The sequence below is a fragment of the Falco peregrinus genome, chromosome 5 (genome assembly GCF_023634155.1).
Source record: "Falco peregrinus isolate bFalPer1 chromosome 5, bFalPer1.pri, whole genome shotgun sequence".
Classification (NCBI taxonomy): domain Eukaryota; kingdom Metazoa; phylum Chordata; class Aves; order Falconiformes; family Falconidae; genus Falco; species Falco peregrinus.
Genome location: NC_073725.1, coordinates 80,308,499 through 80,596,856, shown reverse-complemented (window position 1 = coordinate 80,596,856; position 288,358 = coordinate 80,308,499). Strand labels below are relative to the sequence as shown.

Genomic DNA, 288,358 nt, shown 5'->3' with positions numbered 1-288,358 from the left:
AACAAATGTTTCTAATTGGTTGAGTCAAATTGTGTTTATTCATATCCCTGTGTTTTCTTCAGTTTTGCTTTTTTTTCTTGTAGACATCTGTTATTTTTCTGTTACTGCTTACGTAGCCTTTTTATGCACATTTCCAAGAGTGAAAACATAGTTCATTCCTCTTCAAGCTTCATTTAGATAGCCTTTTGTCTAATTCTTTTTTCTTGTCATTTCCTTTTTTTATTGATTTTCAAATAAAATCACAATAACAAATGAAATAATTAGGATAAACCAATAGGATTTACAATAAAGCTTTGTGTTGAAGATCTTGTCAAATGTGGTGCAAGTATTGTACGCATCCCAGAGATGAGAAGGAGAACGAACCAAGTCTGCAAATGAAGTCTTGAACTATTCCTTTCTGTAGCAACTGGAAATTTTAACATTTAGCTCAAGGGAAAAAATCAAAGCAGACACTAAAAGAAAGGAAAACATAAATAATTTGTAAGTTTGATAATAACCTCTGAAGGCATAAACAGTGCTGGGGAACAGACAGCTACTGGAAATGCAAACTTGGTATTTTGTAGCTAGCTAAACCAAGGATTCAGGCATTGTCCTTGTCAGTACGCTCTGGTTTGGAATGAGCTCACAAGGACACAGTATGAAAGCCTCAAGCTATTGAGTTGTCTCCTTCTATAAAAAGCCTTAATCCTGTTTACTACTTAATGGATTTCTGCACCTGATTTTTGTGGTATTTGACTTGGAATCAGGCTAGGTTTGCAAACATGGACGTTCATCTGCCATGCCTCTTCATCAGCCTGTTTGAAGATAACTAGTTTCTTTCTTCTGAGCGGTTTTATATTGTTGGCCAAGAGTTTCTCTTTCTACAACCTTAACACCTTGTAGCTGAACTTCAGTATACCTTTCTGTATGATACCCAGTCTGGGAGCATCAAACTGCCACAAGGAAAGGACAGGACCCCCAGACATGTGCACACAGTTTGCAGAGGTGAGAGCTGGTGCTTTGGGGTTGCTTGCTGTTGGCCAACATCTGCTTCCATAAAAGCCTTTTTGCACCATTTGATTTGCAGTCAATCCCTGACAGATCAGATTCCTCACACGTGTTCTTCTGTGACAAAGAGAGGTTGTATTCACCAGAGGGAGTTTCTCCTGAGGTCCTGAGGTTTTCTCCAAGACATGATGGCATATTTCTGTATTTTTGATGGGCGTCACTGATCACACCTAGCAATAAATTCCTCTCAAATCTCAGCATTAACAGTTTTCTGAATGAAATTGCTATTACATGTAAAGATTGTATAGCTCTTTATTTATTTATCATCATCTGCTTTACATGCCTGTCCAATGGATGGATGCCTTGTTATCACAGCGTCTTTCTTTTTTTTTTTCCTTTTTTTTTTTTGTTTGTAATAATTATCAGTTATCTGGTTTCTTTTAGAAGTTTGGTTTTGTCTTCTCTCATATTTTTATATGCTGTGCTACCCTCCACAAGTCTCAAAACAAATTTTAATACCAGAAATTGTTGACTGCAGTTTACACATTTTGCTTTCATCCAAAAGATCACAGGCTAGATCTTTAAATTTAAAGATGGATCAAGATGTCTGGAAGCATTTAATGTCATTTCAATTTTAGAGCAAAATTTTAATACTTCTGTCCCATTTTTCACCACCCTCCTTCCCTCTTTGGTATTTTTTGACAACTCCGTAAGTGAAAAATCAGGATATATTTACTATGAAATGGTTTTCTTATTATGAAATCAATTCACTTGTCAGGATAAAAATGTGACACAGCTGCATGAGTGGTAGTGCTGGAAAAAGATATTGCTCTGTCCTTTTCCAAGTCAGTATTCCCTGTTGAAGTGAAATCCCTTGCAGAAATTAATGCCAGATTCAACCTGGAGAATCACCTACTAGAGCAATCTGACTTGGGCTGTCACATAACTCTGATTTATTTTATTTTTCAGTGTGGACATTGGTTTCAGTAATGTATTTCTTCAAAATTCCTTTGTGTGTTTCATAATTTCACCCACCCAAGTTACTTTTTAAAGTATCTCAGGGAGACATTTGAGCCAGAGTTGGTGTTGATCACTGCCTGCCTCTACTAGCAGTTGGCCAAGGGCGATATGCACAACCCACAGGTAAAATGCTACTTAGTGCAGTTCTTTGCCCTGTTCAGTGTGTGATTAATAAAGAAATAGCAAAGGTAAAACTGCTGGGGAAAAACCCAAACAAAACCTGCAAGTAAATATTTGCAGAAATGAACACAGAATTAGATGTATGTGATGCTTTGAGGTGGGCTGAAGTCCTAAGGGCTGTCTGAGGACGAGCCCCGCAGAGAGCAGTGGGTGAGCTGTCGATGGTGATTTACCCTTGCCGGGGTGCCAGTGATCTCACCCAGCTCTGCCTGTGCACCATCCTTGGGAGATCGCAGCGTTGTTCCTGTTGGAATGCAGTTGGTGCAGGCTGTGGCACTGTGAAAGGAAGTTTCCCTTGAGAGGGGGTCTCAGGGTTGTAGTCTCTGATACGACATTAGCATGGGAGGCACAGAGATGTCTTGAGAAATTAATTAATTTCTCAAGAACAGTAAGACCCATCCGTTTTTGTGATATTACAGTGGCTGTAGATGTTTAAGACATACGATTTGTGTTGGAAAGGATCTCTAGAGGTCTCCATCCCAATCCAGGGCTCAAGGGAGGTCCAGTTACAGGAGGGTGCTTGTCCAGCCCAGGTTGGAATATGTCCCAGGACAGCGATCCCACATCCTCTCTGTGTCCCTGTTCCAACAGTTGAGTACCTTCAGGGTGAAATATTTTTCCTAATATCTAATCAGAATTTCCTGTATTGTAACTTACGTCCATTGCTGCATGTCCTTTTGCCTAGATTTAGTCTGGGGTTGTTACTTCTCATGGCAAAGTCTAATAAATAAACATTAATGTGTTACTGCTACTACTCCAGTCCAAATAATAAGCGGAAGGGCTCTTCTTGAGTTGGAGTTATTTAGAATTAGCTTCTTAAAGATACTATTATGCATAAAAATGCAAATTGGAATCTAGAAGCACTGTGGTCTTTAGAGCTGGTGTTTTGAAAACCGTACTGGATACCTGCGTCCTCTGCAGGTGCTTGTGAACCTGCAGCCTGGTGCTGCAGTACTTGCTAACTTTATAACTGAAGCAGGGGTGCACACAGCGACCTGAGCACTGTGACAATGCTGTTTGCAACAGGTTGTTGTAAATGATATGCAGAAGACTCCAAGAAGGAAGTTAAAGCTAGAATTGGCTACATGTGGGTGATCTGTATGAGGGAGGGGTGCAAAGAAGTTGACTTCGGATCAAGGCAGACACAGGTACCCTGAGGGGAGTCCATGGTGTGAACAAGGAGCAGTAAATACAAGACAAGCAGTTTCAAATTGGCTTTTCATTATGGTTGGCTCATGGTAAAAAGCTGAGCTGGGTTTTCCTGGGTGTTTAATGTTTGCAATAACTATTGATTTCAGCTGGTGCTGGTATACGCTTGACTGTTTCACAAGTGTCAGAGCAGCTGCTATGCTGAGACTGCTGCACATAATTGCTGAGCACAATGAGCTCAGGGTTTGTTTGGGTTCCCTGCACCGTTCTTATCCAACTTGCTATCTCGTGCCTCCCCCTTACACTGTATAGCCTTTAGGACAGGACTATCTCATGTGTTGTGTGCAGCAACTGAAGTGATAAAGATCCTGACTTGCTTAGTGCTTCTAGGAATTACTGCAAAAAAAACCCCCATTTCATAATTATTAATGTGGTATGCATCAATGTGAGACATTTCATTGGTTTTAATAGGCTTTGGATCAGTTTCCTTAGTACCTCTGGCCTTTTTCGGTTCCATTATTCATGAAGGAACATGTTTAATTCAGAGTTAGGGACTGCAAATTTATCTAGTGTACCTTGTGACGCTTGATGCTTTTATCTACAGTTACAGAAGTTATCCCTAAGCTCAGAGCAGTCTCATCTACGTGGATGAGTACATAGCAGACCCCCTTCTGAGGGTGCTTGGGCTTGTATGAAATAAAGGCCAAGTTCCTCCACCTGGTGTGGATGATTTTCTCTTGTTTGCCCTATGATGGGATGCGTTCCTGGAGCTTGTCCACTGCAGTGCACACCTTGGATCTAGAAGGCAGGCTTTGACCATGGACTGCCAAGGCAGCAACAGAGTTTAACAGGTCAAAACAAGGGTCATGCTCTGCTCCATCCTGTTTTCATTCAGGGACAGTCTTTTTGTCAACCTTCCATTATCTTTCCCCCAGCTTTTACCTAAAGATAAAAAGAAACAGCTTATAATTCATTACAGTTCATTAAAATGAAAATAAAATTTATTTTGCATCAAAATGAAAAAAATATGACTTGTTCATTATTAGCATATAAATGGTATTTTTTATGTCACTCTGCCACAAAATCACTTACATTTTCAATGATCACAGCACACAAAATTAATTTTTGATAGCCTTTTGTGATTTGGTTGAAAATTCTCATTCCTTTTTGTGCATTAACAGCAAAGTGTATCCACTGCTATTCATACCAAATTTTAGATAATGAAGCAATTAAAAATACATGGATTGAAGATCTTATCTCATTTTTCCTCTGGCCTATTTCTACTTCATTATTCATGAAGGGATATGTTTAATTCAGATTTAGTAATTGCAGATATATCTAGTATAAATTGTGCCTTATATTCTTTTACCCAATTTAAATTTATTTTAGCAAATAGATCTATGGGGAAAAAAGAGCAGGAAAGACAAAAAGGCAAAAAATACATCTCTGTGTTGCCAAACAAAAGCTTACAGTCTATTACTTGTAAAGTATGTCTGCAACTTGGGAGAAAGTTGATGCAAGGAAGCACTGTACTTGGTGTATTTATAACCTTGCATTCATATCAAATAGCTGAATTAAATTATTATGATTTGAAGCAGTTTGAGAGACCTCATGACTCAGTGTGACTGTCGTTCTGCTGCTTTTATCCACAAAGTCAAAAAGTCCCAAATCAGTTGAAAAGCAGAAGTAGCAGAGACATAAAACTAGATAAGTAGCAGAGCTGAAATACAGTTGAAGTGTTTTAAGGAAAGTAGAGCAACCTTCACTTGGCCAGAAAGTAAGAATGAGTCTGGATCATGTGTTTCCGTGTGTCTGCAGACACATGTAACTGCTTGATAAAATGTTCAGATCCTGAACACATAAGTCATGAGCACTTCCACTGGGTTTGGGATCCAAGGAAACAAAAGCCAGTACGTGTCGGACGGTGTGCTGGGAGGGGGCTGCCAAAGTACAGCGAGGACTGCTCCTTGGCCACATAGCTCCTGCCTTCCCCTCCTGTAAACGTCAGCCCAGGGGTTGGGTTAGGGTTGGGGTGAGCATGCCAAGGAAAAGACAGCTGACATGCACAGCAGGAGAGGGCTTGGACAGGCCAGCCGGGATCCCTCCAGGGCTGCTGCTGCTGCCCCAAATCCCAACTCACGCAGGGCGAGGTTGAATTCCTGAGCTGGGGCACAGCTGAGGTCTCTCTGTGATCTTGGGATGGTGCCTGTGGAAACTGCTTTTCATGGGGAGGCGCTAATAAGGTTAATTATATCCAGGAATTGTAAGGGTTGGTTGTCAGCTACTGCTGTCCCAGGGTGGTCTTGATGGGTTGTAAGCTGTTCTTAGGAGTTGCCACAAAAAACCCCTTGTCCTGAACCTTCTACAGAAGATGGGAAGGGGCATAACATGGGTGAGTTTCCAACTGTTCCTCTGACCGGGTGTCAGAGTGCTCTAGGAAAAGGTTTTGATTCAGTTGCTGAGGTCACAGGCCCAAACTTCCCTTTATACCAGTGGAACTTTTTGTATGTATGTCTCAGACTTGAAGTAGAATTTGTAGAATTAACAATTTGGATTTATTAAACATTGTGATCAGCACTTTCTGGTGCAATTATTAATGCAAATATTTCTGCCCAGTTATTCAATTAACTGAATAACTTGAAAGTGATGCATAGCCTTTCCTGTGTAGTCCTTGATTCATAATTTTAATAAGTTAATTAATTACAATCTTATTTTCTCTCTTAATGAATTCTGGTTTGCTCTGATGGCTTTGGAACTGTTAAACATGTTTTGAATGATTCTCAGCTGAAGTTTCAGAGAGTTTTTATGTTTTATAGGAAATAGTATTTACTAACTATGGCTTTTCTGTGCAGACTTCACAGCAGCCACCAGCACTAACAAAAGTTCTACCTTCCACTCCATGTGTGCTCCACAAGGAAAATCCATCCCTTCATAGACAAGTATCCCTGTTTTATCTAGATGACGCTGAAAGGCATTGCTTTCAAAGAAATTACAGTGCATTCAGTTACTCTGATCAACAAAAGCAATGTTCCCTGACCTGCTGTGGGCAAACAGCCATTGGAAGCATGTGCCACAACAGGCTGTCAGGCCACAGCAGGATGTCTACTCTGCTTTTGTCTGCAGCATCACCTGTTCGTGACTTTAAATGTGTGCTCCATGCTTTGTGTCCTAAATTTGCTGGTAAGCATGTTAATGGCTACATCGGTTGAAGACTGCTGTTGGTTCTTCACACACAGATGAAATTAAATATAATGCAAAACTTTTCCAAGTGCATGACATCTGTTTTCCTGGAATCCTGTTTTTAATAAGTTCACTAAAAGCAGATTTTCTGGAAGTTTGAACTGATGCATGGAGGAACAACTTCTAGCAGGATTCAGCTAGAGCTGACCCACTTACTGCTCATGGTAACCAGGTACTGTGGGGTGCTACCAAGCCAACAGTGTAGATTATGTCCCCTCCTATAGAAGAAGAGCTATGGTCACTTTGAGGTGCACCAGTTCCAGCGTGGCCTTATCCATAGCCACAATGTCTTCAGAAGTAAACCTGCTTCGACATGGCCTTACCCATGGCTGCAGCCCCTCTAGAGGTGTACTTGCTGTGTCATGGGCTTATCCTCCTCACCAAATGGCCCATATTTTTTTTCCACTTTGGCATAGTGTTCCCCTTGCTCCAGCAGTTTCTCCCTGCTGCTTTATTTTTTTTTTTCTTCCTACTGTCCCCTGTTTGTATTTGGTCCTTTACTTTTTGCTGTATCTTTCCATATTTATGCTGATTTTGGAGAAACTAGGAGAGAGGCCATATGTTTGGGGATTTTTCCATTATCTCAGACCATATCTCTTCAATTTCCTCCTCCTTTTCCTATCCCCTCATTTGTCACATCAGTGTTTCTGATCTCTGCCTTGCTCTCCCATCACCACGGTTTCCTCCCTTTCCATTGATCCACTTTCCTCTATCCTTTTAATGGAGGGTGGCACGGGAAAAAAAAATCCCTGAGCTCAGAGCAGTCTTCTCCTCACCTTCCAGTGGTGCTGCAAAATAGGTGGCAAAAGTAGTCCTGGCAGATGTCCTTGAGAGAGAGCCAGAGGCTGGACAATAGAGAGGTTCAGAAACTGAGATAATAATCCATCTCTCTAATTCAGAACTGGGTAATTCAGATACCCATCAGACACGCTAGCTGATCATAAATGCAAGCTTGGCACAGGCCTAGATCTTGCCTCCTCAGTGTCCTAGTCGTCTATGAACGGTCATCTAAACAGTCACGCAAAGTAAGGCTTCATCAGCTGCTCTTCATTAGAAACTAATTAGAACCGTCACCCCTGAAAAGCTGAAAAGCTGAAAAGATATCTTTGAAGTACAAATACTTCGTCAGCTTTTCTTAATCAAGGCTTTCTTTTTATGCCCCTCTTTATATGCTGATTCCAGCCGGCACATGAACTAGAAATCCTGGAAGGCTGGGAGGAAAAACTCCTCTTGCAGTATTTCCAATTGGATAAAAACCAAAAATCCATTGGAAATCTTATGATTTCCAGCAAAATGTACTGGCCAAGAAAATCTGGAGAAGTTGCAAATAGGCATCCAGATGTCTGGATAAATCCCTGAACTGAAAAAAATCTTTGGAGGTTTGTTTATTCTTAATACAGAGACTAAAACCTTATTATTTATCAGTATTAATAAACTCTTTGAAGTGCATGGTGCCTAGAAGGTAAAGAATTAGCTGTGTTTCTTGCATTGATAAGCTTATAGGCCTGTGGGTTTGTCTGGCCTGGGCAAGTTAGGTAATTAAATTCAGGAATTTAGTGCAAAACTTATTGTTGGGGAGGTTAACAAAGAAGATACATGGAAGGGGTGATTTTTAAAGTAGTGATGTGAGTCTGAGGCAGGGCTGTGTTGTGAGAGGTATGTGTGGCTTTCAGAGCACACAGGAGAAAAAGAAGTTGAGGCAGAGAGAAGAAATTAACGGGGAGAGAGACATGTAGGTGTATAGGTCAGATCTTGTTATCTACACGGTCCGAGCTGCATCCTGGCAGAGCAGAAGACCATGAGGCTGTGGTCACCCTTGCTGTTGCCTGGTTCTTGTTTGCCCAGGCCAGCTGCACACTGCTCCATCAATTCACGTCTGTGCGCAGCTCAGCCCAGAGCTGCCTGGTTTGTGTTCTACACACATTTTTACTGTCCCAAATCAGGCTTTTCTTAAGCACTATTTGAGCAGTTTTCAGAAAACCAAGCTGAAATTCTGAGCACAAATCCCATTACTGGCTTAAAGGGTCAAAACCTCCCGCTGCTTTGGACATTCGGCATACATCTATTTAACAAGATTTATGCATGCATAAACTACCACTCAGTCTTTTGCTGTATAATTTTTTTCTTTTGCATTTGACAAATATTCTAGTAGGAAGGCGAATTCTGAATGGCAACATTTTGTAGAAGGTAACCTGTGCAAAAGACAGAGATATGTGAGGTATGGTCATCTCACCCGTCCTGCACTGGCCAGGTAATGTCCTTCACATGCAGCCAAGCACTGTCAGTGCTAGAAGTGGAGTGCAGGGACACCAGGGTCCCACACCGCTCCATCCTTTTCCCTCATGCAGGGCAGGGACACCAGGGTCCCACGCTGCTCTTTCCTTTTCCCTTGTGCACTGGTAGTCAGGGCAAATGGGCAGCCATGTGTCTCCCGCTCTCCACACTACCCTGAGACGTGGTCAGAGGTGAAGAAGAACAGTACCTGAGACAGAGATCCAGGATGGGGACCTTATTTATACGTTTTTAAAATGCTTGCCATAAATTCACTGCAGAAAAGCTCAGATCACTGAAGAGCAAGCTATGTGATGTGGCCTTGCTATTTTATATGTTTTTGTTGTTTGCTCACTGCATCTTTATTAACGGCACTCTGTCAAGGTCGTTGCATTAAACATTGATCTACCTTGACAGCAGGAGCAGGGCATATATATTGAAGGGCAGGTGTCAGCCCCTTGCCAAAGGCATCCCTCTCTCACCCAATATTTAACTATATTTCTTAGGCTCCCAAGAACAATACATGGAAACAGCCCGCTGGTGCTGAGATTGCACAGAATTATACTGCTAAGTAAAGCGTGGTGAGGAGGAAAACTGCACTCCTGAATTTTGTACTTGGAAACCTGCCAGACTAGGAGGCATCTCCAACAACCTTGTTGCTCGCCTGTTGGGGTACCGGCTGTTTGTTCACCTTTACTGGGTGGGAGCTGCTTATCATTTCATAGCAATTCTCAAGGCTGAAGCCTGCTGACCTGTGTGAAAATTACCCAAAAGGCATTTCATAGCACTTGAAGATTCAGCTCTGCCCAGTCACGAGCTCACTGCCTCTAGTTTTGAAGGTGCTTCCTGCAGTGATTCTTTTATGCAGTTGCCACTTCATGATATGGACTCAATTTCTAAACTTTCTGGGATTCACTTGAAGTGGCCTCAGGGGAAGTGGCAGGTTCTGAAACTCTTGATGACTCCTTGGAAGTAATTCAGACACCAAATGTTGGTCTTAGTATTGGAAAAATGAGCAGTCAGAGGAGTCTGCCTGGCTTGGTGGTGACTGATGGAGGAGTCAGAATTGTTTGGTAGCCCTTCATGAATATTTGAAAAGGGCAATACTAATTGCTGTGTTTCTGTGAAGGGTGTGATGTGAGATACAGACGGGCAGGACATTTGTTTCTTTGGTTTCTTGTTTTTAATGTAGTGAAAGGCAATGAGAAACTTCACTGGCAGACAAAAAAAAATAAATCTACAGCAAGCTAAGTGAGCCGTGTAACCCTTGCAGCTACCTTTCTGAATGCTTTAAATTACTTTGTGCAAAAACTCACCGTATCTTCCTAAGTGGATCAGCCTATTCACAGCTCAGTTTCACTCGCATGCTCCCAAGTCTTCTAGCTCTTTAAGTAAAAGACCCATGAGATACTAATCCCCTAGTAGCTCTTTGTTCTTCCGAGCAGAGGCATTGCTCCCTGGGCTTTCTGTGTGGCTTTCCCACTGGGTTTCTCTTGATGTCTGCCCTTGCTCAGGATGTCTCACTGATGTAAAAATCAGTAACAAGCTGTTATGTACAGTGGAGGACATGTTCTTGCCACGTTACCGGTGACAGGAGCAGCCAGCCTGCTGGCAAGCATCCCCAGTGACATACTCCCCATCCCAGTCCAGCTCTGCAGTCAAGGGGCCACATCCCTGCCACACCATCCGTTCCCTCCCTGCTCCCTGGCTCTGCAGAGCCCGTGGAGGCTCTGCCTCATTGCCTGTAGCTTTTGGCTGGCTGAGCGAGGCTGAGTCTGTCTGTCTGGCAGCAGTGTCGGCTTTGGGAAGGAGCAGCGGTGGGGCTGCAGGGCTGCTGCCATTCCGCTGCCAGCTGGCACAGCACAGGCAGGCGCTGAGTGGGGATGAAATGTGTTCAGATGAAATACCCCAGATAAAACGCCCCAGATAAAACATTCCCACAGCCCCACTGTACCTTTGCGTTTCCCTGGCTTCATAAAGCACCTAGACTTTAAGCTGTCTGCTCACTGCATGCTTGAATGTCTGATAATTTTTGTTTGCAAGTTTTAATTCTGGCAGAGGTTTACTGGTTTGTGTGTGGCTTTGTTGTTTTCTTTTTTTTTTTTTATTTTGTTGAATTCTTTGGCTAAGGATAAGTTTGAGGTTTAAATTATGTAGTCACACTAGTATCAGTGTCTGTACAGTAACTACAGTAGTTTGTGGGCTTTGTAAGGTTTGATATAAACCACCTCATCTTGCGGCATTTATCATCGCTGTACTTATCCACTGAGCAGGACAGCCTGACACCCAGCATGCAGCATGATGCAACAGGGGGGCATGTGTGCACTGCAGGGGGAGTAGGACTTGGCCCATTTCAGTTCAGCCAGAAATATCATGTATTTTTCCCCCTTTTCACCAAGGTCTTCAATATAAGAGCTAAGACGGGCATTTGCAATTTTTTTCCTGAGGGCTGAACTCTTTCATATTTTAGTGTGAAAGTTTTAATCCAACAGTAATGCCTGGGTGTTGCCTGGTCCTCCAGGGACTGATGGTGTGTGTTTCTCCAAAAATGATGTGCCTGTTGCAAGCAATTGTTTTCTAAAGTCTGTTTAAGCTCTTGTTGGCTTGTTCTCCACAAAAAAACCCCACCCTGCCAGTACTTAGGCTGCTTCTGTGATGAAAGTTCTTGCTGTCATGTTAATTAATGCATTTGTCTTGTCGATTCTTTTTAGTCCTCCATCTACCTGCTCTACCCTTGTCTTTTCTCCCCTCTTCGGCTGGTGATCCGCTCTGGCTGGACTGCCTCTGTGGGTCTGCATGGGCACAGCACCAGCACCAGCAGATGCTCCTACAGAAAGAGCAAACATGGGACCACTCCAACTGCGTCTGGCCCAGTACGCCGTCTCCTCACTTTCAGTAGATGCTGGGGCAGTGCAGACATGGAATAGCAGACCTTGCTGCCTTACCCTCCTCCTCATGTCCTTCATTCCAATTAGCAAGTTAGCAGCTACCTGCCCACTCAGTCTGATGCTGTGCCCATGCAAAGCCCAGAATTCTGTCCCTGAATGTGTTGCGTGCATGGTTAATTTTAGCCCTAATAGACTCTCCTGTCTAGTTTGAACCTTTTTTGTCCCTCCAAGAACAACTGAGAAAGGATCTGATGGAAGTTCTCACTATTGCGGGTATTCTTAGGTCTCCATCAGGAAAGGCATGGGAGTCTCTCCAGGCTATTACATCAGCCTCCTGAATGACTCACACTTGATGTCTGCACTTTCTGTTACTGGTGAGGAGACAGCTGGGTTGGAGAGCCTTGGTCAGCCTCATCTTTCCATGGGACAAAAGGAAGGCTGAGCCAGCTCATGGTGTCACCCCGGTGGGTTCAGTAGGGCGTATCAGTGTCCCAGGGGATGTTTGCATGATGCATCTTGTCTACATGGTGTTGAATAAAAATAAGTGGTCAGATATTTTTCTCCATCTTCTATGACACACCACCCCCCACGTTCTGTTTTTTTATTAGTCTGCTGGAATTTTAGTGTTTGTGCCAGTGAGACTACAGCAAAGGCTTTTTCAGCCTGTCCCATTGCTCATTCTGGAAAGTTGTGCCAATTTAATTCACTCATAACCTTATAATACTAGAAAATGAAGTCTAAGGTTTCTTTTCGTCTCTGTAGTCCTATGGCCTCTTCTTTTTCCAGCATTTGTTGGTTTATCTCTCCTGAAGTTTTATTTTCATGAGCTGTGCTCTTTCTGAGCGTGTTTCGCTCACGTTTTAGTCATGCTTTTGTGGTATTTTCAGTTTTTGAGCAGATGAGGTCCTAATAGGCAGGATATTAATTAACTCAGTAATACATAGTGAGTGATGTCAGTTATTCTTCAAGGTGACTGCCTTCAAAAGAAGGAAGATAACCTTTATGGGAAAATACAAGTGCCTTCATTTCCAGTCCAAATGGACAGAAAAGCCTGTGGATTGAATGGAGCCAGTCCCTAGATTCATCACTGGCATCAGCTCACAAGTTAAAAAAAAGTCAGGAAAAGGGAAAATGGGCTGTAGGCTGCAATCTGGCTGCCTTCTGGGTGCATGCCCACAAGCAGGGAGCTGGAGAGCCCAGACCAATCGATCAAGGGTTATTCTCAATGCATGGGCGAGCCTCAGGCTGGCTGGTATTGCACAACACAGCTCAGCTGTGTGTCTGATGTTTGCTGTACCAGTAGCGCTCCAAAGCACTTAACAGTGGGGAAATAAACCAAACAAAAATGGGAAGCATGGAATAGTTAAAATCGTGGCAAAAACATTGGGTTTTGTTTGAGTGTTGAAAATAACCAGGGAGTTATAATATGAAAAGGTGGAGAAGGGCTGGTTTGAAATGATCTGTGCCACGTGGGGAAAAAGCAAATTTAACCAGACTGAAAGGGCAGAGAGGGAGGAGGGAGCGGTGGGCTTGGACAGTCTATGGAAAGGGCTCAGGAGAGCCAGGAGGGGAAATGTCTCTGTGAGAAAATGGAACAAAAGGTGGTTTTGAAATGAGGGAAGCTACAGGACTCATCCAAAGGAAAGGAGAGAAAGTGTCATGCATCTTCTTCGCCCCCCTCCCCCCCCCCCCCCCAATGATTTTACCTCATTTTTCAATTTTACCTCAAATTTTCAAACACAAGGGTGAAACTCTAAAGTAGGCAGAAACTCTCACTAAATTCTCATTGCTTTCTGCTTCCAGCCTCCCTGAAAACCCCTGAAGATCAAGCTTTCACAGTAATTCAGCACACATGCTTCTGGCCCCAAAACCTATCTGTGAACTAGGGGAGGTTTGGCCCCAGTCCGGGCAGCTGCTGGAGCAGCGTGCGAACATGAAACCAGAGTCAACTAAATGCCCTGGAGCTGGCGGGAAGGGTGGGCTCTGGCTTGCATGGCAACAGGTTAGAAGAATGGTTTCTGCCAATTCTGATTATCTTCAAATGGATTAATCTATCAGTTTGTGGTCTTTCTGCTGGCAGTATTTCTGAAAGGTGCAGGCATGCTTTTACAGGTGATGGGCAGCTTTCAGTCCTGCAAATCCCAGTGGAAGCGGTTTAGGATTATGGAAATTGGTAGCTCGCTCTAGAAATTCTTGTGCAGTTCTCTTAAAAAAGCACAAATGTTAAGGTTACATGTGTGTTTACTAAGTATTCAGGCAAACTCTAAGCACTGTAATCTGTTGCAGAATACAAAGGCTTTTCATGGGAAATGCGCTGTGTCAATAATTTTCAACATTAAGACCAGATGCTTTCTTACAGATGTTTTAAGTGTTCGTTCAACTCTGGAGAATACCCTGTACAATTTCTTACCTCTTGTAGTTTGGTAATTGTGCTGTTTTTTCTTCATTGGGTAATAGCAATAGAAACATCTTGGTGGGGTGAGAAGAATTCAGCTCAGCTAGGTTCTGAGCAAGTCACAGAATCATGGAACGGTTTGCGTTGGAAGGGACTTTTAAAGGCCATCTAGTCCAACCCCCTGCAATAAGCTTCAATTAGATCATGTAGACAAAACCCCGTCCAGCCTGACTTTGAATGTTTCCAGGGATGAGGCATCTATAACCTCTCTGGGCAGCCAGAGAATCCAGAAGTTGAAGTCCTTGAAGGAGCTGATGTGGGTCTGCACACCCTGAAGTTACTGGGAATCAGTGGTGCCCACTGAGGAGCAGAACTCATCAGTAATGTGTGCACTAAACAAATGATACACTTTCAGACAGTCCCTGCATAAGAGGGATTAAAAATAACGTGGAGAGGGTGAAAAGACAAGATAGCTCGATTTTATTCGTGAAAATGGAAACAGAGGTTAAAGGACTCGCTAGAGAGCATGCAGTGAGTCTGGACGGAGCACAGAACTGAACTGATGTTTTCTGATTCCCAAGATGGTGCTTTTATTCTGCAACAGGGACATTTTGCTTTTACAAATTTGGGGAAAATGGTCATATTCTTAAAAAAAAAAAAATCACCTCATTTTCAGTCACCTCTATGCTCAGATGCTTCCTTGAACCTGTTGGTGTTGGTAACAGCTTCTGAGCGAATTTAAATAGCGATTCCTATTTCATAGTGCACATTAACAACTGCTGTACATGTTTCAGTCACAGGCAATGATTAGTTACAGGAGAGACCAACTATTACTTGAAGATTGAGCCATGCTACCTTAAAGCTAAAAACCACTAAAAAATGACTTGTATACTGACCAGGAAACCTTCATGAGAACATTGTGATGTTCTCCAGTGGAGTACATGCCCTAGGCATGCAGTACATGACCTGCTTTACTGCAGGTATTTTTTCCCTCTGTGAGTGTTAAGTGCAGAAAGTGGCAATAGGAAGAATTTGTGGTTTGTAACCTATCTTCCCAGGGTGATCTGAAGACTCAAAAATATGTATGATGTCATTAAAGATTACTTTGAAAATGGTAATTTCCTTCCCTGGTTCCTGGATTATTGGGCACTGTTGTCCAGACCATGCAATACCTGAGCGTGCTGTGGTTGCATGAAATGACTCGACAGGGCACCATACCCTCTTGGGAATGAGATGAGTGTAGGGAAGGCGTTTTGTTTTGCCTTTAGCTCTTTAATCTCTAATGCACCACCTGACCCTGCTCTTCTCATTTGATTCAAGTAGCCACATTTTTTCTTGCTAGACTGTAGCCAGTTACGTGAGCATCTCTGGTCAGCTGTACAGGATGTCTGGCAGCCACAGGCCTCTTTCTGAGGAATATTCCCTTGAATAACGTGGTGTCAGAAAAAAGGAAAAAGCATGAGTTTGTATCACTTTATTGGACCTTGTGGTCTGTTGTGTCAGTGCCATTTGCGCTTGATGTTCCAGATTAAGCAAATCCCCAGATGGTGAAAGCCAGTAGTTTCTGCTGCTCTGATTTCACATGTGTGCAACACACAAGGTGATCCTAGTGTGAGATGAATTTGTTTGAAGAGCCACATTACCCTCCTTACGCTGTAGCAAATGCCTGTGGGATGCTGTTTCCAGCACACAGGGAGATCATCTTGTTAAGCTCTTTAGCAGATCAATCTTCCACCTTCTGTCTCATACAGCACGAGCTTTGGCTCCCCATCCGCAGTACCCACTGAAGCGGCAGCTATGCCTCAGTGAAGCCGACTTCTGTCAGCAAAGATGACGACTCCTCTTCTGTGGCCCCCATCCCTCCATAATCCTCTCCTGAAGCTGCTGGTGGTTACCTGCCGTGGTTACAGAAGCGCTGCCCCTGGGTGGGAAGAGAAAGTCCCTTGTGCTGATATTATTTTAGACCACCGATGCGAGGCTTCAGCCTTCTTGTGCTGCACTCTGAACAGATGTTAGAAAAACTAATTGAGGCATTAGCTCCTGCAGATGACTTCATCAACCATAGTGGCATTTTGCAGCTAGAATAATCTCCCTTTAGCGCTTTAGTCGTATCACTTTTGCAATTAGCAACACGTTTATAGCACTGAAAGAGACTGATAAAAGCATTCAGGTTGGTTCCTGGTCACTGAGCAGCACGGTTTCTAACACTCACTTGAATGGGTTTGTGATGCTTTGGGCTAAAGAAGAAATGACATTGACCTTTAAGAAACAGCCAGGGAATTGTTAGACTGTGTGGGATTTAGGAACCACAATGCCTTCTAAATTCTGTGGGATTTGGTAACATAACTCTCACATCCCTTCAAAAATCCCATTGTGAGATTTCACTGAGAGCAAATTGATTTTTCCTAGAATCATAAAATAATGGAGGCCGAAAGGGACCTCTGGATGTTGCTGCCTTCAACCCCTTGCTTGAAGCAGGTACTTCTAAGTGTCAAACTCTGCTCTTGGCATGGTGCTGCAGTGGGGGAGAGCTCAGGAGCCCTGAAAACACTACAGGGAGATTTTGGTGAGGCACTAAAAATGGTCAAGAATAATTAACTGATACTAACTTTTGAATGATCCTCCCCAGTCTGAGCTACTGAGCCCTCCTCCAGGGTCTTCTGCTATGTAAAGGGGGTTTTGGTATTTTCTGTTCTCACTGAAATGGTGTTGGAGTTTGCACTAGTGAAGCGTTCGGCTAAGTGCTGCAGGTTACCCTTTGAGACTGAAACTGTACAACAGCACTTTGGAAAGCTGTGTGGGGACAGATTATTTCCTCCTTGAGTCCCAGGATTGTTTAGAAAGGTGACATAAACATACTGTGCAACTGCTTCTTCAGGCACTGATTCCAAATGAGGGATTGAGTTAGTTATGGCATAATCTCTTTTATTATATTCCACTGTTATTCCTTCCTTTGTTATTTGCTTGACTTTTCTTTCCCATTTCTAATTTTTTCCCAACCTTCCTCTGCAAAAGGAAAAAAATCCTCTTTAAAGCAGCTCCTTTCCCAGTTGCCATGATTAACTATGATTTTTCCATCCTTTTCTTTCTGGCCCACAACCCCTCTCCCTCCACAAGTGCCTTGTGATGCTCTGACTCTGTCAGGCTGGGGGTCTCCGTGGCAGTGCTGAGACACGTGCTGGTGGTGTCCCCGTCCTGTGCTGGGTGAAGTATTCAGATGTATCTGAAAAAGCATCTGCTGCTTCAACACATAAAGGTACTTGTTCAGGATATAGGCTGCCGTCCTTTGTGTTTGCAGAGAAGCCTGGCTTTGAACCCCAGGGTGATACATCGGCACGTAGCCCGTGGCTGACGGAGAAGCCCTGTGGACACAGTCATTCCCAGGGGAGACCTGTTTAGGTGATACTTATTCGCTGCTCCTAGGATGTAGGAGGTGGAAGTAGGTGCTCTTTGCCATCCCAGGCGTTAACAAGACGACAACTAGGGATTATTTTTTTTTTCCAAATTAAAAGCGTGTATTACTTACTAATATAAACAAAGAACAAAATGGACCAAAATCTGTGGTGAAATATTTAAGTTCTTCACATCTTTTTCATCTCTGTACCTCCAAGGGACAACGCACTGTCTGAGTCTGGCTTTGTAGTGCCGGATAGCAGCAGTATTTTGTCTCTGCTTGTAGCACTTCCTCAGCCTCCAGCTATGTGCTGCTGCCAGCTGAGGCTCGCGCGCAGGGGGAGCGAGTGCCTGGTGTTGAATCCCAGCACGCTCATAGCACAACCACTTGTTACCAGAAGCCTGAATTAATCAGCTTGGAAAATTTATTAGATTAGTGATGAATGACAATGACCCAGAGAATGAACTCTGACCGAGGGACTGAAACAGAAGTTGGGCTTCTGCTTGTCCCCAGGAGAATTTGAAAATGTTTTATGCAGAAAAAACCCTGCAACAAATGGCATCACAGAAATGTGGGGACCGCTCGGGGGCTAAGAAACGGTGAACATTAAGGTTAGATTTCCAAAGGCATCTATTTCTTTTCCATCCGCAGCCCCTCTGGAAAGTCAGTGCAGAGCATTTTACTGTTCCAGCTCTTTCACTAGGTGAAAGAGAGGGTGAACAGGCACACATCCCTCTGGAAAGATGAGTTTTTAGGGGGCTACAATGGATGCAGAGGCCCCTGTAGCCTCTACTACCTGTAGCTCTGCTGTGCTGACCCTGTTCTTTGACAAAGCAGCCCAAAGACCGCAGAAGCTGGGTTTAATGAACATATATGGGCTGTCTTTTGCATGGAGGTATGGTAAGATGGGAGAAAGAAAATCATACCTTCCAGACTCTTTTTTTCTGGAAAGTTACAGAAGTAACTCAGAATGTGCCCGGATAGTCCCGCACGTGAACTTTTTCTCCAGGTGTCTAAGAGACGTTTTCATTGATGAAGGTGTCTTGTCTCTACATGTGTGCAGAACTGCAAGCAGTGCAGAAAGGTTTTGCATTCACAGCCAGCAGAGGTGACATGCCACACAGTACAAATAGGATGCCGGCACAATTCTCTGATGTTCTTACACAAACTCATAGCAAAAAGCTTTCCCTTTCTGCCTTCTTTCATGTCACTGGTTGCTGTGCAGACTGACCCCCACGTACTGTTTCTGAACTGGGGAGTGCTCCTTCCAGCTCACAGGGCATTGCCCCTGGATGATCATCCTGCAGCTGCTCCTCAGGCTGTCTTCTGCATCTGGCCTGAGGATGCCAGAACAGCTCCCAGGCGTGTGTCAGGCACAGAGGTTTCTGTACTCAGCTGGAGAAACGAACTGCACAACCTGAAAGGGGACAATCTGTTTACTGAGGTCCATGTAGTATCACAAAACATGAGAATCTGAGAATTACAGACAGGAGCAAAGAACAGAGACATTAAGTTTCCAGTCCTGGTCTTTTTCTGTGTTATTGCAGCAGGAAGAAAACCCACTGTGACAAATGGACAGCCGAAATAAGAAATGCCATTACAGCAGGCTGCTCTATTACAAAAACATGTCTGGGCAGGTAAAACAAAGACATGTGGCTTCCTTATCTTATATTAAAAATGGTCCAAGTTTCACCTTCAAGGTACAGTGTTTCATGGCTTGTAATTTGTAGTGGATCTATGATTTCTCAAATAAGCTAGCTTTTTTTCCTTCCATATGAACATGAATTTAAAAGCAGAGAGTAATACTATCTAGGGCTAATTCATTCCTGGAGATTTTTTATCAGGAGCTGCAGTCTTCATTACCTGAATTTTCTATTAGTTGCTGGAAGGTGTGCATTTCTCATAGAAACTATCACATGAAAATGTGAATAACACAATAGAAAACTGGGGAGCGAAAAAAAGTCTCTGACCTTCCCCTCAGACGGACTTCTATAGATGAAAAAAAGCAAGCCCCAGTAACAACTTCAGGTCTACTTACGTGTTTCTGTAATATCGTCATAGATTTTGAGCTTGGTTTTTTTCTCACTCCAACACTTTATTCTTCTGTCACCACAAGCAGGTCCTTGAGTGACTTTCTGGGGCTGCCCAGAGTGGCTGTGTTTGCTTCGTGGTCTGAGCTTTGGTGTGCTCGTCTGTGGTATAGTGGCAGCCTCACCTGTCCAGAGTCTGACAAGATGTTGTGAACTAAGCTTTACTGAAGCACTAGGGAATATGAGCAGTGATGCACCTATATGGCAATGCCCCCAATCACCGGCAGCAAACACAGGATCGTAAGCAATGCCATGGCTTTGGTACTGCCAGGGGCACTTGGTGTCCAGGTCATCTGGCAGCCACAGCCAGTTGTGCAAATACCTTTTTAATGTGGGTAAGAGTTGCAGCACACATAGGCTCCACCATGGCAGTGAGGTCTGAGAGAATCATACCTTCCTTACGTGGGTAATGCGGGCAGCATCCTGCCTGTGATGCCAAAGCTGGGCAGAAAGCACAGCATCATCAGTCTGTCTGTGCTGTGATGGTTGGTGGTCAAGGGGCAGAGTGTCAGGAGGCAAAGCGTCAACGTGGCTGCTGAAATAATATAGAAGCGTGCTGTAAATAACACCTTTCATGGCCAAGATACCATCTACCACTTTGTGCCCTACACCGTTAAATACTGGCAGGAAAGGGACCCTATACACAAATGGCAGAGCAGAGCATGCTCAGTGCTGCTTGACAAGAAAACTTCTTTCATCATCAGTGTATGATCATGAAAGCATCGCCCAGCGTAAGGGAGTGAGATTTTTGGACAATTCTGTGAATTTGAGCAGAATGAGGCTGCAGAGAAGCAGGTGAAATTACAATACATGAGCTCACACAGGCACCTCAGGTACTTTGATGACGTGTCAGATTGTGCTTATGGTCAAATCGTGGTGGATGGATGGGTCTTCAGGAAGGAGATAGGTGTATGGTTATGTGAGTCCTGAGGGTTTCTAATTGCAAATATTATTAGTATTCTTATTGCATTAATACAAATACTAATATAATATTGATATAACATGTAATATATTAAGTCATTATATTAACATTGAGCTGGAAGTACAGATTAGCACCTTCTCATCCTGCTATGTTATGCAAACCCATAGGAAAATTATTATCTTATTCACGTAATAATATATTGAATAATATCTCATATGCTCAGCTAATTATATCTAACTCAAGTGTGTCTAAATTAACTACTGTCATACACAGCAACCAGGTCTGAAGAGAAACAAACGTATGACTTAAATCTGATTTAGTCCTGACTCTGGCTGTGCAGCGTGGCACAGCTGCAGCCTGCCGCTTCAGTATTGTGTCTGGAAGGGAGTGATGTTTCCACTATACCCATAGGGAGCTGTGGGCCTTAATGGATGTTTATGGGATATTTGGGAGCCACAAAGGCTGTGTGCTGAGATGGGCATGGTGAGCTATGCACAGCTGACAGTTACAGAAAATGGAAGAAAATGAATTGAAACCTCTATAAGAAAACTCCAGGCTGACCCAAAAAGCCAGTATCTTCCCGACTTCATATACTCTCAAGCAGTTCCATCAAAAACATTGCTGCTCTGCTTTGTATTAATCCTGAAGACAAAAGTAAGGTCACTGCTGCAAAAAAGCGGTAGCATTTTCATTTTAAAACAAGCCTACGGCTTATTGAATTTTGCTCTAATTAGGAGGTCTTTTTTTGTCTCTGTTCTCTTCTCCACTGCATGCTGCGAGGACGGTTTGTTTTCCTTGGCCTTGAAGTTGGGGAAAAGGCTTTAGTGGGAGATTTTTAAACTTCATGGCTTTTTTGCTTCTGGCTTATATTTGATAGTTGTGCATAGTTCACAGAGAGCAGACCTGAAGTATTGCTGTGTGGTTTAGGAGCCATTGAAAAGATGTGTCCTGCTTCCCTTTGTGCTCCATGCCAGACTGCGGCCCCTTGTACCACTGGTGTTGCTGAATATTAAGAGAATATTGATGGTTCCCTTGGATAATGCCATCCTGGTTTGAAGGTGGTCGCCGAAGCTTTGCCATTCAGGACATTTTTTGGGTGAATTTTGGCATTCAAGGCTCCAGGTTTAAAAACAATGTGTTGTTAAATAAGGATCAAAGGCCAAAGGCAAGTGACTTTACTGATCTCTGCAGGCTGTGGAATAACTAGCTGCCGCAGGCTAAACGCTCCCCTGTTGGGGTAAGAGGGTCGCTGCCCTCCTCGGGCACTGGTGGGCGCAGAACTGGACTTCAGCACTGTGTCAGAAGCGGCTGCAAAGAATTGCATTTTCACCAGCCCGGGTCTCAGGCTGGAGCAAACCAAATGGTGACGAGAGACAGTGCCGTGTTTGTGGGCTTTTTGAGGCGTTTCTGCTCAGGGCTGGAGCTTGTGCATGGGTGGGTGCCCTCAGAGAAGTGGGGCAGGAGGGGGGTTCCCTGCCACCAGGGGGGAGGACTTGCAGGCGACGAGTACGTGTGTGTGTTTACTGGCACAGTCTGTGGTGATTCTTGCATATATGGAGATTTATTGTACACTCTCTGGATCACACCAGCTGATAAGCTGTGTGAATATCACATCCAGCCAAGTGTCTAGGGAGGTGTCTCACATTTCTCTCTAGGCTATTCACTTCTCTCTCAACCAAGAATGAACTTCAAAAAGTAGGAAGAAGTTCCTTTTCGGCTATGACAGTGTCATCATCTCTGGGTTTTTAATTTTCTCTACCCTCCTGTCCCATTAACACTGGATAAGTGTGTTAGGAAGATAAAAATCAGCTTACAACTTTATGGACAATTGATTGGAAGAAAAAAACAGTGCACTGAGCATAGCTGGCTCAAGTCTGCGTAAGACCTCTTAAAAATTATTTACTAGATACTCAATAAAGTGTGCCAGAATAGCCCATTAAAACCATGGAGGCAGGAGCCTTGGGGGAGATTTCCCAGCTCTGCTCTGTGCCAGCTGTGACAGCTGTGGCTGTCAGGAACATTAGGAGTAAATAGAGCTCCAATCGACATACAGTTCCTTTCTGTTTGCAGCAAATTTAAGTATGATATTTATAGGTGTCAGTCATCTCTGATCTCCTTTGATCCATTCTTTCCAACTGAAGAAGCTGGGCTTTGAAAGAAAACACCAGCTTCCTCTTTTCAGTGGCAGAATTAGAGAAAAACACCTAGACACCAACTTTCGAAATGCTTCTGATGCCTTTAATGTTTATTTTAACATCTAAATTGTATCTGAGGGCCTGATCCAGAAGCAGATGTGGGCAAGGAAAGCAGCAGCAGATCTTGTTCCACCTCAGTTTATGGATAACATGTCTCTGTGATGCCAGACTCCGAGGTTATCACAAATACTCCCATCTAGAACGTTAAGTCCTTGCTGGAGCCCATCTAATGTAAATACATTTGCAGCAAGCATGCTCACCCTCTCGCATGCATATTCATGATGTGCCAGCTCCTGACAAAGATAATGCTCGGTGTAGTGAGCACTGTTATTAGCTCTGACTGACAAATGGATTTCTAATCTAATGTATGTATGTCACACATGGATCACAAGAGCTTTGAAGTCAAATGCGTTCTTGGGAGCTGAGCTACTTTTGTTACAGCGTAGCATTAAAGCAGAGAGGTACGAAGTCCCCTGTTGTTTAACGGCACTCAGTGGTTGATAAATAGGAGACAAAGGCACCTTTCTGTCACTGGAAATGCTGCTGGCGTCTGGAATAGAAAGCTGTGCTATGAGCAGCCACAGCTCGGCTGCGGAGGCTTGTGCCTGTGCTTGGCTCTCCCAGGCCAGGTCCTGCAGGCAGCGAGGGGAAGGAGCGCAGTGCCATGTCTGAGAGCCACCTTCAGAGCAGAAAATAGCATTGCCCCCTCGGAATCACCTTGTCTAAAGCCTGTGAGACTACATTCTGTGAGTAAGGGTGTAACTGAATTTCTTGAACAAATGATGCTCATCATGCCAAAGCACACAGTACCAAAGGTTCTCCATCCCCACCCAAATAGTGCATTCGCACCTATTCTGTACACCTGTAAGCCCACCCCGCATCCTGCCACTTTGCCTGTTTTTAAAAGGAAACATGGCTTTGAAGGGAAAGGTGTTCATAAAGGATTTGTGCCGGCAGCAAGCCAGGACATGCTCACAGCGTGGCTTGGAGGCAGCCAGACCATTCAGCTGACACTAGATGAACAAAAACTTCTCAGCTCATAAAACCTTTTCCCCGTTGCAGATAAACTCTTTATGGATCTGGAGTGTCATTTTGTGATCAATACTGAGACCGAATAAGGCATAACACAACTGATGTTGCTTGCTTTGTGTACACAATAAACCATCAACAGATGGTTGGTCGCTTGTATCCTTACCTGTATGTAATTCCTTAATTCTGCTCTAGTCACTAATGAGCATCTCAAGTAACACAGAGACTGCAGTACACACATCAACCCTTCATATCAATAGTGCAGCATGAAGGGCCTTAATGCAATCATTGTTCTATTGATACACTCAAACATGGTATGTAGTTGCTGCCTGCAGCATTTTACCAGTTAAGAGCCATCAGTTTAGTGGTAATCTTGTGCAGTGCAAGAGCATGCTTATGTTCTGACTCAAAGCACAAATGATGATAAACACATACACACACACGTGTGTGTATATATATCTCAGCAGCACCCACAAAACCAGCAATAATAACAAGGCTGTGATATCCTCTGCAGCCCAGCTTCTTCATCCAAGTGAATCTCTGCCGCATGAAATCCATTGAAAAGCTCGTGTTAGCCAGCCCTGAACTTGCATAATTGTTATGCCTCATTAATTTGTTGTGTTTATTGAAATTGGCTGGTGTGTTCCTAAAATAGGTAATCTAGCATTTAAAACAAATTTCTGATTGCTTCATTGTGCTTTGAATGGCTCTAAGTGCAAACTGCTCTGTTGCTCTTTTGTCTTTCTCATTTGAATGCAACAGATACCTTAGAAATGAACAGAGCTGAAAAGGTGTTGAATTTATGAACCAAGACGTATTTCTAAATAATGTCTAATTAAGTTCATTCATGAACTGGCACATGATGCCTAGCTTAATCTGGACATTGCAAACCATTAGTAAACATTTTAATTGTAATAATTGCCACTGGCAGCAATTATTTTCAGGAAGGTGGCTAACTTCAGCAGAGGGAATCTGAAATGTGAGGAACACTCATCCTGTCTTTTTAAAACACCAACAAAAGCAGATGTGCGCCAGCATGACACTCAGCTTCACTCTTTAGGAGCAACGGTGAGGTTTGGAGAAGCTGAGAACATATTTCCAGGTACATGAAACCACCTCATTCACCAGCAACCCCAAAGGCAGATCTAGAGGGAACAATGGAATGTGCTGCTAGCCCAGAGGTGGCAGGACAGGCTGGTTTTGGAAGGCTTGAATGTAAGACACGATAGGGTGTCGTACCCACAGAATCATCCACGTTATTGCTGTGGCTGAGATGCAGTAGCTGCTCCTGCTGACTCTGGGGGCTCCTGCCTTTGCAGCGCGTTCATCAACTGGGCCCAGAGCCACCACCCTGCCACGCTGCTGACAATGCTCTGCCAAACTCGGAGGGAGCTGCAGTTGTTTGCGCTGGTGCGAACTGCCTCCATGTTTAATTTCTGAAAGATAGAAAAAACAATTTTTGGACCCCTGTCCAAAAATTCAGAATTGAGTATAGGACTGTTGTCAAATGCTGTAATTAGACACAGAGCTGCAGACGAGGAATAAAATGCACCATTATTTCTTTGTTAAATTAACTTTTCCACCCAAGCCCTGTGATGCTCACTGGGAAGACGTCACTTATATTTTTTTTCCATGTGCAGTCAGCGTGGTTCTGTCTTACAGGCACTTTAGCACTGAATTAATTACTACGTTAATGGATGTCTATAGTCCATTAGTGAATTAAGGCCTGATGCTAATTCTCTTGGGGGAAGGAGAAGGGAGTCTATTCAGTACCAAATCATTCCAGTTCATTGCCAATGGACTCTAAATGTTCAAAGGCAGGAAGAGAAGTACATCAAAGACACTTTAATTTGAAAAGCATAAGGGAAGCTGATCTCAAGACCTGCCTATGTTACAGACGGTACAACGGCAGATAAATTAGCTCTGAATTTAATATCAACCGCATCACTAGGGAGTGGGTAGGATGAACCTGTACCTCCAGGTGTTTTCTTCAAACAGCGCCTGACCATGCGGGTATTTAACTTATTTTACCTAGTGCTTCAAAGGATACAGGTAGCCCGAAATTTCTTGCGGGTATAAACTTAAATGAATGAGGTTGCTCCTGCCCACTCTCCAAATCTGACAGCCTTGGTCATCCTTGAGCTCTAAAATAAAGATAGGAGACCGCAGTGACACAAGGGCAAGGAAAACAAAGGCACAAGTAAACACAGGATTTTTATCATTGGCACAAGTCTGTTGTGGACCTGACCCAGAGATCTTTTTCTGTTGCACGAATCCTGAATTTGTCTGTATGCGTCAGAAGCGCCACTGGTGTAGGTAGCACTGTCGTTTGGGTACAGTTTGTGCTCACCCCATGGCAGCTGGTTGCCACAAATGAGGGCCATGGTGTGCCCAGGTTTGCTGCTGCTGTCCCATGCCCACCCCACCTTTGCCTGCTGTCGCGGTCCCGCCACCCGCACCGTTGCCTTGCCCTGCGCTGGTTACATGTAATGTGTAGTCTTACCCAGGGTCGCACTGCTTCATAATACAGAGATATAAATAACAGCTGTGTGTTCAAACCTGATAATGCTTGACTCCTGCCTGAGCATTACTGCATTTTTCTGCGCTATAAATACAAGCCATGCTTATGCATTTTGCATTTAATAGTATACAAAAATGAAATTTGCTCCATAAGGGATGCAGTCGCAGACCAAAAACCGTTCATGTGGGCTTGTCCTCTCTGCTGGCAAAAATGTAACAGTTAATTAGGCTGGAAAACCCAAAGGAAAGTGAATTCATGGCCAATCATGGAGTGGCATGGAAAATATCTCCATGACAACAGAAATTTACAGCACTTCAATTTTAATATATCAAAGGATAAGGGTAATTTCACAGCCACTATGCAGAAGATATACCCCTTTCTCTTTCTCTTGATAGTCCCTAGATTAAATGGAAGCCATGTTAATGTGATCCTAGATGAAAAACAGGATTATAAACCCTAAAATTTCTGAATGCAAATACACCAGCAAAGTGAAAACTTGCAGTGCTGCATAGGACAAACATTTGGACCTTTTCTGGTGAGATACAGAAGTATTTCATAGTGGTTTCTACACACGGGTTAATGTTATGTACCTGTTCACTAACACAGGGCTCAGCACGGTACTTGTAGCATAAGAAGGTACCAGTTCTCATCCTGAGCAGCACAGTCCACCTCTTGGAGAGATTATAACTAGTTGTCATCTTTTGATGACATCCTTTGAATTTCAGGATGAAAAAAAAAAAAGAAGAAAGGAAAAGATGAGTTTAGAGATCATGGATATATATCCAAAACTCTGACCTACATTCTCTGCTCCTAAGGAGCAGGGGTACTATGCTTCCTTTTTAAATACTGCATTCAGCGTATTTTGTAAATGTATCCACAAGCAGAAATATCTCTTGTAGAAAATGTCTTACCGTATTTAGTGGGGGATCGGTAAGACATCCATAGATATTTCATTAGTGATTTCACTAAAAATAATCTATTTGTATTTTGAGTTTAAAAGCAAACTGTATGACAGTATTGTTGGTTAGCAATATTTACTTTTTGAGTTTTTTTAAGCCTAGCAGGAAACACATTACTTTTGATTAGATACAATAGGATGCTTCTGTATATAAAAGAGCATCCACTGCTCTGCGTACAAAGAGCTCATCTCCTCTCATTTTCTCATTTTCACACATTCAGGCATGTTTTGCATGGCTCCTTCCAACCAGCCACACCTCGAACTTGTCCTCTTGGGCAGTGCTGGCTGTGAGTGTACAGGGAGAAATATACTGTTTATAAACAGATAAAAATGGCAGGGTGAGGGATCAATGCAGCCGTCTTGTTTGTTTTTCTGTAACACAATATGGAAAGTACTAATAGGATTAGCCTTTTGTGATGAGTGATAACAATGTATTTAAAATAAATGGTAATAGGCAGCATGAAATCACTAACAAAGTAGAAAATTACTAATAAAATTCAATGGGCCTAATATTAGCTTTGATAACATGTCTAGACTTGAGAGCCCTTTTCCACAAAGCAAGCAGTGGGATGGTGAAAGAGAAGGATTTTTGGCACAGAGCCAAGCCCAAGGCTGCCACTCTTTTGAATTCTTACACTGTTTTTCCTGTTGAAATGTGGCCTCTGGAAAGTGAAAATTTCTGTGCTTTCAAATAATCCAAACAGTTCTGAACGCTGTCTGAATGTATTACCTGCGTGGAAACTGATGTGTGCAGGTACCTACCCAGCCCTCCCAGAGACACAGTGCTTGCCAGTGATGCAGTGCAAACAAGAATGGGTGGAAAACATGGCTTTTGGGTGCATGTTGTTCCCCTCTGTGTCTCATGCCGGCCAGTCCTAAAATCACCCAGGCTTCCAGTGAATCTGCAGAGCTGTGAGGAAATGTGGGTGAGCTGAGGGTGTAGGGACCAGAGTCAGGGCAAGACGTGAGCTGGGGAGAGCAAAGAGGGCTGATACCTGCCCCGCCGTGCCCTGGGGTTCTAGCTCTGCAGGGCATCTTGGCTGGCTTTGTCCTCTGGCCATGATATAACTGTTTCAACCTTAAGAAAAGCCTTGGAAATCCCTTCACTAAAAAAATAAATACATTCAAAACAAGCCCAGACCCAAATGTGTTTTTTCGGAATGAAGCTGAGAGCACAGGCAGAAAGCCCAGACAGTCACAGAGGGAAAATTGCTAAAAGCAGGCAAAGAAATTTAAAATGCACAACAAATAAATTAATTGGATAAATAGTAGGGAAAAAGAGGTAAACCAGAACAGAGACCTGTGTCCTGTAATAACTCTTTCAAAACTACTCAGATTAAAGGAGAAAGTAGAGATCAAATAAGCTAATTTAAGCAGATGCCAGGCTCAAAGGATAATGTGAACCTTAATTACTTACTCTTCTTTCTCTTCCTAAGTGAATTTCCCAGCCAGTATTTTTGAGTTTAGCCAGACAGGAACCTGACTGCACATTTCAACCAAGGGATTTGGCGTGGTCCTCCTCCTCGTCACGTTCTTTCTGTTTTTCCTTAGATTAAATTATTTTCCAGCCTGGACTTCTAGCTGCTCCCATACTGCAAATCACTTTAAAAAATATTTATGAACAGCCCGAGGAGCAGCTCAGATGCCATAAGGTCCTGCATTGCTGTCAGTCAAGGTGATGCCCTTTTTCCATTCAACGAGCTCAGTGCTCCTTGATGTTACCCATTACATCCCCTTGGGTGCAGACAAAGGTCCTGCCACTGGCTCTGTCATACCGAATTTCAGCAAGCTTTTAGGAGCACTTAGCAACAATTCCCCACTCACATTTGAGGTTTGATGTACTTCCTTGACGTGGGTTGCTTTTGAACTTTGGGGTCATTTTGGAGGGGTTCAGTCCCCCTGGGTGCAGCACCCACAGGCTCTGGGCTAGATTTTCTGCCTTCCAGCATGTGTTTTAAGGAAGCCAAGGAAAATCTCAGAGACCTGCCAGAAAAGCCCAGATGGCTTGAAAAATTTCTCCCAAATGTGAGAAAGGTAGAAGTTTTATTTTTCTTAAGCTTCCATAACTGATAAAAAAGAAATGTCAGTTTTATATTTGGTGGCCAAAATTCCTGCAACTGCAGACACAATTTGTAGTCTGTGCAGGGATGGGGACATGGAGGACAAGACACTGGAGGGCCTGAGATGTTGCAAAGCATGGTAGCTGGTCTACACTTTTGGGTGTCTCCATCAGTGTCTGCTTGGCTGGTGGAGCAGTGCTTGCTCTGGAGAAGGTGGCTGTGGAGCTGCTTGATGGAGCTCCTCCAGTTCTGCTCTGTAGGGGGACACCAGCAGCGGGGCAGAGGAGTCTGAAAAACCAGGGCAAGGTTTTGCCAAACTGCTCAAGCATTCTGCTGTGCAGCTGTAATTCACATCTTTTACAGTGCTACTCATGGGAAAAAATACTCCCCTAGCATGAGGTGTAAGGAACTGTGCCTCAGGTGAGGCTTTAATTATGTTTTCATTGCCATCTCGGTGGTTCTGCACATGAGACCAGGCACTCTGGGGTACCTCTTGTCAACTGTCCCTCCAGCCTAGATGGAAAGGCCAGGTGTGCTGGAGAGCCGTAACCACGGAGGGTTGGTTTTAAGGGACAGGTTTTTCAGCGGCACAGGTCTTGGGCACGCCTGTCCTGCTCTTTGAGTATCACCACAAAAAAAAACCAACAAAAAAACCCCACAAAAAACCCAAAACCAACAGATGAAGATCTGGCAGCCTTTGTGACACTTTTCATGTCCTATGTCATTAAAACTGCATGACTGAAGAAAAGTTGCAGTGGCAGCCTGCTGTGATGCCACTTTCTCCAGCAGCACAAGCCCCCTCCGATGGCAGCTGGAGTGTCGGAGAGGCACAGCATGGTCAGTGCGGCTGCTGTGGAGTGCTGGCACCAACCGCCCCCCGCCTTTCCCCACGGATGAGTGGATCCCTTCCGAGGACTTGTCTTATACAGAGTGAAGGACTGCAGCTCTTAGAGCATTTCCTCTGGGCAAAGACCCAACCTCTTAAATCCACCCTCCTCCCCCCACCCCCACCCCCCTTTTCCTCTTCTCAGTGTCAGGGAATGAAAAGAAACCACCGTGCTGTTGAGTCGCCCCTTCCCCATCACTGTGGGAATCAAGAAGTGTATCTGGTCCTTCTTTCAAGCCTCTGCGGAGAGAAGCAGAGGACAAAATGCAAGGATGCTACCCCAGGAGTAACTGACTGCCTCTGCCAGAGAGCTACAGCGCTTTTTGCAGTGTTAATGCATCCTATTATCAGAGAGTGACAAACCTCTTTTCCCAATCTGTGAGTTTGATGTTTGCAGCTCTGGGGCAGCCCACCAAGAGCATGTGATGTGGTGGTTCGGTTCTGAGGAATGGCCATTGCCCACATCACACTCTAATTTGAGTTTACTTCTATTCCATAAGAATTTTCAAGATGTTAAAGAGTCACTTTATCTCCATGGGAGTAAATGGGAAATGTATGTTGAGTATGGTGCAACAGAAAATTACCTCTTTTAACGGTTTTGTATTGTAAATGGGTAACCAGTCCACTGATAAGATATAATGACTTGGGACCATGGAAAAGATTCAAGGAAAGGCAGTGTTTTCCTTTTCTCTTATAAGTGATTCTCCGCTGAGAGAAATAACACTCCTAGAACAGCAACTATAGCAACGGTAGGATTTGACTGGGTAGAGGTCAGAGAGTATAAGCTGTTTTTCACTGCTGATGTTAACATGCCATCCTCACAATTGGCTATTATTTGTGGTGTTAGGAGCCCTTTCCTGTGATTATATTTCATCAGGTGCTGCAGCAGTGCTGAATAATTAAAGCTGTCAGCAAAATAATGAAGTATCTATATACCTTTGAAAACAACTTCAAAATAATTTGATGTCCCAGTTATTTCAAGAAAATTATTAACAAAAGAAGCTATCCACAGGGCAGAGAAAAACTTTCTTTGAGGGCATTGGTGCATCTTTTCCACAGCATATTGCACAGAAAATGGTTACTCGTGGCAGTCATGGAATTCCTGGTAACTGCAGGTGCATGGTTTGTGAAGGGGTGTAGGGGGGGAAATCAAACACTCGCCGTCAGGGTAGGAAAGCACCAGCCGGGGCTTGAAGGTCAGGCAAAGGGGCATTCCTGTACTCAGCAGTATCTGCTCATTACCTCATGTCTGCTTTAGGAGGGAAAAGATGCACGATACCTTTCCATCTTCATGTCCCAACTCCTGTCCTGACCTTCTGTGCTGCTTTCTGCGTTTGTCAAATATATCATCTCAGTCACCTGTGTCCTACCAGGTGGCCAGAGGAAAGGCTGAATTTTGTCCCTCCTCTGTTCTTACTCACTGAGCATAGCTTCACATCTGCACTCCAATGGGCTTTTCTGTTATGCTGTGAATACAGCTATCAAGCTATTTTTTTATTTTTTATTTTTGGCGGCTGGGGTGGATACTGAGAATATACAGCTTTCTTTGTAGTCACGATGAAGATTAAAGTACACTGACATAGGCTGCTCCAAACATGAAATTCAGGAGGAATAAACCAAAAGCAGCAGGACTTTCCCTGGGGATGGATGGTCTTTCTGTGTATCTGTATGGCAGGGTATCTATACGTCATGGGCTGTATGCTTGCTCTGCATGTGCTTCCCATCGGTGTCAGGCTGTGTGGCGAGTCAGAGGGATTCTGCTGCCATTCATGGCTTTTGTTTGCAGGGAGGGACACACGTGCAGCTATCGAGGACCTATTGTAACAGAACCGTGCTAGAAAAACGCTTCTCTGAAATTCCTGATATTGACACAACTCAGTTACTCCAAGGATGTGAAATCGCAGTGCGCAGGTCAGTACAACAGACACCAGTTGTTCATATTACGGGACTTCAGCAGAACTGTGTGAAAAATAAGCAGCTAACTTGCTAAATACAGGAAAATACAGTGGCAGTGCTCTTTGCATGATGTTCTGGGGCTGGCAGGGTTTTCACAGAGCTGTAAGGACTAGGTTAGCTCTGTGATATCGTCTGATAGAAATGTTACATTGCCTCCTTTTTTGTTGATGTCTGTCTTTTTAGGTCCTCTGCATCATAAATGAAATGCATGTCTTGTGTGGTTCTGTAAACAACACCCCTATAACTCATGCTGAAGTTAAAGATAAATGCTTATCTTCCCTGGGTTGCTTTGCATTAAATTCTACAAATCCTTAAGCCGTTAAACACACACACCTGGGCCTCAGTGGAGCTACTCACATATTCAAGTTTCACAACTTTCTCTGAAGGTATTTAGCTGGTCAAAGACATCAGAAACCTAGATAATATCTGTTCGCAATTATATGTACTAATTGGGCATGTAGCTCAGCAGAAAAGCTGCCATTTGCATACACAAGTGTCTGATGGATGTTAGTCATCCATGTGGATGTCATGGTTTAACCTCAGCCTGCAACTCAGCCCCATTCAGCCGCTCGCTCGCTCCATGGGACGTGGGAAAGGATTGGAACAGTAAAAGTGAGAAAATGTGGGTCGAGATAAAGATAGTTTAATAGGTAAAGCAAAAATTGCATGTACAAGCAAAGCAAAAAAAGGAATTTATTCTCCACTTCCCATCAGCAGGCAGGTGTTCAGCCTTCCCCAGGAAAGCAGGGATCCATCACGCATAATGGTGACTTTGGACAACAAACGCCATCACTCCAAACATCCCCTCCTTCATTCCTTCTTCCCCCAGCTTTATAGGCCGAGCATGACATCATATGGTATGGAACATCATCCCTTTGGCCAGTTGGGGTCAGCTGTCCCCTCCCAGCTCCTTGTGCCCCCCAGCCTGCTCACCGGTGGGGAGCAGGAAAGGCCTCGACTGTGTAAGCCCTGCTCGGCAGTAACAAACACATCCTGTGTGATCAGCGCTGTTTCCAGCACAAGACCCAAACACAGCCCCACACCAGCTACTGCAAACAGTAACTCCATCCCAGTCAAAACCAGCACAGTGTACCTGCAACGCCCAGTGCTTCATGCATGGGTTTGCTGAAACCCAGCACTCACATGGCTATCGGTGCCATCCTGCGCTCGAGAAGGGTGAGATGATTCCCTCTCTAAAGCCAACGGAAAGAGTCAACTTACTTCCCTGGAGTCAGAGCTGCTTTAGATTGCCTTTCTGCTGGAAACTTGTTTTTTATCTGTGTTGGGTTTGGGAAGTTATCGCATGCCCAGAGGTTGGGGTGGCTTTATTTACAAGCCTGTTTATGTTTGTGCACCACATGGAGGAGTTTAATATTTTGGTTATTTTGAAGCTTTAGTGTCTGCTTTTAATAAGATCGCCTGCAAGCATTCAGATTTGTTCTTGCATTGGGTAATAAACTGCTCACATGGCTTTTAGGGGTCCCAGTCCTTCAAGGCAGACATATAGCAAGCTGCTTTGCTCCCTCTTTTGGTCTAGGAATTTATTCCACCCTCTCTATATACATGTATATATATTCTGCACTATATACATAGTGTAGAAGAAAGTATATGTATTTATATTTGGAGCCTGGGGACAAAGAAATACATCTATATATAAATAGGAGTAGTGACCCTCTTGGCAGGGGGGTTCAGCTGTGGCACAGAGGCTGTTGCTGCTGGCGTGGGTATGTCCTGCGGGGCAGTGGCAGAGCAGTGCACAGGAGCTTGCCCGAGGCTTCCCGGCAGCAACAGCGCTGGGATGGAGCCGGCCAGGGTTTGCTGCTTTCGCTGGGAGAAGCTCATGGGGCTGCAGAAGCTGTGCCCTGTGGGGTTGCGACTCAAATCCCAGGTCCTGTTCCCAGCTCTGCCTTGCATTTTTTGTATGTTTAGCCTGTGACTTCTGCCCTTTTCTTCGTTCCTGTCATCCTTTAAGGTTTGTTGTGCTTATTTAGCTGATCATCAAGCCCTTACAGCAAAATCCATCTCCTTCTGTACAGATGTAAAGTGTATTATACATTGATGTTTAGTGCATTTAAGTTACGCCTACCTGGTACATTGCAGCTGCTGTGGATTCAGTATTGATTGACTTTGTATTGATCGGCATCATTAATAGTTCCCTTTGATCCCTTGTTCAGTGCAAGTTATTTTACTGTCTCTTGGCATTTAGCTGTCGGTGGGATTTCTGTATTGAGTTATTGAGTTGTGTTCATATTGCATTGCTGCTTTGTGCTGCACCTCTGCAAGTGACTCCGCTGGCTACTAGGACAGCAGATGCACACAACACTATGAAAAGAAAATTCATCCTCCTGTAGCGGGAGTTCCTCAAAATGACAGAAAATCAAGGCAATAAATCAAGTGCATAAATATTCACATCAAAGTCTAAACCTGTGGGGCACACAGAAAGGCCACATATCATTAAATCTCCCATTATTTATTGCTTTATCAGACAGAGGCATTATTGCGTTGTAAAGGATATGTACTTTCCCCATCATGAGGGTGAAAGTACGGTACAGCACCGGCAAATCAAGATATAAATTGATGAGATAGATGAGGCTTCATCCTAATCCTGCTAGAGCTGAGAAAAGATTCTCATGGCTGAGTTGTGCTCCCGGTCTCATTTACACCCCCCTTCCCCGTCTCTTTCTTTCCATTTACCTAGAAGAATATAAAAGCCTTAAAGCGTTACAGCTGGTGGTGTTTAAGGAAGTGGGGGGGTCAGCTTTTTGATTGTAAATAGGGATTATTTGGGAAGAGCAATGGACAGTGCATTGTTGATCAAATGTCCAGGCTGCGACTTCATTTTGGGAACCTCCTGAGCAAACAGGTTTGGTACCAAGTGAGGAACCTGCCCGCAGCTACATTCCTCGGAAATAAATGACGGCCAAATTCCTCTTTGTGAACACTCCGATGTGAATGATCTGGGGGAGAAAAAAATCAGCAAAAGATATAGTTGGCCATTTCTGCTCCAGAAATACAGAGAAAGCTGCAGCAGTGAGTATCTCGGAGCCCTCTGAGCCTTTCCCCTCTCAGAACTCATATAGTGGGGCCCAAAAGTGAAGGCAGGATCCTGCCTTCTGTGACCGATGGTGAAACACACCGTGAGAAATTCAGTCTTGTTATGTGCATTGAGGGCTATATTTACATCTAGATCCTGATAGGATCTAGATCAGATTGATTTTTCAGTTTAATGGTTAAAAGGAGAAGCATAAGGTATTTCTGTGAGTTAACCTGGGTCTGAAAATTAAAATGGGAGAATAAACGGCCAACAGGTTCTATTTAGGATCAAACAGGATTATTTTTTTGTCAGATTGAAATTAAAATGGTCTTTGGGTTGGGGTGGTTTTTTTTTGCTCTTTTATCCTTCTTAAAACAGATATTAAATTGGATTCCAAAGGAATTTAACTTAAAACCCAGCAGCAAGGTTAAAAGCCGAGATATCACCCATTTTATCTGAAGAAGGAAAATGTTCCCATAGTGTTCTCAAGGCTGAAAAGCAGATGTGCTGGAGTTGAACAACATTAATCACATGTACTGTGTAAACACATGAACGTTACCCCAGATTCCTGGTCAGTGGGGCTGGCGAGCCCTCTGTCCATCCCTCAGCCACGCACACGGCTCAAGCTTGGCATTTGGCAAAGGCAACTGTGACTGATCCCGGGGAGAAGCTGGTCCTTGCCATAGGGAAAGCAGATGCATTGGCTTCATGGTAATAGTTTACAGGAAGAAAGTCTTTATTTTCTCCCAAAAGTACAGCATGGAAAAGCCACAGCTCTTTGTGGCTCCCCATGATGTATGTGAAAGGCAGGTCTGGCTGCTGAAGGGTGTGCAGTTAAGTAGTACTTGAGAAAACCGAGCCACGGAAGTTGTTGGGTTTTTTGGACTGCTTTCAAACAGTGAGCCTTTAAATGTTGGTTAACTCCTTATAAAATGGTGCTGAGCCAAGTCCTGTTCCTTTGGATGGGAAAGCCACGTGATTCACTGAGGAATGTAAATTGTCCCTATTGCTTTATATATTTCTTCCATCCCTTTTATTCAAAATCAAAAGAATTGGTGAAAATTTGACTCTTTTTTTGCTTCGTCCTCCAAGCAAAATTATTTTTGTGATAAGAAAAATATTAGGTATATGGTTTCAGTGCTGTTTTGCTACAAAGAATGTATTGAGGGCAAGGGAGACCAGCAGAGTTAGATGTGGAAGCAGAAATCCTCTAGTGAGATTTGATCTAGGAGACTAAAACATCCACAATCACAGCTCATAGGAAAAAAAAAATAATCCTTTTTTTCCTGCCCTGTGCAGCCCCTGAAAGCTTTTCTGGGAGCTTTAGGGACACTGCTGGTCTTAGGGGCTGCTTCTCAGCCCCTGAGTCCCTACAGGTGTTGCATAACAGAAAAGAGAGATTTATGCTACCCAAGCGAGCCCTGCAGTGTGCACGGAGCAGGGCTGAGTCCTCGGACAAAGCAGGGCTCCCCCACCTATTCTCCATCTCCTGTATTCCCCCACCCTGGCAGGCACCCAGTCCTGAGGCTACCGGAAGAAAAAATGTAAAAAATATCATTCTTCTTTGGAAAACTTTATTTTGACTATGCCCATAAATGGAAAGATTTTGACTCAAAGTTATTTCCAGAGGGAACCAAAGAGTTCAGGGTGTTTGCTAATCTCATTGTCACTAATAAGACCAAATTGCCATTTAAAAATAGTCCTCGTCCTTGTGCCTTATGCAAACAGACAGGGAATGATGCAGCAGGCGGGGAATGAGACTGGAAAGTGACTGATCTCGGAATTATTTCTCAATCTGCCACGAGGTTTGAGGAAGGTCTCTGCTTTGCCGCGCAAAGCCCTGGAGGCACAGCACCCTTCTGCCAGGTGACACTTGCTACCGCCTATGACGTGCCACCCCTGCGGCCATCATGCTTCAGGGCTCACAGCCCTCTGCATCCCCAGCCTTGCACATCGAGCGCTCGCTGACGAGTTGCGGACAGTATGTGATCGTAAGTGAGCTACCCCTTCCTTCTCCTGGGGCGCTGCAGTGCTGACATCTCTCTCGTCAAGCCTGGGCCAGGCACAAACACCTTTCTTGTGCCCATCTCGCTAGCTGGTAGGAACCTGCTGCAGGGGAATGGCTCTTCCTCCCTTGGCATTTAGTGACTGCCACCAGCAGTCAGCCTGGGAGCCACCAGTGCCTTCGTGCAAACCTTTTTAGGTCCAAAACCTCAAACAGGACCTGGGGTCGTATGATGGCAATCTCTTGAGGAGCTGATCAAGCGAATGTAAGAATTCCTTGGAAAACCAGTAATTTATTTCTCATTAGATGTGATTTTTTGCTGGAGTCTCCTGTCAGACCCAACATACTGTATGTATCTGAGGGTTGGGGGAGTCTTCTCCTGGTGCAAAGAAAGGAGCCACAGGAGGGTGGCTGCTCTTTCCCTTGCCAACCACATGCTGCTAACAATAGCTGTTGTGTCTCCAGAGGGAGAAAACCACAAAATCACTCCATGTGCTGGGGCAACCTAATCGAGTATTCAATATTTGTGTAACAAGCTGTGGCCAGTAGAAGAAGGGCTGTTGTAACACTGAGCAAATGAGAATGGATGGAGTCCTGGTGCACCGCAAACTGCCGGTCAACCAGCAGCTGGCAGCGTGGTGGGGCTGGTGTGGACATCTCTTGGGTTTATACCTGTGAGTCCTCATATTAAACGTCTTGATAAACCTCCTGATGTGTTAGTAGAGGAATGAGGCTCAAAGTGCAAGAACAGGAGAAAGGATGGGACAAACCTGGAGAAACAGCATTGCCTAAACCCAAGCATTCATTTTCTAATGTTTCATTTTTGCCCAGATAAATGAACGCAGGCTCCTCTGTGGGCAGTGGCGAAGATGCAATACTCTAGTACATGGAGTACGTAAGCGAACTACTACAGGGGCTTGCCTTTGCAAAATGTTTTCAAACTGCATTATTTGTCAGCATATAAATGCAACATTGAAAATCATTAGGAATAAAAGAGCAGTGGGAAGCTGTGGACGTGACCTACAATTGGCCTGGGATGGTAGAACCCTTCATCTTTATCCACTGATCTGTATCTTAAAATTTAGATCAAAATTAAACAGAGCTGACTGAAGAGACACTTTTATAAAGTGATTAACCATGTGTTTCAGCGCCCAGTGCTGAATGCTTGATTCTTAATCCCTTAGCCCCAGGTGGGAAGACTTCTTACCACATGCGAGAACACTGCTGGCTGATGTCAGCAAAGCTCTGCACGTGCACAAACATCTGTGAGTTTGGTGCTTAGAGTCCAGCCAAGCTTATAATTTTCCAGGGGGGGCTATTAATATCAGATGAACTCAGATAATGAAAATGGCTTTTATAGTAAAGAGGGTTTTGTTACCTCCCAAGAAACAGTGAGATGCAACATGTTATACTTCATTTTTTTCTGGCCATTGGTCTTCCTTCGGGTAGATGCTTTATGAAAGGCAAGGTACAAACCCAAGAGCCTGGCTGTACTCAGCAGAGTGCTCTCTCAATTAGGGACTAGAGATTTTTCCCCTCCGATTAGGGGGAAAAGTTCAGGGAATGACTGCACCAGTTTCCATCTAATTCACCACAGTTGTTGATGATGCTCTAGAGAAGGGGAGGTGGAAGGGTGTGTGAGACGGGGAGATGGTAGCCTTTGTGGTGCCGTTTGGTGGCACCATGGGTCAGACAGCGGACATCTAAGCCCTTCTGCGAGAGGAAAGGTCAGGAGCTGTCCTGCAAGGGAGAGCCTGGGTGAAACCCTTTTCCCACCAAACAGCCAGTCCCGTTCAGACAGCAGAGAGGGATTTGCTGATGGTCCTTCTTGTGTGTCACAAATGTCACCTGTTTCCGAGGTGTTTCAAACTGTCACTGTTTCCGAGACACCCGTGCAAAGGTGTGCACTGTACCCTCTCACCAGCTTCAGGACTGCGCTTTCTGGGCCAGCAGCAGCTCTGAGCCCAAGTGCCCTTGCCTGCAGCGGTGTGCCCCTTCCACCTCCGTGCTGAGCCACTAACGAGGGCTCTGACATTCCTCTTTCTGGATAGATATTACCTAACTTATTATTCAAATCAGACGAGGGTGAGATAAAACAAAAAGCACTTTCCAAAAGGTCTTTATTACCTTACAGTGGGCATTAAACCCACCTTACTTTGGAACAGGATACCTGGACCATGGCACAGTGAAATATTGAGACCAAATGACTACACAGTCACTGATTCCTAATTTTGTCCAGAGTGCAGCAGTTAAACACAGCAGAACACGTATTTCAGCACAGTGAACTGGTGCAAGGCTGTAATGTCTAGCAGTGGAGCCCTGTTTTTTGTTCTCCAAAAGCAGGTCTGAGTGCACCTCCTTCCCTTCCCTTTTCGTCATGTCCCCTGCACGCCCCAGCTCCGTCCCTTGCTCCTGGCACACGCTCCCTGCCCTGCCCCACTGCGGCAGACTGCCAGCAGGCCAGCCCCAAGGCACCACATGGGGCACATGGTCATATTTAATACTTTGCAGTTTTTGATTAGTCATTCAGGGCCTTACAAATAATGCAATCTGAGTAATAGCATACAGCGAGTGCAGGTGCAGTAACTGTGGACACATCAGATCTGAGGAGAACAGGACCTTCCCTGGAAACTTGTGTGTGGACAGGTGCATTGCTGCAAAGGTAGAGATATTCCACCACCCTTGCCATGCAGTGATGGATGACTGACCAAGCACATCCAAAAAGATGGAATAGGAACATTAGAGCACAAAAGAGCTTTACATGACATTTCCTTTAACATGAAGCAAAACTGAAACGGTGCTTTTATTTTTGCAGCAACTTGCTGTGGGCTCAGGGGTGAGGTAAATTTGTGTGAAGGTGAACTGGGACTATGTGATTTGCTTAAGCACATTGAAGTGTGAGTGAGGCCTGTGGCAGGCGTTATGTGCCACAAGGAAGCCACGTGAAGGGCTCATGGGGGTTTTCACAGGAGCTGCAGGTGGTGGGACAGCCCTGAGCCTTGGCCGCGCTGCCTGCAGCTGCCCAAGGCTCGGCGGGGCTGCACACAATACCAGTGCCCAATGCAGCAGCATGCTTTAAGGCATAAGGTCCCAGCGGACCAAGGAGGACTTCTATGGGGCTCAGCCCTGCTGATGTGCCAGCCCCAGGCTGTGGCTTTAGGAGCGCAGCTTGGGGTCCCCAGCTAGCAAAGGGAGGTGTGCACCCTTCAGAAATATTACTCGGTGTTGCTTTTCTGATGACGCAGCTGATTTCCCAGTTACGTATGTTTGGAGATGACAGCGTTGTCACTCAGCTGAGCTTTTTTTACAGAAGTTAAAAAAGTCACATAGTAAGCAAAACTCCCAAGCTGCTGCTGAAACCTGTCTCAGGAGGGAGTTTTTCGTCAGAGTATTGACTGGTATTTTGCTAAAAGGCATGTGTTAACAACCAGGACTCCAGGTAATTCCAGCCCCAACTTTGCTGAAACCCAGAAAAATGAGATCCCTTGGTATTACACATAGCTGAGATACTCTGCGGGGCTGAGGTAAGTGAAAGGGTTTGTCCCAACGCAATCAGAAATGTCACATGGAGAATTTCATGCCATTCAAAGTTGTTCAGCTAACAGCACCTGCACGAGAGGCGTCTAAACTGTCACCCACCAAAGGCTGAGCCCATCCACTCAAGGTTACCTTCTTCCACTGAGCCCACAGACGAAAAAACCTAGAAACTAGAGAAAAAGAGAACAAAACAAGAATCCCCCAGAACTGCAGTCTGTGCTCTGCTTTTAGCATGCACTTGAGCTGGTTTTATTTGCCTTTAAGCAATTGTGTCTCCTTTTTCCCCCATCCCTCCTTATTTTTAAACACTCTCAAGGCTTGGTGTGGAGCCCCCCGTTGGCCCCGTGCTGATGCTCGCCCCTGGCATGGATGGGATCTACTCCATGGCACTGCGGTTCTTCCAGCATGTCAGAAAAAAAATCCTTTAAACATACCCGCAATGTAACTCATCTGAATTAGTCTTGCTGCTAATTTGTGGGAGGAGAACCACTTGCAAAGTGCGGAATGAATCACTTGCAAATGAGTATTAAGCTCATTTCAAAATGGAACCATAAGAAGAATGGAGTCAGCACAGACTCCCCTCCCCGTGGGAGACAGAGCTGCTTTCGGGTGGCGGCAGAAATCCCCTTATCACACCCGGTGCGGGCTGCCAGGCGTGTGCAGCCTGGGCAGCATCTGCATGTCTACATGCAGCCCTGGTGCTGGATAACCACACGTGGGTTTTGATGCGTTGGCCAGCACTTTATGGACTCTGTTAGCCACAACAAACTGCAGGGCTGAGCTGGGACAAAGTGCCCCAAGGCTTCCACTCCACCACCCCTGAGCCACCCACCTCCCCTGGCAGGAGTGAATCTCGCCCGTCTTTCCCTCGGCTGTGGCAGGCTGATCCAAACTGCTCCTTCATCCCCAGGCAGACCAAGGCAGGATCCCGCATGCTGCAGGGTGTGCGGGATGGCTGCGCTGCCGTCACCCGGCTGAGCTTCTGCAGAGTGCAGGGGCTGCCCGCTGGGCTGTCTGCAATAACTGGTGGGTTTCTGTGGGAGCTGCTAGGTAGTGCTCAGGTTTCTGCTGAGCTGCACTAGAAAATGTGGATGAACTTGTCAGAAGACACAAACTGTCTTGCAGTGGATATACTGCCAGGCTCACATTTTCTTTTCATAACAATTTACAGGTTATTCCAATATATTTTCAATAGTAGTTTTTGTTGTTGATACAGGTCAATCCATCAAAAATCCTAAAAGAATTAGAGTAAGAAAAGGAAGGCAATGGTGGTCAGCAAGGTCACTGCTTGTGCGAGAGCAACAGTATTTGGGGTTAATGACACTATTTATCTGGATTGGAGCGGAGAAAAAGAAATTCTTAAGACTTAAAAATATTGCTGTAACGTGAACTGTAGTCCTCAGCCAGCTCTTGTTTTGAAGTTATTTATTTACCATGACTAATTCAGACTTTCAAGTGCAGTCATTGCCTCACACGTGGCATTGCGTGGGCTTTCTGGGCACCAGGACCCGAGGCACTTGGCGCCCAGGAAGGGAACGCTGCTGGTTCCCACCAGCAGAGCCAGCCTTGCTCTGGAGCCTGAAAATGAAAACCATTAACACTGAGTTTCTAAAATGCAATTCACATATGTGCATGGGGATGCTCACGTGCTAAAATTAAAGTGCGGATACAGAATCAAATCACTGCCTCATTTCTTATCTTGCCCTATTTTTTTTTTTTATAATTAATCAGCCTGGAGCCACTAAGCAGCCATGTGTTGTGCCAGCAGAGAGGTGACTTGGGAAGTGCTGGTGAGCTGCAAAGCTCCTGTCAGCAGGACCAGTTCCCAGCTCAGCTCTGCAGCCACCCCTGTTTTAAGGGTAAGTACGCTGTTAAGTGTGTTCAGTCGACTGTTGCTTCTTGTTTTCTGTGCCCAGGGAGCAGGGTGAGGCAGGTAGCACTTCAAACACGGGTGGTGTAATGCTCCCCCCTTACCCTGCAGAATCTCCTCTGTAGGTTGAAAAGAGTGTGTCCCGCTGCCCCTTTCCCCACACAGGCAGCCTCTCGATCTGCTGTTAATAAGGGTAAGAAAGGGGGTTTTTGGGGCATTCTGCATTCAATTATGGCAGTGCCACTTTCAAATTCCTTCAGTTCTGTGTGACGCACATCGGGCATGAGCTGAGCTGCACCAGACGGAGAGCTGGGCTAAAAATAAACCCGGAATGTCGCTGCTGTGTTAGTCTCCCGTTTATATTTCTTAGTTTGTTATACATCTTCAAGGCCAGTTGAATAGGGGGGGAAAGCAGAATTTTGGTTTTTGAGGCTCGATTGGGAGCCAGCTGTTACAAATCAGTGTCATTTTACTGAACGGATACACAGCATTGTATTCACCTTGGTACTGATTCACACAATGCTAAGGCATACTAAATATCAAAGTATACAGTTTGTGCTAATTCTTAACGCGTTCTTATACTGATAACAGTTTATTTTATGTTAATTAATTAAATGAATGAACAAATTAATTCAGCACTTACCTAATCATGTAAAAGAAAGGGAGTATGGTGCAACTCTTGACTCAGCAAGTAGCCACGTGCTGGCACTCTGAAAGAGACGGGAATGGGAGGTAGTGGTCTCGGAGGCCTCAGGTTAAGGACTTGTTGGTTCTGTGGAGAGGACTAAACCAGAGAGAAAAGCTTCCAAACAGTGAATTTTGGGAAGAAGGTGCATGCTTTTAATCATCTCAAAGGTGTAAGGTCCCTGCAGCACTGCTCCCTGTGCTGCAGGTCCCAGTTACACCTTCCTCAGCCCATTACCTTGGCTCAGTGTGTAACTCCCAGCATTTCGGTGGCAGGCTGTGCTGGGTAACACAGCCCAGAGACAGGCACAGCCCCTCGGCCAGCCTGGGCAGGGATGCTGCCCTCTGCGTGGGGCTGGCTGGGGTGTGCACAAAGCCAGCACGCCAGCCAGGAGCACTGCGGTGCCAGGGTTCTGCTGCTGTCCTGCACGACCGGGCAGCCGGGCCCCCATCCTTGCTTTTGTACGTTACGCTTTGCAAAACTGTCTTAAGGAGAAGCATTTTGGAGCAAGATTTTTTAACATGTGTCTGGTAGGAGAGGTGGAGGTTGCATTGGATGACAGCTAACTCCATATGTGCATGGTGGCCATACCAGCGATGTGCCTGGCTCACCTCAAACGCAGGGGCAAGGCTCGGCTGTGACCCCCTCTGTGACAGGCACAGTGCAGGGTGGTCCCCTGCGCTGTCCCTCCCTGGGGACAGCTGCCTGCCCTGAGCCCGCTGGCTTGGCAGGTCCTGTTGTGGCCAGGCTGCTGGAAATTAGCTCGCATCACTTTTTCTTTTTCCCTGGAGGCAAAAAAGTCATTTCTTCCTCTGAAGGCCAGGGCCAGAGTCACTGTCTGCTACTGAATGCAAACCATCAGTGAGCAGTAATGGAAAATTGGGGATGACGTGGCAGGCTGTGGCTTGCTTTCAATGCACAAAAAAAGCCCCTTTTAAATTTAAATTTAGCAAGGAATTAAAAGCACATATAGGCGGACTCTATTAGAAAGTGAAATATTTGATCTTGGCTATTAATCTGTTGTAAGAATACTTTCATTTCCTTTCCATATGTATCCAGTGATAGACTTTCATAAATGAGATCGCATTAAAATGTACTTTATGTTTCTAGTCAAATCTCTTATTATTATGCAAGTCCTGGTTAGGAAAAAAAACCAAACCCCAAACAATTACAGAAGCAGACTAAGAGGAGTAAATTATTTTAACTTATTTATACAAGCGAAATATTGCTCCTGCTTGAAGGCTATACATAGTGCAATACTAAAATGCCTTGGGAAGAGGTTGCTCCATAGATAACGTACAGGCAGGCAGTGGAAATACAAGTACAGCCTAAAAGTGGCTCATGTAGCCTGGGGCTGCAATGTCTCAAGTCTTGACAACATCCAGACACACAGGGACTGAATACAACCTACCTGTACCCCTTCTGTGAATCATTGTTGACCTCTTCAGCACTGTTTGGGAGGCTCTGCACTGTCTTGTACAGTGGCTGGGAGAGACATGTAAACCCAAGGGACTGCTTGGGCCCCCAACAGACTGACCCAGTGTCTAGGCTATGAAGTTAAAAAAAATCCCAAACCACAAAAGAAAACCCCCCAAACCCTCCCCACCAACCCCTCCCTGCAAAATAAACCCAAACCAAACCAACAATAAAAAGGAAAAAAAAACCAAACGCAGTATGCTTGAAACAAATGTCTTCATCGGCCGTCCAAGTTGAGCGTACAGGCTGCCCTCCGGCGCCCCGGCACAGCGACGTGCTGGGGCACTGCTCTCCTCCCGGCTGCTGGGGCTGTCAAAGACAAAAAGGATGAACTGGTAGACTTGGGGCAGCCCCAAAACTGCCCAGAGCCCTGCTCTGGTGGCTGTGCAGGTGGTTTTGAGGCAATGAGACTCACCTGAGGGGCTTGGAAAGGTGCTTCCACCTTTACAAAGCCTCAACCGGTGCTGATGGGAAGTGTGAGGGTGTCAGCCCCATCCTCGCCCCCAGGAGGGCTGGGGTCAGGTCAGGGTGCCAGTACTTGGATGTGGGCATCCAGCCTATATGGTCTTAGCTAGAAGAGAGCATATGGGCTGAGTTTTAGTCTAAGCTGGCCTGGCTTCAAGCAGGGCATTGGCTCAGAAAACCTCCCCAGAGTCCTGCTGACTGGAATTATTCTGCAGGTCTGATTTTACATATATATACAGACATATGCATGCATGTATATATATATATATATATATATGTATGTATATTCATATATACATATTATACTTGGCTTGTCCTGAAGTCAAATGTATATTTTATAAGTGGTTTATAATTAATGTGAGCTGCCGGTAGTGGAACTCTGCGCTGTCGGTGGACAAGTGTTTTATCAAATTTCCATTTGGCTAGCGGGGCTGGGCGGCTCCGTTCCTCCAGTGCTGCCCTGCGCTCTGCCAGCAGCTGCTGTGCCCGAGCCCATGGACGTTGCAGGGATTGTGCGTGGCTGAGGATGCAGCAGCGGAGCTGAGTGGGCAGCTGGTGGCTTCGGATTGCTGCATGGCGTGTTTTGGTGGAGGTATCAAGTCAGAGGTGAAGGGACCGCTGACAGCCTGAAACCAGCACAGAAGAACATGATGGATGTTTCACGGTGAGAAGGAAAAAATAGTTTATATCTTATAACTTACAGTGGCAGGTTAGGCACAAATGTCTGTTTCATGCCTTAACTATCTGGGCACCCAAACCCATGCCATATTCCTGCTGCATCTCAAATGTCTTTTCATTTCCATTCAAGCAGGCTGACAGAAGAGCCAGCAGGGGCCACAGCCCCTGATCCCTCACGCTGCTGCAGCAGACGGCTTTGCTTCTAGATTCACAAACGCTGTGGAGCCAACCGCTTCCCCAGGACAGGGCAGTTACTGGTGCACAGCAAATGTGTGCATTTACATTACACTTTAGCTGAAGCTGAAGAGAAACATCCACCCTGGCCTTTTCTAGAAAAGGGTTGCAACTGCAGGGTGGATCAGGCTTAAATCTGCAAAACTTTTGATTAAAAAAACCAGTGTTAACTTTTGATCATTTTAATACTAATAGTAAATTATCCTGAAACTCCTTGATTGTGAAATTAGGATCCTGGCATGAAACCACTTTGACTGAGAGCTGCCCAGGACAAACTGGTGTTGGCAACTGATGCCAGACCACTCGGTGTCTGAAGCTGCTCTGCCGATGTCCCCCCCTCCAGGTCGACCCCCCTCAGCTGGGTGGGATTAGCAGTTCGTGTCCCAGCTGTGCCCTATTTTGAAGCCCTGGCAGCAAGGGCTTCCAGCCAGGGACGGTCAGGTGAAGGAATAAACAACAGTAAAGTGCTGATTTGGCACCAGAATAGCCAAGACCATTTTTCCTAAAAGAATGAAAAATTGCCATCCATCTCTGGTTTTAACTATAGTAGAACTTCATTAATCCCTCACTTTTTAATCATTTAATAGACAGCAAAGATTTAGTTGTTTGCATTTGCAAAGCCTCAGAATACTAAGAGTTTCTGATTTTTAGAAAATAGGCAACAGATTCTTCAGTAACAGATGAAGAAATGTCAAATACCCGGGCACTGGAATGAAATCCCTATTGTCAAGGCAATTAAATACCTCATTCCTGTTGCACTTGGTTTACTGTGCCTGCCTGTTGGCAAACTGCTCTGCAGTAAGTTTTGTGTCATTACTATGAATTAACCATGTTCTACAGTCTATAAATATTAATTATGATGAAGATAGATTAGGCATGGCAGATGCAAAAATGTGATGATGCTATCTCAAGTAGACTGAGATACATAGTCTTTCAAGCCAGCATGACACTGTAGACAGCTCGGGCAGATCGTTCCATGCTGCATCGGGATTTTTTGTCCATAGCCTCGAAGAGCATGCAGACTCTAGCTGAAGTCCATAAAGAAACCAAAACACTTAAGCACCTGGTAGATTGATGCTTTCTGTTCTTTTCTTTAAAGTAGCAGCCAGTGACACATTTGGAGATAATTAAGACAAAGGTTGAGTTTTTATTTTTAATATGCCATGAGTATTAGCAGCTGGATGAGGAATAAACCAGCAAAAAAGCAGCATACTTCTTGCATCATCTATAAATAAAACCAGGCTTCAAAACTGAGCGCACAGTCTTTATTTTTATCCCTTTTTCCCCCCACAGAAAATCTTTCCTTTGTGCCAGGACTAAAATATTAGCACTGTGTTCCCTCTTCTGTTTTAACAGACCTCATTGCATCTAAGTGCCAAAAAAAGTGGAATTCCTGAACAGCAGGTGAAAAGAAAACACAAGATCAAAAGCAGTTCTGGCTGCCAAGAGAACCTGCAGCAGTTCTTGGGGGTGCATGAAAAAGTCACGCAGGCTCCTGGTGGTGTCAAAGACTTCTGGAAGGTCGTCAAGGAGGTTTTTTCAAGCATCCTCCATCAAAAAGCAGCACTGGGAGACAAACGTGCAATACATCATGAGGATGATGCTAAAGATGCCAATCATCCACTGGAAGGAGAATTTAACAATTTTTCTCCATTGCATCTCTGGAAGCAGCTCTAAGAAATCAGTGCTCAGAGTGGAGCCTGTGGGTAAGAAAATAAAGTGCTCATGCTGGGTGAACATTAGGCAATGCTGGTTTGGGCCATAACCCACTAGGGGACCTATGGAAGGAATGTGTCTTTCTGAGCTCATCTTTTCAGTAAAGGCAAAGGATGCATATTTTGCTGTCCTTGTAACCAGCCAGCCCTATCATTACTTCCCATTTCTGCACTCAGCTGCTTATTCCTACCCCCATGACTAAGTCTTTTCTCTTTGGGATGATGAACACTTTGGAGATGCATTGCATCCCACAGTTGATGGCCTTCAGCAATGAGACCTAATCAAGCTTCTTGTTAACATCATCTGTTTACCACTCATTGAGATCTTTGGAAAAGGCAGGGAGAATCTGGCACAAAAGCCGCCACCTGAGTTTGAAAACTAGGAGAACTTGGCCCAAAAAGCTTGGATGTGTCTCCAGATCCCACAGTGCAGGCAGTGCTGGGAGCCCTGCGGGGTCCAACCTACCTCCCAACACTGCTGCTGGTGGCAGCACCCTTCACCAGGCTGCAGGTGAAGCAGCACCGTGTGCCTGCGAGCCATTGTCTGGGCCAACAAAAACTGATTTCTGCAAAGTGTCCATGAACATTTCCCTCATAATTGCTATGGCTGGGAAATAAAGCCTGAGAAATGACCGACCGGGCAGCATATTGGCATCAGCACTGTGATCACCGATCGGTAGTGCTTGGTCCCATTTTTCCTCCTAAATATCACCAAGCAGCAAAGTGCTTCAGTGGGTTTGAAAATAACACAAGGTGCACATCTACTCCTAAAGACAGCCTTTTTTTTATTTTAAAATTCTGCATCTGAAAACACAGTATGACAGAAAGCATTTATATACAACTGCAGTGTTTTTGGTATAATACAGTATTTAATACATCCATTTCTTTTTCTGCAAAAAAATTTGCTTTGTTGGACAATAAAACCAAACTCCCATTGACAAAGAATACAGCTAAGGCACATTGTTTTCTGCTAAATGAAAGACAAAAGGGTGCAAAAATGGGTAGTGCAATAATTGCTGAAAATCACATTCTACTACAAGAAAAGCATTCTGACTTTGAACTTTGATTACCGGTCAATTTAAGACATTTCAATATCTCATAAAATACTCCTTTAAATAAATAGCAAAATATCTACAACTTTCAGTGTGTTCCATTTGAATTCCCAATATTTTTTTTAAACTTTGCTGTATATACATGGCTTTCTTTTTTCTTATTCAATAGCTTACAAAATATTTCTGTACAATTTTATGCATATTATGATCTATAACAAAATAGTTATTTCTTAAAACTATATTACCACCAGTCTTTGAAAATGACAGAATAGGAATAACTTATTATGGACTATGTTAGGCAATACAAAAATCCAATCAACCCAAAACAAAACCAAAATGACAAAGTCAGAAAAATCATTTCATTAACTCAAATTAATTCTTTTTGTTTCGCAAATCTGGTTTTCTACGTACACCCTTTTCAGTTGCCTTTAGGGTTGTATCCGCATCTGAATACCTAAACAGGATAGGATTTGGGATTCCTCAAAGCACTGCAGCCTGCCGGGAATATTGGTGCTACTGCAACATGACAGTTCTCATGGAGAAAACTAGGAAAGAAACCCAACATATACGGGCCTTGGCAGAAGTCCTTGGTTTCTGCTGATTTTGACAACCTTTGGATGAAGCTCCAACAGCCAAATTTTTGGAAATGCATTTACGACTTAGATGATACAACCAGACTCCCCTGTCTTCTAAATGTACTGTTAGATTCCCAACCATCACTCAAAATCTGGCCCCACATGGTGACATTCTTCAGATTTTAAGACCATACCATGAAGAGGATGCATCTACTCCCAGCTATCAGCTATCGAATCTGAAAGGAATGCTACTACATCATGTCAGAATGAGTGAAATTACTCCAGAATTTGTCTTGTGCCTCTGAGAGCAGTCTGTCCTGTTACAGTCTGAAGATAAATTAAAAGTTATTAAGTTTGTACTTTGTAGGTAATTAAATCAACCTTCCTTATCTACAGTGAGTTGCAAAAGACAGAGCTCATAATTTCCTAAGGTTTATATGAACATATGAGCCATCCTTTTGCCCAAAGGGAAGGTCATTTTCTTCCCTTAAAGACTGCATTTGTAAGCAATTTCTATTGTATTTGTGAAGTGTAAGCTGACAGCAACACAACTGTGCTGTAATAGAAACCTCAAGGTGCCTTTTATTTATTCCACAACAAACAGAAAAAGTGAGCAAGACACAGACAACATCAAACTTTCTAACACAGTTTAAGGCCACATTTAGAAAGGATGAAAGTAAGGCTTTCTTTAAGGGGCAACACACTGGATGCTGCAATGGGGACAGACACCAAGCAATCCAGAGCTGATCGGATTCACCCAAGGAAAATCTGAAACACCACCCTAATTTTGGCCAGCAGGTCTGTGCCTTCTTTTGGATGTAAGCAGGAAAATAAAACGAAATGCCACAGACATCCTCCTCCAGAATATTCCCAGCAAACTGAAGGTGCTCCCCTAGCGAGAGGTTGCTATCTTCTCAGTTGAGGGTGTTAATTACAACAGAACCAAAGACAAGTCAAGTCATTACAATATACAAATGCAGCGCAATGAACTGCGCCTAGAATTGTCACTCTGTCATCAGAGGCACCTGTACAGTATCTTGCTGTTTATTTGGCAAGGTTACAAGTAATACTTCTAGGTTTTAACAAAGTAGAAAGAGAATTTGCATAGATTGTACATTCAGTTCAAGGAGATTTCTGGTACCTTTTTTTGTTGTTATCAGGTAAACGTGTTTGCAGACACAGTGAGGTAGCAGCTGTGATAGCACCCATGAGCAAAAGAAGGTAACCAAGGCAGAAGCAAAGAGCAGAGAGTGATCTACACACTACTGTTAGTCTACAGGAACAAAATCAACATGGTACCTGCAGTATCACACCGTGAAGGTTAATCGCTGCCAACACCAAACGTAACTGGAGACAGACTAGCGCTACTGTGGCCGTGGGGCTGTAAGGTTTGTTGCCTCAATTTTAAATGCTCTCAGCCCGATTCTTTTCTCCCTTACTGCGATGGTGGCTGTAAAGGTTTTCAAAGGCCAATCCCTTCTACTCTACCCCTCCAAAAGGAGTTACAAATCAGAGCATTTACTCATCCTTGAAGAGTCTACAGGAAAAAAGGTATTTCTCTACAGAGTCTTGCTCGCTGCCCTTAACCCTAATTTGTTTGGCTCCTCTGTGCCTGGCTGCAGCAGCAGCTGCCCTCAGCCGCCATTCCCGCTCTCCAGCTCCTGCTGGGCCCCTAGGAGGGCAGTGGCCCATCCCTCCAACTCCACACTGCTCCCACCCTCTCTGGGGGCTCCAGTCCTGGAGCTATCTTGGCAGAAGCCTGAGGGTTTGGTCTAGAAAGACCTTTTTACATGATGTTTTCAATTGCCATTTAGCATGTGTTTAATTCATGTCCTATGAATGCTTCAGACTATCCTGGAGGTCTTGAATAGCTGAAATAAAAGCACGTACGGACCATTATCTTTGCATAACCAGGCTGAAACAAAGGCCAGTGCGAAACGCCGCCAGCTACTTGCTACCAGGTCTGATGCTGGAATAACTAAACCTACTATTACATGTATTAAATGCCCCTGCGTGAAAATTGGGAAAAGATAATTGCAATCACTTTTACCAACTCCTTCACGTGTGTTAGTACTGAGCTGACTGAAGGCTGCTCTGAAAAGCAAACTTTTCTGATTTGCAGCTAGGGTTTTTGAAGAAGCCTAAGGGATTTGGCTCACACAAGTACAAAACTTCCTGCTCAATGGAAAGTGGTGGAGCTCGCCAAGGTTTCATGTGGCCAACTCCTGAAGCTTTGTGATCTCGGAAGACAATGAGGGTGTGACAGCCGGCGGGAAGCTGGCAGTTCTCTGACAGCTGTGATGAAAGAGAGCCAGAGAAATCAACAGAAAGTTGGTCCTCATTGCCTGGACACGATAAAAATCTGGATCTTGTTTTCTTTTTATCTGGGAAGTCAAAGCTGAGATCTCATGGTATCAGCATTTCCCAGCCTTGCTGTGCAGAAGGTGCCCAGATTGTTCAAAGGTTTGTTGGAGCACAACTGTGTCAAACTTTTGTGAAGTTTCAGCAGCTTCTTTACCCTTCATCTCTCCCTTTGGCCAGGCTCAGAATATCCCAGTTCTGATTCACTGACTTCACTACTCTGTCCACCATAATCGTGGCTAAGAGTGATGGAGATTTCATTAGTATTGCAATTAGTGCTGTAGGAGATGGACAGAAGGTGAATACACATTAGCTGGTCCTTTTGAAGGTGCTGCAGGATCATTGATAATGTGCCGTTAAACAACTGTACATGCATTGTGCACTGAAGCCAATACTTAGGAAAGTCAATTTGTAACAGATGAATGCACATTCCTGTATCTCTAGGCTCAGCAATAACGAAGGCTTAACAACAGAGATACAGAGGGACTTTCTTGTATAACACTTGCTATCATGAAGGAATTGTTAAAATTCTCTGCTTGCCGAGAGCACAAAAAATGAAGACATAATTCAACTCTAAAAAACCCTTTCAATATCAGAAAATGAAAATACAAATACTACAACTCAATGTCCCAATGACATCAAAGAAAGAATTGGACAAATCTGAAAATAAACTGTCATTTGAGCTATTTCTATTAGCCTCAAGGCTTAACATTACCATATAAACAGGTTTGCATAATGCTGAGACTGACTTTGGATGTAATTCATTAAATCATGTATGTAGATGTTCTGCATTGTGCCACATTCTTTTTCTGCGTAATACTGATTGATCACAGAAGTGTTACATGGCTGTCGTGCAGAATGGGCAGGGAATTTGAACGAGCAAAGCATTATGCACAGAAGACAAATGTGTGCCCATGGAAGTACAGCCCCCTCCCACAGGAAGGGATGTTCATCAAAACTGGCCTTCAGGTGGAGTCCTCTTCAGCCAGGACTAGCCAGCGTGGCTGGAAAACAACACTCGCACATTCAAATGAAGATGCGTAACTCGCTTGTTTCGCATGAACTGTGGGCCCCTGCTCTGAATTCTCCTTTTCACCAAATGTAAGATCTGTGAAGTTATTCTCTTCTCACACTACATAATACGCAACACAGGCTCCAGGTGCCTGCCGTTTCAGAACCACAAAAGCCACCAAGCAGGATGTCGCTCTTAGCAGCGCTACCACAGCATCGACTTGGAGCAAGCTCTGATCCCTGATGCAAAGTCTTGCTTTCCATGGTTCTTCTTCACAACTACAGAACTTTGTAACTCAGACACAGTGTCCCATCTATAACTCATGTATCCGTGTCTGCATACTAATAGCTATAGTGGAGGTTGTCATTTAGGTCCAAAACTTGACACTGCCCCCAGAAGACATTCCAAACTCGGCAGCTCATCCTTTCATGACTTCAAACACAGACAGTATATACTCAGATCATACTGCCACACCCTTTATTTATGCTGGACTTGACCCTGAAGTCCTTACTCAGCGTTGGCACTCCATGGAAGTTTTGCCTGAGAAAGGACTGCAGGATCAGCCTCTTCAGTTTTATACCATATATTTCAACAGCAGCACTGGGATTGCCAGCTTGCTACAAAACTTCTTTGTGTAGATGCTTTTTGTCTTTCAGAAAATAAACTAATATAAATTTTGTTTTATTTTAAACCTAGCATATAATGTAAATAGATATATCAGCAACCATTTGTTTTCTTTCCCTTTTTTGTACTAAAAGAAAATAATTTGCACCTTCCATTTTAAATGATAAAAGTGGCAGATTTTCTTCTAACCACAAAAGATGGGATTGTTGCCACCATCTGCTTGGTCTAGTTAATAATGAAAACTTACCAACAAAGCACTTAAAAACATTCCTGCTTAAGAATAAAAAAAGTATCAAATTTAAAAACCAAGTTATCTGCATGCATGTGTGTGGGCGCACCCTTATACATATGCTTATGTGCAAGACAGACTGAAGATTTTGCCGCTACCCCAGTAGTCTTATTGAGAACAATCACTGGCTGGGATTGTTAACGAATTTTATTGTGTGCCCAAATACGACGTTCTTAATTTAACCTGCAGGGCTTGGCTTGAACCATAGACTTGCCATTGCATCAGTGTGACTAAAGCCCTGGACTTCACAGTGAGGATTGGAGATCCCCAGAAAATTTGAACTTCATGAAGGAATGTCAGATTAAAAACAAGCGCTGTTAAAAAACCTCCACTGAATAAGTAATAACACTGTGTTTCTATTATATAAACCTGTTGGCAGCCCTGGTTTTAAACACGCTTGCTACTAGAGCTGGTTGTGAAGCTGGAACATTACCTTGACCGAAATATTTCAACCAGCTCTCACTGCTACAAGCTTTCCTAAAACTACTGCTCTAGTGACTGTCAAAATCAAGACAAAAAAAGAAAAGGAGGTGTGAGGGGAGGAAGGCCTTTTCTTAATAAAGGCAGCTTCAGTTAGTAAGATAACGTAATCTTCAAGCTGCAAAAGCAGCACCTACTAATTAGTCATTGACTAAAACATAAATAATAAATACCTAAATTGTTCCTTCTATGCATCCGTTTTTGTGCCAGATAAACATTTCAATGCTTTGCCTTAATGCCAGCACAGCTGACACTGCAATTTCAAGTCCAAAGCAAAATGCAAGTAGCTTTAAACCAATACGTCGGAGAGAGATACTAGAAGCCACTGGGATCTGCGTGTTACGGTCATCTTGCAACTGTTGTTTAAAAGGGAATTCAACCTTTCTGTGAGACGCGATTACAGCATGATTTAAGGGTCTGTTTCCCTCCTGCTGTGGATGCATAACTCTCATCAGCAGAAAGTTAGCCATAGACACAGAAGGGTAAACAGATACCTCACTTCATTACATCAACAGGATTTTTCTCCTAATTAACCCAATAGCTTTTAATAGCCTTTTTGGGTTACGTTGTTAACAAGAGATTACCACAGCAACAACAAACTGCATGTTTTATGTTAATGTAAAATGCATTAGTTGGAGATTAATTTGCATACCCCCCCTATATTTTAAAAGTTCTTGGAATGTAAATAAATCTTTTTCCTACTGTAGAAAATGCAGCTTAAAACGATGCAAAACATGCCATTTAAAACAGGATGCAGCCTGCTAGAAATTCTGAAGACACACAAGGGTAGGTTGTTGACAGAATAAAGTCAAAGCACTGAGAACTACAGCATTGCTCTCCTTCGCCGTCAGCTCGTGGCTTCGGCCAGGAACCCATGCCCTGCACAAGCCTAGAAGGACCCTTCATGAACACGAAGAGCTGGCAGATCTGAGATCAAGGGAGGGAATTAGTGTTAAGACGTACTAGCCACTATTCGCATTAGGGAAGAAACATGTTGTTACAGATTTAGGTCCCAATTATACCATTCTACTGGCTCCACACAACTCCACTGCCTGAGAAAAAACTCAAGCTCAGCTCACAAGCAGAATCGGCAAAGGCTGTGAGCAGGCACATTGCAGCCCACCCCCAGCCTACAGACACACCTGCTGCACTGCAAGTCTGCAAAAGTGCTTAGGTACTGGTGAGCTTAGAAAAAAACCCCGCAGATTCCAAAGGGCTGAAATCCAAAATACTTCTTTGTTCTTCAATTTAATACTCTTCCTACCCAGACCCTGAACCTGACTGCATGAGACACAGAAATCTAATATAGCAAGCTGGTTCCGTTTAGAGTTTATCATGGAATTAAGTTTTAAAAAATCTCTGAAAATAATCTGGAAGTTTCTGCTTTTGCTTGTTTTTCCTAAGCAGGATAACAGACATTAACTAAGTTTAGAATTACTTTGTGTAATTAAAAAAAAAAATAAAAAAAAATAGAGTGAGGCTGTACCATAATTATTTCAGGTCCTGTGAGGTAATGCAGCCATACAGGCTCTAGCCTGCAGTAACCGACCTCCCCAGGATGCATAACTAAAAGGGAATTTTGCTGTGATTTATTCAGGGTAGCAAAATAAAGAAAGCCTATGAAACAGCGGAGGTACAGACAGATTTATTTTTAAGAAACACTTTTAGCAGCTGCTCCTTTGCTGCCCTCTCCATGGCTTGCTGCTGCCGTTCTGGAGCCGTTCTGGAGCCTGCAGAGGCGGCGGGTGCAGTGGCACATGTGGCCGGGGCACCTTGGGGAGGCAGGGGCTGCGGGGTGGCCGAAGCTGCCCCTGACAGCAGGATGGAGAGGGCAGTGCCAAAGGCCTTGTCAATCTTTTTTTTTTTTTTTTTTAATGAATTATATTGCAATAAGTAACAAAAAATTATAATGTTCCCTTAGGTTTCTGAAATGCGGTGTGGGATTCACATACGAACAAGGTTAAATTCCCTTTTAAAAACCTGTGCTGGAGGAGAGCGTACCAGATGCTACCTCAAGCGACCGTCGGGTTTGATGGGGCCCAGCTCAGATTTAGGGTCCGGGCTCAGGGAACTCCAGGCTGTCTGAGCACAGCTCTGCATGACTGGGCAGGCGGTGGGGCCGGTGCTGCAGATGTCCACGGCCGACCAGACGCTGCTGACCAGAGAGTCCACCCAGGCTTCTAGCCGGGCACCCACGAGCTCTGCGTTCCTCTTGGCCTGGTCCACACGGGCAGCGCTGATGGGGATATTCAGGACAGGGTTCAAGCCCTGAAAGCTCTGCTCCATGTACGCGTTCTTCGGAGGCCCGCTGTGATACTTCATGGCTTCCTCTGGAAATGCAGAAATAAAGCCAGACGTTAGTGCATTAAAAAAATCCCTCGAACCTTCAGGGTCTAAAAGTACAGCAAACAAAAAGGCGAGAGTTAGTGGTGTGCTACAGTCTGTTTCCCCAGCGTTGAGGACATGCTGCAAGCTGAGAACGACTGGCTGCGTGCAGCAGTTCAGCTCCTGCTCACCACCAGCAGCTCCGCTCACCACGACGCTCGCGCTGCAGGTGCTGCGTGAGCAGGGCACAGCGCTGAGGCTGGAAGCCGCGTCCGCCTTACTAGCATCATGTACAGCCGGCGTCCCCAGAGCTGCCGGCCAGCCAGGCACCGCACAGGGCTGTTCTGCACAGCACAACGAGGCAGGCCCAGCCTCAAGAGCATCTCAGCTGCAAGCTCCTATCTGTCCCTGGAGCCTGATCGACGTGCAGCTCCTCCTCAGAAGCCCATTCTGCGTTCATGAGAAGCTGATTTTGCCTCTTTCACCAGAGGAGCAGCCCGGGAGATAAGCCCCGCACAGCTGACATTGCCGCTGCAGACACCCGCGGAAGGCTGTGCTTTGAAATCAGCAAATAGTTCAAGGACACTTGGTGTGAGAAGGCTGCCGACTGTCGTCAGACCTTCAGGTGCTATCATTAATTTGTCTCAGATTGTTTTTTTTCCCCCTAAACTGATGAACCATGCCCTGCTGTGGAAAAGTCACAAAATTTGTTAGCTCAGCCTGCCTCCAAAGACTGGGTGGTGCCCCCCTGGCACTGGAAGGACACCACCACGGCCTCGGGCAGACCAGAGCCATAATGAAATACCTGCAGCCCCAGCATCATCCCTGGAAGTGCTCCAGTCTCGCTGAGAGAGTCTTCTCTCATGAAAATTACATTTTGAGCTCTTGTACCAAGTAACGGATCACAACCATTTCCTAATGACGCTTCTGTCTGCGCTGTGGTTGCTCCCCTTACGGCAGCTCTTCTGCCTCAGCAGAACGCAGTAGCTGCCCCGAGTCCGTGATGTTGCAGCTAAGGTGGTGTCAGGCTGTGACACCTTCAAAGACCACGAAGTGGCCACTGCTGGTCAGCCCACCCTTGCCCTGGCTGGCTGACTGCTCCAGGCCTGCGAGCGCACCAGGGTGCTGCTCATAGAGGCAGTGCGGAACCTCCCAGAAATGTTCACCCAGTGCCTCCGGGGACTAAATTTTCAACCATTTCTTTCTGTTCTCAGCTGGCTTCCCTCGCATCCTCACTCCGGCAGCACAGAGGATACGTTCAGCTCTGCCAACATACACACTGTTGCACACAGAATGGGCCCATTCAGGGCGCTCCGGGCTAGGAAAGCCACCGTGCTCGGATAGCGTTAGGGGGCCAGGAATTACATATTCATGGCTACAATTCCTTCCACATGTCCTTGCTGCTTCCACCGCAGCCTGACACTGAGTCCTTTCTTCCATGCAGAGGACAGTGTCTCAGGCGCTGGCAGTAAATCAGGACATTTATTTAGAGGGAAAAGGGACGTTTAATTGGAGCTTTGCTGTTACATTTGCAAAGTCTTTAATGTCAAATACTGTGCAAGTCCATTACTTCAAATACCCAATTAAATTAGTTTGGCACATCCCCATCACCATTATACATCATTTAACTGCTCCTGCATTCATCTAAACTCCTCTCTCTGTTTTTAATGGTAGATATCCACAATAACCTCTAGCCAAAATGAGTTTATTCCATGCACATGGGTCAGAAGTACGCTCTGCTAGAGCACTGCAGTTTAAGAAACAGAACAAGTACACATGATTAAATTTCCTCCTTTGGAAGCAATTAAATATGGAAGACTGTTTGTCAACATATTAATTAAATAGGAACTTTCTAACTAAAAATCCCCAAACAAATAAGAGTTGGCATTACTAGCAGGATCATCTGATTGAAACAGGCAATTCAGAGAGCTTGCTAAATTAAAGCCCGTTGTGCATGTGTTTAGCACACGGAACAAGAGAGATCTTTTTCAGACAAATAACAGGATAGAATGGAATTTGCTTTTCTCTCTGGTTCAGCCCTGCACTCACCCCAGGCTTCAGGACCTGGTGGATCACCGGGACTGGAAGGAGCGAAACCTTCAGGAACTGTAGGACCCAGTGCCTGGCAGTGCAGCAGGTCACCTCTCCCTGAACCTGTGACCCTCGCTGCTTAAGATCAGCGGGCTGCTTTTGCTACAATACAGGTGACAGCCCCAGCAACTTCAACACTTCTAAAGGTCTCCAGTCTGCTGCAGTTGTGTTGGACACGCCGTGCTACTCACACCAACACGCTGCTGTTTCATTCTGCCCCGGAACGGGCTGAGCTGCAAGGGCGTGTGCCGGCAGGTACGGCAGCAGCACTGCTTAACAGGGCTGAAGGTAAACTTTCTGGAAAAGCCACCCACAAGAATCAGCAGATATGAAAAGACTGCTGAGGACGGTACTAAAGGGAACAAGACACTGTGTTTGTCAGCATGTTGGGGGCTACTGCTCCCACAGCGACAGTGTGCTTCTCTGACGTGAGACATGGTGAAACCCTGACCTGGTACTGACAGGGGACTGCAGCAGAACAAACACCCCGAGTTAGGTGTCTGCATACCCTATAAAGAAAAAGCTGGGAAACAGCAATCTGAGAGCAGAGCCATGTATATAATCAATAGGAAATGCTGAGGATTCAACCCAGAACCCTCTCCTGGAGCCTCCAAGTCTTTGCTAAAAAGCTCACAGGAGAGCAAGGAGGATGCTGCTCATGCAAGCTACGGCACACGTGGGCTATTCTTCTTCGCATTAAAGGAAAGACGACAGAGATAATCCCGACTCTGTAACTCACTGGGCTGGGACAGGAGAAGGACAGTGTGGAACCCAGGCCCTGAAATACTGCATGAAAGGAGGCTGGAGCTATTGGGCATGCTTTTAAAGCACTGACACTTCAGTCCATGCTCATGAAAAAATAACAAAGAATGTAAGGCTTGCCCCATGGGATGTGTGTTTAGACATTTAAATCTGTACAGTTAGAGCAACCAATTAAAAATTAGCTAAATTACAGACACTAAGCCAGACTTTTTGGCCAGTAAACGCATCCAAATAGCCTGTTGACTGCAGGAGGACACATATCAATGCAAAATATATTCCACTGACTCTAAATTATATCTTTAAAAAATTAGTTATTTTTGTCCCCCATTTTGGTTTGCTCTTCATTTTGGGAGGGCACTTCATTTCTCAGCTGACTTTTCTTGGTATCACTTCTTTGCACTAAATACACAGTCTATAGTGGGCCGCAAAGGCTGGGATTTCAGCATCTTTGTGTGGGTTTGTGCTTCTTTTTGCAGAAAAAGCAAATGAGTTTAGACAGAGAGTAGTGGGCTAAGGAATGAAAAATGTGGTTACCTTGATACACATTAAGGTGCCCGACCTGTGGGTTTTTTTTTTTAAAGCAACAGAGAATGTACAGCTTTATTTCTTCACTTGAATGGTGTTGAAACCCTCTGGCAAAGAGGTAATTTTTTATTGACATTTTGTTTGTTTTCTCTTGCAGCAAACAAGACAGTGCTGCATTTGCTCATTGTGAAGCTAATCGACTCCTTGTCAACTGGATCTGAGCTAAATGATTCCAAATTTCAAAGTAAATCCCTGTCTTCAGAGTTTTTCTCAGAATGACAATTCCAGGGCATGTCTACTTTTCTGCACTTAATGCGCTTGCCTGCTGCTATTACTGCCTTTATCAAGAACATGTCATGGGACCTCTGGTTAATTTAAAGAAATCACAGCAGTTCTGACACAAGTTGCCACCCACTTTATAATCCATATAGATGCAATTAGAATTGATTGACCCACTGCAAACAACCAACGGCAAAAACAAAGGTTTCCCCAGTATATACTTAATTAAGATGATCTATAAATATGGATTAGGTTAAAAGGCCTTTGAGACGCACGTGTGCATCGCAGTATGTCTGCTAATGCTGTCAAGCCTTTGAAAGAAGTGGCTGCAGTCTGAGGGCACAGGGAGCAGGAGATGGTGTTCAAGGCCCCCTGTCCTGTCGCAGAGCAGCAGGGATCAGAAGCCCCGTGTCTGGGGAACGTGATCGAGCCAGGAACCAAACATGAAAGGTCTCTCTTTAGGCAAAGAAGGAGGATGCTCTTCTTCACTGCCCTCCTTGTCTGAAGGAAGCAGGGGTTTATTTATTCACTTATTTATTTATTCGCAATCCAGCGTTTAGTATCAGCTTGAGGTTTGGGACTTTTTCTGCCCCAGAAGTGAATCTGCCCCTGGCTCACAGTAACCTGTTGAGCTTTAATCAAACAGGTATCCTGCATTAAATGCATGACAGGTCATTATCATCACTCCTGCTAGGAGACTGCTGTGGAAACTTTGCCATGAATATGAACTCAAATTTTAAAATGAAATTGCTTTGGCTTTTTCTCTGCCCCCTCTCACTGCCCCTGGGAGATGTGTGATCACACCTGGCACGACTGCTTCACATGGACTTTGGAGAGCACAGAAGGGTGGGAACGTGGGATGACGGGGATGCAGTGCCAACCTCTATTGATTATGCTGTTTTCTTAGGAATTGAAATCGACTTGGTATCTTGGATTATAGTCGGCGAACTGCTGGCTAAATGCTACAAATTATACCTGTTGTTTGGCTCTGCCTCTCCAGTCCCTACACAGGGGACCCGGACATCTGGCCCCAGGTCTCCAAACTGCGCTTAAATTCAGGCTGCTTAAAGCAGACAGCAAGAAACCCCCATTCCTGTCTATTATCCCTGCTGGCGATCTACCGATCTCCCCGTTTTGTCTCCTCCGTGTTAGATTCCCTCTCTGTCTTGGCACAAGTTAATCCTCGGGCATCCTGCTGGTGCTTGGCAGCCCTCCTGTGTCCTTACAATAAGCAGAGTACTTAGCTTTAACACACTCAGCCATATGGTGTGAAACTAAAAATCACCATTTAGAAGAGGAATCAAACAGAATCTGGCTGTGCAGGACATAGAGGGAAGGAGACAGTGGTGGAGCAAGTGAACCTGATTTCTCCCACAGATTAATTTAATTTTCCTTTTTTTTTTTTTTTTCTTTCTCCAACCAGGCAAACATTTGAAGGCACTCTTGAGCCAGAGGATCTGCTGAAGGCAGAGTTGCTCAGTGACACAACTCAGAAGAGAAAATAAGACACAGATTTGGATGACTGCAGGGGGAAGAGGAGCAAGAAAGAATAAGTAACATTAGATTCTAGACTTTGCACCGAAAAAGTTTTGGGAGCCTTGTTTACAGTGGAAATACCCCAAACCTCCCAGCATACTCAGTAATTCCATGTAAGATCTGATCTCTTATAGATACAGCTTTTGAAAAGGTCAATTAATCTCCGTTTTTAAAACAATTTACATTGTCAGTTATGCACATCTGGACACAGTATCAAAGAAAATACCTGCTCTTGATTTCCCTTTATGGTTTTACTTGCATGCACAGACTTCAGGCCAAAATTAATAAAGAAATGGGAATAGAAAAATCAATAAACTAGCTGCATATACTGTTTTCATAAACTGCTAAACAAAATGTCTTTGCTGGTTGCTGTCTTTTTTCTTTTTTAATTGTAATCATGAATTTTGAGAGTCATGATACAAGAACAAACGTGTTTCCCTCTGATTATTCAAAGGAGGAGCAAGTAGCTCCCTTCATGATGCTGGGAAAACCAAAGCAACTTTTCCTTGTAGTGCTCTGTGCTGAACTGATGTGTAGGTGAGTAATGATTTAGGAGAGGCAGTGATGGTTGTCACGTCCATACTCTCAAGATACAAGACCATAGTGGCTGTTGTGCTGCTGCCCGATTGTGCAAACGCTTTTTAGAACAACGTGCACAAATTACACACAAGGCCATGGACGTTTTTATGCGCGTAACTACGTCGACTCCAGTTTCTACATCTGGAGTATATAAGACAGAGAGGATGAAGCAAATGACATGCAAAGTGGTATGAAATGTATCAGTCATTCAAAAAGCTTCTGGAGTAGCAAATTACTTTCCAGGGTAATTTTTCCAACCCTAAAGCTTTTTTCTTCCTCTTTTTTTGGGGGGTGTGTGGAATAGGTGGGGTGGGGTGAGGAAGGATGGTTGAAAGAACAAAATTTTAAAGAAATACCTAATGAAACATATTCCCTTCCGCTGCTGACAACTCCTGGCTAAATCTGACGTATGTTTTATTTTCAGTGTTAAAACAAGACAATAATACTGTTCCTTCAGTTAAGAAGATTTTTGGCAGCTTTTGCGTTGTTTACAACAGAAACAGAAATTGCTCTTTTAGAAGTTCTAATTCTTTTGTCATACTCTGACAATGCCTTTATTTGGCAGAGAAAAATATATTTAAATAATAAAGTGGTGACAAACTGACAAAAGCTAGAAATCAAAGCTAAATGACAAGTGCCTACACAGAGCACAATAGTGTCACTGAAACAGAAAGCCTTAAAAAACCCAAACAACGGGAATTTGCATTGTAAATACAATTCTAACTACAGTGGAGTGTCACTATTTGCCCCTGTAATTAATTTTCTTCTTTACCTTCATGCCTCAGACATCTGGAGATTATACATCACATCATCAGTAGCAAATCACTCCTGAGGCTTTTCTCCTAGATAACATTGTTCCCAAGCTTTGTACTTCATCCCTGTAGTAGATTCTAGTTACCATACAAATGTGCAGGGCACTTCAACAAAAAATAGGAGCCAGGTCGTCTCCCAGTGTACCAATGGGCAATACGGAGTAACTCCATAATTTCAGTGGAATTATTCCAGATTCAGAGTTTGGGCCAAAGGGAGTTCTGCCTTTACACCATCAGGTGTGGGCTCATGAAGTCTGAGACATGCTTAACTGTGTGCCAGGCTCTCATGTTATGGGGAAAAGCAGGAAGGTTGCTCGCTACACACCACGTTTTCCATCCAAATTATGCCTTAACTGTTAAATTACCAAAGAACATGGAATCCATTAATTTCCAGGAGACAAGTCAGTAACAGCTGCATTTAGAAGTAGGCTGCCTCAAACTTTAAAAACTTACTCCTTCTACACACAGTGTTTCTTTACAGTTTATCATTGCCTATTAGCTAATAACAGCAGCAGGTTGTTGGTGGTTTACTTTCTGCTTAAGAAATGATGCCACCAAATGTCAGAAGAAGAAATCAGTAAGTTAGCTCTTCTGCTGAGAAATGTGTAGACTCAAGCTCCCGTTGAGCAAGAAAAGGGCTGCATGAGCTCTCAGCAGTTGTCTGGTGGTGTTTGCATTACAGAAGCAGCACGCTATCCTGTAGGTAAACGCCTGACTCAGTTTATTTGCTGCCTTGTCAGAAAGAAGAACTTCTGAAAACTTAATAGGATCATTCATGTATCTGGCAAATTTAAGATGTCTAAAGTTATGAATATTAATACAGGGCAGATGGAAGCACTTGAGCACGTTAAGAAGAAGAATGGTAAAGATATTCATAACAACAAACTTGTTTTGATCTTACTGAGAGAACAGGTGTGGCTACACAATGGTGGCTCTCCTCCCAGCCCAGTGTCCTCGGCGTTGGCTGAGGACCTGAGCGCTCGAGCAGTGCCTGTCCCAGTGCAACCTGCTGCTGGGAGCCCACAGACACCAGCAGCCCGGGAACGGCCTCTCCATTTGGATGGCTCGGGGCTGCTGTGGCAGAGAAGAACATAGCTTCTTTCTAAAAAATCAGCTTGGGTCTGATAGTAGGATCGCCATATCCATAAATATTTCTGTAACACAGCTCAGCCCCCTCCCCAGCTTCACCTTCGGGCTTTGTGCACACACGATGGGTGCAGCAGCCTCCTGGTGGCACGTACCGGGCACGTTTTGGCACCTGTTAGGCACAAGTGAATGCCTGGACCTGACAATATGCCAGGTGAGCTCTGGCCTGGGGTAATTTTTGTCTAATTCAGCATTTTGGGTAGTCATGCTTTTATCATTGAACACACAGACCTTGTCGAGGTAACAGTTTAAACCTCTGTAACTCTTTAGGAGCAAACGTGAATGAAAAGCAGCAGAAAAGGGTCCATTTTTCTTTCTATTTATAGATGACGGCTTTTACAATAGCTGTTAGATCACTGAGAGTCTGAAGTCCTCTGGATTCTGAACTGTGCATATTTTAAAGATATAAATAGCCTTTTGTTCAAAGTGGCTATGTTTTACGGACTGGATACAGACACTTTCGCTTGTCTTAGTGCAACTATTTCTTCTGATTTAGTATCTGTAAAATTCCTTTCTTTTCTCCTTTTCCTATATAGCAATCCTTCATTTTTAACAGCACCATTTACAGTGAATACAGACACAATAACTGTATTATTCCTGTAGCAAACATTACACTTACCTTGTTTGATAGGCTGCCGATTAGAGAAGGTGAGAGGGGTAACAAGGAATTTGGTTTCAGCTACCTGTACCCAGTGATGCAGAATTTTTATCGTCCAGACACCGGGTCGCAGGGGCAAATTCAAAGGTGGTTTGTAATGAGTAAATTCGGCACTGGATTCAATAAGAATATCATATGTTGCTGCAATTACATTAACAGGATCCACCCAAATGACAGTAACGGTGACGTTGGGGCCTTTTCCCCATTTCTGCATGCCAACTGGCTCATCTGTCGGCCCAAGGAGTCCTCCGAAATTCCGGAAAAGCCTTTCCTTGGCGTCCCATTCGGTGCCAATCTGAAATTGAAGACCACATTGTTGCTAACGTCATCTCTGTAAGCACCTAAGGCCCTTACGTCAAATAAGGGCTCTCAAGACACATCACGTTTCTCTAACGACATGAATTATGCATATATATGAAGGGTGACGGCAACACGACCTGAGATCATAATGTGTACACAAATTGTGAGACAACCTTGAATGCAAGGCTTAGGTTTTTTGGTCCAATTGTTCACTTTTGATTGATATAAAAGTTTTCTTTATCTTAAGAGTGACATAACAGGCTGTAATAGCTCTGCTTTTCCTCCACATGGAAGCAGTCAACAAAGGACCAAGCCTAGTGACTGAACACAGGCTATGCATAGAAAAAACAATATGATCCATCATCTCCTGGGTCATGAAAATGTATTATACATTTGAGAGATGGTCCCTGCAGTAGAGACCTACCCAGTTACTGCTCAGACCAAGGAAGAGGCTTTTGCTGTCTCCAGGACAAGTCGCATCAGATCCTCTACTACATCCTCATGAGATGCTGTCTCCTTCACTCCCTGCCTCTTCTGTGGGAAGTTATTTCTGGTAAACTCTTTTCTTAATGTCATACTAGTGACATTGTTTTTTATTTATTCACTAACCAACAGTAAAGCAGCTGATTCACAATATAGTGTAAATATTTAATGGACCCTTCTTTTTCCTAGCAGCTTTCATATTTCAGTGCTCTTTATATGAATTTTAATGGTTCACCCATAACCCATGGGATGATACAAACTTACAAGCTGTTGCCATTTATATTTGTACACGACTGAAAATAAGCATCTCTGAACAGATAGCATGGAAATGTAGAAACTGGCCTTCTTAGGCCAACTGAAAGACTTTTTACTGTCCCAGTACTAAATTAACCACATGCTTATGAGGGTGATGGTTAACAAACCACTTCCATCAATTCTCAACAAGGCAACCTAGCGGATGCAGTACTGAGGGCTGCAGGTTTGCTTTTAGAGGAAGTGTCCACCTCACTTGTCCCATGAGGTCCTGTTCCCATGATCTCAAATCAAAAGTGATCAATATTAAACACAAAAAGATTTGAGGGACCCCAGCTGAAGTGAAGAACAGGAGAACCCCTTGGCTCCTTTTGGCAAGCAGACATTTGATGTCATTCCTTGGAGAGACATAGAGATGTTTTGGCCAGCATGGTACTGAAACCCCTCACAGTCCATCAGGTCTTCTTTGGCCTGAATCTCCAAACAAACAGTGTAATGACCTAAGAGTTGATTTGTTCCCCACACAGAAATGATGGGATTCTCTCAAGCGGTCTCCAGAGGCCTGTGCACACCCAGGCAGGATCCCCTCTTTCAGCATATGTGGATATTGAAGACTCCCCCAACACAGAGCTGTCCTTGTCCCCAATCTTCACCTCACACAGGCACGGTCAGAACATGCTTTCCTGAAAGCATGACAAATAATTGTAGCTCATTTGCTTCAGAGATTTTTCTTCCGAATTTTATCTCATGTCATGAGAATATGTGGTTCCAATATAATGCCAAAATCCCCCCAAATCCATAAAATGTAACAATTACCTGATGCCTACTACCACTGATACCTGTGCTGGAAACCGTCCAGTCCTCAATTCTTTCTAAATAAATCACTGTGGTCGGCAGACAAATTACAGGAGGACTGCAAACAAACGACGACAAGGCCAGCAGAATAAAACCCTACCATCCTAAATCCATCTGTCATCATACGGATTCCTCCTGCCGGACTATGACACTGCAGAATATGAGACAAAATGAGCCTTCCACTACTCTGCAATCAACACAGCAGAATCGCTGGTATTTCAGAGGTATTTCACCTAGCACACCGGCTAATCAAACCAGACAGCGTAGCCCAGATATCAGACCCAAGCATCGACTGCCTCGAGGAGCTGTCAGTGCATACCCTCCTGACAAGACTGACTGACTATGTATGGAAATAAGCCGAGAAGAGAAAATTTCCTGACCAGATCTTATTATCTACTCCACCAACCATCACTGAGTGCAGCCACATGAGTCACGCCTACTGGAGCTCAAGGGATCTGGAAATAATAAAGCCACAATATGTGAAACAAATCTACACCCTCCTGGGCGAAGAAAAGCCCGTAAGGAAGCTCTTTCCACCACATTCAATATTTCTTATTGATGAACTCCTTGAAGAAAGCTTACTTCATTCTCAAAAATCAAACGTTCAACCTCAACATCCAAGAATTTCCCTCTCTTTAGTCTCTCGTCCCTGGGAAAAGAAATCAGAAAGGTCCAATCCCCATGCTCTGACCTCCAGGTGACACTGCACAACACCAGGGTGCACAAAGGATGCTGAGGCACGTTCACATGCGTTTATTAGAGTGGTCTGTGGAAGAGTGAAGCTTGATTTTGGGGAAAAATTCTAACAAATTTGTTGACTGGTTTTGCTTTGCGCAGGCACGTCACTGCGTTCCCTAACATTAAAGCAAAATTCAGAGCCAAAGGGCAGGAGAAGAGGGGGAGGAAGGGACAACTCTCACGCTGGTAGCCATCGCCTCCCACGAGCACCTGTCCCACCACCCCTCTCGGGGTGTGCAGGTCCCCACAGACAGCAGCACAACCCCCCAAGGAGCAAACACTGCTGCAGAGCAGGTCCTCAGCAGCCAGGGCAAGGCACCCAGGCGCCCGCCAGCGCCCAGCCGGTGCTCGAGCAAGGCAAGGAGCTGGTGCTGCCTGGGGCTGTGCACCACCGGCACCCGAGGGGAGGGAACAGCCGGGAGCTGCCCACCACTGACATCTGTTTACAAGATCTGCCCTTTATGTCCAGTATCCAGCTGGGGACACACCTTCCCAGGCTGCACGGCTTGTAGTACAAGCTGGGTTTGGAAGAACAGTATTTTAAAGGGAATTTTACTCAAAGCACTGGTTAGAGGTTTATGCCTCTTCCCTTGAACTCTGCACAGCTGAGTTCCCAGTCCTGAGGTGTCTGATTTTATAGGCCAAGAGATACTACAGTCCTATAATATTTTTCATAGCCCCTTAAAACACTATAAGTAGGCTTTCACTTTCAAATGGAGTACACGAAGTATGGGATGGAATCAAGCAGTAATGAATATCTGATAAATTATGAAGGGAAGTGGCACAGAAACTGACATTTTCCACATCATTATTTTAATCACCATTATTTTGGGCTTCAAGAGCAGGCACTGTGCATGGGGCACATTTGGAAAGCTGGAACTCTCTCATTGGCTTAAAACTCCTGTTTCTATCTCTGTTCAGTCCCAATATAAAATTTTCCCAAGATAAATTATGCCTTGATTATGGGTTTGTATCTCGTTGCTCACCACAAACAGGACCATTAGGTTCACACAATGCACACTAATTGCCTGCCACCTAGTTTATTTTATTCTCTGTGATGAATCACAAGTCTTAACAAGACCAGAAATGAACTTGGTGTTCAACTGATATATGGTGAGCTGAGACACTCAGTACTGCACAGCAAATCAATCTTCTGCCCTCCATGTAGAAGTTGCACGAACCCAGGCTGGTAGGATACATACTGCGTGCATTGTGCACAAGCCGGTTTTAGGAGGTGGGGGAGTTTCATGCTTGGAAATAATTTCTCTTGGATTTCCTGTAAGTTTATTTTATTTTACTCAGCTCAAGACTGAGCGCAGGAGCCGTGTGTCTTAATTTCTTAAATTAGAAATTTCTTAAATTTGTTTAAAAATTAACCCCAGCTGGCTGATGGTTTTTTCCACTTGTCTTTACGCGGTGTATGGTGACATCTGCTACTCGGGAAGCAAAGGAGCGGAAGGGCTGACTGAAGGGGTCCCATCACCTCCGCTGCAATTTCAGTTGTACCTCAGGGTCACAACTGCACCTGGGAGCGCATGCAGTGCAGCATGTTTGTGCTCTTCCTGCCGGCCCCGTTGTGTGAGCTGGGAGAGGGAAGAAAGCTCCCAGCTATAAATACCCCATTCAGATTTAAATTTCTGCCAGACCATGGGGTGGAAGTCATTGAAGAACCAGCAGTTGTATGTCCCAGTAAGCACAAATCTTCATTTTCTTATCTGGTGCTGACTCTGTAAACACTGATACCCTCATCTTAGGTGAACTGCTAAATTTGTTTTACACTTGCTGGACTTTGACAAAGAAGTGGCATTTTAATAAGCAGTAGCAGATCAAAGGTTTTCCAGCCACACTGAAGCTGAAGAGGTTAATGCTGGATTTATACCAGGGTAGCTGAGAGAATAATTTGGCTCAGAGGCAGAGATGCCTGCAGGCTGGAGGAAGGCAGAAAGTAAAATAAACAATTAAGAAATGATTGAATTATTTACTTTGTACCTCCTGGTCTTTTAAAATACGAAGCATCTAAGAAAGGAGAGGACAATTAAAGAGTTTCGGTGAAAAAAAAAATAATGAAAACAAGTAAGTAGCCACCAAAACTCTTTTTCTGTGTTTCAAATAGAAGAAAATGCTTCCTTAGCCTGAACAAAGCTCGCCAGTGATGAAATCCTTCCCATGCTTGGCACTCGCGTGGCCTCACTGCAGCAGCAGTTCCAACAGGGCTGCTTACAGACCAGCTGTGGTCTGTGAGGCTGTGAGGAGCAGCTCATTAGTCCCACGGGATCCAGGGATCCTCCCTGTAGGGTGACACACTCCACAGAGCTGTGGGCACACGGCAGCAAAGAGGCCACCAACACGCTACCACCTCTCCCGTCGGGGGAGGCTGACCCGGGGCAATGCTGCTGCAGGACGGCCACCCGTCAGGCTCACGCCCGCCGCAGGGCCAGCATGGGAAAAATGGGGCACTGGGGCCGGGGGGACCTGGCAAATGGCTAGCGAGTAGATTCTGGTCCCAGGTTTGTTTCCTCCCTACAACCACAGTGAAGTCAGAGGTATCTTTTCTAAATAGTTTTATTCGAGTTCTAGAAGACTGAGATCAGTATGTTTCTTTTCATCATACACTCAGAAAAAACTGCTGCTGCCAGCTCAGTTGCTGAAAGATCCAGAGCAGGGATTGGGACCAAACTGAGATTAAAAGTACCAAATAAACAGCAGAAAAACTCCTACAAATCACAAGAATTAAAGCTTGTATGACCATTTATCACTGCATGAAATGGCAAGCCTACCATCAGACACATTGATAAATGAAACACACTTTCCATCCATCTCTTTAATGGCGCATTAGTGTCATGGATTTGCCATGCACACCAAAACACTGAATCCTACCTAGGCATTTCTTAATTGCCCAAGAAGATGGTAATTTATGGACTTAGCCATAATGACTGGAACACATTTGTTCAATCAATTTTATACCTTAATTGAAATTTGTGGCTTAACAAGAAAAATCATGAAATTAACTGCTCAGACAGTTATATCTTTAAAACAGAACACAGATGTCTGATTCTATTAGTGGTCAACTTTCCTCATAAATTTGAGGGTATATTTTTTACACTCTATGTCAGATCCTGAGACAAATTCCTAGAAGAAAAAACAGGATTTGTGGGAAATCGCAGCCACCAGTGCGATAATTTTCTCTTTTGTGTTATAACATCAATATTCTGCTCACATGTGGCATCGGTGCCTGACTATCACTAATTTTATGAGGGTTTTTTCAGCATACCCTTGAGAGGAATGCTTACCACATCCCTGTTCACATCTGGAGCTGCAGAAACACGGCATTTTTCCCAGGTATCTCTCACAGCACCCACAACAATCAGAGTCACAAAACTTTTAAGTTACTGAGCCCCTTTTACAACAGCAAATGCCTCCAGTTTGTGCTTCAATCAAGAGGGAGTGAGGAAACTCACAGGACCACAGATCTGAGCCGGCAACAGTATCTACTTCAGCAAAGAGGATGTGCATTAATTACACTAAAGAGCCACTGTCAACTAAAAGTTACATGGAAATACAGTTTCCAGAGGCTGCTGAATTAGTGTGCAATCTCTCCAAAGGCGCCTGATGTTGTGCATGGGTGGCTGCGAATACTTACCTCTGAAAACTGCAGCCTTCCAAAATCACTTGGTGGACTTGCGATCTTAAAGACTTTCTTGGGCATCACCCACGTTTCCAGAGTTTCTAGTTTACTGACAGCCAGATTCGTTGCGTGGTGTCTAATTAGGAAGCCTTGGAAACGGTCAGCAAGGAAGTAAAGGTGGACGGAAACTGGATGGCCCATGGGGTAGTATCTGTAAAACGGCACACGCTCATCAGTTACACGAGAGAGACATGAAATCACCATTTACTTGGAGCTAACGGCTTAAGAAGTATTCATTTCAACTAGAAAATTCACCACTGTACATTAAGAGATTTCAAATGTGTTCATGACTCATTATCAAATATTCTTAGGCTGTTCCGATTACCTTGAAACATAAAAATATGCTACTAAGAATATATGCTCATTTAGAACATATTCACGGCTCTAAGCTCTTTAGGAGATACCTCTGCGTGCCCGAAAACTCCTCTCCTTTAATCTCTCTTCTGGGTAAAAGGCATGTCACCGGAGATACATATTGCTAGGCTGCAGCACTGTTCGCCAGGGCAAAGGATGCTTAAGAAATGTGTCTCGTTCCCAAACAGGTGGTTGCCTTTCTCCAGGGTTAGAGCCCAAGATGCCTGGCGGTGGATCCTGGGGACAGCAGTGGGCCGGGGACAGCAGCCCACACCGTGTCCTTGCCCGCACATCTGTCCCCAACCCACGGCCCAAGGGCTCGGTCCCTGTCGGGTGGCACTGCATCAAGGACACCAGAACTGCCCCCCCTGGCAGGTCTCCTTTATTTTAGGAAATAAACTTCACATTCCTTAAAGACTTGAGGTTGCTTTTTGCTGTGGATTTTCTACTCCTAATTACAAATAAACTGAAAAAAGGTCAAACAAACAGGAAAAGCTTGTCTTCAGGAGATTTGGAAGCTTTCAGCTACAGTTCAGATTCAAAGACAGCGTAGTCCTGGTTTTAATAATTAAAATTAATGGTCAGTTGTCTGCTATAGTCTCAGAAACATCTGTAATTATGTTTGTGTACATATGGATGCATAAATAATCAAAAATACATTATTCATAGCTCTGCAATCAGATATTTTGCTACTTTACAGCACCGTCATTAATTGCAAAACAAGTGTTTGCAACACATTTAAAAACCATCCACTATCACACCTTCCCTGCCAAGTCAGCTAATTCTGACTCCTCATGCTAGTTATTACATCTCAAGACATAAACACCAAGAGGAGCTAACCAGGAAGGACCTTTCATTACATGAAACCAGCAACACCCAGAAGGAAGTCTCTAGAGCTTAAGGAATAAACATAACAAGAGGGGGTACAAACAGGGCCAGCACTGATGGACTAAGCAAAGACACAGCAAAGTTATGCAGCCAATACAAGCAACAATCTGACTTCTGTTCCAAGTACTGAGACCTCCTGTTCTATATGTGTGCGGCAGCAAATATTTACAATATCCTTGAAACAGTCTGAGTAAATTGTCTCTTGGCAGCAGTGAGTAAAAATGCCTGGAGATGGAGAGAAATAAATTAAATCTCAATCACACATTAATGTTGCTTCCACTGAAGATGCTGATATGCAATCTAATTTGGTACCAGAGCAGTCTGCAGGGGGCACGGCTTCCTGAGGCTGGGAGCTAGCCCTTGGTAGAGCAGTGCGCAGGGAACAGCCTCCTGGGCCGCTGTGGGTGGCAGCATCTCCTGTGAAATGAGCTGGGGTGGCAACTGCAGGATCAGCCAACTTCGTGCTGCTGTTAGCCCCAACAGCAAAGGGAATGCTGCTGAGGTGCTCAGTCCAAATACATCCCTGCCCTTCCCGCGTTAGAGGCATGCAAAATCACGAGAGGGACAGAGGCAGTGTACACTTACATGCACACGCTCCGAAAGACAACATAGTATCAAGAGAGGAGAGGTGCAAATCATAAACCTGAGGGTCATCCACCTTCCTGTGATTTAAATGGGACACTGGCGCACAGCGTTTTTGAGGGGGCTCGGGTAGGGATGAAAATGAAGCCTTCAGCCCCGTCCCTGTTTGCACTCCTCCCTGCACCGTTCCGAGGCTCCAGCCTCTGTGAAGGCGCCGTGCTTTATCCCGGAGACAGCTGCAATCAGCGGTGGATGACACGGCTGCCCTATCTATAATCTGAGCAAGCTTGAAAAGCACCTTGAGCTCCTGTGCAACGAAAATCTCCCCAGAAATGAAATTGATTACTGATATAAATCATCATCAGAACACCGGCAAAAGGAATAAGCACAAAAGTAATTGTCAAATTATTTCAGTAGGGGTTATACATAGCTCCCATCCTCTCTGCTGGCTTCGCGCTCTGCAGGACAAATGACCCAGGACTTCTTTAGGTCTCCCTTTATGTCATGTAAGGAAGACATGCTACTAGTGATTATTTCTATCTAATTATTATTGATCTTTTATTGCTTTGCACCGGTAACCTTTACTGGCAAAGCTGTAATAGGAATCTGGATCACTTACTGCTACATCTTTCTAAATGGGACATTACTCAGCACTTTCATGACTAAGTAGGAAGGTCAAGGCACTTTGGTTCCCTCTCGAGAACACAAGAGGGGCAAAGTCCATCCGTCAAAGCACAAGGAGCGTCTTCAGTATTTGCTGACTTGGGCTGTATGTTTTCTATTAGGATAAAAAAGGGCAAGGTCCAAAAAATACATTCTGAAGAAGGAATTAAGAGACTGTAAAGTAAGACTTTAAAAGATGAACCCTCACTGCTTTGAACATAAAGAGCTTCAGATGTGTTTGCAGGCAGCAATTATCTACCATGAAGAAAGCCTTTTCTGTGCAAGTCTAACTCCAGAAATTCTTCCTTCAAATCCCTTTTAGACTGAATTCTTCTTTGCTAGGCTTATAGGTGAAAAAGGAATCTAGACTGTGGGGGGCTTTCCCTTTAAAGAAAAAGGACCTTTATTTGAGAGAGAGTGAGAGAGAGGGAGATCTATACATGCATTCATTTTATTTATTTGATGCTAATGGATCCCATCAGTTACAACACTTTTGGCACAGACAGCTGTACCAAGCAGGCAAACTGAGTCAAGCAAGTAGTTCTCTGTGCTCTATGTATGCACCCAGGGGAACAAACAAGCAAGGGCCATTAACCTGCCTGTGTTCAGATTAATTCTGAAATCCTGTCCTCTGCTTTTGGTAAGCATAATAGAGGTGAACACGACCTCTGCTGCAATCACACAGAGGGTTTGGAAGCTGCGGGTATAATACACTTGCTGAAATTAATCAAGAAAATGCAGCAGTAGGGGTAGCACTGCCCAACTGGATCCTGTCTGTCTTCATCAGGCTGGAGAGGAGCTCCTTCAAAGTGCAGCGAGCAGGTCACAATGTCAACCCTGAATAACCAGTGCTTTGTTGTTGGCACAAATACTCCCAGAAATAAGCACCGTACGCTTGCAGCTCCTGGCCCTGTTCACGACGGTACGCTCCATCCGGCACAGCCAAGTAGCTGAACATCCGCCGGCACGTGGCAGCCCACCCCGTGTCCCTTGGAGCACCCAGGACAAAGACAGACCCGGACTGACCTGCAGCTGTTGTCTCCAGCAGCGTGGAACGAAGTCTCCGCTCTCCTCAGGCCCAGGCGGGAGAAGGCATGGTACATGGTGAGGGCGACGTCGCTGAGGGTGTGCACGCCGTCAGGCTCGTCGTACACGTTCTCCCAGTACGACCGGAGGCCGGGTGTGCCCGAGGGGTAGTTGCCATACAAGTAGTAGTCCAGCTGGCCGATTATCTCCTGATTCACTACAGCTTCAAATTTGCGGGCAAAGAAAGTTGGCCTGGCAGTCTGCTGTGGTGATACAAAAGGAGAAGACACTGGGGTGAGTTTCCCATCTTCAGCCATGACATTTTGTCTTAAGCGATGGCTTGGAGCTGAAGACATGAACTGGTTCTCCCCATGGGCAAAGCTGTCTTAAAAGAGTCACTTTTCTGACAATTTGTTGTTAAGATTCAGATTAAAAATACATAATTACTCCATGAAAATATAGGTGTGCCAATCCCTCCGTAACAACAGCCACCCACTGCTGCCTTGCCCTGGCCGGGTCTCCAGCAGTGCTGGAGGGGTGAGGATGCTCTAAGCGACGGCGTCACCCTGGAGGTGGGACAGCACTGGCACGTGTCACGGGCGGTCGGGCCGGGGGCGAAGCGTCCCGTGGCACAGGGTCTTGGAAGGGGCAGAGCAGTGTGTATGAATCTGCTGCTGTGAGGGGGCACGGGGACCCTGGGAGAGCTGCCATCGGTGGCTGAGGCTTCTCAGCTTCTGACCGGTCCTATAGAGATGTTTTGCTCTGCCCTTGACACAATCTTGGGTGTATTACTAGTTTAGATGCTACTCAACTACCACTGGCTTTTAAAAAGCTTTTATTCTGCCCTGCTTATATTTAAGCATGGGCATTGAGGTGCCGAGAAGTTCAGAAGTGCCCCAGGTGGTTAAAAAATTCTTTTGAGGATGTTCAGTTTTACTCTGAGATGTTGCATGCTGCGGGCTCTCCATCTCCTCAGCAGCTTGCTTTGTGCCTCCGTGGGAACCGCCAGCCAGCCTTCTGGTGCCACGTGTCGCTGAGAGGGGCTCTCTCATCAGCCAATATCAGAAGTTGCCCTTACACATATCCTAATTTTGAACTTCCCCTTGCAGCCCAGTTTACCTGATGGTTTTCTGAAATGTCATTGTGGGTTGTTTTCCCAGTCTGGAGCAGGTCAGCCTCTGCAGACCGGCAGGAGTTTTTTAAAACTTGCCATTTATTCTGTGCTGCAGACTTTCCTGGGACTGGCGTTCGGGGCAGCAGCACGCCTCTCAGATAATGTCTCATTTGCTCTTTTTGTGAGCGCCTGTGTCACTGCCTTCAGCCTCGCCTAGTAGGCAGCATATTACAATAAAGAAAAGATCTCTGTTTTGGAGCAGTCATCATTTTTGTGCTGTAGGGTAACACATTCCCCATCCCACACAAAGCCTGAACAAACATGCTTTATGCAGGGAACCCCAAGGAGCTGCAGGGATGGAATTGCAAATCTGGTGACCTTGAAACAAGCAGTTGTTCATTCTTAACAGAAAATACACAGACCAGATACAGACTTGAGACTGAGTGCACCCTCAAGTACAAGGATTTGCTCTCATGTCTGCCTCGAGGAAACTGTATCACAAAGGAACAGATTAAACTTTTTAAGCAGTTCTGTCAAGCCTGGGTGATTAAAACCTCATGACTCTGGCCCCCAAGTAAACTTAAGTATAATCACGTTGATGAATATAATCACAAAACCTGATTTGCTTTGTGCTATGTAAGCCCGTAGCAGACACTCTGGTCAACTTTCAAGTTTTTTTCAAAGATGAAAAACATTACTTAACAACGAAAGCCAGGGGTTTCATGAAATCATGACAACACCTGAGCTGGAACTTAGGAAAAAATCCTTTGCAATAAATTCACAAGAGTTACCAAGTAATATTGGTACAGTGAGGAATGTTTCAAGCATCCCTCCTTTCTAGCACAGCAGATCTACCAACGCCGAGTAGTGCAAAGAGCTGCTCTGTGCCCTTACCATGCAGTATTAAGTCTCAAGGGCCAAAACAGAGAACCAATCTTTCATTCTCCTGAAATTAACAGCAGAGCTTCCTCACCTTTTCTCCACCTTGCTTGATAGGGTAAAAGCTTCCCTTCCCACTCCCCACTGCAGCCATGCAGCCCGAGGGCTCTCCACACCCCAGCAGAGGGGGAAGAGCGGAGAGACTGCTTCAGTTACCTGGAATCGGTGGAAGTCTGCTGGTTTGAAGTCGTTAGGTGAACAGCCACACCAGTCAACAATGTGCTTGTACTGACACTTGCAACCGAGTTTTCGGTTCCAGTTCGTGATGCGCAAGTTGTTGTCCACCATGGAGTCACAGTACGGGCTGTTCTCCAGAACAGTGTGAAAGAAGGACTGCAACGTTTGAAGACAGAGCAGATCAGTACATTCAGCTCCTCAGACTTCCATCTTCTCCTTCACTTCAGCCCACGGGCTGAACTGAATGCAGGTGACTTTCTTTTGAAATGACAGAATTAACAAGTGCTGCTGTTCTACCATATAGGAAAAGCACTCCACATGTACACATTCCATATAGTATGAAAAAAAACACAGCATGCTATAGACCCAGCCAAACTGGAAGAACATACAGTTGAAGCCTTGCTACAATAACCTCCAGGAAAGGCACCAGTGCCAGGAATTATTTTAATTTCATCTGTATGAGCAATTTTAAGAAATTCCCATTATTTCTCTTCTACAAGTCACTCTCTGGTCTAACTGATTTAGGACTATTATCCTGAGCAATGTGTTATATATCTCAGGCTGTTTCCTAAGACAATCCTCAAACCTTCACCACAACCCTGGTTACTATGAAAAAAATAGTCTCAGACAGTTCTTCTCTATCTCCAGCACTCCAAAATGCATTGCCAGTTGAACGGCCTTGTTCTGAAACACACAGCTCACCCAGGCACCAAAAGGACATTCTGCCTCCTGCAATTACGTCTGAAATCATAAGTCTTTATTTGCTGACTCAAGGCAGCAAGGAATTCCTATTGGGCTATCCTAATTGTACCATCATAATATCAGCTGTTACATAAATCATGTGTAATGGGGACTGATGTAGCAGGTTAACAGGTCAGTGAAGGCAGGTGATTTTAAGAAACGAGCTATGTGACTTGCAAGGAAAACCTTGTAGAAAGAAGCTACAGAATATGATGAAATTTAGCCCTCTAAGAGATGCTTTTTGGAGCAGTGACTTCTCTTTAAAATCAGCAATAGCAAGACCTATAAATAACTAGCATAACATTAGCATGGCTGGCCCCCAAATAATCCCCCTACCCTTTTTAATGTTAAATGACAGCCCAGTGAATATGGATTTTATGCTTGAGCTGTTTGGTTAAACCCATAAAGGCTCATTCAAGCGAGAGGGGAAAAAAAACCAACCCTACCCAATTACCCATTGCCCTGTGTCCTTTTATAACGATACAGAAATTTCTCCTAGATAATGGATAAAAAGGTTATCAGAGTTGAAAGAAAAGGTGATTTTTAACAGAAATAGGATTAAAGCAAGATTATTCAATATGTGCACGGAATAATAAACCCCTATCAAAAGATGACAGTGGCTGTGCTCCACCGTAAGCTAATGAACCTGGCTTTGCACGATCGGTCTCATCAATCCCTCAAAATGTTCAGAGGCCATTAGCGAGGAATGAAGTTATCATTTTAAAGACAGTCATCAGGCCCTTCCTTGGGATGGCTGCACGCTACGTACCCTGGGAGCAGAGCCTGACAAGCCAGGGGAGCAACGTACCTGCTGCAGCAGGGGTAGCACGGCCTGACAACCCGCCAGGCTCTGTGCTCTATTTGCAGATAACGCACATCTCCCTGACACGCTGCCGCATGCTGGATGAAACCCATCCTGGTGTGCGCTCCCCTTCTGCACCACTTGTAGCCAGAGCGATTCCTGAGTGATCTAAATGATTTGTGACTATGCCTTGTAGCTGAGTTTTCAACTGAACAATAAACCTTTGTTTGTAGGATTTTTATTTTTAAAGAAAAGGGCTGGATAATAGTGAGGAAAGCTACTTATGAAGACAATTTGCCATTTCTAATAGCCTTCAAAGGCTTTGTGGAGGAACAATTTGCCAGCAAAGGGCAGTTGGATTTTGGTTGTTCAGTAATAGATTAATAGGCTTAATAGTATAAAACAAGGCCACTCCTTGCAAAAAAGTCCCACAAACAAAGCAACAAAACAACTGCAAAAGTTGTTCTAACACTAAAGGACTTACTCGTCATGGGAGTAAAATTATCATTACTCACTGTGGGATGGCCCAAAGCCCACCAAAATCAGGTGAAAGCCCTTCTGACTTCAGAGATCTTTGGGACAAGCACAAATATTGAGCTTTGAACAGAGAGGAGCTGGTTTGAGTTCACATACCTCAGCAGGAAGCAACGTGTAAGAGTAAAACCTCTTCATCTTTGTTACCAGATCATCATTAGAAAAAGTGACATACTCCACAAACTTCCTGTTCAGGAGAAACCAGTCCGACCCTCCATCGACTGTGATTCCTTCTGGGATCCTGCGGTCCCCCAGGCGCCACATGTGGGTATCGCATTCCAGGAACAGCCGATCCAGTCCTTGTTTTCTGATAAATCTGAGGGAATACAAAAGCAGTCATTAAAAGTTAATTTGTATTTTGTTATCATCACGAGCTCTACAAATAAAGAAGCTACTTTCTCAAGCAAAAAAAAGGATAAAAAGGTCACTTGTTTATATTTCTGTTCTACTCATAAATAATGTAGAGAGGTTTAATAAATGATTAATCAGTTATACATTCACTTATAGAGACAAAGATCAACAGATTCCTTTTAAACACTGTTTACACCTTCTGCTGACCTAAGACAGAACTGTGCAAGTTACAGAGCTCTATGGCATGAAAATGCATAATCTTCATTAACTCTTAACAAACGACTGCAGAAGAACTGTAACATGAACATGAACTAAACACAATCTGTGTGATTGGCTTCTGCCTCTAAATAAATGCAGTTTTTGAAAAACAGCGAATTGCACATAAAGGTAAAATGACCAATTTTCTCCTATGTTATTATACCACAAATTTTTCTATTGGGGTATAGTTAATTAGGAAGAAATACAATTGCTTTGCTCTTTGCTGTAGAATGAGTATGTCTGCTCCATTTTCAAGTCTATTGGGAACAATGTTTTGTTATGGCTGAACCGTGAATAAGAGGAGCAACTGCAGAACTGTAAAGTTATGGAAATGAATTATTTGAGACCAATATAAGAAGAAAAAAAAAAACGACTTGGAAAATCAATCTGTGTCTGAAAACAGTATGAACTGGATGCCCGCACATGTTTTGAGACTGTCCGATCCAGGTTTCTATTTGTTATTCCATTTTCAGAATTATTTCCCAGAAAGGGGAGCAGGGCAGCCACAAACCAGCACATACCTTCGCAGGGGGGGTGACTGCTGTTAATAAGGGTGAGCTGCTGCACTGACTACATCCCACGAGTTCTGAGCAATAACAAATGCTAGCTAACCAGACCGCCACAGTCACTGGCATCCACTAGACCACCGGTCTCACTGGGTGCAAGAACTGCAGCTAACAAGAGCCGTGGCACCTACAGTGCAGAGGACATCGTAAGACCTCTCCTTCCTTCCTGAACAACACACAGCTACACCAGGGCTCTTAGGAATTTTTTAGGATTAGGAAGTCAAGAAGACATTTTAGTGGTCCTCAAGTGCATGCAACTGAAGGAAAAAAAAAGCCAGGGAACACCATCAAAGCCTTCTGGACTCCTGCATCTGTAAACATGAGTGTTAACCCTGTAGGCTAACTCCCCGGTTTAAGTTTTGTTCTAAACCCATCAAAGAAGTGAGGCGCAATTATGAAATGGTGCATATTAATTTTCAAAAGGACCGTAAATTACTCCAGGGTCTATGTCCTACTGATAGCTATATCTCTTCTCACAGTATGAGAAGAGGAGCTCCTCTGTTAACACAACAGTGCAGAAAATGTGTAGATGAGAGTGGAGAAATTTTTCTTTCCATGAACAAGTTTCTAATTTCATGTTCCATTATGAAGGATAATAGAAAAGTCTTGCAATTTTAATGCAGCGCTCTGGAATGTAATCTTCAAATTCAATATTTATGCAGTTATCTCCAAATAAAATATTAATGTGCCTGAAAGTTTGGTCATTTATTTATTTCCCTCAAAACTAAATGTTCATTTGAGTTAATTATTTTAAGAAAATAATAGAATTTTATCGACCGTATTTCAATAGGAACATAAAGTTCTTTCCATGAAATAAATTCTTTCAGCTGCTATGTCTACCAATTTATCATCCTTTATTCTTGTTTTCAAATACAAGTTTTCTTTGACTGCAATAGAAACCTTCAAACCAAAAACCCACCCGACCATTTCAACCCCCCCCCTCTTTATTTACAAACTCCCTCAGCCTACAGTGCTTACAGCTCTGTTATACAACTTCAGCCTCGTTGTCCGAAATTGGCAATAGAAGAGTATGTCCACACTCAAGATGAGAAGGTCTCAGCAAATCTAGCCTCACAGCTTCATGTTTTTCAAAATAGCTGACAGGCTCCTTTTATATATATGTACACAGTGTATGCAGTTCTATGACTTTTTTGAGCTAATAGCTTGGTCAAGCTGCATATGGAGTGAAATAAGACAATTCTTGGAAGCATGAGTATTTTCACAACAAATCTCAGTCCTAAAATCCTACACAACAAGGTTACTAGAAGAAACCTCAATGGACTGTCCCCTCTTTCATCCTCCAGCAAGGCAGTGTAGCCCAACTGAAGAGCAGCAATGACTTTGGAGACTGGCAAAACAATGACCCTTTTGCTAATGCTTCTTGAAACCTCCCTAGAAACATCCTATCGGGGTTTAAATGCCAGTAACAACCCAAAGAAAGCAGGCATTCCTCAGAAGGCTCACCCTTCCTGGGCCCACCTCACACCCTCATAACACCTGAACGCAATAACGCGTTGGCACAGCAAATAACTTCATTTTATCTATGAAGCAATGATTTATACAAGAGGCTTTCAAGATACAGCTCCCCATTGGGCAGCTGCTTGCTATCTATGTTCCTTGGGAGCCGAGGGGACCAAGGATATTTTAGATCTGGTAGATCTAACTGATCCTGCCTGAGGTGGCAGTCGGTCACCCTTGCAAGCCTTGCCTGTGCTGCTGGCACACAGAGCTGAACCGCAACCCAAGTGGAAAAGGTGGATAAGGCTTTATTTTCCCTTTCAGACTCTCTTCTAGGATAATGGATGCTCCTAGCTATTCCAGCAACAGCAATTCTGGCACCCAGGGAGGTAAGAACTTACCCTGAGCATATTGGATATTGCCTGAGGGAAGGGAAAGGTGCTATTTCTATGCCGCGTAGCCCTGTTAAAGAAATCAAAAACCTTCAGACACTACAAATTGTCCACAAAGATTCTTGACTAGCCAGCCAACAATGCTGGCAGCAGCCACCTCTGAAAAGAAAAATAAGAGGATGGAGGGCAAAAGTATGACCCTACTGATTTGTTTCTAGTCTATGCTGTATTAGTTTTGGTTATGGTTGATGTAATACCAAAACAGTGCATTTGATGAAGGCACATCAAGCTTCAGAGAGAAATGAAATGCAAAAAATGGTGGGGGTTTCCTCAAGTCTTTCTCTCTTGGGTTTTACATGACACCTAGCATATAACTCCCAAATTAAAGTAGAAAAAATGGATTAGTAACAGCATGTCATTAATCTCAGTGAATGTGGAAAAATTCAGGTGCCCTGAACTTCCACTGAGCCTGGCACACCTCCGAGAACTGCCATACTTGCCCGGACAGTGACACACAACTGACCAAGGTATGGTTAGCCAAATACAACAGACACTGATGTCAGATGAAGACACTTGGCCTTTCTCCTGGTCTAAGATAACCAACAGAAAGAAAATCATGATGATAAGCGAATCAACCAGGAGAAAATAAAATTGAAGTAAGAAAAAACATGCCATTTTTCCTTATTTCATAGACCACCCCATCTGAGATATTTTATACTTACCCTTAATGAATTTTAACTCTTCCTAAAAAGCCTCCAATTCTGAGCAGCCTGGATTACCCTTGCAGGTAAGCAGCAAGCATAGCACGACATGAATGCAGCAAGCATAGCACGACATGAATCATCTTGCCAGCTGAGCTCAGCGATGGGGCAGCGACATGCGTGGAAGGTGCCGTTTGCGCGCTGGCTATGTGTGGATGCAGCCTCAGGGGTTAACGGTTCCGCATGATTATTTTTATACATTAAAAATCCTCCTGCCTGCAGCATGTGGTCTGTCACACTGGGTAAAGATAGTTAACTGTCCAGACAGCTCATGATTGCAATCCAGCTTAGGGAACTCCTCTTACTTTGTAATGTATTTACATATTTATAAATACATTTCAGATGAGGCTCTAGGACTGTATAACACAGAAAGCATTTGTAAGATGTTTAGCACACGCTCCTACAACACAAATATAAACACAGCTCGGCTCTTGTTATGATATGTTATATCTACTAACAAATATCGTTGCACAGTTACTTAATACCAGCAGAAATGTCACAAATCTCACCCTTTTGGATAGCTTTCTCCAAGTGACACTGCCTGCCACAGCAACCCTGGGAGACCCCCACTCCTGAATGCTCAGGCTTACGCAGTATGTAAAACAGTTTGCTGTTTTCTTCTTTCCAAAGTTCATGAATGAATAAAACTTTCTTAAGTATCAGAGACTATCAGATTGCTACATGTTACTTATCACTAACAGGTTTTTGTCTGGAAGGAATATATTTTTTTAAGGTGAAAAGGTTTTTCTTAAATCTTTCCTGTTTCCAGCCCGTTGCCCAGAAAACCTCCTGTTGACATTTTGCTGTTAATCAGGTGCGCCTACCAGAACCTCATCATCATTACTCACAATACAAGAGGAAGAACTATGAATAAAAGTTAACAATACATCAGCGAAATAATTCACCACAAGTTGAAAGTCAACGTCAGAGCAAGGATCTGCAGAGCTGGTAGCTCCACTAGCACCACATCCATGTTCTCCTTAATACATGTGGACAACCTCTGCACGCCGCTTTGATGATCTGCTCCTCTTTTAACTCTCTTTAGACAAAAATTTGAAGAAGTCAGGCAATTTTCGTGGGAGAAGTCAGGAAAATATTTTTATGGATGAGAAATACCAGAGGCTCTTGCCAGCAGTGTTTCCACAGCCACCATGCAACACTGACCAGAATCAATCAGTTGGGGAGCATAAAACAATCATTTGCAATTTAGGTGACCACGTAGAAAGCACAGAACAGTAATTTGACAATCTTGAGCATAACAGTCGCAACAAGTAATTTGTGAGCAATCTCTAGGCTACAATATATCTCCAAAACCCAGTCACTGAGTAATTCTTTGTAATAAGCAACTTCATAAAAGCCAGACCTGCATGGAGCATTCCCTGCCTGCTGCAGGCCAGAAATCCTGGCCACCACTGACTATGTGATGGATTTCCAGTTGACTGTGCCGTAAGGCTGACTTCACCCCATTTCCATGAGGAACTATACTATGGAGGGTTATATAGCATTTAAAAAATCTGAAATAATTAACAGTTGGCTATCTGAGCACAATGTCTGCACTGTACCAGATAAACGCCTGTTTTTCTAAGATATGATCTCACAGTATGTTTCCCAAGACCTCTTTTTGTCATGCCAGAAGCCTCCAGGGCTGACCCCCTACTCCCGACATGGAGTTGAAGCTTGAGAGGGGGAACCACATCAAGAAGAGATAGCACCTACTCATCTGTCAACAGGGGGAAGGTCTCCTGGTATGACGGGCAGCACGCAGAAGGCGCAGAATGCACAGTTCCTGCTGTTTCAAAAGGCTATGAAAGAACTCTCAGTATTAGTTAAAAACAACGGAAGAAAAGAGGGAGCGATAAAAATTGTAACCTGCTTTTCGGTGTGCTTAAACTGCAGCATCCTGAATGCAAATGTTATGAGGTCAAAAGCAGAATTCTTCTTACCCTTCTTTAATTCCTTTACTCTGTTTTACTATAAACACAATACTATTCTACCCCCCTAAGCTTTAATGCCAATGCACAAACAAACATCAGCAATATCCTAAAGAATTTCTCTCTGGACTGGATTTGCTATAGTGAGATCGGGCTTATTTCACATGCAAAAGCCAAACCCGTAAGTAAACACACATACTGAAGGGCTTTAGTAGCTTTGCCCACTGTGCTAAATGCTTGGAAGTTAATAAGGAACGCAGGGAAATCTTGCTTTTAAAATATGGTTAGTGTTTGTCGTTCCTACGCCCTACAGGAGAGAGGGCACCAGACCTGGTGGAGCAGCAGAGCACGGCGGGTATGTGACAGGGCGGCCAGCGCCGCACCATGGGGTCACCGGCTGCCCCTCGGCAAGGACAGCATGCCCCCCCCCCCCCCCGCCCCCGCCCCGTGGGAGGGCAGGGACTGAATTCAGAACAGAAAACACAGGTGACAAGACCTCAAAATTAAGCCAGCCCTGACAGATGCAGTTAGCGACGTTTGTTCCTGCAGTCTGTGTGGGTCTCCAGGAGCTGGGCTGCAAAGAACCATGAGACCAAGCAGCTCTACTGCAAGGGCTTTCTGACGGTCCACGTTACCACAGTTGCTCCCAGTGCATGTTCAAAAAGTTTTATACTTGGTGTGCAACTAAATCTGGGACAGACAACTGGTCTGCTGCCACAAACACTTGGACAATATAAGGTTAAGATCATTTACAGCGTAGCAAAAACGGAGCAGTATTTTAACTGGCTCTTGCAAGTTACAAGTCCACCTCAAAATTTTATCTTAAATATGGCCTTTCCCAATCAATGGCATCTTTATGGAAACCAAATGTCCATGGCATTTAGAGCATTCCACATGAGATGCTGTTAAAAGCCAATAGATACATTTTATCTGGTCATTATTCCATCTCTATATGGGCATAATTAGATTTTTCAAGCTTTATAGTAGGTGCCTCATACTCCACATAATTTGTTTCTGCTTTTTTCATATGTAATTTTCTCAGTATATCCATGTAACACTTTAGTCATATCACATCTTTCCATTATGTTTAGAAGAAATTCCTCAGGATTTTTTCTTCTTGTCCACCTTTTCCTAAGTGTTAACTTCCACTGGTTTAGAAAAAACTTACTTTCTATCTTCTGGAAATCTCTCTTTCAGAAGAAGTCTTAAAAAGCCTTAATGCTTCTCAATATTTTAATGTTGCAGGTCATGCAGCAAACTCTTCAAGCGTCCCAAAATAAATAAAAAAAACCCTCTCAAATTATTTTTAGTTGTAGGAAACTTGCAGAGTCTATTTTTTGCAGTAATGACTCTACTAGGAATTGTCTTGTTTTGACACCAGTTCCATACTCCTCATGAGTACAGGGCTCGAGGGGAACTTTTAAAGCCTTTCCTGTGGGTTTCTTTTCACCACTCTTCACTTACAATGTCTTTTAAGAAACACTGGAACAGCTTTTATAAAGACAAAAATTTAACGGCTTCCTCTCGCGATCCGGGAGGCCATAGCTCAAGTGCTTTTTTTTTTCTTTTTATATAGTACAAGCAAAACAGGGAGAAATCTGCAAATGCTCGTGTGCAGCATGTACCACGAATCCACCAGAGACTCAACGATATGAAACCTGACATTTTGCCATCTGTTTGTCTCCAATAAATGTCTTCTCTAGAAGATTTCTTGTCCTGTCTCCTCCTCCTCTTCCCAACACCCACAAGACCGAGCAGTCTCCAGCTGGGAATGCTGCTGGGCCTGAGTGACTGAGCTTGGACTGGCTGAGTGACAGCTAGTGCAGAGGACACCTGGGTGTCCACCACGACAGCACCTCACTGGGTGCTTCTACTGTGCTTAACGTCTCGGGGTTTGCATTCTAGGTGACTGGAGAAAGAAAAGGAAGCGGGGATTCAAACTCTCCAAGTGACTGAGGGCAAGTCTGAGTCACTTTCACACAGATTTTCAAGCTACCAAATCAGGCTATCGACCTGTGGGTAAAACAGGGCCACAATATCCAACTTAAAAGGATGTTCCCTGCCATAATTATTTTATAAAATGTCTCAGGACCTTGGGTGAAAGGACAAAAATGTTATTATTTATACCACTAAAAATGAAGTGCGCAGCTCAGCGTTCTTAGACAGCAATCAGATTTCTGATTACTTTACCTCAGTTTTCACTTCCCTCCTAATTCCCACCCCACTCCATGAATTATGGCTACTTCAAACCTTCACACTTACTGCATCTTCCTGAACTGCTGGATGATCTTGCTTGTATACTCTATCAAGACCAGAAAACATCCTGCTTTGTCCCATGTCAAGACATATGTCCTTTTTTACTACATTTTCCTACTGTCTTCAAACTATTTTTGGCTTTCTTTGCACTGACAACTTAGCATTGTTCTCCAAAAGTGAGCAGAAATAAAAGCCCTACAAGGAGGCAAGTTGTCAAGCTGAAGCAGTAAAGGCTTTACGGCTCCCCTAACACTTAGCATAAAGCAACAAGGAACATTTGAAAGTTAGCTGTAAAATCTAAAACTTTTAAGTGCAGTCTCTTTGCACAGAAGATGCATCTTGCTATTTCAGTCGCTACAGTTCACAGGCAACCGTTGGGCCGAACTACTTACAGGCAAAGAATGGATCTTCTTAGTCCGTGTGCTTCAGAATACCGAAGCGTTTAAAAAAGTTAACAAAAAAAAAGTATGATCAAGGGAAATTTGAGCCAAATGAACCAGAACATGTTTTACACGAGCAGCAAGGTAGGCTGGGACTTAAGTGGTTAAACTACTCCAACAGCAGGGATGATATAGCAATTTTTTTTCCTAGTATTCGGGTACTCTGGGCAATTCACCACTGCAATAACAAAGTAGCATTTTCTGTGTGAACCATTTCCTAACCGACAGCCAAACCACCATCAACCCCGTGTACAGAATGCCAACAAACAGCACGTGCCACAGTGGAAAAAAGGCATGCCTGAAAAGGTGAAGAAACAGATCCGCATCAACAGAGCTGGGCTGACAGAGGTGGAGATTTTGGGAATGTGATCCAGCCCTTCGTGATTTAAGGTCTCTCCAGCCTCTGAGAACTGGGATGGGCTTGTGATGCTCCTTACTAAAAGCTGAACAGTTCAGCATTGCCTCTAGAAGTATCTGGAACCCAGAACCCAGAAAGAGGATGACACAACTGGGAAGAATAACATCAATGAGGAGAAAAAAGAAAAGAACTCAGATACATAAAAACTTTTAATGGCCTTTCCTTTAGCTGTTTGTATTCTGCCTATGAGCTCCAGGTTCCTCAAAGATGTCACAGCATCCAGCCTTCACAGCATATTTACACTGCTTCCCAAATGACTATTGCAGCAAGGTTTCTATAGAAAAACCCCCACTCTTTTTCCTGTCTGTCGTTGAAGGTGTCACTTTTGACTGTCTTTATATTTTATAATACATTAGCCAGGTGCTGCTCCTGCCAAAACCCCAAATCTTCCAGGTGTTCCAAATTGTAATAGCTTATACAACTACCAGGTTATTCTTTTGCTTTTAATAGTCTAAGACACTGAAAAGAGGAGAAAATGTGTTGCCCGCTAAGTACTATGTAACGACTCCAGCCACTGTATGCAATTTCATTTCATACATCCAGTTCTCTAAGGAAATAATGCCTCTCCAGCTGAGTTAAGGAGCCATTTTCACATCCATTCCCTCTTCTGAAGCCACTAGAGGAAAATCAGAGCGATGCACTTTTTAATGACTTTGGCATAACTAAAAGAAAACTTCACTCTATAAAAGGAAGCCTGTTTTCTCTCCTTATTTGGCAGTAAAACATGTACTGATTGTGAACATGGCTTGAATACAAAGTACATTGTAATTGAGCTGTATAAGCATTTCAGTTTGAAGATGGCACTTCTAATTTTTCTCGCCGTTGTATGATCGAAAAACTATGATGACTTAAAATTCAGAGCTTCCAGTTGTTCACAAAGCAGACTTTAAGAGTTGAAAAGCTTATCGCTTAGAAGCCATTATTCACCCACAAATTAAAATAAAAAGTACCAGCAAGGGTTGTACATTGCTTTCAAAGACATTTAAATGCTGAGCTCCTGTACTATTAGTTCAAATGTTTTGAGAAAAACACCTTGGAACAGCAAAATTATTATTGTACATGGGGTGACAGTCAGTCTAGTCCAGTGTCCTCTCCCTTATCATGGCTTCAACTAGCCATTTTAAATAAAAAATACTGTTCCGCTCTGTTTTGAGATAGGATGTCCCAAAGGAGTTTTCTCCTATTGCCCAACAACTTGGAAACTGGCCTGTGTCCTAAATCCTTTCCAAAAGCTGTCCTTTAGGGGTTTTTTTTCCCTTTAAATTTTTGTTGCCAAACCTTGAGGCTGTTGCTTCTCTTCCAGACCTTACTAAGCGCTTGGCTATACCATTCCCCCTACGGGATATTCCTTTTCCACAGGGCTGTGACAAGGCAAAGCAAATGGCAAACCTGAAAAAGTAACTGGAAAAATTAATAGAAAAAAATAAAATCATCTCTCCCTCTAAAATGAGCAAGTCACCAAGTTTGGCTGTGGGAGTTTGCCAAGCAAAGGTCACAGGAGGCTGGGAGAACGTTGTAAGGAGGCACCACTACCCGCCTCTCCTTCTGCTCCTCTGGGGATGCCAGCCGTGGGCGGCGGGACACCGGGTGACAGCCCAGGTGCGCCCGTGGTCTCGTCTCACCTGCCTGTGCTTATACAAGGTATTTCAGCCCAGAGGATTTCACCGTTTTAACCAGAGGGACACATCTCACCGGCATGACAACGGCTTACAGACCTCAGGCATAAAATCAAAGTCAATTGGGAACTGTGTGTCAGAGGGGCAGAGCAGAAGGTCCATCTACCGGTTTAGACAAGACTGAGTTACCGAAACACCAAAACTGAAAGACTGGGCTAGAGACCTTCACAAGATACAATTTCTCTCTCAGCAGGTGTGAGTAGAGCTGGAAATTCACCCACGATAGAAACAGAGGGCTAACTGCTTTTTGATCAGCTTTTGACACCAATGGAATTAAAAAAAAAATTACCAAACGGCAATATTACTCGGAGGCTTCTACAGCTGCTGGCTTGAGTCCTGTCTCTACAGCCATCTGGGCTATGCAGGAGGAGGGCAGTCACTCTGTCTCCCTGATAGAAATTGTGGGGAGCTGCCAAGGGGCGATGTGAAAGGCTCCATTCATCCAGTGGTCAGCACTGGAACCGCTTATGGTACTCAGGGACTACACAACCACAGCAGACAGGGGTGGCAAATCCGCCCTCATGTCCCACACTATGTTCCCTGATGCACAGAGAATGTATGGTAGAAATCCAGGAGAAAAAAAGAAAAACACGGTGACATGTTTTCATAGGCTAAAAGGTATTTAGTTGTTTATACAGTCAAAGGGAACCACTGAACTAATAAATGGGTTGTTATTCCTGCGAGGGGAGGACAAGTGGCACATTAGCTCATTTCATTATTAAATTAATACCAGATTAGTGTGTTTAATTGATCCAAACTGTTCTAACCCAGCTGAGGTTGGCGTGTTCAAACCAGCTTGACGCAGGCATGTCATAATTCATTAGTTATTTTCCTTAGCCAGCTCAGGGAATTTGAGAAGAATCAGGTGCACCAGAGGAGCAAAGGGACGTAAGAGACCGACTTCTTTTCCCTGGCTGTTTCTCTTCCGTTTTCTACTTTAACCCTGCTGTCGATCACTATTGCCAGCTAGCGCTGAGCCTGCCAATCACCCTGACACTCCGCATTGCCTAAACCAGAGACTCTTCTGTGGAATCTGTTCACTTGGATTTAAGTATTATTCCTCACAGTATTATTTTTTACTACCTGCTGTAGAATTTCTGCATGCACAAGATGAATGCTCATGAAGACTTCATTTAAACAACAACATGACAGAATTGATAAATCTAGTGACAAGAGCAAGAGCAGGCAAGAAGCAAGAGACCTGTGTGTTATTCTACCCACCCACTGTGCTGAACATGCGACTCTGTGTGTCACATTCTCTGTGTACGCAATCTGAACCCAACCTTACAGTACACTTGATATTTTCCAAAATAAAGAGAAGACCTGGTGACCCCAAGCACAATAAAACAGTATTTGTGGGTGCAAAGCCGCTGGGACTCAGCATATGGAGTTGTTGGAACTGTTGTAAGACCGCTGTTATGGTACAAAACTAGTGATAAAGAGGAAAAGCAAAACTATCAATAAAGAGGAAAAGAGGACCACTGCAATCAGACAGGAAAGTTCTTCCACCTGTAGAGTTTCTTTGACTATTTGGAAACACGGTGTTTGGTCACTGCTGCTCCCTCAAGCCACTAAGCTGGAAGTATTACGGATGTGCTGTGGGAAACACAGCACGTTCTCTTCTCCCTGGGACCCGCATGGGGTGCATGAAGAGGGATGTTGATTCAAGGACTTCAAAACTGTAGCAGAACATGACAACCCTCCAGCCACCGTCCTCACCCTCACTAGCCTGTGCAGGCTGGTCCAGGCTCCCACACCTTGCAGAGATGCTCTCGTTGCGCAAGGCTGTGCTGCAGACTCTGGCTGGTGCATGTCCTGGTCACCGGCGTGGCTGAGACTGACTCGGTCAGGGAAGTGCTGCTGTGTGCAGCAACTACCACTTGCTTCTGAAACATCGCTCTGTGCCAAGTCCCAGGAGGGCACAAGCGTCAGTCTGCTTAATGTCTCCCTCCCCACCCAAAGCATCTTTGCAAAACTGACTCTGGGGAAGAGGTATCCTGGACCAACAAACAAGTGTCCTCAGGGGAGGGTTTCCTCCTCATTCCACTCTCTTTCCTGAACTCTTCTTTACTCAGATAATACTGGAAAACCATCACTATGCAAAAAGTCTCAGTGCTCTGGTTAAAATAAGGTGAGGAAAGGGCCAGCTTACCTTGCATTGTCCCTCCCATGTGATTTCAAGAAGTTCATATCACGGTATCTGGACAGGAATGCTACTAGCTGGTCATTTGTCCTGCAAGAGAAAGAACAAGGGATGCACTGTGAAAACTACTATGTTTAGATTAATTTACATACTTCTTGTTCTCATTTGGGGACCATCAGCAGACTCTTTGATGGAGGCAGCTGCTGAAAAAACTTCCATCCTGCTGCTAAACTTCACTGCCTCCCTCTACTCAGGAAAGTGTATTTGGAAAGAAGTACAGCTTTATTAATTCTTAACAAATTTCATATCAACTCTTGGCAGATGTTTTAAGCATTGTAACAGAATATGTATTAAGTAATACTGCTCAGCACTTTTTAAGTATGAAAATCCGGCTGTGAGATGACTGCATTGATAGTCCCATTTTACATGCTTTGCTAGACCTTTCCTAGAGAATTTGGTTAAGTATCTACTGGCATTTTATTTGTTTTCATCCTTGTAATAGAGAAGAGGCCAAGGTTGGAAAGCATACAGCAAGAGAATTTGGATGTCAAAATGCCAATATAATTAATAGGAACAAAGGAATTTCGAAGGTTAATTCCAATTAGTGTGACTGGCAATCCAACACCAGTATTTTCAGATTTTCAGCTGACATGTCCAAGAATCTATTTACACTTGACAGCTTTTGTGGTCTGTTATTTCTTTAACAATGGAGCAAGCATGTTCTCTATAGGTCAGCATATTTAGGAAAACTGAATAAAACATATTAAAAAGGTCTTTACATCCTAAGTTGCATTCATAACCACATCATTATAGATACAAAACCATTTAAGCAATGGTTTGTAATGAAGTTCATGACAGAAAAACTAAAGATAAAGCAGCTGTCAATAGCACTGCACCTCGAAAACATTTCATTATTATAAGCCACAGAAAACCAAGTTAAACCAGAGTCCTGCACAAAACGTGTTTAACTCCTGGGGTCAGGCTGCAACAACTTGGAAATGCTGTCAGCCTAGTAAACTATCTTCATAATCTCATTGATTTTATCTGCACCAAATGAAGTATCTGCCTATCAACCAGCCGGAACAGCTAGGCTGTCGGAGCCTGAGACCCTCCTTCTATGCTCACTCATGTGAATTTTAATACCTCCTAGGGTCAGACTCTGCATCTCAATTTGGCAACCTCAGAAAACTGCTTTCTGTATAGTCAGCTGTGCAGATTTTCACATTTGCTGCTCCAGTGATTCTCCATCTTACTGGGATGAATAGGCATTTAGTGAATTTACTTAGCAATGCTTCCACATGAAATGGTTTCAATGGCTGACATCTTCGGGTGAGTTTCTAGGCAAAAGCTGGTAAGCAAAGTGATCTTTAGAAATATAACCAAGTTTGGAAGCACTTGAGCTTTAATTTCCTTACAGGATAAAAATCAAATCAACCAAAGTAATAATCCGCGCCACTCAATAAAACATCATCATTTCTAGATTGCTCACCAACCTGTATTTCACTACTCAGTAGTGCTCTAACAAGTGTATTTGTACTTGTGGCTGCCATACAAACTTTTCAAAGCTTCTCGCTTTTTAGATAATGCTTATAAAAGCCCACATGATGTTTAGCTCTCAAAATAATTAATAATTGACATTTTACCACTTCTAGAAAACATGGGTAGCATCTCGATCCTACTTAACAATACTCAAAAAAATATACAGAGTTTTACTCTTTGTCAATTAAGTATGCTTCTTTTCATGTGTTGACACCTTGGAAATAAACCATCACATTTCCATTTGGTAAAACTTTCTAGTTATTTGACATTTAGATTTATGCGGGCAACCAATTCTGTGCTCAGCATGGCAGCACACTGTATTTCTATTAAGCTTTCATTCAAACTGCTTCTTATGGCCCCAATATCATGAGGACGCTGTACATCACCTCCGAATTATTCTACCACATGACATTAAAAAGAAAATGAAAGGTACTCAACATGTCATAAATGCTAAAATCCTCCTCACCTTTCAGGAAACTGCCTTCAGGAGTATATTTCCTAAATGCCTCTGGCACAGATTGCTACCACACTTGTTCATGTACGTAGGGAGCAGAGTCTCCACGCCATCGCAGTGCCTCTGGCACCAGCTATTTACAATGCCTCTGGCGCTCCTTCTGAGAAACTCTAAAGACATGGGGCTATCTATTCTCTAAGTAAGACAATGGAAAGCTGAGATTTTCAGCTCAAGACATCACTGGGAGCAACATCAACCCCATGCTGCCAAATTAAATTCCGCTATAGCTTCACAAATTTCAGGGACAATTCACTGAGCATAAATCTGGCACAGTCTTGTACCCACCATCGTGGTGTAATAGAAAGTAACAAATGCAACATACCCTTCCCAAGAAGGATATAAAAAAGTCATGGAGATGGGAAGAGTAGTTCATGCTACTGACTAAAAGACGCTAATGTACACATCAGTTTCCCCAGTGCATAACGCAGCACGAATACAGATCGAGGAAAAAGCCTTTCCACAATTGGTGCGTGAGGCCGTGGCCAATGGATGCATCCACACAGCTCCCACTTTTATTTCCTTTTGTTATTAAACTCACTCGGAGGGCAAGGTAGCAGGGAGAAGGATTAACCAGCTGGTTACCTGTGCCATTAGCAGGGAGGGAGGACGATGCCAGAGTACAGAGAGAAAACGTGCAGTGTTCGACGGTGCAGCATGTGGAGAGAAATGAGAAACTAATTCAAAGTGTGAAGAAAGCTCGTGCATGTGGGAGGGCTTCCATGGGAAGATGACAAGTGAACATGACTGATGGGGAAACAAAGCATTGTTGACTCCATCAATGTAGATCTGGTGTTAAGCAAGGGCAGGTCTGCCACCTGGGATGGTGGTGTCCATCTCCACCAGAATTTTAGTGAGGTCGCCTCAAATAAGATGCTGCTGCTCCCCTCCTGCAGCAAGGGTGGACGGAGGTGGCACGGTGGGATGCCGCTCAGCAAAACCCAGCCAAGCCTCCCGGGGGGTCAGGCTCAAAGGATGGGAGCACTTGGCTGGGCAGGTGGGGGGGCTCCAGAGGCTGCAAAAGCAGCTCCAGGGCTGACAGTGACTCAACCCTTGGCACTGCTCAACCTGGGGATGTGGCTGAGCCCTTGGGCTGGGGCTCAGCCTGGGGTTAGTGTCAAGATTAGAGTTAGAGGTCAAAGGAAGCGAAAGGTGAGTCCTATAGCAAGACGGGAACTGAGAAGATATTGCCAAAGCAAAGCACGGTCTGCCACCAGGGTTTTCTCATGAGCAGTCCCTGGCCTGGGACTCAGGTGTCCCAGGGTGTGAGCAGGCACTCAGTAAGCACATATATATGCTGATCATTGCAGTAATTTCAGAATATACCGTATACACTGGGGACTGAAAAGGAAAACTGGAAAGAGAAACACTGGCTTTGTGTTTGCATTGTCTGAACATGCTGGCAGGCCTGCCCGGGAAGTGGTACGAATGCATCCCTGCTCGCAACCACGGCTGACCACTGCGGAGGACAAAAGGCAGTGCTGGGCTTGCTGGTTTTAAGCAGCCCTCCAAGCCTTGGTGACTAATCCAAGCAAAGAGCGGAGATCCCCTTAGTTTACAGCTGTGAAAATAAATTAAGAAAGTCTGGAGAATCTGAGAAAAGGAAAACAAGCAATTGTTACTTTTGGAAGACAGTGAAGGCTAACATTAATGTCCTTGATTCGGCAAGGTACTTTAAGGCATGGGCAACTCGAAGGATGTACGGAAGAGCAGTCACTTCAATGGGACTATTCATACGTCAAAACTTATACAATTGCATAACAATTTGGCTAAGTTCAATCAGAAGTTCAGATACTTTTGGCAGCACACAGGTATGGATGATTCTGTGTAGGAATCAGATGAAGGAAAGAGTAACTGCTCTGCTGGATTCTGGGGTTGGACTGACATTTTGGTACCGCGTGAGCTGCCCCGTGTGCCGAGAGCCCGGTGCCCTGCTCCAGTGGGGTATTTCAGACATGCTGTTGTTGGTCCGCCTGCCCCAGTATAGACTCAGCCTGGACTGGAAACTGGCGGGTTGCCTGGGCACAGAGCAGGCTGCAGCTCTGCACACAGACAAGTCCCTGCTGATTCAAACCGGGAGCAGTGACAGTAAGAAAAACTTCCAGGGCACCACAAATTGCTGCAATGCAAAAAGCCACAGATTTAATTGAAACCCAGCCCAAGCTTCAGAGCCCACCCACAACGATGCTGCGGCAGAAGCAGTGGTGCCAAAAATCTCTTCTGGTTTCTTTTCTGCTTCAGTGGGTAAGGTCACAGGTGGGAAGGTTCAGCTTGCCCTCTGCTTCAAGTGAACCCACCAGTGAGTTCTTCAAAATACGTCCTCATTTCAGGTAAATCCCCATGGGGGGTTATAAACTCCTTCCTTTATCAAGTATTTATCTTATATTGTCCCAACTTAAAAGTCTGTCATGAACTTATGCTGCATTACATGCACAAGCATGGGCTAGGGACAGCTGCTAAGCTGAATCCAGACTAAATTCCATTTTTAATCATTATTTTCTGGCATTATTTTGTTTTCTTCTCTTTTCCTGTGTGTCTGCTCTTACATGCAAGCAGCAGCACTGAGAAGCCGATTGTGCTACCCCTTCCAGGCAGCTGTAACTCACTTTAATCACAAATGCGGTTACGTGTAAATTACAATGTTGGAATATGAAAAGCTAGAGCAGGACAATTAAAATGTGGCTTTAAATTTGTTTACAACGGACTCGCTCAGTTCTGGTTCCACACTTCTCCAGAAGCAAAGGGCAAAGCCTGCTGGAAGCAACAGTATCTTGGCTTCTTAGCAGTTTCCCTCCCCAAGCACTAATCTGATTTGAATGCAATTTTTGCCTTTAGTGCTTTTGTCACTATTGTAATCTTAATGTGTGGAAGAGTTTTTTTCTTATGCATTTTCTAATCATTCAGGAAAAAAATTAACTTCTTATTGCTACATGCATGGGACAAAAGAAGTTTTTTGTTACCCTGCCTACCGACACACTCCCAGCAAAAGAAATGTCAGTGTGCCTAGGTTGTGGCAATGCACAGTACTGGTCACAGTAAGTAATTGCTGCATTAAACGTGATATTATCGAGATGACAGGCAACAGCAGGGCTGGAGCTTCAACAAGCTGCCCAATTTTTCCCTAGCAAACCATCCCACTGCATTCAGGTAAGTGCATAATTGTTGTTAGCTGCAGCAACCACCAACCACCAGACCTTGCAACCGAGTACAAATCACTCCCAGTCCTTGCAACTGAGTACAAACTGGCACCTACAGTCTTGCTGACAACCCTTCTGCAGCCACAGCTCTGAGACTTTTTTTACGTATTTACCATATTTTGCAAAGACAATGGCTGCATTCCCTAGGAGAACAATACTGAAGTGCTGAACTGAAACAGTTGCATTGCAGTGACTGCGAGGATGCTGTGCTGGGACACCAGCAGCTGGGGTCTGAGGCCAGATCCTGAGTTCAGGCAGCAGGTCTCGACAAACGCAGATACATGTGCCTCCTCGCTTGCTTTCGGTGCAATTCAAACAGCCCAGGTTAGTACAGAACAACATGCCACTTGGGAGGAGTGGGCACACTGAAAATGGGTGAAATCATTAATCACAATTAATTTAGTGTTATCGAAAGGCAAGCCTGCTAGCTGCTGCACAAAACTATACTGCAACAAAGAGGGGTGTGAGCGCAGGGAGGGGGTTAGCCACTGCCAGGGTGAGCAGTGGTGTCAGCAAACACAGCGGTAGCTCTGCCATAGCGTGGGGTGCTGGAGAGGTAGGCAAGTATCACGAAAACAGCTGAACAGACAAAAAATCCCAGAGTAACAAACATAAAGGGGAAAGTGTTTGGGAGAGTAGGGCAAGGAGGCTAACGTGGTTTGAAGCAGCAATGAAGGGCCTCGGAAGGAAGGACAGTGAAGGCGAATACATAGTCAGAAGAGGTAAAGTCAAAACTGCTGCACGTTCTTTCAGTGCCCAAAGCTTTGGTACATCCACCCACACCCGCCTGACTCCTCTCCACAGTTTCCTTTCCCAGGATCACTGTGACTGTGAGAAGACACAGCCCTGCAGGGCCCAGACACACAGCAACCCTAACAGCTCTCTGCCAAGAAACTATTTCCAGAAGGTCCCTAGAGAAGAAAAAAAATGTTGGAGAAGAAAACTGGAATTATGGGGCAAACTCAATCTGCTCAGTGTTAAGCATGACATTACCCCATGGTTAAACATGCAGATGTGCACACAAAAGCCTGAAAGTGGAAGAGCTGAATGCCTTTGATTTTGCTACCTTCTATGCAATAAATCCTAATAATCATGATTAAGCTCACTGATTTCAATAAATGATTAATTTAAACTTACTTAATACATTAATGTAAATTATTAGGACATGCCATTGCTGCCAAGAGCCCTCTGGCAGGACACTATTCTCTGACTATTCCTGACCTGGGGCATCCCACTCTGCTGCCCTCTCCCCTTCTGCAAGGAGTGAGTGCTCAGAGCAGCATCCCTGCATCCCTGCCTGGTACAGAGAGGGGGACAAGGAGAGCAATCTAGGAAGGAGACAGGGAAGAAATATTGCTAATTCCCACCTACACCTGTGTCGCATCCAGTCCACTCCAAAAGCTTCACCTCTGTGCCTGCTGAGGACTGGGCAGTGAAGCTGCGTGGGATCTTCCTACACCAGTAAGGGACCCTGATCCATACTGGCCCTTCCACCACGCCAGCTAGCAGACGTGTGGGTGTGTGCACACTGTGCACAGAACAGTGGAATGATTCAGCAGAAAAAACCCAAAAACCTACAAGACCTCTTCCTGAAGGAAATGCTGACAGCAAGATAATCAACCATGTAACTGCCGCACAATACAGCAAAACCCCTCTCATTGCAGGGTCAGCTTTCGGACCCTGGATATGCAGCTGGACCCTCTCACCGATGCTCCCCAACAGCAGCTTAGTGCGAGGGAAGGCTCAGAGAAGCCTGACTCTGGCTATAGCAAGAAAAAAAACTCTACCATCTAAATAAAAATGCAGAGAAAGGGGAAGACTATATTTAGCCTTTGCTATCTATCACAGAACAAATATTAGCATGGCAGGCATTTCTCAGGGAAGCTGATTCCCCTAACAGCAGTCATTTCTAAAATGTACCATAAAAATGAGAACGACAGATAGGATTTCAGAGGGCATCTCCACCTGGAAGGCTCCAGGTGACTGTTAACACCTCTGCTTTTACAACAGCTTTGTCTTAAATGGTTTGTTTTGTCTTTCAAGTCAGGTTTAACAGAGGAACAAGATAATGGGAGAAAACTATTGCCTTAGCAGCTCAGCTTGCTGGAATACTTGAGAGATTATAGAGTTCTGCTCCAGCAACAGCGCTGCCATCTGGGCTGGGAAGTCGCACCCGTGTATTTCAGAGCATCAGCTTTCTGCATTTTGATGCTCCAGGCACTGATCAGTCATCATACAGGATGCAGTATGCTCAGTGCAGCACTGTCAGTGTTGTATGACTCTCAAGACATTTTATTAGTAATACAATGATCTTTGCTGTACTTTCAATTATTGCTTTCCATTCAACCACTGTTTCCTATGGAAAAGAAAAGAACTAACATAGTGACAAAAGAGTGAGTGTCTTCTTTAAATGTCACACTTCTGAATAAACCTCTTCCTAGCGAGAGTACGTAAATCCTTGGGTACAAAGGAGATCCACTGAGAGAAAGAGAATATACTCCATCCTCTGCTTCCTGAGCCACTCCACAACCTATTTTCTATAAATTCAAGGCTTCAGATGGCATTCATAAAATAAATAAATAAGCCCATTGCTGACAAGCAGCAGCACATGCTTAAATGAAAATCCTAAAGAGACCATATAAGAGAATTCCACCAAGGATTACTGAACAAATGTGATTAAAACTACCTACAGTTCTGGACTGCAGCCAAAACGCTGCCAGCAGTATTTGATATGTAAATGCTTAAAACATTTGCTATGTGCACAGCCGTTGATGCAAAGCCTCTATAGAGAGTTTCTTCATCTAATTAGATATTGGTTTAGCAAACTTTGGAGTTTATAAAAACCCTCAACATCTCATTATTCTTTTAAAATAGAATATTCATTTGTTTGGACTGTTTTCCAGCTATATCCCATGAAACCCTGAAACGCCTTTGGCTAATGAAAAAATCTAGCCCTGTATCAGCTAATAAACCCTACAGATTTTTTGAATACAAAATACTCACCACATGCACTCATTAAAACTTTTAATGTGTTGCATTTGACTTTCTGTAGCTATTTGCTAGGCATAAAGTAATCTACTCTATTTCCAATTATTTTATAGTTCAGTTTCAACACAAGCATTTAAATTACCCAGGACCTTATCCAACACAGCACAGTATAGCGCAGTCACTGTGTCTCCCATCGGTAAAGCACTTAACAGCATGTGCTTAGCTGTAGCACACTTGTAACTCTTCTGAAATGATGCAGCTTTCACATTATATTCTCATGAATTACTTTATGGGTAAGGGTCTACATGTCCATGTGTTAGGAAGCAGCACGAGCGATATAAGAGCTGAGAGCCGTCCTTTAACTCATCTCAGGTCTCTTAGGCACACAAGCACACTTAACTAAGGAGCCCTTTCCAGGGAGGTCAATCCAGTTGTACTTCAGTTTGTCCATCTCCACCACAAATACATCACACAACTCATTGATGGTTTGAGATTTAACTCACTCACATTTATAAAACATTTGAAAAAAAATCCCCTCAGTCCCAGGAGTACCTCTGAACTGATCTTAGGAACTCACCTGCCTGTGACAATGACATTTTCTGAGCATCCCTACTGCTGTGATAAAAAGTAAAGAAATAAGAAAAACGCTATCCTATAATACCATGTCATATGGAGGTCTTTTGCCCAATTTTAAAGCAACCTAGATATTTTACAGTAAAATTAGAAATGCATTATTTGAAGCAGTTTTCCTTTCATAAATCTAGTTTTATGCAATTGCTAAGCCTAGATTATACATCTGCTTATCAATAATGAATGCACTGAAAAAACACTTGAACAACAAAAGCTTCCAAAGCTCCTTCCAAATATGCAACTGCACAGAACCTGGTACACATGAAAATAATCAAAGAAAATCAGCTACATGCAGGATGAATCAGTCCCTAAATAACCCGGGTTTAATGCATTCAACTCAGAGGCATTTTTCGAGAAACGAAGGAAATGTTTCATCCTGATTTGTTAAACAATTTTCTATTTATTTCTCTATTTAAGTTTATGAATGATCAGCACATCACCACTAGTATTGGTTCTTTTTTTTATCTTGCTATCCCAGAGCCTGAGTGCCTGACAGATAACCTTTGCTAAAAAGGCCTGTAATTGCCTATTTCCAACAAATATTTTTAAGTGAAGGCAGAGATGTGTGTCTAACTTAGATAAGGACTAGAAAACTTGTTAAAGATATATATTGTAGTAAAGCAAAATTCCTTTCCTGCTACATTCACAAGAGATGTCAATTTAGCTGAACTGCATGTATGGAAGAAAGCTCATTTTTATCTGTGCTGGCAAACACTGTTTATTAAGCCTTGCTGGCATTCCTGTTATTCACACTTGGAAATTAAAGCAAAGCAGACTGGTGAAGAGGAAATACAGCAATATGGGGTTTAGACACTTCAAACTAAACCCCGATCCAAAACGCCTAGCATTTTTAGATAATAGCCCAAAGTTTTGATGCTTACTCAGCATTATCTCAGCTCCAAACATGAGCTGGTTCTCCTGAACTAAGACACCAACCTTGACTAAGCAGATTTCCTTTTGGCATTGGTGCATTTCATGTTCACAAGCAGAAGTTTCTGTTCATGGGCATAAAAAGAGAAAAAGTTGTGAAAGTTATTTAAGAGAGAGAGCTGCCACGCTTGCCTGCTCCCTACTTCAGTGTCTGTCTGCCTGGAGTACGAACAATTTGGCTAGCCATATTTTAGTCTGTTTATCTTGGCTCTGGCACATAATTTTTTTCAAGCCTTTTTTGGCTTTTGATCCCAACCAACACAAATGTGCAAACTGAGAAAAAAATAGCCCAACGTACAACCTTCTATTTTAATTTTTGTTCTCTGGTAAAGTCATTAATAAAGTTAAATATTATCACCCTGCTGTGGTGAACAGGCATGGATGGAATAAGCTATATAGGTGTTTTGGGTCTCTTTTGCCTTTGCAGACAGGATGCAAGATCCTCCAGCAGCAGAGTGAAAGGTGTCTGGCTGGCCGAAGGGGATGCTCCTAGAGGGGCAAGCTGCTGCTCCGGAGCTGGGCCGGGCCCCTCGACACCAGCGACGCAGCTCAGCTGAACCCGTGCTCCCCTGAGCAGCATAATCAATTACTTGTTCTCGTCCACTGTTGCTCTGCATTCTACACGGCAGACTCTCAGAAGACAAGGCAACAACAGTCATCGCTTTGGTTCAAAACGAATTCTTCCCAAATCAAGGATACAAAGGGAGGAGAAGCATCAGTGCGAGCAGGGGCAGGTGAGCAAAGAACGTGATGGGAAACTCGTCACACGCGGCCAGATGGGTTCAGACAAAGTACAGCAAGGCCGGTGTTCCTAGTCACTTCAGCTGACCTTCCGCTAACAGCTGCCATTAACACTTTAGTCAGCAACTTTCCAAGGCAACTGAGGTTAGGATAAATGGAAAAAATTGTGATTTTTATGATAAAACTGTACCAGTTAGTGAGTGACATCAATGAGTCCAAGTCTGAACATTTTTAACCTTTTTCTATTAAGACTGTATGAAGTGATTGAATGCAGAGTGTGAAGCTAATGAACACGTGCTATCTGCTGGTAATTCGGCACGGAAAGGCTATTGCAATATTATACTGCCAAAGGTCTATCATATTTTACATTTCCATCTCTAAGGAAGTTGAGTGTTGACGTAAATGATCATTTTGATAGACAGTGAGCAGGAAGCAGCAGCGTACCTGAATAGGTTAGCTACACAGCTTTAAGCCACATTGCTATTTACATTGAGATGCAGGTTTAAAAAGGATTCATGCCCAGAATGTCTAAATTTAATGATGTTATTTACTTAATTTTAACCCTACAAGGAAAAAAAAAATGTCTTGGGTGTTATTTTTTTCTCTTTTCAGCGTGTTCCTGTTTAATAACTGCTGTGATATTAAGGGTTTTCTCCCACTATAAAAAAACCCCAAACTTGTAGAATGACAGAAGCATTGGCAAATGCACTATCTGCCTATTCTTCTACCAGGTGCATACTGGAAGAAAGCAGTATACAAATTAACTATTATTTTGTTCCATAAAATACTAATATTCTTAGTACCCTCAACAGTGAGTCAAATTCCCTCTTGCAATTCCTTTAAGCAATGAAAAAAATACTTTCTTCCTGTCCTCTTCCCACGTGATAAAGCCCTATGCAAAAGAATGCATTTAATTCTGTTTTCATATCTGTAATGCTCCAAAATCAGTGCAGTGCACTCAGTTTATGCTAGCGTAAGCCAGACCATAAGCCTGGCTCTGTGTTCTTGGAATGGGCTACAGAAAATTTTAACAGAAGTTTTGTGGTGTTTCCCAGTTTAGAGGCTAGACCGATTAGGCTGCGAAGATATGTTGTTAGCATGTGTGGAGAGCATGTTAATAAATGAAAATTAGCACTGTCTTCCTATCACTCTGGGAGCTGCTCTGTTTTTCCTTGCTTAGGTGTTTCATAGTAGGTAATTCTCCATAGGAAAAGTTCCTGAGCAATCATTTTTTTTCCATAAGGCCCATTCACTGATGTGTCAGAATGGCACAAAACGTTAATTGCTGCCAGTCATTACCACATGACTTGTAGAAGCTGCTGAGATGTATTTGCCCAGATAACTTGCTGTTCACAAAGTTGCCTCTACCTGTTACTAAAATAACAAGCTATTCCATTATTAAGCAACTACAATGCAGAGATCAATACAGAAAACTACCACTTTTAACAAGCTAACACAAGAACTCATGATGGACCAAAACCCAAGCCACCCCCCTGTTAATGCTAGGGTACTATTTGTAAGGATGCAGCACTACAAAGAATTAAGAGACATATGCTATCCTATCTCACAAAAATAAATGAGCCCACTTAATATTTGCTGAAAAGTTTCTAAATTACAAAAAAAAAAAAAAGGTAAAAAAAAGTAGTGAAGTACTTGCCTAGCCAGCGCATAATACCAAAGGATATTTAAATATTAAACTAAACATGATTGATTTTCAGATTTATCAAAGCACTGGGCTTTTATTTAGTACAGAACGATGCTCCCTGCGTTGTGTTTTTTCAGTGTTTCTCTGCCATTGCATATTCATGTAGAACCTCATCTGCCTATACGATACATCCCATTTTGATGAAAACAATAATCACTGATTGAATAAGCAAGTGGAGTGAGTTGCAGAAATGACCAAGTCATTACTCAAATTAGGGAGAATTTGGTTAAAAGAAAAAAATCTAGATATTGGGCTGAATGGGATCTTTTTGTTTGTTTATACTGTGTGTATTTTACATGGCATATTTGATATACAGCATTGTTTTTCATCACCTCTAAAATTAAATTACCAAGATTTTTGTGCAAAAGAGAAGAAATTAGAATTAAATATGAACATAGATTTAAAGCAACCATTCAAGTAACATAATTTATACATTCTCTGCATCTATCTGAAATTTCATTTGTACAAATCAATAAGAAAAATTATTTGCTCATTAGGTTGAGTAATTATAATAAAAAGTGCTCACTTTCTTGGAAGAAAGTGGGAAGAAAGAGACCTTGAGAATGTTTTATGTGAAGTAAACTCAGTCACAAGCAGCATTACCACTACTGCCTCCTCCGCCCTGCTCATCGTCGCAGAGCTTTGCCTGCGGATCGCTGAGTCTGTCAGCCTGGGGGGTGACCTGCTGTGCCGCTCTGGCATCTGCAAAGGGACACAGCTGCGTGCATGGCACTCCTCTCCCCCACATCTCACCTTGGGGCTAGGATCCTCATCACCACATGCAGAAGGATTAGGGGAGGGTGACATGGACAGGTATCGGGCTAGGTCAGGCTGCGTACCAAGGACGGATCTACCCAGCCGATCCACCTTGGATTTAAAGTCCATCGTTGTGGGCTGCGTGCTCCTCCATCACCTGTGACAGTCTGGCAACTTAGGGGTCATGAAAAACTTTTGCTTTTCTGGATACAGTTGTTAAGGTGCCACTTTTCTAGCTTAAATGTTAAATTTCGGTCATTTCTCAGTTTCTGAAACGTAACTTGCTTTCGCTGTGACTGTGAGCTCCCCACGGGCCGTGACTAACCCCACCACCCCGCCCTCACCCATCCGTCACACCAGGAAATGAGAGCCATTCAATCACATCTTCCCCACATCACTTTCAAAATCAGCGCGTCCCTGGCAAAACACCACGGAGGGGGTCACTGCAGGACTCCAGTGGAAATGTTTCCCACCGCACACTCAGCTCACCACAGCCCCTCGTGGCAGGGCCACCCCCCGGGGCTGGGCAGGGCACAGCATGGCAGGCATGCTCCCCAACGCAAAGGTCCAGCATATTCTGCAAAACTCACCAGGCACATCCCCTGCTGCCACAGAACACAGTGGGCACCCAGCGCCGCGTGTCCATAAACAGAAAGCGCTCGTGCTAAGCGTGCAAGCAGCAGGAAAGCTGAGCGCACCATCCCAGCACTGGGAAAGAGAGCAGGAAAGTCCCTCCTGAGAGGCCACAACACATAGCTTGGTCAGTATTGGTCTTGGGTCCTGCCATCTCCCTGTTTAATTTGCAGCATCAACCTAGACAAGAAGTGGCCAACATAGTCTCACCTTGCTCTGAGAGCAAACGGTCCTTCTGATGCAGCGGGAAATATTTATCTGGGTAAAGAAACTTTTTTTTTTTCCATCCCACACTTTCCACGGAAGAGACAAGAGGGATTATTCACTCATCCAACAATGAGCTTCAATCCTAACTGGAGTTATCCCAGGAAATGAGTGGTGGGATCCCAGCAGCGGAGGGGCCACGCCGTGCTCTGCAGCAGGGATGCAGCCGGGAGCCCCTCCTCCTCCTCCCAGCAAGACCCCGCTGCTGAGGCCCTTTCACAAACCTCATTTAGAAGTAAAATGAATTAAGAGTAAACCAGGCCCTTCCCGAAGCTCCTTGCGGGCCTGCCACTCCCTTTGATCCCTGAGCTGCTGAACTGACCTGTCAGAGCTCATCAGTTCAAAGGACCATAAGGCAAAATGGGGGAAATGGGGTCAGGCTAATGGGATTTAATATTAATTCTGCACCAAGCCTGAAAAGATAGAAGAACAGGGCCTGGGGGGTGAAAGGGATAACGAACTGAGAGTTGATGGAAGGAAACTTAATTGGTTTTAACAACAGAAGGTCACATTTTGTTACCTTTATTTGGGTTGTCTAATAATCTTATTTTGACAATTCGTGCCAGCTGATGACCTGCCCTACTCTTCATTGGGTCTGCTTTGGAGTAAGTCAGTGAAGAATGCAGTGCTGGGATGAGGGGCACAAACATGTGGTAGAGGAGGTCTGACCAAGAAAACTACAAAGGGAACGTAAAGATCCATCAACTGGTATAACTGGGGCTGATGAGAAGACAACTGGAAGGGTGGGAGGCTCGTGTTCCCACTTGCTGCTGTGCTCAACAGAGCTGCAGCCAATACAGTCTTATTTAATCATGAAGAGAACCAGTGGTTCACTTCAACTCAAGAAAAGACTATAAAGCAGGCATGTGAATTTCAGTTAGGCAGTTTGTCCTGGACCCTGCCAAGCTCTACTGCCAGGCAGACAGGTGACCTGGAGCAATGTGCTGGCTGCCTCTTCCCTCCTGGGTTGCAATGGTTCACAACCCCGGAGGTTCTCCAGACATTCCGTGATGATACCCAGCACAGGCATCTCGACACACCACATGTCCCAGTTTCACATGCAGAAGAAACCAGTGTGTTTCAGTCTCCAGCTACAGTTCTGTAGCTGCCACCAGCAACATGTTCACCTGTGGGAACAGTTTTGAGAGCCTACATGATACCACCTATATGAAGGTTTAACAATGACATCAACCCTCACAGGGCACACATAGCTACAGTTCCCGAAAGCCCTCGCCACAGAAACCATCTGGAAGCTACCTCGCACCTGACTGGAACGGTGCATCCCATCTTCTAAACACAATGATCTAAGCCAGAGCTAAATCATCCTCCAAGGCTGCCCCAATTATTTAAACAAATAACCAATTTGGATTTTAGACCTTTTAGTCTTCAGCTGCCCCAAGAATGCATTATTGCACAATTACTTGCTAGAAATTACTTTGGGGCAGCAAACTTTTAAACGGAAATCGACTCTGTATTTGTAAAAAGGCTTGGCCCCAAACCAGTTCTTAATGTAGCAAAGAGTACAATTATCCTGATGAAAGGTTAGGGATGCTTGTGCCTACAGCTGGTTCATGAAGTAATGCTGAATGATGGATATAATTAAACAGCGTGCAGCAGAGCGGAATGTGTGCTATGATGAACCACTTAGGGGCTAATCCCCTCTGATCAGCCTGGAACTACAGAAGGACGGTCACAAACAGAGCCAACAGTACTCAGCACCACTATTTATATAGAGGGAGATTCAAAGGTATCATATAAATGCATTGCAACTAGTAGTGCCATGCAGGATGAGCAGAAATGAAGTATGCAACTGGAATAAGGTACAACTATAAAAGTCAACTAGCCAGTAATTCTACCTGGGATGGCACAGCAAAATGTTGTCTTCAACTTCTGTACCACCAGGTCAAAGCTTCCACAATATCTCCAGATCTAAAGTTTTGATTAGTCGGCACTAGTCGGGACCATTAAAAATAATAATAATAAAAAAACCCAACTAAAAACCACCACCACCACCACCACTCTCCACCTTGGGAGAAAGAGCCATGTTCTGCAGCACATCCCAAAGGACAAAGCGTGCACGGAGGTCCCTTACTCTCCTCGGAACATGCACGTAGGTATTGCTTTTGGTCTACAGAGGCATGAGAGCCGAGCCAGGCCCCCTCTGCAGAACCTACGGACTGATGAAGGGGGGTTTGTTCCTTGCAGAAAAGAACAAAAGCAAAAGAGCCTCTCAAAAACTCCCGTGTAAAGGAGCACACTGGAAGACCTCAGCCTTGTGCTTCCCACCTCTGTCCTGCATCCGCTCTCGTCCATCCCACAGCTCCCAGAGCCTGTGGACTGGAGCATCAGCACATGGCACGGTCTGAGGGACTTCACTGGGTGATGACAGCAGGCAGAGCAACACCGGATAGTATCTCCTAGCAGTGCTCCCCACAAATCCTAGGGAGTAAGGCAGCTAGTGGTCAGGTGGCTCTTACCTTGCACCGCGATTCTGGTGAAAAAGATCAGAGTAAAGGGAAGACACAACTGGGACTGTACACTTGTGCCACCCTTGCTCTGTAACCATAGTGGGTTACTACTGCATTTTATTTATACAGAAGCGCTTTTTAAAAAATATCTGTTGCTTCAAAGCAGCTTTAATTCTGTTGCAAAGTATTTCATTCAAACCAGCCCTTCAGCTCATTCACATGCAGTAATCCTGAATAAAAAAATGTCCAAGTGCATAATTTAATATCAAGACAAGAATTTACATACAGATTAGTTGAAAAATCTTTAATATCAAGTACCGCTCAACTCTTAGATTTTTAACCCTATTTTGGAGGAAAAGAGTTAATCTATTCCTCTTTTTCTATTTCAATATCACCACTAAAAGACTGAATCAGAACATTTTTGCTCACCTTTTAATGGCCTTTATGTTTGCAACTATTTAAGAGTGACTTGGGAAAGGTGTGATAACACATGTTGTTTCATCTTCACTTTGAACTGCCACCAGATACTATTTTGCAGCTGTTTTATTGTAAGTGGCATCCTGATATCTAAGCAAAAAAGTGTCTTAATGGCAATTTCAACAGATTTTTAATTTCCTGAGAGAATTCAGTGAGGCCATGATGGGAGAGCATGTTTAAAATGTAATGCTATAACAGGAACGTTTCCCTCTTTCAAACAGTTTTAGCTTTTGGAATTTGATAATGATTTTTCTGAACTTTCTAAGGACAACCCCCCCCAAAAAAACCAAAAACAACACCAAGCCCAGCTGAAGAAAGATTAAAGAGTTTCTGCTCATAAAATCCAGGTAAACACCACAACGACCGGTTTCTCTTCAGCTTCTGTTACCCACCTCACAATTAAATCCAGAGTAAAAGCCACTTGAAGCAAAGCTGCAAGTCACACCTGGGATTTCCTTAACAACCCACATCCCTCTACACCCTCAAACCCCACTGCAGCTTCTTGCCCAGGAATGCAATAAGCAGCCGAGTAGCATGGGAAGGGCTTGCCACTATGGGACAGCTAGTGGGGAATTGTGCTACCCATGGATTTAAAGTACAAGAGCCATTCTGCACAAAGGAACTTTTTCTAGACTTGGTTACCTCTGGCTATTTGTCCACAAAGACAAGTTGTAAGTGAAAAACAGGTTTCATAAATAGCCCTGGAGCTATGAAGGAGAAATGGACCGCTGGCAAGATGCCCCATACTGCTCAATGCCTTCCTCAGCCTCAACACATCAGCTACCACTACAAAAATACTATTCTAGATATTATTCTAGCATCCTGAAGACAAAAGACGTAACTGCGTTGCCTAGGAACCAACGGTGCACATTAGCACATTTGTGCTGTTATTGTTTATAGATCAAGCTGAACGGTATCCAGTGAAGAGTTGCATTTAACTCTCTTTTAGGGGGACTTTCTTCTCAGTCATAAATAAGTAAAAACATAAATTGCATCCAGAAAGCAAATGGCAAACAGATGAAAACCCTTTGGCTCTTTGCTAGAGAACCTCCCTGTGAGCAGCCCCAGAGCCAAGACAGAAGAGAAGAGGATATCAGCCAGGCAGCCCAGCAAGGCTCAGATGCTGTAATGCCCATCAAAATGTAAAGCCTGGCATCTGGGGCTTTCATCTGAGTGGTCTCAGATGCTGGCTCAGATGCTGCAGTTCACATAGGAAGAGATGAAGGGCTGAATGTTTAGCACTGTAATCAACAAAATAATGTGCTGCCAAGTACAAGGGTACTTTGAGTAATACTGCTATTCTAAAAATGTTCTTTATTGATGCATCTTTAATCTGCATGCACTATAGAGATGCCTGGATAGCCAAACCAGTCTCCAATTTAGGGTACCTTTATTTCTGTTGCCAGACTGAGGCCGCAATGAAGAACATTTCAGAAGCACTAAATATCCAAAAAAAGTTACTGAGAGCTGCAGATGTCACAATTCTCCAAAAGTAAAAACCACTTTATAACCCTAAACCCAGGAGAAGAGGTGGAGAGAGAGAAACCTCAGCTGCTGTGGCTGCACAGAGAAAGGGTGGGTCTCCCATCACTGACATTTGCCAGCTTGAAGAAAATATTATGTTAACACCAGATGTAAATAAAATTTTTAAGCCACAATAATTTCAACATTTCACCCCACCCATCTGTGACCATGCACAAAACCACTGCTTTGCCAGCCACTGATAATGTAATGGTAAAACAGAGAAGTGGGATAGCAAACCAAAACGATAACCTTCAAAATTTATATAAATCTCAGGCAAATGTGCTGGCAAAGTGAAGAAACAGGAAGAGAAAAGGTTAGAGGGATTTAAGAAAGAAGCACATCTGAAATTCTCAGAGAATGCAGATTCAAGAAAAACACCGATAAAGTTCCTTGGACAGGAAAAAAGATTCCCTGTGAAGCATTAAGAGCAGATTGACGTCTGGCTTGCCAGATAAAGATATTCTGAGCAAACAAAACCTCACACAATGTCAGCGACAATACTGAGATAAACACCTCAGGCACTGGGATCTCAACAGATGTACTGGAAAAGCTACCTGCACGGTACTCCCATCTAGATGTACAGATATGACTTACCAGTGCTTCAGCTCGGGATAATGTTTGAAAGGGCACTTTAAAGAACGCTGTATTATTTACCTAGTGCCTAGTACGTTATTCTCGTGGCAAGGCCTGCATTTCAGAGCAGCATTGCAACTGGTGGCTTTGTATGGGGTGTAAGGTCAAATTCAGCCCTGGAAAGTCAGTATCCTTTATACAGGATTTCACATCCAGCACCAGCTTACCTATTGCCAGGAAGGAACTTGGTGATCCTATGCCACTACACAGCTTCCATCAGCCTTGCTGGCTTTGGAGTTTCTAAGTTCATAACCATTAAGAGGGCACAACTGGGTCTCAAACATTCCTCACGAAGCTAGAGTGCTGTATGGGAAAGCCAAGTGCTTTGTTTCAGTTCTAAGAAGAGATTTTCCTGCATTTCCAATATTGCATTTCAAGCCTGCACATTGCAAAAGCTGGGAATTTCTGCAAAAGCAGATGAACAGCACGAGTCTGGTTTACTCACTCCATGCCAACTGTATTCTCCCACTATTTTTCTCCCAGTCACCTGTTTCAAAGGTTCTGTCATTTGGTCAGTTGCGGAGGTGAAATCTGGGCAGGTCACGGTAAATTTGACGGAGCAAAAACCATCCCTGATACAGTTTATATAGAGTGGTAGTCACCTGTGTTTTGCAGGGGATGAATCTGGACCAGTGGCTGAAACAAGGAAATTGTTGTTCTCCCAGGTAGTTCTGGCACCTTGAAAAAGTGCTGAAGCATTTTTTCTCAAAGATTGAACTTCTTTCTAAAACCTGTTGGTTATAATTATTTCTACCCAACGCCAGAATGAAAGCCTGAAGTCCTACTCCCTCCCCTCCCACCTTTTCACTCTTGGCAAACACTTTGCTGCCCAGGGACCTTGCTCAGAAGTCATCGCTTTGATTTCATATTAAACAATACTTTGTCTGGCTGCTTGCAGAAAAGAATAATTTTAAATAATTAATTTTCCTTACAGCCATTTTGTCTTTCAGTTTTCTTTCCTGAAATCCAAAGGCAATAGCCCCGCTTTAGCCCCAGTGCAGGACCTGGTCATGTAAGCTATTAGAGATGAAAGCTGTGAAGACGACAGATGAGTGAAAGGACAGCTTTATCGCTACTAGGCAGTCTACCACATTTGGATTTGGCAGGAGTTCAAATAAAACTGTTGATTTTGGGCAGTTATCTTTGCTAACAACTCTCCTAAGAAGTCAGGAGTGCAGATCTGCTGGAGGAAAGACGGAGAGTCTGGCTGCCCATCTGCTGCTGGCTGATCAGGCTGGAAACATCGACCTGAGAAAAAGGGTTTACCTGCTTCAAAGGGCATCCTTCAAGTTTCTAAAGGAGCATTTAAATCTTTAGATGAATATTAACAATGTTACCTTGACCATCAGAGGACAACACAATGGAAGAACAGCAAGTCAGTCAATAGTTCTGTGCTAATTTTTCTTGAGTGTGATTCTGACTGACAAAGACGATATCCATAAATTACACCAAGTTGGCACCTGTTTAAAGAACTAGTCCCAGCTAGATCATCCCATTTACTCCTTGGAGTCTGTAGCCACCCTTCCGCAGGTGCTTTTTGTATGATGACACACATTTCATTCAAGTTCCAGACCAAAACTTCTATTGAATTCATCTCATTTGACTGAATCTTCACAACAGAGGCTTTTACGGAAAATAAGGCTGTGCAACCTTTTTTCTAAAATAGTGCCAAAGAGCAAAACACAAGCATTTCACTGGGTTTCTTTCAAGTCCCTTTGTTATACCTGATTGCACATAATTGAAAATGTAGTCAGATCTGCATACCTGGCTCCATCAATAAGCCACTCTATTTTCTTACTATTCCAAAGCACTCCCCAAGCTTCTGGTATATAATTTTGCCTGACCTTTATAAAAGACCAAGCATTAGCTGGCAATTAATTTGGTGATCCCTTTGGTGATTGAGGCTCAGTGATTTACTGTAAATTCTAAATAGTTCAAATGTTTCATTATGTTTATTCTTTATACAAGCTTTGTGGCCAGGTAAGCACTGACATGACATTCACTGTTAAACGATCTCATTAAACTTCTTAAATTAAGTGGTGCAACACTTCACCTGCCACATTATCCAAGGACTCCTGCAATGCACATTAAACATTCAGCATCAATAGATGCTCTACCATAGTTCACCTTGTTGGGAGTGAAATTTCAGTCCCTGAACATAAGGTTGACTACCTGATGCTGTTTGTCTGAGACAATAAATAATGCAAATAGATGCCCATGTAAAGTAAGAGGTTAAAGACACAATAGCTTTCCCACTGAGTTTTGAAAGTGGCTCTCAAAAGAAAAGACTTTAAATCATTAAAAAATGCCATTAAAATTAAAAAAGTTAAGGGAAAGCAAGGAAGGTACTTTCTTTCGCTTCTTTATAAATGCAATGACTGTGAGAGATGATTTCTTGAGAACCTTGAAGGCATGTGCCCTTTTTTAATTCACAATCCCAGAGCAAAAGGAGGGGAGTCACACAACTTCCCACCTCAGAGCTGCTTGTAGAGGTTTGTCTTTAGCCATTTCATCTCTCGTTTTCCTGCTGAGAATGTTTAACAGAGCTGAATGGAGTCAAGGTTGGATAACGCACCACATCATTTCACTTAGGGCAATAAATAGCATATTGCTTCATGACTAAAGAGAAACACAGCATTTTTGTTGGAGGTGCCTTTATGTCCAGACTCTGTTTGCCAGCAATTTCTACTGCAGTAACAACTAGATGCACATGGATTAGGACCTCCTTTGTGCTAGACGCTGGACCTACAGACTCCACAAACAAAACGTTAAGGCATGAGGAAGAATAATAAGGGTATCTGAATTTTCCTGACTTGCATATGTTTTATTTTACACGTTAAAATGTTTCCCTCCCAAAATGAAGGGTTCTAATATTTTTTTCCCCCTGCCTTTATACAGTATGATCCTTGACATCTGCTCCTGGACGTCTCTGCTGAAGGATGAAGGGCTCCTAGCAATTGTAGTGTAGCCTGTGAACATACCAGACTGCTCCCTGGACAGATTTAGGCTTCATCATACAGTATTAACACCATATACTGAATGTGTTTTTCTGACTTAGGAGGCTGGATTAGCTTTTATTATCGGAAGAGAAGTAGTAAAGGTTTCAGTGTTACAGATGGAATGGCAGATGGGAAGCGAAAGCTTAATGTGAAGCAGCTCTGGATAAAAACTATTAATCCACAAAATTCATATGTTTTGATGCAGGGAAACCTAGCAAAAAACATGGCAATATGACTAACCAGTGAGAGAAGTGTAAACTGTCCCAGCCCATTATCTGATAAATCATGGCATGAGGTCTGAACGAAAGAAAAAAAAACCCTTCAAACACCCTATTTACTCTTTCCTGGAAAAAATCAGTTCTTTATGGGGTATGCAGAGAGGTAATGCCTTCCTAAAGATTATAAAGAATATTAATTTATAACATCTCCACTATGAAAATGAAATGGATTCATGTATATATTTGATGAGATAACATTTTCCAGGGTTTACAGCTGTAATATTCCATATGCAAAAAATTTTTACAGTACCTATAAGTCACTGTCATTAAAGTTGTAGCACTGAAAAAGGCTTTTTACTTTTTGTGGAAGTGCGTGGTGTGAAGAAGCACCACTTTTCCATCATTTCTGCTAACAACACTTTGGCGGGGAGGGAAGAGAGCACTTCGGATGCCTGCCTGGCTGGCAGAGCCCACCGTGCATTTCTGACAGCATCCGCAACGGAGAAGAACAACCTTCAACAATTCCTCCCGTGAAGAAACGAGTGCCTGGAATTTTCCCAGCTGAATGGCACTTGTTTAGAGTTTGAATGACTGCAAGATACCACGGCACTATTACAAAGAATCCATTAACACTGAACTGACTACAGTCTACTCAACAAATCCAGTGATTGTTTATGGCCATGTCTACAAGTGACTGATCCCATCTGGCCTTGTGATTTAACTTGTTCCACAGGGAACTAAGAGCAGTTGAGACTGCCACACTCACGGTCTCAGCATTACATGATGTTTAGGGTGGACGTAATGCCACAGAAGGATAACTGGATACATCTGCTGGAACCAGTTTATAATTATACTAGACCTTTAGCATTTATTCCTCCTACAATTTATCTTACTTGATTCCAAGTGTCATCACCTACCTCTTCCTTTATGGTCTTCCATTTAGTCTAGTTTTTATCATCAGTGCAGCATTCCTCACCGGGAAAGTGACAGGGAATAACAAACTAGCTTTTCCCAAAACTTAAGAGATACACAGAGAACTACATACTCTCCCTTTCAAGCAACGGTAGCGTGTCAAAATTGTTAGGTCTTTTGCTGTTGGACAACAGAAGCGTTTAAATTGGGTCCAACATGAAATATCAAGATTTAACTCAAACCTCTATGTTCCAATATCAATGCAATCTCTGTGACTCTTGTGCTCTCCCCTTTTCTCCCCAGAGTGTGTTGCATTTCACTGACAGTGCTTAGAAATGGGAACCAGCAACAAAGCCTTTTGTCAGTTTTCACAAAATCCCTCCTAAGGCGTACGCTCATGATTCTTTTCATTTTTCACTTCAGTGGGGATTTCTGTCTGAGTGGCAGCTTCAGGAAGGGACCCATACTTTGAGAGAGATCTTGCAGAAACCTTATCAGTGAAAGGCAGTGAAACCATCTAATATATTTCTTTTCTATGAGTATTAAAAGCATGTTATGTCATCACTCATCAGAAAATCGCCCAAAAAATTTACTTCCCCTCTCATCAATTCATTTCAACATAGAGGGAAACAGAAGTCACAAGGAGAATTTCCTCTTTCCCTCTTCTTGATAATTCTCACAGCTTAAACCCAACAGTTTAAGGACGCTTGGGGGTTTTTTTGGAGTTGTCTTTTTTGGGGTGGTTTTTTTTGGGGGGTGTTTTTTTTTTTTTGTGTGTGTGTGTATTCTGCGTTTTTGTTTTGTTTTGTGGGTTTTCGTAGGGACTACCCACTTTTGCACAATATAGTAAAACTTATGGAATGCAGCTGTGGGGCATGGGTGATGTAAATCCAGAAAGAATGTAATTTCACTTAAAATCACGAGCCTTGTCATGTGGCGGTGTGTGAAGTTCTTTGCCTGACACCATCTGAATAAAGATATTCAGGCAATGACTGGTGCTGAAGACATAATTGACTCCTAGCAACTTATTCGTCATTTCTACTATCATTATCCTCTGCAGAAAAAGTACTAAAAAATGCAAGAGGAGATGAATCTATATTCGCATCTTCAATAGTTCCTGAGACATCAAATCAAACTGTTGATCAGAGCTCTGGGAGGGAAGAATCTCTCCATGCCTGGGGGTCATTTGCTGAACTCCAGTACTTCCTGCTACTTTACTCATCCTCTCTTGTAGGTGCCCTTTGCTGGAAATAGCAACTAAATAGAGCAGCCCCTGCTCCCACAGTAGAAGTGAAGAACCAGTGCTGCTAGCCTGCTCAGAGCTGCAGTCCCTCCCAGGTAAGCGGCAGACACACGAGATACAGCAAGGTGACTGTCTCCTTGGCTAAAGTTTGGCTGTCAGACACTAGCATCACCAAGAAGAGCATTCTGCTGTAAGACAGAAAAAACTGCCCCTCTGACCTCTGCTGGTTGCAGCACAGCACGGACATGTCATCCCTTGTATCCTTCAATACATATTTCCAATAGGAAAAAAACATGTACATTCTTAAAATACTCATTGTACCTGATTGGGTAGTCAGCAGCACTGAGGTTAATGAAGAAATCCCATGGCCAGTCATTCATCTCCATTAAGTCCCTCATGGTCCGCAGGTAGGTGGACAGAAGACTTGCTCCTCCCCAGATAGTTGCCATTCTCCAAGAAGTGACTCTCACATTTGGGTACCGGTCAGCAAACTGGAGCACTTGCCGGTGCAAGTAATTGGATCGCTTTACAGGAGAAAAAAGTAACATATTCAAGTTACTCTGTCCATACTTGTCCCTCCCTGTATTCACTAACCACCAACTCTACTTCTTGACTCGCTGAGCATTGCCATTGCTTTACCCTCACTTGGTGTGGCGCACAACCTTCTTTTGCTAAATGCTAATTTGGAAATGTAGAGACACCTCTGCTTAATTCTTTTTATTACAACAACTAATCAAAGTAACTACCTCTTACTTATCATTTGTCAACAGTAGATCCCAAAAGGCTTTCATAAAGGAGGTGACTGTTACTACCTCCCTTTTACAGTGTGAAGTAAAGTAACTTGCCCAGGGGACCTCGGGTCAGCTCTCCATCCAGTGGGCCACCACTGTCAGTCTGCATCAACTTATCAATTACTGTTAATGAAATGTACAACAAACAGACATGGATAGATACTCATAGGCATATAAGGAGAAATGAAGGCTGTTACATAGAGAAGATAACAAGAAACAAACAAACAAAAAAAAACAAACAAAAAAGATGCTCCAAATGTATAAAAGATGGAGAAACAAAAAGTGACATGCACTCTGTGAAGCAGAGGTAAAGAGAAGATGAAGATGACAAAGATGGGTAGACTGACAGATGGCAAGACAGGCAATTTATAACCAGTGATATATTACCTTGTCAACATGAATGTAATAAAAATGGTCTTTATGGTAAATAGCCTTAAACATGCGTTGGAGCTGCCGAGAAGCTCTGCCATGAACAACCAAGACAAATACGATCCTGACTGGGTTGGCTGGCATGTATTCTACGGAGTCCTCATCCCACTGTACATTGTTGTTGGCTTTTCCTGTTCAAAAACAAAACACAGGACATCTCTGAGTGTATCCACAGGGCAGGGGTGCAGAGAGTAGTACACATTTCACCGTGGCTCCTTCTTTAAAAGCACTTTCTAAGGAGAAGCGAGAACTCATGCGTGGCACCAGCCTGCATGCCCATCGAGATCGAACCCCTCTCCTCTGCCACCCTGCAGGGTCACCACCCCAGGAGCAGCAGCCATGCCAGTCCTCCCCTGGCAGCCCTACCTGGACAAGGCTGCATGAACACGGGTAAGCACCCAAACGTTTAACAGTCGGCCCTGCCCCATGCCAAAGACCCTTACCTCTCTGCAGCTCCTCAAGGAACATCTATCTGCAGTAGGATTGCTCATAAATTAATGCAACTTTATTGTCCCCAGCTGTATTCAGGCTACCCATCAGGACATTTCCAGCCCCATGAGATACCCTTAACTTTAAATGGGACACAAACAACTTAAATGATTTCTTTAAAAAAACCCTCCACCACTAATTCAAATCAGAGTCAGATGAACAGCATTAAAAGATTAGGAAAAAGCTTAAATTTAATTACTTCTATCATTTTCAGTTTGTTTATTATGGCCATTTGCCTATGCTCTGTCCTACCTGTTTCTCCCACATAGCTGATGGGCTTCCCCATGGGTGTGCTTAGGGCTTTTGCACAGCAACAGGGACAGAAAGGGACTGGGAAAGAAAAAGGTGCCTGCAAGAACTGACAGGGAAATGAAGGGCAATTGTAATGGCTAAAACAACCCATTTTTCTTTTAAACTGCTTTGATTTGAAGCTGATTATGTTCCATCAATGGACTAAAAAAATTTTAGTGGTTTTCATTATATTTTTTGATACCTCTCTTCTGAAATTAGTGGTTTTCTGCAATGATACGTAGAAGGTTAGGGGACTTTAAAATAGTCATATTGTGGGTCTTTTATTTTAAACTAACTTGCTTTCAATACCCACACTATCATTTATCTAGCAACTACTGAGAACAAAATCCTCTTGAATTTTCACCTGAAATGCCACCTCACTTCATTGGGTTTCTCTAATAAATTCCTGTAGTGACTTATTTTACTCTCTGCTATTTTCCTACTCTAACCTCTTTTCCACATGCTCACTTCTTCACTCTCTTTTAGGTTTAGGTTTTTATAGTCCCATTTTCCACCTGAATACTATTATGGCTTCTTTAATCTAATCCCATTCTTGGCTGCCTGGAATTTCACGAAGGTAAGAACGCTGTATTTTTTTCCATCTGGCAGGATATCTGCTACTTCTGCCCTATGCTGTTACTTCCTTGGGTTTAGCCCGTGGCTGATTAGCACCCTCTATTTTGCAGACTACTCTGTTGATAAAGAACCACCCTGGTTTGCAAATAAGACTAAATTGGTAGGAAACCTTCACTTGAGTACCTGCTTACTAAAAAATACAGTAGGGTTTCAGAGCTGTATGAACTATGTCAAGATCTGAATAGCTCTAGCTACTGCATTTCTATAAAACTTGTGCGTACCAAAGTCTTGCACATCATGTTAATACCTGCATATTAATGACTTGCCTCTCATGTAGGAGCACATCTTCTCAGTGTTAGGACTGAAGGTGCATCAGATGATTTCACTTAACATCATACCATTCAGCAGCGCTACAAATCTAGATGGATTTTAAGGCAGCACTTGTATTTGATGGCTACTTTAGTGCCATCACTCTATTGCCATTTGCCACATGCACTAAAGCTCGCTCAGAGTGCTAATTCAAGTGGCCTCCAGCCCCAGTCACTCCAGTTACAAAAAACAGCTGCCAAGATCACATTTCTCTCCCTGGCCCCAAGCAGTCCCTGACCATATTTTCACCTCTGTTCACTCTTCTCCTCCTTGCCCACCAGGTGCAGAGGAGTCACAGGCAGCTCCCCCTACTCTGCCTTCACTAACATGTGCCACCACCCGCCCTTCCAAGAAAAACGAGTCAGGCCAACACAAGAGAATTCCCATTCTCCTCCTCCCTCCTCCTGCACTGGTCCCTTGGTGCAGTCTCAGTGGGACTGCAGCTGTACCCCATCCCACCTAGAAAGCTCCTCAGAGTGTGGGCACTGCCTGTCGAGTGAACTTTCCTATTTGTTAGGGAATTCCCTTTTTCTAAGATAATTTGCACAGACCGGCGTTCTGTGAAATGTAATAAAAAGCCCACAATGTTAATACAAGGTAAAACAAAACCTGTGAAGAATATTATGTTACAGTTACATCTTATGAGCACGGCTCTAGCCTCAGAAATCGCTTTGCCTATAGGTGAGTGTGGAGAGGGAACGGAGTGCCTTCTTTATGGCCCTCTGGCACAGACCAAATAGCAGCTCTGGCCTGGAAGCAGCAAGACTTGTCCTTAAACTTCCTCAAAGTTCGCAGTTCCGTTACGCAATGGAAATGATGGATAAATGAGCGACTTGTCATACTGCCTTGCTTCGGAGAAACTGCCACACGGAACCTCAGCAGACATGCCAGTGCTCACCCAGCTCATAACACACATTTTCTAGCCTTTGTATCGAAGTGTGTTTATTTTGCTATTGCTTTTGTATCATAGTGTGTTTATTTTGCTATCCTATACGGAAAACAAACCTGGTGTTTTGCTCTGTGACTAAACGCCTTTCACAAACTTCTGAGAAAAGCAGAAGTTGCCCTTCTGGCTTCCTGCTCATAGTGTGCCAGGACTGGCATCAACATATGTTAGCAGGAAAACCTGGACCTATTTTTCAAGTAACAGGAGAACCTCAGCACTACCGCAGTTTCAGCTTGCACTTTCTAGCGCTCAGAGAAATCAATACTCATAATCAAGAGTTTAATCTTCAGCTATTGCAGTATTACTAAATGCCAGGATAATAAACATAGTGCAATCATTTCATATTTGTTGTAGTGCCACATTATGCTCAATCATCCACCAAGATCACTGAGCCAACCTGCTAATCTTTTACTTCTATTGCTAATTAATGAGATCATCAGACTTCTCTAGCAGCATGAAGCAATCTTTTAATGAATTTTGTAAGCCGTATTATTTTTTGTAAATCAATCCATCAGCTTCTGTTCTCAGCTTGGTATTATGCTGGCTGTTCAACAGAATTCCTCTGCGCAGAGATACCTGGATGCTGCTGACTTCATCTGAACACAGCTCTATGTGTATACCCTGCCCTGATAGCATGAATCAGTGGGCAGAGAACATCAGAAGAGTTATTGCTGTGTAGTTCAGCACACTATTTATTGCTATTACATCCATAAACGCAATCAGAAGCCCTGTCATTACTGCAAGAAGTACTAGCCATAATCACTTTGAAGAGGCAGAGCTCTGCAGTCCCTACTTAAACTCACAGGAGCAGCCCCATTCCCTTCAGCGGGACCATTTCTGCAACAGCCAGCTGAGTGGTAGTTGCCAAACTCTGACTTCCACTATAAACTTGTCCTTTTCAAATCTTCACAACTCGTAACGGCACAGCAGGCTGAAAATTTCCAGGCTTGGCTTTTGTCTGAAAATGTTTTCCATTTTGCTTAGAGCAAAACCAGTTTTGCCTTGTTCAAATGGTGCGCAAACTCAAAAAAAAAAAAACCCCAAACCTCAAAACAACATTCCTTAATTTAGAAAACCCATTTTTTTGTGACAGTCATAGAAGTAGTTTGGAATTCTATAAAAACAACAACGAACTTCTCTGAACAATCTACCTGGAAGCCACCAGGATCTGAGGAGAAGTCTTTGTCTGAGGGCTTGGTAACACCAACATTTGTCTGGACCTAGCCAGAACTCTTGCTGGAGTTAAGGTCCAATGATCCATCACAGCAAGTGCCTCATTTGCTCGAGAGAGGATGTTCTGTCTTGCTGCAGTACCCTCCAGCAAAGATACCTTGTGCAGGTGAGGTAACTCCTAAAGCACAGCATGTGTTAATCATACTTAGATGAAAAAGCAATTTCTCCTATGCCAGAATCTAGAAAACTATCTTCAGAAACATTAATCCCAACTTTGAGATGCTAATTTTCACCTCCAGCCTATCATTTGTTTCCATGGTGGCTCCTGTGGATGTTTTTAGTGAAAGAAAAGATTTTAGGTGAGCACTGATTTTTATTTTATTTTAAAGTTATTATTACTATTTATCTATAAAATGCCCACTGGTCTATTCCCAGTGTAAGAGAATCCTCTGGCAAATAAGGCTATTCACCAAAAAGCAGGCTGAGCAGCATATGCAACTTTGGTGAATATGTACACTGAGAGCCAACGAGCTGCGCAGAGCTCTGTGTGTCGGGACTCATCCTGCTTGCTGCAAGGCCACTGTCTGCTTCCCTGTGCCTCAGAGAAGCAGCAGGAGCTGATGGCGTTCAGCATTCCAGGGATCAGCACCTCAGCACGCCCGCTGGACCAAGCACATCTACCGCTGAGGTCGAAGAGGGACTGGGTTTCACAAACCAAGCTTCTGAAGAAGATAATTAACTTGACCAGTCGTATGTGTGGCTTCTTTTAGTGGGTTTTAACTTGCTCAGCAAAGTAGGAGAGGTGAAATCAGCTAAGAAGATCATCATGCAACTGTCCATGGGGCACAGGTGTTTGAGAGGGATGCTTAAGGTTTACAGAATGAAATTGTTGCTAGTTATGTTACACAGGTTTCCTTAAAACTGCTGTTAGCCGTACTTTCTATCTGTGAGTTAGGGTTGAGCACTTTGGATAAAATTTCAGAAATCATGCTGCTATTGAAAAGTGGATATTCAATTTTTTTTGCAGTAATACTTTATTTCAACAACCTCTCTCTACTATTTTTCATTCTTGGACTCTACCATTAATTACAGAAGCAATTTATGACCCTCTCTAAGTTAATATGATCAAGTAAGCCATAAGCAAAAATCAATGCAAGGTAGGCGGGAAGCAGTGAGACATAATTTACAAGCACTCAATGGCTAGTCCATTTAACATTTAAGAGGTAGGTTTCAGTAATGTTCTTTCCATGCTGAGCAGAAGCCCTGGCTTGGAACGAAGTTGCTGCTGACGTGGGCATTTTGAATCTGCTTTAATCATTTCAGAGGGTGACAGTATAAACTCAGGGCAGTCGAGAAGAGCCACTGCCTTACAGCGGGACAATATTCCCTTCAGGAGATCACTGGAAGTTTCTCTACCATTTGTGAACTGATAAGCAGCTCTGCATCCCTGCAGAACTTACATGAAAAGCAAAACTCACTATCATTATGGATATAGGTTGAGTTCTGCTGCAACCCAACCCCTGTGCTGGAGAGATTTCTACCTTGTCTATGAACAGAAAAATCAAGTGCACGGAAGAAGGAAGGTAGGAAGATAGAGGACACATGTAGTACTGCTTCATATTCACAGCTGAATCGTAAGAAGATGAATTGTTTCTATCTTTTCCCAAGGAGGAGGGAAGATAATATTTTGTTTTGGAATCTGAAAGTAAACATTTTCATCTCAGCTTTGTAATCCTTCCATTACAGCTGTTTAACATTCGTGCTACATGTACCACTTCCAAGACTCACTCAACAACCCACTGGGGCAACCATCATCTGCTAAGCAAATCCAGAAAGATACCCCGCACCAGAAAACTTTGTGGACTTTTTTACATGACTTGCAGGATTCATTGTAAATGAAAAAAATGTAAGAACCTTGAGAAGAGAGACAGAAATCTTTTGTATCATAAACCCCATGAAAACACCTGGGATAAAAAAAGGACTGTTTGAAATCAGTCTTGGTACAGAACTTCAGGTTATGTGTACGTGTACACGTATATGTGCTGCGACACCGCATTTATATCCACCGGATTTCAAACAAAACCGGGAGCATTTGGTTTGAAGCAGCCTGCCCTACTGCCAACAAAAACTTTGTTCTATCTTGCGGTCGGTCTCAAGTAGTTACTGAAGCCATTTTTATGATTTGCAAATGACCAACTAATTACCAGATACCGCTACACTGCACTTGCAACACACACTAAACTTAATTTATTACAATACTTATCTAGGCAGGCCAATGTCTCAGTAACAAGCTTGCTTTTCTGACTATTCTAATTATGAAAATGGTAGCATTCCTAGGAGACAAATCTCAATTATTTGTAGTTTTGCTGGAGTGTGTTAGCCAAGCATTTTCTTCCTTTTCCCACTGACTCTCATGAATAAATAAATAACACTCAAAAGCAACAGTAACTTAATTAATGTTGAATTAGAATGAATTTCCTAATAATAATATTTATCATATCAATTAACAGCCAATTAGTGCATAATGATCAGTGTTATTAGGGTGAATACAAAATGCCTTCTAAGTGAGCATTAGGTTATTTTTACTATATTCAGTGACATTACTGGACTTCAGAGACCTAACAGAAAGCAGACCCAACAACAGACAAAACATTCCTTGCAAACACTATTCATTCCTTTTGCACCTTGGTTAGACTGCACTCTTGGAAACCACAAAAAAAAAAAAAAAAAAAAAAAAAAGAGAGAAAGAACACTATTTACAGGTACTTGTACCATTAAAGCCCTAAGAAAATACTCTAATAAGAGATTTTTGGTTCTCAGGGCTGACCAGCAGCCCGTTCAGAGAGGGTCCCCCAGCCCAGAGTCCAAGCTTGTGGAGACCAACCAGCTAATCAACTAAACAGAGTAATTCCTGAAAGTGCCAGTTCTGTGACAATGCACCCAAGACAAAAGAAAAAAACCAGTCTTGTCTTTACGCAGCAACGTGACTAGTGTCAGGGAAACCTTGTGCTGGTGAGGAGGGGAGAGGTTACAGGCAAAAACAAAAAGGCAAAAAACCCAAACCAAAACAAAAACACAAACAGGCGGTGAAAGGGTTGAGATGAGGTATGTGTTTAGATATCTCACCCACCACTGATTGTTGCTAAGGATGCTCCTTTCAACAGTCCAAAACTGATGAGAACAGGAATTTGTCAGACAAGATAAGTCATAGCACCACTCCCAAGAAAACTGATGACACAAACTGAAGCATTTATAAAACCTCATCAACTATTTGCATTTTCTGGACACAGCTACAGCACTCTGACTTCTACAAAAACGAGACTGCAGCGCTGGAAAGTCCCCGGTCCCTCTGGGCAGCTTGTTCAGCTGGTGTGTGCTGTGGGTGACTGCCCACCCACCCATCCTTCCTGCAGAGCCCCCACAGGGCTGCTGGCACCGAGCTGCCTGCAGTCCCCTGCCCCTCCGGATCAGTGACAGTGGTGAGCTTCACACAACATAATTAGGTGCCTAATTTAACACATCAGACTCTCCAAACTGTCTGTGGAGACAGAAGGAATCTCCAGAGGCTCTTCTAGCGATGGCAGAATTGCTCAGAGTGGCAACCAGGCCCCTTTCTGCTGATAGACTCGGGTTTCTCTGAAGCAATAGTGGTGGACCACATGTACATCAGTCTCCTCTTGGTACCATAAGCTGTTCCCTGGGGACATGGGTGATGGCAGCCCAGAGGTGCTCCCAGGTCCTGCAGTTTACCCTAAGGGCACCTAAATCAGACAATCAACTACTGATTTAGGTGGCCTCAATTACACACCAGAGGATGCCAGCCTTCTGGCTGCAGATGGATTACAACCTAACCTGGACACCAATGCCAGGCTCAGCACCATTCATGCCCAAACCAACACTGGGCTTCAGAGTCAGCTCTTCTCTACACTGAAGCACTTTGCTCCCTTCCTTGCTGGAGAAGCCTTTAGATTGCTTGTGCAGGACAAGAAAACATAGAAAATGTCCTTAGTTCAGTTCAGTTTTCTTCTTCCACCTCAATTCATCAGCAAGTTTAATCCTTCAAGGAACAGAAACTTGAAAGCCAACCAGTCACTACAGAGCAACCAAGGCATACATTAAACAAGAAAGTAACAATATCAACATTTCAAATCCCAAGCATAATAGTGACAGAGCTCTATCAAGGCTTATGCCTCAAATTAGCATTTGAAACAGCCTTTGCTGATTCCAGTGCCTGTTTCTTTTTTGCAGGGTGTCTGGAGACTGGCACATCCGTAACCTTTACTCCATCTCTTCCTGTCATGCTCACAGCACGAATAATCAATAAGGAGTGAAAACATAAGCAATTACATAGTTAAAATAAGTCTCTACTTCACATAACCTCCCAGGAGATATTTATGTACTGCTGAGACTACGAAGAAATGAATAGGTAGATAAAAGCATGTTTGTTACCTGCCTGATCAATGCCTTCCCATTCTGTTTTACTGTGCTGTCATCTTTCAAGTCCTATGTAAAGTGCATTTTCCCCAGATATTCTTAAGAAATGAACAGTTAATCATTATAATCAGTTGGTGTAAGGCCAGGATCAAGTTAATTTATACCATACCAGGACCTGGTTTGCTAACTCAAAATTAATCCTTCCTTTGAGGTTCCCATTACATCTGTCTCCTATTTTTTGAATGCAGAATTGGAAGGACAGAGTGCACCTTTATTCTGTGCCCGAAACAATTACAGACATAATGTTGGAAACAGACCAAAAAAGTCAAGATTTTCACAGGTATTTTACGTAGCTAGTTTGAAGGGGACTAGTTAGGCACTGAGAATAAAAACTGACAGTAGCAAAAGCAAAAATAAGCCCACAAACCTCTGCCTTGTGTCCATGTGCTGTAAAATACGAAAGTTTAGCCTTACCTTTTAGCTGAAACTAGTTGCACTACAAGTTAAATTAATACAAATTTCACAACAGAATCAAAAGAGAGAAGAAAAGATAAACAGCACATGTCTGGGCAGATTCACTCCAAAGCTGTCAGGCTTTGCTTCCTCCTCATCCCTTTGGGTTAAGCTATATGGATTTCAAAAGCTGCAGGGCTGGGACATAGCTGAACACTTCGAAGAATCTCACACTGTGACAATAAAAGATGCGTGAGACATCAGATTCATTATGTGCAGGTACCATAAATACATATATATGCCTTGTGTGTGTATACACACACTGTATATACTGGTAGGTTATTTAAGACATACCTGGAATTGAAATACTTAAACCAAAGTGCCACACCTAAAAATCTACCTTCCCACAGAAACACATGCAGTTTCTGCATTCAGAGTATAGATTTTTCAGCAAGCGTGCTGACACATAACCATAGCTCTTGTCAAACATCCTTTATGTCAAAGGATACAGGTAAACATGGTTTTCCCAAACGACCCAAAGTAAATCCCTCCCATGAACGAGCTGCAGAAGCCTGACCAGTCAGTTTCTGCAGGCTTTTCTCTGCAGCACCAGTGATTTCTTGTTATCTCTGGTCAGCAAAACCAGCACTATACAGGGACATGAGCTCCAGTGTTCGCAGATTCACTTCCAGCTCTGCAGATCGCAGGGCTCAGCTCCACTGGCGCTCCCACCAAGACCAGGACATGTCCAGTCTCCTTGCTTAAAGCTCCCCAGTTTGTCACCCACTGCTTAAGGCTCCTCAGGCCACAAAGTCCTTTTGATGAGCAGAAGTGAGAACCATTAGACAGGAATTAGAGCACTACATACTTTTCAAAGATCCACGCCTTCCCTTAATATTGACATTGATCTATACGATTATTTTACTTTTCTCTGTATTATGTGCATTAAATGAGCTAACTCTATGTAATTGAAGTTTCTAAACAAGTACATAACCTTACCTTGCCTACCGCACAATCACTATATAAAGTACTTCTCATTTGTCCATCTGAATATAACACGAGTTATCTTATCACTGATCTGCTCTTGTACTTCAAGCAAGCTTACTACTATGTATACTAAAGGATGAGTGTGAATAATTTTACCCAACACCGAAGAAAAAGAGAACCAATCTTCTCCTAGCATATTACTTCTCAGACAGAGGAATGCAAAATAATTATGACATTTCCAACAGCAAATAGATTTTACTGTAAGCAAGTAACACTGGTTCCTTTGGCAGACATCGAAATATTACTCATATGGTATTCTAACTTACAATAACATTTTAGCAATAAATAACACCACACTACTTCAGCTAGACTTTAACATATACGGACAGGTCAAAACGCAGGAAAACGGATGTTAATTCTTGCATGGGCCACCCTTATATTGCAAAAATGTTCATTAACATGGAAAATGTTCAGGAGGTAAATAAGTGCACTTTTAGAAAAAGCAAGCACTGGTGACAATAAGCACTCCGGATCAAATTAAAATGGAGAATTCTGGTCTGTGCACCGTGTATTACAACCTACATCTCTTTTCCTGGAAACGGGAAAGGTAGGACCGGGCTCTCCTTCCTGGCTGGAATGCTTTCCAGAAGCTGCTTCTGATCAAGAAGGATTAGTAAAGATGGCTTAAGAAAAAAAATCATCAGGCATTAATCCTCTAAACATTACATAGCCAACATATCTTTAGTACAATCCCTCTAATCCAATTAGGGTGCCTTGAAAAATCATATCTTGAGTTCCATGCTTCATTGTGATCGGGTGGAACATCCGTTTACAAGACAGCTGCTAAATGCCTTCCCTGCTTTCCAGCCTGCTTCCACCCGCCACTGCAAATACACCCCAACCCTGCCCTCCAACAGGCTGACTCCAGCCCTGCAAACTGCATTAGTTTGCCCAAACACATAGTCTGGGTGAGCATTCCCGGGAATTTCAAAAGCAAGTTCACCACTCGGAAGAGAGATTTTAGATATTAGATAAATCTCTTTTATTCATAAATGTATTTTAATTGAATATGCATGAGAAGCTGAAGACATCATTTAACTCCCCATTTCACACCTGAATAGTAGTTACTTACAAACATCACTAGTATGAGTAAGCGAACTACAGCCTTAGTAGGTGGGTATGGACGCTAGCCTTCTAACATTCATCCCTTTGAGCCAGCAGGGAAAACAATTCCTAACACAATATTTTTGCAAGCAAGGAACAAATTACTACTCACTAACTGCGCTTGATTTTATAAATGTTCTCATGAAAATTATTTGGATTGGTTTTCACAAGGATGTATATTCACACTTGCATTTATAGGCAAAGAATAGAAAGGAACAGCGTAGTCTTGTTGCTAAAATAAAGGACTTTCACTCCATTACTCCATCACAGTATAAAAAGATCCCATTAACATACCACTAGAGGAAAACAAAGGAAAATCAAATTGCTGGCAATGGAAAATGTTCAACAAAAGCAAAATAAAGTGACTTTTCTGTATTTCACTAGACATTTCAGTTTTGCTGGTAAAAAAACCTAATGTGCAGAAAATGTCATTTTATTGACTAAATAAGTTACTGACTGCTGTTAAAAGCATCTGGGGAGAATTTCTATGTGAAATACATTCTTGCAATAATACCATAATTTATAAACCAGAGTTATAAAAATTTTCTCAGATTTTAACAAGGCTATGATGCTCTTGGATGTGAAGGAGCTGCTTAAACAGTAACTTGTAGAAGAGTTCGACTCTATGCTGCAAAATATGAATATTTGTGCAAAGTTTAAGATAAAAAAATAATGCTGACCTTTTACAGACAAAAATAGCAACAGATACTATTTCTAAAATTATTATAGGTCTGCTCCTCAGAGTCTGCCTTCCCATTCTGCAACTCTCCACTTCATGTTAGCAGTCAGAGGCACTAAATTTGGCAGCAGGTGCTTGTCATTTACTGTGGTTGTGACTGATCCTGCCCTTCCAATGCTGCCACCCATGTGCTGGCAAGGTTTTAGCAGGACCTTGGCTTCACGGAGGCTCTGCTTGCATGCAGCTTATCCCACACCACTGAATTCGGGGAGTTTGGCAGAAGTGAGCATCATGTATTAGCGTGGATCTCTAGGAATAACTTAACGGTGCAGTGTACTATGAGACGGCACACGTTCAAGCAGTTACGCATTTTAATTAGGTAAAGCAAGCACTAAAAAATGTTTTGATGCTCTAGATGTAATTCAGTAACATTGGCTTCCAATATAATTGTTTTTTTCCTGCGACCTGCTCACTCATACACAAGGTATTTGACCACCTCTAACACAAGGGAAGGCTTAAAAAAAAAAAGAAAAAAAAAAAGCTTGTGTTCAGATGTAATTCAGCTCCTTCTCTAAAAAGATGTGAAGCCCCAGACTAAACAAATTCATTCACAACTTGGGTTTTATGGTATAGCAGGGCATAAAAATATCAACTGGCAGCAAAACTGCTAAGCAAAACTAATTTAAGAGACAAAAAAGTGTGAAACGCAAGAAACATCTCACAGATTGTAAAACGACATGTTTATTTAAAAAGGAGACCAGGGAAAACATGAAGTACTGGCAGAGCATAGCAGTAACAACTGAAAGACTCCCTGGCTGTCAGTTGGTTAAAGCTTGCCATTAACTGCAGGCTCCTGGACGAAAGAGCAAGTGCTCCGCAGCCCTCAGACATGTAGCACCAGCGTGACAGCAACTACATCAGCACTAGAGCAGGTTAAGCCAGCCCTTCTCATAACTGATACTCGAGCATCCTCAGGAAGAGGAGGATGAAGAGGGAAAGACAGACAGGGGAAAAACCCTCAATGGATTTGTTGCAAAAATAGTTACATATTTTACTATCTGCAAGGGTAGGATTAGTAAGGATCTTAATGCTAGCACCTCAACTACAGAAAGGTACAAAGTCAGCACTGGAGCATCAGCAGTCGGTGAGGTCTCCAGTTATAGCAAGGTCTCCAATTACTATCACAACTGCTGCTGCCAAAACTTCTGTGTGGCTGTGGATGATCAGGAACTCATCCTTCTCGCAGCTTAAAAGCTAAAACCCCCCAAAGATTATTTTTAGTTGTAGCTAAAGATAGATAATACTTTTTAAGGCAAGGAGTTAGTTAATACGTAGTAGCAACATAACTTTTTTCAGTTCATCTGCTAAATTCATTTCAATCCATCTCCTGCTATGCAGCAGAAGTCACTCATCTGAAATCAATGGAGAATCAACAGTGTAAAATTAGTATCAAAAGAGAATTAGCATGTCTGAACCAAATTCTGCTCAGTTTGCTCATGTTCCACTTCTGAATAATTCTTGATCTATAGAAATGCAGATTAACTTTGAGCTTCCTTAACAATCCCCCACTCCAGCTAAAAGAATCAAATACAACTGATCTGCAATTTCCTTCAAATATAATTTAATTTTCAATATCTTTATTTTGACATTAAAAGAATGATAAAAAAAAAATCACTTCATATTAATTCCTAAGGCTGTACTGCTAGAAGGCAATCTGTTTATCCGTACACGCACACCTCTCACTCTCTCCCTTTCTTGGTGAGACTGACAGGGCAGGGCTCACCACCTGGCCCCCACAACAACCGAGGCATTTTTGAGGATCCTTCTCCTCGTGCCTCAGTGACACCTCCCGCTGGAAAACTGCTCTCTACCAACCTGAGCACCTGTGTCTCGCCACATGCACTTGAAGTGCTGGAAGACTGTAGATCTGATTAATACTGTCAAAAATACAGGCCAAAGTGGCCTGTTAAGGATGCCTGGAAGAGCCTTCAGCGGTACACAACTTCTATTCTTCCCCAGACAAAGCTGTGATTCCTTAGTAGATCGTGCCCATGCCTCCCCTTCACAACTCAGTTGGTTTTGCTGTAACCTGGCTTTAAAATGCATAGTGGAAATGTCTTCATATCTAATAAATTTGAGTATTTATTTTTAGAGTCAGAAAAAAGTATTTTTTTTTTCACATTACAGAATCACAGAATACCTTGAGTTGGAAGGGACCCATAAGGAACATCAAGTCCAACCCCCTGCTGCTCCACAGGAGTACCAAAAACTGAACGGGATGACTAGCAGCATGGTCCAGATGCCAACATGCAAAACTTCAAAACTAATTTACAAAAGCTTTAATCAAAGCCAGGTTACTATTCAACTATTCTAGGTTATTCCTGTTAAACAATCCCTTCCCCTTCTATGTTTACATTCAATTTAATGGTACTGCTTATCGTCAAATGGAAGGTTTTAATATTACCACCAAACTTCAATGTTAAAAGAAAAAAAACAGAGAAAACGTACCTCTAAGGCGGTACTTCAAGAAATTTCTTCAGAAGGAAATATTTTAGAATACTTCAGAACATTATTTTAGAATAGGTGAAGTAAAAATAAAACTCAGTTTGCTTACCACCCTGACCGTACTGTCACAGTAAGCACCATCTTTCCATTAATGTAAAAGTACTTTTAATTTTTTAATGACTCTTTATGTAAACTAATTCAATGCCTTATGATTCCCGATGTTTACCATTCAACAGGACAACTTTCACAGAGTTGAAGACAACATCCAAAATAGAACGTCTGTTTGCTGGCAACCCTTTTATTAGAACAAAGTCAGTTTCTAAATCTAAAAGTCAACTAGTATGGAAAGGGTTAATATTAGGTTAAATGAAGATGTATTTAAAAATAACATTTAAAATAAAAATAAAATTTAAAAATAATTACACCTGACACTATAATTACATTGCCCTAGCACAGAACCCCAAAAGAATGCAGAGACCTTCTGCCAAAGGTGATTTGAGTGTTAATATGAAACCCAACGTGTGCTCATTTTAATTATATATGTGCCTGCTGAGAACATATGATGGAGTCCAAAAAGCTAATTCTTTGTCAGCATGACAGCAGGAACTAATACTAAATCTTGCACACCAAGTAAGTTTTCGAGATTACCAATTACCACACAAAAATACAATGTATTGCAAATGTGGTAATCAGCATGAAAGTAAAAGGCGAACAAAATACTGCTAAATAGAGCTCATCTCTGAGCCAGCAGTGGGTGTCGGGAATCTCCAAATAGTTCATCCTTTCTCTCCAAAAGCAGCAGCATTCAGCTGGCCTGACTCTAACACCACCTACACCAGGTTTGCACTGACTTTCACCATGTTGATCCTCACTGACTCCGAAATAAAGCGGTAACCCTGTTGCCTGTGAATGTCATTAATTAGTTAAAGTACACACTTCAACTGCTAACTCTCTTCAGCAACATATATAATAGCAATTCAAAGCAGATTTTGGTGTTTTTTTCCTTATTATACTGAGGCTTAAATTTTCTGCATTTCAAAAATGTTACTGAGTGTTTTGACGTTCTCTTCTTAAGAGTCCCTGACAGGTTTCTGGCACTGAAATCATGTTAAAGAGTCAGTCTATACCTTTTACCCCACACCAGCGTGCTAACAGGCATTGTGATTTACTTTTAATTATGGACATATTCATGCATCAGTCAGTATTTTGTAAAGAAAGTGCCTGGAGTATGAAGAGGAGAACCTGGAGTCAACGTGCACTTATGAGCTAACCCTGGGGAAACAAGACATAAACACAATTTTGAAGGCAGCAGAGACCAGCCAATGCTTATAACTGCATCTTTACCTGCCTTTTTGTTGCTTTACTGATGCATTATTAATTAATAACTACTGAGCCTTCCCAACAGAGCATTTAAAATAGCAGTTGAATTTCTTTATAGATGATTATGAATCATAAAAGTATGTCTGCATGTTCAAAGCAATAAACAAGCCCAGGTAGGGAGCCTGAACTGCCAGGGAAACTGCTCTTTGAAGCCTGAAGTTTTAGGGATGCTAAATGCCTACTGTGCCGTATTACGCAATTTCCAGTCTAGCTTAATCCAATTAATCTGAAGAAAGGTAAGATCCAATATGTTTTGCCTCAGCATAGGCAAATTCTGTTTGAAAGGAAGACGGTGGCATTTTAGAAAAGCTGCAGGGTCAGTCAGGTTCACTGCTTTATCAAAATGAAGCGCTGCCAATTTAGGCCAGCTAACAATTATCCTTTTCAGTTCTCAGCTGAGATAATGAAAATTGTCAAATCATAATAATTTCTACTCAAGATTTATGCAAATGATGAAATATGTTTCATCAGCTTTTAAATGTATTATTCAGGGATGATGCAAGGTTTTTATGTTCTGCTTGAATTCTGGACAAACTCAGCAAGTACTGAAGGTTTACTTAGGGCAGCTTTACGCTATTGCATAAAAATGAATAGTTTTAGATGTAGGTTGAAATAGATTTGTAACGCTTGAAGACAAAAATTCATTTGGAGATCCCATTTATCCATAAGGTAATTTTTTCCATCTCCACCTCAAAAAATAATATTTGAGGAAGATTCCAGCATTACTGTTCAACAATATTGCCGGCTTTAAGGAGGAAAGGAACTTGTGCTTCCCATTCACTCTTCATTAGGTTTAGTTACCATCTGAATGCGGATTCTTTTTTTTTTTTTTTTTCCTATTGACTGTGCTTAATATTTCTTTCTCATGTTTAAACTGGTACACGGGCAGCAAAAGGGCAGCTTCAGCTGTGGCTGTGTTTACTCATCCTGTTACGGGCCTTCTAGATATATAATCCAGGCCCTTCCCATATAACGCTTGGTAGGTGAGAAAAAAAACCCCAAATTATCTACACTGTTTACTAGACAATAAAAAATTGTTACTCTGTATTTAGACAAACTCTGGGCAAGAGAAGATATGCAAAAGGCCGTGCAGGGAAGAGCATGGGTTTCACAGAACACGGGCTGCTTTGGTGGCCGCTGGCATGGGATTAGTCTTAGCCACTAGCTCCAAGGGACAAATCCAAATGCCATCCTGCAGGGTTTTGTTTACAGCTCTTCCAAGGCCACGTGTTTCTATTCCGTGGATCCACCATGGATCCATGGTGGTACCTTCTAATACCCTGAGCACAAGCCAGCAAAAGTAGGATTACCCATCTGGAGCAGACACCTGATACGCCGTGGCCAACAAGGCAGCAGTGGTCCTTCTCTTTGCCTCCAGGAACGAGCCACCCCACAGACCTCTGGAAGGGTTTGTGTGCGCCCCACCCCCCCCTGCAGCCACTCAGCATGTGAATGTCAACCCACCCTATCCTGCTCAGTCCTGAGGAAAATCTTCACTCATCTTTCAAAGCAAACAGAATTTGCTTTCAATTCCCTAGAAAAACTACCACTGTGTGTTTTCTTTCTAATAGTTCTGTCTCCTAATCTTAATTCTTCTGGTTTATGGCTCACTTCTCCTACAGGGATTCATAGCAAATAGAAAGAATAGCTTCTTTCCTACTTTTAGATATTAAGATGGATCATTATTCCTTCTGATATGTTAGAAGGTATTTATCAGCTTGAGTTATGAGGCCTTTCTGACTGTGAAGATTTAAACATCGATTTAATGCCAACTTAAAGACTCCTAAAAGTATAGGAGATTGCATTAGATAAATAATTTAACAATAAAAGGTATATCAAGGCAGACATTATTGCAGCCTTCCACCAATCAATCACCTTATTCCATGTTTATCCAATTTTCATCTCAAGGCTTTGCACATCAAATCGCCTAGACATATACTACACAACTGAAATAACTTCATCATTGAATAAAATCGCACAGCCATTAAAATTCTCTAATATCAAGATAGCTGACATTATGTTAAATATTGGCTTCAGTTCTGTACAGTAATAAATTCCGACCTAAATCCAATCTTTCATGGATAGCTGATTCATAATGAAAAATTACTGTTTTGTCACTTTACCTTAGGAAATTAATACAGCACCAGACAGTCTTCGAAATATATGATAAATAAAACCCCAGTTCCCTTTCTAGCCACCCTGAAACAACGGGAATGGATTTGGTTTTGATGCAAAAGTATCAGACATGCTAATACCTACCAGATCAAGACAGCAAGTTACTATCATGCTCTTCCCAGGTCTCTAATGCAGAAGCAACCAACTGATACACTGCACAACTGCTACATCTTACAGCAGACATCACACACAAGCTCCTGTACTGGGTTCGAAGCTGCTGAGCTAAACGGCTGAAAAGGGAGGGGAAACACTGCAGAAAACTCTTCCTCCAATTTCACACTTGTGCATCGCTGTGATGCAAAGCTGGAGAACTGCACCAGTGATGTGTTAACAAATTCACTCAAAGTACAGTAAGACTGGACCTACAGCTGGACTGCTGCCTTGCCTGCCCTCATGCCCCCAGGAAAGCACCAGGGTCTTTCAGGGACAGAACTATGGATTTCAGCGCTTAAATGAAGTCACTTCAGTGAAACTCTGTTACCGTTTTCCTCCTTAAAAATACTTCCGTTCAGCAAACTCCTTTAGCAGACTGAGAAAAAGTTTTTATTATTTCATAATAAAATAATTTCCAGGTCTCTTGATAAACAGGATTTTGAACCCACTTAAATACCAAACAAACAGCAATACCACCGCACACCATTTTCCTTTGCATAGGTTTGCAATGGAGTTAAGTACATGTTAGCCCTGGTCTGTATATGGCATGAGTTGTTTGAGGTGTCCCAACAAACCTGTGACACATCAAGGAATGAAACGCAGGTTTCCACAGTACTAGCCTAGGGCTCACCTTCTAGTTAATGCTTTTATGGTTGGCTTATGACATGGCATAATGGAGCATACTGCTTTTACTCCAGCTGGGAGCTCTCTAATGACTTCTCTGACTATCATTCACATTCTCAGGTGATAATAAAATAAATAGACTTTGAAAAAATGTTATTTCATCACAGGGACAACAAAAGAATCTTTTTCCCTTCTTCTTCCTAATGAGACTTTGGCTTGGATGGATTCCAGTAGAACTCTCTGAGCCATTTTAAGCTTGCACTGGGGCTTTCTAATATCGCTCATTTCTTTCCTAAATTTTTGCAGTCTGCAGCAATAGAAAGCAAACATCAAGAAAAACACAAAGATGATCCTGTCTGCATGTTTGGCAAATTATGCCTACAAATGGCCATAAATGATTGAGAGAAATGAAAACATGTTAACTTGTGTGTTAACTGCAGCCTTTTCATTGTAAATGATGGAGCTGAATCTAATGGGATTCTCATTAAGACCCAGAAATGAACCATTTTGAATAGACTTCCTTTTTGCTGACTAGGTGAAGAATGCCAGAGATATCTGAAGTCTCCTCATAGTATTCTTCAGGAGCTTGACAGAAGTGATTTTCCAATTTGCTTTTCAGGGATCTGCTGGTAGAACATTTTCAGAATTAGAAGTGCCATAAAGCTGGTCTTATTCCCAAAACACTGAATGGATGTGCTTTGCTTTGGACCATACTCTTCCACTGACTGGTAAGACAAGAACCCCAGCCCAGAACACCTCTTTTCTTATCTTTGCTTGCTCCTGTAGGAACAGAATTGCCTTGCTTTTTCTTAGTGATCTTGAAAATACAGAGATGGAAGTGCGCAAAGACATTTCAAGGTGCACTGATAAATGTTACTGAATAAAGTTACTGAAATAAGACATCATTTAAGTGAGGTAATCATAGCTAGTGCAATATATATCAGTTAAACCTCTACTCCACTTTGCTTTTAATACTTCATGGGGAGCTTGGTTTTGTGTTCATCTCCTGGCAGAAAACAGTAGAATTATCTACAAAAACACATAAAACTCCCTCCATTGCCTCCCTCTGCTGTGGCTTGGCAAATACAGTGTGTGTTATGTAGAAGTCTTATTCACAATTTATCTCAGTAGCTCTATTCACAGTTGATCTCAGCTACACCTCTTGTTAGCTATTTGCTTACTTCGGCAAGGTGGGCCACTGAGCCAGGCTGGATTCTCCTGTCTATGTCTAACTTTCCTTTCTGTAAGGCAGTATACTCCTTATGATGCTTTTGAATAATTGACCAAAGAATGTAACACTTCCCCAGACACAGAAAGTGACTGAGATAGATCCTTGAACCTGTTCAGAGACTTAGAGATATATTAGTGAATTTTTTTCAGAGCACCTACACCTAGGTCCCATGCAAAAGAGAAAGTACAATTGGGTAAAACAAATATTGCAGTAAATTCCTCTTTTAAAATTCCCCTTCTCCCCTCCTCCTATTCAGTAAATTGCCCAGAATGAATCACAGCCCACAAATAGATGGAGAACATGAAAATGTGTGGTTTTGTTTAGTCATGCTACTGTTGAGCTCAACAATATTATGCAGCGCAGTAACACACCGCATACACAGAAGCTTTCAGTCTAAAAGTAGCATGGTTTAAAATACTCCACTGCACAGTAATAACCATTGGCTGGATGGAAACCTCCATTTCCAATTAAAAACACAGGTGAGTAAGCAGCAAGACTGCTTAAGCTGCTATTTACAGCCGGTCACAAACAAACAAAGGTGCATTCTCACCAGTCAGATGTTTCTCTTGCAATTTTTAATGAGTTACACAAGTGATTCAAGACTCCAACAAAACACCTCACCATTAGCTTGGGCAAGAAAGTCTCCAGAAAAGAGAAGCAATCACCTCACAAAAAAGAGAATGATACAAGCAATTACATTCAAGTCAGAGGGCTGCCCTGAACATCAGTTGAGTAGTGAGGTTTCCAACAAGATTTGTAGAAAAAGATCCTTCCAACAGACAGCTTTTGTTGTGGTGCTCCCTGGTAAGACCTACATCTGCTGCTAACTATGATGCCTCCAGGACAATGGGTCACTAAAGTAAACAAATGCAAGTCAGAGGAATTAGCAAGAAGAAAGTGGGAGATGACCTTCTTCAAGCTGATCTACACAAAGATGAATCAACACCCTTACAGTACCATAGTTTCATGTTCAAACTCACAAAGCTGGCCACCAAACCATCAGCGTGACAGAGGTCAGAAGGATGTCCTACAAGAACCTTCATGTGCCATGGTAGTGATTCCTCAGAGAGCAATACAGTGTAAGGAGAGCAGTGTCTAAACGAAAGCTTTTGATTCATGAGGACACAGGCATTTTTCTTCTAAACTCCTGGCATAACTCAAAGGCAGTATCCATTCTGCTGTTAATAAAAATGTGCGAAGTTGAAGTTGCCACTGACTTTCTCTGCCTCAGGAGAACAGTATGGTCCCTCCAAAGCACAGCCAGCGTGTACATGCAGTGATGATGAATGGGAAACCTGGAGCCAAGTCTGAACCAAACCCTCACTTGCTTACCAAGAAGCTTAATATGTACCACCCACTGACAACCTAAATGCACCCACTCTCCTCAGTCTAGACAAAACCCACTGTAAGGATGCAGAAGGGCCTTCAAAACCTCTAATGCCCAGAAAAGCTGTAGCAGAGCAGGTGGTGTGGCAGAGGAATGCAGCCACTGCAGCACCGCCAATGCTCTCCTGGCCCCACTGTCTGTAGGAGATTCTGTTTTGTCATGAGAACAGAGTATGGAGAAATTCTTTTCTGAATTGCTTGTTGCCTTTTAGCCCTACAGAACAAATCCTACAGATTTCAAAATTGCTATGCAAATTATTTTCGATAAACTGCCGAGTTTGAGTTAATAAATAATTACGTTCCTGCAGCATAATTCAGGTTTTTTGGCTTAAATCTCCCACCATTCTTACAGTGACATCCACTAGAAGATAACAGACAAGTAAGCACTGAACACAGGAGATGGTAGCGATGCTTCAGCTTCAGCAAGCTCTAGGAGAAAGGACTGAAAAATTCTCTGGCCTCCCGGGAGGCTGATGAGAAAACTAGAGAAGGAGAATGATGGACTTTTGCCACAGACCTTTCAGTAGGGCCATGACTTTAAAACTGATATCTTATTTTATAGTACAACTGTAAATAGAACTACTTCAGCATTTAATGTGCATTCAATGAAGCCTGATGGTGACAGCAGTAGATACTGGGAGTTGGGAGTATACTATGCTCTTCCCTACAAAGGTGCCAATCAGAAATAATTTCTTTAACACAAGTAGATGACAAATCAGTGACATACCATGGATATTAAAATAGCATGAGCAGGGAATCAGGGCTATTCACTTCTAACATGCTCTCAAACTATCAAAGATGAGCATTTATTTGGAAGACTAAATATACATTGAGCAATTTCAAAATCTTTTCCAAGGTTTCTCAGCTACACATTCTTGTCATTCACTTTTTCTATAGGAGTCATGATTACTCAGGGAGAAAAAAAGACTGCTGTTTTAAAACTACCTTCTGCATAAAAAATATTTGCAACAGAAACAACTAAATTACGGTTTGGAGTCTTAAAATGGCATTAATGTCCTGTAAGACTGGCTTCATGCCTAGACTGCTGGCATTTTAATTCAGAGCAGATCCCTTAAACAACTCCAAGGAAAGACATTACAGAACAGTCACTGGCCTCATAAAGCCCAGTGACTCCTGAAATACATCAAATAAATGTACACTTCCAAAAACCTGTCTGAAAAGGAGTGCATTCCCATTAACTATATATTTAATCCTGTAACAAACTCTGTAAATAGTTAAGGCATGGTTTCAAGAAGCCACAAAAGAGGAAAATCTTTTGCCCCAGCTCAGGAGGAGGAAATTAAATGTCAAGACTTGTCCCCTCAGTTATTTTTAAAGTAATATAGTCAGTGACACTGACTTCAAACCAAATTGTGGCAGCCTTGAGCCACAGGTAGCGTGGGATTTCTGGGATGTGACACTTCCCCATTCTCAAAATAACAGTTCATCAGCTGTAGATTCCTGTGAAAATGAAGTATTACTTCACAAAGTAACGGTACTTAGAGAAGTGCCATGATTAGCAAGGCAGAGCTCAATTTCCAGCGAGTCAGCCCCAGCAATCTCCTCGTGTCCTTGGTGACATGTTAGGCCTAAATAAAAAAGCAAATCTGAAAGTCGCTGCTGCCTGCTTGTAATTAGTGCATAACAATGAGATTTTAACAGAGTTTTTGTTACGGCTGCAAAGTCAAAATAAGAAAGAATATAACATTGAGGCTGCCTGTGCAACCTTAACTCAAGCTTGGTTCAGTACTACTGTGCATTTACATCACACAGCTGCAAGCTTAGCACTGAATAAAAATAAAAGAATTAGATGCCATGCTTTCTCTTAAAGGTCTGTCTACTAAAATCACTGTAGTGAATCCACTCCAGAGGTCCAACACCTATCTTACATGAAAAAAACCATGACTGCCAGTATGGCTCAAGCTTTCCTGCTACAGGGGAGGCAGTTTTGTTTTTGGTTTGGGGGGGGGGGTCTTTCTTTTGTTTGGTTTTTTTCTTGTCATCTGCGTCCTGTCCCCCCTCAGTAATTTTCTCTAGCCATGGCTGTATTTGACCCTCCCGCCAGCGCTCTGTCCACACATTTCAGGATCATCACGAAGCATTCACAATCACTTAAGTACATTTTTTTAATCTCTGTACATACACAGTAATCTTTATCAAAACATTCACTGAGCTTCTGTTACCCTTGTGCTCTCTTCCCAGGAGGTTTGCAGTGAGGACATACTTAGCCATTATCCTCTCCCACGCTTGCCCACACTCCCCCTTTAATGCTCCATAAAACGATATAATTTTCCAAAACAGAAGTTTGGTGAGAAATAGGACTGCTGACCATAAATTTTTCAGCCCTTCTGCCCTCCATTCCTTGTGTCATGCATTGGTCTCAGCATTTCCTCAAGATGCCATTTGTCAAGATGTTTTTCTGCAAGCCTGCTGCCCTGGCATGTTAGAGACCAACGCTGCAGCCACCAGATCCACAGGGGACCAGGCAGGCCTGACATGACAGTAGCATTCCATGCAAAAAAACAAGGAACAACAGCCTGATTGCAGTCTCCCACTTTGAAATTTGCAGATGATCAAGACAGGAACTTTCTGTATTTAAATGAAAGGGCTAATTGGCAAAGACACTCAACAGAGTTTTCCTCTCACTGAATTTCTTCTAAAACCAAAGCTGAAACTACGCAAGACAGTGCTGACAGAGCCAGCCTGCGCTCAAAATGGCTTTATTTTTGGAAGAATCCCTCAGCTCTGCAACGCCACAAGCTCACCCATCCCTGAGAAACACGAGTCTTCTGTCCTCTACACTGCAGCTGTCCCCAGAGATGCAGGGAGGTGGCAAAACAATGGCACCCTGTTCTGGGATGCCACAAGGGCACTGCTAGCAAATTCAGCTCCCTTACAAGGTGTACACGATCTTCCTTCTGCAAAGAAGCTTGTCCAGTGTCTGACCCACCAGCCGGATTCAGTTTCTGAGGATAATTCATGCATTTGGCCCCCTGCCCAGGGAGTAATTCAGCTGTCAGCGAGGTGATGTGCTTTGGCAGCACCTACATCAGGGCTGCCTCGTCCCTCCCTTCCAATGACTGGAGTACACTGGTCACCCAAACGCAACACGGGCAGCCCGACGGTGGGATCCCCGCCTGCACACCCAGGCTGGTGACAGGGGCTTGTGTGCACTTCAGGTCCTAGCATTTACGTGCATTTTCATCACATACATGATATATCCTAGTCCTCATCCACACGATGAGGCAGGGTCCATTTTCAACCAAAACCAATGAAGTATCTTCTCATTGCTTACACACTAATTTTAACTAACTCAACTTGTACATGTGGCTATGATAGAAGTTAATCTGAGAATCCATGGCCACATACATTCTTCCTGAGATCTCATTATACTCCCTACAATGCCACAGCCTTACTGATTTTATTAGAGTTGGTTCTGCTTTACACATGTAAGGGGAGAGGAGAGAGACACCACTTTACTTCATAAACTCATTTAGCCTCAAATGCAAGTACTGAATCTTGAAACAGCCCTTTCTAATGAAAGAAGTGCTGGAAACATGGTTTCTAGAACAGAACACAATCTCTGTACACAGTGTAATTACATCTTAGCGTTCTGCAGAATACCAGTGTATGGCTTAAATGCTATTAATTGTAAGCAGTTTTGTTCCACAGGATGTAGTTTGCTGATAACTACTCAATTAGGGTTATTTTGCAATTAGTCTACTCACAGTAAATTTATTGCAGCCGGCATCATCTGTGGTGCAGCAAATTAAAATGCTGTCTGGGCTGTGTGTGCAGTGGCTCTTACATGCTCCTTAAACCGTGTATAGCTCACCACAGCAATTTTGTCACACTAACAGATTAAATGTACAGAAAAGCAGCAGCCGCCAATGTCATTGGGAATCCTGAAACCAGGAGAAAAAGACAAATTTGGGCTTCAATCTTTTGACAGAACCCAGTGAGTCCAAAAATTCATTGCCAAAAATGTGAAAAGTAAATGAAGCCATACATTTATATGTCACTGTGTGCATATATGTGCATGTTGAGTGGATGAAATTCTGTATTTGCTTAGTTACAGCTTCCTTTCTTTTAGAATTATATACAGGATGCTTTCATTTCCATGCCTTGGAGAACTCCTTTGCTCCACCCTGTAAATATTTGGCATCTTAGTGGTTTATCTTCTCTCTTCCTGTAAATCACATTTCTTTATGTTGAGTGCTTTGAAGTAGTAGCATAAAAATATTGGACACATGCAGATTACTACTACCTGTGCATATTATTCAGTAAATTGAGCTCCAGAGCTCTTTTCTCTCAGTTTGAAAACCAAAAGAAGGATGTGTTTTCTAAAATGAAATAGAAAATTTTCTTCTCAACAGCCTGTAAGAAACTGAAAACTCTTGCTTCAATGTGCTAGAGCAGTATTATCAATAAGCAACCAGGGAGAACGCAGTCTAATCTACAAAGAACTCTTTTGGTGCTGATGAATGATGTGGAATAAGGGTAGCTTGATTATTTTTCTACTTTATTTATGAGTTGGGTTTACCCCACAGGGATGAAGATAGCAGAAAACCTGTTTGATTTATAAGCTAAGAAAAGACAACAGAAGAGCCAAGGGGAAATAAATCAGGCTCACTTGAGGCTCTCTCCTTTCCTAGGGACCCTTCTTCTGCCAGAAATGCATCTTAGAAAACACCCCTCAAAAAAATCCTGTTATATACTTTGGTCTATCCAGGGCCATAGATCCGAGTCAAGCATAAACCCAGTAGGGTAATTAATGATGAGGATTAGGCCAGTCTACCCTGGGGATACGGCAGCCCTGAGAAGCTGGTCCAGAGGAGGACTGGTGCAGATACCACCTGGCACCATGCCTGTGATGACTCACTGACCTCGCACCAATGACTGAGGAACCCTGCTGCACACCCAACCAACTTGCAAGGCAAGGGATTCACAGCACAGTCCACGTGGGAGTGAAAAACCGAATTCAGGGACTGAATCCAGCCAGTGGGTCGGAAGCTGGGATTTTTTCGTTGCAGAAGGAAGACTGTAAGTAGAAGTCACAACTTTAATATGCCTGTTGAAATGTGGAGCTGTGTAATTGTAATTGCATTGCTGCCCAGTAATCTGGGCAGCAATCAGGATCGCAGTGGCCATTCTAAACTGAACTCCTGCCCATGGTATAATAAGGGATTCTGCTGGAGGAAACATGGCACAGATCAGGTCACTTGTGCTTTGCCAAAGAGGAGTTCATCTAGGTACAGAGTAAAGCTATTTTAGAGCGAAGAATTCACATTGAACCTTCCACTTCTTCCCAGTACCTCTGCACAAGGAGGGCCACATATGATGACAGACAAGGAAGGGAGGCAGCTGGTCCAGGTCCACCAACAGCTTTGGTGAGCAGAAGAGAGTCTGGCACACCGGGGGAATCGGAGTCTCCAGCCGAGCCTGTATAGGACCAGGCTGGAGATGGCCTCAGCAAGGAAACAATCTGCCACATTGTCCACAGGTTGCTGATCTCCGTATTGTGCCTCCTGAGAAGAAATGAACGCCTCAAAAGGATGTCTCCCTGTACCCCCAACCTGCACAGGACTGGATTTGCCCTTTCCTCATTTAACCTTGTGCTGAATCTACTTTTCCTCTCTTAGCTTCACCGACTGCATTTCCCCTCAGAACACACTTCTACAAACTAGACGTTCCCTTCTGAGGGAAGGGTGACTTGCAAGTTGCCTGTTGTCCCAGTCTCAGCTGTGACTTTGGATAAGGCTGTACCTAAAGCTGCTGACACTAATCCCCTCTCCTGTAGTGTTCGTGCACCGTTTTCAGGACCGGCTTGTCAGGCAATGCCAGCTCACACCGTCTGCACATCAAGTAACTGGAAAAGTTGCCATGTCCCATTTCGTGTTTCAGCAGCACTGTCTCTTTGCAACCCCCTTGGAGGGACTGCAGCCCTTGTACTCCCATTCTCACGCAAATAATAGCTGCATGTCAAGCAGGTAGTAAACATGATGCTCTTCATTGTAACAATCCTTTCTTTCATACAATGAAGATAGTTATAGTCAATTTCCTTTGCCTGTTGCCTTTGGCAACAACAAAGCACTTAAAAAAGAAACAGCCTGTAAGATCCTGCTCCCATCGATAACCACTCAAATGAACATATCATTTAACATTTTTCTGTGCCCCCCAGCATGAGGAGGACACGGGCCTGCTGGAGCGAGCCCAGAGGAGGCCATGAAGACGATGAGAGGGCTGGAGCAGCTCTCCTGTGAAGCCAGGCTGAGAGAGTTGGGGTGGTTCAGCCTGGAGCAGAGGAGGCTCCGGGGGGACCTTACAGCACCTTCCAGTGCCTCAGGGGGCCGGCAGGAAAGCTGGAGAGGGGCTTTTTGCAAGGGTGGGAAGCAACAGGACAAGGGGGAATGGCCTTAAACTGAGAGAGGGTAGATTTAGAGAAGATTTAGATTAGAAATTCTTCACTGTGAGGGTGGTGAGGCGCTGGCCCAGGCTGCCCAGAGCAGCTGTGTGTGCCCCATCCCTGGCAGTGCCCAAGGCCAGGCTGGATGGGGCTGGGAGCAGCCTGGGCTGGGGGGAGGTGTCCCTGCCCGTGGCAGGGGGGTTGGAACTAGGTGATCTTTAAGGTCCCCTCCAACCCAAACCATTCTGTGATTTATTCTATGAGTCTATGACAATCCAGCTGGATGGAGTAACATCCGTGATTGATAGCCACTTGCAGCTTTGATCAGATGAGACAGGATCCAAGGGGATTAAAATCTGGATGACATCTCAATGGAAACCATTTATATGGAAAATGGTTATATGTTGGGATAATGGATGAATGTGCTGTTCCAGTGCATAAATATTTATTCTTTACAGCTCTGCTGAAAACACACAGGAAACCTTTTTTCAAACCATACTGAAGGGAACAGTACTCACATACTGAATATACAGACTCAGTCCCTGGATATCTGACTTTTGCTGACAAACAGCATACAGATTTTTTGATGCATGAAGTGCCAAGATCTCTACGCAGACCTCCCCCTACCAGTGATCCTAACAGTGGGGTGTCTTATATTCCCAAAAGCTGATGGGCGGTGCTTAACATCTCCTAACAAAGTTCAACTCCTTTAAGGGACCTCTGGAGCTGATGAAGACACCTTTGATGAGGGACAGAGACAGTCTGTGAGTGAACAGCAACAGTATTTATGTTCTGCAGTGAGGAGGAGAGAACTGAGATCACAACACACAGTCAGGCAATGTATCTTTAATGGGGCTGTAAAATTTATGGGACCCACCAAGTTATATACATATAAGGCCTTCTGGTAGGCACCATTTTGGAGCTCCTACATGTCTGTCTTGACAGCCCTGTATTGAGACATTTGAGAATCAACTTTGAAAGTCTGGATCTCCTCTGTAGGTCTGGCATCCCAATGTGCTTGTGCATTGGCACCTCCTGCATAAGCAACTCATGTCTCATTCAATCTGTTCCTGCGTTATCACTTCCCCACAGCAAAGCTCCTAAATCTGCTCTAGAGAAACCCTGTATGTCAGGCAGGATGTTCAGATTTTCTGCCAAGGAAATCTGGCTGTTGAGGCAGTTACCTTCAGCTGTCAGCATGGTCAGGAGGAAATAACCTTGAGGCAAAGAAAAGTCAACGTTTTCCACAAGGATCCATCTGGCTAAGTTAAGAGACGTCCCTCAATTACTCCTTCTAAACAAGCATCACTCCCTAAAATAAAAATCAAAATGAAACTCTAGCACTGCAAACTGAAAACCTTTAGCCACAGTCTTTTACACGTAATTTTTTTAATGTGGTATGTATCCATACCTTGTAAGTTGTTACTAAATTCACCTGTATTCTACAATAAAACCATATTTGGACAAATTCTGCATTTCTCTAGTCAGGTTTGTAGCTCCCAGTTTTCCTGGATGTTTTACTATGTCTTATTACAAAGGAAGCATTTATATCAATGTGCAATGTACAAACATGCTGAAAGGCTTCAAGTGTAAAAGGTGACACTGTTTTTTGTTCTAAGACTACACTATTATCCTGACTGCAGGACATAGGAAGTAAATTCTGTATTTAAAAAAGCAGCAATAAGTATTTCTTGAGAAGCCTATTTTTAAGAATGGTAGTTGTTTAAAACTTCTGGAAAGTCACCCTGCATCCCTGGGAGACAGATTACCAGGCAGGGGATGGAATTATAGGTGTGTGCAAAATTGCACACAGCTGCAGTGTGTGTGTGCCTACACTAATGACAATAAATCTTCCAGCTCTCTCCAGGATATCACTTGCATATTTGTGTGTGTGATGCATTTACCCTAGACCAGGTATATAGCTTTGATGACATTACTAAGATACGTCCTTGATCCCAAACAGTGTAGGACAGTGTCTGCAAGGTGCTGACCTCCATCAGCGTTCTCACAGACCACAGCCGACTCTCCTGTCATTAGAGAAGAAAAGGGAAGGATATCAAGGACACGCTTATCACAGTGGATTCCACCGGTGGCACCCCCATGGGACCTGAGGGATGCCCAGGGGTACTCACTGATGCTCAGCCTGTCACTGATGTCTAGTTTTGCTCAATTCTTACCTCTCTACTGTTCTTTTATCTTCAAGTTGTACTGCCTTTGCTGTCTTTCTCCCTGCTATGCACTCAACACCAAGTCTTCTGCCTGCTCTATTAATTCTTTACCTCCAATGTTTGCCCACCCAGCTTAATTATTTCAAGTACCACCGTGATAAGAAAGGGAGAAAAAACACCAAAAGAGATGTGGTAAAAAACGAAAATGAAGGAAAGAAACCAAACTAGTCACAGATGCACTAGGGTGGGAAATGTGGTGCTCACACTTTTCATCCTGGTAATATGCATCATCTAAATTAAAAGCCTAAGCTTCCTATTACAGAGAGATTCTTTTGTTTGGAAACATACTCCGGGGCACCTCCTTTTTTTCCACTGTCTGTACAGGGAGTTTAGCCTCCTAATTTAGGCAACAGCACCATGGATCCTCCTCCCTCCCACACTGAAACACCCAACAGTAACCACTGCTTTGTGATGGTGCAATAAACAGGTGAGCCATGGGGGTTTGAGAATGTAACTAAACAACCCCTAATCCCCATGGCTCACCATGTTTAGCGTACCATCTCAAAGCAAGACCTATTCTCTTGTTTGTAAAAGTCCCTGTGCACTTTCAGCACGGACAAAGACATCAGCATATCCTCACATGCATGGGCTGAAGTGCCAATTACAGGATGGGGACTTTGGACTGCTGTACAAACAAGTGCTGCTGTGGATAATGCTGTCCTTTGATCAATACCTACTTTGATCAACTGATCAATGCTTTAAAAAGGAAAGCACACTTTACTGTATGGGAAGCACTCTTCTTGCAAAGTAGGAAAAGGTCAGCTCACACATGCAAACTGACAGCAAGCTGAGAGACACGTCATTCATCTGACTGCATGTAAAAAGCAAAAGCAACGAATCAAAGCTCAGCTTCGGCTAGCAGAAGTCACTGACTCTCTACAACGGTGATTTTGAAAATTACTTTTGCTGATTGAAGAACATTAAAAATAGAAGTGAACCACAAAATTAGTTTCCCCACACACTTTTGGATTTTTTTAATTATACTTCTGATAATTATCTGGGTTATCAAAATGCTTAGCAGTCCTGGTTACTAGCTAAGACTCCAACATGCCAGAAAAATGGCCACACGGCCATTAACAGCAATGCCACTCGTTTATCGGTTAGCATAAGGCACCAAAATTCACCATGGCTGTTCCCTGATCCCAAAAACCCACACAACTTGTACAGGATAACAAGACTTCAACTACACTTCTCTGTGTCTTTAGATTAAGAACTAAAAGAAACAGGAGCAGCAATTGAATACCTAGATCACATTGTGTAATAAAAATCTGGTGGAAGTGCAAAAAAATGATACAGGAATTTACAAAGGATCTTGTGACATCCATATAATTCCCTGTTTACAACATCCTCAAACCCTCCCTCATTTTCATACACTAAGTACATTACACCTTTCTGCAACAAAGCCATTTTTCTGTCATCAAGCCATTTTAATTACACAGAATCCCCTTCACCATCTACCAACTTACCCTCCAGTGTACAGAAACGCATCACCTTCTCCGGCATCAGCTTTCCATGCTTGTGCTGACAATACACCTCCGCGATCTCCTGCCGACACTGCTTAGATTTAGACCGGGACATGGCTGAGATTGCCTCTTTGCCCGTTACCTCACACTTTGGTGGTTGGTCATATCTCAGTTCAGGGGAGCTGTTTCCACTTTTTTTCAAATTATGCTGTCTGGGAGACCTGTGAATGTCCTTCAAACTGTTGTTGCTGCTGCTGTTTTTTCCAGGGTGATCGCTGAATTGCACCACCTCATTGGAGTTCTTCCCCAGCAGCAAATTCTCCTTCATCTTCTCCTCTTCCAGTTTCTTTCTCAAGTGCTCCTTTTGCTTACTAAGGGGTTTTTTCACCAGCTCAGACTGGTGTTTTTGCCTCTGAGTCCTGGGAGCAAAGTTACTGTTATCAATATTTTCAAAGTCCTTGGGGACTGAATTTTCATTATTGCTGTCTGTTCGCATTTTCTCTTTCGGTCGGTGGGAAAAATAGCCATCCTATAAATGGGGAGAAAAATTATACTCATCTTACTAAAAACAGTCACATCCCATGCATTACAAGCATTTCTTACATGAAAACATAAATCAATTTCAATCCAACACACTGCAAAAAACCTGCACGTTAGGGTTCATAACAGGGAGATGGAGCTGAGAGGCCTCTAAGCCGTCCAGGTCCGTGCGGACAGCCACCACCCCGCATCACCCAGCCAGCATCCAGCCCCACCTCGAATGGAGCAGGGAGGTTTTACACAGGTTTCTGAGCTATTATTAACCACAGACTTCACCTTGACACCATTAAAAAAAAAAAAAAAATCAATGGCCAAACGGACACAGGTTTCAGTGGAGTGAAAGCAGCTCCTTCAATGCTTTCCCTCACTCCTGGTGGCGATGGCTGCAGTTTGGCACCCCAGGAACTGCCCCACTCCTCTGCAGGAAGCACCACGTGACTTCACAGCCCGAGATTTCTTTCGGTGAAGTAACTTTCCTGCAAACCAAACCCTTCCTAGTTTTCTTGAGTTTCTACATAATAAAACTTTGGAGCGCTGCTTCCTGCGGTGTGCAGTGCAGCAGGTGGCTCAGCTGTCAGCCCTTAATCACCACGTTCGGCGTGCTTTGATAAATACACAATAACATCACAACATTTAAAATATATAATTTAAAGGAAAAGGTATAGACCATGTAAACTATTTGTCTGTCGTAGAACAACGCTTTCCTTCATGATTTCACTCCCACCTCCACCGACTACCACAGGAACTTGTCCCAGCCCATCGAGAGCACAGCAAGCTTTAGAACACCAAAGAAAAAGAAGCATTACCCCAGGGATCCTAGAGACAGCACCAAACATGGCAATCTGCTCGAGAAAAGATGTGACAGACCAGAACAGAACCAAGAAGCACTTATATGTGCATATTAGTATCAAATGGGAACCTGTCTGACAGTCGGGGCCAAGTGAGGTTGATCTACCTTTGCTCCAGCCGCAGCAATTAGTCCTCTAGCTAGTGGGGGACACCGTTTTTAGACTCACAGAACAGGAGATATCTCCACTCATTAAAGTGATCAGTATCAGATGAAATAAATAAGGAGTTGTTATTAAAACATCTGAAGACAGGTTTTTTTTAATCTGTCCTTTTTTCCTTCCACTCATGAAAGACCTAACCAAAAATCAGAGGCTGGTAAATGACAGCACCCGTTAATGAAGACTGATGGGAGCCATGCTTAGCACCTATGAACCACATTTTGTATTCAAAACATTTTACCAGCATTAGCTAATTGTTTCTCACACCTCTTCCAGGAGGAACTATTTAAGTCAAGTTTTGCAGGGGAAGGAGAGGGAGATAATGACTTCTCCAAGGCCATGCAGGGAGTGAGAATCACTTTGACCTCTGCAGCTCAGCAATGAGAAATGTTTGAATAGTTTACTTGTTAGAAGATGTTCTGTAGGTGACTGAAGTGATTTTCTCTCCATTAATATCTTCAGCTCACAAGTAACTTTAGCTATCAGACATGGAGGAATGCAGGAAGTTAAACAAACCAATCAACCAAACACCAAAAAAGCCTACAAACCAAAACCCAAATGTTTTTCAAATAAAATACTTCTAGTTTGGAGAGAATGTTATCTTTAAAAAAAACCCCATACTTTTTAATATTTAAGGGTACATACGAAATCAATTTTTTTTCCATCTTATTTTTTCAAGGAGAAAAAAATTAGCATTTTCAATAGAACTGTAGAATCACTTAGGATGAAAAAGACACTTAAGGTCATTGAGTCCAATCGTTAACCCGGGACTGCCAAGTCCACCACTAAACCATGTCCCTAAGAGCTACAGCTACGCATCTTTTAAATACCTCCAGGGACGGTGACTCAACCACCTCCCTGGGCAGCCTGTTCCAATACTTGACAAGCCTTTGGGAGAAAAAATTCTTCCTAATACCCAATCTAAGCCTCCCCTGGTGCAACTTGAGGATGTTTCCTCTTGTCCTGTCGCTTGTTCCTTGGGAGAAACAGACCCCCACCGTGCTACAACCTTTCAGGCAGCTGTAGAGAGCAATAAGGTCCCCCTGACTCTTCTTCTCCAGACTAAACCACCCCAGCTCCCTCAGCTGCTCCTCATAAGACTTGTTCTCTAGACCCTTCACCAGCTTTGTTGCCCTTCTGCGGACACCAAAGAGAAAACAAAACCAAAAATAGTTTCAAGACAGCCCTCATCCCCACGAATGATCAAACTAAAAACCCTCAATCAACCCAATTACTTTCAGATCCCAGCTCCCTTCACTTAGCCTGTACCTCCAATGTATCTTCAAAGAAAAAGACCAGCAGCAAACTGCAAATAGAGCAAGACAAATGTAAAGCTTATTAACATCATACCCAAAACATCTCCACTGAGGTGCCACTGCTCTGAGACTTCAGATATCTGATAGTTGGCATGTTCCCTTTGTTGTTCAGCCAACTCCAAAACCTCAGCTTAGTTATGCCACTTGTATATTTTGACTTACTTCATTTTAATGTGCTTGGATCTTGGATTTGTATACATGAAATAGCTCAGAAACTTTAATTGTTGTACTGTCACGCTTCCTCTAAACTAGTGCCGGAATTCACTTTTTTTCATCATTTAGCGTAAACTGAGACACAAAAGGGTTGAGGTAAATCTGTGTGGATGGTGCAATCCATAACCACAGTGGGTCACCCAGGGCTTTCCTTTGTTCCTTTGAAATGTTTTGGTTTTGAAATGAAATGTCCTCTATACAAAACTTAAATACAAGAAGGATCAAAGACGGTATTAAATTTATTTCTACAAATTTTATATCCCAAAACACACAGAGCTATTCTTTGTAAGTAGTCCTTAAGCTTCAACAGGTTAAGTATATGAAATATGAAGGACACTATGAAAGACTGAATGTAAACTTTATTTGCTGTGTTTCAACAGCAGCAGCGCAGAGAACTACAGGGACAACACTCCACAGTAATCAAAGCATCCCCATCATTAGTTTTTATCATTAGTACAGTTCAAAGCATTTATTGGCAATAGAAACATTTCACCATGCTGCAATTTACAACCAAAATACCTAGCTGCAATGATGGGGGCAAAATAAATAAATAAATAGATAGATAAATAAATAAATGGACAAATAAATAAATAAATAAATCTGCCTTCTTCATTCAACTCTTTCCAAAGTCTCTAAAGGTGATGCTGTGATAGGATATTTACGCGTATTTTGGCAACATTCCCTCTCACAGTCTGACTCTTAATAAACAATTTTTGTCTTTGAGCTAAATAATAATAATAATAATAATAATAATAATAATAATAATAATCCGTACAGCAAATGGCACATTGATAAAGGGGAAAGTTCACTGTTGTTGTTTTTTCGTGTAATTCTTATTACCCACAAAAGAGACATTGTCCTGAGCCAGAGCGACTGGCACATGCCCCTTCCCACGTCCCAAAGAGTGGACAGCGCTGCCCCACGCTCTGTAGCTTGACACAGCATCAAAGGACGAGGTGCAGGCCCGTTAGTGTTGGAAACAGCATCTGACATGACACTTATGTGACATTTCAGTTGGGATTTTCACCACCCCTGCGCGCTCATGAGTGGGGCTGGTCATCCCTACCCAGCTGATGCACTGTGCTCTGGCAGAAACCTGTGATGAAACCTCAGCAGAAAAAAGCAAAGAGCAGATATTCTGGTGTAGGGTTCACCTCTTCAAACTGTTTTCCTCCTTCAAGTGCTTTGCCCCCCTCTGGGAAATGCTTTTCCAAGTCTACATGCTGGAATCTGAAAAGACAAATAAATTCTAAATGCTTCAAAGCCAGACACAAAACTAAGCTGGGCTGTAACTCTTCCCTGCCTGCAGGGACAGCAAGCACCACAAAACCTCACCCCGACAGAGGACACCCAGTGTCTGAAGAGAAGTCTCTTTAGGAGAAGCAAGGACTAAAAATAAAGCAGCCTGTAGAACAACTGCACTAACCAAGAGCTATAGATATACATTGAAAAATAAGGATGTGTAACAAACACCCCAGATGGACAGTCAAATCCAGCCTCACACAATCCCACACCTGTTGATGCAAGTGATAAATGCCACAAAACCAGAAGTCTCCACCCTCCTCTAATCTGCATTTCTCTTTCTCAAAAACTTCCAAAGCCAAGCCTGATTTTTACAGCGTAATGATTTTAAGACAGGATCCATACGTGATAGCAGAACATACATGTTCGCAGTGCAGGGGAAATGAAGCTCAGCACTCCAAGCCTAAAACAGCAGCAGCTGCTGACAATAAATTGTGTTCATTTGTGAAGTTCAGGGGTACAAACAAAAGCAGCACATCTGGTCTTCAGCTGGCTATGGGAGGATGGGTTTTACTTGCTCTGCGATATATAATTTTTACAGTGCTGGCTTAATTGCAGACTTTATTTGCCATGGATGTCTGAGACAGTCAAGTCAGGACAAAGTCATCCTGCAGAAAAACGACACTGAAACCAGGCATTCCCAGTTCTGACAGTACCATGGGGTGTATGTCGGTGGGTTTGCTGTTTGAATCATGCTCTTTTTCAACCTCTGTCTAGCTATTTGTTAGCAGCACCTTCTTATTGCCCTCTGTGCTTGCAAATCACATTAAATACGCTGAAACATGGAAGGTTATGCCAGGACCAAATTAGAAGCAGAGAGCCAACTACTATAGCCCGTATGTATCCACATTCAAAGATGAAAGCAGTATTTTCAAACCGACACCTAATAGTGCTATTTTTTGTTGTTGTATAGACTTAATCTTACCCACAGAACGCACAAAAAAGTTACTATGGAAAGCACCATTTAGGTCTTTGCAATAGAGTAATACTCTCTAGAACAGCCGCAGCTTGGAAGAGGCTCTATCCAAAGCCAACTCATCTGAGAGACTACCCTGGCCAAACTACTCAGCATTACAGGTGTCAAACACAACACATGCCACCCAAGAACACATATTTCACCTGTGCTTCCACTACGGCCCTGGGAAAACACTCGCTTTGTGTGACTCTACGCATGCTCCTCCAGCAGCCTCAGTGACACGGCCTCCCTTGGGGACCAACAGCGAAAACTGAGCACCCTTCCTGCAGGAGGTCACGTTTGTCACTCAGTAACGACCCACGCCTGCTCCCGATGCCAATGAAAGCCATTCCACTCTGGCAGAGGAGTGCAGGATCAGGACAAAGTATTTTTTCCCCACATTTTAAAAGCCAACTCAGTGTACAGACTTTATAAAGAAACCTTTGGAGGGTTTTCGTCACTTTGCAGCACCGCATTTCAAAGACCAAGTGTGACACTGTGGATATCTATCACAGAACACAGGCCTAAGGGAAGGATTTCCACAAAGTTTTCTGTCCTAGCATTATCTGCTTCTCAGAAGATACACGGAGAGGTTAACTGCTGAGTAGTCAATGGTAAGAGCCCTGGCAGGGAGAGTTTTAACGGGGCCTCTTCTGTGTGTGTGCACACTGCAATTCAACAAAAACAAGCAAATACTCTCAAACTGGGAAAGAACAGTCTGTACCCAGGAGTGTGCATGAAATGCATGAGATCATTGCTAATTACATACTGATTGCCATTGATGCTAAAAATAATAATATAACATTAATGCAAAAACAACATTTTAAGCTCAGAGCCACTGCATGTAATAAGAATTTGAATTCTGCTCCAAATTCTGCTCCTTGATGAACACACAGGTTTTAATTCTCCAAACTCCACCTTTAGTGTGTTTTACTAAAATCTGCCACACAAAATGTGTGCTCTTTGGTATATATTAGCCACTGCATCCGCAGTGATTGAAGGTCTGGTGCTCAGACACTGTGAGCTTGATTGAATTCGAAGTCTCATCTCTCTCAGGAGAGAAAGTCTGGGTTTCAGCGGAGACAGTGGCAGAGCCTTTGCGATCTACTTGAGAAGACCACGGAGTAAATTGATGCTGTCACCTGCTACATACCCAAGAACAGCTGCTGCTCACTGTATCTAGCACAAATACTGAGAATTTTGAAGAACTTTACAGCCATCTATGACAAATGGATTTTAATGACAGCCTGCTAACACTCTCAAAGGCTTCTGCATGTACAATACATACCTGCTCAGCTGGACCGCAGGTAGTTCATGTACCTGCAGACTGCCTCTCTCCACACATTTTTCACTTGGATCTGTCATGTATATTTGCGTCTAGATTAAGTACATTCAAGCATAAAAGTGCATTTTTGGGTATGCCCAGTTTAGAAAATCTAGGTAACAAATTCTCACGTCGTCTTTCAGGTACAGTTCTGTATCCTGCATGCTAAAGGCAGGAGGTAAAAGACTATAGCTGCAATATTGACCAAGGGAAAACTTCAATAAACCAGCATGTCCTCTGTGGGGCATCCCCATGGTAAGACAAGAAATATGCTACAAACATACTATGAACCAACTCAGACCAACCCTGGAAGGGGTGCTTCTGCCAACAGCCAGGATTAGGCAGCATGACTGTTAATTTTTGCAACATGCAAAAAGCCAACACCAGAACAATTTCAAATCTGCTTTCAGAAAGACAAGCTAATGCGTATATAAATCAGCAGACACACAAACATCAACAGCCTGATGAGCATCAGCTCTGCACACAGCAAGGGCACACGGGCTTTATGTGGCTGAGGGATCCAACCCAAGACACCTAACCCAAGGGGAAGAACCCATACTGTGGCAGGTAGTCACTGCTCCAGCATCACCTGCTACACACCTGTAGAAATACAGTGCTGCTAGATGACTCCTTTTGGAGAGGCTTTGTAAGGAAAGTTAAAGAAAATCGTAATCAGTTCACAAAGGCACACAATAAGAGCTTGCATTTATCTGTGAAAGGTGTTCACTGCATTGTGCAGAGCATTTCCTCCCAACAATAAGAAAATGCTCCCTTCTCAGGAAAAGTTATTCATTGTATGATTTTTGTATCAAGGAAGTCCTATAAAGTCTACACAGATGGACAGACCATGTGCAATCAAGCCCTGAATGGCAAATGTTCACAGTTTCAGTTTACCTGACACAGCTGATTTTCTTCCCAGCACGGAAGGATTTGTTGTCTTTTTGTACTAAGAACATATTCTCGTGTTCTTCCCCTGGCTAAGCTTGGTTCCTTAAAGACAGCAAAACAAACTAGAAATATGCATATGCACACACTGAGCAGCAACAAAACACGCAAACCTTCCTCTAATTACAAAGTACTAGATGTGCTGGCCTTGAGGGCCAGGTATAAATCAATCCCCTGTACTATAAAAAAACCTACATTTTTTTCTTCTCCTGTCACATAATAAAATATATAATAATTATTGATCTCATGTGAAAATATGCAATCACTGGGCAGTCATGCATGTCTTAGACAAAATAAGCTCTCAGAGCTGGTGCAGATGCCGGTCACCGTGCTGGGGCGAACTGTGCTGCTGTGGGCTCCAAACCAGCTCACGGCTCTTGGAGGTGACAAACGGCTTCAAAATCTGCATCATATGCCAGAGCCTCCAAGAGGCCTGGTCAGTTTTTACAGGACCACCTATTTTACCTGTCCTGTGACCAAGAATTTAAGTAGCACTATGAGAAGATAATTAACACAAGTTTCTGTTCAATTAATTACAGCTCTGTGACGTACTATATTTGTAATGCTTGTTAATTATTCAATAATGATACCTTCCAATTGCCAGAGGAGTCAGAGGATGGCATCTCTACAAGCAAGGGCTGCTCCTCGTAAATCATCTTTTTTTTTTTTTTCCTGTTTTAACCTTTGCATATTTGAGGGGTATTTCTTAGCTGAAATCAAAACCTTCCCCGCCCCCCCCCGCCCCCGAACTACATATATTACACTATGGTCTTCAGAACAAGAGCGGAAATTATAAATACTCCTCATGCTCCAGTGGGCTCAGAAATCGGAATTAATCCCATTTTTGAAACAGCTGGGCACCCGCCTCCCTTGGCACATGGCCAAAGAAACATCTTCAGACCACTCGTTCCACGGGCAGCTGCAGGCTTCCCAGCTGAGGAGTACGGCAGCTCCAGCCCCACAGCCGATTCCTGAGACCATCATGGGAAGCAGCTTCCCTCCATTCTCCTTTTGAGTCCAAGAAAAACTCCTTCTCCATCACTATGAAGTAGAACTACAGGGCATTTGCCTGGAATTGCCCATACGCTCACTCTGCTGCTAGATGGATACAAAAGGCTGGTCACTATCAGAACGATGATAAATAATAATTAAAAAAAAAGTCACAGCAAAGAACTGCTGAGCCAGTTACTTTGAGAACTGTTGAGAACAGGTTAGATCCTCTCTCCTTTCCCACTGTCAGACCAAGCAAGCCCATTCCCCGGGATGATCAGGCACGTGGAGCCGACACACCGCTGGCTCTGCAGGAGCTTCGGGCACCTCACCTGTGCGCTGCAGCCCATTGTGTTCCAGAGGCTGAGCATCACAGCAGTGTCATCTCCTGTGCTCAAGGGCAAGGATTTCAGCATCCTTGAGACACTCGTTTCAATGGCTCAGAAAGCCACTAGGTCAAGGCAGCTGTTTCCCCAGTTCAGGTAGGAACCTGCCGATATAAAACCGACAAAGCGTCACCTGTCCTAGCCCATCCACATCTTTCAAACTACAAAACAACCACTGCTCTCGTTGAAGTTGTCATGCAGCCACAGGGATGCAGACATTCTTCCATGCCATCAAAACTTATAAGAAATTGTGAACTTTAATCAAAGACAATTGGAAAACTAATACTTTTTGCAGGTTTTGACAAAAGCACAGCCAAAGAAAGCAGATAGAGAGGACAGATGTTAACGTCTCTAGATTTTTCCATGTATTTTTCCATTTTGCTGTAACAAGTACATTGTACTTTAATTATCAGTGTCTGAAGACTTGCAAGAAACAGTTTGTGACAAATGTATTAAGTTACTTTATGCTTGACATTAAAAAGGGAGATACAAAAGGTGAACACAGATTTATTGCCTTTGAATTTGCAAGCTGGTGAAGACAAAAGATGTAATTGTTTCAAATACAGTCCTTTCTGTTACATAAAAAGGTTATGAGAAAAAGCCATCATCTGGGTTAAAAGGGGGATTCTGATACATGAAAAAGCATGAGCCCTTCAGGATTCAGTGCTAATAAATACTTACAGGCACTGCTTTCCCAACACTATTGTTACACTTGCATTTCAAAGCTGCAGAGTAATGGCTGGACCACGACAAAGTGCACAGACACAGGGGACCTTGAGTGCATTGGTAAGTGATTGCTTGGAGGATTATTTCCCCCTCCTTTCCAAAAATATTATCACTGATTATTTTTTTTTTTTAACTTCAGCAATGTGTTCCAAAACACTGGAATCAACATAATATCATTAATAGAAGTTGCTTTCTTTCCTTCTTGCATACATAACATTTGTACATTAAGGAAAGATGTTCAGGTTTGGAATGGAATGAAAACGGCTTAAAAACTTTGGTTCCTTTCCTCAGGACTTTTTCGTTTCCTGCTAACAAAATGTGACTGACTTTCAGAGTAATTTTGATTAGGGAGTAAAACAATATTGCACCCCTCAGGAGTCCAAGAAGATTTTCACATTTGCTCCAGCTTAGCATAGTAACTGTATGAACAGCCATATTCTGTTAACAGTAATTTCAACTGTCCATCTGGTTATTAAAAAGTTTGGAATACTGCTACAGGGAGCTGTGAAAGCACATATCCACAGTATTTCAAAAACTGACAACCTCGTTTTCTGCTAATTTACACATCTCAGGAAAACTTGTACTTACACAGGAGGGCTGAAAGACACCACAGTCTAGTCAAATTCATTCCATCTGTAACAGAACTTGATTTATAACCAGTAACTGCCCCCACTTTACGCACATTGTTCCCTTTCAAATGATGCTTGATCTCAGTAACAGGCTCCATACCAGTACACACATCCTTCCTCTTGGCAAAGGTCCCTCCCAGTCAAACTCACCAACAGGAACATCAAGACTGACCGCGTTCGGGCAGGGGTTTTTTGCCTGCATATACATATAAATACATATTCACACACATGTATCTGAACAGTTTCCATCTCTGCTTTGCAGTGCAGTTAGTTCTGCCTAGGTGCAGGCAAGGGAACGCACCCTTGCACGACATGACACATTGCTCCATTCCCAGGCGAACAAACCCTCAAAAGAGCATCCACTTTGAGCAACTGTCCTGGAATATGTACCAGCGTTAATAAGCCTCTTGGATTCATTTCAGCTTAACCTCATCTTTAAGCAGAATTCACCACAGAACTAGGAAAGACATGAAGGAGGACTGGCCTGACAGCACAAAACGCGGCTTCTGAGGAAGCTCAGGAAAACCCTGGAGGTTTATTTTCCTAGAGCTTCTTCCCAAGAGAAGGCGAATCTTATAATCCTTCCAATGAAGAGTTCAGACATGAAGGACCTTATAAAGAAGTCAGCCCTTTCTCAAGGGAAAGGTAATTTAAGTCACTTTTTATATTAATGTCTATTACTTTGGGGTCCTTAACAGGACCCTCAAACAGCATTTGAAGTGACATACACTTTTGTAGAGCAGCAGTAGATACTTATGTCCCACAACTTTTTAACAGGCATAGGGCTACCTGTGCGATGCTGGTTCCTTCCTGAGGAGGCTTCACACCCAGGGACGGTGTGGCACAGCACAGCGCCCGTGTCCACGGCCTTCACTTGCAAATGCCATCTCCTGAGGCATGGGACAGGAATTCAGCAGGTAAGGTCAAGAGCGGTACATCTACATAGTTGTTTTTCCTGATGGTTATTCTAATACTGAAAACGTGATGTTCTGTGTCTTTAATTATCACCAAATTGTACTGCTGCATTATTCAACAAAGGTCCCCCCAGAGAAATTGTAAATAAATAAATAACACCAAGTAAGCACAGGAGTAAAGATCAGTCATTTGAATGTTCAGAATATGGAAGTGATAACCACACTGAACACCCATTACCAGCCAACCTGTTCATCAGTTTTTTCCCCCACCTTCCTGTGACCCACCCCATAAAAAAACAACATGGCTAATCTGAACTGAATTCCTCTGCTTTCATCTCTATTTCTTTCATCCAAGTCACCCAATATTCACTTTATATATTTCAAAGCAGTAGTAAACACTTGAAATTGCTTCCTGGTGACTTGTTATTAACTAGATTCCAACTAAATTCATCTGGAGGCCTATTCGAACTCCAATCTAAACAATCTTGAGCAGCCCAGGGTGAATTCCTGAGACGCAGAACAAGATCACTGGCGGCTACAGAAGTTAAATATAATTAAAACATGGATGGTAGAAACCAAAGACGCCCTCACATACAAATGAAAACATCCTTGTAAAATATGGTCAGTTTAGTTCAAACGTATTCAACCTTAATTAGGTAGAAAATCTATTTAGATGAATACAATGCAAAGAATAATAATGAACTTCAGGATTACATTTTGTTACTTGGAGGGAAAAAACAACACAAATAAATGGGAAGTAATTGGAGCTTATTTAATAGTCTCAGACTATCAGCTTGAACAACTATAATCATTAAAGACCCTGCAGTGATCTTCTACTGATAAATGTTGTTAAATCAGAATTACAAAACGACAAGCATGAAAAGCAAAGCCTATTAATATGAGCAGCACTAAAAGAAATAGATTCATTCACATTTTTTTCATCTGCGCAGCATCACAAGAAGTCTTTGAACCAAGCACATTAGAATGAAAGGCCTCCATGTTTCCATTCTCTTTGGGCATGGATGCCTACTGCAGGGTGACTGCAGGTGAGCAATGGTTATCCACTGCTGGATATGTGGCAATGCAACGTTTGGTGTCATGGGGCCTAAATGTATTTTCCTGTATCTACTAATTGCAACGAGCCACACAGACCCTTTGATGCAAGTCCAGCAGCAGTGCTCTACACCCTATGGACTGGGAGGGATGCATGGACATTTGCAGCGTTTGCTTGTAGTACAGACCGTTTTCTCTAGCAGTTGCAAGCTTAGCTGCACATGTTAACCTTGGAAGGTGTCCTGTCTCTTGGTCAGGCGGCAGGCTTCCAGACTGAGGACAAAGCATCTCAGGAAAAGAGGTTTTATGAATACTGATTTGTATCTTCACAGAAAGTTCTTCCACAAGATCAATAAGTTACATTAATAAAATAAAAATTGAAAAGGCCAGAGGATGAGGATATTATTACGGTGTCTGCCACCCGCCTCCTCAGCCACCCTGTCAGCAGTTCAGCCTGCCTGAAAATCAGCCCGGGACCTGGCCTCGGCAAGGGTTGCTTATGTGGTACTGCATTCTTTGTTCTTCCAAATACGTTCACCAAGAGCTATACAAATGAGCAGTTTTAACAGCCTGATGAAACGTAACAGAGATTTGGGGTTAAAAGATGTAGCAGAATACAAACTTACAACACCAAAAAAAGATGCACCTTAAGTTCAGAAACTTGTCATTTTATTGGCTCCAGTAAAGATCATGACGAATAGATGCATTAGTGGAAGCCACCAAAAAGTTTTCCAGGAAACTGCCCTCCACCCTTACTTGAATGGATATTCATTTTGCAGACCAAAACCTTTTTCTGTACCACACTAAGCATGCTGACTACATCTGAGCCAAACACCAGATTGTGTAGTGCCCTACTTTCTTTAGCCACATAACAGCCTTTCACTCATGCTGGAAGCGCAGTGCTGTCAAAACAGTGATTTGTAATTACACTACATTTAACAATGGTTATATTTCCATAACTCCCCACTTACAATTATGTCAGAAACAAGGAATCACTCCACACACAGTCAATGACCATATCCCAGCATACACACATCTTCAACTGACAGAACTAGATCAACAGCACAGCAGAATGTTAACTTAGCTAGTCACTATTCATAGACGATGCCATGCAGAAAACTCAGATCACAATATACTCCATTGTTTTAACTAACATCATTACGTTACACAAAAATACTTCTTTCCGAGGGCAACCGCTGGCCTTGCAACTATGCCAAAGGTTTATTTACAATCAACAGTTCTTCATGTGATCTAAAATAAACTTTACTCCAGGGACCTTAAGGAAATATACTAGCTTCTTCTGAAAGCATGGGGAGATTGAAGTCCTATTACGCTTTTATATTCTCGGTGGATACGTAATTCAGTAACTTCAGGACCCGGACCTGAATGTTCCCCAGTCCCTGTTCTGGAGCCTTCCTTAACTCTTGGGCAAGGTCTAGAGTTTACTCACAGTCCTCCATCCCGGTCTGTCTCACAGGGTCAAAACTGCCTTCTACATAAGCCCAACAGAGTCCGTGGCATTACTGTCGAGATGTATTCTTGAGTGAGGGTTAAATGATTTTTTTTGTCCATTTCTAGTATAACACATGCTCACTCACAGTTTTATTAATATGTACTTACATGTATCTGCCATTCTAACTCCCTGCTTGTGCCATTTACCATTCCTAAAAATTCAATGAACTAAAGTTATGGTTGGAATGGCTACCATGAAACCCTGTCCCATACAGGCTATGAACAACTTGCACACCTCAGCACTTTTCCCAGAATATCCCCTCTTAATCTCCCAGTCATCTGCCCACCACTAAGGAAACCACAAATAACTGCTAATAAAAATTCAATCAAAATAGCAGCTTTGGGCTGCATTACGAAGTCATTTGTTTGCTCAGTCATCATCGGAGAAGTGCTTGCATGTGTTAGCAGCTCCACACGACGTGCTCTCTCAGGTCTCATCAATGAGCAGTTTGTCAGAACCCACACGATTAACTTCAGCAGCATGAACCTCAGCAACCTCTAACTTGCATATCTAAAGGCTCAACTGACCAGCCTCTTCTGCAGTAGTCAGAATTTTCTTTGTTAAAAAAATAATAAATATTTACTGCCAGAGAAATAGTAATGAAAAGCAGGTCTTGTCTGTCAAGAAATTCTGTTTGTATCTTCCTCATATCTCCCTATTCTAAAGCAGCAAAATAATGTAAATTGGCACTGAAAACTTTAGTCAGGTCTACAAATACACATTGTGTGAATTTTATCAAATTACCTGAGATTTTCGTAAGTCTTCTTCTTTAGCATCAGCACTGATGCCAAACAAGCATCTTTTACAGTTCTCTTTTACAAGCATATTTAATGATCTAATTTGTGTACATAGTACTGTAATACACCTTTTAGAAAGAAACTTTGGATGGAGAATTTTCTGATTCATTTGCAGAAACAGTACCATGATAGAGCATACATCATGCTATGCGTATCTTCCAAAACGTGTTATTTCCCATCAGTATTTTTACTATACAAAGCAATTCACAACGTGACACCTGGCAAGCATAATGCTATATATTTACCAACATAATAATAATGCTTCAGCAGAGCAGTATTTTTAAGGGTTTGAAATGAAGAAAATCTCTCTCAAATTTTATCTAGGATGCATAAACTGCAAAGATGAGACCACTGCCAGAAATCAGCCTAAGGGAACTTATCAGTATTACAGATTTGAAGCAGACAGTTTCTAATCCACGTTTTGTAAGGACGGATAATATCAACAGCTCTACATGAAGCAATACCAACGAGAGACATACACACGCTGTGTACCTTTTGTGATGGGTGCAGATAAAGTACTGTCAGTTTGCAGACTTGGTCATTTGGTTGGTGCTTTCTGTATATCCAAGAAAAAATGACTATTATTATCTTATTTTGCCTGATTACCTACTGCCTCTCAGTGACATAATGCTCCCATGAAAGGAGCAAATTCATCAAGTTTCCAGACTTTGGGTCTTTGTGCACATCTACCAGGCTGCAGATTGCTTCCCATGGAATCTGCACTTTCCTGGGAAGGCCAATTGTGACAGGTTGCACATAATTCCAACTGCTGAGTTCAAGGAAAAAAAGCATGGGAAAGATGCCGAAACACAGTTTTACTAGCTCCCCCGCTTCCCATCCCATCGCTCCCCATGCCAGGCAAGCCCTGCTGCACAAGAAGGATGGCACGGAAATGTTTACTCAAGACTCTGCTGGCTGGAATACCAATGCAGCCCAGCAAAGAGCTTAACAGCAAACAGGAAGGAGGAAAAAAACCTCTGCCACAAAAGAAACAAATAGCCGGAGACGAGCTTTCCCAGCAGGTACCACACTGCAACTCAGCGCTTGGCAGTATCTGAGATCAGCGCTTGCGACACAGGAGGCTCCTCCAGGAAAACAAGCTCCAGGTTCCTATCACTTATAAAGGCAGGACCACCGGTTATTGTCAGTGGATGTGAAATTGTTGCCCTTTATTATTCTTTACTAGCATCAAATTACGTTAGCCGAGCAGATTTGAAGAAATCTGATGCAAGCCGAAGGCTGCTCTAAATACTGATGTGAAAAGATGCATTTTGCATGCAGTGAAAGCAGAGCATGAGCTGTCGTCTGTACTTAGTTTAATTCATGTGTTGTCCTTTATAACAGTGAAAGCCTTTATCAAGAAGAAATATTAGACTCTGTGTATGGCCCAGATTCTCTGTTTATGCCCAAATAAATTTTACATTCCTCTGAAAATAAAGACTTTGAATGACAGTTAAAACGTACATGGGCTATTATTGGCTCCTGGATTGCTCAAGGAAGTTCAAAAAGAGCAGACACAGGAATCTATTAGGCAACATTTTCTCTGCATTGAAACCTCTAAGATAATGAATGACTTGGAAAAAGCAAGAAGATTGTTATCATCCTTAACGGTTTGACCCGCTGGGCTGCTTCCAGTAAACAAGTGGTTTTGTGATAATTTTACAGAAGTGATTAAAATAAGTAAAGAGTCACTTGAATTATTTTTTTCCTTCCCTGTTTGTGAATACATGTGTGCTAGTTAGCCAAAAGTCCCCGCTGACAGAAAATATTGCAGCAAGACAGGAGCAGTAGTTGAAAAAAAAAAAATGCTCTGTTAGTCTTATCTGCCATCAATTGTCCACAGAGAGAGGGAATGACAATGTTGCACAACAGATATTGATACAGATTCCTCTGTTCTGTACAGTCAAGAAGTCTGTTCCCACATGTAAGTGTATTACTTTAGTGCTGGTTTTACAGGTGAAGGGGAAATTCTGGCAGTCCTCACCCAGAAGTCAATAAAAGGAGAAATTCAGCCTTTCCCTGCTGGCAAGCCATACTGTGCCCCCACTGACCCAGCAGGTTAGAGCATGGTCCTGCTCATAAAATACGCAACAGTCTTCATTTGTGGGTCAGTGACTGAACCTGGAGCAAATCTAGATTGTAAACTACAATCCACAGCCACCAAGTGGCAGATACATCTCAATCCATGACATCAGCTGCCTGCCTCTTACCCAGACAAACTGCACTTCTACAAGATATCCAGCAACACTATTCAGCCCTTGGTCCCTCCAAAGATGCCAACCATGAACTATTTCTTAAATCATGAACAGCAACTGCTGTGGTAAAATAGTTTGGGGTGGGTTTTTTTTTTTTTCTTTTTTAATTTCAAGCTGGAATATTCCTTTTCACCAACAAAGATGCACAGGCAGCGAGCAAAGAAGTGAATTAAGCACATGTTTTTAACTGTACTGGGCAACTGCATTGCTTGCGATTCTTATTATTCCATGAAATGCCCGTATATTAGTGCAGTATCTTTTAGGGAACCAATACTTGTTTACAATGTATTTCCAGATATTTTAAAAGATTTTTGGTGAGTTGGCTGGGTTAGAAATTTCTGAAGCTCTAAACACACCTACCAAATGAAAATTGCCTCCAAGTATGTCCAAAGTAACAGACTTCTTAGCAAAGAACCACTAACAAAACAGGATGACACTGCACGAGAAACTTGCTAAAGAGTGAGTTTTCCCCTCCCCTTGTTCCTTACACCACTGCTTTTATTACACAAAAAAAAAAAATTATCACAAAAAAAACCCATGCACCAGTCTCTCTACAGTTACACTCGTGCAAGCCATGTGGAGAACACTGCACACAGTGGGGATTGGGAAAACCAGTGGAATTCAAAGCAGAAATAAAATAGCAGCAGTTGTATCTACACTGTAATTCATCTCCTCACTACCTCCCTGTTTAGTATCTCAACCAAGTGTTAAGGATTCAGTTCACTAGAGGTACCTAAGCTGGAGCACTTCCCAAGAACATGGGATAGACCGCAAGAGCAGGGATCTCTCATGGGTCCATCGCCACAGGAACAAGGCTGTATTAACAGGGCAGCAGATGGAACAAAGTTGTCCTAACAGAAGCAGAAAAATGTATTTACTTCCACTGCTCTTCTGGGCATTTGGGGAGGCAGAGCAGGGGAAAATGGTGAAATGAATATCCAACACCAGACAAAAACCATGCATGAAGTCTGATAAAAACTGAGTCTGAGTGAGGAAATGGTGTACCTATTGCATACAAGAGTAAAAATGCAGATACACAGCTCAACAAGCAGGGAAAGTGCAGTCATGTGTGCCAACTGCAAGGCAACTCTGTCATGAAAAAATCTGACAAGTATTTGCAGGAAATTGTTTAACACCAGATCTTGACTGTAAGTCTGACATGCATTGAGAGGGGGAAAAAAAAAAGTCTTTAAGAAGCGGCATCTAATTACTCACAGAACGTTTTAATTGCTATTACAGAGCAGTAGCTTTTAGTTACAGATCTTATTAATACAAATATGATCTGATCTGATCATGATCATTAGGATTTACTGTAGTGATCTTGTTCACCACCACAGTGTCTTTGTATTTAAAGTAAAATGTCATTAAAAAGCCATGGGAACTTCATCATTAATGTGTGGGTAGTGTAATCTTAATTTCCTCCTGCAGATAATGAACTGAGACCAATCATGCAAGATTTTCCAGTATGTAAAACAACTGTCACTTTTCATTATGAAGAATATGAAGCCAAAGGAACACTGAAATAACAAGGCTGAAACAATTTTCCAGATTTAGAAAATCCCAAGCCACGCTTTGTCTGGGAGCACTTCTTTCCAGGGCTAAATTTTCCCAGGGATTCTAAAAACAAGGTGTAATGTCCCTTTGTTCAGAGTTCAATTCTGGGTCTGTGAGTAAGCTAACAATAGCCTATTCAGCCTACCTCTCATGCAGATAATGGTACAATTTCAAGTGTCTGGCAGTTTTTATTTATTTAAGAAAACTGACTGAAGATCAGTGCAATTGCCAGAGGCTAAAGGTCTTAGTTCTTGATAATGCAAAAACGGTCAAGCAGATTTAATGGCAAAATGTCTAAAAGCAAGAGTAATGCATGACTCAGAAAAGGGAGTTACAGGGGGGAAAAAATTATCTTCAATAATAACTTATGTCAAGCAAGTGCAGACTCTGACATCAGCACATATGGACATGAAGGTAGACAGTCAGCTTTCAGAAATGTTAAACGAAGGTCCCAGACTCCCGAGATCCTGAGCATTTTACAAAGTCAGGCAAGAAGGAAGGAAAATATAAGGCAAACAACTTTCTAAAATGTAATACATGTAAATCTAACAAAAGTTATATACATTCATCAGAATGTATGTGGTATAAACAGAAAGAATGAGGAGTTTATAAATATTATTTTTTAGAAAACATGGACAGTTTAAAGAAATGAACTCTGGATTAAGTCTATTTATCACTTATTTAGCCCTCAATCTCCTTCAGACTATAATTTCTGACCCAATCTTGAACCTTGCTGTTGGGCATCCTTCCTGTTAAATGGCATCTACAGCCGATACAATGCCCTTTATGTTTGTCTTTTAATCTTGTCACATCTCTTGGCTTCTGCTTTGGTGTTCGATAGTTCACCTTTTGTCTGATTGCTGCCCTTGTTCTGGTTCTAACCTTTGCAGATCTGCAGACCTGTCAGGGAAGGAACAAAAGTCTCTTTTCTAAATAAATAAGGGAACACAAAGACAGCCATGGGTCAGGTTCCACTGGCAGACAGGACAGCGCCTGGATTCTGTGAAGTCCTGTCAAGATGAGTCAGGCTTCCTCATCTGTTGGCTGGCTGGTGAAAGCAGATGAAATCTCAAAAAACTTCGCAGCCTTAAAGCTGTAACACAGCTTCAGGTGAGGACCAGAACACCAAAGCAAAGGACAACTGAACTAGCTCCCACCCCATCTGTTCCTACACTTTTGTATTTACTTTTTTTTGATCCACCTGGGTGAGGCTGCCTCTTGCCCTTAGGTTTCTCCCTAATAACTCTTAAGCTCAAAATCTTACCTCTTCTTTGAGTGACCCAACAAACTGGCATCAACACTTTGCTTTCTTCTTCCCTTACTATTATTTCCAAAGGTCTAGATAAAATAACATTTTCACAATGAGTTTAATAGTTTAGATCTAAAGGCTTATTAGTCAAATCACAAGTGATTTGAGTATAAATGAAAACATGGATTTGACATTTCTAGCAGTTAACTCCCCAGGACATTGTTGCATTTCCATTGCTGTCAAAGAGCTGGAGCAAGCTTCAGGATTAACCATGCAAAGCCAAAACAAGGCTTTGCTTGCTGAGGGCTCCTAGGGCTTTCCAAATACACAGGCCACACGCTGCAGTGCACCTCGAGACACCCACTGGAACAATACAGTCTCCATCCACTCGGCAACAAGCCACACAAAAAGAATTTGCAGGCTGTGTTGGTCTGCAGGACACGGATTGCCCCCAGACAACATGATTGAAGTGGTATTGCAGCTGCAACCATTGTGGCCATCATGTTGATATGAAGGTAGTGGAGGCTAAATCAAGTGGAAGTCACTGGAAAGGTTAATAGCATCCTAAAGTTACTAAGTCTTGCATGGTGTGGTGCTGCAAAGCCAGCTAACTGCAGCAACAAAGGATTTGCCAGATCTAGCAGGCATTTATTACCCCCACAGCAGAAGGATATGGCAGTTTGCAGTGTTCAAAGAAACATGTGTTTTTTCCTATCACAAGGAAAATGCTCTGAGGTTATGCTCCTTGCACTATAATCTCAGTGCTTATGTAGATAATCTGTAATACGGCTGTATTAATCAGTCTCCCTATGATGGTGGTCTTGGAAAGACACAAAAGAGGCATCAAAAAGGCATACAGACTACATGTGTTACTTAACAGAAATATTTTCATCTGTATAAAATGAAGAGTTAACCAAGCCACTTAAAGTCAAGATAAAGCTACTCCAGTCCAAAATGTGTCCCTCTAAAATCTGGTTTACGTTATCACCCAAAACAAATAAAGATTGATTCCTTGTTCCCTTTCCAGACATTTCAATCAAATTCTGACTCCTTGCAAGTCTCTGCCTGTCCTGCTGGTAATGACCTTCAGCCAGCAGACTGGACAGGGAAAAGCACACGGCACGTTCACAACTTTCTGCCTTCCTTTAATTCACCATCTCCGGCACCACTCTTGAATTATCACTCCCTCAAACAGGCTCATACTGACACTGCAGATCTGCCTCCTACTCTTCAAGTACCATTACTGTCCTTATGAAGATGCACACAAAATGGAAATATTTATAAAACTGTGAAACTCAAATAAGGCTACATATGCCAAAGACCAAAGTAAAAACAGCAGATGCCATTATTATGCATACTTATTATGTTTTACATATATTTTACATATTACACATTTTCCAATAATTTTTCCCCAATATTAGATTTATGTATCAAATAGCTTTTTAAACAACGCTTGGGAAAAGCCTGTTTGTGTTCAGTGCAACCTCATAAATTTGCAACCTCTCCTATGAAGAATCCAGTTTACAACAAAACAAACAAAGGAGTGGGTGGAAGGAAAAAAAAATACCTTTTTTGACAAGCATCCTCTTTGCTGATCCAGTTAAGGGAAGCTGGATATTCAAACAAGTAGGTAAAACGGTAAAATGCAAAAAAAAAAAAAAAAAATTTCTGTTTTGCATTGGCAACAAGTAAAGCTGCCGATGTGCCACTTTTCCAGTATTCACACACAATGTCTAAGAATTACAAGGTTTGCGATTGGAAGCTTTTCATGCCCCAATGAAATTTTAGGTGCTAAGGTGCCGAGAGGCAATTGCTGCTGCTTATTCAGAAAAGGTTAGGGAACAAAGGAGAAATCATCATGTTTTCTTCATCTCATATATTCACGCAATCATGGTGACTCACAGCTGCTGACGAAGCCTGGACTCCCAAGGAAGCCTAGGGATTTTGGTGTCATTTTTTTAATTCTGAAGTGAGGACAGCTGTAATTATGATGCAGCTGACACTCATCCCACTAAAACTAGTATGTGCATAAAATAGCAAAGAAAACAAACACACTAGAGTGACATGATTGCTTGGTTAAGGGACCAGCTCTGTGCAGCCTGCACAGACCGGCAGCAGCGCTGGGAAGCTACCAGTTCACACTGGTTTTCCAGAAGCTCGCTTCCAGCCAGAAGGCATTTCCTTCAGGCAGCAGCAAACTGCGCTGGTCACAGACAAAAGACAATCCAGACTGAGGCCTGAGGCGTATGAATATGGTAGCACAGCACTGGATAAGTAGAACAATCCAGAAGTAGTACCTATCTAACTAAAGCTGTCCATACCTGTAAGAGAAACAGAAGGCGTTTTCCAGAGGAAAACTACAGCTCATCTAAAGCAAAACAGAAGACAGCAAATTCAATTTGCAGATTCAGCAAATTCAAAGGCAGAAAATAAGGATGATTAATCTCTCGAGTTCTTGCTGCAGTCTGTGGCCAGCCTTCACTAAAATGCAGTAGGTGTCTAATGCTTATACAGCATCTTTCATCCCGAACGCTCCACAACACATCTCCACTGAAATATTGGACAATTCGGTATTAGCACAAGCAATAAATAATTTCCACAAAAAAACCAAACCTAAAATGTCTTCCTGAACTGGTCTGGAAAACTGTGGGCAAAAAGACTTCCCAGTGAAGACATCATATACAAACATTAAGACAGGACTCCTATAATCAACATTCCCTTTCTAGAAAATCTAAACAAAATCTCGTTTGGGCTTATAGTTCACTTTACATATTCACAATCAACTTGCAAAGCCCATACAAAAAGAAATGAAAACCTGCACCGATACTAAATTTAGGTAAATTATGAAGTCTTTCTGACAGAGTTCTGCAGCTGACAGGCTGTGTTTCACTGATTTTATAGGTCAAATAATAGGCATTGTGATGCCAGACATTTGAGTACACGATCATTAAGCAATACTTTAGCAAATCCAAAAGAGCTTAGAAGCTACCCATATGGTCCACAGCTGATTTTAGCCACCAGTACAGCAAATGTATGTTGCTATAATAAGAGATACAACTCCTGCACTCAGCTGACACCATTAATCTAGAAATTACTGAGCAGAAGCTAGCAGTCCCTGCTATCCTGATTGTTCATCTGCAGCAAGGAACAATTTGTCAAGTGAACCACACTGGTTACTCAATGACATACAAGTCAGGACCAAGCAGCTTTTCAATAGCTCATGGCCATCACTGAATTACTGCGGTCTGTACTGTTGCTCAATGTGATGTGAAGAAATGGAAAGCCACACGTGCACATAAAGAAGTGACAGAAGGTAGAAACGAACAGGAAAGGGAAGCAAGGAGATCACATGTTTTTCTGTATGTCAGGGCCCTGAGAATTTCACAGGAGTCTGAAGTGACTACAGCTAACTGACATCAAATAAATGGTAACTCCCGCTGTACTGGAGACTGTTTAATTACCTCGCTGCCAGCATGGCTTGGTCCCAGACAGTGCTGGAGATCAGAAAGCTGCAACTGTCACAGCACAGCCAGAAAAGTTATGCAGGCAACAGATGTAATACAAACACTCACTGATCAGCTTAGCAACTGTCAAGAGGGTGCCTATTGATACCATGTAACATATATGTGTTATTGCAAGCAGGCAGTCCAGCTGCTGACATAGCCTGCATGCTCTCTGCATGCCTGAGCTACACTTGGTACTTGCCACTGATCGTCATTCTCAACTGCTATTGTCTTCACAACCCTTCATTAGTTCAAGCAAACCACACGCCAAGTTTCCCCACTGCATTCTGCCATTTTTCTAGCCACCAAGCACTGGTGGCTGTGGCACCCACCTGCCCAAGCCTGCTGGCCACCTCCTCAGCCATGGCAGGAGCCCACCCACGTGCCTCTCAGTGACGCCGCCTGCGCATTTCAGTGGCTGCACCTTTCCAGAGTACAACAGAAAACACGTCATGCCGTAGTTCTTGCATGTAAAGCACAGTGACTTTCCCCACACGGTTAGGATGGGTTAAATAGAAAATGGTATCGAGGTGAGGCATTTTCCAGGAATTATTTACATATCTCATCAAGAAGATTATCTTCTCCTGATAACCACCTAGTAACTATTACAAGAACTATATGGACAGGAGCACGTTGACTTTGCCATTCCTAGCTCCAGCAGTAATGGTTGCCTCACCAGCTCCATGGGGCAGGAAACGTTCCCACAAGTCCATGTCCCTCCCATGCAGGACAGCTCTGAGCAGAGGCCTCTGAGGACATGCCAGATCATTGCTGACAAGTGGACACCAACTCTAGAAACTTTCTTTTTTGAAGAATCACCCCTTTGTAGTGAAGTTTCCCACAGAAATGTCCACAGGCTTTCAGAGTCCCCCGTTGAATACCTGGCCTTACAAGCCAGCAAAGGTCACGGCATGGGCGGCACTAGCACAGAAGAATGCCGCACTCTGCCATCCTGGAGGACCCAACTGCATGGCAATACACAGTGAGATGGAGTCAGTCAGAAAATTATCTGTTCAGATTTTCTTTTGGAAATGATGGGAATGTGAATCAGTGAAAATGTGTGGTCTACTATGCAAGAAGAATAGCATAAATCGAGAAATAACTGAGACAATCTGTAAAATGTTACGCACGCGTGGCTCTGAATTCCTGTTGCCATTTGAAGGAGCGTAAGGGCTCACTTAGCGCTAATGAATGACAGTTTGCTGCTTTGCGGGTCCTGGGGTTTTACCAAATCAACTATTACAACAATGCTTTTTAACTCCACACAGGGACTTTTTTCATGTGAAGAGATATCCTAATATAGAAAAAGAATTAATCAAATCAGGGACCCAAGTAGGTCCCAAAACATATTGAAGTTTTAAACAGTTACCCTATGAGATGTGTACCTCCTAAATACTCTACCTTATTTACTCACGTGAACATACACACAGAGGGTGATGGTCCAGGCTGTGAAGTTACCTGCAAAACCAGGGAGGAGACATGTATCACAGCACTACAAATTATCCCTTAAGTAGGAGGGATGTGGGAAAACCTCAAGGAGAAAGGATTGCTCACGTGCTATTTCTCTTGGTTAGTATGTCTGACTAATCAAAATTATACTCGTGCTACTGTTAAGAGTAACAGCCTCTGCAGAGCAATAGCCAAAAAGCCTCCTCTTTCTGCAGTGCCAGGAGGAGCCCAGGAGCCGGGCACGACCCCGTGGCTCAGCACCAGCACATCTCCATGGGCTCTGCCCATGCTCTAAGCTCCCGAGGAAATCTATAGCTTATACACAAGCTATAAAGGCTAAACTCTTACATGATTTCTCAGCATCTAATGTAATGGGGTTTTGGGTTTTTTTTAAACAACAGGTTAAATGAGAAATGGATTTAATATATTTTTAAAAAGCACTATGATTAGCAGATGTCAATAAAATTTCAATTTTTAAAAAAATCTTCTTCCAGTCTTATGTATGCAAAATAGAGATCACCAGGAAAATGAAGTTCACTTTTTTTCTAAAGACCTGGCATTTTCTGTATTTGCCTTTCACCCTTACTAGACAGCCCCAAAAGACAGTATGAAGGGATACACCCAAAGGATAACATGCTGAGTAATGACAGGTTTACACCCCTCGTTAAAGATCTTAAATTTCATACGGAGGCCATGCAGGGTATAAAATACCAACTCTTTGCTGTATTCTCCAGCTAACCAGTTTGCCAATTTTACCTCACCCCTTCTTTCTCATTTGTTTCAAAATAATCGTTGTAGTTAGTATTTTGAGCAGAGACAGACCTGAAACCGACTGTCACCTGAGACTGAGGCAAAACTGTAACCACCACGATATGACAGCAAAGGAGGCAAGAGGGCAATCTGGATTTTATGATTTGAAGATCTGGTATGTTATATTAAGTGGCTGAAGTACAAACACGGAACAGATCAATGCAAATATTTTCAGAGTTAAAAGAAACACCTATTAGTACTGGTGGCAAACCACAAACCAAAAAGGTTTCCTTCAGTACAGTATACTTTTTGACTCAACTAAAAAGTGATGTTCGCTGCTTTTTTTTTTTTATAGCACAGAAAATGAATTGTTCTACAGATCTACCTTAGAGACTTTGTTCAGAGTCCTGTTTTTTCTGAAAGAATAACGTGACTGTCACACAGCTACTGAAAGAGCGCCCTGTCTGCAGCTGCAGCCCCACGGCAGTGGCCGCATGCTGCAATCGTTATCCTCCGGTGCACAGCCTTGCAAAGCGGTCCTTGAGCAAGCCCTGGGCGTCTCAGGACGGTCTCTAGACAAAAAGGGCCTGTGCAGGACCACAGAGGTGCTTTCAGTGCCCAGCCAGGGTTCGTGGAGGGCAGAGCCCAGCTGCGGGAAGGACCCAGCTTTGCCACCGTGGCTCAGCCGCCCGCCCAGCAGCTCCGCACAGACGGCGCATTGTCAAAAGGGGAACAAATCCAAAACGCCAGGCCAGCTCCGAGGAGCCGGCGTGGGTCTCAGAAGCACTGGGTTTGTTACCAACCCCTGTAACTGCAGGAAAACAACCTCACCGTGCACCCTTCCATGGTAATTCTCAATGTAATTCCTCTGAAAAGAGAATTGTTGGCTGCTTCCCATGGAAGCCTTTGACACACCTTGATTGCTCCTGCTAAAATTCAGAAATTCACACAACACTCAGCAGTTATGATTTAAAAAAAAAAAAAAAAAAACAACAAAAAAAAAACAAAACCAAGAGTACAGGAAAAATAATAAAAAAAACAACAAAGGAAAAACACCCAAACAAGCAAAGCCTCCCCTGTCAGAGCAGATCTTCAGCTGGTAGATCAGAGAAGCTCCACTGCTCCGTCAAGAACTGAGTTTAAACCAGAGAAATGCTCTGATGGAGTCAATTGATTTCCATTCATTTCATTCAATTGTTTTACAGGTGTATAATGGTAAAAGAACAAACACAAACATTTTCCTGGTCCTGCTAAGTGGCCTGACAGGCTCCTGCACCATTTCAGGTGGCAGTGGCACTGCCTGCAAGCCCCAGGGACCGTGGTCACTTTAGGTTACGTGCTTGCTCTAGAAGGCAGTGGCTTTTCTCAATCATACACCAGACCTTCAGGGGTACTTTATGAAGCAAAGCCCTACACAGCAGTTCGCCAGCAAGAAGCCCACAGATATTCCTACAATTTAAGGCCAAATTATATTTATTTGGGAAGACTTGTGCTTTCCAGAGCTGTGGGAGCTCTCTGTACTGGAAGGGGTGGGGTGAGCCCTGGCTGGGACAGAGCCTGGCTCGGGGGCTGATGAAATCATCTCTTCCACACCCTCAGCTCATGGCAGCCCATAACCAAACAAGCAGCAAAGCGATGCCTGTTTAAACAGAAAACAGAGTATTACCTTTTTAACCAGCTCCACAGAAAGTCCCGCAGCAAGATGTGCTTGTGCGATTCAAAGTACATGTACCTTGATTCTAATGCAGTTTTATCTCTGAAGAGAAATTCTGCTAGTCGATAAGAGTCAGCACAGCCTACACTTAACAGTCGAATGGAAGCAGCTCTGTAAATCCCAAAGGATTACTGGAAACAAATTATAATGAGCACATCACCAGCATAATTACACTGCAACTCAAGAAGCAAAGAACAGAAAGTTTCATGTTCTTTGTTGCTAACTAAAAATCTTAAAGTAACAGTTGCAAAAAGTTTAGGTGGCCAATTACTGCATATCACTTGTTTCTAGATGCAAGATTAGGCAATGAGAATTTCCTTGCATAGCTGCCAGGGTTGCTCAAACCGCTGGGAGGCTGGTGCCTCCTCCCTGCAGCCCAAGAACCGTTGGCCACTGCTGAAAGCAGCAGAAAGACCTCTGCAGCATTTACGCAATCAGGATTTGCATGGTAATTAGTTATTTAAATTCATGTTCAGTAACACATTTTCTGTAGCAACGTAACAGCCACAAGACAGGATTATGCAAGTCCAATGACACTGCAGGTGATTTTACACCAAATAAAGCAGTTTTTACAATCCTGCTGTTCAGATGCACCGCTGTTGAGCTTGAGAGAGATCAGAATTACTAACCACATCTATACATACTAAAAATCCATAGGTTGTATCAGTCCACCCCTCCAAGATACTTCCAAGGTGTCTCTCGGGGTCAGACAAACACCAGAGAGCACTTACTGGCAGATGGAATGTGTGGACACGTTTGCCCCCCACTGCCCCAAATCTGTGCAATTCCCCTTAAACCCACGTGAGCACAGACCGTTCCTGCCCCCAACAAACCTGCCTGCTGCACTTCTCCATCTTGCTTCTTTTGGGCAATTCTAGCTTCAGTTTCAAATGGTGCTCTGCAGAATATGAATGTACAGAATCAATGTACATTTTTGACAATGAGAGCATTTATGCTTGCCATACAACTTATTTATGTCTGATATATTAAGTATTTATAAAAGCCAACGATCCCTTAACTGCATGACAGTAGTCTGCTGCTCTCTATTTATTCCAATCAGAAATTTCTGGGTTTATTTATGAAAGAAATTCTGTAAAGCGTGCCAACCTGAAAGCCATGACACTTAAAGATCTTTTACAAAGAATAAGTAGTTTTCATCAACAGAAGAGTGTTTTGGCTTGCCTCTGAGGTGAAAAGACTAATGTAAAAGTCTGATGATGCTGTGTTTTCTGAACCTGCAAATTCTCTGCCCATTTTCAGCTCGTCCCAGTGGTGTAAGTGATATTGAGCTTACTAACTGCCCCAACTTTTTTTGTTGTTTTCAAGACATTTCCTGAAATACAAAGTTAAGCAAATGCGGCAACCATTTCAACTTATAGCAAAATCAGCAATTTTTGGCAGTGGAGGAAGGCAATGTAATAATTAACAGCTCCCCCTCAGGTTTTGTGCAGAGAACTTCATATAATCAGCATGTTGCCTGCTAAGTCTATATTTTCTCTTACAGGAATTCAAAGTGGTGTGAACATACTGTGTCAGAAGCAGTAAAATAAAACAAGTTGGTTCCATTATACTGTGATTGCAGAACTAGCAGGAAGACATCCTGACTCCACAATGCCCATCAGTCACTGGACCTAAATACTGGCAGAAATCACATCCAGAAACCCAGCTGCTGCAGCAGGTCACACATTTACTGCCATCTCAGATTTCCTCTATTCTAAAATTCTCTGGGTTTAACTGTGGAAGCACTAGAACTAGCTCAGCTTATTTACACCAGCTTTAGGAAACCTTCACCAGGTTACACCTCAGCATAAATGTAAGCGGTCAGCTAATTACTGCTTAGCTCATTCTCCTCCTGTGACTGATAGAAAGCAGTAACTGCTTCTTGAAGAGAAACCAGACTTAATTCTCCAACCTTTTCCATCTTACATTGATTCAGCTCTTCTGATTTCAATACTTTAACCAGCCTATATTATTTAGTATCTCCTTACAGTGTAAGTCAGTGTCCCTTCACTGCCCACATTGTGCAAGACCCAGCAGTGTTCTGGCTCATTACCAGGTTTCTTAAGCTCTACGTGAAACAGCAGCAGAATTCTGTTGGTAGCTGGATTGTGTTAGCAGGGAAGTTTGACTGGACAGATGGGCTGCTTGGTGTAGAAATGGTCCTCTGCACAACAGCAATGGTCACGCATGTTGGAGCTCACCATTTTCAGACTGAAAACCAGCCAGTACCGTAAGAGTTGAGCACAGTATTTTCCCTAAATAGGCTGAGGTTTTCCACCCCCACGAAAAGAAAACACAAGCAGTAACCCTGGATGATAAATGGTAGGGGAAGGTTGTGTCACCATCACGCATTATTTACCTTTCAGTCCTTCTCAGGTACAGATCTACTTCAACTGATCAATTTTAATATTGTTACTGCAAAGCAAATAGTGAAAGTGGCAGTAAATTGGATCTATTAAGTGCTGCTTCTGATAGAGCAAATGTGGTTACATGTGTTTTTAAGGGCACTGGGATTATATATGGTTATTTCCTCTTCCTACTTTTACTCAGGTCTATAAACTGGAAAATGATAGATAAACCAATGAGAAAAAATAGCATCTTTCTTGTCTCCTTCCACATATATTTTACAGGCAGAAAGAATAAAAGAGCAGCATAAAGCCAACCTTACTTAATCAGTGCTTTGATGTAGCCAGTTTCATATTTTGGTAACATCCAGCTTCTCAAAACACTAAGCACTTGCTCAGTGACTTCCACAATCACAAAAGATTTGGTTTAGTGATAGGGAGCTTTTGTCTTTCATGCAGTGTATCTTCAAATGAAATAAACTAATAAATGCATTTAGATTTTAGTTGAGGTTATTTCTCATTGGACTAGTACAAAAGCCTGATTTTTTTAGTGGTTTCCCTGAACTGGACTCCTGCTGTAAACCTGGATCAGCTCCTCTGCAGCACTACTCAAACAAGGCATCAGATATCAGCTTGGAAATATTAATCTGACCCTTCTAAAAATTAGGGAGAACCCTTCAGATAACTAAAAGCATTGAACAAAAACTGTGTGAGTTCTTTTACTTCACTGACAAGACAATGATTATTTTTTTGTATTTGTAAACTAGATTAATCTTGATACACACAAAGTAATCTGATACAGATGTAAACTCACTTCTACTCTTTCATTAGCTCACCCATAATTACAGCTGTTTTTCTGGAAGTTTAGTTGATTTTGTTTGTGCGTCTGTGTGTCCAAAGCACTGGGTTTAGATTCAGGAATCTGGAGTTTAGGTGCAACAAAACCTGTTTTCTTTAATCTCCTAACGATGATAACATCATCTTATTTCATATGGCTTAAGAAAGAATAAACTCTTCAAGCCCCTGAGATTTCCTGGGTGTATGCCCAGATGAAGCATTTCCCAGGTCTGTGCCACACCTGCACTCTGACATACAAAACCTGAACTTACGCTGCCAATTCTGCTGGTGACACTTGAGCATAGCGGCTCTGTCAGATGTCACCAAAAGACATAAGAAGTTGTATCAATTACTTTACAACAACATAGCACCAGCCAAATTATTCACATTTCCAAAGTCTGTGACTACAACCATTACTACAGCAATTATGTTTCTCTGGGAACGATCAATTTACACTCAACACCACTCACTTTAAACTGCGTGACCTACCTTAAGTCTGCATTTTCCAAGCATATTATTCCAACTTATCCCACATGCAATGATACTCAAAACCAAATTTACAAAGGTTATTAAGGACAAAGAGATAATAACTGGTAACTCAGCAGGTACCTCAACACCATCAAAGCAGGCATGGAAGCTGTACTTCTATCTCATGAAGCAGTTTTCCTGTATCTTTACATGGCTAAATACCATAATCTGTTCTGAAACAGATCTAACACATATGCTTGTGCAGAAATGTTCCTTGGAAAGCACAATTGCCCACTACAAACGTACCACTGCAGAGCATCTTTGAGCCTCTGAACAAAAACTCAGACAAACATAAAATAAAAACTCATCTCTTTGGAGAATATTCTGCAATTGTTCATATTTGGCAAGCACCTACTTGCTTTGCATGGTGGCAAGAATGACCTTCTCCTAAAAAGTGGATTTGCATGAACCTCAGCGACAGTAAAGATTATTTTGAAGCTTGTATTAGGGCTTCACACAGGATGGAATCTCCGCGTCAGATCCCCAAAGGCTTCTCTGCAACAGAGGTGGTTATTCTGGTGTTTTCCCCCAAAACTGGGCAATAAAGCCATCCCAGAAGTATGGTTATAAACCAACTTTACAAAGCAATCTGCACTTCATGGTAGCTGCTCTTTATCATTTTCCAATCAACACTAGTTGGCTTCTAATTGATTTTATATTATGTCCCTTACCAGAAGTAAGAATATTGTGTTTACTAGGGCAGCACAAAGAGGGCAGGCCTATTCTTACTGCTGTATTTAATGCTGCTGCTAATCATGGAGATTAGACTGAAACAATTACAACAGCTAATTAAAGAACAATGCGGTTTTTGGCATCTTTTCTCAGACAGCACTACTGGGAATTCCTAACTCAGGCAAAGCAGGGATAATTAAAAATTGAGCTCCGGTTTCCCCTGCACTGGCAGCTGGATCACGCTGATTAAACTGCGAATAAAACACATGAAACCAACACTTTGTAGTGTATCCAATTTCACTTAAAAGGGCCTTTAAAACTGAACCATAAACAGAGAAACAGTGCACAGCAAATTATTTAGCTGAAGCTAGATATACAGTCTCCACTGCAGTTGCCTCACAGCTTACTATCTTTTGTGTAGAGTGTGGGACACTAGTCACTGCAGGGCCTGATGAGGCACTCAAATCATTAAGGTCCCCTTCCAAAGGCATTGCTGTTCAAGGTAAACACTAGAAGCAACTGAGCACAGATTTACACACAGACATAAAAATTTGGAAGTCCCTTGGGGAAAAACATAGAATCGCACCCAATGACACCTCAGGTCATCACTAAAGGATAAAACAGGACTCAACCCCCTTTCAGCAAGACTCTGGAGATCTGAAGAGCTGGCACAGGTAGCAGCTTTTTTATGACAGCTAGAAGTTCAAGACAAATTTCCATCTGCCTAGTTAGGGCAAAACTGTAAGTAGAATCAAGCCTTGTCCAGGATTATCTGCTACTCTGCTATAAGATACCACTTATAGAAGAGCAATCACTGCATCCCTTTCTCATCCTCAGACCACAGCATCACCCCGGTAAAAATGCAGTTACCCAGACAGACTTGCACAGCTTTACTTTATAATGATGATAATAAAAATAATAATGTTTACTCTTGGCTAGCATTTGCCTATATACTTTGAGTCACACCAGAACAGTATGAAAACAAACAAACCCAAAGAGTAAGACATGAAGGGTGATGCAGAAAGACCAAATTACTTGGCTGAAGCTTGTTTTGGTATTTAGAAATCTGCCTGAAGGTTGTTACTGTGCTCTCTGGACAAGTAGTTAATGCTTTGTTAAATAACAAGAGGATGCTGTTAAAATTTTGAAAGTAATGTCAAGAAATTCTGTGTTTATGTAGCTTTGTGGAGAAACATCAGTATTAAATAATTTTCACTGATCCCACTAACAGGACATACCTCATATGAAGTTGATATCGGGACAACCCAGCTACACCAAGACTGTAAACCAGAATGAGCACCAGATTCCTTCTGAAGCGGAACTACATTTAGCTTTATATATGAAGTAAATACATTTAATAAACAACAACAAATAATAATAAAAAACAGGGAGACTGCACTCAGCACCAGCAGCACTTACATTAAAGAAAAGTGCTTAAGGGACAGGGTACTGCAGCCAGATGATCCAGGGGAAGGCATACAATGAAGGGGAAGTTTGCTAAGACAAGGTCTTTCCAAGTTTTCGGTAAACATTTTGAAGTTTGGGCTACAAGGCAGAAAACCTGCTAGGAAAAGTCATTATAGAGAGACCAAAGAAAGGGGAAATACACACATCTTCTGCCTACATACGGTCTGAGAGATTACACAACAGTCCTGCTTCAGCCACATGTCATGAGAACAGTTTTGAAGGCTGGCTCAAAGTTAATTAGAAGAAAAGCAAAATTATAATAAAAGTCTTTGTGGAAAAAGCCCAGTTAGCAGAATCATATCTCAGAAGAAACCTTCAGGTGCCCAAGAAACAACCAGCCCGGGCATCTAAGTGTTACAAACATTATGTTGGCTTTTGTTAAGAAAATACCATCAGAGTGACAGATAGGGAGCATTCCCAGAGAACCCTCCTGTACCCTCTGCCACGAGGGGACAAGCCCAGGACAGAGCAGCCAGTACAGCTCTCCATTACCCAAGTGTCAATTCTTTTTACAGGGGCAAACAGGTACGCATGTGAACAAACACAGCCCTACCTCAGCTTCATATATGAATTTGGTGAAAATTTCAAAGCTCACAGAGGATTTTCAGACCCTAAACTGCAGAAGCCATGGTGAGTCGACTGAGGGTTCACCATGTATTCTGCCCAGAATCACCCTGAACTGTCACCTTTTATTCTCCTCATTGCCAGAGCTAGAATCCTTCTTTGCATTTAGCTCCATTTCTTTAACTTTTATTTACCTAAGACGAACTTCCAAAAGTATTTTAGCACCCTGCACTGCCTAGAAAACAATAGCAAAAACAAATAAAAGCAGCCTTACAAAAAACCATCACCCTTACAAAGGGCTGCAAGAAGTGGCTGTCAAGTAACAGAGGAGAACCAAAAAGCCTAATAACAAACGTGGTGATCTGGCTAGTGACTCATGGTGTGGTCTTGAAGAAGATACTGCAAGTGCTTTGTGACTCCCATTTCTCCTCCAACTGATCAAATGATGACTGATAAAGACTGTCATGATTCCATTTTGTCCATTTTCTTGCTTAGTTGCATATATGCTTTATTACACGGGCATGAGATAATCTTTAAGCTATTTGTTCATACTGCTTTATTTTTCTGTTACTTTTGTTATAGTCTCTGGTAATACATAACTAGTTTAAACTAAAGAAGCAGCTTTCATATTTTTCTCTGAAATTCCAAGTTCCTTCTCAATCCCTGAGATAGTATCTCATGTTTAAATTAAATTTTGGCAGGGAAAAGCAAAGCACTTCACAGCTTCCTTCTACATCTAGCACCATTATATCTTTACATATCTGTGTAGAAGTAAGCTACACAAATTTTCCTAAAAATAATGATGCTGGTATAATTGTTCTTTCCAAGCTATATTCCAAAATCAGTTTTAAACTTGGAAAAACTATGAAAGGGGGATAGCTGGAAAAAATACTTTGGTTTTTACTTAGTAATAAATGCTTGAAAGGATCACAACATTTTATAAGGTCATATATAACACCAGTTAGGCACTACAGTAATGCATTATTCAGCTCCAGCAAAGAATATAAATCCTTGTAATGTACATGGTTAAAATGTGGTTTAATTCTTATTATCCTCTGGCTTTGACTCAAAGTTCCTGATGAGCGTTATAATGTTCAGACGATGCATATTCCCTGAGATTCTTTAATTAAACCTGTAATGTAAGACTTTGCCTCTGGCTATTGGTCACACTACCTGGCACTTGCATTTACAGAGATACCACCTACTGCTTGTGTTCTACTGCCCAGCCCTGAGCCGGAGCTCTGCCCCTCAGTCAAATGTGTGCTTTTGATATTTCTCAGGCTGAGGCAGACTGGTCCTTTGGGCAGACATTCAATCTTTGCTACTGCATGGTTGAGGTTTATGGCAAAAACATGACAACTAGGAGACTAAGAAAATAAAACTCCTGCTCTAACCTTTCCTCCCCCCCCCCCCCCCCCCCCCCCCTTAAGAATTTCTAGGGGGCATATGGATGCTTAAGACCAAAAGTTTGCTGCACACATACTGCTTCTCTCCGTCAATAGGACACATTTCCACTATGCCCTGAAGGCTGGTAAAGAAAAGGCCTCTGAAATTTGTATTACCTGGTGACCACCGTTATTCACACAGCTTCCTACTCCACAGCAGGTCAGCAGGGAGAACACCTGAACCTCTAGGACTTCTCTAGTACATGCATGCATAACACAGCACTGTGTTTAAGGAGTATCTTCTGTTCGCCTTTTCTGAAAATATCAAAAGATCTGGTTTTGTTTTGAAGTGAAGTGAAAAACCACTTCAAATCTCTAAAACTTCTAACTGCTAAGAAGAAGGTTTCCCTACTCAGCACTCTGGGTCTCTCATTCAAAGGCAACAAGAGCTGGATGCCTTTAAGTACTCTAGCAAACACCCTTCAGCATTTTTAGGAACTTCACCATACATCTTTGCACAGCATTCGTGTTCCTGTGATTGTGACCAGCCTAATGGATCCTTCTTCCCTAGTGAATGCTGAAGCAGGCATTTTAAATGTAGTTGTTCACATGTGTTGACTTAAAGTGCATGCATCTTTGAAATTCACTCCCTTTCAGCATTACTGCCAATAAATAATTAAAAAGCCTATTAAGACAGCAAAAGCTGAAATTATAAGCAAATGTTTTTGCATCAAGGGCCAGACTCAGGGAAACACTTAAACATCTTCAATTTAAAGCATGTGAGCGTTCAGATTGATGCAAGCGCCCAACTTGCAAGTCTTATTGTGTTTTACTGAGTAAGGGCTATTACCCAGCTCTGTAAATTATTTTCCCTTGTGGAAACATACAGTTATTCAAGATTTCAAAATATCTAGTGGAAACATCAGTTTCATAAGTAGAAAGACATGTTACAATTCTAAATTTCAGCCCAAGTCCTTCCTGTGATTTTGAATCTGAATAGAAAAATACTGCATTTTCCAAGCAAATAGCACTGACAGAATTTAGCCCCCACTGTAGTTTCAGACACCAGAATGCTTAGTTATTTCCATTATTGTACGTCTTTGTGATATTGTATGCTTCTGGATAAGGACATCAAGCAAGTGTTCTACTCCAGTCAGCACATTTACCTATAGAGAACAAAATAAACTGCCACAGAGGGAAGACAAGACATTAAACAGAAGAAATCTCAGTTTGAAAAACATTCAGATAATGGAAAATATCAAACTAGAAGTTAAAACCTAATTAAGAACGTGGAACTAGGAGAAAAAGCATATGTTGTCAGAGCCACAACAGTTACATCAGGAGGTGAAAAAGGAGGACAGGAAGGTTTAAAGAGGGACACGGACACTTTAAAGAAATAATAAACATTCTTTTGGGATAAGAGCATCTCTGCCAGACAGAAACCTTCCTCTCGGCCAAGTGACAAGCCCTGTTGCCCTCTACAGCTTGAATTTCCCAGGATGACCTTCTACAGCTTGCTAATGCTGTATTTTCATCACCAGCTAAGAGTCTGGGCAGGGGTTGGGGTGATCCCAACAAAAAAATGAAAATTCCATCCCCGACATCACAGGTCCTTGACCAACTCTTTCCAACTCTTTGCCATGCCCACTTTCCCATGGGGAGCTTCAGGTTCATGCCCCCTCACTTGGAACAATTTCAGCGCAGGAAATGGATGACATTTTCTGAATGATGCCAGTATTTGGTGTTGGAGTTTGTGGTTGCACCCAGCAACACAGCTGGGAATGAGGGAGCAGACAGGCTCAGCTGGCTATTTCAGCACCATCTTCAAGGAAATCATGGTTTTGAAAATAGACAACCTAATCCTGGAGTTGAACAGATTAGATCAAGATGCAGGACTGTCTACCGTGGAAAGTCATTCAAGCTAAAACAGAGCAAGAATACACCTTGGACCAACAATCCTTGATTAACTTCCTCTGCTGGCAAGCTTAGTGTAAACTAGGCGCTATGCCAAAGCCTCCCAATCCACTCTGGAGTAAATGTAATTTGAAATAACACTCTCGTATTTTAACAGCATGGCCTTCGGAGTGAATTCTCAGGTAATGGTCAAAAGTAGCACAGACCTGCGAGTCAGTCGTGATACTGGTATTCTATGTAAAAATAAAAAAAAAACCCAGGTCTTTACTAACTTTTTCACTGAACTCTAAAGGAACAGCTTCCAAACCAATGTGTATATTGTAGCGTACGATGCAGAGGAAAGAACTGTTGCTTCTAAGCTGGAACTAGAGTTTATCAAAAATACCAAATTTTCATACAAGACAAAACAGTGGGAAATTTATATTAAAAAGATTTTTATATGTAAGCACATATCCAGACACAATCTATAAATGTCTGTCACATGAACCCCCACATTTACAGGCATCACACAGGCTCCGCTAACTCCACAGAAGTTATTCAGCATTTTGCTGTCACTTGAGACAACCTACAGGCAGTGGACACGACCTGAATGTCCACCTTCTGGTGTCACAACAAACAGCTGCACACCAAAGACCTCTGCTTCCCATGGGACAGGGGCCAGCTGCTTTGTCAAACACGTAGGCTACTCATACTCATGTCCTGTGGAAGAGCTCCTCATGGTCACTACTGCTGAGTATGGTCCCGAACAAGAGTTTCATCTGAATTTTATTGTCTCTGAAGCTTACAGCCTTCCCAAGCCTGTCAGAGTTTGCTTCAGGTGAGCTGGAAGCATGGCAGGATTCACAGCCCTCCCACAGGGAACCCAGAGAAGTTCTGCCCAGCAAACATCCACCCACCAAAAACCTACAGACCTCCCAGCTGCAACCGGAGCAGCTCCTCCTGCACCACACAACCTGCAATCAGGTACCTTTTAATTAAACCCCACCACGCTGCACTAAATCATTTCCTTATGAATGGTCAAGTTATTTGCATGCTAAATCTTCCACACAAACGAGCGCACCACTGACAGTAACAGCACATGCAGATCTCCAGCGCTTTCTGGCCCAAGCTGCCAACGGCCATAGGACCAGGGAAGTCACAAAGGGACTCCTGCACAGCGTGACACAGCAAGTCCGGAGCAGAGACCAGGCTGTGCTTTAACGGAGGGTCCACATCAGAATTTAAAAATAAGATCATCAGTTTTATGAAAGGCTGGGCTGTAAGAATACAGAGATATTTAACTGGAGAAAAAACTACGAACGGGAAAAGAATTTTAGTTCAATGTCTAAAATAAAAAGGCAATGACCTCCATTTACGCTACACTTCTGTGTTTTCAGAGGCAAAGGAATAGGAAGCAAACCTTGAGAAAGGTTAGCATGAGCCTGATCTGGCACTTACCAATAAAGCATCATCGATTTGTTATTTAAGTTCTCTTTTGCTTTTTTTGCGCCCGCCGCCCCCCCCCCCCTTTTTTTTTTTTTGACACAATTAACCAAAACTAACTTTTGGACCTTTGTAAGACACTGTCCAGCTACCAAGCATCATGCTATAAGTGCCAACGAAACTTCAAAGCTGAGCCGCCAGAAAGGTGCTGCAGAAGCAGCAATCAAACGTTGCATGTTTCCTGCCTACCAAGAAACCAAACGCTGTTGAAGGCCACAACCAAATTATCATCTGGATAATTTGCAAATAACGAACTTAGTGTCATTTTATAGGCACTAAGTGCTTGCTCTTTTAATATCATGATTTTATTATCAGCATTTATTAAAGGTATTTTGTTTGCTGTATGTAAACTCAAACATTAGAAGACAGGCATATTATAAGCAATTACAAATGTTAGGTAACATCTACTACATAGGACAAAGTAAAATAAAACACCAAAAGACACAGGAACAAAGAAGCAATAATAAAATTTCTTTCTGGTTCCTGTGAAGTCATGGACTAATATGTATAATAGATTATATTACATGAAAATTTATTTCAGGTCCACAATTGTTTTAAAGCTGACTCTCCACGTAGAGCCAGGAGCTTATCAAACCTGCTTGTAGCACAACCCTTCATGGAAGGTCCTCTTCTAGCTTGGCTTTACTGTAATGCATACAAATTATTAACCCATTACAAATGTCAGCACCTGGCACTTGCTACCTAACAGAAGCCAGCACAACAGGCTCCCCAGCTGCTATTTCCACCTTGATGTGAATTTTAAAACTGCAGATTTTTTTTCTCCAGTGTAGCAGCACATACAAAATAGAGAAACAATCCTGCAACAAGGAGCAGGGAACTGACCCTTCCCCTGAGGGACAGCACAGTTTGCATTCTCCAAAGTGCCACTGCCCCACTCAAGCAGCACAGGGCAGCATGACCAGGGCAGCTGTGACACTGGCACTGAGGGGTTGTGTCCTCCCGGCCCAAGGAGAGGGTCCCTCTGGGGCTCCTACCTCTCAGGGAAGCGCTCTCTGTGGGGGAAAATCCCACACCATTCACAGAAAAAAGCAAGGCTTGGCAGGCTGTTGTCTTTGGCTTTGTTTTGTTCCGATAAGGGACACAAGCAACGCTTTGGGGCAGCGAGCAGGCAGAGAGGGCACGTTGCCGCTCTGTCCGCGCTGCGGTGGTGCCAGACTCAGAAGTCTCACAACCTCGGTATTTTCGCTGCATGACAGATTTTGCTAATCCTGTTCTGAGGCTGTCAGCTCTCTACATTCACACAATGCACGGAGCTTAGGCAGTAATACAGGGCCTGGCTTTAGCTTTGAAAGGCAAGTCCCAAATTCAGATGCTCTGCTGATTACTGGACACAGCTTCCGAAAGCTCAGACCCTTCATACAACCTTATCAAACAGACAGTTTGCTGTGGCTGGATGCGGTCGAAACGTAACTGATCGAGGAGTGCGGGGCTGCCTATTGACTGGATGCAGTCATTTGCAGCCAGGGCCGCCCTGTCATCATGACTGGGATGCCATAAAGAAGTGCTGAAGAGGAGGGAGAGCAGCTGGCACACGTGGGACACGCAAACCAAAGCACCCTGTTTGGCCTCGGCCAGTGCAAGATTTTCAGTCACAGAAACGACACTGAACCACACAGTTCCCACCAGTATTAACAAGGGTCCAGACCAGCAAGTCACAATTTTGGCTTCTCTTTCCTGAAGAGCAAATATAGGGAACATTTCAAGTAATCAAATATTATTAGCTTACTTCTAACTTCCCATGGAAAAGTGTTCTCAGACAAATTCCATCACTTCCATGAATGTCCAGCTAGCACCCTTGGGAGTGACTGTCAGCCAGCTGTCACTCAGTAGCCCACTGCCTCAGTGTCAACTGTAGCAATGAACACTGTTGTTAAGACAATAAAATGTTTGCGTCTTTTTCTTTTAATTTTTGCTTTGGCTTCAGCACTACAATCAATCCAGTTGCAGTCATTTTCCCAATCATCAAACAAAACACAAGAGTATGCAATAAAGATGTTACCTCCATAACTCCATTGGATTTACCAGCTACTAAAATGCTTTTATTGCCAATCTACAGCACAGTAAATTCCTCTTCTAGCAATACCAGTGAACTCTGACAAGGCAAAACTACCAGGACTGCAAAGTTACATCAACAAGTCTGTAAAATAAGGCTGACATGGGAAAAGGAACATTAATGTGAAAAAGCGCATGTGTGAACTGTGCAGCAGCACAGGCATGCGAGCAAAAGAACCTTCTGCGTAATTCATCCTACTTCTGTAAACCCAGAATAACAGTTTTAGAAGTAGGTTCTCCTTGTACTGCAGTCTCCACTACTTGAAAAACCTGGTAATTGCAAAAACAGAAAAAACTTTGAGTGTTTCATGAAAAAGTGGAGGTAGCCACTTTGAAGTTGCCCTGGCTAGAAAAATACTGTAACTAGATCTGGAAAATGATGCATGCAAAACACAGCTGTGCATGTCTATACTTATCCAGTAATTATCTGACTGTTTTTCAGACATTATTTGTGTGGTTTTATTTTCTGTTCTATGCTTCACTGCCCAAAAAATGGAATTATCGCTTTAAAACCACTTTGCTATACAAGAGCTATTTATGCCATTAAGGTCTAATCCCAGCATAACCAGAGAAAGAGAAAATTGGGGGGGGGGGGGGATGGAAACCAAAGTAACACTACAAAAGCCTTTTCAGTTGCATTTACCTGTAGGCATTACAGAAAATGATTAAAACAGAAACAGACCCCACATTTCAGTATCATTTCTAAACCAACCCCAAAGCAAAATGCATCCCAGATGTCTCCCAAGAAATGCCACACAGAGAACACTGCACAAGTGCTAACATCAGAAACTGGTCACCTGCATGTAGCTTTTCATTCCACCTGCTGCACACAGCCTTCCACAGCTACACACCAGTCACACTGGCAACTTGGCAGGCTGGCAAGTCAATCTGCATCTGACTCGCTGCTCACATTAATACAATTAAGTCACATCCTCAGCCAGGATAAACGAATACTGCTCTTCCTCAGTCAGGAGAGGCCCAGTGAATTAATTACTCACCAGAAGATCCAGTTTCCTGCATGTAAAAAGTCTCCAAAGATAAAAATGTATTTTAAACTACTGCAAAGTAAGAAACAGAGGTGTGATACATAGCGGGGCTTATACGAAAAGTTTTCCTGAAGTCAGCTGCACTTAAGTAGGTGCTTGTAATTAAGTATGCTCTCAAATGTTAGCCTAGGAGGTGCTAAATGGGGAGCTACCTAATATTTGACTAGAAAATAATATGTGAATTCCTTGTATCTTGCTGTTCTGAGCTGTTATCAGAACAACTTCTAGATGTATTTCACTTAAAGAATGGGAACAGATACCCAAGGATTCAATTAGTCTCAGAATATTTTGGTTTGTTGGCATCATCCTCTATTTGCTATCAGAACTGCATTAGAGCTTTATTTAAGCAATCAGTCAGACCTCATGTTATTAAATATTAATCTTTTAGCCTTTAGCCCAGTTACCATTATTCTGGAATAATCAAGAATTTTCCTGTTCTGTGATGTCATTTGAAGTACAGAGCATAACAGACAGTGTACAATAGCATTACTGTACAGCAGGGACAGGGTCATAATGAACTGTTTGGTTCTGATGGCAATTGATTATAATCAACATAATTTGTATATCATCCCTTCTGCCAATTTGCCCTATAGAATAAAAACAGGCAAGCACAGAACTACATTTTACAATTCTCTTTCCATCAGAGGCTAAACACAAAATTAGGTATTGCTGGTAAGCATTTCGAATGCTGTGCAAATTAAAAAGATATTGGCAAATCAGCTTCTGTTGGGAAATATCACAGTTGTCATATCTTTTTAAGATCTTAGCTTGGGAGCTTAGGGCTTTGGTAGTTGTACTGTTAAAGATATTCGTAACTAGAAGATAACTGTGTAAAAGCACCTTGTTTCTGAAACTGCAGCACACATGAATGGACTCATGGACAATTAGAAAATACCCTGTTTCTAGAAAGGGCAAGAATATTTTCTCAAATTAGTATTAAAAGGGACAGACAACCCACTGGACAGGTCCACTGAACACTTCGAGGAACAGAAAAAAATCAAAAGCAGAGCTGACATCCACAGAATATGAGCTGTAGTTCAGGCTTGATTAAATGAGAACAAGGATGCCTAGCAAGCTCTGGATGCAGAGTTCAAAGAGTCAAAAATACCATCCATTCTGTCACAGAAGCTCCCTTCCACATGTGCTGGGTCTGGGAAGTTTGCCCAGGCTGTACCTCTCAAAGATGAGATTTCATTCTCAGTGCCATTCATGGGACAGCTTTTACAAGCACCAAGCAGACTGAAAACATGCTGAAAATATCACATGTCCTCCAAAGAACAGGAGAAAGGAATTACATGCTTACATAGCACCCTGGTCACTGTGAGCTGATGGCTAGGTGCTTTTTTCTTTCACTACAAAAATAATGTGGAAAGCTTTATATAAGAGGTTTTTTGATTTATTTTTTTTAAGAAGTTTCATATTAAAATTCAAGATTCACAGCATTAGTAGAAAGGAATCTAAATGACACGTGGTGTGTACCCTCCTCATGCAACAGACTGTTGCAAAGGACTCTGTTGGCCTTCAATGCCAAACTTCTCATGGTTTGTTCATAGAAATAACGAAGAACACAAGTGCTAGAGATGTGAGTTCTAAGCCATATGCTCTTCCCTTCTTCCTCTCTGTGTACACGGCCAAATCACATACAATGACTCTGTGTGTAACTAAAAGCTAAAACTTTCCAAGATGCTGCATGAGACTGTACCTAGGTATCTTCAATGCAAATACCACCCAGTTAATCTTGCAGAGTATTTCTCATGTATATCCAAAAGGATCCACTCAGCAGATACATTTAAAAGACGTATTCTCCTAAACAGATCTAAATTCTCTTTGTGTGATTTAAAAATTGAGACATTTCTAGCCACTGTTTTTCTAGGTTTATCTTTGCCAAAACCAGTATATCTGATTAATAGGCAATAACAGCTCAGCAATTTGATTGCATTGGATATTTCTACGGGGACTGCATCATGAAGATTTCAGAGGTAAGTCCATGAAATCTACCTGTATTTTCATGTTCCTCAGCAGGAATGAAAACATGCTGTTTCCTCTTCCCTTTGACAGCAGAATGCAAAATCTTGCTTTTTAGTGACCACAGTGCACTGCAAGAAATTGCATCATTTTCTCCAGTGGCTGTATATCCCATAGGCATTTCAGCTCTTTACTCACTTCAGCGCCTTATGAAATGGCATGGGTTCCTCCTTGCCCCCCAAACTAATTAGCTGGAAGAAAAATACTTCCCTGCGTTTTGAAAAGCAAGTACCTGGAAGCTTACTTTATCTTCACAACATGATTTTATGAAAGACTCCATGTTAACAGTGTTACCAATCACAATTATCTTGTTACAAAAGCTGCAACATGCTCTTTTCTAGAGGCTACAAGATTCTTGGATTCATGTTTTTTTCATGAATATTGACTAAAACTGGAAAAATCCCCGAGTTTCTAACTTGAGATAACCGTAAGACTCAGAAAGTAATCCCAAACACACCCAAAACCAGACACAAAAGATTTGAAGTATTATTTTTTAGTCATATTGTTCTAAAAAACAGTTTCCCAGTTATTTAATGATTCTTTTCCATACGATACTCTAACAAATAATGCAGGGATTGTTTTCTGTTCTTGCTTTTAGTAGCAGATACAGTACCTTTCTGTATGCAATTCTTATCTACTCTTACTGGGAAATGCTGATTACATGGCACAGAGGTGAAATCATCTGCGCAGCCCCCAGTGAAGCAGATACTGACCAAGTCCAGGCACAAAGGGCAAAAGGATCACTTATCTGCAAAGGCAATCAGCACAATTAGGCAACTTGTATGGCTGCTGCTGCTGCACTTGTGCTCTGGATTCAAGCAGGGCTGACAGCACCCCGTCGTTCCCAGACAAGAACCAGGTAAAAGGTGCACGAGCTTTCCAGGCAGCACAGCTGAGGGTTACAGTTTTAAATTTCAGGGTTGAACAGAAGAAATAATTAAAGGTCAAACAGCTGAACATGCAATTATTTAGACTCCTATAGGCAATGAAATTATTTGACTTGTACCTAATGGCAAAGACATCTTGCAAGAAACACACCAAGAGTACGTTTTTGCTGTTCAAAGCAGCCACTTAATTGTGAAGTGCAACACCCACAACAGTGGCGCACCATGAACCTTCAGTTCCGAGTCTTTTATTGAATTAATCCAGAAATCAATTTCAGAGAAAGGAATTACAAGATAATAAGTACCTTTATTATGACAATTTTTGTTCCTTACATGATGCTCTCCAGGGTAGGGCATTTTCGTTCTAAAAAGAGCTAGCTCTTTAAAAAAAATATTAAATGAAATGGTAGAGAGGACAATGACAAACAGTCTCTTTAAAGGCACTACTGCTAGAATACAAATTCTGTCTGGGAGCGCTCAGTGTCTGAGCTGTTCTTAGAGACAGGAGGCTGACACGGGTATGAGGTGCTGAGCCGACACGCTGAATGCTGGGTATACGCTAATTACAGGAGGGTATGGAAAAGCAGTCTGGTTTTACTGTATTATGACAAGCACACTGCTGCTTGTACTCAAGCATCAATATTTACTTCACCAATGTGGGAGAGCACTTGTGTGTCATGGGAAGAGGTCTTCAAAGCATCCTTCCCACCGGCTCTTTGCCAATGTAACCCTCTCCGGACTGGCATCCCCCCTTGGCTAAGGTAACTTTCCAGCTGAAACCCTCCTAGCGTGGCATGCGTTACACGCAGGTCTCGTGTTTGGATTCTGAATGCGCATGTTATTTCAGCAATCTCCAAGTTCCACACCTCAGTAGCACCTGGGAACCATATCCATCACTTCAAAGGGAGGCTGCAAGCCACCAGCTATTCTCACACAACAACCCCAGTAAGAGCATCTTCTGGAAACTGCACAGCAAAAACCAGTTCATATTTTGACTTCTAACAACACAGAAAATTCTGACTGGTATTCTATAGTCTGGGAAGACTGTAATTTTTCGATTGGTTGGGTTTGGGGGTTTTTTTGTTATTGTCATCAGCTTAAAAGAGATGCTGCTGACCCCCAAGCGGTGGAAAACCAACCACTTGCCACACAGGCACAAGGGTGCACATCTGCCTGCTGCAGGCTTAGCACAGCACCCCTCAGATGGTGGTGCCTCCCTGGGCAAGCACCGCAGCACGCTCATGCTGGGATAGCACCAGCAGAAGGAAAACATGTGGCAAGATTTACCTTTCACAGATGAAGGCAGAGGTAAAAGCTGCAATTGGTGCACCAATTACTCAGTCCTGTTACCTGATACACAGATCCCCATTTCCTCCACCAACTGCAATACTCCGTGGTGTCCCATATCAGTAAGCCTTAGAGGGCTCCCCAGCATCCAGTCACACAGCTTTTATCAGTCACAAAGCTACAGCTTTGGAAGAAGACCAAAAACGAGCTCTCTAACCCAAAGACACTAACAAAACTCCATTGCTCCAAGGGAATGAAAAACTGGGCCAAAATTTCTCTCTGGGCTAACTGCTGCTGAAGCCATTACATTTGGCTCCTGGTATTTTTGTGAAATGAAGGATGGGAAGTGTGAAATGCAAACAGCCACAGTCTCATTGATGGAGATAGCTTTGGAAATCATGAGAAAAGTAGTCAGTCACCGCTGTTTCAGATGTAATACACAACCATCTCAGCTGCCGAAAACAGCTTTCATTCTCTTTGTTTTCTTCATTCTCTCCAAATTATGGTCAGTTTCCCTTTGCGTGACAGTGCAGACAAACATGCCTGAACCTTCCAAATGAATGCTGACATGACCTTATCAAACACCTCAAGGATGCTCAGGGGTATCTGGTTTTAGCATTAGGGCACAGTGAGATTTAGAGGTAAGAAATGGGAGGTTTGTTTTCAAACTATTTTTTCCAGTACAGTAAACCCCAAGTGTCTGGGTTTCACCCTAAATGAGTACTATTTTGCAACAGTGCAATGCAAATAAATGTGCCACATCCTACTCCCTTGAACACAGCTTATTAAATAGTTGTTAATCTGCTGCACCAAATTTATACATTACATGAGTCATGCTTGTTACGCACCATTTAACATGAAAAAAGCTAAAGAACAGTTGTTTGTGAGCTGTATAATCTCACTTACAAAAACAGAGCAGGGAGAACAGGGACTGCCCAACTGCATCATCTCTTGGCATCCTGTCCCAGCACAGGTAGGTATAAATGAATCAGACTGATCCCCAATATACTGCTATTTGATTAACGTGAGTAGTGTGATTTGGCAGGTTCAATTTGAACAAAGTATTTTGACATGATTCTAAAAGAGAGAAGAATGCGAGGGAATTACGTGAGGGAATTGTGCAAAAATTATTTTGTTTGCAGAAGCTGTCTATTCATTGGAAAAATATTATCTGAAAACACTTGGCTTAGCTCTCAAGTAAATGTTTTCCCTCTGTTCACTTACACACAACCCAAAATAGACCTTTATAGAGGAATTCAAAAAGAGAACTGCTGAAGCTGTGCTGGTTGGAAGAATACCCACATTCTCTCTTTAGAAGATCACTTGCAGCCATACCTGTAAAATTTGCAACAGTTGTACATCTGATTGGAAAACTAGGGAAAGGAAGGGAAGTGACATGAAAAATTCATGAGAAGGCCTCCATAATATGGTCCCCTTTCGACACACAGCACACGTTTGAAATGTCAACATTCAAAATACCAAGCAGAGCAGAGTCAAGACAGGAAACCAGAGGGCAGTGGAGTGAAAATCTCAAATGAGCCAACTCATCCCAAGATTGTGCAGGAAACCACTAAAGCAGAGAAGCTGCTCACCAGTCTACTCAACATGTCTCAAACACACACACTACTATTCTCCACTCACATCTGTCCCCAAAGAAAAAGGATGAGAATAAAACATGTGGGGAAACTTCTGCAAATTTGAGGATTCTTTACAAACCATGTTAGTTAAAGTTATGTTTGAGTTGGCAAAACATTAAAGCTGCTGATGTTGTTTTTCTCATGCTGCTTTTTCACATCAAAGAAAACAGATACCCTTGCAGCTAAGACGGTGGCCCTGTCCTGAATTGCTAACTTCTCAGTCTGGATATAAAACAACTACAGCTAATCTGAACGCTTTTCACCACTTCACCTAAAGAGAAATGCATCCCTAGAAACCGAAGTTATGCCCTGTCCTTCAGCTATGATACCCAGACTTACTTCCACCTCTCAGAGAGTCCCATCCCTGCCCACTCCAGGATACATGCCTGGTCTCAGCTCCTACATTTGAGCACCCCCCAGCAGTCCAGAACACTTTGGGATGTAAGTGTGTTGGCCATGAGACTTTGGTTTTGGCTCTTCTCACCTATTTCAAGGTCAGGAGTAAGCAGCTTTGTAGAGAAGATGGGACTCAGAATTGGATGTGGCTTTCAGTAGCACTGAAATAAACATCAACACCTATGAGCATACACTTAATTTCTACCTTATATATTCATTAAACAATGTGTTTATGCTCTCCCTGACCCCAAAAATATTAAGGCCCCTTGAAAGCACAGTGACTTTTGGAGTCACCCAGCACCCCTGCTGACAGTCTTAGCAAGGAGGCAACAGGCCAGAAGAGTAAAGGACATGCAGGCCAGGGAAGATACAGACTGGCAGGGCAGAACAAGGAAGCGATATGCTGGGGCTGAAGGCATCACCTCAGCCAGTAATCTGTGGCAGCTGTACCAGCTGGAGCTGATAATCTCCCTTTCACTTCCTTCTCCTTCAGGTGTGAAATCCTCACAATGTGCATTCTCCCCTAGTACCTTCACTAACACAAACTGCTGCTCTTACACTATTTTAAGTCAGTAATAAAATAAGTCTTCATTATTACTGTATATTTCCAGTTCTACATCACACACAGATTAGAACTTCATTATGTACTCTGTGTTTTGTTACAACTTTATAATGCCACTGTGTATAACTATTTTTGTGATTCTTCCTTGCCAGTTTCAACTCACAAAGGCTTAGCTCCAAAGTGAGGTCCATAAAAAAAAGATGTAGTAGGCTTGTTGAAACAAATAGCAAAACAGTCAAAAGCTTTCCCCAGAGAAAGGCCAACAAAAGACAAAGGTAGACATACTTATGCAGTCACTAAGGGACATTGGAAATGTGTGTTCTGAATAAACACCCATCTTCAGTATGCAAGTACCATTGCCTTTGCTGCCTCCCAAAGATCAGCGAGAATGAAAATCAATGATACTGCCTTGTTAGAAAACACAAGTCAAAGCATCAATGACTTTGTAAAATTCCTTCTGTCACTTTGACCTTCTGGTGCCAGGCATCTCCATGGATTCATTACCACTCACTGTAATGTCTAAAGAGGAAATCCACAATGCTATAGTATTTTAGAGTAACACGCTAGCAGCCGGGATCATAACAAAAGCTAGGAAGCTGAGTATGCAAAAAGAAAGGAGAATTAATTCCATGAATGGATTCTTGCACTGCCTTGAGCACTGCATCCTCTCTTCTAACAAGCACAAGTCAATTCTGCTGTTGTCCAGCTGCACACCAGGTCCCTTCCTCACCATCTGCACCTGTTTCCTGTAAAGAGTCTGTTCTCTCTTGCCCAGTCAGTCATGCTGGGAGCTACGGCTGTTACAGTTGTACCTTCTCCAGGGTCACCAACACAGTTAAATACCATAACTGCAGTGGGCAACAGCAGATCAGCCTTCTCTTTCAGAGGATCTCTTAGACAAAAGAAGGGTGGTGGGGGTGGTACTAACCTGCGTCTCCAAGCTGGTGTAGGGACTAGGAGGTTCAATCTACAAAAAGAGCAGATAGAAACAGCCATTACTCTGGAATAGTGGAAAAGATGGTGTTTTGAGCCATTACTGGTCCAAAGCAGCGATGTAAGGAACAAACACATCTGCTTGAACAAGGATGGTGGGATTATTATTTTTAAGAGATCCCCTTTCCAGGCACCCTACCATCACACATAAATTACAGGATCTCTACAATATCTGAATGTGTGAAGCAAGTTGCAGTAACCAGAGTATATCAGAGACAGATTAGCTCCAGAACAACTCAAGGCTACACGCAGGCCCTTACATCTTTGATTTATCCCTCTGTTACATTTCTTTCTTACATTACAATTGACTGGTGCTCCTGTAATTTCAAGGCATTAGAACCTTTTCAGAAAGTTGATCAGGATTTGATGATGAAAGCACTGGCTGCATCATTGGCAACATTTTTTGCTCCCAACAGCTGCAGTTACGTGATGGTTGTTTTATTTTCCATTAAAATTTCATCCTGATGAATGCCTTTCTCCAGCTCTATGCGTTATATGTGCAAGTGCACCATGTATTTTCTGCAGTCTGGCATCTTCCTTGGCATCAAAATCTGAACTCTTAACTTTGCTTGGCCAGAGGATTCAAGCCTCATTAAAGAGCTTCTAAACACAAAAGCACAAAAATTGTCTATTTAGCCAGTTAATTAAGAGATTAGAAAGAGATAACATCCCTCCAGGAGACTCCATCATTAGTGCTCTGGGACTAGTGCTCAAGCAAAATCTTTAAAGGAACATCTTTTAAAGTACAAGGGACATTTCAAACCTTAGTCCTGCTGGTCCAGGTATTACTCTGCAAGGTCTCGCTTTCTACAACATTCTGTTTAATTGGAAAGCCTAAGAGAGTGGAACCAGGTCAATGATGCTTTCTCTTCAATCCATCACATCTATTGAAATTAGACAGCTTTAGTTTCGTAGAGTAAATATTCTTATCTGTCAGATTATTGGGCTCCTGAGACTAATTTTGAATTTTGATATCCCCAGGTACTCAGGTCACTGTGATTCTCACTTTGGCTAAACCACAGAACAGAATGAAAAAACAGACCTGGCTTTCCTCCAAGAAACCATGTATTCCTTTTAATTATACCTATAAAGCAGCTTTTGGTTTAGTATTCATTGTAAATATACTAATGAAGAAACAAGCTGTCAACTCGGGGGAAAATAAAGTCAAGGAGGAAACTGGCCTTGAAACCCTCAATACATCTCTCCCACACTCAGTAAATCCTGGGCCAGGCAGCACGCTATATCCAGATGAAAAAGTCCATGATTACCTCTGTCACACTGCTAACTTAAAGGTAATCTTTCATCAACATGTCCTAACATCGGAGTAGCACTATTATACAAATAAGTAGATACTATCTGACAACTGGCCAAATGATATCAAGACTGGAAGGAGACTGAGAAACCTCAGGGAAATCCAAGTATCATGTAATCAGCTAAACTGGGGTGGGCACTGAAATTATCTGAAGGTGAGAGGAATCTTGTCCCTGGATGGCTTTACGTTTCTAAAGACAAATGGTGTCAGCACTCACAGCTCTTCTTTATAGACTTAGCGGGGATAAACTCATCTATTTTGCAGATGGAATTGTAAGCAATGCTCGTTTGGTCACAACACGCTCCCACTCACATTTATATCATAGCAGGAAGATCCCAACACTGGCAGGTGTGCGTGGCAGATATAAAGTGTGTTTAAACAGAGCAAAATACTACTTTAACAAAGAGCAGTCCCGCTGCACAGACTCCCCTTTGGGAGATAGCTGGATTTTCTCAGTCACTGCCAATTTTATCGCAGACAAAAGCTTTTTCAGCACGTACTGTTCACTTCCAAATGACATGATTTCTATAAGAGGAAGCAGCTACTGTATGTATACAACATCCTGGAAAGATCTGGGAGTTCCTGTAATAGATAAGGCTTCAGACTATTTAAAAGCCAGACAAACTAAGTCCAACGCTTGCTGAACAGAACAGATTTCTGATATAGCAGGGGGACCTGTTTCTCCCTATCATTACAGTCATAGAGTCATTTAGGTTGGAGAAGACCCTTAAGATCACAGAGTCCAACCATTAACCCAGGACTGCCAAGCCCACCACTAAACCATGTCCCTGAGTGCCACATTTACACTCTTTAAATACCTCCAGGGACGGTGACTCAACCACTTCCAGGGCAGCCTGTTACAGTGCATGACAACCCTTTCAGTGAAGCAATTCTTCCCAATACCCAATTCTAAACCTAAACCCACCTGGCACAACTGGAGGCCATTTCCTCCTGTCCTGTCTCAACATCTTTCTTAGAGCGAGGGGCTCAAAACCGAACACAGCATTGGAGGTGCAGCCTCACCAGTGCTGTGTACAGGGGGACAGTCACTGCCCTAGTCGTGCTGGTCACACTGTTTCTGATGCAAGCCAGGACATATCAATCACACACATGACACTGTGTTTGCTTTTGAATTATCTGAGAAAAAAAAAATAATGAAAATTTGACTTTTATGGGCAAAAGTAGCAACAAAATAATGTACATTTCTCCCTCCCCATTTCCCACTTTCTTGCACCAGCACAGTTGCTAGAGATGGTGTAGGTTTGGGGGTTTTATCCCTTTCTCCCAACAGCAGTTCACACCATGTAACATCACTGCCTCTCCGCACCCACTGACTGTGAAACAAAAATGAAGAGACTTTGCCAGTTTGTTGCTGGATTCTGCCTCACACAGAGGCAGCTGCTTTCCCTCAGATCTCAACTGCCCACTCTGCTTTTCTGCTTCACTCATGCGGTTACAAGTACTGCACTCATCACAGCTCTCAGAGCTGACCTGAAGGTCCTCAAAACAAAACCACAGAGTCTGCATCCTAATTCCCCTCTTTAAATGAGGCACTAAGGAAGCTGATGAGAGTGAGAAGGAGGGAGAGCATAAACATAGTTAAATTCAGTTTTCAACTGCAAAAAATACTTTTAAAATTTGGGCTCAATGTCAGCAACCTAAAAGAAAGACTTTCACTCTTACTGTAGGAAGAGGTATATTCTTAAAATGATTTACCTATCACTAGTGCCAAATAAGTATGTCACATTTTGGTAAATCTCTTTCTCCAGCTCCTGTGTGTGGCCTGATGCACAGTTATGTATGCTAACAATAGCCCACAAGTGAGGGATGAGGGTATGCACTTTTTTCTTTTTTTTTTCTTTTTTTTTTTTTTTTCTTTTTTGAAAGTTACAGCCTCTCTGCTTTGTCTAACCTGCCTGGTCTCATGAATTATTAGCTGCTAATGAAAGGTCTGAGTCAGAAAGAGTTATTGCTTGTCCTCTTATATGCACAGAAATGCTTAGGAACAAACAGCAACAAACAGCACTGTTCTGAGTGAAGTTTTGCTTGGTCTGTGCATGTTTCACTTAAACTCTCCAAGTTACAGCAGCCTGCCATAGTACCACAAGAGTCGTTACAACTAAACAGTGGAGACATCGGCAATCGTCCCATCTGAAATTTCAGACTGCCATTTTTGAGTGCCATGAATGATTAATCTCCAGTGCTTGTGATCAAATGAAATCTGTCGTGGAACTGGAGTGTAAACAATATGTGACAGTACTGTATAAATTGCACGACACATTTATCACGTTTAAAGACTGATCAGGGTAAAACTCTTCACTATTGAAAGGTGACACTGAGTACAGCAACTCTCTGCTGGGGTCTGGTTACCGTATTTTTTATGAAGTGTTAATGTCTGTCTCACATAAAGACACAGCTGTTTTTACAGACCTTGCAACCTTCCCAAAACAAAACTAAAGGATGGGAAAACTCAGAGAAACTGAGGTACAGCCAAATAAACCAACTACTCCAAAGTCACACAGGAAATATGAGAGAAATCCCTAAGTCACTGTCTAGAACCTTGACCACAAGCCACATCTCTCCCATACCACAAAAAATTTAAATGTTTTTCTAGCACCATTTTAAGAGACATCAGGTTTGAATATGGTAACTCAACTTACACCTCAGTCTAGTCACACATATTTTTGGTGATGGTACAAGACTGACTGCAGAAAAGCCTAGTGCTTAGACTCAGCAAGTGCTGCTGTTGACCGCACTGGACCGTTCCTGCAGATGTGCCTTCCACTCACTGCCCCTTCTACCACTGTGCGGTTTCAGTCCTCATGCAGCTCTGTTCAGCTTTGACGAGCGTGGCACACGCTTGAAAAATGGGGGTTTTTTCACTCTATGAGCTGATTTCCACTCAGTTACTAGTCATCTCTTTCCATCCCTGGAGCAGCACGGACCCGCATGTGGCTTGGCACAGGGCAGCAGCTCCCCAGCAGCATTCCCAGTTGCAGGTGCCCTCATCCCAGAAGCACAGCAGTCACACCACAGCCGTTTTTGCGCCTATGTTTTGTGGAGCCAGGCCCTGACCCACACAGGTGAACCAAACCAGTCTGTTCTTTTTTAAATTTTATTTATTCTGTGTCATTTTACAGCTCAATAAGTTCCTCCCGCCAGCTTATGACACAAGGCACAGAGAGTTGTGCTGGTACAGCAGAGGGGTGGCCAGCAAAGCCAGGAGGGGGAGGATATGAAGGAAGAACCAGCAGCTGGCGACAGGGTCAGCAGGCAAGTAGCAATAGCAAATGTCAGCATCACCACCAAATACTTCTTCCCATGAAACCAGAGTTTCAGATGAAGACACAAAACATTCACCTGAAGGTGACATTTCACACATGCTCTCCAGCTCGGCTGCCTGCAAGGCAGGACCACGTAACAGCAGCTCCCTGTGTGGGCAGTGCTGTTTTCACAAACTGCAGTTGAGGGCTACAGCTATCCCAAGGGACTGTGGCTTTGTCTCTTCTGCTGACTCATTTTATGACCCAGGGGTTTGTTAGCCTGCCAGCCTGTGGTTTTTATCCTACACTCAAATTTGGCTCAAAACCTTTGTATATTCACAGAAACAAACAAACACAAAACAAAAAAACCCCAGGACTGGAAGAGACCTCCTGGACTGCCATTTCCCCACATTTCTGCCCATCTGTCCACTAGCAAGGGGGAGCCCACACATTGCAAGGACAGAGGTGGGACAAGTGCCCTGGACCAGAACCCTGGGCACCAGCACTCAGAGCTTCCCTGCAGACGGAGGAGGTGCAGCACATCCCTGCAACGAAACCAAGCGTCTCATTACAGGAAGTGTTCAGTAACCTTAATTGTAACCCTTAGATATAAGCCACATTAACAGCCACCTCTACACCACCCGCTAGCTCATGCACGCCGACGTATTTGGGGAAGAGAGACTTCCTGGTGGCACCAGCACCGTTAGCCTGGACGGGAGCCGCGGGGCAGGGGTAAAGGCAATCCTGAATTCACCAGCTCACATTCCTGTACTGAAAGGCAGAGGGGTCATGGCAGCAACACCTCCAACATGCCTAGGCACTTTCTAAGGGGCAGGGCTTGTGCAACAGGATGTCACTTAGATATAAAGAAAATAAAACCCAAAAATACTCCTGCAGAACTGCTTTTTATCACACTTCCCACCATCACAAACTGCACTGATGTCTGCAAGCAATGACTCAAAGGGAAGGGTAAGAAGGGTTAGCATTACCAGGGTGATCTGCATGGCACTAGCCTCATTTTTCTTTTTCTGTTTCTTGGTCTTAGCATCACTTCACAGGCTCCATAAGAGGGTTTGCAGCAAGAGCAAAAGATGGGAAGGACTCACTAGTACTAATGTACCCAGAGCCTCAGTATAACTGCTCTGCAAAGGATCCTTTCAAGCAAATACACCAATTCCATAAAAAATCTCAGCTTGTCATCACAGGCTACATAAATCATAATTCTATTATTTCTGCTGGACATCTTAACACACATCCAGGAGGCTCTAGTACACAAGGTGTAAAAGCTGTTAATTGACTTTTTTCCTCCTGCAAAAGGCAGCTACGAGAAAGGAAAAAGACTATAGAGAATGTTTCGTACTACGCATTAAAACCAATTATTCAATGAAAGGCTGATCTTGAAATACCAAGACTGGAAATTAGCACATTTGCACCATTCCTCACCCACCCCACCAACACTGTTCAAGCTAATAGTGGTTCTCAGGAAGAAATTACTGTGTTATCAATATACCAATCTTTCCACCACTTACTACAGCTGCAATGGTCTGGAAACAAACGTTTAGCGAAGACAGGATTTCAGCCAGTGCGGCAGGCTCCGAGCAAGTGGTAGCAGAAGCCAAGCCTGAAGCTGTACAACTTCCTGTTACACAAACTAACGGTGCAGAAAAGGGGCAGCCAACCTGCCTGCTCTGCAAGCCACATACCCTAATTTTCATATGACAAAGAGCCGCAGACACTTATCATGCCCTTTGAAGAGACAGAAGGGAGATGGAGCATGCAGGCAATGACAACAGCTTCCGAGGAGCAGAGACACCGAAGGATGTAGTTAGCATGAAGCAACCCGGTCAGGCTGAGCTCCTTCAGCAACAGGGCCTCCTGTCACCCAATAACAGCACAGCCCCACTGCTGGGCACGAAGTGTCAGGGCAGGATGACAGCTGCTGTTCAGTGCCTGACAGTGACCACCTACTGCATCTGGTACCCACCTGAGCCCAGGTCTCAGCCCCGTCTGTGGTGAAGATCATCACCGACAGATGGTGAAGCCCCAGGAGAAGGGAGAACTCCCACAGCGAAGCCAGCATGAAGAAGGTGCAGACACCTCGGAGGGGCTCCTCTCTCAGCTACTGCCTGTGACAAGGTGTGGCCATAAGGGAGGTGGAGCAACCCCAGCTAAATGTGCCAGGTGGTCCCGCAGCTCCTGCAAGCATTCAGGATGCTGGAACATGCAAAGGCTTCTCCAAACCACTGAGTTACAATTAGTGCACTCACTGCTAATCGCTTCACTGGTACACAGCTTAATGAACCTGTTCTTCAGTAGCAACATCAGCCCACGTGGCCTCTGCCAGCCCTTAATTTTGACAAATGAAGTGCTTGTGCGGCCAAATTGGAGAACTGATCCTAAGTAAAAACAAACCATCGGGGGAAAATATATTTAAGCAAGATCATTTCCTCATCCACTTTGCTACGAAACTGCAAAGAGTGGGAGGGCAGCTTAATCCAGGACATCCACTAAAATTCAAGACACAGAATTTCATCATCAACTCCATAATACTACTATCTTGGTCAACATCTTTAAGTACACAATACAGGCACTTAATTTGGATTCTTACTCATAAAATCATAGAATCGTTTAGGTTGGAAAAGATCCTTAAGATCACCAAGTCCACCACTAAACATGTCCCCAAAGTGCCACATCTACTCTCTTAAATACCTTCAGGGACACTGACTCAACCACCACTCTGGGCTGCCTGTTCCAGGACTTGACCACCCTTTTCATAAAGAAATTCTTCCCAATATCCAAGCTAAACCTCCCCTGGCACAACTTGAGGCTGTGTCCTCTTGTTCTGTCACGTTATCTGGGAGAAGAGACCAACCAACCCTACCTACAGCCCCTTCCAGGGAGCTGTAGAGAATGATAAGGGCCCACCTCAGCCTCCTTTGCTCCAGGCTAAACACCCCCAGTTCCCTCAGCCGCTCCTCACAGGACTTGTGCTCCAGACCCTTCATCAGCTTCATTGTCCTTCTCTGGACACGCTCCAGCCCCTCTACATCCCTCCTGAAGTGAGGGGCCAAAACTGAACACAGGATTCAAGGTGTGGCCTCACCAGTGCCCAGTGCAGGGGCACAGTCACTGCCTCGGTCCTGCTGGCCACACTGTTCCTAATACAGGCCAGGAGGCTGTTGGCCTTTTTGGCCAGCTGGGCACACTGCTGGCTCATGTTGAGCCAGCTGTCAACCAACACCCCTAGGTTCTTTTCTGCCAGGCACTTTTCCAGCCGCTCTGCCCCAAGCCTGTAGTGCTGCGTGGGGCTGTTGTGACCCAACTGCGGGACCTGCTCCTCCTTATTGAATTTCATACCGTTGGCCTCAGCCCATCGGTCTAGTCTGCCCAGATCCCTCTGCAGAGCCTTCCTGCCTTCAAGCAGATCAATGCTTTGGCCCAGCTTGGTGTCATCGGCCAACTTACTGAGGGTGCACTCTATCCCCTTCTTCAGCTCATCGATAAAGATGTTCAGCAGGACCAGCCCCAACACTAAGACCTGGGGAACACCACCTCTGACCTCTGCACACCAACTCTAGATATTTCACTACCAGAAACAACTGCAATCTCTTTAATAGCCAATGGCTTTGGTAAAAAACACTCTACAGTCCTTGGCTAGTAAAAGTAAATCTGCGTAGCTCCTTCAAAGTCAAAAAGCTGAGGGTTTGCCCAGGATTTGAACATGGCATACGTGTCTTCTGCCAAATGAACAATCACATGCTTAGCGAGCAGTTGAAGGGCAGCTCAGTTAAATTTAAGACCTGCTGGTTCCCTGCTTTTCCACAAACATAAAGCTTTTTTCTTGCCTGCAGGAGCTTTACAGAAGACTATATTCATTTACAGAACCTGAACTACAGCAAGACCTACTATTCCTTAGCCTGCAATAACAGACAGTGCCCAGAAATAGCACAGAACTCTCAAATGGCTCTGTAAAAAACATTACCCAAAATAAATCCACACCATATTACTGAACACTTAAGACAGACTGAATCTGCTGTCTATTAAATCCTGAAATTCCATTTACAAATGAAGCTAGTACTATCCCTTATCTTTGGTGTCTCTTACCACCTGAAAAATATCTGCTGCTACCAGCTCAGCACAGACCCCTGAACTCAGCCAGGGCCAGCGGCAGCAGCATGCAGATAGCAGTAGGAAGCTTTCCCAGATGTCTATAAAATATGTCTGGCCACAGAGATGCTGCTGCCCAAGTACTGCTTTGACATTCTGAATATGTTAGCTACCCAGGCCAAACATGCTGTCTCACAGATACAAGCTGAAAGACAGTTAATATTTTAACTTATTAACTCTGGGCAGGCTTATCTTTCAGCCTTGACACTTTAATACAGTATAGCTGCTCTGACACCACCTTTTTGAATCTGTGCTTAAGAATGATACATCTGACCGACTCAGAGCAAGAGTCAATTGTCCTGCTTTCTATAATAATTTATAAAAAGCCAGCAGGCACAGTGGCTTTGCTGTGTTGTTCAGCTGTCCTAACAAACTGGACAGTTTAAGACAGCAAACAAAATGTAATGGAAATGTGTAACAAGACGAGGAATACTAATCTAACAAATCAATATAACAGAGTTGTTAAGAGATGGCAAAGTGTACCAGATGATACTGAAAAAGATGTTTCTCCCCCCATGCCCCAGCTCATCTCTAAGCCCCACAGCTCCTCGCTGCTGTGAAATGCAGTTTCATGCCTGCTTTTCCAGCAGATGCTGCCATGGAAGGCTCCAAGAGGGCACCCCAGGAGGTACAGCCTGGGTATGACTTTGAGTACAATTATATTCAGGAGCATGGATGCGGGTTATTTGTAGTTCTAGTGATAGAAATGTGAAAGCAGAAAAAATGTCTATGTCCTTATGCAACATTTTCACAACTTTAATAGAGCTAGGAATCTACATTTATAGAGTAACCAATGTTATAAGAAGCTACATTAAAAACGGTACATGGAGGGAGACACTAATTCAGTTCAGTGTTTAAGCACAGCGTTTAAAGGAAAAAAAGAACTGTCCTGGCAGACGATCACTTCAGCCACCATCTCTTACAAGAACAATCCCAAACCACTCTGAGTATCATCCGAGACAGGACACAGTGCAGAAAATCAGCAGGAAGGCCGTGACCAAATTCAAAGAGCAGGCTCATTTAAAGTTTCCAGAAGAAAATTAAAGCCTGTACTAAGTAACATGTTCAAAACTTGAGCATGAACTGCGGAAGAGGACAGACTTCAGGTACAACAAGCTTCAAAGCAGAGTCAGGCGCTGCTACGGTGTGAACACAAGTCTGCCAGCTGGCAGAAGAGTTGCAGTTTCACTTGCAGCTATCACAGGCAATCGAGACTGAAATCTGTATCAAAGCACTTGGATAACTGGTGTCTGCACAACCCCAACAACAACAAAAGAAAGCAAGTGCATTTTTACCAGATTTTGCACTGCACAGAGAAAAAGACACCCACCTGATCCCTTGTCTCAAAGCAGAGTAAACCATGGCTATTTGGTGACAGCCACACTGTGGACAGATTCAACTCTCTGCTAGGTTCAGCTCTTCACAATCTTACACCCTTCTGCAATCACTTGGGGCCCCTCCAGAGAGGGGCGCAGCCTGGCACAGAGCCTGGGTCGTGCCCCGAGGCTTCCATCCTGCTATTCTCATGCACAGGATCTTTCAAAATAATAAACTGAGGACAGCCAGTGGCTGGGAACACAGCCCTAGGTCTTTCAGGAGGGAAAGCAAAGAAGAAAAAAAAATACAAGGGAAATCCAGCTAAAAATTCTGAGGGCAACAGAATGAGAAGCAGCCTGTATACTTTATACAGAATAAAGCCTGCCAGACAAATTTAATTGCTTTATTTGTTCTTTGATAGAGTTACAGACAGAGTGGATTAAAGCAACACAGTGTAGGTTCTATTTTTTGGATTTTTGGACAGCATTGGATACTGTCTCATGAAATCCTAATTGAAAAATTAATTCAAAAAGACTTGGGAAGGACCAGTGCACAGCACTAGAATTGAGAACTGGCTGCAGGACAACAAACAAATGATAATGATAAATGGCACTGTACTGGGATGAGGGGAGGTCGTATTGAACAAATTCATTAGGATTAAAGAGCACACTAACAAAATCTGAAGATTTCATTAAAGCCAGATTGTGTCTGATGGACACAAGCCTGCTGTAAGGTGAAGACAACACATCCAGCATCAGGATACTGCCGCCAGCTCCCTGGCAGGCAGATCAGACACGCTCCAGCAGCAGCCACTCATCATCCAACCCCCGGTCCCTCACACAGACCCATGCACTGTACAACATCTCCTCCCCCACCACTGACCACCCTGAAAATAAACATAACTTTCTCTGTTTCCTGAGAGTCAAATGAGATGCATCATAGAAATTCAGTCCTTGGCAGATGTCAGGTATGCAGGAGTCCACTGATGGGAGGAAGAGCAAGACCTTCTGTTCAGGCACAGCCAGAAAACAAACAATCCCACTACCACAAATAACACAATACATTAAATCCCACCAAGATTTGTTTTCCCTGCTTCTTCCCTCGTACAGCTTAAAAAATTGTGGGTTTATGGAATAACATCCCTGATTAATTAATTTAGGACCAGATTACTTCCTCTGCAAAAACTTATTACATGCGAATCTTTAAGACAGAAAAAAAAAACCCAAAAACACAACCAACCAACCAACCAACAACACCGCCGCCCCCCCCCCCCCCCCCCCCCCCCAAAAAAAAGCCCTAAAAGCCACAACAAAAAACTAAACCTGAGTCTTCCCAGGAAATTCTTGAGCACAGAACTTGGTAACGCTGATCTTTAAAGGATGAAATACATAAATAATTTTAAGTACAGCTGCTGATTTTCAGCTTTGGCTGTACTGAGTTTAGCACCAAGCTTTGAGTTTAATCAATACGCTACAGGAAAAGATAAAGAATATGCAGGTTGAACAGCAGTTTTGGCTCCCTTCTGTAGTTCTCATGCCAGAACTAAAACATAGTTTTCCCAAATAACAGAACCTATCCATCATTTTTATTATCAGCCTGGATGCAGATCCAAGTTTCATCACTTGGTAAGTTGGAAAAACTCTCATTAGCATCTGTGTGTGCAGGAGCCCGTAAGAACACCTCATTAACTCATTAAAGAGGATTCTCACAGAGATTAGTTTAGTCAATCCTTCATTTAGCTACCAATCCATTCATGTGATGCCATTAAGCCCCTCATAAACAGCCAAGTACTTAGTAATACACTGTAGGTGTTGGTTTTGTATCATTATACTAGCGTACACCACCCTGGTATCACTAAACTGGTATACACTGCTAATGTATTTATGCTACATCAGTGTGAAAATTACTGCTGCCCAACACGATCATGTATTTTCAACATAAATAAAACATGCCCATGTGATCAACTGACCAGCTGAAGCCAACATGGTTATACTAAAATGGGACACAATTTATTAATGCTCAATTCCATCCATTTTAAAGCATTCCTGAACAAGCCTTGTTCCACGTCATGCATTTAAATGGTACGGCAAGAAACAGGCACAGGCAGAAGAAAGGGTTGCAGTAATATCTACTGCAAAGTGACTTCACAGCTGCTCACTGTCTGTATAGGGAAGCAGTCCAGAAAGGAACCTCTCATCTTCATCCTTAATTTCCAGGTCTTCTTCCTTTTCCTCCACCCCCTCACCTTTCTTCTGTGCATCGCAGCTGTCAGAGCAGCCGCAATCTATTTCCTATAAGTAGTTTTCTTCACAAACAGCACAGCTGCCTCTGCCAGAGGAGCCTCCCTCTCCCTGCTGGAACAGGTTTCCAGCACTGCTTTGGCTCACTACAGTCGTGATGATGGGAGAAAGGCAAAGTCTGCCACTTCTACATATAATAGAATCATTTAGATTGGAAAAGATCTTTAACATCATAGAGTCCAAGACAAGTATTCTGTGTTGGTAAACAGCAGTTGTCATCTAGACATGAGACAGCCCTACAACAGCTTGATTTTGCACTGGCCTTCAGACACCACAGTGATGACTGCTCCTATAAGAACGTGAATAGTCTTGCAATTCCTGCCAAAGCACCTCCATTCACCACACTGCGGTCAGTACTGCTTCCACACATGTGTAGGTCAGGGAGATTCAGCCCATCTGAATTCCTAACTTTAATAGAGATGCACGATTTTATTTTCAAACTGAGTAATTCTAAGAATGTTAATTGAGTCCCACCTGCTTAAATGAATCAGAGTTTTAAGACCCTGATTAGCTCGTTATGTCCACAGTGCCCTTTTACACAGACCTCCAAAACCAACTTAATGGTCTTGTTAAAACAGGCTCCAAAATTGTTTATTGCAATTCACTTAGTACCATCCCACTAAACCAGCAAACTGCTCAGCTCAGACCTAGCAACTGCTCTGTTCCTAACTGCACAGAGTATATGCCCATCCAGTCCAGTCTGGAAAACATAAAATAACCTCTGTTATAGAGGATAAACACAGCAGCTTACTGGACATGCAGGAGAGGAGAACCTGCTGCCCTCAGCTGAGCTGCTTGGTCCCAGGCAGCCGTCTGGAACTGAAGCTGAGCGATAAGTGGCTTTCCGTATTTCAGGAAGTCCGACAAAAGATGCTATTAATGGCACTTGGGTCTGGAGGGGGGAAATCCTTGAATGTGAAGTTTCAAGTGACCGCGCATTGATGAAGTAAATAGCAAAAAAAAAAAAAAAAAAAAAAAAAAAAAAGAGTTGCCCACAGTAAAGGATTTTGTGAAAGGGAACTCCACAGCTTGATAATATCGCAAGCACCCTAGGAATCTGGAGAATGAGACTGAAGAAACTGTGGGGAGACTGAAGTTAAAAACTGCACACTGCATGGTTCATTTTCCTGTAATTCCTTTTATTCATTGCTATAATCAACTTGACATGCAAAGCTGTTCCAAATTTACTGACAGCTTTTCAGTTGACATCTAGTTCTCAAGGTATTTTTTTTAATAAAACTTAAATAGCTAATTATTCATTGCCTTAAACCAGGATATATAACAATGTCAGGAAATCATCTGTTCAAGTTATATCAAAAAGCCTTTGGGGATTAGTTCATCTCTTTTGTATGCTGCAGAAAACACTCACTTGTAAACAATTAAATCATCATTTGAAATCTGTCTACACTTTTAGCATCTCTGAATGTAGCCTGAAAAACCATATAAACAAGTACACTATTGTTGCATCCAGGATCCAGTGCTGAAAGGTTTTCCTCTATAATATTTTGTTTGGGGGAGACTGAAGGCAGAATTTGAGGGCTCACATAGGCCCTCTGTAAATCCCATAACAGCACATCTAAATAAATATAATAGCTGCTTAAGAAGATCAGAGCTACAATATTCTCAGGTTATGCTGAGAGCACAAGACATACCATGAGGATATCAGTGTATTTCGACACAGAGGCATATTACCTCCATCTAACATAGAATCGTGTCCGATAAAAAAATAAGCATTAAAAGTGGCCATAAGGCTCAGCCTTTGGCCTGAAACTACACTAACCAAACCTCAAAGTACCCCGCTTTAAGATGTAAAGCTCTTGTGTAACATACATGTTAAAAGAGATAGAAGAACATTGCTGGAGCAGAAGCATTTAAAACTGGCTTTAGATTTCTATTTGAAATTGAACCTATTTCTCCTTGGTGTCCTACTGACTTGACTGAGTTTTTAAGGGCTGTATCATTGTGGAATAACACAAACACAATGTAAGCAGCACATCCCATAGGAAAAAGCTCCCTTATAAGTCTGCCTTGGGCTGAGCGCTCTGGCAGTAAGTTACCAAGCCTGGACAGCTCTCGTTTGCACATACAATTATAACCGTGCAGCATACAGGCTGTTTCCATAATGACTTCTGAAAGTGAACAGCAGTATTCCACTACCCACAGCATTTCTCAATTTTGAAAATCTGCTTGTGCAAATACATACTTTTACAAATCTGGTCACCTAAGGTTTTTCTTGTAGAGTTATATCTACATTCAAGAATTTGACATTCTGTTTCTCTGAATGAAAAGTCTGTACAGTATTGAGATGAAAGGCCAGCTTTGCTGTTACCATTTCACCACTAATTGTATGATTTTATGGATTTGGTATCTTGATAAATGTTTTGGCTAATTCATTTTAATCACTACAGCTATATCCTTTCTATGATATAATAGCTGACCAAGTAAAGAAAAAAAAAAAAAAACAAAAAACCAAAACCAGAACAAAACAAATTCCATTGTCTTCTGTATGGAATGAAAGGCCAGTAAATCCTTGTGAAACTACAACTTCCTTTCAATTTGTGGAAGAAAACACATGGCATTCATAACAGCATACAGACGAAAGGGATGCAAACAGTCCACGACTGTTTCAGAGAGGAACTCCTTCATAGCCAAGAAATCTGCTGAGATGGTATCGCTGAGCATTAAGGCACAAAGCCCTCACTTCTCTGGCACTCAATATGCCTTGTGGCTGCAAAATGGGTCCTGTACACCCTCTGCCAGCAAGTCAGTGCCACTATCTGGGACAGCGTATTACTACAGTGGAAATGAAAAATACAACTGTACAGCAAGAATGACTTACAGAAATTCCAGTAGTGTTTCCTGACGTATTGCATCCCCATCTCAGCCACACAAGAAAATCTCAAGGCTAGAACTAAAGGCAAGAGGGATGAAACCAGTTCATCCCAAACTCCCAGAGGACAGAATTCCACAGACTGATACTCCACAAACTCCAGACCAAGCATTATTTTTAACAGCAGAAAAGGGCAATACACAAGCATACTCTTCTTTCTGACACACAACAGGTAAAAAGAAATAACTGACTCTGTTACCTGCACTGCTATCCCTCTGGACAAAAGACAAAGAAAAAAGCAAATTCTTATATTTTTATTTCCTGGAAGCAGGAAATCACCATGTAAGGCTAGCAAAGAAGATTTCTACTGACACTCACGTGTATTTGAGCACCTTACACAGAAGAAGCAAGTAAGTGCAAATTTCCCAGTGGGCTTCGTGCTGCACATCTAGCATTTCTCCCCTTTCTGAGCTGAATTTCAATGTCATTGGGGTTATTCCTACAGTTTGATTTTTGTTTTTGAAGGCTAGGAGCTACTAGAAAGTGAGGATTAAAATGACTAGGTGAGTTATGATTATGATGAGCCCTGTCTCAGGGGCTGCTCTATACCTACATGCACAACAATTTATTCTCGGCTAATGTGAAATTTCCACTGTCCAAGCACTGCACGTAACTGTTGCAGGATGCTCACAGAGAAAAATGCAGGGGGTTGGGGGGGGTGGGGGGTGGTGGTTGTTTGGTTTTGGTTTGTTTTTTTACTGTTGTGGTGAATGCCAGGTACCCACCAAAGCTGCTCTATCACTCACCACCTCAGCTGAAAAAGGAAGAAAAAATAACACAAAAAGCCTGTGAGTTAAGGACAGGGAGATCACTCAGCAATTACCATCATGGGCAGAACAGGCTTGGCTTAGAGAAATTAGTTTAATTTATTACCATTCAAATCAGAGTTGAATAATGAGAAATAAAATCAAATCTTAAAAAGACCTTCCCCACCATCCCTCCCTTCTCCTTGGGCTTAACTTCACTCTCTATTTCTCTGCCTCCTCCCCACCAGTGGCACAGGTAGAAGGGCAATGGGGGCTAAGGTCAGTTCATCACACTGTCTCCGCTGCTCCTTCCTCCTCAAGGGGAGAGCTCCTCACACTCTGCCCCTGCTCCAGTGTGGGGTCCATCCCCCAGGAGACAGTTCTGCATGAACTTCTCCAAGGCGAGTCCTTCCCACGGGCTGCAGTTCCTCATGACCTGCTCCAGCGTGGGTCCCTCCCATGGGTGCTGCCCTTCAGGAACGGGCTGCTCCAGCCTGGGTCCCCCACGGGGTCACAGCCCGGCCAGCAAACCTGCTCCAGCCTGGGCCCCTCTCTCCATGGGGGGGGCACAGGTCCTGCCAGGAGCTGCTCCAGCGCGGGCTGCCCACAGGTCACGGCCTCCTTCGGGCATCCCCCTGTCCGGCGTGGGGTCCTCCACGGGCTGCGGGTGGACATCTGCTCCACCACAGACCTCCACGGGCTGCAGGGCACAGCCTGCCTCGCGTGGGCTTCAGCACAGGCTGCAGGGGAACCTCTGCTCTGGCGCATGGAGCCCCTCCTGCCTCCTCCTGCGCTGACCTGGGGGGCTGCAGGGTTGTCGCTCTCACATGTTCACACTCTCCATCTGCAGTCCTCTCGCACAGCAACCTTTTCCCCTTCTTAAATACGTCATCCCAGAGGCGCTACCACCATCGCTGATGGGCCTTGGCCAGTGGCGGGTCTGCCCTGGAGCCAGCTGGCACTGGCTCTGTTGGACGTAAAGGAAGCTTCTAGCAGCTTCTTACAGGAGCTGCCCCTGTAGCCCACTGCTGCCAAAACCTTGCCATGCAAACCCAATGCAACTGTCCTGGGAGCCATTAATTGCCTTTAAAACACAACTGAGGCTAATTGGGAGGAGTCTGAACACAAGCCTGACATCTGCCTAGCAGCCTCGATCAGGGGAAGTTATCACTTCTTTAGTTTTTTCCTTTAAAAAAAAAAATAAAACTGAGGACTATGTACTTCAGTTTCTGATATGATACACTAAAGTAAACCAACATTGAAACTATAAATTAATGGCATGTTGCAGGCAGGTTCTCACCCAGGGATAAGGAAAAATTTCCAACTTGCTGGAACAAACCCAGCACTATTGGAGATGAGTGCAGCCTGATTATCCAGGCTTAGGAAACAAAAAAAAAAAAAAAAATCCTAATTGCTACGCATACATATCTTTTCTTGAAGATAGCATCACTGATCTAAAGCATAAACAAACACTCTTGCTCTGTCAGAGGCAGATAATTTACTGAACATAATATTGCTAATGGCAATATTATCCAAGAAGCAAGTGTTTCAGAAAATAAATAATAAAAATAAAAGGAAGGTGTTTCTCATTCTAACTGTTCTGCAACTGACAGGTGACTGCCAGGCTGCAGATAGGAAATTCAGTTTTATCCAAGAGGAAGCATACCTCAACTCATTCTGTTGGTAGCTTCTGCGAGCAACAGTTCCTTTAAGCAAAGGCAATGTACATCAAACATCTCAAACTACAAATGACAAGATCCCTACATTTGAAAAACAATGCAGTTTTCCAACATTATCTTGCATCTGGAGTAATTATGTTTTTACAGAAATAACAAGAAAGTTTTTTCCACTTAAAGACTTAAAACAGAATTTCCACAGAAAAATCTGTCAGTCAGATCAAGGTTGTTGTTTTCTAAGGTGATGGCTTTTTTTTTGTTTTGAAGAGACTACAATATTTTTTTATTATTATTTTTTAGAAAACATCTGATGTATTCTTACTAATTTGATTGAAAAGAAGCTGAAAATTTCAGGGGAAATAAACCATAGGTCTACTTTAACATGAGCTAACACTGTTCATGCCAGATCAGCCAAGAATTTGACTGGGTATCTTTTAATTTGGGACAAAAAAAGCAAGTCACCAGACTGGGGGGGAAGGGGGGGGGCGGGTTTCGAGGGGAGTAGAAAGGTTCATCAGAATAGCAATCATTGGCTTTTTTAAGCAAATGTCTTTGAAAGCAACCAAACACATACTCTGAATTCGTTCATTCCTTAAGTGACCAGGAAAAAACCTGTCCTGAGCACCTGAAATGGAGCTCATGCTATCTGAAGTCAGGGTTTTCTCAGTAAGCAAGAAGTACCATTGTACTAAGCTAAGCAGAAATGTAATCAATGCACAGCCCTTCAGAGCTGTGTTAATGGACTGAAGGGTAGGAACTCCATGACCTTCCTTAACATGCGGTAAGTGGGATCTTTAAATAGTAATGCATGGGTCTTATCCTCAAGTTCAGCTAAAAAAGACAACTCGTTTCCAAAAAAAGAAGCAAGGAAATGAGCTTCTCTGTTTTGGATTGCTACCCCAGGAAAAGTAATACATAAAACAACAACAAAAAAAAACCCCAACAACAACAACAAAAAAGGAATTTACAGTATCAAACCAAGATGACTCAGAGTACTGTAATTAACAGCTAAAACCTACCTTCAGGAGGGTAGAAGCAGAGGCCAGGGTGGTCTGGCTCATATTAATCCTCACCACAGTTTTCTGGAAGTAATGAAAGATCCAGAGTTGGATTTAACAACGGGAGATGGAAAGGATGTATGCATATACCTCAGAAAAGTCACTGAGTTACTCCCACTCAAACAAATAGAAGTTGCAGCAGTTTACAAGGGAGATCAAGTCCTTTTCTTACAGTTTATTTACCCATAGCAGGCAGAGTGTTTGCAAAAGGGAGATTTCAAAGCGAAGTACACATAAACTGTTGCACCCTGGAAATGGAAGCAAGAAAGTGTATAAACTGTGCTATAGTTTGTAACACTGATTTATTTTAAAATATTTTGGTCAAAGCCAGTATAAGCAGACGAAATTCCACTCAGACAATAAAATTTGCTCCATTTTGTATCTGGAGTTAATGTGTGGTTCTCAGGTGCTGCTAGAAAATGTAAAGTACCTCTATTCTCCAATTTCTATACTTTTTCTAAAACAGACTCTGCAGTTGTAAGATGTGCTAAACTAATGATCCCCATTAACCCTGGTTACAATTCTAGCAACTAACACCTGCCAGTAATTTGATCATGGGTTCCTAGCTGAGTTGATAATACAAGTTATTACAGAACTCACGCAGTATTACTTGCTAATTACAGCACAGATCTGCACATAAGTGGGCAGGATGAGAAAACATCACTGATGAGGAGAAAAAAATACCATCAAGGTAAGGGCTGAAATGTGTAATTGATGAGTACTTCACTGAAACGTGCTTCAGCAAGAGCTAGGGAAGAAAGGCACTGCAGAAGAAAGCAAGCATGCATTGCTCTTCCTGAACACTCAAACGCATACATTCAAACACCGATGTGCTGCAGCACTGCTCCCAATAAGCCCAAAATGCCTCTTTATAATTAGGAAATTGCAGTCTTTTGCTCCATCTGTATCCACAGGTATGGAAGTCTCCATTACAGAGCATTACTCTGTAGAAATTGAGCATTCAAGGTGTCCACACCCTTTCTACACTGCCAATGCTATCACAAAACTTCCAATGGACTGAATTATTTTCATTCCTATTCTGCATCACAACAGATTTTAAAACTTTCTCTGAAGTCACCACAGCAGGTCTTCTGTGCCTTCAAAAACTCTGTTAAGGCAGTAAGAAAGACTTGAGCTTGATTTCTGATGAAAAAATAAACAGGCAATTTTAACAGAAAGCTCTACATGCAATAACATGAGTTGATCACCTACTCAGGAGGCAAAAAAGGGAATTTTGTAAAATGCTTAACACATTTATAAATACCTTTAACTACTCAGCAACTTTGCTTTTAGCATTAACTTCTCCAAAATCTCCTTTCTTACTGCATGGGATGTAACAGCCATTAGGATGCTCTTCCCTTTCACATGCACATCTTAGGATGAAAACAATGCCGTATAAATCAGACTTCTACTGAACAGGGAGATTATTATACCACTTTACAGCAATCTATTACAAACTAATGCCTTCCAATTTAAAGCCAAGTATGCCAGCTGATGGTGTCTAAGGAAAAAAAAGTATCAGGCAATGAATAAACTCTAACGGCAATTCTGCTCACTGCTGCACAGGTCTTGAAGGCAAAGCAAATGCTTTCCTCCTGCACAATCAGTCCTTGTTAATGGCAAGGCAGAGATCTCTCAGAATGCAAACACTCGCTGTGCCGGCATCCTATAACATTTGGCACCAGAGCTCTAACTTTTTTATTTCCCCAAGGAGCAACAATTTTCTTTGTGCAACAGCAGGGCAGTGTGTCTTTCCAAACCTGCCTTACAGCCAAGTTTTACACTTTGGTGAAAGAAGCCCATTGAACATGCCTGCCAACACGCAGACCACGCTCAGGCAGCATCCCAGAGAAGCAAGGGCAGAGAGAGAGGGCTCCTTGTCAGACTGCACTCACCTGCGAGAGCCCAGCGCGACATGTTAACACTTGGGATTATTAAAAAGCGTGCTGGCCAACTTAAATGAATAATGATTATGAGGTTTTAAATGAAGTGGTTATGAAATTTTACGGGGCCTCGCTCTTCTTTTTCTTGGACAAGAACCTACTTCACTGAGCCCCACACAGTAACGCCTGTTAAGTGAAGAAAGCTGGGACTGACTCTTGAAATTAGCAGTTACACAGAGATCCAGTTTTCAGCTGCTCAAACTGCAGCTGAGACAAAGCTACAACTGAGACACCAGCTGAAGATCTGCCACGTTGTCTCACTATGTTTACACACCGCTTTTTCTATTCTTGCAAAATACTGGCCAAAACTCTTCTCTTTTGGCTATACTTCATGAAACAACTAAGATACTTGCTTTTCAATTTTTAGGAGGCCACGAACAGTTTCAGTGTGACCATAGGCTGCTGCATGGTATTTTCCAAGTACTTCCTAATGGGCACATAGACACAGTCAAGCCCATACAAGTTCACAATATGAAACAGATGCACATTCAGCACACATCAGACCTAAAATTTCACACAACAGTGTATTTAAATATTTCTGAGCTGACATGAGACACTGCTGCAATTTCATCCCAATAATAGATTAATAATAGCAAATACATTTGACAAACTTGTTTTGCTGGTTTGGGTTTTTTTATTCTGCTCATTATTTACGTAACTGACCTTCTCAATTGCCAGCAAATAGCATGGTTGAATGTGAAAGTATCTTGCCTAGATACCAAGGTAAATTCAAAGTTTATAAAAGTAAACATTTAAGGGCAAGTGTCAGGACCTGCAGCAATAAATAGCGTTTGCAGAAAGAAGGTTCAGTGGCAGTACTATTTAATTTCTAGGTAAAGCAACCATAAATCTCTGTCCATGCTGCAAACTGAACAAAGCTCCATCATCTGGATTACGTTATGCTTGTTAGAGGACACCACTGCCAAGACTGGTGAGAAAAAAAGATTTTTCTGGGGGGAAAAAATGTTTAAGTGGAGAACACCATTTTTTATGGCTTTCCACTCCCCAGCACAGGAACCATCCCCATTCTCACTGTTGGTCTCTCTTGCAGCCGCATATCCTGACATTTGATTTTATATTCTTACATGCAGCCACAAAGCAAAAACGTACTTCCAGCATAACTGCAGATGAGCCCAGAAACAGGACTGTCTTGCAAAAACCCAAGTCAACCAACCAATCTCACAGCAGTTCAAAGCTCAGGACAAGTTTTGCAACACAAACAAGTTGCGAAGAGCGGTGGAAGGCAACTACAAACATCTCCGGCTGTTCCTGAGTGGTGCAGGGAGATGGATGTGAGTGGAAGCAACGTGCACTGATGCACGAGGCACACAGTGCAGTGGGGCAAAAGAGAGGCCCTCTGCATTGCTCCACTGCTCAGCTCCCAAAGGGACCAAGCTCAAACCCAGTTTAGCCACCAGACCAAGATTTACCCCACCCTGCTTCATCTAGTGCTTAAAACATTTAATCAGATGCAGAAGAGAAAATAGTGATATTAGGCATGCAACATAATTTACAAGCCTTTTTAACTGCCAGGTGTGAGTATCAGGAAGGGCGAAAAAGTCAGAGGCATGCCACCATAGAGTATTCTGAAAGTAAAAACTGGTAAAAAGGATCCTCAGCTAAAAAGAAGCAAACCCTCCTAACTTTAATATGTAACCCAAAAGCTTTGTAAAAAAAATAAAAGAGCCGAGACAATTACTCACAGACTATCAATTAACATGTTCTTATTCATATCCTCCCAGCAGCCGCCAACAGCTAGGAGCCAGGGTACCACGTGGTAGAGATGAACCAGCATATCGTGGCCACCTTAACCATGGAGCCAGTCATACAGATGCTCCCTAAACTTTTTTCATGCTGCCATTAGAAGTTGCGGCCAAGAACAATTCGGATTCGTAGCTCAAAAAATTATACAATTGCCTACCTACATATCCATAAATAACAAGGATAAGCAATATTATTAGTAACTTAAGCCAACCTACACAGAGCACTTAGCAGGAGAGGACTTGTTTGGGATTTTTTTCACGGTGTATGTAAATATTTCTGCTTGACATACCCTTTTATGTCAGGGAGGTAACACAGCACTGTTTGCTGAGCTTAATTTATGCCCACTATGCAAAGCACAGACATTTGTGATTTCAGTTAAATGAGAAATCCTTACTGCAATAATAACCTCATCACTTCAGGCATTAAAGTCATACTTCCACTTTCAAACTTAGCCTGCTTATTTAAAAAAACAGGGGGGAGGGTTAAGACAATAGTTTTTAGGTGATCAAGCTAAAAGCACAAGTAAATGAGTTGCTTCTATAAAACAGGTTTGTTCCTCTTTGCATCTGTATCCAGCAGGCTCTGCTGTGGCAGAGCTCGAGCAATGGGCTAGGGCTGCCTCAGCCACCCCACTGATCGCAGCCATGCTGGGACACAAGGCATGGGAACCCAGAAAATGAAAGACAACTCTGTTTTGATTAAGATGAACGATGCATGCACACACACAGTATCAGTTTCTGACAGGGTTCCAATGCTTTGCCACACCCTTGCATCACAGTTTTAACAGCCAGCCAGCAACTCCAACACATCTTTCACTCCTTTGGTGAGTAACTGAGAATTTTTCAAAACTGCTTAGTATTCCTGCAATGGCTAAAGGCAATACTATCTGTGGATGGTGTGGAGAGATGCATGTCATCATTGATGGAAAGAAAGCATGGATCCAGACAAACGAGAAACAGATTCAGGTAGTCCAGATGTCTTGAATTCTTATTCTAGATCTGCCACCAATCCTTTCCGAGGCCTCAGGCGTACCTTTCCGCTGCAGTTTCCTCATCAGATGTGGCAACGTGCTCATGCACATTTACAAGGCATTACACTTGCACCAAGATCAAAAAATAGGAGTCTTAATTTTGCCACAATGTTTACTGCAAGCTTTGAATGCAATGAAGCAAAAGGAAGTCTTACTGCTCTCGCAATCTCTCAAGTATTTGCTGCTGCTACGGTGGATATCACACACTGTCGTGAAAGGAAAGGAAGGAAAAATAAAAGAGAAAAAAAAAAATCAATCAAATAATGATCTGTCATTTTACCAGATTTCCAGCATTATTATGAAGTGGATTACTTACTCTAGCCTAATTCAATCTAAAAAAAAATTGATGGCAAAAAAATTCGAGATATTTCAATTTCATATTACAGCCCAACCTCAGCAAAATATCACGGGCCAAAGAAGAGGCACCTCCTTCACCTGAGGGCTCTCTTCCCTTCAAAGTTTAAAGGCTTACCACAAAAACAGGTGTGACAGCATTTCAAAAAAAGGTTGCAGCCCCATTTTCTTCTGTAGGTCTGCAACAGAGCAACTGAAGTGACAAAATTTACTTTTCTGATAATCTGCATTTATTTTCTTTTTTAAAAACACATCATATGACTTCCCTAATGGGATGACACCTGAAATTTTTATAAATATAACTTCTCATTTGTCTATTACATCATAACTGTAAGGGGATAAAAGTTAGTAATAAAAAATTAATTCCTACCTATAGTTGGGTGGAAATTTCACTGTTTTAATTAAAGTTGGTTTTCAGCCAGCCCATGCTCTCTACCCTTAGTAAGCTGCATCCTCATAGAACAGCACTGTGGAAATGAATGCATCCTCATAGAACTTACACCACTACTACCTGCCAAATGTCTACCAGTCCCAGCTTTCTGTAACTGATGCTGACTCCAGAGGTAACTATGTGTGCCTCAAACATGTCTGAAAAACCACACACACACGGGCAGCTTCTGATAGTGTTTCCCAGTGCAAGCCCACGGTGCACTTCCCAGAGACCACAGGGTGCCTAGCTGATGTCCATAGCCCTGCCTCGCCACAGGCACCACGCAACACGGCGCCACAACACTTACACCTATCCCCAGTCCAAACTTAAGTAAATCAGGCATTGACCCCGATCCCACGCATGGCAGCTTTTTCTGAGTAAGCATGCAATACAACAGATTTGTAAATTATTATTTATTTTTGAGATTAAATGCCATTTCTGTAGAATGGAACAGTAAAACTTCTTGTAGGTAATGCTGTCAGACTACTAAGGGGAAAAATGTATGTGACAAACTAGGGATCCCAACATGGTGTAAATGAGAAGCAACTGGTGATCCTAATGTTAGCACTGAAGAGCACAGCTGAGATTTTCAAAAGGAGACAACTTCACTCAAAACTAATGGTATCCATATGCCTAAGTGTCATAGGCTCTACAAAATCGCAAGTGTTAACAAATACCCAACTGGGACCTAACTAAAAAGAGTTTCTCTGGACAGTGCCAGGGATCTTCAAGTCTTTACTGAAGTTCTTGAAAACCAGGGGTAGTTGGCACTCATAAGAACGGGGCTTCATATATGTAGCCTAAAAATCCCAAAGCTTCAGCCTGGGTGCAGTCTTCATTTTGAATCTCGTAACTATACCACCTAGCATCACATTTCAACAGAAAATCATCCAGAGGCAACAGACAAAAGAAATATATAAATATATATATATATACACATACTGTTTCCTTTTCCTATGTAATGTTGGCTCAGCCCTGTCAATAAAAACAGCAGAGATGCTCCTAATTGTGCCCATGTAACCATTAACCTCTAAAAAAAGTAGCCACTGAAAATTCAACAGTCATTTCATTTCAGAAGACTCAAAATTCCTACGGAGGGGAAAGGGGGAAAATCTGTTCTGCCAACAGAGGACACGTCATCACAACAAGCATATACATAATGCCGTAGGCTTCATCATCAGCAAATGCAAATTATTTTCAGCACTACACAAACTATGCAGATCATCTAAGCAATTACTTATGCAAAGCTGTGAGGCTGCTGAATGTACATCAAGGATGATCTGCTGAGCTGGCTTCAGCCACTACGGGAATTTAAAACAGATATCAAGCATCAGCAAAACCCAGCACACAGCAACCCTGCTTATGTTTACAGGAGCAGGAGGCAGATTTATACAGCATTCTGGCTGTATACAACGCCAGCCTCATTGCAACACACATCTGTACAATAAAAAGCTTTCTTAAAACGATGTAGCCTAGTACAATGACATATGTTAAATATAGCCACAAGTGAGCTGGAAGCAGAAACCCATGAATAACTGTATTGATTGCAGTAAAGAAAACCTGAACATATTTGGAGACATTTCCTGATTAAATTCTTTCCGTTTGGTAAAAACACAGACATTGTCTTACACCTTTTCACACAGTGAAATAATAAAACAAAACTCCAGACACCATTGTTAGAGGTAAAGTATGTATCTGCTCAACTACTGTTTGCAGACAAGGATAGAAAATGGATCTTCCAGCACAAACCAAGCCTGATGCTTTGAAGTTAACTGTAATTCTTACGACTAAACAGAAGTTGAAAATTTTGAATTTAATTCTTTGGAAATTATAGATAAAATTCTTAAGTGTTTTCTATGCTTTTCACTTCAAGGACATAAAAAATTCTACTATTGATTAATGCACACATTATGCACATATACTTAGTAATAAGTACCATATATTCAAACATTATTGTAACTAATGGGATAGAACGAAAGATGAAAATGCTAGGAGGGTGGCAATGCGGTAGTGCCTCTTCTGGGCACCAGTTATTTAAAATCTTACATTGAGTTTTCACCCATGCCAGGTGTGCTGTTCTCAGCAAAACAGCACTTCCCAATGTCAACTGCTTGTTAACAAATAAATAAATAAAATAGAACAACTACACTGGCTAACTAGTCTATCTGTGAAACTCTTCACAGAAGATGCTGGCTGAGATATAGATTATGGCTGATTTTATCACCTCTGAAATTACAGGTGGATACTTTATGCAAGAAAGCATTTCACACTATTTGCCAATAACTGTTGGGAAACTTCCCCAGAGGAAGCTTTTCCCCTCCAGAATGCAGAAGCAAGGCTTTTGAGAATCACCTTCCCAGCGGTCCGTGACAGTCACTTGCCTGACACATTATCTCTTAACACCCCTAACTTTCTGTGCTGCTGCTTGTCCAAGTTTCCCCCAGCAACAGAAGAACAAATGTCCCAGTGCCCAGTGGCTCTGCAGCCGTGCCGGTTTGTGGCCACTGTGCAGCACTAAAAGAAAACAGGAACTGGCTCAGCCACGGCCATGCCTCGGTGGGCGGCTGCTACGAGCACCCAGCAAGAGCTGGGCTGAGGCTCCTTGCAGAAACCCTACACAGGAAGCACCACAGCAAGAGTACAGCACGCACACTGCCAGGATTTACAGTGGGGGAAAAAAGAAAAAAAAAAAAAAAAGAAAAAAAAAGAAAAAAAAAGAGTGCTTAGAGGATGAGGAACAGTGATAACATCCAGGCAGCAATTAGGAAAAGAGAGGAAGAGGTAGAGATAAGAGAAAACCACATAAGATAGGAAATTTAAAAGTGGGAAACTGAGGCAGATTTTTACAGGAAGCACAAATGTGAGCTCATCTTCTTGAGTATCTACCTGTTCTGCAGGGGTGTGAAATACCAAACACTAACATCATCTCCATGACAAGCACTTCAGCAAAAATAAAATCTTCCTCTTCCCAAAAGCTTAAGTTCTGCCCTGAAACATAATCCTCTGCTGTTTGCTTTTCTGCTCGCCTGCTTCCATCAATCATTTCAAGCACCCAGAAACACACAGTCCTAGCTGTTTCCAACGCAGTTTTCATTAAAGATACCCCTGCTACCTTATCCAAAGGATTAGAATTTCAAAATCTGCAGTTCTATGACACCTCTAACATTCTCTTAAAGAGACCTACAAACACGTAACAAACATCCAATAACCTATATTGCTGCTTTGTTTGCCATAAACTTCTTCAGGGAATCCTCTGCATAACATTTATAATCCCTTTGCACAAGACTTCCAGCCATGCATGAATTAGACTTGCAGTGAAAAACTGCATGAGAAAACCATCCTTTTCTCAACAGGCAGGTGAAACGGCAATGTTCCAGCACAGAATGGCTCCCCTACACCCAATAAAACTCCTCCTTTGTCATTTACTCACATTTAAGTGTTCATCTTTTTGTTACCTAAGTAGTAGCATGGAAGACTCCTGCTACACCAAGCAGTACAGCGTGAAATAGAGTTTTTAAGCAGGTAAGCAGTGGTGGAAGTATTTCAAATCAACACAGTAACGAGCAAGAGTGGTACATGCTAATTTGGGGCTCTGGACCATCACGTTACATAAAAGTCTGCTGCAACTGAAAAATCAATACTGACACAATGATAGCCCATAACAACTAATTACTCCAGCACCGAAACCGCCTGCAATATTCTGAGTATGCGTGCAGTACAGTACAAATAAAACCTGCACACGCACAGGATGGACCACTTGTTTACTTCAGATAAGACTAGCAAAACTTCTAAGACACTCCATAAATACAAAGATACAGATGGAGACACAGGCTAACCATGTACTTATCAAAGCCCAGTTAATTTATGTGTTCCATCAGCTATGCTAGAATATTTTGGCAGAGAGAAGCAAACTTATTTTTTTTAAAGCTTCTGTTCTTTCTGCTCCCACAAAAAACCACAGCATACACTGTTTAACACCCCTTTTTCCCTGCAGCACGTGCTCCGAGAGCACCACCCTGCCTCAGCAGCCATCCCCTCGTAGCTGCTGATGATTGATGTCACGTTAAGCTGCCTCCTGACCCCCGATCGAGCGTGGTATGAGGCGCTCACTGCTGTAACTCACAAGGACCGGCGTTTGCAGCCCCGCACCATCCAACAGCAGCTGGCAGTCGGGCTCATTCAGGCCCATTAGCATGGTCTGCCCAAGGTAGGTCCACGCGGGTGGAATACTGATGGGCTCTCCACTGCTCTTCTGCATTGCTGGGCTTTGTAATGATACCATTTTGACAACACTGGGATCTTTTGAGACACTGTGAATGAGGCTATATATATTACTGTGATTTTACAAGATGACTTGAAGCGTCACATCCCAAACAGTGTCTACAAAAAACTGGCCAAATGCAGATCAAGCCACTGCATCAGGAGTCCCCAGAGGAGGAAGAGCTGTGCACCTCAGCCCACAGAAACCCATCTGACAATCTTGAAATAAGGCCTACCAGAAGTTTCTCCCTGACAAGAGTCCACACCAGGCCTCTCGCTCTCCAGAAAAATAGGAACAGGCACTTTTGTTTGGAAACACTCTGTTCCTTTGCCTCCCGAAGGCTCTGTAATCACACACACACTTAGTTATTCCATGCAGGCATGTGAACCTTTGCACTTGGGTGTTGAAGGAAAGATTTATCCTTGAAGTAAAAATCAATCACATTAACAGAGCGACTTTCCAAACTCCTGCAGGTTCACTCCAAAGACAGCACTAATTCTTTTTTTAACTTTGAATGAGTTAGATAAAGCATCTGCTCAGGGCTTTGTTTATAGGAATTAAATGTTTATGTGAGATCCCTGAAAATTTTACGTAACAGCATTAGACAGAAAAATAGTGTTCCCAACCAATTTTTCTTTGAATTAGTATTCAAAACCACATTTCTCATGTGTTGGTATTGTAGCAACTGCTTCAGAGCTCCCTTACTTGTTCTCTTCCAAACTAGGAAAACCTGGTAAATCGATCAAAACCTATGAGACATTTGAAAGAAAAGGATAAATGGCAATACAAAGAGTTTGACAAGTTGATGAATAATCCGAAGGCTAAAAGGAAGAACATCTTAGCGGAAAATGTTACAAGGTAGTAATTTATCACAGAGTAATATGCCTCCATGAGGTACAATTCAATTTTAAAAGGTTTACCTTCCCTGCAGTTCAGGGATTTGTTTAACTATCATAGTTAGGCAACAAAATATTGCAGTTTCTAACATGACTGCATTTCTGACAGCAGCAAACAGCAATATGTACCAGTCAATGCTTGTAAATCAATGCACTGGGAAACAAGAAGTGTTAGACACATCAAAATTCCTAGTCAACAGTATATTGTAGAATATATCTATAAAGAATACAAATAGGATGACATAGAGCGCTGAAGAGAATCTGATAGAAGAATGCAAAGGTAACACACAGAAAGCACAACTTCAAGAGACAACAATAAAGTTCTAAGAGTCTTCCAGTCAAGCTACCAAAAAAAAAACCAAAACAGTTTGAATAAAAAGAAGTGGTTTGCCCCTGTTGATAGCTTCATAAACCTCCTCAGACCAGTTACATATATTAAAATAGCAAAACGGTGGTTTGGAAGAGGTATTTTGCTGGACAATTTAGATGCAGGGAGGAAGAGGGGGTGGGGAAGAAAAACTGAAACACACAGAAAGCTACTGCTAAGCATTTCTTTTGAACACACTTCAGTTTCCTAAAGTTGAACAGTTATTTATGCACAAACCTGCCTTCAAATCAGAAACACATACACTTCCTTCTCTTTGTTTGTTTACTTTGTCTTTTTTACAGTACAGACTGATCATTACGTGTAACACAAAAGCCCCCGAATATCCCTGCTGAGCAGGGCCTCTCTGCGCTAAGCATACAGCAAAGTAACATTCCTGCTTCAAAGAAAACTTACAAGAACCATAGAGACAAAAGACTAAACACTGAAAGAAACAGGCACAAAGGCCAGCAAAGGACACAAAAAAAGGTCAGCAAGAGTAAAACTTATGAGTCCTGTCCCCTCGCATCCAGTATTACCCCTGCAGAGTCAAGAGGTCTCCCAGCATCGTCTGATCCTTTCTCCCATTCCCAGTAATAAAGTGTAACATCCTCTGAACTCCGGAGGAGACACAGGACAATAAGAAGCTACACTTAACTCTGGGCAGAACAAGAGTCATCTGTATATAGCCCTCCTCGCAAGGCTTAAGTGTAAAGTTCACCACTCTACAGGAATCAAGCATAAAGATCACTCCATATTTAATTTAACAGGGGGAAAGTTACTGCAGAGGTACTGGACAACTTCACTAGATGGCCTGAACTGCAACTTGTAACATTTATCTGAAGTTATTGCTAGAACTCAGAAATTCAAGGTTTAGTAAATTATCAATGCTTTAGTAATAAAAAAATAATTCAGGTTATGAATTAATTTGGAATTATAAAACTAGAGAGCTTTCAGATAGTTATTAATTTATCAATCTTTGGCTGCTTTATCATGAATAGTAATTGTTTCAGTATATATTCTTACCGTAAGATACATCACTTTAATACGGTTTAAAACCTTACAGAAGACACTACCAACTGTAAGGTGGCAGCAAGAACTGTAAAAATAGTGAATAAACAATGCATACAGTGGTAGTTTCTGAAAAAACGCCAGATGACAAAGATAAACAAGGTCAGCCCCTCACTTGCTATGTCACCTTGTATTTCTCCAAGTTTACTACAGGACTTAATCTGTGGTATAAAATAACGCGCTTGTTTAACTGCAAGCACAGTTTACTTTCTAAGAGAAGGCTCTGAGGCCCTTGCATGTTATATTTTCCTATCATGTCTGCCCCTTCATTTTTTCAAGCTAGAAAGATGCAAGCAGGCAACTGGAAACACAGGTGCATTTAAAAAATAATAATAATACTTTGTGAATCAGTTCCTCTGTGGTTTTAACTGACATCACATCCCTACATCTGAGGTGGTACTTCTGATTAGTCACTGCTTCAGCTGAGGTTACCAAGTTCTGCCATATACCATGTATCCTCAACCATAACATGTTCCAAACACTCCTTACAAACAGAGTACTCAACCCTCTTCACGACAACATGCCCAGTCTGGTACTGAGAAGCAACTCCTATGTACTGGGAAAACACTTCCTGAGATCTCTTAAAAGTGGACTAAAAAAAAGCAAGCCAAGAAAGGAGAATCAGTTATTTCTTTGACAAAGAGGGTTTTTTTTAATACAGCTTTAAAAAAAAAAAGTTATTGTCTTGGTTATGCACAGAATTGCCGGTCTGTATTAGACAAATAACTCTTTAGGTTTAAAGGAACAACTCCACTTAGACACCTTTGAACCTGAGGTTAGAAGTAGCCCCAACAAGGAGAAATGAGACTGGTTTTCGGTTTGGCCTTCTGGGGCTGTATTGTGCAAGAACACAAAGCATCAACTGAAAGTCAAACCCATTTTCCTCTCCTCCTGAGCTTCCACAATCCTAGATTTTAACCTGGATTTTAAGCAAAGACCTAGTGATTCTTCACATCCAACAAGTGGATCAGGAGCGTGGCGTGCTGGCAACCCACAGGTTCTGGCCGTGGGCTGGGGAACGTGGCTGGAAGGGGCAGACTCAAGGTCCAAGACCCAGAGAGAGAGAGGGAGAGGAGCAAGAGCCTCTCATAGAGTCCCTACAGATAAATAAGTCAGAATATCCACACGCTTTTCAGGACCGTATATGAATAAAACTACGAGACTCACTACATCCATTCCCCCCTGGATTTCCCCCCAACCTTTCTGCTTGCCCCCAGTAACACTCCCTCTCCTATATTTCTGCTGCCCACTTTGTCTCCCAGCAGCAGGAAGCCACTCAGGCTTAAGGAAGTTGCTGGATGTGCAGCTGCCCAGGAGCATGCCACAAAGCAGCAGAGAGGTATCTGTTTTTAACGGCAAGATGTTTAAAGGTACACTTTCTCTGGAGTGGGCTCATGCACATAATAGAGTAGTTGTTACAAGGACCAAGGTGCATGCAGTCCCTCTCAGTAGTCCTACCAAAAGTATTCCATGTTTGTTTTTGGACCTCAGAGAAAACCCTTAATATGGTTAATTGATTTTTAATATTTATTTTTAATCTTTCAGGCAACATCTAATCATTGCAGGATGCCACTCCTTGCTTCCTAACAACTTTACTTTCTCTAGCAGTGTCCTGTGAAGGGCTCTGGAACGGAATTGCTCATTACTACGTTGCAGACTCATAATTCTTCGCCTCCTTATCATCTATTTTGCTGATAACTTCTAGTAGATTAGCAAGACTTCATTTTCCTGTACAGAAACTGAACTGTTTATGCTCCTAACTCCTGACGACACATACATAAACACAGGGTGGGGGGTGGAATACAGAAACTGGCAAGAGATGGGTAGGATCACACTGACAACCTCAATAACCACGGAGACTGCAAATAAGTAACAAGATATCACACTTCTATGCTGTTAAAAAGGTCACCAGATTATCAACATTTGTTTTAGATAAAGACAGGCTACTTTCCAAATCCTTCTGTTATGGTGCTCTCTATTCCAGCTATATAGAATTTGTGCCAAGGATGTACTTTGGTATTTTGCAAGCAGGAAACAAAATTTTGTTGGCAGTTTTTGTTACAATAACCAAGAAGAAAAGTTACATGAGGAGAAAAAAAAAAATAAAAATGTAGCAGGCAGACACCACTTCCCATCTAAAAGAGTAGGAAAATTTAAGTATGTTTCTAAAACCTGAAGGCTTTGCAAAGCTTAACCTGAAATCAAACCTGACAAGAGCTTTTGGATGTGCTACAAAAGACTAATAGCAACAATTTTGTTAAGAATTGGAAAGCTAGTTTGTCACAACAGCACAACTCAGTACACAACCTATACTCTCCAAACACCTGAGCCATGTAAGAATACAAATTTCACCTTGTTATCTGTTGAAGTTCTTTTTCCTCAAGATTCGCTCCCCACAGATGTAATGTCCTTGTCTTCCTCTATGCAACGAAATACAATATTCACTGAGAGTCTAAAGCTGATTCATTCAGCATGAAAGTCCTTCATCAATCCTTTTATACAGCAACTGGGATGGGCTGACATCCTACTGCCTTTCAGGGAGTTAAAAACAGATACCCTTTGATCTCTGACGTTCACGTTGAAAGCAATCTCCTCCCCCAGGATTCTGAACAGGCCATGGGCAATGTGCATGTATAAACACATATTGCATACACATATACATATGCATATTTCAGTAAGGCTGGCTGGTTTGTCAATAAATGGACCATAGGGAAAAACATTTATTCTAGATGTATTTGCTTATGCTATATTTGGGACAAGTGCATTTGATATGCAGGGAGAAAAATCCATAAATGCTTTGCATTGGCAAAAGAACCCTAAACACTAGCTCAGGGTGTCCAAGCATCTGCCATCATATAAATGTCACGTCATGGCACACTGCTTTAGATAAGGGCAGATTTTGTAATGCCTCTTTGGCAATGTGAATCAAAACTGAATTTGATTTTGATTAAGAAATGTTACAGGAAACATCAACCTGAGCTTAGAAAACAAATGTCAAATTGGTGAAATGCTCCAAGCGACTCTGATGACAGTCAGCCACTACCAATCACTACGCAGTATTTCAGGTCTGACAGCTGTGCCAGGAGTTTATAACTCTGAGGACAAAAGCTGGAGCAAACAAGCCTTAAGGTGAAATCTTAACTCCTCTAAAGTAATTGGGAATTTTTCCACCAGCTTCAAAGGAGTTGAAAATTCACACTGGACACGACATATAAGAATAGTGGAAATTCTCATTCTAATTTAACTCAAAGTGATATTGAAAAGGTAGAAACTAGAGATATCAAGTAGCATGGTGTCCTTGAGGCTAGCTAACAAAGACATTAGCACCAGCTAAAGCTCCCGTACAGTGATGTGGATGAATCACACACAGATGTGTCCAAGGACAGTACTTCACCTAAAGCCTGGGCTCCACTACCCCCACCTCTCCTTTGACCTTCCAGAACACCACATGCAGACATGTCCCGCTAAGGCCAGCATGGCAGAGGCCACAGAACATTACCCTGTGATACCTGTACTAAATTCTAGTTACCCTAGAGCCTCTCTAGTCTTCATTTAAGAGATCTCAACATTAACCATCTTCCTAAGAAATTGCTTCTACTTTTAATTTCTTTTACTGTTAATAATGTATACGCTACTTCAAATACTGTTCGGAATTTTCCCATTATACCATACCATATCATGCCACCCTCGTGGGACCCAAACCACAGTGCTCTTTGAGAAGATGCACACCCACCCAAAGCTGAAATTTACTTCAGAACTATTCACAAAATGTAAGAAGTGTGCTATACCCTGTTGCCATTGGCTCTTTTAACATCCATACGAGCAACTACCAACTTTTCCTACAACTAGTATTGAAAAGCAACACAGAAAGATGCTCCCATAAAGCAGCTGGTTATCATAACAAAAACACACATGTGAAAGGAGGAACTTCCAGGGAAACCGAGGAGAAAGGGGATGGGGCAAAGTAAGTTCATGTTTTATCCTGCTTCTTCAGAAAGTTCACCTTGGAGTTTTCACAGACCCAGAAGCATGCTCATCCCTTCTCAGCTGCCCTTCAGATTGAGTAAAAGAATACAACTGAGTAAAAGAATACAAACTCAGCAGCAGCTTCCTAAAGTAGATTGCTTAGGACCCCAAGACTTCAGTAATTGCCACTTCAATACGTTTTCCTCCAGCCACCATTATTATCAAACCTGATTTTTCTGACTGAAAAAATGTGTCCCCTATTTATTCACATTTCTAATTCTGTTTACATTGACTTCAGAGCAGACTTTCCAGTGTACTTTCTACTTCAGGATAAAAACTCACCTTGGAGTGGAAAGCCATGACAAATTCCTTTTACACCAAAACGTGGTTTGATGAGGACTTTTGAATAAGTTTGACACAGGATTTCACTGACTTTCTGCACAGAAATAAGTGTCAGCCATGGAGGAAAAATGCCATCGATGCAAAATGGGATGCAAACGGAGTCAGACATTACAAACCAGCCAAAGTAAGCAAAGACTGCAACACAGATGCAGCTAGCAAAATAACCTCAAGTTAACACAACATAAGCTATAAAGTGTCTTCCAGTACTAGTTTGTGTTGGTTCCTATCACCTCTGACCCCTCCAGCTGTCATCCAAAGAGGAAACTACAGCAACACATTTGATAGAGATAGAAAAATGACTTATTTTTAAACTTAAAGTAAGACACACAACATTATCATGGATAACATAACTTACTGTAAATACTAGTTTAAAATTACTCTCAAAGATCATGCTTAAAAACAGCAACTTGTTTGAAAATAAACACTTATTTCAATTGTTCTTTGCCTTATTTATATAAAGAATAAATGGCCAAAAATACTGACATTTTGGAACAAGTCATATACTCAGGACATGGGTCAATAGCCCAGAGTAACTAATCCTCATCTGCTTCCTATGTGGTGGCTTCCAACCATGGTACAAGCACCTATCTGCTGGACTTCACCAGCTTTGGGAGTGGATCAAGCAAACTCACAGAGCAGCAAGCACCCTACACGTGGAATCAGTGTCCACACAGGGACTTAGTATCATGTAAACTACCAAGGTTTAAACTCACAACCTTCACTTATTTTGCCATCACTCTCCCACGTTGCTAAATTTTTATTTATATTATTCAATATCTAAAAGGACCGTGGGTTCATATCAAACGTGAAGCGTGTGCAAAGGCTGCATAAATAAAAGCTACATGCCAGAAATGTGCTTCCAGAGGCAATATGCTAAGTACCAGCTACAAAGACACTCTACAGAGCACATGAGAAGCGCACAATGTGAATTTCTACAAGCATTTGCTTTTGCTGTTGATCAAAGTTGGTCTACCTCTGCAAAAAGGTAACAAAACTGTGTTACTTGAATGCTTAGAAACAAGAAGTATTCTTTGTTGAGAAAAGGGACGGAGGAACAGTAGTGATGTACATCAGTGAGAATAAAAAATGAAAGGGAAAGCAGGAAAATCTAATCTTCAGAAAGAAAAAAGGTGCCAGCAGAGAGGGACCACAGACATAGACATGAAAGCAAGTTTCCATGGTGCACGGAGGGGGAAGCCAAACAGAAAGTTCATCTCTGCACCAGTGATGAGTTGTGCTGCAGGTGAATCAGACATGTTGTGTGGGATGAGGGGTGACTTAAGTTCAAGCCTCCAGCATTTTTGATACAACTCTGGCAAAGCGCTGGACAGCCTCGTACAATCGGTCACACATGTGGGCCCTGGGAAGCAGCCATGCCACCGTGCAGCAACTGAACACGCAGCTGAATGCTTTCATGTGTCACTGCCTTGGGCTAACAGAAACAGCAGCGACAGCCAGCTCAGTCTGATGGGGGAATAAAGTAAGTTTTCAATGAAAAGGGAGCTGGGGATAAGAGCCACAACCAAGAGAGGTACCAAGAAGAAGCAGGAGTTTATAGAGTAGTAACAGAAATCAGCAGCTCTGAGACAGTATCATCCCATACAGGTTGTTTCTAACAATTCATGAGCTAGATGACTAAAGTTATCTTCCTTCCAATAGCAACTGATACCTCTAAAATCCCTGAAATACATAGTCTGAAATAATTACTACAGGTCTTCAGACACAGGCACCAAGAACGCACTCTTTCTTTTTTATGATTATGTTTTTAAACACAATAGCAGATCCTGTAACGACAAGCAGGGTGTAAGTGCTCAGATTTCTCAAGTTTGCCTTAATGCCTTAAGGCAGAGCTACTCCACAGTTCAAACTGTGACCTCGCCTATAGGCAAGCTGTGAAAGCTGTCTAAGATCAGGTCACCTTGGAATCACATTCTGCTCCCAGGGCAGACTCCACCACTGTGGCTCAGGGTCACTGAAGAACTGGACATTGCTACTGGTTTCCCCCCTCTACCTACATCAAACTCTGTTCTATAAACCTTTATATCTGAATCTTGAAAAAAATTGCCCTAAGAAGGAAAATAATTGGAAAAAGAAAGAGTTAAAAAAGCCTGAGCAGTGTAACAGCAAAGGGTTGCTTTTTTACTAAATACAGACTGCAACCAATTCGTAGTTGTTCCTCTTTCATTATGTGAAGAATTCTCTTACCAAATTGTTAAAATTGGTGTAAACACAGTTTAGCCAGAATTAAAACACCCGTAAAGGGCTTCTGTACAGTACGGATTTTGATTCTGTTTCCACTCGAGTATGAGCCAATAGCAGCTCCCCAGAACCACAGGCAAATGCCTGTTCCACGCGGTTCAGCCCATTCCTCCAGGAACAGGGCACAACCTCAGCAGCACATCACAGTCTCCTCGCAGCATCTCCATGTGGTAAGAAAACAGCTTTTTGACTAATTTAATGAATTACCCAGAAGTGTTTAAGTGGTTAATAAACTGCCAACACAAAAAGTGTTACTCAGCAAGCCTATTCAACTTTGCAGGAAGTTTTCTTGAGTAAGGCTGAATTGTTTGGTCAACAGATTTCTGCACACAAGTTCAAGTTGCAGCTGAGTAATGCCTTTAGTGGTATAGTCTTATGAACCATATCACCAGCGAGGAAACATCTGTGTTCATTTTGTTTATTCAGCTAGCTTCAGAGCATTAGGGATAATAGAAAAGCTTCTTCTCAAGGACTTAGTGCTCACAATTCAGCAGCTGGAATGGTTGAAGTATTTTGGATATGTTTGTTGGGTTTTTTTCCCCTTCACACACACACACAAAAGGAATACTTCAGGAGATCGGTAATCCTACTAGAAATATTAGGCTTGCAGTACATTAGGTATATTCAGAAGATACTCATATTTATGTTGATGTGCAAACCAAAGGACTTCATAACCATCAGGATTGATTTCTTACAAATAAAATGTGCAAGAGTTAAGCAGCACAAGCTTCCACTAATGGCAAGTGAACACCAGGCTGTGGGAAACGTCACCTTCCATTGACTACCTCCAGGCTGAGCACAGGTTTTAGGTCACAGATGTGTGCAGCTCACAGAAAAATTATCCTGATTACAGATGTAGCAGAAAGAAGATAAAATGGGTTCCCTCCCACCAACTGCTCTGAAACAGAAACAGCTGCTGCAAGGCAAGCCAGGCACAACCCCAACTTTGCTTTGTTGTAACAAAACCCTAGTTTTGTTACAACTAGTAACAAAAGCTAACTGACACGTTTACCACACTGTCCCGCCCTGGACCATCCATCCCACCAAACCAGAGTCTATCAGACAGCTGAAGCAAGAGGGACTCTTCGCTTATGGCAGGAAAGATGCTACACAACCCACCTGGATAGGTTAAGGGCTAGCAACAGTTTTGTCAACAGCCAGGTTGTTTGTTTTTTTTCTCAAACAAATTCAAGACTCTGAAACTGAAATAAAGATAAGAACTTGCCGGTTTCTGGGAGACCTGCATGTGCCTAACACACATAAGCTGTGTAAAACAGCTGCTTTCTGCACTAGTATTGGAGTAAGAATTAGTCACAGTGATTTACTTCTATGCAGTGTCCTTAGTCACAGTAATGACCAACAGATACTGTAGAAAAAAAACATCATCTGCCTTTCTTCAAATACACCTTCCTTTCTGTATTCCCCAGTGAGACACTTCTCAGGTTATGAATGCCCTTAAAAACCTCAAAAATTCCATTGGTTGACTAGTCTATCCAGGAGAGTCACTTTTCCAAAAAGAAAAATAATCAGACAAGGATATTTGGCAAATGTGGCCTCCCAGTGCAGCTTCAGTACATGTGTTTGTAGTCTGTCAGGAAGCAGTACACACAAGCAAGGTCTGCTATCCACTGACTTGGTCCTTCTGTTTGACTAACGAGAAGCAGAGACAGCCAGCCCTGTATTTTCCTCCTCCACAAGAAGGCCACACAAGCAGCATCCTGTAAAGCTGGGAGTTGAATTCACATCCAGTTGCTGCCACATAGCCTCAGACACAGCACCTTTCTTCTAGACCCTGCGGTTTTGTTTTATTTTTTCATCCAAGTTAGACTTATAGAATCATTTAGATTGGAAAAGACCCTTAAGATCATCAATCCAACCATTAAAAACACTGTTAAAACTGACACACCGTAGAAGCTGATCAGAATACAACAGACCTTCAACAAAGATGTTCGCAGTTTAACCTAGTGCTGGCTGATCCCCAGGCAGACCACCATGTAAGAGTAATTTGGGTATCTCCTTAAGTAGGGATCAATACATTTAAATTAAATTCTAACACAGGTGACCCACTTGAATACAAAGCAGGCATTTTACATTCCTTTCAAATCTGGCACAAAGCAGCCCACCAATAAACACTTACTGAAGCATATGACCTTTAAAAGCTGACTGATAGTATCAGAGGTAAAGCAGAATGCAACACAGATGGAATTTAATGCACCTTCCATCAACACAGTATTTTCATGCATCAAACGTAATGCAAAACTCATGACTGCAGTCCCCCTGCATGAGCATCTTTAGTAATTCAGAATGGGATGAAATCATGAACATTGCTCAATTTAGAAAGAGACCCAACAAGGCCAGCAGAATACTAAGGGCCTTTGAGGAAAAAAAAAAAAAAAAAGAATTACAAGTTTCAAAACTCCTAAAAATACTAAAAATAAGCAGCGATTGTTAAATAATTCCACCACTGCCAACAGAAACATGCAGGAACTCAAGCTGTACCTGTCCAGCCCCATTAATCTCTCCTGTAATGGGTAATCTCCATTCAGAACACAGAACAGGAATGAAGAGTTAAAAGAACGTCATAGCTTATTTTGGTTTTAAGTTACTGCTTAACAAAAATAACCATATCAGATTTACACCAGTTTTAGAGAACCAATATTTATAAAACCCACCTAAAGAAGTGTTGCTATTAAATACTTTTTTTTTAGTATCATAGAACACTTTAGGACAACAGAACAACCTTGATTTGAAGACCCTTTTCAGTTTAAAAACTTAAATGAATATAAAAGAGTGACACAAAAAACCCTAACATAAACATATTCATGAGACTATTCTTGCCTCATTTTACACTTGAGTCTGCGCTCCAGCTCCTAGTGGAGATACTTGGTAGCTCTGAAGAATTATAGAACCATATAGGTTGGAAAAGACCTTTGAGATCAAGTCCAATCATTAACCCAGGACTGCCAAGTCGTCACTAAACCATGTCCCTACGCACCGCATCTGTGTGTTTTTTAAACACATCCAGAGACGGTGATTCCACCAACTCCCTGGGCAGCCTGTTCCAATGTTTGACCACTCCTTCCACGAAGAAATTTTTCCTAATACCCAGTCTAAACTTCCCCTGGCATAACTTGTCTTCATCCTATAGCAAACATGTGAGTACACTGAAAAAGATACTACTACTACAACTAAATAGTTGGCAAAAGTGTTTCAAAATTAGTCCTGTACCTAGTCCCTCACACACAGGATCATGATCAAGGTCTGAACTAACATTAAATGTGAAGATTTTCAAAAGTGACTGGCTAGTAGAAGAGCATAAAATTGAGAAAGTGTTGCCTTGCCAAGTCCTAGGCTCATTTAAATTGGATACTGCAAAGCAAAATATGTCAAGGGAAGAGGCAGTCTGGAAAATCCTGGCCAAATCACCCAAATGGGCAACTCTTGCTCACTTTAATTGGCACTGAGATTCACAAATATTTGACCACCATGGAATACAGGTATGCATGCATGCCTGCCTCTGTTCACTTAAGAACTGCAAAAATAGAGCCCTGAGTACATTTAACCCTAGTAAACTGGGAGGGTGGGGAAGGGAACCAAAAACCACCAAACCATCAACTCTCTACTACAGAGATGATTCAGACTCCTGTAGCACCTCTACATTGCTACGGAATCTACCATCCTAACCATAGCAACAGATTTAAACATTTGAGGTTACATTTTGCTGTCTGCAGGCAGTGCAAAACAGGCAAAGGCTGCAGAAGTGTTTATTTTAAGCAAATAGGAAACAGTCTTTCAAACTGGACAACTACAGTTAGGAAGAAAACAAGCTTATCAAAGACAGCGAGGAAAACAAAACCACACCAATTTATTCAAAGTAGAAACAACGTACCATAACAGAGTTACTATTTACCAAGTGTCTAACAGAGATCTCAATTATTTTCCTCTCCAATTACATTAATCCACCTCTTAAGCAGGTGTGCTGCCAACACAGTCCCAGTCGAGCTACTGAAGTCAACACCATAAGCCCCGGTGACTTCAAACCAGAGCTTGAAGCAGCCCCTGCAGGTACTGAGATAACCAGAAACAGGAGTGAGTTGTTCAAGGAGGAAGAAGTTAATATACAAGACTATGTTAAAACTAACAACAAAATAAAACATTTACTAACAAGCAAAACAAATATCACCTTGCTCATCGACTACCAAAGGCTTTAAAGCACTGAAGAGGTTTGTTGAGGTGACAGACTCCAGATCAAAGCCTGGCTACGTCTGGTAACTGATCTGGAAACATAACCCTGACGTTGAATCCAGAACAGTATGAAATTCAAGGGCTTCCCTTCACTTACCCCTTCCAAGTGACACACGCTCCTGAAACAGAAAGCATCTAGAACATACTACATGACTGTTGAATGCTCATTACAAATTCAAAATGACACTTCAAAAGCAACACAATGCTCCATCAGTTGTGGAGGTGTCCACATTGTCCAGATACAGAGACCCTGAAGAACCATTTGAGCTGGGAGACCCTTATTTTCCTCTGCAATTAACGTTCATTCACGGGTTCTTCATATGAGAATTATTGCAAATTTACACCACCACAACTAGAAAGTGAAAACCCCCTAAAGGACTTAAACTACAGAATAAAATATTCTATTCATAACATTCTGACAGCATGAGATTGTTGTTCAGTCTGACAGACTGGCGATGGTATTAAAATGGACAAAACCCAAACCACCTTAAATAATTGTGTCAAACTTGTCTGAACTCTAGCAAAGCACTTTTTACTCATATATTTGGTTGTATAAAGGCAAAAAAACCTATAACCTATCTTTCACATAAAATACCTTTGGGTCAAATTCTGCTCTGTGGAATATGTGCATCTGGATCCCACAGCAACTGCAGAACCAAAGTCCTGGGCTACGTGAACCTACCCAAAACCCCAAATAAATCTTGTTCTTTCTCTGCATCAACTACATCTCAAAATGAGCACTCATGAGATTCACTTCTGGAAAGTTTCTGTGCTCTGAAATTGCAATAAATGCATTTAGATTTATCCAGTTTTTAAACTGGTTGTGCTCCCAGAGGCCCCACAGAGCTTTACAACCGCCCTCCAACTTTCTGTTCTACCCCATACAGAAGATTCTCCTGCAATGTAACACCTGAACTCTCCTGCCCATTTCACAGGGCATTTTGCTGAAGCCCAAAGCAGAGGGAACAATCATCCCAAAACTCACACTCCAGATTCCCACTGCAGCTTCACACTGGGGGGCAGGCCATGGCCAGTGGTGGTTGCTTTTCTTAGATATCCCGGGGTGGGAAAAGTCTACTTCAAAAGAAACCAGACAGAAAAATACCACAGTCTGTAACTGGGGCTTGGGGGTGAGAAGGGGAAATCACTGTTTACGCTGTCTGGAAAATGAGCAAGTTTGAGACCATCTTTTTCTAATAAACAGTCATTAATCACTTACAGTCACTTAGCACAGGAGGTCATGCAGTGGCAGCCCTGCTAGTGTAAATGTTTAATACCGAATTAGATTAGAAAGGCTCAGGGAAGTGTCATCACAGCTAGAGCGCTACCTGCTAATGGAAACCTTCCTTTGGTTTCAGTGTTATCAGGGCCTGACCCAGGCTTTTGGAACAAGATGACACAGTCTTGCCATGAAGTCGCAGACACAGCAAACGCCACAGTGCTAACTACAGAAAGCCAGACAGCCACGAGCTTATTACACCACTTTACCACTGTAAAACACTATCACCTATTTTCATCATATCTCTGTTATTAGAGACACGAACACAGGGATGACAATCAGCCTGTAAGGCAGACTGTGCGGGAATCTCCGGCTCTTTCGTATGGGGAGCCACGCAGCGCATGGGCGCTGCCATGTACTGGCACATGACATGCCAGAAATACAGACACGGACGTCCTCATCCGTGTGCACATAGCTAAGAGAACAGTATTTGGATGGTTTTATGCGAATATTTCATAATCCTCCTCCTGCCACCCCCTACTCAGTCAGCAGCTCTGTCAGAGCCAACTACAGTTATAATTATCACCGTAATTATTATTTTAATTAGCACCAATGACTTATCAAAATATTGCGCTGAAGACTTGCACATCTTTTCTTGTAAGACTGCCAAAAAGCTCGTTCATTGCTGAGGTACCGCTCCATGTATGCTGCTAGCAGACGGCACCTCCAAGTTTCTATTTATGCAACTGAGTGACTAAACTCAATTCAAGTGAATGCCAAAGCATATGCAATTTGAGGCACAGTAGCTGTGCAAAGTATTATTATTATTCTTCTGGTATACACACACTAACAGCTTTGTTTACTACATTTATTCCTCTTCTGCTTGTTTGCTTGGTTTTTACACACTGTAGGCCAAGTCACTGAACTTAGACACCTTAAGGTAGCCAACTGAATCCGTTTTTACATATTTAAACATGTGTCAGTCATCCACAGAAAGTTTTAAGGGCATAAGCTATCCTGTAAGCATCTAAGTCAGTATAATTAGGTGCCTAGATTTATCCCCAGCTACCCAAATGTGGACCTCTGCAGGCAACAAGTTGCTATATTTCATCAGAGTATTTTTTCCTACCAGGTAACATTAGCTTGATAGTAGGTAATTTTTTCTTCACATGCTTGTTCAAGATGACCCCAATCCAGATGTCTGGTAACACTCATTTCTACGCAGAAGTCCAGTTTAAATTTTCATAATTAGCAAATGGCCATTTAGCTAGGTACAGCTCCAGGTATGCTGCCAGATTGAGGAAAAAGTTCCTCAGTTAAAAAGATAACTAATACTGGCAGCTGTGGGGCTCTTCATCAAGGGTGGCCAGTTGTCACCTCATTAAGTTTACAGATATAACATGTGACACAAGGACTCCACCTGCCTCTCAGATATGCAGTTGTATGTTTCTGAAGAAGCAAAAATTTTCATGGAGATACCATTTTTCAAGTTTGTCTGTCCATCTCTTAAGTAAGGGTCAATGGGCCGGACATAGTTTCAAGGAACTGGTTTCACTTTAGTCAGTACAGCCACAACCTCCATCACTTTTTCTTTCAAAGATGACATTCTAATGGAACCACATGTCCTCCCAAATCAAAGAGTGCAATTACAAAGAACAAAGCTAACTACAAACAAGCTGAGTTTTAAGAACAAAAGACCTCTCAGAATTTCAGAGAGCATGAAATTCAAAACTCACTGTTAAGAAAAGTCAGCAAATAACATCAATTCTAAGAAAAATACTCAAGACTCCACCAGCATAACCAAAAAAGAAAGTATATCTGCAGGGCAAGCAAAGGCTGCAGTATGAAGTAAAAATGAGTGTCCATGACTCATTCAACCAAATCCAAGTTAAACTAAAGTTTGCAGTGTCATTCAGCTTTGTAGAATTGTTTTAAATAAGCATCCCACTTACACTCTAATAATATAACAGAACAGCAATAGAGCAGTAGCTTGGAAACAAAATACACGTGGGAAGCATTCAAGATCTGACCTCAGCGTCAACCACACACTAGTGTGAAATCTCTTAACTATCTTTTTTTACTAAACTGATATTCATTTATCATGAAGTTTAATTTCATTACCACAGAAAAAAGAAACCAATTATAGACTTGCTATAAATAATTCATCCCTTGGAGGAATCCTCTAATCATCTCTAAAAATAAAAGTCACGTGATTTAAGCGTCCTGCACTGACCTTTTTGGTTCGTCACATAAAAGAATGAACTCAGAAAGGTTACACCATATACAAGGTTAAGCAATGCTACATGTTGCTCAGTTTTTATATCCACACAATTAGAAAGTCTGGTCTCTTCACTTCTAGCTCATACTCAAACTCCGTAAAGCATTCGGTCCTGAATCTGATGTACAGCTTGGGAGTAACTCCATAGCGGGCACAGGTCCACAAGGCATCGAGACCATTTTCTGTTTCCAAGTGAAACCTAAAAATCTCCTTTACTTGCCTGAAAAGAGCTGGGTTGCCAATTTACAATACTAACCTCTTGCTGATTTCTTTCTTGATCCATCCATGCTAATCAACTCTTTGACTCATCCTATCCTTAGGCTGTATAGTGCCAATCACAGAAATTCTGACTGGTGAGTGGAAATCACCGAAGAAGAGTTTGTGGAAGTCCTGCGCTGAACAGGTCCCTGATGGTAGTAGCACTGCACAAGCTACACTCTTGGCTCTTCTTGGCTCTTTTTAGGTGCTAGTAGCTATACTTGCTATTCAGCCTATAAGCTCTTCAAGGCAGGGACCTTTCCTCACATGTGTCTGTAAAGCTTCTAGTGCCCAGATGGTGCCATACAAATGAATAATAATTATATTTCCATGTAGACCATTATTGTGCATAACCTAAATTACTTTGATTGATCCAAGAGGAAATCATTTTCTCATTTTGAAATGAAAAGAGAGAGTAAAAATAATGATTACTTGTTTGACACTATTATTATAGCAATAATTACATTTGCAGGTCCAGAATCCTCAGCTGGTCTGTACTGACTTTAATGGAGCTATGCCAACGCATGGCAGCTGATAAGCTGGTCCCAGTCTTTGCTGAAGATCTCAAACTATTTCACAAGGACTGATTACTTCAAACCCACACCACTTCCATGAAAGATGGGAAAAGTTAATTAAGCATGCTTTGCATATTGGGGAAGAGAAACACCAGACCCGGCATGTGAAGGAACAGATTCCTTCAACAGCATGGCAGGTATCTGAGCATCACCACCACGGCACCCCTCCCTTGCAGGCGCAGGGGAGCAGGCTTTTGCAGAGGTTCAGACCTCAAGCAAGCTGTGTTGCCTTCCAGAAGCACTCACCCCTCTCCATTCATTAGAAAGCCTCAGACTGCCAGAATTTAGCACCCCAGTGTTTGTGAGATTCAGCCTGGGCTTAAGTGCTCAAAAGGGGACAGCTGTAATCAGCAGCACCAAACTGAAAGGGACAAATAAAGTTGGAAAAGTTGGAACCTGCCAGGGCTTGGCTCCTCTGGAGAGAAAAAAAAAAACCAAACCCAAATCACACCCCCCCCCAATTATCAGAAAAAAAAAAAAAGAGGGCTAGTCTAGACAGCCAATAACTGAAACCCCCAAAACTACCTGTTGCTTTTAGCTGTGTGGCTTTAAATGCTTTGCTACAAATGTCATGAGGTTACTGATGGGACAAGGCAACCAGGACTGTGAATTTCCCTGCTCCCACAGAGCACTCCCCTGTTCAAAACATACTCTGTGGCACAGCATCAAAGGCCTACCTTTACTTAAAAAATAAAAAAAATAAAGAGGGACCAATTCTGATTTTTAGACTCAAACACTTGAAAATGCTGCTCCTTATAAACTGCACTAACACAAGCAGTCACACACACCAGCACTGATGCACCCCTCAAGTATCCATGCAGGGATGCTCCTGCATCTGCTCAAATCAGACACCCCATCAGCCAAAATTTGAACAAAAAATACAGAACATTGTATCCCATTTAAAGAGTCACTGTAAAAGCTCCAGTGAAGTGCCAGACCCAATTTTAACACTGTAAAGAAAAATCAGGAAGTATTTGATTAAAATAATCCTTGAGCTTATATAATTGGACTGTTCCTACAAATGAAGTTCACCTCGTGCTTTCATTGTACCCCTCTCCCTTCACTAAGCATTAATAAGATGCTGTGTGATATATCGTGGACTTTCAATGCTGAAGTGAAAAAATATTTTGAAAAATATTTCTCAATACAGCTGGGATGTGGCAGGTAATGCAGGCCTTTTACACAAAAAGTACCCATTTTGCAATAGCTGACAAGAAGTAAATGGGATTTGTATGTCTCCTGTACAACAGCTGGTCTTCTCTTACTAAAAACCGAAAATGCTTCTATTTCAAAGGGAACATCTGCAAAATCCCATCATACATTAAAAGAATAAAAAAAGAGCACAACAAAAATATACCAGTGGCCTGAAAAAGACTTCCGATGGCATAACCAATTAACACACATCCATTTCATATAATACCTTCCCACATCCCCACTAAGAAGATGCTTAACGAGGTAACTGCTGCAGAAGTCCATCAATCTAATCTGGTTCTAATACTCTTCTTAAATAATGCATACATTAGTTCTCTGTTACTGAAAAGATTTGTTTGTTTTATTAACATGTGCCTTGTTAAGTGCTAAGACTTCGTAAAAATCGTTATGCAGCTTCTAGCTGCAGATGTATTGTCTCCTCCCTTTCCCATTACAAAATGATTAATTGTCTCCATTCTCCTTCTCAACTGTTATTAAAGCTGTACTGCAATGTGATTAAGCCTCTGTTAACAAGCAAAACTGTACTTAATGGTCAAGTCAGTACTGTGGACCCATTCTCTAACAAATAGATCATTTTTGGCCACATATGAGCTTGATGCCATTAATTTTCTTCATGACCTAAGGTACCTTAACTAAGCTGTTTGACTGAGACCAGCAGGTGTACTAAAACGAGTGAGGACCCAGTTTCCAGAGCTTGATTCGCACTGGGCTGAAGTTGAACACACGAACTATTAGTTCCCATTAAGCTCCACTGCACCTTTCAGGTCTGGAAATTTTTCTGAAAACCTTTTTTCCCCTCGTTTCTTGTGTTCGGAGGTGAAATTACCAAGGCCACATGTCTACACCAACAAGCTACTTGGAGGGGAAGATGTTTAAGTAGGTACCATCTGGTTGTGTCATCACATATGGAAACCATACATTCACTGATACTAGCAAAAAGTATAAATTAGGGGTAAATTATTTTTTCTTGAAATTTGTTTTGTTTTCCAGAGTTTAACAGATTATTTTATGCTTAGGTGCAACACGGTAGAGTAGAGTAAACTCCCAGTGACTACAGTGAATCTGTCCTGATTTCAGCTGGGACAGAGTCAATTTTCTTCTCAGTAGCTGGCACACCCATGTGTTTTGGGTTTAGTATGAGAATACTCATAACACACTAATGTTTTTACTTGTTGCTAAGTACCATTTATACTAAGTTAAGGATTTTTTAGGCCCTACCAGCAAGAAGGCTGAAGGGGTACAAGAAACTGGGTGAGGACACTGCCAGGACAGCTGACCTGAACTAGCCAAAGGGACATTCCATACCACAGAACATCACGCTCAGTATATAAGCTGGGGGGAGTTGGCTGGCAGAGGCCGATCACTGCTGGGAGACTGGCTGGGCATCAGTCAGCAGGTCGTGAGCAACTGTGTTGTGCACCACTTATCTTGGGGTTTTTTTTCCCCCCTTTCTCTTTGGATTTTACTCCTCCCCCCTTCTCTCTCCTTTTCATTACAATTTTTTTTATTTCAATTATTAAACTGTTCTTATCTCAACTCTCACATTTTACCATTTGCCTGATTCTCCTCCCCATCCTGCTGGGGCTGGGGGGAGTGAGTGAGCAGCTGCACAGTACGTAGTTGCCAGCTGGGGTTGAACCACAACACCCAGTTCCTTGCCCAAAGCAGAAGGTCTCTCCTTTGATGCCACCTTGCTACCACGCCAGCACAAAGCTATGCTTTAATGCAGGTGCTATACTGAAACCTGCATGCCATGCAGAAACTCACTTACATGCCTCCCACACAGCTAACGCACTGATGCTCAGCAGACGGTAAGTCCGAGTTGTGTATTTGTTTCTGACAAAACAGCACTGGGAATTCATCTGCAGAATCTCAACATTACAGGGGCAAACAGACTGCAAAAGAAAATTATTTCCAAACCTGAAAAAGCACCAAGCTTCTGCTTGATATGCAAAGTGAACTCCACACTGTTCTTACTTTGGAGAAGCATTTGGAAAAGGCGGGGGGGAAATATTTGATGGGTGGACTTTAGAGGAAGTGGAGTAAAGTTTCCTGGGGTTTTTTTTGCTGTATGACTCTCCTAGTTTTCTCCGACACCTTCCCTAGTTTCAGTAATCAACAGGTGTTACAGTTTAGGCACAGATCATAACTTTTGGATTCTTGCACCTTTAACCTGGTGGAGCACAGCATGCATCACTAGGAGGTGACAAGGAAGGAAAAAGGACAAGAAGGAACAAGCAAGAAGAAATATAACCTGCTTGAACACGTTCAGCTGACCAACACATGGAAAAGCAGCGGACCCAACCTCACTCCACGTTCCCAGGAGAGTATACTACATTTCCCACTACAGAAATGAAAACAAGGAAGGGCACTAGTGATCCTCAGGACTGTCCTCCCCAGCTTAACTTTTGCATGGAGTTAAAACAGATAATCCTCAGTGTCCCCAAATATACAACAGTTTATCTTCATTTTACAGTTCTGAACATTCTGAGCAATCGACAGTTATGCCTGGTTCCTTTGACAGCTTCATGCTGAAAGAAAAATGCCATTTCTTTAAACTGAATACACAAAATTTCAGACTAAAGGCTTTGATCCCACACCAGCAGGCAAGAGCTGTATTTCACTCAGCTGACACAGTAACAATGCACTGGCATTTTTGCTCTATGGCAAGACAGGCAGTAATGAAAACCCTGCAGTGCCACAAGGCACGAAGGAGCATTACATACCCACAGACATAGCCTTCAACGCCTAATTCCAAGGCTGGGGCCACAGCTGGGTAATGTTAGCGCATCACTACAACTGCCTCTCAGTGCAGTGCTGGACGTGAGCTCAGACCACAGCAGATGCTCTGCTGTCACATCCCTCTCATCACCAGCTGCCCTAAAAATGGGGATTTGCATTCCTTCTTTTCCCCTTTGGGCTCCCAACACACAACACCCACCAACAAGCCCCTTCCAACATCACTAAAAGGCTGCATTAAAAAAGCCTGAGACTAAACGGCATGCTTTTGGTATTTTCACAAAAAGCTGTTGCATGCTTTTCAAAGATAAAGACCCTTACATAAAAATCAACCCATTCTCGGAAGGTAGCTTAATTCTTCCATGCTCTTGATACTAGAGTTTTGCTGAATGAATAAAACTTGTGCAAAGGGTGCTGAACAGCTGCAAAAATGGTTGCAAGTATCCGCTGAAGTCGCTGCTAACGATACAGTTCATACTTCTTCAAAGATATCTATAAGCTGGTTTAATTAAACCAGCAACTGCAGGAAACTACTTGTGAGTAATGCAAACCCCAGATGTAGCTGGCCAGGGGACCCAGCACAGTAAGCATTTTCAGTTGCAAAATAGCTCAACTCAAAATTGCTTCTTCCTGCCAAGCTGGCAATTCGTATTCAATTATGCACAGGTACAGCGGCAACGTTTTTTGCTATGGTACCTTGTTATTTCATTTTCCAAATGAAATTGCTTATTACACATATCTGACAGCACTTAATAAAAATCTAAATACCTCTTAAACACCTAGTTCAAAGGATTATGCTTCTTTTCACACAGACGCAAATTACCAAAACCTCACACAACTCAGGCCCAGCTCAGTAAAGTAAAATCATTTCAGTCTTGTACACAGAGACAAAATAAAAACAAGGTAAATAAAACACTGTACATGGCAACTTTCAGACATAGGTTTGAGAAGCACAATCTTCTGTGCTGTGTCCAAAATCTTCCCCAACTGTTGCAAAACAATACACAAACCATGGAAAACTTGGATAATAACTTTGCTTGGGCATTACATAAATTGCCTTGTAAGGTGGAAACAAAGCATTATAAAACATTAAAAAAAAAAACTTCTTCTTGTACAGCAATTCCATATTGTGTAATTCCATTAACCAGATATTTTCCTCATGAACCGAGTCTGAAATCAAAACTAGGTTTGCCTCAGAGATGGGCAACATTGGTAGGGTTGGATAAATCATCATTTTTATGTCGGCAGTGCCTGTGAGCTTCACCTACCAATTTAAGCAAGCTGTCAGGTTGTTAAGGCAGAAGTCTGCACAAATCCCATTTCCCTATCATTTTTCCACCAAGCACACATTTTAATCAGTAGGCGGATGCTTAAGCATAGGGTTTTGTATTCCGACAAAGTAATTTTAAGGATGGTGGCCACTTCCCTGTGTGTAGGTTAAGCAAAGCCACAAGTACAATAAAGTCACCTTGAAGAAGCATTGCCAAATCATCTTTTGACAAAGCACTTTGTCAAGCACGCTGCCACTTGTCTGGAGCGTTGTTGGTTCGTTTTTCTAATACTGAAGTCAGACATTGCAGGACAGCCTAGCATGATCCATACTAGCCTTTTAGATAGCGAAGGGAAAATAGGTACACTCAGCATGTATTTTAAAACATGTTTTCCATTTGGAACCCCAGTGCTCCATCTTTAGGTCTTTGATCAAATCTGTACGCACAAAGGCATGATTCATTACTGCCAGCATCAAAATAATCATGTTGTACACCCGCATGTCACCAGCACAGAAACAATTAGCTCTCGGCCCCAAACTCAGTGTTTGTCCTGACGCACCGGGTGCAAACCAGACACGGTGCCAGGACGTTTGTAGGACAATTGCTAACACTACTCGTTCTGACAGCTGCCCCGGAGCCCAGAGAAAAAGGCTTATTTCCTAGAAAGCCTGGTGAGCTGGGAAGCAGGGCTGGAGCCCCAGGTGCAGCCTGCCCCCTCCCGGCCCCCCTTGTCTGCCTGGGTACCAGCACCCACCGACCTTCCACAACCCATGCTGGAGAGACCATGAAGGAGAAAAGCTGGAGAAGAATGAAAGACAAAAGAATAAAAGACTAGACAGACAAAGAGGCAGAGGGCAGAGTGCTTGAGGAGAAACAGCAGAGCCTGAACAGTTACATTGATGTACACAGCACGTACCAAGATAAGAGTACATGTAGAGAGGAAAACTGAACTCAGTAAGCAAGAATTTTGATTTTCACACACAGAAAGCACAGCGGGATCTGGACACACTGAATGGGTACGTAGTACCTTTCAGAAAAGTTGTCCCAAACGTTAGTGTCAGAGCCCTCATGTGCTTGGGGCATGGTTCTCTGCAGCCCTTCTGTGGCCAGTAAACACCCACAGTCATTTATGAGGACAAGTCATCTCTGAGCCCCCTGCTCTTGCTTTCAAGATGTAAACAGAAATATAGAAGCAGACAGAAATATGCATGCCGACTTTAAACAGCAACACTCATTTAACACAAGCCTACTCCTAAAAGAATTGAATTAAAACTACAACTCTTGAGCTGAAGAACTGTACATACCGGCGGTACACACCAATGCGTATTTCTGAGGTTTGCATTAATTGATCAAGAACGCCGTTCGTTTGATTTTTCACGCACCTATCCGAAAATTCAGAAATGCCACCGGCAACAGGGCCAGCTTTGCAACCCCTTGCGGCTCCAGGCCTGAGCCTTTTAAATGAAAACTGAGGAGTTTGCAAAAGAATTTGGTAAGAGGCACGGAGAGGGCACTGTTTCAGTATCCTTGAGTTTTTAGCGTTTAATAAAATGATTGCATTAGATTTCATTGCCTGTCACTTACTGGGCCTGTTCGAGCTGTGCAATAAAGAATAGCGCCTGTGCGGTTCTCAGGTGGAAAAAATAAAGTAACAGTAAAATAAGCCCTGGGGGACACACGGGGCAGGCGGCTCCCCGCGAAGTTGCGATGCCGACACGGCGGCGGGCAAGTGCCGGGAGCAGCGGGGAGCGGAGAGGCCCCGGCGCTGCAGCCGCGGCCCCTCTGCCCTTGGCCGGGGGCAGGAGCCCACGCGGCGGGACCGGGCGGCACCTGCGCGGCGGCGTGGGGGACACGGGGGGACACGGCAGCCCCGGGCCACCGCGCCTCGCCCGCCCCCAGGCCCCCGCGCCCGTCGGGCAGCCCCCTCGGCAGCAGCGCGGAGAAACGCGGGGAGACACGACCGCCGCCCCTCCCGCCCCCCGCATACCATCGCCTTGCCGTGCGGGGCGGCGGGTCCGCGGCGCTGCGGGTGCGCCCGCTGATCTCCGCCGCGGTCTCGCTTCCCGCGGCCGGCGCCGCCGCGCTGCTCCTCGCCGGCGTCGAGGGAGGTGAAATTCCAGACGAGGAGGGTCTGCAGGAGCAGCACGGTGAGCGCCGCCACCAGCGCCGAGCGGGAGCGCCGCGCCAGCCGCCGGGCGCACGGAGCGGCCACCATCTTCGCTGCTGCTGCTGCTGCTGCTGCCGCCGCCGCGCTCCCGAGAGCCGCCGCATCCGCCGCGGCGCGGAGTTTTCAGCCGGGCAGGGCCAGACGTCAGCAGGAGGAGGGCGGGGGTGGGCAGGGACGGGCGGGCGGAGGAGGAGGTGTGCGCGGCGCGTGGGGCCGGGGAAGCCGGCGGGGAGCCCTGGCGGCGCGGCAGCCCGCGGCCGGGCCAGCCCGGGGCGAGGGGTGGGGTCGGCGGAGGAAGAGGAAGGAGGAGAGGGAGGGTGGGCTGGGGCGGAGGAGGGGGGGGCGGCGGCGGGGCTGCTACTGCTGCTGCTGCCGCTGCTGCCGCCGCCGGCGGGCGGGCGGGCGAGCCCCGGCCCTTGCGTGAGGGGAAGGGGCCGGGGCGGGGCGGCCCCGCGCCTCGCGGGGGGCGGGAAGGCGGGAGCGGTGACTGCCACCCCCTGAGGGAGCGCGGCCGCGCGGGAGCCGGCGGGCGGCAGGCGCGAGGCGGGCGGCGGCACCTTGGCGGGCTGGCGCGCGGGCTGCGCTTCCCGCCAGGTGCCGCCTCGCGCCCGCTCCCGCCCTGGGGCGCCGTGCCGCCCGCCCATCTCTTTTCTGTATTTCCCTCCCCGCCTGGCCGCCGCCGCCCCAGCGGGGCTTCTCCCGCCCCCGCCGGCCGCGCTAAAAATGGCCGCAGCGCCCCGGCGGCGCGGCTCGCGCTCCCTCACGGAAGGAGCAGCCGCCGCTCGCTGCGGCTCCCCGCGTGCGTGCGCGTGCCGCTGCCGCCCCGCCCCCGGCTCGGCGAGGCCGCCCCCCCCCCAGCACGCCCCGCAAGGGGCGCCGCCCGGCAGCCGCCCCCGCACGACCGAGCGCGAAGCGTTGCACGGGCAGAAGTGGTCCGGACCCCCAGGGCGGGATCTCTTCCCCGGGCAAAGGGCTGCGGGCAGCGGGCAGCGCTCGGCCTCAGCAGGGCGCGGCCGCGAGCAAGGCCAACACCTCCGCGGCCCTGCGGGCTGGCGGGCACAGGCGCCAGGTGACTGCAATTAAATGCCCCGTGTCTCAAAAAGCATACGTAAGGGATGCCATCAGCTGCCTTTTTCTCCCGTAGCGGTATTGCCTTTCTAATCTGAAAGATCTCATTATCTGATTATAGTAGTGAAGTTGGGAGTTGTTTTTTTTAATCTGCCTGCACAGTGTCTCTTTTTGTAAGCCTAATTCCACTTTACAAACCAAAGGTGAAAAATAGTATCTTCTGATAAGGACAGTTGCTTTTTCTAAATGATAGCCAAGTAAGATCTGCACAGACCAGCAGGGTTTTGTTTGCGTTGGAAGTGCTTTGGTTTCTGATCTGAAGAACAATGAAATACATAGTAAGATTCAGAAGCATCCTTTAAAAAAAAGAATATTCTTCACAATCCAGTGAGGCCACAAGTAAAATTGCATGGGAGGTGTCTTTTGTGGCAATGTTACAGAAGCAGATGAAGCAATCAGCAGGTTAGTGGTAAAAAGCACTGCACCAGTACGTAGCTTTACAGAGGTGTGCGTGATCGGACAAACAGGCTTCCTCATATTACAACTAATTTTTAGTAATAATCTCATGATCTGATGGAAGAATCCACTTTAAAAATAAATCAACTGTTGTTCCTAACACATGAATTTTGAGTCTCCAGTGAGAAATTGTATCCTCAAGAAAACAAGCAAGGCATTGTCCCATGCATGGCGGTTCCTGGGCTCTTTGGTCCTGTACTGTCCTCTGATGTTGCACACTCACTTCATAGTGACTCTGTCCCGGTGTAAAACCATCAGCACACTGCAGTTACTCTTCACTTATAGTGAGATCTGAATTGGGCCCAAATACCCACAGGCAGTTTCAAAAAGGGTGGCGGTCAGAGGATCACTGACTTCAAGGTGCCTCTAAAGAAAGATCAAAATACATCGCTGGTAACCTCCAGGAAAACCAGAACAGGAAGTCTTCCTTCTGTGTGAAGGCTTAGCATCATCTGCCTGACCTTCCATTCATGCCATGGCAGAGCGTCCATTTTTGCCATCTGTGGTGACGGCAAGTGCTCCTCACGGACAGAGAGCCCGCAGTAACAGATTTCAGCAGTGCCAGACTTCTGCACCAGTTGCACACGCATCAGATTTGCTGGTCACACAGCACAGGGAAGTAAGCCGTTTGAACCAAAAAATGACAAAGATTCAAAGTGCTCTTGAATATTCTGACAGAGTCTGCACAGCTCAGGAAGTGGATGGATAATTTTTATTCCAAATCATCAAATAATTGGGCATTATAAATTCACTCCAGCAAATCTGCTGACAAATACTAGATAAAAGTGTCTTCCATTTGGGATTAAGCTCCGCCCTCTGCAAAGGAAGTTGTGGTCTTAGCATGTGGTGGCCCCGTGCAGCCTTCCCTCGGGCTTTTAAAGGGCACGAGGTGCTCAAGGAGCCAGAAAGAGCAAATTTGGACAGATCATCAAGAGCTCTGAAGAGCCATGGATCTCAGGGCCCGATTCTCACCCTGCGTACCTTATTGTGAAATGGGAGACACGTTCAAATGGGTGCCCTGAAATGGCTAAAAGCAACATTCAAGCCAGGCAGTGTTTTAGCACAGGGCAACACTGCTCTCTATAACAGGAGCACAGTGGTAATTATGACCAAATCGTGATCCGTGTTCCTTAAAATTTTTATGACCCATTGGAAAACTTCCTCCAGATTTTCAGGGGTAATTTTTATACTGGAAAATGTCTGTGGATTTTCCTAATCTCTGTATATAATTACTGTGACTGATAAGGCAGTGAGGAACAGCAATGCATGCTCAGTCTCACATGTGTCCTACTGAAAGCACGTCTGGAGAGAAGGTTTGTTTCCAAACCACAGTAATTTATAGGCCATAATGATCTGAGTCTTCAGTGTAAAGTCAGCCCTGCATATGGGTGGGAGCCTCAGCACGAGACACTTCTGCACTGAGTGAAAAAGCAGAGCGGAGAGAGGAGCAGGCTTCCTCTCTGACAACATCCTCCTTTCCCTGTATTTATAGAGATTATGTAAAATCTGGAAAGGGGGTCCTTTCCAAAGGAAAGTAGGTATGGCATTCATTTTTAAAACTGTGTTATGACCAATGACCACTAACTGCTCAAAACATCCTTCTTCTGTTCCTAAAGAAAATGGCCAAATAGAAGTAAGGAGGAAGATAATTTAACTGATTATTTTTTCCTGTGCAGATTCAAACTGGAAAGCAAAAAGGGCAAGGCTTAGCTTCTTGAGAATTTGAAGATGGGGAAAAAAAGAAATCTGAAAAACAGAACCATACAAATCCTAAGAACAAACTAAATTCAGAAATTACATAAAAATTAAAACCATAAAATGGAATCTTCTTACTATCACGTTCATATATAATGGCAGCTCAAGTGAGCTATGTTGCATCAAAAAGTATGTAATTCGGTTACACAGAGGACATTTGAGAGAGTTATCACTCTGAAAATTCCTGATGTTGCCCATGTTATGTGACACTATTAGTATCTAGCAGAAAGTATAGAAGAGAGAAAACAGGTTTGATTCTTCATAGACAAATATTATCATGGTTGTACTTAACTGTCAAAGAGATGGTGTTTTAAGCAAGGATAACTAATATGAGACTTGGTTGATTTGCCCTAAAATCCTAATAGATAATTAGCTTAAATATTTTTTACCTCCGCATAGGTATAGTAAATTTAGCCTGGGTGTGTTTGGGAGGAGGTGGGTTATCAATCTTGGCTATTTAGAATGATGTAAAAAAAGACTCTATTCCAGCAAAATTTTAACTCTGATCTACTTCACTATATTCACCTATCCTGTTACAAAAATACATTTCCTCCTCCTTACAATGTAGATACAATCTAAAATTGCATCAAGTAACCAGACTTTGTACAAAGAAATAAGTGAAGTTGAGAGCAACATTAATAAGCAGTATCCTTTTCCCTACTTTGAAGAGCTTATGGTCCATCTGCTGAACAAACACTACAGGCTTATCTGAACTCCAACTCACAGGCTGACTCATAGGCGGTTTAGAAGCACAGTCTGTAATCAGTGAAAGACTTAAGTTATTTAAGAGTGAAGATTTGCATTTTTCTTAAAAACAGTCATGTTCCTACCACATCAAAAATTAGATTTCAGATACATGTTATCGGCATGAAGGGGGAAAAGGCATATGTGGGAACAAACTGATTTGTTTAAGGATTGGTATCTCTAATATACTCAATCTTAAAATTGTGAAGAATCCAGAACAATTAGCAAATCTGTGTATATTCTTACGATTTCAAAAAAACAATAGCACCTAAGGAATGCACCTCAGGAATACAAAAGATTGAAAACAGGCCACGAGCATGAGCAGTGTTTTGTGAGTAATCCACAGCAGCAGTAGAGGTTTCTTCTGGAAGTTTGGGCTTGTCCCCAGAAGTGGCATTTTTTTTTTTTTTCTTTTCCTTCTGTCATTAGCCAGAAAAACATACCACCCCTAATCACCTTCACAAAGCATTGTGCATATGGAGGACCCAGACCTTTTCCCCAGGAGGCTGGCCCAGTCTGACTGGCCAAATCTGAAAGAGCAAAACAGGGTAGGGAATTATGCTGAGAATTTAACCATGTCAGACTACAGTTCAGTGTCTGCTCTGCAACAAGTTCCCAACTCAACTGTTTTTTGTTTTTAAACACTGGTGAATTGCTATACTTTAAAGGTATGGAAAATGTATCGTGATAGCTTTGGAACCACAGCGTCATCATTAACTTATGCCATATTCTCCAATTCAGTCACTTTATGGTTTACACATACATTCTTCACCACTCAGGTATACTGTACCACAAATTCTCACTATTCCATCTCTTCTTTTCATAAACAAACACAACCCCAAGATTCCTTGCTACATACTTATTTTACATCTAGCTATTCTCCAAGTCATTTTTAAAAGCCAGGTTCATTCTTAGCAGGCATTGGCAAAACTATAGTCAATGGAGATGTGACCATTGTGTGCAAGAAATGCCTTTAAACCACCTTTCTGGTGGTTTTGTAAAACGTGAGATTGCAGCAAGCCATTCTTAATCCACTCTTTGTTCCATTTTGCCACTTAATAGTTTGCAACCACAAACTCTGGTGTCAATGTATATGCAAAAGCTAAATTTTTAACACCATTTCATTCTGGTAACAGTATCCATAAATTAGCAACAGAAATAATTCTTATTTTTCACTTCTGGGTCAGTATAGTCAGTATATTTCTATGTTAAATTTATATAAAATAAATAGTATGTACGTGGAATTTACATTACATCTTCCTTCTGAGAGATAAATTTAGTTCAGGACCTTGGCATATGCTCCACTTCAGGAAGTGAAGGAAAATGGAAGAATTATTCCCTTCACCATCACATTAAGGCATCCCTTTTTAATCTCATGCATATATAAACTTATACATGACATTTCCCCTCATTGGTAGTAAGTGTACTTTATATACAGCCCTCAGTATTGTGACAGCTTTTTCTTTCAGCCAGTGGTTGAGGATAATCGCGGAAGGATTTCCCATCTGTTCTTGCCATCCGGCATTCTGTCTTCAGTAAGGAGATAACTGCAGTTCACAGCTTCCTGCAGTTCTTTTTTCTGATGTTCTCTCATTAACTAAAAATTGTATTATTATCCTTCTGAGTTACTAAGTTGGAAAGTCTGGAAGACTCATGAAGGTGACCTACTTTGGATTATCTAAATTAGAGCCAGCTACTGACTGTTGCAAATAGCAGTTTGTTTAGATGCAGAAGGAACTGGATTCTTTGGCTTGGGCTTTCATTCTGGGTTTTGCTTTTGCTTCACACACCCCTTTTCCTCTTTCCACTTGATAGAAAAAAGACAGGTGGTACCTATAAAAGGAAAATCAAAGGGGACAAGAAGAAAAAAACCAAGCTTTTTTTCACAAAGAGTGACACTGTAGATTGTGTTTGCATGAGCAGCCAGTTTTTCAAAATACCAACAGAGCAGTTATTAGACAACACTTATTACAACAACATATAAATGCCAAGTATATGTAAAGATTTTTTCCTCTAGTCACCTGCAACATTTTGCATGCGTCTAAACTTTAAGACATCACTACTGTTTGCTGCAGAAACAATAATTAGAAAGGAAACAAGTTTTTTAAAGAGGATTTCAATACTCTTTCATTTATCCTAACACTGAAAAATACAGTATATTAAAGACAAAGTTTTGTTCTTAACCTTCTGATACTACACAAGTTCATTGGTATGAAAGCTTGCTATAAAGAATATCAAAGCTTGCTATAAAGAATATCTAACAAAACAGCGTAGCTGTTCTTCATAAACTGGGCCATTTTGTGGTAACTGATTTAATACAACTTTTTATGCCAAGGAAAATTGCTTATGATATTATATCAAACCCAGTACTGGAAGCTTCAGCGGACCGTTTGCCTGCCCCTGATTCAATCATGTCCCTTGACCACACTGGGTAGTCCCACAGAAGACAGCGTGTTAGGTGGAACTGGTACTGTACGCCCATGTGTGACAGTGAAATTTTGCTGAACTTTTCCATAAATTCTCCAAACCCTTGGACCAAGTTGCCCAGTGGAGAGGGGAGGTGTGGTCATGCTGTTTCCCCCTGGGAGAGAGGGACAGAACAGGTAGCCTGCAGCAGTTCCTAGCAGCCGAGTTAGCTAAGAAGTGTTTCAGCTTACCTCTGAAATTGGTCTGTCAACACCACAGGCTTATCAAGGATATTATAAACCAAAGACAATTATACACATGTAAGCAAACAAGGTTGATAACTATCATTAATCCTTCTGTATTTAGATAGGCATTAACAACAGCGGGTACAAAAGCCTGCCTGGCTATCATTTAGATGCTACAAGAAAAGGAAGTATTCAGACAAGTTATCTGATGTGCCTTAAAAGAAATAGAGTTTTTGGAGGAGTAAGGTATCAGTCCATGGAGAGCAAAGATGACTGCATTGTACACTACACGAGATTTTAACAGGTTTTGAATTTGTAGAACTGGTAACACATTGTAAACACTTGCTATTGAATCAGGGAAGATTTTGGTAAAGGCGATTTCTCTTTTACAGTCTTTAAGAATTAGTCTCATTTTCAACGGTTCAAGCACCACCTTTTGTCTATGCCCCAGATCTTCCATCACAATGAAAAGAACTCCATAAATAGGACCAAAAGATGCAAGGTTTGTTGAGAATCTAGCAAACATACTCCTCTAGGGAACAAGTTCCCATCTTTCAAAGACAAGGTGGGTTCTGGAAGCCCTAAGGAGACTGAGGAGCCAGAGGAAAATCCTCATGAGCTCGCTAGCTAACGGCAGTTTTGCAGTAGCAGACAGCAAAAGCATCTTGAAATGCTCTTCTCCATCTGTATGGGTTTGGACTCATAATGATTTCTGCTTTGATGAACTTAAGGACTGGGAGGAAAAAGAGCTGGTAAACCAATCCGTCCACATCAGCAGTGTCATACAAAACATATCAGCTGCCCGTGATTTCCAGAGCCATGCTGCTGACCATGCCTAAACAATAGCTACTATGCACTTGCACACACATGTAATCAGTGGTTTGTCTGCTGGTTTGCATGCCTGCAGCTGCACTAATTATGTACATGGGGAGATGGCCAAGTTACACCACAGTACAGCACACGCTGTTGTAACCACCTTAAGGAAAAGGTGTGGTTTGGTGCCCATCATCATGGCTCCATCAGTTTTGAGAACTGGCATTTATCTCACATCAAGACCACTGTAGACATGCTGACTCTTCAGCAAAGGCCACTGGGGGTAGTGGCTTGCCTCCCCTCTGTGGTCTCACTGCGGGAGAGTACACATGAGGCACCAAGTCCTGCTGCTTCTGCTTCCTTCAGGTCTGCCTCCTAAGACAGAGACACTTATAACTGCAGTTCTACCTTTTAGATAGTACAGGTTCTTGCCATGACAACTCGGTGCTGAAATTACTGGTTCCTTCCACCCATCTTATTATTAAGTTGTGGGTATGGCATGTCTGACAACTTGTTTGCCTAGGGAACATTCTGCTCAGCAAGGCCAAGAGGCGTTTGCTGCTGTTCTGATAACTGTTTGGATAACTGTTCTGGCAGTGACGTGAAGTCCAGGAGACATCCACTTCTCATGTAAGAACTCAGATAACACACTCCCCCCCCCCCCCCAACACACTGTAGGTACACAATGCATATGCTATATTGCAGAATCACTCAAATATCTGAATGTATGAGCAAATTTCAGGCATGTACCTGTATAGGCATTTTTGAATAGACAGATAGATGCCATGGGTAAACACCTTAGCTCACAGAATACGGATTAGGGGTTGGAACTTAAATTACAATAGTTTGCCCCAGGAGTGACATTAGTAAGTGTTACTTCTCTTGTAAAGGCAGAGATTTATAGAAGAAATTAAATATTATTCAGTGAAAGGGAAAATAAGTAAGTAGACCCTACAGTGATTACACTGTGCTCGTAAAACAATTCAAATATACTCCCATTGTCTCTAAGTCTTTGACACTAAATTACAGTATAGAATAAATTCTTCAGGAAGTTCATATAGCAAGTTACTTTATATAATGTGCAAGCCACCTTTAAGATCAAACAAAATGTTAAGTTTTGGTGAATTTTAATTCTGAACCATGTAGTAAATTCTGACAATGCATAAATGATCCAATTCAATACAATCTACGTTCTCAGCAAAGTGACTTTTGCAATATGTGGTGCTCTTTTGCCCTAGAGTGGCTTCTAATACGTAGCTGCAATTTTGCGTTAATAGTGGGATACACCCTTCTTGATGATTAGCCAGAGCAAAATTTTGCATTAGGCTTTTACTTTCCTGGAGAACTATTACAATAAAATATTTCAGATCTTTTATGACCTGAATAAGCACCTGGAAATTCCTAAAAATTCAAAGACTTAGGTCTCAACCCAAAAAAGCACATAATGACATGTATGATCCCATCAAATCTGGTGACATCTGCAAGAGCTTCAAATAAAGCATGTACTTATGAGCTTTGCTGAGTTGAGGCCTTATGGAATGATCCTATGCAAATCAGTTTTAAAATATTCAGAAACTAACTTGGCTTGAACTTGAATGTAACCACTGATCAACAGTGATTTCTTAGGCTTTTTTTTTTTTTTTTCTTTAAATGTATTTGTGAAATAATTGTATGGGTTAAGTTGCTCTCCCACCTGCATATGCAGAAACATTTTTCAGGTTGCTGTTCACTAGCAGGTGTGAGGTGTTTTTTTCCTGAAAATTCATATGCACACGTTACTGTCTCTGGATGAGCTTTGCCAGTGGCTGAATGAGGAAACAAACTGCCCAGCTCAACAAAAGCTTATCCAGTTTATCTGAAGAGAGATCCATTTCTCCTCCATTGTAGACCTACGAAAGAAAACCTCAGAGGAGCAGAGGATGGAGGTTGGGGTCAGCATGCCTGTTTCTCCATGCTTAGCAGTGGCCTGCTAAGCTTTTGCTTAGGAAATGAGCTTCTATACTTTGCTTGGCTAACAGTAAATGTTTTCACATTTCATGAGAGGTGTATTTATATCCAAGTCCCATGGTGACATCCAGACTGAGAGTCAGTCTACTTCATAGTCAGATCACGCAGAGAAAATGTTCTGGAAATGTTCTGATTCGGTATGCAGGCAGGTCCACAGCACAGTCATGATCCTAAATCTGTTCTCCAGCATCGTTGCTGCTCCAGGAAGCAGGATATAGCCAACTCTTCACACAGATTTTATACGTGCATGTGCAAGCCTGTTTGGTTTAACATATAGCCCTATATTTATTTGTAAAACTACTGCTAGAACATCATTGCAAATACATTCATAAAAAAAAAAGTCAGTTGCAGCTGGCTGGTAGCATAGGTTGATTGCATTTCATAGCCTTAATCTCTTCACCTCACTTTGCACACAACTGCCATCATCACAATTATCTGTTTGCAACCTCGGAGTGAACGCCAAAGATGAAGCTGGAGTCTAACCCATCTCCCTGTGGAAGGAGCCTCTTCAAGTCAGTCTTTCCAAGTCACTGGGTTAAGGGCAGAGGCAAAACCAGACTTTTTCACCAGTTTTAGTACATAAATTTTCTATGACTAAACAGAGGGATTTTTTTGATGTACTGTCAATCTAACATCTGTTCTCTAAGCATTAAAACAGGAGCAAAAAGCCAGGGTACATACATTTATTAATGATCAATTACTGTTTATAAAACACATTTAAGTGAATAAGGTAACTTGCTTGTTAGCCAGCAGAGAGGCTCTAGGTTTCTTCTCAATGAGTTATACACAAGTAGATATCACACTTGTACTACTTCTTCAACCCCAGCCCTCCAGATTTACACAGCTGTTGAGACTGTAGCTGACCTTGTACAACACAAATTTCTCCAATGGCCATATTCTTGCCTGGAAACCGAACCCAGAAATTTGGTAGCTTGTTTTGCTAGATGAGTTATGCTCAAACAGATTCTTATCTCAGACTTGGATTTACCTGAGTACAGATGGAAAATGCAAATAGGATCTGTAACGTTTATTTTTAAGTCCCATATTGTGAAGGAGGAGGCATGCATTAGTCTCTCCTTTGTGCTGCACATAATTGGCAGAGCTTTTCAGTGAAAAAATATCTGGCCAAAATCTCTTACAGCCTCATGCTCTGCAGAAATCTGTCTTAGGTTGATCTATATTAGGAGCAATATTCAAGTTGACTCTGCACTCATACGAAAAATGTGTTTAAAAAGCTCTAGCAGATACAATCCTTTTTTGTCTGACTTTGTTCCCTGCTGTTGTTGGTCTCTCATGGGATTTCTTGCAGAGCGGTTAAGTGATCTATACTGAGGTTTCAAAAGCATAGATAATAGGAGCTCTATTCATGGGTTAAACACTTAGCTCCTTTAATACAAGATGTGTAGGAGCAGCCCCTAATGACATTCAAATCTTGTTATTGCTGTACTTCAGTGTAGGATGTACTTGGTTTTGTGGCTGCAAGATGCAATTGTCAGAGATGACTGTAAATCCTGAACAGCAAATAAATCCCAGCATGTAGAAATGATGCCTAATTCTGCTATTACAGCAGCCTTTATCTTCGGACTTCACTGTGCTTGCTCCTGATTTACACCAATGCCGGTGGGATACTGCAATCCATGGCTTGTACCATACCTACCATCGTGTCTGACTCCAGGAGCATCAGCTCTTCATATTGGCATAAAATTTCTAATGCTTCCTTTAGAAAAGACTGCTGTCTGTTCCTAGTGCCTTGGCTTGTGAGCATTCCCTAAAACCAGTATTGTGGCAAGCTCTGAGCCTTCAGTATTTCTGGATCTCATGTCCAATTACTTTTTCTTATGTCCTTTAGGGCTTGCTAGCACCTCCCTTGCCTTCCCCCACACTACACTAAACAAATTTGCTAATACTGTGGAGAAAAGCCAAGCTTTCTTCCAAAGAAACGTAGATTCTAGCTGAGTACACGTTCAATAATTTCATTGCTATCTGTGCCTCTGGAACCTTATGAACTGTCTTTGCTGCAAGGAGAAGCTGTAATAGACATAGATCCAGAGGCATATCACCAGAGGCTTTGTTTTACTCAATCCTCAAAGACATTAAGCACGAATATTAGAACCTAAGCTAAACATAAAGGAGGAGCTGCCTGAAAGCCAGGCTCACGTTCATAAAGCAAAAGCTAGCTAGAGTAACAGATGAAGACATCTATTGATATTAGTTTTTATAGATGTTAGTTCAATTTTTTTCACACACTTGGTAGATTGGAAAAAACCCTAAGACTAGATGGAGAACCACTGGTCGATTAAACAGTATTGTAAAAGTTATTGCTAATTAAGGCCAAAGTATTTAAAGGTGCACAAGTGAATCTGGTGTCCAAATGCCACTGAATTTCAATGGATGTTGAATGCATGTAACCAATTTAAGTCTCTTTGAAGACAATGATGTAAACTTTGCTTCACAGGCAATGCTAACATGATACATGAAATGGGATTATAGGCCCTTGTTAGCCAGATAGAGTAATTCTGGCATTTTAAATGGCAACATAACCTGTTGAATGACCATAGGCATTTTCTCAGTTTCACGTGGTACAGTACACCAAGTGTTGTAGGTGTCAGAATAGCCTTCAGAAAGGTTGTGCCACCTAGTCGATGACAATCGCTGCACTGCTTACACAGCCTCAAGCTCTACCAGATTTGATGATGGAAAAATGAATCATTCTACCATATGAGCTCTGAAATGCAGGAGAAAGTGTTCCGAAGATATAAGCAACGGACACTTGTGGATCAAATACAGGTGAAATTCATAATACTGCATTTCCATCAAATTTGTAATTTTTCTTTCATGTTGCCTTTATCATCACTAGCTTGGATTATGATTTATTTATTTGGTATATGTATCATTACAAACAAAATATTTCACTAAAAATTAAACATGATGAAACTAGATATCATATAGAAGTTAAATTTGGTACGGGTCACAGTTGCTACCACCAACTCAGAAACAGGTCTTTAATTCATTTTTGCTGTGCATAGTGTATTCAAAAGAACAGTTTTGCATGCTTCTTCCCTTCTCACTCCCAGTTTTCAAATTCAATGTGTTTGTTCAAATACCAAAGTCATCTCCTTACAAACAATAGATGGGGATTCATCTGGAAACAGTTACAGTGCCTTTAAATAACCTGGTGTATTTACTTTTTATGTTTATTATTGCATGACAAAGATGAAATCACAGTTTATCATGGGCTAAGAGCACGCATAGGGTAAGTTAACATAATTCAGCTGATGCACACTAAGTTTCAAGAGGCAAGGAGAAGTTATGCCGGACTAAACTCAGGTGTAAATTCCTATTACTGTTTATAATTCCTGCAGGGATAACAGGATCTTTGTTTAAGGTATTGAGGGAACGGTTACACTAAGCTGAGAGAGTCAGCATGGGTAGAGAGCGTACGGCTGATAAAACATTCATACACAGGTAAGTCCCCTCTGAAGACACAGCCAGTGCCGCTTGCTGCTGGGGACTGGGCTGGAGACACATTTCATCTCCCCATCCAGCTGTCTTAGTGGGAGAGAGCAGCAATGCCAGCCACTTGTCACCGCTCCCTGGCTGAGGTAACTCTACTGAGTACATTTACAGGAACACTCCTACAGTCCTTCAAGCAAATTTGTCTGCGGTAGCTCAGACCAGCCATTTAAAAACTGTTTAAACTCGCCCAGTTGGCTCTGTCAGAAGCCTATTAGGCAGCACTCTCACAAACTGCTCTCCTTCAGAGTGATAGTAAAGAGCATTTGAGGATGGTGACCTTGTCCTCTGACACAGCTGGATTGAGAAAGAAGTGGAAAGGAGTGAAAAGAGCAACTCCTCCCCGGGTTTCTAAATAATTGTGCAAAAGGGCTAAAAAAAGCACTTAGTCTTGCTATAGAGAAATGAAAACCAGTACCCTGAATGAGAAGGAACCCTTCTAGCTCTGCTGCTGTTTGTCTCACATCGCCATTTGGTTCCTCTTTTGGCTTAAGCTGTGAAATACCATCATTGACCAAGCACAATAACTGAGAGCCAACAATAAAAGCACAAGTATCATGCAAAATACCAAAAACCTTTGGAGGAAAAGGCCCTGTACAGCATCTTGGGAAATGGACCTACATCCTATCATGTTAGTCTTTTAGAGGAGCCTCTGAGGTTGGCTTTCTTTACCAGTAAGACAAGATATTTTTTACACCACTGTAACTGCATGTCAGAATTATAGCTTACTGTCAGATAACTTCAGCAGTGGTGCAAATTTAAACTGACATGCAGTATCCCAAAAGGGCCATAAATAATTAGGAAAGAAAAATCACATATTTGCACTTAGTACATATAAATACATACTGAAAACATTTCAAGTTGACAAAATAGCATTGAACACCTCAAAATGGTTTTTCTTTTTTATAGATGAACAGTTAGGCTGATTGAATTTTGAGATATTGCTGAAGAGATAAGAAAGGCGAGAAGTCCAAAAAAGAAAGCTGGTAGCACTAAGCCAACACAAGGCAATGAAGACACACACAGATTATGAAACAATATACTTAGGTGAGCTGCTTCTGCTACTGAAGAGATCTGTAGGCAGCGATGAAGCCAAGCCCTTAGGCAGGTGTAGACCCTACTGATGGCTCTGACCTACCTTCCGTGGTCAAGAGACATAGCCATAGCTTCATCAGAAAAAGAGGGGTGGGGAAAGAAAACTGTCATTTGCTAAATAATATTGGATACTGGCAAGAAAAGTAATAATGAAGGCAAGTCTCAAGACAAGTCTCTTGTTCACTGTGTACAGACCCTCCACCCTCTGAACAGAGTATTGCCTGGGCCAGCATGCCAAAGAGCTGTCTCTGAAGTTAATTAATCTCTGTTTCTCTCTCTTCCCCACTGTCACCATATCTGGGCAAAACATTGGGTGTTAATCCTTTCTGCCACCACCACCAAAGAAGTCCTAAGCCTGGGAAGCAGTGCGCTAACAGCATGTAAACCACAGCACGTTGCTTCCTGACTGAAGCAGTGAGGCACCCAGGAGGGCAGAACAATAAGAACTTTATCCTTGCCCTGTTCCTGAGCTGATGTGCATTTACACCACCTCCTGCTAAAAGCCGGTGGGCACACTTTACCTAAGAGCCCTTACCACAGCATGGAGTATCACTGGACATGGTAAATCCAACGACACAGCTTATCTGACTGCATGTGCTGCGACGCAAAAAGGAAAGGTAAATGAAAATACCTATTGTACATCCTGGAGAAAGTATTAGTAAATATGCTGATGTCCTTCAAATATACATAAGACCATTGCAAAGAGAAAGGCAATAAACTGTCCTCTGAGTCCAAATGAAGACAGGACAAGAAAACTGCAAAGAAAAACATTTAGAAAGACATTAAGAAAACTTTCTAAGCACCGCTAAGACCACCTGAGGAGGTTGTGAAGTCTCCACAAAAACAGGTTAGACAAATAAGCTGCCAGGAATGGCTTCAGCATTTCTGACTTTTCCGTGACAGCAAAACAAACTTTCGGGTTCCCTTTCCACCCAATATTCTATGATTCAACAGAATATGCTGGCAGGTGACCGGAGCCCTGCCAATTCCACCTGGAAACTCAATGTTTCCCGTCTGCGAATCGCAGGATGCTAGAAAAATACTTTCACAGCCATATGTAGTAATAACTATGATTGTACTGAAAGGATCTAAAGTAGCAATTGCAATAAGAAGGTCCAAATCATGGCTTAAGGAACATTTGCAAAGAGCGTTATTTATCTGTCAGAAAAAAAGAGACATGACCTCAGTGCTTCTGGAAGGCTGGCACCACCCAACGAGCAAGCACCGCCTTTACCATGCCAGCGGGCAACAGCAGCAGGAGACACTGCAGTACCAAGGAATTCAGCCTAGACCTTTGCAGGCAACTCCTTTAAGTAGCTCATTTAGCCTTTAATTGACTGAGATATTCCTTCGGCTGCCAGTTGTTATTTTGCATGTAAATACCTGGCTGTTTCATGCACGTTGCATGCGCTGTGACTACTGGCCTGAGATCGCTGATTCCCTTCGGAATTGATGGTGCTCACAACCATTAGAAAGAACAGCTAAACACAGCTTTTGGCAGCCAAGTGCCAGTTTCATTGCTGTCAGAACTTCAGTTATCATGGCGGGCTATAATTTTCAGGCTGGTAAAACCTCAGTTGTTATGCTTGGCGGTTTCTTTAACATTTATTATAAATGCACGAATTTCATTTGTGTAGAGCAGAGTGACTTGCAGCAGCTCAGGGATTTGGCAAAGAGCTCCACATATTCCACCAAAACTCTGTTTAGCCTAGAGGGGTGTTACAATTCGAGATAAAGAATATGCTTTTCTATACAGAAGTCATTTGTAATAGAGTATGTTCCAAAACAATTCTGTGTAAAAAATTAACCAAAACAAAAACAAAATTATCTTTGCGTCCCCACCACAGGAATTAATTCAGATTCAGAAAGCACGGAATTGGGAAAGTCATCTTGGACAGATTTTGCAGAATGCACTGTGAGTGAAAGCAGGAGAAGGAAGCAATCCCATTACCATTAGTCTTGAGCAAGAGACCTAGAGATGAACCAATTAAGTTTCCTTTCAGTGATCTTTTGAGCTGTCTGGGATGCTTACATAGTGTTAGGGAGCAGAAACATTTGTGTAAATCATATCTAGTAACAAACCAAATTACAGTAAAAGCTCTTTGATGAGCAACAGAAAGGAGGAGACTACTGAAGTCTGCTCCCTTTAAGTAGGATGATTTGGATTATTTGGAAGCATCTGAAGATTTGGAAAAGTCTGGGAAAAATCTGAAAACGCTGTATTTTCTAAAACAAAAGGTAAAATTGTACCCTTTTTGGGCCATATAATTTTGACCTGTACTTACACATGGTTGCACCCACAGACTAAGCAAATACATTATGTGTGAGGTCCTATTTTTACTTTCAAACTTGTGGTTTTGGTAAATGCAAATGACTAAGAAGTTGAGATGGATACGCTGGCACCAGTTTGCAAGTTGTCTCATCACAAAGAAAGAGATCTGTGACTGTTCACCACCTTCATACAGGGCCTCTGGTGTGAACTAAGTCTGTTGCATGTTATGTATTGGTAATGTTTTCCACTTAAGGCTGAGAAACTGCAAGCTCTGAAGAAGCCAAGGAAGAAATACAATATTTGAGCATGTTTACTGTAAAATGGAGGGCTATTTTATCTCAATCAAATAAAACAACAAGTGGGCTGCAAATCTGATATTGAAATAAATCCACTTTACTCTCATGTAATTGCTTATTTGATTCTCAAATATGACATGAAGTTAGAAAACAAATTGATATTCTGTCACTTCTGTTTCAGTAAACTTAACTCAAACAAGTTGCCCTTTAGGTGCATCTTGGATGGAACAGTACTTGATCTTCGTCCCAAAGAAATCAGTGTATTACATTTGTTTGAAAAATTATTATCCGAACCATGATGTCTTTTCAGACAGTGTTTGAACTGCATACTAAAAAGACCAAATTTCCCCTGAGAGCCAGCAGAAGCACAGAGAAGATGAAGTACTGTAGTATATCCTCCCTCTGCAAGAAAATGTATCAGCAGTAAAGGTATAATATAAGCTCAGACAAATACAGTAAACACAGAAAGTGCACAAGTCTTGTGGGCACGGGCCATCTTCCTCCTCCTTCCTCCCCCCTCCCAGCCAAAACAAAGACAGTTTTATATGACCTTGATGTGCCTCAAGCATTTAAAGAATAATAAGTTATATAGACTCTATACTGTCTCAGCCATTGTTAGAATGCTATATCCAGCGTCAGAATCCACACTGGGTGAAGTTAATAAATTGAGGTGATAAAAAAAACAAACCCGAAGGAATAATAAAAGGGGGGGTGAGGGGTGTAGGAGGAATACTGCTGCTGCTGAAAGTTTCTGGAGGTTGAAAATGTTTATTCAAATAAGAAAAGAATTAAGATCACTGTTCCCAATTCAGTCAAAAAATGGAGACTAGGTTGTTTAGCACAGCAGCCAAGGTCAGCAAGATATGCTGGCTGACGCTGCGCCTAGGCATCGTAGGGAACGGCTGGCAGCAGCGGCTGAGATAGCCTATGGAACCCACTAAGGACTCTTAGGGAAATCATCTTCATCATCTGCAGTTTTAAGGTCAAATCAAAGCAGGTTTAGGGAAAAAAAATCCCCCTAAAAGGTCCAAGACATAATTAATTCATGCTATGCAAGCTAAGAGAAGATTACAAAAATGGTCCCTGGGATTTTGGTTTTTTAAATTATGAACATAGGAAAAAGGTTGTTCTAGACAGATTACCATCTTTAGTGATACATTCTACTTTAATTATAAAGAATTTCAGATTAGTTGATATGCTTAAAGTTACAACTATTAAAATCTGTGTTACACAAACAAATATTAATACAATGATGATGAGGAATAACAAGAGTGTAGCACTAAGTACCAACAGGTATGGGTTGCCAGTTTGTAGGAACTGAGAACATTAACTGAGAACTTTCAGAGCAATCCAGTTCTACCTTTCCAAGAATTCTATTAACGTATATTTATACTCTGCACAATAAGCACAACTACCTCTAAAACACGTAGACTTGACGTAATATGTCCCGTTTCCCCTGCTATGGTACTCTCGACCCTTAGGTAACAACATTCGCTTTCGAGGCTTGGCAAGACATGCCTCTAGGAGGACCTGTGGGCAACATCCAGACAGCCCCTCCCCATATCCTCCTTGATGAAGAGGTTTGATGCCATATGCTTCACTGACAGAATAATTTCATTCAGATTTCACTACAATTCTACATTTTCTGGTTTATGTCCTGTATTATTCTGGCACATATTTGCTTCTAAATAAATGTATCCTGTTAGATGCGGAGGGAGAACGTGATACTTTTCCAAGCAAAATATTTGCAGACCAAAAGACTGACAGAAAGCACTAGTAGAAGCTTTAATTCACTACTTAAGTGTGTAGGGCAATACAAATCAGTTAAAACCTCTTTTTTGCTGTGCTAGGTGTGACATCAGGTCAGGAGACAGCACTCATTTGTACTAATTCTCACTGCCAAAGTCAGCACAACTGGAAAGGAGTGTCATCCAAGAAGATGTGGCTGGAGACACAATAGATCCATCTGATGGAGCAATTGCTCAGCTTCCTACATATTTTCATGACAACCCTCCTTCTTGAGCTGCTAATAAATCACTGCCATGTTTCAGGCTGAAACTCCTCAGGTTTGTAAGCTCTAGGTGAACATAAAGCTGAAGTTCATACTTGAGATACATCCAGGCTTCCCGCTGAAGACTAACATTGATCAGGCGAGGGTACACCACACAGATCAGAACGCTGTTACTGTAGGGAGTGCCGCAAAATTGATGCATTTGAAATGGGAATCAATCTGTTGAGGTGGGCAGATTGCGAAGAGACCTTGTATTTTGGTTACAGCCCTCTCTGCAGGAACTGGGGGCAATTCAATGAGCTAATGGCGGGGGAGGGGCAGTGGGAGGGGAAGAGCACTCATCAACATGTTACAATAATGTTGTCCAGCGGAAATGAAGCATGGATGCAAAAGTCCACATTAAGCCAAGTTCTAAGCCTTGAAATTGTTCATTTGGATTACTATGGGAATTTTTAATGTAACCTTTAGCAATATTCTCAAAAGTATGTATTAAGCAGAAAGGAATCTTTTAACTTTTACTTCCTCAGGTGGAACTTAATTGAAGTGAATCCAAGGATGCTGTGAAGAAGGCAAAAGCAGCCATCACACTTCATGTATCTTGATAATGTGTCTGTCTACACAGCCCATGGTACGGTATGAAGATACTAGTTTTGGTCCCAGAAACAACCACGTCACACTAGTGCAGTGAGTTATCCATGGCAGTCTTGAAGGAAAGTAAATGTCAGTGGGATGTGGCTAACTAGCTCATTTAGACTTCCAGAAAAAAAAAAACCACAACAAACCAAAAAAAACCCCAAAACCCACCAAAAAGCAAACCACCGAAACCCAAAACAAAACAAAACACGCCCCCCCCCTAACAACAACAAGACCCAGCCTTCTGGGTTTTCTTGATCTGCCATCACTGTCCTCCAGCGTTCTCCACAGTCATTCCTAGCGCGAGACCTTCCCTGCTAACCCTGTTAGCTTTATCTCCAACTAGTCAACCCTCTGCAGCCATATCCACGGCCGTCTCTTCCATCATGCGACTGCAGTGAGGCTGATTTTGTTAATGCCTTCTGCTCGGGCCTCTGGAAAGTGCTTCTGTAGATCACTTGTGCCAGCAAGACTAACTAGAGGGATAACTGCCAGAAGTAGATACTAATGGGGCATAAAGGTGCCGAAAATGTCAGAGAGCTCACAGACCTAGTTACAGCTCAAAATATTAATCACAACAGTCACGTCAGCTGTAATTCCTGTGGGCTAATTAGAGAACTGGCAGCCATGCTGCTGCCATCACGGCCTCCAGCTCCGCAGTCCCCATGCAGACCCAACCCAGAGACTCAATCTGACAGCCCAGGGACAAATATGGGATCAATTATCCATAATTTTTTTTTGAAATTTTTTTTTTTTACACAAGGACACAGTGGATATTATTTGATTGCATTTTTAACAGTTCCTCTGGATTCTTGCATCAGTGGAAGTGCTGCTTTGTACACCAAGTAATCCTTTAACTAAAAAAAAGGAGGCAGTACAAACCAGATGTGTATGAAATATGATATAATAAAAAAAAATAAAGAAATGCAACCCAGTTTCCTGGAATTTAGGGCAAAATTCTGCTGAGTTACACAGATACAAGTCATTCCACCAAAACCAGGAAGTTAGCATAGCTTTACTCAGTACAAGGCATAACAAGATTTCGCAAGATCTTCCTAAAAATTGAAATTATTAAAGCTTGTCAAAGTAAGGTCTCTAAAACTGAGTGAACTGTTTTCAAAAAAAAAACAATTCCAAAACATAATGACTTTCTCTGACTGGGTGTTTTCTACAAGCAAACTACATCTTCTGAATTTGCTCTTCACAATTACTTTAACAAATGGGTTATTACCACTTGTTTCAATGACAGAATTTGTGCTTTGCAATTCATTACCTGAGTCACGATTATCCAAGGGGAGAACATCCCATGGGAGAGCCACGAGGCTCACAAAGAAGTTTCTAGACCTGTGTATGAGTACCTGCAGGGAGTAAGCAAATGTCTGTTTACATTTGCACAAGTAGTTACAGCATTTTTATTTAGGACCACGGATTTATGTGTATAAATAAATGTAGGGCAGCATTATTTCCAAAAGAAATCAGTGACTTGAAGAATTCTTTTGGGTTTTTTTTACCCCCCCCTTCATCCTTTTGTGGACATGTAAGTGTTGATTATTCTAATAATAACAAAAATTAAGAAATAACAAAGCCCAAAGAAGATGTAAGTGATTTTAAAAGTGTAATGAAGTCTAAATCTGTGCGACTGAAACAAGGGTTTGGAGCAGCTCTTCAGGCTGGAATAAGCTGATACTCAAAGCATTTGTGTTGGTCTAGAAGTCCTTCCCAGGACCTGGCCATTAAAGGTCACTTAATGGCCACTGGACTTAAATCGGTTTTTGTCTCCAGCCCAACCCTCGTTTCTGCCTCCAGGATTTTGCAAGCAATAAGGAGCTTCCTTGGGAGCAGAAGGTCACAGGTGGGCCAGAGAGGAAAGAGGTATCATGGAGAGGCGTGCCGGAGGGATAAGCAGAGCAGGACTGATATTAGAAGGTTCAGAAGCTAGGGTGAGTTTGGTTAAATGACCACATTTTTGTGTGATTAACCAGAATTCTTCTGTTTAGAACTCAATGGAAAAATCTTACGTTAGCACCACACCAGAACAGAACAACATCTTCAGTCCCAGCATGTAGTTATGTTTGCCTACCAAGACTTTTTTTTTTTAACTGTTGAATAAATACCTGCCCAAATTTATGCCTAATGCAGTGTATTACATTTTAAATTTTTATTCTGTGTTCACCATAGTACTTTCATCCCCACTATCATTACATTAATGATACCATGGAATAACACTGATCTTAAAGCTCTTCTTTTCTGCCTGATTCAAAAAAATAGATGAAGGCCCTACAACCTGATTTCTGCCCCCAAAACAGAATCTCGTTGGCCTGTGCTACAACATACGGACTAGAGACAAAGGCGAAGTCACAAAACCGAGTATCAGGAACTCACTTGAAATGGGAGTGGAGGGACAACAAACAACCCACAAACCAACAGAAAAAAAAAAAAAAATCACCAAACCAAAACCAGAAACAAAACTAAAGGAAAAATGCAATAAAAATTGGGTAAAATTATCCCTTGAGTAATGCTGGATGAAATCCAGACTAAAATCACTGAACAGTGGAGCCATTCCAATTTATGCCACAGTAACATCAAAATACTTCCTTCTCCTCTATAAACATCCTTTAATTCTTTCTGGAAAATGGAAGAGTACCTACATGAGACAAGTGTTCTTAAGCAGCATGCTGAGCACCAAATGTGAACTGTAATTCATAATTCATGCTCAATTAATCAGAATTTATAAGGAATGGCTCTGTTAATGCTTCTGCTAACTACCTAACGTATTTTGAGAGATACAGCCAGAATTTTAGTTATTTTGACTTGCCATTGTGAGTGACAGACTATGTATACCTTGGCAGCTGTTAAAGACAACAGCCTTCCCTCAATGAAGAGGAAAAAGTGATTCTCAGAATTGCAGAAGGTTAAGAAAAGCTCTGAAAGAGAAGCAGAAATGAAAGTACATGAGGGTGGAGAACGTCATCTATGTAAATCCCATTAAAAACCAGTGGGAGGAACCCTAAGGTAATCCACAGCCTTGGGTCAAGCTAAGACTTGAATAACCTTGATTTGGCAAATGAGCAATTTCCAAGCGATAGAACTGAAAGAGGAGAGGTCTGATATTTCCAGATATTGTTCTGGAGTTATTTTTACATGACAGCCAGATAGCAAATCCTCTTGATTGCCTTCATGCATTCATATTTCTGATGGTCAGAAGGAGGAGTTACAGACAGACGGGCCTGTTGTCCGACTTGATTCAGATTCTGACCAAAGAGAAACCTGAAGTTTGAATCGTTAAGGCCACACACACAGCTGATGGACCTGAAATCATCCTCTCTGCCCTGGGCCAACGTGTTTATGGGCATTAAAAAGCTGGACTTGATGGATCAGAATTTCTTAGCCATGTAAGCTGGCAAGAGGAGCAGTGACTTAATGAAACCTTGAAATCATCTGGCCTAATTTGTGTCAGACATCCATCACAGATATGTGGAGATATTTTAAAGCTTCCCAGCACATATTTAGGTAAATGTTTGTGCTAGAAATTGTATAGAAAAGTACCGTAATGAGAAAGGAGAATTACATGCAGAACTCTGATGTGTTTCTACCAATAACATTTGGCTTACTCACCCCTGCTCGTTAAAACTTAGGGGCAATCTGAAATATATTTTTCAAACTTCTGGCAACATCATTCTGCCAGTTTCCTGCAGCCCTCAGTACTTCAGGGCACTCCAGCCAGGAGCTCAGCTAACTCTCAGCGCGAGTTTGGGGGAGGGTTTCCTTTTCCTTCCTCTTCGCCTTCTGATTTTTAACCGCTATTTTCCATCTCAAACCGGTAAAACCTGCCACGGAAAGCTGAGCTCAGCAGCACCACTCTCGGAAAATCTCATGGAAAACTGTTAAAACAGGTAACGAGGTAACGAGGCGTTTTTCTCCCGGGAACGCCGATCCCTGACCGGTACGGCACGGTGGGCCAGCGGAGTCGCCAGCGACCATCCCCCGAGGGGCAGCAGGAGGCTCCGGAGATGTGCGGGACGTGCCCGCGGCCAGCGGAACCCCGAGCGCAACGGCCCGGCGCGGTGGCTCCGCGGCGCAGGGGGGCGCGGGCACTTCCGCCCCCGCCGCCGCCAGGTGGCGCCGCAGCACAGGCTTGGGGGCGGTGCGAGGCGCCGGGGACCGCCCTTCCCCCCCCTCCCAGCATCCCGGCTGGGGACCGGGCACCGGCACACTCACACCTCCGGAGAGCGGCTGCTGCCCCCTGTCCCTCCCGGGTCACCGCGATTTAATGCGCAAATCCCGGGGGGGGGGGGGGGGCGGGGGGGGGCGGGGGGGGAATAGGCCAGAGCTCACAGACAGATCCTTCCCCCTTTTTTTGCAATTCCGTGATTTAAACCCACGTTTCAGAATATTAATTTAAATTTAGGGAAACATTGCACTGCACAGGACTTCACATGTTTGCGCACTCGGATCATAGACTGTGACAGTAATAAAAAAAACATAATTGCAAAGCACTTTATAAAAATAGTTTGGATACACGGGGGTAAATTTATCCAAATTTCCCCAGATGAAGAGAAAGCAACCGAGAGGTTTGACATCCCTGCACAGCACGCTCCAGTGGTGCTTTGCAAGCAGGAAACGTGGGAGAACTCCCACAGGAGCCGACCACCCAACTGCATTTTCCTTCCTTAACGCACACAGGCACAGCCAGAAGGGCCCCAGTGACAGGAGACAGGAGCCCCCTCCAGAGCACATCCCGGCCAACCTCCCCTCACCCCGCCAGCCCTCCTGGCTGAACACAAGCTTTCCTCTTGGTCTGCTCCTTGACGCCTTTTTAAAGGGGAAAATGAATCCTGCAACTATTACAACATGCACCTAATTTTGAATCCCAGTATGTCAAAAAGCTTTTTACCTGGGGTCAAAGGGCTATATTCACACTTAATATCCATCCGCCTGCGTCCCCAAATATGTCACATCCCTAACTGGGAGGTGGGAAAGCTGAAGGCATTCCAGCAAGCACAGAAAGGGTCGGACTCCTGCTCTGAATTGCTGTGGCCACAGCCTTTCCCTGCAGCGCTGCAGCTCAGGGCTCAGCAGCAGGCAAGGAACGGGAAACCTGCACCAGGACAAGCATCCAGGCTTGGCTTGGACAAGATATGCAAGGCTGATGCAGCGCCTGGCCCGTGATGGTTTGGGTGGCCAGTGACCTACCTTTACCTGGTACATAGGCTTCCTATCCCATCACTGGGTTTGCTTCAACTGAAGAAGCCAGTTTACATTCAGATTTGGCCTTGGAAAGGACAGAAATGGTTTCTTCTAGTGTTGCAATTTTAGCAGATGCCAGGGCCACAGCCCTCAGCGCTTGCCAAGTTAGCTGCTGCCCAGGTCAGCGGGATTCCTGTGCACCAGTACAGGGTGGGCAATGCAGGACAGAGCAGACCTGACACCCAGAGTCAAATGCGTGGCTCACCTACAGTCACTGTGAATTTTTTCCTCATTTCAACAGAAAAAGTACTTGCAGCAGTGTGCTCCTGAAAAAATGCCCATGCATGAATAAGCGTACTCAAATTCAGAGTCCCACAGAATCCAATTAAACAACCCAAGAGCATAAAGTTATTCATGTATTCAAGGCTATGGACAGCTGGGTCCGACATTTATTTTGGTCTGGTGCCAGGTACAGTAACCATCCTTTTATCTGTATTTTGTTTCTCAGCTGTACAATTAAAAGTTAAATTCAAACCATCCTATTCCCAGCGAACCCTCAAGAATAAAACTTTTATAGGTCTTTAAATACATAATGTATCAACTACTTGTGTCTGTTTTCTAGCAAATCTCCTATGGATTCTATGGAGAAAGCACAAAACAATGAATTATGTATTCAGGATTTTGTGCCGATCTCAGTGTGTAATTGTTACAGTATTCAGAATAAAAGGAACATAGCTTTTTGATAATTAATTACACTCTAATGGTATTCACCTGGGAAAAATAGATAGCACTAAGAGGCAAACAGGGGTCAATAATATTAATATAGTTGATCACTAATCTTGCATATACAAGTACCAATTAGTTAAGCAGAGTTAAACAGAGTCAGTGATAATTTGCATGAGGAATTCTGAACGTAGAGATAAATTAAACAAGTAGAAAGCAAGAGAAATGAAGCTACCAAGTTAAACTGAAGTAATGATCTATTCTCCTTTTCTCAGGTTCCATTTAAAGGACTGTCATCAAGGCATGTGAGGTTACATTTAAGGCTTCTGTGTACCCTGGAAGTCAAGCTCACCACACACGTTACTTCTCTTGAGTGTAACAAAGGGCAAAGGTGCATTGTGGTTCAAAAAGGAACGTAAGCAGAAGACATCAGTAGATGTTAACTGCTGGAAAGAGGAACAGACCACAGCACAGCAAAGATATTTATCGAATCTGACTTTAAAGGTGGCGCTTGTGCCTACACCACTCTCTCCATGCTGGTATTCCCATACAAGCCCTGCACATGGCTGAACATGCAGATCTTTAACTTCAGTGAGATAACCGGACCATGCTGAGCATTAAACACATGCAGGTTTACAGGATTAGAACTTAAAAGAGAAGAGATGGAGGCTGTAGCAGTTTGGTTTGGTACTTCTTTTACCTATCAGGCAGGAGAGAAAGCAAATGAGGCTTAACAGTGTCAAGGAAGGGTACCTGTGCTGCTAGGAAGCCTCTCTGAGCTGTTTTGCTGGTGGTTCCCAGCTCTGCACACCCAGATACCAGGTGATGGGGGTGAGCAATCACACAAAAACAGCATCTCCCTCCTCTGCAATTTTCACAAAAGGCTGCTTTCTGCTCTGTCCAAACCGTGATTCTGAACAGTGCAGGTGTTTTCTGTGGGCTCCCAGGCAAGCTCAAGGCTGCAGCAGCAGGTTAACCCTGGGAGGGATGGGAGCGCTGACGCCTGCCCACCACTGCAGCTGCTCTGTGCGCAATAGAAAGTGGCAAATTTCTTGGCTCACACTTCTGCAAAGAGCCGCTCTCCACGTTCCAGAGTCCAGCTGTGCTATATTAACATATATAAGTGAGAGAGAAAAACAGGCCCATTCGCTTTTTTATAATGAAAGCCAGATGCTACAATGTAACTTGACACAGAGAGAGCTGAAAACCGGCTGACCGCGCAGGGAAGCAGTTCGTCCGTCCGCTGTGGAGAAGAACTGCTGGTGAAACTCTGTTGCCGAGGGAGGGTGGGCCCTGCTCTGTCATCTCACAGAAGGGAAAAAATAGATGAGAACAGCCTTAACAGCCACTACTGATTCATAGGATGTTGCACCAGACCACAGAGTGAATTTTGGGCTGCTATTTTGAGAGCTCTTATTAATCCCCAGTACAGCAGAGCTTTTCCCCAGCCATTAGCTCAGCGGTAACAACACAACTGAATAGAGTCTTTCATGGGTTTGATAGTACCGAGCTCACCCAGGACTCCTTGGCTGGTGCCTACAGTTATTTGGGAGTCACATGTGAACCCCATCCAAGAACAGCATAAAAATCCTTCCTGTGTAACAGTGCTGCTGATCACATGCATTTAGCCTGGAGCAGTCAAGAAACAACAATTTAACACTTACAGTGAATGAAAGAATGAGATTTGTGACCCCACTTTAACACTTCCCAAGCTGAAACACTGAGGGCTCTATTGCAGTTGGTACCCAGTCCCAATGCCACAGGTGCTGATGCAGCACAGCCCTGTCAGGGCTGCTGTGTTCAGAGGGGCTCAGCTCTGCCCCTCTCTCCCACCTTCACATTACAAGTTCTCCTCACACATTGCCAGGGTAGGGGAGGAGAAAATCCATCACAAATAAGCCTCACAGCATGCCGAGAGTACATCATGCTCAGTTAAAGCGCAAGTTCTGCTGTTGCCCATTTATATCACCATATAGTAATTACAGACTGATGCCTCCTCTCTTGGGACTTGAAGCTAGTTAAGCATTACTACTGTCCTTCCCATTTCTAATACTCAGTAGACATAACCACTGCCCGTTCTGCTACATGGACCGCTTACGTGATCAAGTGTTTGTATACAATTCTGTTACTGTCTTGCTAACTACTGCTCTTACAACTCAAAAGCTCTTACCTCTCAGATGGAAGGCTGGAACCCAAAATTCTTGGCCAGTGTGAAGAACTATTATACACTATTCAAACTGCATTATTTTTAAACTGAGCTATGATTGAAGATACCAACTACGAAATTATCTGTAATGAAGTTTCTAGACCTCATAAGGACTCCGGGACTCCTGTGTCGCTGTTAGAAAAGATTCCTCATTTCTGTTCTTGAAATTACTGTGACTCCCTGCATGTTCTTTTTTATCTATTTGTTTACAGCATGTTTGTAAAAAGACAATTTCTCATCAAAGGCCCCATCTAAAGTCCACTGAATGAAGAGCAGGCTGTCCAGCACACGGCTGGCATCAGGCCCTGGCAATGCACCTGAAACACAGCTGTTAACGCACTGCGAGAACCCAAGTATGCCTTTGCTGGTGGGATCCACAACTGGTGCTGATTACAGACACAGCCACGTACATCCCAGATCCTCAGTAGCATTATTCTCCCACACTAGTTCCAACCTTGAAGGTAACTTCAGCTCTCTTGTCAGTTATCTGCCTTACAATAAGTCTACATCCTTATGTGTTCTCGCTGCCAAAAGGCAACTTTTAAAATGCTATAAAATGAAACCGTGTACAAATTAAACAGTCAACACATTTTACTGCTGCTCAGTAACTAAAATGCTTTCACTGTGCTATGCAATCTATAACTGCTGAAATTACTTTCATGTGTGTTTATAAGTCTTCCTGTATTTTCTCCTCATTACTCCAAATACATTTTAAAAGCTTGTTAAGATAGATTTGTTGGCATTTTATATCTAGCTGACTGTGCATGTTAAAGGCTTTGAGTGCGACTTTCCTAACTTGAAACACTATTTTTCATGCTGCTTGTTAACACACGTATCATTCCAACCATGTACATTAATTGGCTTGTCTAGGGAAACAGGGCTCAGTTTATGAGGTCTGTCATCCTGCTTTGTAGCTTAATTATAAAATAAAATTATTTTGCTTCCCCCCAGTCAGACTATTTGCTCTAGGGTTTGTTGGGGGTTTTTTGTTGTTGTTGGGGTTTGGGGTGGTTTTTTTGTTGTTGTTGTTGTTTGTTTTTATCCTTCCTCATGCTGCTGTTTTAAATTCCAGGGTTGTGTAACTGATCCATTAGGTCTTACTTCAGTGGCTGCTCCCAGGGCTGGTGGTTAATGCAGCATTCGTTAGTAAATCTGCATGCACTGTGAGGGTCCTAAACTGCACTTGTAACATCTGAGTCTGAGATATGCTGAAAGAGAATAATTTTTAAAGCCTGCCATTTGTAATAAAGTCAAAGGACTATTTAAGTTATCACATGCTGGCTTGTGATGTTATGTATACCCGGTCACTCTACAGCACAGTGGGGGCTGCCACATACCAAGAAACCCAGAAAACAAGAGACCTCAAACATGATTTCCAGGTAGAAAGAGACAACAAACCTGTAGAAAACAGAGGCATAGTAACTCTTACCAGAACCGACCCTCAATGACAAGAATGACATCAAGCTCTTTTGAGATGGACACTCTGAATAAAGCGCCCACCACTGAAGATACCATTCTTAACTCCACTGGGGCTGCTCCTAAGGGCTTTTTCAATAGCACGAGTTCTTACTCAATAGTCTATGGCACAACTAGAAGACAAGAGGAACCCGAATTAGACTGTCTAGGAACAGAGGTGAACTGTGGTGGCTCACTACAGACCATGAAGCTGAAGCGTAAAGTCACGGCTCAGCAGCTGTAGTCCACGCAGAACTCCCACTGACTTCAGAGGCACTAGGAACTACCCCCCCCCCAAAAAAAAAAAAAAAAAAAACAAACAACAAAACCAAAACAAAACAACCCCAAACTACCAAAAACCCCCACCCAAAACCAAATAAACCACCTTATTTCTACCAACTTAAATCTAATAGACTAAAGAAGGGATTTAAAAAAAATACCCAGAACTATAAAAAGATTCCATGAAAATTAACTTTCTTTGCTACGCCATCCTGCTCATGGTCTAAATCCACAGTTCCTACCCAGCAAGTCTCAGCTCCCCAAATATTCTCTCTGCTGAAGAAGTCCACTTCAGAGCTTGAATTTAAGGCAACTCTTCAACAGTGGAGCAGTGCAAAACAGCAGGAACCTGAAGCACTGTAAAACTTTTAAAATAGTTAGTTATGCTCAAACTTTCTTCCCTCTTAAAACTCCAAGTACTGTATTTGTTAAAGGTCTGATCCTGTAGTAAGTCTTCTGAATCATAAGCCATAATTTTCACTCCCTGCTAATCAATACTCCCAATTATTAACAGCTCCAAAATGCTTTTGCATAGCCCTTAAGAGTTTTTTAGGATGGATACAAAAAGATAGATATGCTTCACTTGCACAACCTCCTTAACCCTGTATTTATGCTGTGAAAAGCCCTCACTGCTTAGGTAAAAAAAAGCAAGGGACACAAATGGAACATGTTTTTCTCTTCAGATTTACATAGATCCACAATAATTTCAGATAGCAATCAAAATTATCAAACTTCACAATACACATGCTACCGTTAACATTACTTCCCATCACACAAAACATAATTTCCCTCTACAAAGAGATCAGTCTTAACCAAGACATGGGTGTTCCAGCAAGCAGGGCCCTCTAGAAAAATATTCAGGTAAAAATCCTTACTTTAAGAAAAGCACCAGGATCCTCAAAGTTCTCCCTTCTAACTGAGTCAGCCCACTCCCTCCCTGGTGGCAGGAAGGCCATATGTGCCAAAGAGTTATTGGCATCATCTGTGACTAGGCATTCTGTTAATGATTTAGGAAATCTGTTAATGGGAAATTAATTGGAGTCAAGATCAGCCAATTGCACAGATTTTCCCCTTGATTAACACACCCACTTATCAACAGGATGAATTGCAAGTTGTGCCATTCACTGATATAGCTAAGCCCCAGGGAACTTCTCGGTGTGTTTGCAGTATGGTGGCATTTAACGTGTCCAAGAATCGGCCCATGCTAGGGGGGTTTGCAAAGCTGGAGGTACCAAAATAATAACTGTGCAGGGAGAGCGAAGCTCCTTCCCGCACTGTGCCGGCCTGCGCCGAGCCGGGGATGGAGCTGGTGGCTCTCATCTGCTTCGCTTCAGACCTCTCGGTTCTGAAGACTAGAACGACAGTATGGTGGCAAACACTGTGTAAGACTGCCTGTTAGCTGGGCAAGTGCAGCACCTGGGCTAGAATTAGGGAAGCACTGAGTGGGGAAAGGTTAGTTAAGTGCAGATGTAGCCCAGCGCAGCGTATGGTGCCTCCCTGCTATTGCCAGGGCTACAGCCTGGCAAGGTCCGGTCGCCATTCCATCTTCAAGCCTTGCTTGCCAGCGCTTGCGCTATTAGAGATACCCTACAGGCAGCACACCTGCTCAGCCTTTGCTCTTCCACCCCCCCTTTTCCCTTTTTTCTTTTTCTTCCCCTGCCCCGATAAGCAGCAAGAGCTGGTATTTCTACTGTGCTCATGGCTAGGGTTGAATTTTCCTCTTTCTTAAGTTTGTAACTTTGGAAGCCTCCCGGTGAAGTCGCTGAACTCAGCTGAGTGCAAGGCAAGTGCGGAGTCAAGCCAGGTCAGCACAGGCCCAGCAGAGCCTCTGGGCTGAGGGCACTCAGCCCCCCAGGAGCACTCAGGACCCCGAGCTCTCTCCTTTGCCCACTGTGTCTTTCAACAGCCTCTTCAGACCGTGCCGGAGAACACCCCCAGCGAACACCAATGGGTAAGTGGATTATTTGTTTCTTCAGTCCCATGGGTGTTACCAAATTATTTCTGAACAAAACCCAGATGGGACCACCACAAGCATTCGGATCTGGCCTAACGCTGCTCTACCAGTGCAGGGAGAGCACGTCTTGCTATGACAGCGTGCAGTTGGCCACGTAACTTGAGGCAGACTGTTTTCATCGAGTTCAGTGTTTTACAATTCCACATTAAAACCAGTGAATACTAATAAGAGAGCCCTGTAGCTGCTCAGGCTGGTCTGTACCATGCAATGACAGGTCCTGAAGGAGAGGATCAGACTCCCCTCTAAGGTGACAAGTCTGGCCGTGTGATGCGCTGTTCTTCTGACGTTTCCCATGCTGCCCTGTGAAGAAGGATGGCCTTTTATCTCAGGTACAAGGAGATGGGTTGGAAGCAGCTGACGATCAGCGTTGCTTTTGCATGGAGGAGCATGAGTTGCAAATTACCTGCTGTCAGTAGAAGGCTGAAGGCACAGCGGAAGGCAGTCCTGTGGCCAGGCAGGGTGCTGGGCTGGAAACAAGACATTGCACTAAAAGGGGAATATAATGCTTGAAGGGTACTGAGTCTTTTCAGGCAGAAAAGGTTTTGCAGATGCGATGTCTGCATAAGTAATGTCTTTATAAACAGGGATATATAGAGATGAGAAATTGTTCCTAGAGCTCTGAGAAAATGAAGATTTACTGCTTTAAGCAAAAAGGGGAAAAGGGATGCCAGGCTATGCCCCTGCCTGGCAGGAAAAATATTACTACTTTGAAGTTTTGATGAACAGCTGTAAGGAAGGCTGAGTGGGCTTTGCTCACTTTGAAAGACAGAGATTGAACCTGAGCTCACTTACAACAGAGCACAATTGACCTCTGCTTGGTGTGAGAGAGCAGGTGGGTGATACTGTCCCCCATGGTGCTCCCGTGCTGCCTGGGGTATCCTGCAGCAGCACGTGCCCTCCCAGTACCTGGGCAGCCTGGCCACACACGGGGCCCGGGGGTGTGCAGGACTCAAGCCCTGGGAAGTCCCCAGCACCCAGTTCCATGGACAGGGAAACTGTTCTAGACACAGTCTGGGGAAGCACTGAAATTCTTTGCTCTCAGGTGTAACCAGAGTTCCTACAAAACCAGGTGGAGCAGGACAGCGTGGTAAAGCTACCAGTGACCTGCAGTCAGAGCCTGCAGCATTTGCCCGGGAGGGATGAGCTGACATCAGACACAAAATCCACCTTGTGAGGCCAGTGCCAGCCCACTGGGCACATGGCATCAAGGCACATCACTCCAGCAATCCCTGCCTGTCACAAAAACACACATAAATCACAAACTCTGCATCCAATTAGTACTCAAAGGCGTGAAGCTTTTTCTGCATTTAGAAATTTCTAAGAAATTAATCCCTAAACTATTTGCTTTCACTCTAATGCCTCCTGAGGGCTTGGAGGGGGATTATTTGTTTGGATTTTTTTGTTGATTGTTGTCAGGCTTACACTGATTGCCAAGCTCCTGTTGATTTTACCTGTGTATAAGAGGACACTGCAAATACTGGAGACTACAGTTTTCTTTGCAGGAGACCAGTGCCTCCAAGCCAGTAAGGGTAGACACCCCCCCTCCATCATCTCTGAATTCCACAATCTGTATAGAGCGCATTGTGGTACATTAGTGATCAAAACTATGTCAGCTGTGAAAAATAAAAGTCTTTGAAGATTAAGCAGGGGAAAAAAAAGTCTTTGAAATAGATACTGAAAAGTTACATCGTCTTTTCACTTACTCCAAAGCTTCCGACACTGGTGTCTCAGAACAGAACTGACCAGGGATTTCTTTATCATGCATGAAATTATTTTATTTCATCCTGGTGGAGGAAATGACATGAAAACCATGCAGAAAATAGTCAAGTTTTAAGTCTGACAGGCAGGAAGAAAAGGCAAACAAAATGATTTATGCTGAGCTCAGAAACAGTATCCCTCCTTACCCACTGACCATCCCAAACCATGTCTCCGTGTGGAGCTGTTAATTAAAAATACATCAAACTCCATTCAATTTGCAAGCAGCGGAGAGGTTTCAACTGGAAAAGATTAACCCATATCCCTCTCTCTCATGCCACTTACAGAAACCACACAGTGCACAGAGAGTCCCAAACAAAAATGGGATCTTATCTTGCTGGGAGACAAAGTTGCACAGCTCTTCTTCAGTCAGTCGAGCTGTTAGTAATTACTAGGTGAGTGGTAGCATTTTTTTATACCTTAGAAAACTTTATGAATCGTACTACACAAGAGCTCAATTCCCAATATTAACAAAACTATCAACTCACATCAACAGATTTTTTTTTCTTTAAAAAAAAAAAAAAGACCAATGGTTGAGGCAGAACAGATTTTTAAGACTCTGCAAATGAAAACTTCTTATTCCACTTGTGAGGAGGTAGGTGTTTCTGATGAAGGACGCATTTATGTTCTGGGCAGAGGCACATATATATACCCACTCATAGCCTACCTTTTAGAAAGACCACTGGTTATCCCCATCTCTTGAGTATGCTGCTTCCCATTATTTTTAGAATACAGGCAACAAAGGATTTCCCTTTTCCCTCCAGAAAGCTGAGGAGCTGTTGTGTTGTACAATTTACCATTTACAATTTACAGTGCCCTTTGCGAATGCCCCAGCCTCAGCCGAAAACAGCAGTCTGTCTGCTTGTGTCACCCACCCCAGAGTGCCTTGAAGTTGCGGCTGCAGTGGCCGTGCTCTGGTGCGCTGGATTTGCATTTACCACCAGCTGTGAGCACACCGCCCCTGCACTACTGAACCTCGACCTAAGTCAGTTAAGCAAGAGGAACTATTGCTTCGATGGTGTTCCCGTGCTCTGCAACCATCTCCTTGCTGTGTGCTGCAGCACCTTGAGGAAAGCTGGCAGAGATGCATCGGTCGCAGCTGAACCTTTGCTGCCGGTACCAGTGCATGGAGCTCAAGTTCCTCTGCTCCCAGGGCAGACACAGGGGAATGTGCAGCCTTCCTGGAGACTGCTGCCCTTGCTATTGATTCTGCAAAGTAAGTTGGCATCTTTGAGTGGCCATCATATCTGCATCTGGTACTGATGTCCAGGAAGCCGTTTGGAGCCGTTTGGAGAATAAAGCAAGCTGAGAGTGTTGCGGTGGCACACGAGGAGATGGTGGCCAGATGTGCGTACTCTGTGCTGAACATACAGGACGCAGCAGGTCTGGACTTCTTTAAGCTTTGTCTGTCTATCTGTTTGCTAACAGGATGGTTCATCTTTTAGGCTTATATTACCTTTATCAGAATTATGCAAGAGTGACTAGAAATAGCAGCAATTGCCTATCTGACCCCACATATTTCCCCGCCTCGTTCCCTTTTTTTTTTTTTTTTTTTTTCATTCCAGAGGAGTCAAGGATTTGTTAGGGCAGCCATTCTGGTTCCAGCTGTAATGCACCACTTTGATATAAATCCTAGATGGATATACAACTCTTCCTGCTGGCTCCTTTCCTTCTTGCTTCCAGTTTATCCAGTCTTCATCCTCCTGTAATCTCATCCTGTGGCTGCAGTTCCAGTTCCAGAGCATCACCCCTATGGAGGTGGAGGGGCTTTGCCAATTTTTGCTGCCTGAGCATCCAATCACAGGAACGCATAAGGTTTACAGAGCTCAGAAATAATTATGTGAAGAGTATAACATCTCCTGCAATGCCAGCTGGTGCTATTTGTGGCAGTGAAAAGTACCTTCAGGCCTTGGTCTTGTCAGTCTTCGCTGGCTACAATGTCAAAAATGATTCAGTGGTGTGATGTTCGGAATGCAATGAACACTGGAGGTCCCTGGGCCCACTGCTCAGCAATAAATTTCTCCATTTTCTGGGGCTCTTGGCAATTCTAATGGAAGAACAGTGATTCATGTCACTGCTCCAAGCAGTTTGTGGGCCAAGCCGAATCACGCTTCACCTGTGCGTCCCTAATGGCCCCAGGTCCTCTCCTCCAGCAGCCACCACCCACTCCAGAAGCTGCCACACACTACCAGCCTGCGTGGCTCTGACTGGTACCAAGGCATCTAGACCTACCTGTACCATATCCAGGATTTAATATGGCTCTGCTTTCCCTTCTGCTGCTTGGCACCAGAACAGACCCCAGGGCCCTTAGATAAATATAATAGACTGTCCTGTCCTTGGCTTAGCAGTGTTGGGCTGACCCACAAGGCAGGCAAAGGACCTGTGCTTTACTGATTCCTCCTGCTGGCTTCCAAGTTAGGGTGCCTTATTTATATAAAGACACATTCCTGCAGGTAACTGCTGTGTTTGTGTGTAATATATAGAGAAAAAGAAATGTTATAAGCTGTTTGTATTATACCATAAACAGAGTTAACACTGACACTGGTTCAACAGCATCTTCAGCTGATGATCCTTCTTCCCTGTTAACACACATAGTGCTGTTAGAATGACTGACGATAAAACCACGTACCAAACTATCCCGTACTCCCCAAGTGCAGCGCCTTAAAAATAGAGTTGCCAATTCTAGTTTACAATTGCAGCAGTAATTGAACAGCAAAAGAAGAGCAGTAATCACCATGATTTTTTAAGACAGTTGGCCCAGAGCTGTAATGTTGCCACTGCACACTGCGCCCGGTGTGCCACGGCACCAGGGCACATGTAGCCCCTGCCTTTGCCAGCCTGGTGGGTCCATCCTGCACTGCCAGTGCTCTGTGCCTGTCCCAGCTGTATGATACCCCTAACCCAACAGCCTCATGCTGTCCCCAAGCTTGTATCCACCTCAGAAGTTCCTCATTGGGGTCTGGCCCCAAGAGCATCCTGGGGGTGCCCTTGGGAGGAGGAGAGAGGGATACAGCACCCCAGCCCAACACACCATCCTCATTCCCTCAGCCCCCCATCATACAGCCCGCAGACCTCCCACACATACTGATTTTAGCCCCTGCCACAGGGCCGCCACTTCATTTGGAGATGAATTCAGCACAAGTTCATTCTAAACCAGCAGCTTTAAAAGCGATATCTAAACCGACATTCAAACAATCACAACTCCTGTCACCAAACTGAAAGGTTTTGAACTTGAAAGCCATTCGATCAGTAAGTGTAAAACCTGCTTTGAATTAACCTGAGAGCCTGGAACTGCAGTCTTGAAATGCACAGTCCCAAGTGCCTGCGGGAGTAACTGCCATCGTGGCTTGTGGAAAACACAGGAGAGGAGAGGAGAAGCAACGCTGCATCTCTGAGGGAAGACCTGAAGATTGAGCTGTTAGATATGGCACTTCCCAGGCTGCAGTTCTGGGTGTTTGGAACCCATAGTGAGGTTATTAAACCTTCTCAATAAGGTCCTTGTGTACCTTGTCTTGGACGCAGGTCTGACCCGAGCCCAAGGAGGACGTGGCCCTTGGTGGGGCACCACTCACACGCTGCCAGTACACGGGCAGAGTCAGGGGGCTGGGGGCGAGCTGGGTGCAGGGAGACCTTCTGCTCCCATATGTAACACCAGCAGCTTTTGAACTGCAACAGGCACAGCCAAACACTAACACAACAGCCCTCCCTCAGCTGCTAGAGGTGCTATTTTGTACGTTGAATAATGGCACTTTGTGTCTAAGTTATTATGAATTCACCAGGAGTATTTAATTAATTATCACAGACATTTGTTTGCACTAACAATTATAACTCCAGGTAGATCACACACTTAATCTGAACGCTGCATGTGAATCTCAGTGTCAGTCTTGGTGTCTGAACTGATTGCTCCCTGGCTTTGCAGCAGCAAATCAGGGCCATGCCAACTCTGCCGTGCCAGAGGGTGACATCCAGGAGTGGCACTGATGTTAAACCAGCCAGACTGGGCACAGGCAGCAGGCTGCTCCTCCTGACAGACTCCCAAGCAGGAGAGGGCTGCCACCATCGATACTTGTATCGCCATGGCAAGGTTGTCCCCAGTCCCTGAGCTGATGTGTCACCCTGGAGAGCAGCTCCAGAGTATGTTCTCCCTGTGAAAAGGTGAGACCATGTACGTATAGGAGTCTCTCTGGAGAGCTACAGCATGTGCGAGCGGCATGTTCCCCTGACAGCAAGTTTATCTGCCTGAACACATGCTCATATCACACCTTTCCCACTCAGAGTGCTCCACAGGAACTTCACATTACATTTAATCTGGTGCAACTGTA

The 288,358-nt window shown here is 42.9% G+C and overlaps 1 protein-coding gene across 3 annotated transcripts; it reads right to left on the bottom strand.

Annotated features, from left to right (window-relative positions):
* Positions 1–48,605: 48,605 nt before the first annotated feature.
* XYLT1 (xylosyltransferase 1) lies at positions 48,606–251,203 on the bottom strand. 3 transcript variants are annotated; one of them, XM_055805406.1, is made up of 12 exons: positions 250,864–251,203; positions 197,546–197,584; positions 148,433–148,958; positions 117,276–117,448; positions 116,419–116,621; positions 91,739–91,819; positions 79,179–79,395; positions 76,982–77,158; positions 74,773–75,032; positions 71,215–71,410; positions 64,908–65,241; positions 48,606–56,563 (listed from the first exon to the last, which is right to left on the bottom strand). In XM_055805406.1, the coding sequence occupies exons 1-12, from the start codon at positions 251,089–251,091 to the stop codon at positions 56,241–56,243; spliced, it is 2,757 nt and encodes a 918-aa protein (XP_055661381.1). In that variant the 5' UTR covers positions 251,092–251,203; the 3' UTR covers positions 48,606–56,240. The 3 variants fall into 3 exon arrangements, with proteins under 3 accessions (XP_055661381.1, XP_055661380.1, XP_055661382.1); XM_055805405.1 differs by having other exon boundaries at positions 74,773–75,035; positions 250,864–251,202; XM_055805407.1 differs by lacking the exon at positions 197,546–197,584 and having other exon boundaries at positions 74,773–75,035; positions 250,864–251,202.
* Positions 251,204–288,358: the final 37,155 nt, after the last annotated feature.

Coding starts and splice junctions, on each gene's coding strand:
- XYLT1 (XM_055805405.1), bottom strand. CDS start 251,091: ATGGTGGCCGCTCCGTGCGCCCGGCGGCTGGCGCGGCGCTCCCGCTCG. Junction 91,820..116,418: donor GCTGCTGACTACCCAATCAG/GTACAATGAGTA, acceptor TTTCTCTTGCAG/GACAAATGACCAGCTAGTAG. Junction 65,242..71,214: donor GAAGGCTGCAGTTTTCAGAG/GTAAGTATTCGC, acceptor CTTCAATTTCAG/ATTGGCACCGAATGGGACGC.